Raw genomic sequence first — 255,261 nt, 5'->3', positions numbered from 1 at the left:
GTATCTAATGTGTGCCCGAGTTGGGTGCAAATAGCATTGTTGGTTACTGACACCTGGGCTGTAATAGCATCTGCCTTTTTATTACTACACATTACCAGACTCCCAAAACTGTGTTGGTTTTTACACAATCATACTAAAATTACATTCCAACACCAAATATGTCTTTCTCCATCATATCCCCCTGTTTTTATACAATCATACATATTAAAAACAATAAAACATACAAACAAAGTGACATTTAAATGGTGTTTAATGTTAATCAAACACAATACATCATATTGACAGAAGCCTTAAACAGTGAAGCATTTCTGCTGAAATAACCACACCAGATATGAGGTGGTGAATAACAACATCAGGCAGTCATTTCTGTGTGCAGTGAAGTGTTCACTTACTGATTGCGTTTCTTAATTCACAGTGTAGACATTTAGTTTGATCCAACAGTATATCTCTGTCATCATACCATATCAGGATAATATTTCTCTTGCAGCTATCAACATCTGTATGGAGAGTAAACTTGTACAAATGGGGCAGCTTTAAGGCATTAAATTACAGATTTGAAGCTTCTTGACACATTAATTAATCTACCACGCACTGGGCTCACGTCATTTTGAGAATCATGGAGCTCGTCGCCTGCTTCCCTCCTCTGTACCGCACTGTGCAGTTTAAAGGCTTGTTCAAGTCAATGGGTCGAAGGGGAAAGGTCAAGGTTGACACCGTTTCCCACTTCCATGCATTCAGCCTCTCTGATCGGCTGGTGACAGTTCCCGAGTGGCTCCAGGAGAAGTGAGGGGGAATCGTTGGGCAGGAGTGAGACACTGAGCAGGAGGCGGTTACTTTATCTTTCACCTCCGCAGACAGAGATGGAGGCTGTGGATCGCCTGCAAGAGTTTAAATACAAAACCAACATGACTCATAATACAATGATTTAATTATTAACACAGAGTGTGTTGCCTTAATGAGGACCTATTATGCTTTTGTGCTTTTTTCCCTTTCCTTTATATAGTTTTTTTGTGCATGTAAAAGGTCTGCAAAGTTACAAAGCCCAAAGACCACGCTAAAGGGAGTTACTCTCCCCCACAGAAACACTGCTCCTGAACTGCCATGCTTGAAGTCCCGCCTTTTCTTCCGTAACGTAGTGATGTCACCAAGTAAAAGATTTGCATAACAGCTAGTTTGGCAAAAAAACAAAGCTAGCTAGAGCGGAGCTGGAGTAGAGTCCAAAGAATTTGGTTCGGTTGACCAATCACAGCAGAGTGGGCCAGCTGACCAATCAGGCGGTATGAGAAAAGTAAGGAGTTTTTTCTTAAAGCATGTAAACATGTTCTAGTAGGATCCCGAAATTAAAGTGTGCACCTGAAAATAAGCATAATAGGTCCTCTTTAAAAATGATTAAAACAATCTACAATACTCACGTATGACATCAACGGATACTGCGTCTTTTGAGTAAGAGAAGCTTTTGTATTGCGGCATTTCAATCCTGAAGTAGAACGGGCCAACATCAGTCTCCCTGACACCATCCAGCAGCATGGTGCAGTTACCTTCTTGCAGATCTCCCAAAAAGTGGGTTCGTTTTCTGTACTCCTTTGGCAGGTTCCATTTGTGGACACTAGTTGAGACAACTTTTTTCCCTTTTATCCAGAATCCTCTCCACCAGTTCAGGATCTTCTTCGAGGTGGGCTTGGGGTAAGTGTAGGTGCAGGGGATAACCACACAGGAGCCCTACAGGGCAGGAATCTTGGTCGGTACGTTTGCGGTCCATTGGCTTTGAGAGGACTGCACATCATGGATCACTGAAAACAAGAGAGAATATTGATTTATCATTAAGTGTAAGATGAAGTATTTAATGCAACAGCATTTTAATGTAAGACTCACCGCGTAACAACAGAAAGGAAAACCACAGCTTCAGCTCCATCACTGAGGAGGAAGAGACATTTAAAATGTAAAAAAAAAGCATAATGAAATATATTAAACTGTATGTCTGTTGTATTTTTGGACACATACCAATAATTCACTCTGTCAAGGGAAACAGGATTGGATCCAAATGCAGACAGCTGATGAAGCAACATTGGTGATTGACTAATAGGGAAGTGGGAACAGGTGAGTGCAGGGCTAAGGAGGGACAGGTGAAACTAATCAAGGAGGCGGGAAACACACAAGGGCAGGAACTGAAACAACAGGGGAAGTCTTTCAAAGTAAAACAGGAAACTATGAATACATGACAAGAAACTAAAATATATAACCTTAAAGCTTTGTCTCCTACTGCAGATGGAAACATGAAGATGAATCAACAAAGGAGTGTTGCATTTTAAAGACCATCACATGCTGTCAACACAGACATTTTTTTTATTCAAAACTGAAGGCCCTTAAAAGGACTGTTTGTAACTTTTTACACGTATAAATCTACCGGGTCGGGATCCCATGCGCGCTCGCGTACGCTCGCTCGCGTGTGGCCGGAGTCTCTGCTCCTCTGTCTGCTTGCCTTCACTCACACACCGCACGCGTTCTCGCTGTCTCGCTCCACCTGTACATGTGCATGCGCGCTCACTTCACACTGCAGAAGAGTTAGTAGCTCTGAGAATATCTAGTGAATGTACAGTGGACGTTTGTGCAGAAATAATTGCTGCAGCTCCTCCAGACCAACAGAGGTTTTCCGTGTCTTGTGAAGTGACGGGGCTCCGCAGCGAGAAACGTTACCGTCTAGCCTACAGGGCTGAAGCAGGAAAAGCCAACACAAGGATCATCAGTGATTCATGGAGAGACCTTCGTCTGGTCAGCTAACATTACTGCCAAGTAATGCCTATTTAGAGCGAGCAAGCGCGAGCCCGACGCTGACTTTTGTTGACTTAACGGCCACAGGTGTTGCTGTTAACAAGCATTTCTGAAAGTTACAAACAGTCCCTTTAAATCTATCAATGACAGCCAACCAAGAGAGCAATAGAGAAAGCTTGTGAGGAAATTATAGCTGAGTTACAAGAGTTTTATTTATAACATTTGGCTTTTCATCAGTCTGTGTTTTTTTAAGGGAACTATAACCACATTTCCTTTTGAGGAAATCAACATTTCTATTCCTAAATTTCACAGCTTTGCTGTTCAGGCATATTTTGAGGAGTCACGTGATGGTCGGTCAAATGAGGTCAAACCTCACAAAGTATAAATTGCTGTATTTTTAATAGCTGCTGAATGTATTACTGGTATTTTGGTTGCAACTCTAATACGTTTTTAAACTGAAAAAAAAAAAACAGCAATTGACTTTATAAAATTAATCTATAAATTAGCAGGTAACATTCATGGATGCAAACATTACAACATGGGACTGAAGGAGCAGTTGAATGTAGTGTGATATATTGTTATAAAGTATATGGAATAAGCATTTATATAGTTTGGTCTGTCCCATAAGAGACATTACAGTATAGAGATGCATAAAAAACTAATTCCACACTTGGAAATAGTCTGAGAGACAAACCTTGGGAGGACAACAGACTCTCAGCTATGATGATACGCGGGACACAGATACAACCACGGTCGAGAAAGGCTCATTCCCCGGTAAAATCTTATCAGAAAGCAACTATCGCTCACAAAAAAATGACAGCAGAAAACAGGAGACGGTGACAACATTAGCAGCTTAACATCCACTTTATTTACCAGTCGACTGCTATTTGTTCAGTTTTACACACCAGTTAAGAAGAGTAGACAATGTACATGACTGTGGACAAACAATGGCATCCGCATTTAACCCTTTGTAGTTTGATACAGTCCTTACTTTAAATGTTTTTATAAGTTATAACTTAATCTCTAAATAGGAGACCGAATCAGAAAAGAAAACAGAAGTTTCAGCTCGAGCACAGATAACACAGGAAGTAAATTGGCAAATATATTGAGAAAGACTAGAAAAAAAAAACCCGCAATGCATCATTTCACTGAATCCAAAATGTGTCAAGTGAAGTTTTACAGCAGTTCAAGATTACATGAATAGATTTCTCAGAAAACAGAACTCCAGTCGTGAGAAGTACAGTATGTCCACATCTCTACGATGCTGGTGAGGAAAATGCCATCATGACTGACAATTAGCATGATAGTCTCTCTAAAAAGATATTAGCAACCAAGCAAGTTCATCTTTTACAAACCATTCCTGGATGACCTCTCACAATTTCTGCAACCGTGAGCCAATAAATAAAGAAGACTAATTGTAACTCTGCTGTTTTTGTTAATGGCATGTTGTCTTTATCTGATAAAATCCCGTAGAGGACGCTGTAAATCCTGTTCTTTCACGTGATAAGAAAACCATGTATCACATCTGAGTGGAATCATGAGTATCCCCCTAATATTACTCAGTGGATTAATGAGGTAAACTCTTGTGCTCCCTTGGAAAAAATAACCTATGCTATAAGAGGTAGCCCACAGCTTTTCTATAGGATATGGGATCTATGGATCACTTATATAGAATCTTCTTAACCTAACCTTTCTATGGTATTTACTTAATTATTAATAATTATTTTCTATTTGCTGTTTTCTTTTCTACGTGTATTTAATTAATTAATTAATTAATTAATTAATTTAAGGTTTCTATCTTACCACCATGAATTATATTATTGTAGTACTTATTACTTTTAATTTTAACTAACTAATTAAATAATTAAAAAAATATTTTTATTTTATATTTGTATTTTATATTTTATATTATTTTTTTCTGTAACTTTACCTCTAGGGGTGGGAAGAAGGCTGGACCTGTCTCTGTGTGGGAGTGGAAATCGATGTGTATGTGTGTATATGTACATATTAAATGTTAAATGTAAGATATAATTTTTTTTTATTACGGCACCGGTGTTATGTTTTGTTATGTTTGTTATGCTATGTTTGGAAAAAAGGAATAAAAATAATTTTCCACTGAAAACCATGTTTGCACATAGACATGGTTTTGTAGGCAAAACAATGCAGAATACAGAAATAGCAATTAAAATGACAGATTTGTGAGATGCAGCTTTTCTACTATTTTGAATAATCCACGTTTCCATATACATTTTCTGTGTGATCCATACTGTGATCCATCTGACCTGGAGGGGCCTGCAAAGACAGAAGTTGGGTTACATGTTGGGCTGTGGTTTGTGTCTTAATTACCATCTTCTTAGTATATTAAAACCCAACTGAGTGGGAGTATCGTACCTCCGTGTTGATGTAGATGGGTTCATCAATGGCCTTCACTTCAGAAAGTTTGTTGTTCTCTTGTTTTTCATAAGATGCTTCTCTGAAAAGACAAAAGAGACGTGTTTGAGAGATCAGGAATGTGTCATTACGTCTGCATGTCACATACGCATATCTGAAATACATTTTTAGAGTCAAAGGTCTTCATGAGTCAACTTTGCTTCTTGTAGCCTATTGCTCAAACATATACACAGTGATGGTCTGCAATCTAATTTGATGTTGCAATTGTATCATGAAACAAACCTTTTGGCTTGGTTTGTTGATGCTCGGCTAAAATTTGCATAATATCCAGATTCCTGCTGGGTCAAAGATTGTGTCCTGTGAAAATAGTTAAAAAGGTATCAGCCTATCATCGATTTGATATTTTTACAAGTCAAACACATTTTAAAGACCCCCTCCAGACATGTTTTATGACATATGAAAAAACTCTGCTTTGGATAATTTGTGTCTGATATGTGTTTTTTATAAAACGTTCAAATACCTCATTAAAAATAATCAAAATTACATCTATTCCTTCTTTTCCACATCAAATATTTTGCTTCCAAACTAGGTGTGATGTCACAAAATCATATGTACACGTCTAAATCTCAAATTTAAGGTGAACTCAGAGACAGTTTTGCCTTTAGCAGATGAATGTGAAAACAGCCTTCTAATATCAAACTCTGCACATGAGTCCATCTGCACAATGAAGGTCAAAAGTGAAGTAACAATAAGCAAAACACCTTTTTGAGTGGAGCAGGAGTTTATAATGTCTGCACATGATTTACATAAGAAAAACACAGGAGGCTCAGTCCTGAAACAAACACTCCATTTACAAACAAGTTAAAAGTGAATTTACCTTTTGTGTTTTTTGCAATTCCAAAACACAATTCCAGCGACAAAAATAGTGATCAGAAGTGCGGCAACTGGTACGAAGATGGCCATATACATTATTTGTGCTGAAATGGCCTGGGTCGTACCCACTGTGGGGAAATCTACGTTTGTTGTGAAAGGTGATCTTATCAATAAAACTGAATTACAGATTTTGACATATTAAATGTTTGAAAAAATTAGAAGCAAACCGTGTAAACTTACTTGTTGTTGCTTCAAAGGTGGGTGATGACTCTGTCATAATATCTATAAAACAAATTTGTTTTCATTAGAATTACATTTTACCCTACTTTTTCCTGATAAAACTATTGGAGAAATAATATGCAGCTTATTATCACATTGAGGAGTACAGAAACTGTTTATGAAATTATATAAATGTGAATGAGATAATAAAAACTGAAAGGTCATACCTTGCGTACGACTGACTGATGCAACATGTGAACCTGTGGGAGACACAAGTGAAGTATTCATTTAATTTCCCTTTATTCAAATTGATTGGTGATTTAAATGATGTATATGTATAAATAATTTAAATCATAATTTAAATGTTTTATTGAAATTCTTACCAGGCACAGAAATGGAGACAGACTTCCCTATGAAGCTAAAGGGGACCCCCTTTGTGATAACCCTCACATAGATATTTGGTTCATTCTCCGTGATGTTTAAGATCATCAGGGAGCAGTTTCCTTCGTCTTTATTTCCAATCAGCTGGGTCCGTCCTCTGTATTTCTTAAGCACAAGTGTGTCATTCGGGTGAAAAACGAATGCATTGTGGTCTCCGTAGTCAAAGAATTGAATGCTGCTTCTCGGAGGCTTTTTCCAGTAAACTATAACATGTTCCGCTTTGTGTTCGGTCGGAACGGTAAACTTACACAGTATGGTCACATTTGAACCCAGTACTGCAGTAATGGTCCTATCGACAATTACGTTCCAGCTTTGACCTGTGTTCAAAACCAAACCACAATTTATAATTATTAAAGTGCATATACTTCGTGAGATAAAAATTCAAAACAAACACATCGACTCATTACGTCACCCACCTTTTGAACTAGCAGCCAGGATCAATATGAGACTAAGATCAATCAGGCACGGCAGCTTCATCTGATCCAAGAAAGACATTCTGGGGTTAACCGACATCCTGAAACCTTAGAGTGAACTCACGTCTACGGCGGTGGGCTATCCACCACATCTGGTAGTCTACATGTTACAAAGGTCTGAAGTTAAACTGCCTGAATTTTGCGTAAAGTAAATACTCACTGTGAGAGGCACCCAGCGGAGGTTGTAGGGCTTTGTCGAGCTTTGCCAACGTGTATTAGATCTTAACATTGGTATGAAAGTGTTTCCCGTTTCAGTGTTACTTGAAAAAAAAAAAAAGGAAGTTGGGACATAAAAGTGAACACTGACCACACTACTTTCTTATTGAGTTTCAGAGAAAATATTATACACGTATGCATCCCCCACCCTAGTAATTTAAAAGCATGCAAGGAATATTACACGGCCCACAAACATTGAGATAGCCTTTAATCTAAACCGTATAGTCAATTTAGGGGTTTTCTTTAGTAGATCTTGGTCATGGTGTTCTTTCAGCCGTTGTGCTTTTCGGTTTTGTGCTCCGTGATCATATTTTCTTTCTGATATTTTACCACTATTCTGTCCAGTAGTGACGTATCATTTTGAAAACCAAATTGACCTTTATGACTCTGCATGGTCACATTATGAGGCCAGGTTCATAAGGTCAGGGCCACTTCTACCCAATCAGCTGCTTAATTTTGTTTATGTTTCTTATGAGCCAACAGTGGTAAATGTTTTGGGTTTTTTGTTTTTCTCTGAAGTACATTCAAATAATTAAAAATAATCTGGCCAATCTGGGGTTCTTGCAAACATGGGGCCCGTATAGGCTGCAGCCTAGGTCAGCCATGTGCATTAATCCACCTAAGGGGTGTAGCAATATATCTTTAGATTGAAGCCAGCTCTGAAATGCCAAATTCCTGCACAGGTTCATACTGGAAGAAAAATATGTCTTACAGTCTCAAATTGAGACTGTAAGACATATTTTTTTGTATTAATAATCTGAATCTGTAAAGTAACTAAAGTTGTCAGATAAATGTAGTTGAGTAAAAAGTCTAATATTTCCCTCTGAGATGTAGTTGAGTGGAAGTAGAAAGTAGCAGAACTTGGACATACCCAAGTAAAGTAGAAGTACATCAAAATTGTATTTAAAGAGACTGTTTGTAACTTTTTAAGCGTATAAATGTACCGGGTCGGGATCCCATGCGCGCTCGCATATGCGCGCTCGTGTGTGGCCACAGTCTCCGCTCCTCTGCCTGCTTGCCTTCACTCACACCACGCACGTTCTCGCTCTGTCGCTCCACCTCTAGACGAGCATGCGCGCTCACTACACACTGCAGAACAGTTAGTAGCTCTGAGAATATCTAGTGAATGTACAGCGGACGTTTGTGCAGAAATAACTGCTGCAGCTCCTCCAGACCAACAGAGGTTTCCCGTGTCTTGTGAAGTGACGGGGCTCCGCAGCGAGAAACGTTGTCGCCACCGACCCGCTTTTGCTGAAGCAGGAAAAGCCAACACTAGGATCAGCAGTGATTCATGGAGAGACCTTCGTCTGGTCAGCTAACATTACTGCCAAGCAGCTGAAATATAGAGTGATATTGTGGTTTTAGCTGACGTGTGTCGCTTCACTGTTTTGAGCGATGCTCGTTCAGGTATATGTAGAACGAGCACAAGCACGAGCCCGACGCTGACTTTCGTTGACTTAACGGCCACAGGTGTCGCTGTTAACGAGCCTTTCTGATTCTTACAAATAGTCCCTTTAAGGACTTAGTTACATTTCACCACTGAGTACGTTTTATACTGTTGTGTTTTTCAAAGCATTATTTACTCTTCCTGTTGGAATAAAATAATTGTTAATTATTTAACTGCAAAGTAGTGATGTGTTTTTGATATCTCTCTCTCTCACATAATCTTAGGACACATTGTTGTCAGGCTACTGATTGGATGCAACTTTTTGGTGCTTGATGCACTGCAAAAACAGCCCTACTAGAAATAAGACAAATATTCTTAAATTTCGACAGATTTTCTTGTTTGAGCAAAAAACTCGAAACTAGAAAAATAGGCCAAAACTTTGCTTATTACAAGCAAAGAAACTGTTATGTAAGAAATGTTCACTTAAAATGAGTGTTGTGCTTTCTTGAGATGACTGACTTTAAGATTTTTTTACTTAATTTAAGAATTTACACCTTAATTAAGATTTTAATATCTTATTAAGAAAAAGTTAGATATATTTTCTTAAAATGAAATTACTTTTCTAATGCAAAACTTGCTTGTCAAGATTATTTTTCTTTTTAGGCAAAAAAATAAGAAAAATTTCCTGGAAACAAGGTTTTTTTTACTTTCTTAAAAATCATTTTTTGCAGTGTGCTGTTTAAATGAAAAACCACTAGGTGGAGTAAATCCATTGTGAACTTTGGCACAGGGAGTCCACCTGGAATGTGGAGCCAGACTCAGATCTCAAGGTGCAGTCAGTCATATGACTCTGGAGCTGGAAACTAGTTCCTAGAAAAACTCATTCAATAAGTTTTGTGATCTTGAACGTGTCGACCTTTTGTTGGCGGAAGTCAGTCAGTCCAGTGGTGTTTTCAGCTCCAGATGTGTCTCGGGAAGCATCTGCAGGAGGATGGATGACATGTTTGTTGTGTGTTGTCGAGCTCTTCTTCTTCACCTGTGCGACTAAAGGCCGACCTGCAGCAAGGCACAGACACAGATGGAGGACCTGAGGAGTCCCGGGAGTCCGCAGCACACAGCAGCCGGAGAGGAGACGAGCTCACCGGACGCTCTCCGGTCAGATGTCCGCCTCCAGAGGAGAGTAGCAGCGGTCAGCTCTCCGGCTCTGTCCGCCGCACGGCTCACCTTACCGGGGGTCATGGACGCAGAGGGGAGGGTCGACGAGTCCAGGCTGAGGATGCACATCTTCAAAAACGGTAAATCTATCTATCTATCTATCTATCTATCTATCTATCTATCTATCTATTTATCTATCTATCTATCTATCTATCTATCTGCCTATCTATCTATCTATCTATCTATCTATCTATCTATCTATCTACAGTATCTATCTATCTATCTATCTATCTATCTATCTACAGTATCTATCTATCTATCTATCTATCTATGACTTTACATATAATCACTATGACATACTTTATGCATTATCTGTTTTGCATGCAACAGAAGTATCTGCAGGAGAAACTAATGATTCTGAGGTCACAACAGGATTCTTAAATAATCCCACAATGCCAATTCAGAAATATAAAATCTTTTGCTAATCCAGTGAAATTCATGCTTGAAAGATGATTTGTACATTTCTGTATTAATACAGTATGGTATGATGTGGAATTGCTTGCTTGGCATGCAGTTATATAATCATATAATAATAATAATATACTGTATATGTTTTTTTTCCACACTGAACACTTGATGAGGCCTAATATTATTCTGAACAAAACTTTTTATAAAAAAATAATATTTTTTTTTTCATTTGTTTGTCTGTTTCATAAAATTGTGATAATAAAACAGTGGCTTTAGTGTCTAGAAAAATCAAACTGTGTCCACACACAGTTTGTCCACACATTTTCCAACAGTGGTTTTTATTATCAGATGTGTCCAGATGCATCAATGAATGCAGATGCGTCACTGACAGGAAGTCAAGTGATGCTTTTGCTTCGAGACATTAGCTGAGCCACAGTCAAACCATTCTCTAAAATCTAACATTGCATTGTACATCTGAACCCCCTCGAGCCAAGAACTCCAGCGTGACTATACTGTGATAAAAACAACAGACACCATTTAGACGGTTGGTAAGAAGCAGAATAAAATCACATGAGATTCACAGAAAACATTCAGTGAAGTGTGTGAAGCTGAGGAATGTAGTGTTTCTGAAGTAGCTCCAGTGCATAAATATGTTTAATAAATTCTTAAACACAGTCCTCAGACTGCCACTCAACTGGTCCTGACACTTGGCATAACAGGACAATAAACATCTACACAGGGGAGTTGTTGCTGAGGTAAAACATCACTTTGAATCCATCATCTGTGAGCAGGAATGTGGAAACTCACCCACCACCAACTTTCCTTTGGCCTTTTGACCTTTATGCACATTCCTTCCCTACAAAACACGGAAACCAAAGATTAAAGAACCTGCGGAGCGACACATTACATAAGACATCTCAAATCCCCGTCTCAAATCCCGATGAAAGCAGGGTAAAGTTCACCAAATTTTGGATCATGAATGTTTCCTAAAGATTCCCTCTTTTCACAGCTGCAGAGCTCTAATTGTTGCACGCAATCCATTCAGGGGTTGTTTTAGGTTTGACTGAAGCTCAAATAACCTCTTTGCTTGACCACACTGGCGAGTCAGTTATATTAATCATTGTTTTCCCAACCCTGTCCAGGTGGCATGTGTCCCTCTGAGCGTGGCCTGGTGTGGCGCTTCCTGTTCGGGATGTACCCGTGCAGCTCGACAGCGTTAGAGCGCTCTCTGCTGCAGGAGCAGATGGTCGTACGTTACCGGGTCATGAAGAGAAAGTGGCAGCAGTTCCTTCCATCGGCCGTGCGGATGCACCTCAACGGCACTGACGGTAAAAGCCCAAACATGCACCAACACAATGAAGGAAGTCAAGTGTGTCGTCCTTTCATTCTTGTTTTTCTCTTTTCCTGCCCTACTTTTTTTTCTTTTTTTTTTAAACACCACATGATCCTATCTTCATTCCAGCTGAGTTGGTGGCAGCAGTCAGGTACTTTGACCAGAGGCAGGCCCAGGCCCAGCAACAGACCCAGGACCAGTCTGAGGAGGTCACGGACAGACTGGCTTTCTTGGAGCTTCAGGCACAGGTTAAATGAGTTTAATTGTAACCTATTTATTTCAATGTTATGCTTTCTATTTTATATCTACTTCTGCAGTTCCATTAACTATATTCTTTCTTTGTCTTTGTTTGATAGAAGATTTAAAAGTGGGAGGAGTGAAGTATGTTTAGGGAAATTACACAACAGGATCTAATTCTGTTAAACAAGCTGTTAATCTTTTATTTACATACGGTATCATGTGATCTCTTTGTACTCGCTGAAGTGTCAAGCACTTCTGCCTGGGGAGTGTGTGCACTTAGGAGCAGCTGATAGATTTGTGCATTCAGATAGTGATACTTCATATGCAGCTTGCAACACAATGAACTGGCACTAGTTTACAGCCTATACATTACTATTCCCATTTCTAGTGCAAGAACAAGATTATTCAAATGTATGTACTCCACTAAAGCAGTTCACGCAGACATCACAATCAATAGTGGTATATAATCTATTTGTCTCTACGTTTCCTCCCTGTAACCAGATACTGTTCGAGCGGGTCACGTTTGACCAAGAGGAGCTGCGGGAAGCCACACGAATCATTGACAAGGATGTGCCGAGAACTAACCGAGACCTGAGCTATTATCAGTGAGTGATTGTGAACGATTGTTGTGTTTTATTTTTCACTATACTTAAGATATGTGTCATGGGATACGATTGCTGACCCTTGACATGAATTATGTGGCAGTAAACATCCAGACGTTTAGTTTTAAAGCGTAACTTCAGTATATTTCAACCTGGACCCTATTTTCCTATGTTTTTGTATCTAAATGACTAATGGGGACACCAATTTCTGAAATTGGGCCAGTACTGAGGGAGAACGCTGAAACAGGCAGCCGTGAAACGAGCTGCGAAGGCAAGTGAGCAGCATCAATATGATGTTATGTTCACTAAAAGTGCTTGTTTTTGCCGCTGACAGGCTCAGATTGTTATTATAAGTGTCTGACATCATTATGGAAAGGACCCTACAGAGAAATAAAACATTTTTCTCCCTCCCGCTTGAAGTCTTGTTGTGAAATCTGAATATCGGGCACCAACAGATCTCACTCTTTAAAGCATTCTTCCTTTGTGGGCATAGATAAGGCCACAGCACCCACAGGAACACAACCAGTCTCCCGAGCTTCGCGGCATTGCAGCAGCTTGTTCACCCTCTTCTGCCTGTTGCTCTCTGTCTCTCTCTCCACGGCCGCTCTTAGGAGTTTTTCATCTGTATACTCTGGCTGAAATAAATACGGGCGTCCATCGAATTCAAAGACCTCATCCACATTGTCGAAATCATTTAAATATTCAGCCATGGCATTGAAAATCATTTAGATAACACTAAGCTACGCTTTACATCCCAATTCTCTTAATTGCATCCACGTTTCCCTCACTTGCGTCTTTCCCAGCATGGAGAGATGCAAGGAGAGAGGAAATGAGTAAATATGTTTTAAGAGAAATGAGCTTGATCAGCTGTCAGTCGACTTTAACAGCTGTAGAGACTTTAGATGGAGTTTGTGTCTGATCTGTACTAATAATACTAATAAAGACACACAGTTATTATCAGTGGCAGAGCAGCAGTGTTTTCTCTCTGTAGCCTGTTACCTGTTTAGCAAACACCTGCACATGAATAACAGCCTGCAGTTTATACTGTGTACTCTGTCCTGCTTAGAGGCTCAGGAACCATTTCTACTCGCACAATGCCTTTATATTATTATACTATTCATTATTAGCGTCTGATTGTGAATTCATTATTTAATAACCCAGGATAATATTGTGTCTTTTGAACACTGGACATTATTTATTAGGCTGAATGTTTCAGGGAAAATGTAAATGATGTAACTCATATCAAACCCGACGCTCAGGAATTATCAGCCTCACATATGACTGAATGGAAATGAGGATAAATTATGTAAAAAGTGTTTGTTGCTGACAAACACGCCTTCTCTCCCTGACTTTAACTGTATCCTTGATAAAAGTTAATGGGGGAAATAACAGATCATGAAAAGAAAAATCTTTATAATAAATGCAGAAAGTTGTTTAAGGTCCGTTTGTGAGGTATTATAAAGCTCTTTCAGTGACAGGCTGCTTCAGTCGCGGTGTGTGAAGGAGAGATACTGCAGGTCCTTCTGCAGTGTTCAACTAATTCTGCTCACTTCTGTGTCTGCAGGGGTGAAAGTTCAGGCAATCTGTTGGTGCTGAGAGACATCCTCATCACTTATGCTGCTTTTCATCCAGGTAAACGACAAGAATGAGCCCACCGGTGGTTTATTGACACTGTAAAGATCAGACAACATTAGAGGCAGTGCGTTGTGCTGTTAAAGACACTATCTGTTGGTTGTTTTTCCACAACTTGTCTTGATTATTGATGCAGAGGTCAGTTATGCCCAAGGAATGAATGACCTGTGCAGCCGGTTCCTGGAGGTTCTCGACTCAGAGGTCGACACTTTCTGGAGTTTCTCGTGCTACATGGAGAAGTTCTCCAAGGACTTCAGGGCGGATGGTCTGCACAGGAAAATAGGTGGGATGACCAAAAAGAAATGCAGCTTTCTATATATATATATATATATATATATATATAATATGTTACATTTCTAAGATACAATATATGTTGTGAAATGAGATTCGTTCCTAAATGTAGTTTAATTCCTAAAGATTCAGGACCTCTAGTGGTAAAACAAAGATACTGAAAACAATTCCAGTACATCCAATCAACTGTCACATTATATATTTAAGTGTTGGGAGTTTTCTCATGTAGTGTATTAGACTGATTCAGAATGTACAGATTTCTCTCTCAGTCTTTATTTTGCCAATCAGGAGAAGTTTGATGCTAGATCAGGCATTCAGAAAAAAACTCACTGGGCCAAAACCAGACAAAAACACATTAAAAATAAAATAAAATAAGTCCAGAAACAAAAGCTTTTGTTATGAACAGATTTTACTGTTCTGATGAGTGTATAGATGAGTTTAGATTCTGCAGTTTAAGCATATGAAAGAGTTGTGTTTAATTTCTTTCAGAGCTGGAGGCAGCCCTGTTGAAGGAACTGGACCCGCAGCTTTATGCTCATTTGGTCACAGACAGCATGGAGAGCTTCACCTTCTGCCACAGGTACATCCATGCACATCTTTACACACATCTACCATTCTCTATTTTTAAATGGACCTTTCTCACAGCAGACACTTGGCTCACAGTAGGAAAAAGCACATGTGAAATGTTTTAACATTAACGATGGCTCAGTTCCATTCAGTGTCTCAGTAAGCTTTTCCAATGAGCCAACATGAACAATACCAGGACCTATCATTAATGTTATTCAATCACCATGCAGCATGGCCCTAATACAGCAAGCAAATACAAAGTTTAAAGCAATAAACTAAAAAAAATGATGGAAATTTAACATTGGATCACAATAAAGTAATAGCTATAACCCCAGGGCACCTATAGGCATACAGCAATGTAGTCATATTTTTTGTCCTCAACATATAATATGAAACTATTCAAAATGTAGCCCACATGTTCTGTAGAATGACATGGTCATAAGTTGACTTTTTTTCTGACCACATGCTGCAATGTAATCAACGTGAACTTACCCACACACTGAAACATGGCTTACATACAGTATATGGCCCACATGCAAATAGGCACAACTCACCCTAAAACCAGCATTGGCCCCTATAAGCAACACGGTGAAACACACCTGAAAACAAGCAAAACAAAACTCACACAAAAGCTGTTGCCATTGCTAGATCTGAGCTGTGACTACCAAAAACGGCCCAGATCTGACCCAGATGTGTATGTTGTAATCATCCACAACCAGAGAGGAGGAATAGGCCTTTCATATAGGAAAAGCACAGGTGTTACTAATAACGCTAACAAAGGCTCTGCTCTGTTCAAGTGCTACAGTGAGAGTGACAGTGAGCCAACATGCACAATACCTGGATCCTGTTTTCAGCCATCATTAGTTTCATTAATTACACCTGTGCTTTTCCTGCTGTGACAAGTCCAAATGTCCCGTGACAAAGGCCTATACGGGTGTAAATTTGTATTCATTCCACATGCACATTTGTTTTGTTTGTGCATGTGTTGTGCTTCCTTTTAGGTGGCTGCTGCTGGGTTTCCAGAGGGAGTTTGAACACAGCGACGCACTACGTTTGTTCGAGATCCTGAGTTGTGACCACCTGGAGCTCATCTCCCAGCAAGTAGACCGAGCCCGTTATCAGGAAAGGCTGGAACGAAAATGCAGCACAGGTGAAATAAAAGAACTCAAGTTGGCAGAGTGTATGTGGTGCATGTGGAGTGGTAGTTACCTCTGTTAAATGTCTGACTTTAATGTCTCTGCAGAGGACCATTCAGAGTCGGAGCTGCAGGCCATCAACACCGACTTCACCTTTGAGCTCTTCATCTGTGCAGCCATCCTGTTGGAGAACAGAGAGTCTCTGCTGCGGTGCCGAGATGACGTGCAGCTCATCCAGTTTACTAGCAGGTTTGTCTGTGTGCTAAGACATAAAAATCTAAATATAAAAGGGGGATTGTGTGTTTGTTAATGAATGTGATGGTTTGCCATTTTGTGCAGCCTTCAGGGAACTCTGGACCTGAACAGCACGCTGAAGAAAGCAGAGCACCATTTGTACAACTACTGCAAGCGCTGTGCTTGGGACTATATGAATGGGTGCTGCAGAGCAGACAAGAGCAAAGAAGAGGACTTTCTGTATCAACTCCGTAGTTTACTTGTTTTAAAGTGATTGCTACTATTTAAATACCTGACGTCAAAGACTCTTCTGAAGCTGTAATTGGTAACAAGGGACATATAATCCCTATTTGGAGTTTTGATGGCACATTTTCTATCTTTTATTTCTGAGAGAAACACTGATGGCTGCTTAGATCCGTTATTGCTGTTTATTATAAATGTACAGTATTTATTGAATGACAGTTGACCAACACTGACTGTGAGTTATTCTGGTTGTTCTCCTGAACTGCCATGAATACTTAATCTCAATATCTTAGTAGGAGATAGGAATCACGTTTTAAAGGATTTGTTTTTACGGGTTATGTAATATTCAACTGCCAGAAGAAAACAACTACTCACCAGACACGTGTGAATACGAGGATCTGGTGTGTCGCAACAGGTGGTGTCTGTAACGAACTGCAGTTATATTTAATGCCAAATGGCACGTGTCAGAGAGGCCTGTGTAACAAGAATAGTTTTTGAGCGCTGGCAGGGGGACCATGCAGTAAGGGGAAGGAAAAGTTACTGCACTACGGTGTCTTAAATACAGATTGAAGCACAAATAAATAACCTGAAAACCTCAATAAAACTATTGAAGATTGTTTACTATGTGGTGTTGGCAATATCCATGTTCAGTTTTCTTATTACATAATACAGGAAGATCAGCATTGACTTTGATAATTTTGAGTTTTATTCATGCTTTGAATGAAAGACCCTTGATATTATAATATATAACAGGTAATAGATCAACTGGGATTAAAAAAAGAATAAAATTCTCTCAGAAACATATAAAAGCTCATGGCTTTTTGCAACCACAGTTCTAGTTAATCATAGATATACTGTAGTTCAGTCCATCAGTGTAAATGGATGACGTTTTAATGGCGCTTTACAGTTTTTGCCTCTCATTCACACACTGACAGCAGCAGGGCAACTTGGAGCTCAGTGCATTGTTCAAGCCACAGCCACCCCACAAAACAGATTTGCAGTATATTTCCTATACTTCAATTGGCATTAAAGGATAACACCACCCAAATTAAAAACTCCAATATGTTATTTCCATGGTCTAGGAAAGTTCAATATTAGTGATCATGAGCTCCTCTCTCTCAAAGCCAGAAACCAGAGAAGTCTCAAACTTGTGATGTCATAGGGTAGAAAGTCTGGAGCTGCTCCATAGACAATGAATGGGAGACTAATTAAGGTGGACCCGCAGAATGTTCTTTCTGTTTTTAATACCTAAATGAGCTTTATTCTATTGTAGAGTTTGTTACATCTACTCCATGAACATTGTGTTTCATGGTGGCCTGTCTACCTCAGAGCTGTACTCTCTGTGTTGTGTGTGACTGTCTACAAGTGTGCCGGGGTCAGGGAGGAGCCACAAGCTGCACTGCATCACCATAATCAAGATCTCCTCAAAAACCCTGCTCAGCCATCTCCACCTTGCCAGTTCATTGTTGCTACCACAGTTGGTGCAGCCATCTCTTTCTACTCTGTGTTCTCTTTTTGCTTGCTAGAAACCATGTTTTTTCATCTGCTCCTAGTCCTGCCTCCTTGACTCCAGCCCTGCCTAATCCTCCTCGCCGGCCAAGCCGGCTCTTCTTTCACTATTCCTGCCACACTGCCGCGGACCCCACCTTCAGTTGTGAAACAGAACATTTTCCCACATACTCAGAACTTTCCCCCCGGTGCTCTCAGTGTCATCTATAACATCTCTCACCAATTCATTCATATGGAGCAGCTCCACACTGTATACCCTAGACCTCACAAGTTTGAGTTTTAGCACTCTAGTTTTTGGATTTGGGAGGAAGTTATTCATGTTTACCAATATTTTTGGGCTGTCTTAGACCATGGGAATAACATGTATAAGTTTTGAAAATGGGTGTAGTTGCCCTTTAACATCTGGCTGAGATTTGAGGCCTTTTATGATCAAACATCTGTTTAAGACAAAGTGCACATTGATACATGAGAATCCAGAAATTTAAGAAGAATTTCACAATGGTTTGAAAGAGCAATGCTCACAACATGCTCACAACATTAAACATGTTTGGTGTTCAAGTCAAAGCCATATCATTTGACATTTGTAATTTAGTTTCTTGGTATTGCTCAACTAGCAGAGGGCTACAGAGGCAAGCTGTCTTTCCAGGAAATCCAGTCAATGAGCAGACACATGGGCCTAGAACTTTCCTTAGAGTCACCTGACACCCTGATGGGCTCTCCCTGCTCAGTGCTCTATATACACCGGGGGAGCAGAGACACTCGTCCTCTTTAGTCCGCCTGCCAGGAGAGGGAGAAGAGAGCTGGAGAGGAGAGTTGTGTGTTAGTGTGAAAAACTCAGTAAACTCTCAAGTCTTTGAACATCTGACTGCACAAGGTAACCCCTTCGATAAGAAGCGTTGCACTCAGCCTGGCTTCATAGTCTGTCTTGCTTGCTGCTTTAAAAGCCTGACTGTCAAATGTGAGGAGTATTCCCAAATAAGAGTGAGGCTTGCATGGTTTCTGTCAAACAAGAGCATGAAGATGAAGTCCTGAGAAAGGCCATATAGTTCAGTGACTGTCCAGTAAACAAAAGCATCTATTGGATGATTTTGATGATTCATTTCCACATCAAAACAGTGTCAGTTGGATGTGATCTTGCCTATTCAGGAACTACCGTATATGGATCTAATGCCTCCATATGTGTACCACTTTCTCATAGGCCACAATGCTGTTATCATGTTCTAACATATCTATTTTTTTTGCACATGGCAAGTTTCAGGCATGGGCGTAGCACAGGCAGTGAAGCAACAGTGCTATGTCAGCATTTTCTGCTCTGTTACACAACTGGATAACAAGGTTTAATTCAATAGTCTGTTCTAGTTGAAGCAGTTCTGGGACATTAAAGGAACACAGTTTCTACTGTCAAGCATGAAGAAGGAAAAAAGCTTTTCTAAAAGTCTTTAAAGTTAAATCAAGGCAGTTTTGTACTCTGTAATTTGGAGGAATATTTGCGTGACATATGTGTTTGTGGTTTTCTCTGCTTCTAAAGAAGTTGCCTCAGTCTGCTGGATTTGTCAGAGCACAAGAAGTGTGGAAACAGGAGGCTCTTACACTCTTGCACTCTTGCACACTCAAATATGTTTGTTACTCTACCTCTGTGGTGTAGTTCTCTGTGTATTTTGTTCTTTAAGAACTCTGTTTTAATAAGAACCAGGCAAGTCTTGCCCACGAGTCACCGATAAATGCTCTGTTAATTTTTAGCCACCTTCCATTCATTGCCATGTAGATACGCTGATGCTTATTATAGTAACTGTGAGCTATTTGGAGCCAGCTGTCGGAAAATAGACGCACTGATCACTACTCCAGGATCAGTACATCACATTTCATCAGCCTGGCTGTTGCTGAGGGAGGAGTGGAGAGAGAAGCGGTGTGGAGAGGGAGTTAAAGGGCAGTGTGACATACACCAGTCGTTTGGTTTCTCGAGTGTCAGGAGGAGGTTTAAGCCACTAAATGCCACCATCATGGATGCCACTCCAGCACTCCACCACTAGCTGAGCCTCACGTGGCCTTGCTACTGGATTTATGTAACAGGGACAGGCACACCTTTGTAGATACGCTTACAGTAGGTGGGTGTACATAGTACGCAGGTGTGTACACATTGCTTGAATAATAGTCCAAGTACGAAACAATTACAATCATAAACATCAAAATGAATATAAAACCTTTACTCAGTGATGATGAATTCATATACTCTAATCTGGGATTACTGTACAAAATAAAAAGGGCTGCAATTACTAACACATTTATTTTTATTTTGTTTATCTAAGATGTCTAAAGGACCAGCAGTAGGCATTGATCTGGGCACCACATATTCCTGTGTGGGCATCTTCCAGCATGGCAAAGTGGAAATCATCGCCAACGACCAAGGAAACAGGACCACGCCCAGCTATGTGGCCTTCACAGACACTGAGAGACTGATTGGAGATGCTGCCAAGAACCAGGTTGCCATGAATCCAACCAACACTGTATTTGGTAAGGAAGGACTGCAACGCCAAAAAGCAGTTATTCAAAATTAACATATGATTTACAGAGTCTTGTTTTTTTGCTCTTAAATCTCCTTCAGATGCTAAGCGTCTGATCGGCCGCAAGTTTGACGATCCTGTGGTGCAGTCAGACATGAAGTACTGGCCGTTCAAGGTCGTGAATGACTCGTCCAAACCCAAGGTGGAAGTTGAATACAAGGGTGAGATCAAGACCTTCTACTCTGAGGAGGTTTCCTCGATGGTCCTCATCAAGATGAAGGAGATCTCTGAGGCTTATCTCGGCAAGGTAGATCACAATAAGTGCACAAACCTATGTTCAAAATGACATCAAGTAGTTTGGTTTTATGCAGAAAAAAACAGTGGCAGTGACACGCTGCAACTGCCTCGAAACAGTACCTAGTATCTACACCTGTTACACAACAGGAAACCTTATCTCAAATGTAATGCCTCCGAATCATAGCAAGCACTCTCCTCTGCCTCAAAAGACATTGTGAGAAAAAGTCTCATTGCTACGTGCTGACAGATTTTTTTAAAGAACAGTTTGAACACCCAAATGCTATATATTAACTCAAGGTCTTACTGTCTTCACAGCCTGTCACCAATGCAGTTATCACAGTCCCTGCTTACTTCAATGACTCCCAGCGTCAAGCCACCAAAGACGCTGGAACCATTGCTGGGCTCAATGTGCTGCGCATCATCAATGAGCCCACTGCTGCAGCCATCGCTTATGGCCTGGACAAAAAGGTAACTTACTAATAAAATGAAAATCTTGAAGCTGCTATTGATAACATTCAGCAACTAGATGTTGCATTCTCCCTCCTCCGTTCCACTGAATTTACTTCAAAACAAGTCGTTGCCGGGCACTTACCGTCAATCTCAGCCATTTATCTGTTTTTCCCACACTAACTGACGACCCAGAGATACCACGTGATACCAACGTTGTTTTGCTATTGGCTCAAAAGCCAGTCCAGTTAGTTAGTTGTTCAACAGAGATAATCAAAACATTCATTTTGGACCTGCCAAAATTTTGAAAATGATTAATTCACAATCATAATATTTTTTTTTCAGGAAATGCCATACTTTTATTCGGCACCTTTCTAAAGGCTTTGTAGATGTATTTAAAAAAAAAAAAAAAAAGTATTTGTCTACATAAAAATGTTATCAATAAGACCTTTAACCTCTTTCATTTTCAGATTAGTAATTCTTACCATTTATTTTAGGTTGGCGGTGAACGCAATGTTATCATCTTTGACCTTGGCGGTGGTACTTTTGATGTGTCCATCCTGACGATTGAGGATGGCATCTTTGAGGTCAAGTCCACAGCCGGTGACACTCATTTGGGCGGCGAGGACTTTGACAACCGCATGGTTAACCACTTCATCGGCGAGTTCAAGCGCAAGTTTAAGAAGGAAATCAACAACAACAAGCGAGCCGTGCGTCGCCTGCGCACAGCCTGCGAGCGCGCCAAGCGCACCCTCTCCAGCAGCACCCAGGCCAGCATTGAGATCGACTCCCTCTACGAAGGAGCAGATTTCTACACTTCCATCACCCGGGCCCGCTTTGAAGAGCTCAATGCAGACCTGTTCCGCGGGACCCTCGAGCCTGTGGAGAAGGCCCTGAGGGATGCCAAGATGGACAAGGCCCAGATCCATGACATTGTCCTGGTGGGTGGCTCCACACGTATCCCCAAGATCCAAAAGCTCCTGCAGGACTTATTCAATGGCCGTGACCTCAATAAGAGCATCAACCCTGATGAGGCTGTGGCTTATGGTGCAGGTGGGTGTCTTGACAGCATTTCCTGATCATATTACCATTTTAGTATAAAAGCTGTCGTTCAAACATGATTAAGTGGCTTATATTAAAGATTTATTGTTGTCATGGCATTAGTTTCACCTTTTGGAAACTCTTCACAGCTGTGCAGGCGGCCATCCTAGCTGGGGATAAGTCTGAGAATGTACAGGACCTGCTCCTGCTGGATGTCACGCCCCTGTCCCTGGGAATTGAGACCGCTGGAGGAGTAATGACTGTCCTTATCAAGAGGAACACCACCATCCCCACCAAGCAAACCCAGACCTTTACCACCTATTCAGACAACCAACCTGGTGTGCTTATTCAGGTAGCGCAACCTTGAAGTAAATTTCTAGACAAATAACAGTCCACTCTCCATTGTCCTAGTGTATTATAATTAGTTTAAGTGTTTACAGAATCTGATTTGAGTAACTGTTTTCAGGTTTATGAAGGGGAGAGAGCCATGACCAAGGACAACAACATCCTGGGCAAGTTTGAGCTGACCGGTATTCCACCTGCTCCCAGAGGTGTCCCTCAGATTGAGGTGACCTTTGACATTGATGCCAATGGCATTCTCAATGTGTCTGCAGTGGACAAAAGCACCGGAAAGGAGAACAAGATCACCATCACGAATGATAAAGGTAACCATATTAAATACTTCTTAAATCAGGAGCTGAGGTAGCACAAATAGCAGCAGGATGCTGTACATGACTAGAGAGAATAAATAAATATTACACAGCTTTGTATTTCATTCTTCCATAGGGCGGTTGAGCAAGGAGGACATCGAGCAGATGGTGCAGGAGGCCGAGCAGTTCAGGGCCGAGGACGAGGTCCAGAAAGAGAAGGTCACAGCCAAGAACTCCCTCGAGTCTCTGGCCTTCAACATGAAGAGCACTGTGGAGGACGAGAAGCTCCAAGACAAGATCAGCCCCGGGGACAAAAAGGCCATCGTGGACAAGTGCAACGAGGTCATTGCCTGGCTGGACAGGAACCAGGTAAAATACTGTTGACTGAACCATGTGTCATGATAAGAGACACGGGTTCCTCTTTGGCTCACATTGTGAAAGCAGAGATGTACTCTAAACCAGAAAAACAAATGTGAAGCAATTTCCCCAACTTCCCTTCCACATTATTTTCATATGGTAGACAACCACAATAATATAACAACCAACCCAGTTTTCCGTGACAATGAATCCTTTGTGCCTTCTGTTACCCAGACTGCAGAGAAGGATGAGTACGATCACCAGCAGAAGGAACTAGAGAAGGTGTGCAACCCCATCGTCTCCAAGCTATACCAGGGCGGTATGCCAGGAGGGATGCCAGGAGGAATGCCTGGAGGGATGCCTGGAGGCTTCCCTGGCGGAGCTGGAGGCGGCTCCTCCTCTGGCCCAACTATCGAGGAGGTTGACTGAAAACTATGCTGGACAAGTGCCTTCATCTCAGATCCCAACATACACAACGTACTGCCTTAAAGATATTTACTTAGCCAGAATACACATCCATGCAGTAAACACTAGATCACAGGCTTATTTTGATTTGCATTCTTGCTGTAATGTTTGTTCAAAACTTTAAGATTTCAATATTTAAGAACTCTAAGCAACTAAACCTGACACTTGCACACAGTTAAACCATTCAGTCACATAAGACATAATCAGAGGCTGTTTGTTGTCTTCATTATTTCTCTCTCCAATGATGATTTGCGTGAAGGATGAAAAAAGAAAAAGTAACCTCTTTTTATTTGTGGTATTTAAACACTAAATCAATAAAGATCACCTATTGGATTCAGATTTGCATAATGCACTGTGTTTCTTGTGATTTATGTCTTTTAATGCAATTGCATTTCTGAATAACTCATATATTCATTAGTGCATGAAATAGGTATGCACCTAGACTCAACTTGCAGATGTTGAAACCGGTAGATAGAACTGGTGTCTGTAAACAGGAAGGTTTTGATTAATATCTTTCCCCCTGTATGTTAGCAAGTCATACACACAGGAAATAACATGTAAAAAAGACACGATAAAAAAGTGCTGCTGTGGTTGTCAAAGATTATCTGATAAGAAACAACGTGTCTATTCACTATTTTGCTAATTACAACCGGCGAAGTTGTATATGCTTCTTAATTTAACAATAGTTAGCTATCCAAATAACAGTAGGAAATAGCACCATTGGCTTTTCTGCCCTGGGTGCAAATAATACTGTTGGCTACTGACACCAGGCAGCTAGTAGCATCTGCCTAAAACCACTATTTGCTGCTTCTTGTTTCTGCTGATGTGTGAGGTGTGAAATAACGGATGCAAGCAACGGCATAAACAGCTTAACTTTGGGGCAAGTAATAGTCAAGTCAGCACACTGACACACTGACAGCTGTTGTTGCCTGCTGGGCTTTACTTTGCCATGTTATGATTTGAACATATTTTTTATGCTAAATGCAGTACCTGTGAGGATATTATATTATTATATTATTTGTCATTGTTTTGTGTTGTTATTTGATTTCCAATAGTAAATATATACATATATTTGCATAAAGCAACATATTTGCCCACTCCCATGTTGATGAGTATTAAATACTTGACAGATCTCCCTTTAAGGTACATTTTGAGCAGATAAAAAAATATGTGATTCATTTGCGATTATTCACAATTAACTATGGACAATCAAGCGATTGATCACAATTAAGTATTTGAATAGATTGACAGCCCTAATGATTACACAACATTTTTTTGTTGCTAAAAGCCATGACCTACAGTATGTGCACAAGAACAGGACAAACACAAGCATACGACTGACTGGATGAATGTTTCAGTTATAAGTCATCTCAGGTGCTTATCACCAGATGTTCTCTTCCCAGACTTATCACAGCCATTGGTGTGTGTATGGTGGGTACCTGCAGTATGGAGTGCTACACATGAAACCCAGGGTCAAGTGCATGTGATACACATATAAAAGCCAGCGCCCCACACAGTTGACACTCACAGAAGTGAAATCACGATCGAGAAGTGGCCATGTTCTTGCTTGTCAGCTGTTTTGCTCTTGTGGTCTCTGCACTGGGTGAGTAACTGGTGGTTTACCAGCAGATGCATCTAACGGTATGGCAGCGATTGTGCAGATTATTCTTTATTTTAGCAAATACATTTTCAATTGTGTGATTTGGCCTCAGGGTGTGGAGTACCTACTATCAAGCCCCAAGTGAGCGGATACAACAAGATTGTAAATGGGCAGACGGCTGTGTCTGGGTCCTGGCCTTGGCAGGTTTCACTTCAGGTAGCTTCAGTAATGCCCACTGTACCAACCCCTTGCGTAATTCAGAAAATGTCATTAAGAAAATATTGTAAATATTCATGTTCTAGGATGGTAGGGGATTCCACTTCTGCGGAGGATCCCTGATCAACCAGTACTGGGTTGTCACTGCTGCTCACTGCCGCGTATCGTAAGTTATTTTGACTTGTCCAACATCCACATGAGGAAAATCCCAACACTGCCAAATCTGTAATCACTCCTCTGTCTGTTTTTGTTCTCTCCAGTCCTAGAAACCACAGAGTTATCCTGGGAGAACATGATCGTCAGTACAACAGTGAGCAAATTCAGGTCAAGTCCATTTCCAGGGTAAGCAACACCATAACTCATAAAAGCTTTCTTTTCTTTACAGAAATGCAATATTTTACCTGCAATAGTTCCTTTGTCATTATATTTGATTTATGCTTGCCTCTCCATTTAGGCCATCACTCACCCCTACTACAACAGCCAGAACTTCAACAATGACATCACCCTTCTGAAGCTGTCCTCCCCAGTACAGATGACATCCCGTGTGTCTCCTGTGTGCCTGGCCTCCTCCAGCACTAGTATCCCCTCTGGAACCACATGTGTCACCACTGGGTGGGGAAAGACCGGCCAAAGCTGTGAGTGAGCTTTCTAAGTCTTCATACACACAGGGTAAATTTATAAATAGACATATGAGGAGTTCCATTGCTAAATATTTACTATATCTGACCAAGAACGATGTAAAAGATAGCCTCATCTCCATTTTCTCCTCCGTTCTCAGCAAGCCCCCGCTACCTCCAGCAGACGGCCCTGCCTCTGCTCAGCCCGGCTCAGTGCAAGCAGTACTGGGGTAGTAACAGAATCAGCGATGCCATGATCTGCGCTGGCGCTTCTGGAGTGTCCTCCTGTCAGGTAACAGACATTTCAAAGCCTGAAATACAGATTTGTGAGAAAAATAAGTAACTCTCCAAAATCAGCTGCGAGTCAGTTATAAACCAATTGTTCATGAATTTATAATTACATTTGATACATTTGCAAATGACAAATTATGTGTTGCTAAATTAATCTTTAAGCATTAGTCAATGATTAGCAAATAATTTACAGAAATTTGTAAACTATAATTTGTCGATAGGAATTGATTAATAATTGATACACTGTTAGAGGTGAATATTAAAAAATCATTTGTCAATGAATAATCATTATTATGATTGATAATGTATAGTTCAATATTTGCAGAATACATAAAATCATCATTAACATCATTAAAGGTGCTAAATACGGGATTGGGAGCATTTCTATTGCCTCTCAACGGCTCTCAAAATGGCCACGGTGAGCTCGCAGCTAACTGTGCTAACAGCGCTAACAGTGAAAACAACAGCAAAAGTGCTGACAGAGCCTGACTGAGGGGGAACCGGAGGGTGGGCGCTATGATTTCACGATGACACAGTCAGTCGGGGCGACGTTATCAACTGTAGCTGCCGTATGAGAGCAGTGCACTCAAAGCATCTGCAGCCAGCCCAGCTATGTCAATTACAACACACACAGAGAGAGAGTGACTTCATTCTCTGCTCAGGTAGACATTACTCCGCTAAATCTTTACTTAGCAAATAGTTTTTTGCTGCTTTATTAATGCTCTGGATATCGATTTTAGCACCTTTGACCAACTTGACTATTAAAGTGTTACTGAAAAGGGGTCTATCTTCTTACCCAACAGTGTCGTGACTAATGCATGTGTGGTTTCCTGTTTTTGAATTGATTTTGAGCTAATGGCAGGCTAGTCCACATCCTGTGTAAAGCTGTACAGAAAACTCAGTCCTCATTACTATCAGGCAATATCAAGAGCTTCATCCAAGGTTTTTTATTCTATTAAATGGCGTCACGCATATTCTTAAAAGCCAATTAGAAAAAACAATTTGTCTCATTTCAGGGTGACTCTGGTGGCCCTCTGGTCTGTGAGAACAGCGGAGTGTGGTCCCTTGTGGGTATTGTGTCCTGGGGAACCTCTAACTGCAACGTGCGCACCCCTGCCGTGTACGCCCGTGTGTCCTACCTGCGAAGCTGGATCGACCAGATTGTTGCTTCCAACTAACGTGCAAACACACAAAATGTGAAATACACGTGTGCATGCATCATCCTGCTCCTACTGATTGACAGCTGTCACAAGGATGCAACCATTTCTATGGACTTTGAATGGTAGCAAACACTCGCTGTACTGGTGCATTTGTGAGAAATCATGCATAAAAGATAACTCTTAAGAACACCAGTGTTGGTTTTCATGTTTTACATTCATATACTGTGTGTAGTGTATGTGTGTGTGTGTGCGTGTGTTTGCGTGTGTGTGTGTGTGTGTGTGTGTGTGTGTGTCTGTGTGTATGACAAGTGTGTGTAATTGGGTGGGAAGCATACATCAAAAAAGCATATTAAGATAAAGCTTAAAATGCAAATGAAAAGCAGTTTAGTTAGAGTTGAGTAGAGTTAGGTAACCACAGGAGGTTTGAAAAAATAAATACTTTTCAGTATGATAAAATATACAACATAAGAGCCATGCAATAAATAGCCTACTACCCTGATTGTGAAGCTTATTTCAACTTTTGTTGAGACTGTATCAGAGTGATTCTCATTCAGCTGCAGCAATTTTAAGATCATGCAGTCCTGTTGGATTGCATCATATTCTAAGGTGTTCTTGTTATTTTGTCCACTTCCTGCGCATGGCTTAATGCCTTGTAACATGCAACAGAAATACTGTCTCATTGGTAGCTGCATGAACTGAGAAGGAGGAGTAATCTGAGAGAGAGGATGAGTAAAAGCAGAACCAGTTAGAGATCATCTTTGAATAAAGACAGACACTTGCTGAACCAGAAATGGGGACAGGTAAGAAACTTTAAACATTTGATTGCATTGCTTTAGAATTGCATTAAGAGAAAGGTGATATACCATAATTTCTTGTCAAACTAATCTAAAATAGATATGCATAAACCTTTATTTTTTTAGTTCATAATAGGTAATATTTTCTGATCACAACAGAAATTGAGTGCAATGAGGGGAAAAGTCAACTTGCAATTTAGTACAAATATTCTGTGACTATACTTCATCCAATCTGGGACTATAGTGGGAGCCACTGTTGCATGATCAGGAGCATTTTAAAATACAATAATAAAAACAACAAAACAGTATACAGTTAATTTATGCAATCTGGTTATTTAAGTTGGTTACTTAAGTAATCAAATCATCCGTTCTCTCAGTGCATATTGCAGAATGTGTTGAGGATACTGATGTCTGTTATAACACATTTCTTTTTTGTTCATTAGGTAACACCACTTCCACTGCAGCCGACATGACAGAGATTATCAGAAACGTGCATATAGTCACCCTGGTCATGTTCTGCGTGGTCTTAGTGGTTGGGATTGTGGGCAACGGTCTGGTTATCTATGTGACGGGCTGCAGGATGAAGAGAACAGTCAACTCCGTTTGGTTTCTCAACTTGGCCGTGGCTGACTTCCTCTTTATAGCCCTCTTGATTTTCACCATCATTTCTTTCTCTCAGGAGGGCGAATGGCAATTTGGGAAATACATGTGCAAGCTCAACACTTTTGTGGGTGTCGTCAACATGTTTGCCAGTATCTTTCTTCTGACAGCCATAAGTCTGGATCGTTGCCTGTCCACCTGGGTGGTGGTGTGGGCACAAAACAAGCGCACCGTTTGCAAAGCAAAGATCATATGCGCTGTTGTCTGGATAACTGCTGTGGTCTGCAGCGCCCCTTATGCCACCTTTCGCGAGCTTCGGGAAATTGAGGGGAAGATGTACTGTACTTATTCTGTGACACAAACACAATATTGGACTCTCAATATTTTTCGCTTTGTTGTGGGCTTCCTCATCCCATTCCTGGTGATATGTGTCTCTTATGTGGCCATAGGTGTTCGTGCAGGGCGCCTGCAGAGAACCAGGAAAAAGAGATCTCGCCGAATCATTTTCTCAGTCATTCTTGCATTCTTCATCTGCTGGTTGCCCTTCCATGTCATGTGTCTTATAGAAATAACGACGACTAACCCAGATATCCGGAACATTGTTAGGATTGCAGGTCCTCTGATTTTGAGTCTGGCTTTTATGAACAGCTGCCTGAACCCCATTCTCTATGTTTTCATGTGTGATGAATTCCAGAAGAAGCTCAGGCAGTCCATATGCTTTGTCCTAGAGAGTGCCCTGGCAGAGGACCACTTGTCATTTATGTCCTCTCGCTCCTTGTCGTCACACTTTTCTCGGATTACCCGGAGGTCTGATTCTAATACACCTGTGGAGAAGACAGGCACAGGCGCTACCTTAAACTTCACAGAAAGCAATGCGGTTATCACTGCGGAGACAGAGACAGTGAGCAGTGATGAGGCCTCTATAGTCACTTCCTTAAACTTCACAGAAAGCAAAGTTGTCATCACTGCCGGAGAGAGAGACACTGAGCACTGATTAAGACCGCCACCACAGGCAATGTAAATTGAATGAGTCCATATTTTTTCAAGCCAAACTTGTAATCAATAGTGAGAAAAGTGGAGCACAAGCTGAAAATGACATGTTAAATTGATTCTGAGATGAATATTTGCTATGTGTGATTTTAATGTTTTTTGAGCTGCAGTCGGTAACTTTGAGCAATGATACAGAGTTATTTCTGTCACTATATCTGTACAGTATTGCATGAGACAGATAATCTGCATGTTCCTCTGTGTCCTCCTGTGCTCCTAACGGCTGACTCACCTGTTACAACTTCCACCTTTTTCTTACTAGTAGCCTACATGCAGTTTGATGACATCACATCGCTCCGAATATGTTCCAGGTCTAATCAGCCAGAATAATTGAAAATACCTGTGTGGGTGTGCTGTTGCTTTAAGATGTAAATATTAAGTTCTTTGTTTAACAATGAATTAATTTGTATCATGAAACTGTAACCTTCAAGACATCAAATGTGGAATTGTTTATAAGTCATAGTAATAAGGATTACAAGACAATTTGATGTTTATGTTTGCAAGCTTTCGATGCTCCAGCTTATCATGTAACTGTCACACAAGACTGAGCTTTAATAATTGAGCTGTACACATTTCAATACAGTGAATAAAAACATATTTTTGATGAGATGTTGTCTTCCTTCTGCATGACAAACACGAACGCATGCTGCTCACCAGATGGTGTTTTATCTTACAGGATACCACAATGGTATTTGCTTGACTTCTTGCGTAGCTACTCTGTAAATCAGACCACTGTCAGATGACTTGAAAGCACACCGCAAATCAAAAGTATCAGTTTAAAATAAGGAAATGAAAAAGAAAATACCACTAAGGGAAACCATGATTGTTTGATGCACTTTTTTCTTATCTATCTCACAAAACACTCCCTTTTTTACATGCTGTTTATTTGTATAGAAACGGACTGGGGTGGTTCCTTGTCATTAACTATCTTGTGCACATATAGGGTACTTTGGATGCTTTCCTCAGTTTGGGACATAAAATGTTCTGATATCACAACACCACTTACTCCTCCAGTATGCATTCTTGACTGTGTGAATTACAAGACAAACTTGAAGGAAATAGAAAAGTCAAGAGGAGGACATGACGGCAGGCTGACCTTGGTTAACTTTTGTTTATGGACATTTTTCATATTTGAGAATCACTAAAAATACTCAGCTACATATAAGGCAGTCGCCCACACATTGCTCACGGGAAACTAAACTAGGCTATATGCATAAAGAATAAATGTATTAACAAATTAACGTCTCAAGTAAACAGTTTCAACAACAACAACCGAACATTAACTTATATTATACTTATATATAATACTAAGTCAAACGCTAAACACATTAAACCCACAGACAGCCCCCCCTCCAAGAGGGAGTAAGTTTGCTGACCCCAGCACACACACACATATCATGCCAGTAACACACACTGACTGTCGACCTCGGCGTAATGGCCCACTGGCAGCGTCTGTAGCTCTCTCCAGAGACCCTGATGAGTGATTAATTTACTGATGAGTAATTAATTCTCACATTAAAATCTCCTAAATGTATGAAAACAACAGTGTGGAAAACACTCCTTCACTTTTCTGACCATATATGGATGTCCTGCAGCCAGCCTGTCTCCTAAATGTTACTTTCCTATACAACAAAACTGTTTCATAAATTAGGCCTACGTGTTGAGGGAAACATATTTTTCGAACGAATTACGTTTGTTTTCGACATCACAAATAGCCTCATCATATTCAGTGGAAGTCCGCCTAGGGAGGTCGAGGTGGATGGGTCAACACCCGTAGACTTAAAATAACTCTTCCTAAAGCAGCTCTCCCCCAGGAAGAGCCTGAAAACGTTGCTGAGGAGAGGGACATCTGGAATTTCCTGCTAAGTCTGCTGAACCCGCGGAAGAAAATGGATTGATGGACGGACTTAAAATTAAAGTTTAAAGGGGAACACCACCTAAATTAAGAATTCCAATATGTTATTTCCATGGCCTAGGAAAGTTCAATCAATATTTCTGAGCTACTCTCAAATCCAGAAACCAGAGAAATAAGTCTCAAACGTGTGATGTCATAGGGTATAAAGTCTGGAGCTGCTCCATAGACAATGAATGGGAGACTGATTTTGTTTTCTTTTTTATACCCAAATGAGCTTTATTCTATTGTAGTGTTGTCAGTTGTGAAACTGGAAATGTTCCCATGGTTGCTCTCAGTGTCATCTAGAACATCTTTCACAATTCATTGTCTATGGAGCAGCTCCACACTTTATACCCTATGACATCACAAATTTGAGTTTTAGCACACTAGTTTTGGGATTTGGGAGAGTTGTTCATGTTTAGCCTACTAATATTTTTGGACTGTCTCAGACCATTGAAAAAATATCAATTTTGAAAGTGGGCATAGTTCCCCTTTAAGCTATTTCAGTCGTCATATACATAGGCTACAGGTACATACATGAAATTTGACCTCAAGTCTCGCTCAAGAAGGTCACTTCGACATGCGGACAGGAGGAGCCGGGGATGGAAGCACCAACCTTGTGGTTAAAGCTGCAGTGCGTAGAAATCCGGAAAACGCAAAATCCTGCATCCCCTCGAGCTGCTCTCTCCTCTCTCTCCTCTCTCCGCTCTCCCCTCTCTGTCCGAAGCCCCTCCCCCCACACGAGAACGGGCATATGCACGCGCTTCATACGTGCTCGCTACATCTGAGGAGGCTACCGCAGCGAGCTACACATTACCTTCTAACGACATCAACAGTTTGGACTGTCTTTTTGAAAGTCTGTCTTTCTTTTTTTGGGTTGTTTTGAGGTGTAGGCAGTTGCTGCCAATGCTGGAATAGCAAGCTTTCCAGTAGGTTGTTCCGCCATTGACCGAGGCTTTCACTATCTGCAGAGACCAGACGTGAACGCGCATCTCCTTTTGTGGAACAGCCAATAGGAACGCTCTCTCTGAAATGCCCTGTGATTGGTCAAAGTCTGCCGTCACGGGCAAGATTTTCTAAAGCCTGTAAACAGAGCCATGAGGAGGTGCAGAGGTGTAGTTTTCTCTCAGATCACTTGAATTACAATATGCTGAAAGGTTATTATGGAATTTTTGCCAAATTATGCCAAAATATTGTTGCCTACTGCCACTTTAAAGGGTGACTCATACTCGTGCTCTTGTCATTGGTAGCTGCATGAACTGAGAAGGAGTAGTCATCGGGGAGAGAGGATGAGTAAAGGCAGAACCAGTTACAGATCATCTTAGAATAAAGACGAACTCTCGCTGCACCAGACAAATGGGGACTGGTAAGATACTTTAAACATATGATTGCTTTGCTTTAGAATTGCATTAAAAGAAAGATGGTCTACCATCATTTTTTTGCCAAACTGATCTAAAGTATCTTATTTTTAGTTCATAATAGGTAATATTTTCTGATCACAACAGAAATTGAGTGCAATGAGTGGAAAATTCAACTTGCAATTTAGTACAAAGTATTCTGTGACTATAGTTCATCCAATCTGGGACTAAAGTGGGAGCCACTGTTGCATGATCAGGAGCATTTTAAAATACAATAACTAGACTTCTTGCCTCGCAGTTGTATGCCTCTGCAAAGCATTCAAGTTGCAGTTTATATCCATGTCTGTTCAAAATGTCATCACTTCATCATTTTATCATGATTTATTAGACATTTGTATGAAATTGTCATAATTAGGATATGAATTCTTGAGTCAAAATGTGTTTTGTGAGGTCACAGTGGCCTTGACCTTTACAGCCAAAATCAAATCAGGTCATCTTTGAATCCAAATGGTCGATTGTGCCAAATTTGAAGAAATTCCATTTACAGCTGTCGCCGGCGCAGAGGCATAAAAACAACAAAACAGTATACAGCTAATTTACGGTTATAAAAGTAATCAAATGATCCGTTCTCTCAGTGCATATTGCAGAATGTGTTGAGGATACTGATGTCTGTTGTAACACATTTCTTTTTTGTTCATTAGGTAACACCACTTCCACTGTGGCTGACATGACAGGGGTTGTCGTGCGTATAGCCACCCTGGTCATGTTCTGCGTGGTCTTAGTGGTTGGGACACTGGGCAACAGTCTGGTTATCTATGTGACGGGCTGCAGGATGAAGAGAACAGTCAATTCCATTTGGTTTCTCAACTTGGCCGTTGCTGACTTCCTCTTTACAGCCTTCCTGATTTTCACCATCATTTCTTTCTCTCAGGAGAGCGAATGGCAATTTGGGCAATTCATGTGCAAGCTCAACACTTTTGTGAGTGTCATCAACATGTTTGCCAGTATCTTTTTTCTGACAACCATGAGTGTGGATCGTTGCCTGTCCACCTGGGTGGTGGTGTGGGCACAAAACAAGCGCACCGTTTGCAAAGCTAAGCTCATATGCGCTGTCATCTGGATAACTGCTGTGGTCTGCAGCGCCCCTTATGCCACCTTTCGCGAGTTTCAGGAATATGAGGGGAAGATGTACTGTACTACATCCATGACACATAAACAATTTTTTACTATTTTTCGCTTTGTTGTGGGCTTCCTCATCCCATTCCTGGTGATATGTGTCTCTTATGTGGCCATAGGTGTTCGTGCAGGGCAGCTGCAGAGAACCAGGAAAAAGAGATCTCGCCGAATCATTTTCTCAGTCATTCTTGCATTCTTCATCTGCTGGTTGCCCTTCCATGTCATGTGTCTTATAGAAATAACGACGACTAACCCAGATATCCTGAACATTGTTAGGATTGCAGGTCCTCTGATTTTGAGTCTGGCTTTTATGAACAGCTGCCTGAACCCCATTCTCTATGTTTTCATGTGTGATGAATTCCAGAAGAAGCTCAGGCAGTCCGTATTCTTTGTCCTAGAGAGTGCCCTGGCAGAGGACCACTTGTCATTTATGTCCTCTCGCTCCTTGTCGTCACATTTTTCTCGGATTACCCAGAAGTCTGACTCTACTGCACCTGTGGAGAGGAAAGGCACAGGCGATTCCTTAAACTTCATGGAAAGCAGAGTTGTCATCACTGCCGGAGAGACACTGAGCACTGATTAGGACAACCACCACAGGCAATATAAATTTCATATTTTTTTAAGCCAAACTTGTGCCAAATTCTGAGAAAAGTAGAGCACAAACTGAAAATGACATGTTAAATTGATTTTGTGCACAGGTAAAAACATTTGTGAATATTTGCTATGTGCTATTGCTATTTAATGTTTTTTATATTAAAGCTGCAGTTGGTAACTTTGGATAAATATGATAAAAAAGTTATTTCTGTCAATATATCCTGACAGTATTGCATGGGACAGATAATCTGTGAAAAAAATCATGTTCCTCTGTGTCCTCCTGGGGCCTGTACTACGAAGCAAGTTCAACATACCCAGGGTATCTTCTCGTTATCTGGCTTAAATAACTCTGACAACCGCGATCCCGCTAAGCGGTCCTATATGAAGCTGGTTATCAACTCGGTAAATCAACCCAGGGTTTCTCAATCTGGCTATGAGCACCTTCACATGAAAGGGGTGGTGTTTGCAGCATATGACAAATCACAAACATCAGCAGAGCGGCATATTACAAACTAAAATATTAGACAAATACTGAGAACACATAATCCAGAATAAAAGCAACACAGTTGAAGCTCCCAAATGCAGGAAGGACAGATGGCAAAAGAAAAAAAAATGCCAATGTGTGAATGTGTAAATTAACAGACTTATTAATTTAACGGAATACTCAAAAGTTATTAAAATTATAAAAAGCTTTCAGAATATAATGGATTAAAACACTACAGTTCATTACAGCCTTTGATAAGGTTGTGGCATGTGTGACTATTTCACCTTTTTTTCAGCTGCATCCCCATCTCCAGCGGTGTGAAACCGATTTGAAAGCAAGTAAAAAGATAAATATAAAAACATAATTCAAAGCGGTAAGCACCCACAGCTACAGCCAGCTGTCCTTCCTGCACTTGTCAGTTTAAACTGTGTTGACTTCAGCCTGGATTATGACTTAAACTTCTTTGTTTTTGTGTATTATTACCATACGATCTGTGCACCAAGCTCTAATTGGTCAGTAGGCGGTGCTTTTATGATTTGAAAAGCACTCTTGATCTCTGGAACATAACATGCTCCGGAGCAGGTTATGTGTTCAGCATAAGTTACCATGGTGATCTACCCCGGTAAGAAGTGAACCACCGTCGTAGGATGGAACACCCGGGGTTAACCCTGAATTTACCTCGCTAACGCCAAATCCTACTTCGTATTTCAGGCCTCTGTGCTCCTAACGCCATTTGCAAGATTCTACCGCGTCCGAACCTAAACAACCAATCAGAGCCAAGCAGTCTCTGCTTGCAAAATTCACGAATTTCATTCAAACACTAAAATATGTTTCTGAAAACATTTGAGGCGAGAAATAGGAATTACAGTAACAGTATCTTGATTCATATTTGATCAGCGCTGCCTAGTTTGACAGTTCGACAGATCGAGGCTCCTCGGCTCTGACTGGTTGTTTTCTTTTGGGAGCGTTGCAATCTTGCAAATGTCATCAGGAGCACAGGAGGACACAGAGGAATATGATTTTTACATAGATTATCTGTCTCAGGCACTACTGTCAGGATATAGTGAACGTTTTATTAAATAACTTTTAATAATTTTTGCTCAAAGTTACCAACTGCAGCTTTAAAGCACCTACTCACAACCAGGTGTTTTCACTTCTGGTTGATAAGACATTGCCATTGACTCCCCTGTTACTTATGTTGCACCTTTTCTTACCAGTTGCCTACATGCTGTTTGATGACTAATGAATTATTTTGTACCATGAAACTGTTAATCAAGACATCAGATATGGAATAGCCTATACTTCACATGATAAATAGACAATTTTATGTTCATGTTTGTAAGCTTTTGATGCTCCAGCTTATTTAACCATGGTTATTGACAGGCTAATAGTCCATAGCAGCATCCATGATACTTTCACACAAGACTGAGCTTTAATAATTGAGCTATACATGTTATACAGTGAATAAAAACATATTTTTGATGAGATGTTGTCTTCCTTCTACATGACAAACACAAATGCCTACTGCTCAACAGACAGCGTTCAGGATACCACAATGGTGTTTACTTGACTTCTTGTGTTTGCAAAATGTTAAAACACACTCTGCAAATTAGACCAAAAGTATCAGCTTAAAATAAGAAAATGAAAAAGAAAATATGGGAAACCATGATTGTTTCATCCTCTTATTCATAACATAGGCATATTAGTTCCTTATCTATCTCACAAAACTCTCCGTCGGCACTTTTTTGTAGGCCTATGCTGTCTCTAGTACAGAAGTACAGGAATGGGGTGGTTTAGTCATTAACTATCTTGTGCACATATACTGTAGGGCAATGAAAATGACACAACACTTCCAATTCAAAGGATCTCTGTTCTGAAGTCAACTCTCGACTTTTTGTAAACCAATACTTCAGTGTAATTAGAAAGTACTAGAGCAGTTAGATTGTTTTCATCAGTGCTCCAAAACAGTTAATTTAAGTGGACAATGCTGCAGATGTACCACAGACATACAATAGACTCCACCCAAACTGTGAACCTACATATGAAACAGGCTACAATTCCTACACTGTTCATCAGGTGTAGATGTAATCTTGACCAAACTACAGTAAACACTTTAACCTCAGTCATTGTGTAACTTCATAAACAATGTGCTGTAGTATTGTTTGAATATTTGCTGACTACTTTAGTTCCTTCAACTGCCATCAAGTCAGCAATATTGCAACAGAGGATGTGTTCATTAGCTGACACTTCACTTTAGAGTATGAAATGTACTGAAAGAAAAACAATTCTGTTACTTGGATAATTGATAAAGAACCTACAAGCTACTAGAATGCATTTCAGTCATTGGATATCAAATGTTATCTATAGGCTACTCTTATGGACTAATTCAATCCTCTATAGACAAACCTATTTTAGTTTATCTTAGCTGTAGTGTTTTCAGATTAATCTGAATGTGGAAGAGACCACACTGGACTTGAATTAGTCTCGTTAATGTTGAGGATGCAACAGGAAGGAGGAAGTTAGTGTGTTCTGGAAAACTGATTATTTTATTCAGACATTTATACAGAACTTTATGAATAAAAACAGTCCCACATCACACTGGAACACATTCCTGCACAAGAAATTGCAAAAAACTTCCTTCAAACTATTTTTTTCTCTGCAACTCATCGGACAAATGGTTTATTTACAGCTCAAGGTTCTGTTCATGCTTTCATTTGAGTCCCGTTGTGTACATGGCAGGTGTGTTCAAACATTGACTGCTACGCCCACAGCTCCTTTCCATTCTGTGGTGGAGAGCTACAGCACAAGCCAGTTAGCGATCATAGAGCTCCTTCATCTCCTTAAGGACCTTGATACTCTCGCTGTATCTTAACTGGTTCTTGTTAGAGCACTCCTTCCATCTGGGGGAAAAAAAGACCAATATTGGGTCAGTTCAACTCATTCCAAACTTTGGGATGTTTCAGTGTTATTTTCAAACATCAAACATGCTCACTGTGAGTAATCCTTTTCAATAAAAGAAAGTTGCTTTTCATGAAAAACATACTTTTGCCTTATCTTTTTCCAGCGTTCCATGTGGTCACATATGAGAGAACCTGATACAGGAACTGAATCTGTTAACTGTGGAAATATAAGAAGTACCCATTTAGTTCATTTGTAATAATAAATGCTTTAATTTCACTATGTAAGTAGAACAACATCAATAAGTCTCATGCATATAATATACAGAACCTTGGTAACAGTGGGTTTTTCAGTCTGTGGGATCCTGAGATTGATGGGTTCACCAGAGGCGCTGACTGGACAGGAGGTTGGAGGAGGGAGTCTGTACACAACCTGAGCTTTACCATTCATCATGTCCGTAAGCTGCCAAAAGAAAGAAATTTGGATAAAGGAATGCAGTTGAACAGCCACTTTACATAAAATTATTCCTGGCGTTATGACGCCCAAAGAGCATGGCATCTTTCGGGCTAAGAAATTACTTTCCAGTAAGTACTACAAGTGCTCTCGTAAATACTTTCGGTAAAAGTTAATTTCACTGTTTCAAAGACAACTCTCTGCAAAAGTACTGAGCGCACTAATTATAAAGATTCACACTGAAGTTTTAAACGGTCAGTTCAAACTAATTATCAGATCCAAACACAATTTTTTTTTTCTCACTTAAGGTGGTGTTAAGTTATGTACATGAGATCTAACCACCATACACCAAAGATGGGGATGGAATTATGTTTTTGGTGCTCAAAGCACTGAACAATTACAACTGAAATACTAAAAAGCAACTTGCCTTTCCTCAAGCAGCAAACACACATGTTTTTCTCACAGGCTAAAGAAAGTTATATGCAATTATACTGCATCAACTATATCCAGCGTCACTCCAAGCTGACTAGAGTCACTGCCCTCTGCAATAGGGGTGTCCCGGTACACCAGGTTTACTATATGTATGGTGAAACGTACCGATAGTGACAACACTACAGTCAACTTCCATTATCATTACAGTGACTACCATCGTTTTCAGAGGCAACTATGAACACAGCAGAACACTCCTGTTTTAATTAGTAGTTTTATATTGTTTAGCCACAAGAGAGCACCCTTACGCTGGTCAGACAGAGGCAGAGAGGTTCTAGTGGCTTCTAAGAGCCCAATGTAACTGTGTCACGCTGCATCAATGTTAGACTTTGTCATACAAACATTTTGTGTTTTACAAATGACTCCAACCGCTTACAATTAGACCTTGTATGAAAGGATTACACAGATGTGTAAAATTAAGAGACAAACACTGTGCTGCATTTTAAATATTTCCCAGTCAACTATCCTGAGCTTTTTACAACCAACTATATTTTTAAGTGTATTTTATATTAACGCTATTGCAGAGTCCAACAAAGTTGCATGATACTGTTCACTGTTTGTTAGGTGTGAACCCAAGGCATAGTGTGAGGTAATTTTATAATATTTCAGTTCCACAAGTAGTATTCCGGCCAAGTTTGATGTAATATCATGGTAAAATTGTTTACTATAATACCTTTGGCCACAATAATAGTAGCTTCCCTACTCTGTAAAGTAGGATGCTTAAACCCCACTGTTCTAATATAAGTGTTTCACACGTAAAGGACACATTTTTAGTAAAATATCATTTTGAAGTTATACTTTACTTTGTGCACTTTTTGGTGATGTTTGCATATTTTGAATAAAAGTTATCCAACATGACTGTAGGGCCTCACCTCTTCCTCCACCATGCTATGTGGGGGGCTTGGGGAAGCAGGCGGCACTCGAACAGTAGGAGTGTTTCTCATCCAGGCACGGCAGATAGGGTAGAGTGGGGTGCTGGTGTTGAACTGAGCCAGATCCACGCTGCGATCAAACAGCTTAATAATGTAAGCATCTAACAAGTGGAGAAGGACAGAAAGTTGGGAGATAAAGAAAAAGTAAGAAATTGTACAATGAAGTGAATGAAATTTCTTGCTGAATTATTTCCAATATTTGCACTTAGTTTACTTTGTTTGTGTTGATTGCTCTCTGGTATGCCCTCATCCATCTCTTTTCGCTTCTTCCTCCGGTGCTGTGGAAATCGAGCCGACGGCCTGGAAAAATCAAACAAAGATGGGGACTTAATGAATTCAAAGATTACTGCTTTTTTTTTTTTTTTTTAAATCTATTATGATGTGCAGATATACAAGTTGTCAATGTGAAATTATTAAATTATTAACAGGATAGGGAGATGGGTTTTTTCAGCAACAAAAAAAAATAGTCACTTGCCTTTTTCCAGCAGATGATGGAGACAAATCCCTAGAAATAGCAAGTGAAACATGACATCTAAAAACAAGCTTTTACACTTTATATTTAAGTGTTGAAATAATAGAACAGATATTCACTAACTTCACGGCACCAGCTACAGTATATCATACGTTCTACAAAATGTGACAAATGCATTTGAAATCCAAATCATTGATCCATACTTGTTTAAGGAGTCGGCTGATATTTTTCCTGTGTCACCCTCATTTTGCTCCCTGTTCAAAATACAGCAATGTTAGTCTGACTGGAAAGTAGTCACAATGATTAGATGAGTTTCATATCTTAATAATGATAGTTTTACTGACTTTTCATTTTCACTCCTCTCCACCAGTCCCTTTAACACAGCATCCAATCTGCTGCGGGCACCAGCCCCCTCTGCATCTGCAAAAGTAATGATGACAGTTTGTAACTCTAAACAGAAACAATAATTAACGTTACTGACCACCAGGGTCTAAAATTAAGTTTTTTCCTCATGTGCCATTGTGGCAGGTCACTGAACATTTCTACTAGCCACACAATTGTTTTGTCTGTCACTTCTGAAATCTTTGTAGAACGCTTTAGAATCGTAAACACTAGGGCTGAGTATTGGCAAGAATCTGGCGATAACATACGTATCACAATACAAGGGTTACGATTCAAAATATTGCGGTACTGTAAGCAAGACAATATATCTTGATTTTTTAAAAATGTAATTTTAGGAAAACTGTCATAGTATAAAAAACACCACGCCAAATGCATAAAATCTGATTAAAAAGTTTATGAGACTTGATAGATACAGTATCACAAAACATAATATTGCAATACTCTATATTTTCGTCCACCCCTAGTAAACACTGAGTCAGTGGTAACATACAGTAGAAATATGGATCATGTAACCTTAATCCCTTACCTTTTTAATTTAGGAATTGCTTTTTAAAAATGATCTTTCTTAATATAAGGAAAATCTATCTGCTATGGTTGCAGGTGGACTGAATTCTTTACCTGCCACAGCCAACATTTTCCCTGTATTTGGCAGGTGGCAGGTGCTAATTTCATTCCCTGCTGACCACACTCACAATCAAGAGTTCATATTGAATCCATACTTTATTACTCAATTTGAGGAGTGACTTACCAAAATGCAATGGGCTAACTTAGGTCAGGAGTACTTTTTTTCTCTTTAAAAGGTCCAATATTGTAAAAAGTAAGATTGTCATGTATTTTATATTATAAAGCAGGTTTTAATGCTTTATAAATACTGTGAAAGTATCAAAGCGCTCAATATACGGAGAAATACTCAAAACCCGTATTCAGAAATTGTGCGTTTGAAACAAGCCGTTAGGATTTCTGTCCATTTGTGATGTCACAAATATACAATATTTAGACCATTACACGGTTTCAAATGTAAACATTCTAAATGTTTCAGTTTATTCCTGGTTGCAGTGTATGAGTGTGTTCCAATCCGCATACTTCTGTACTTACACTTACTATTTTGAGTGCATAAGTGCGTTCACACTGGGAAGTACGGCAAAATGCAGTGCACTCAAAGTACCCGGATGTTGTACTCAAAAAGGTCAAATCGTTGAGTGTGGAACGCTGGACACTTTCCACACTCAATTGTCGCCATCTTGGCTACGTAGCGGAAAGGGCGGGACCACGACCACTATTTAAACATACGTAGATAACAGAATAAAACAATACAATACGTAAACATACCGCTGCATTTTCAGCCAACAGGAGGACACATCGTGGACGTAGGCGACGACGTTGGAAACCTAATTTCCACTCTGCTTTCATTTTTTTCTTCAACAAAGCAGTCAGATATTTTGGCGGGTAGTGGATGGGTAAAACCTGAAGGAGGCAGCAATGCAACACAAAGGATGCCAGCTGCCATAAAACCCCAAAGACGAAGAAGATATATATTTTTTTTTCTATTTATTTTTTTTAAAGTTATTTTTTTGGGGGTATTTTCCATTTTATTGAGAGGACAGTGGATAGAGTCTTGGAAAGGGGGGAGAGAGAGAGTGGATGCGGAAAGGGCCATAGGCCGGATTTGAACCCGGGCCGCCGCGGTCAGGACCAAGCCTTGTTACATGGGCGCCCGCTCTACCAACTGAGCTAACCCAGGCGCCCCGAAGAAGATATTTTGGCGGGTAGCGAGCCGCGGTCAAATGTTTGCGATCATCATTTCTGGTAAGTGCGCCGCAGAGTATTCGATTTGAGACGACCCTACCCCGTTGAAATATACGCACTACTCAAGTGAGTACAGAGTGCACTACATTGAAGTGTACTTCTGGAAGTACCGGGATTGGAACACACTCTGTATGTGAATGACATCAGCTGACAGGAAGTAAACATGGACCCAAACTGTTGCCAAGCAACACAATTCTGTTGCAATTCCGTTGAAATGCACTAAAAACGGAGCGTTTCAGACGGAGGGTAAATACAGGCATATTCAAGCAGACAGCATGAGGAAAATAAAGTTTGTTTTTTCAACATTACAGCATGTAAACATGTTCTAGTAGAAACACAAAACACAAGTATGAACCTGAAAATGAGCACAATATGGGACCTTTAAATCACATTAACTTTGGGGTTAAACGTGTAGTAAGGTTACTCACCCAGCCTTTCAGTCTTGATCTTGACGTGGTGCATTATCTCTACCTTTCTATTAATTATATTATTCAACTTAATTGGGGGGAAAAACACTTTTACAGCCACACGTTCACTCTCAGTGACAGAAACGCTCCGTGTCTTCAGGTTGACTACTTGACGACACTGACGTAGGTCTGCTACGGGACGTCTGTTTACTAACGTTAGCTAAGCTAGCTGCGGTTAGCTTCAGACCGTTTACAATCACCTAGCCACCTTCTGCGTTACCATTGGATAACGTTAAAGCTACCGTTCATTACTCAAGCCCCTTCGTTATCTATCTATTATAGCGCTCAGCTGGTGAATAGTGAGTTATATATCGGACCGTAGCGCTCACTAGCTCAAACTACCGTTGCTAACTGAGCTAGCTTTTGATAGCATTCTCAGACGTTCCTCTTCCGCGCGCTGCCGGTTTCCTGTCACCTGATTGGTCCTTGTGTTGCGAGGAAGTCCTACGTGATTGGATAGATTTTATGTCAATCATATTATACTTGATTCCTATTGGCTAAGAGTGTTGTAGTGAATAACGATCGGCATAAACAGAGAGACGCTTTCTTCTGGTTTCATCGATAATCTTGTTTATTTGTCAAAAAGAGGATAGTAACTTTGTTTTCACTTACAATGTTAGACTCTTAGGAAGAATATATGTTAGAAATGGCCGTTGTAGCATCTAAAATGTGCTGTTTTTATGGACAATTTGGGTCTTACTGGCGTTTGACTCCATGGTAACTTTGTTTTGTGGACATGCCAAGTCAACTGAGACCTGAGTAACATCAGTCAACCAGCCAGTCAGTCCAGCTATAATTTACTGTCAAAGGTTGGAGCCAGGCATAAATCAGACCCACACTGAAGCTCATCATGTCTTCTGTGCTATTATGAATAACCTCTGACCTTCTAAAGCTGTAATGAAATCCAGGTAAGACCTAAATGTCACATTTTTATAGCACCCTAAACAACATTTACTTTTATAATAGTCCTGTATCACAGCTGTTACCCTGCACTATATTCAGTTTTAACAGTTTTCTTCATCTCCTTGTATTTTTATGTCTGGTATATTTTTTTGTACTTTGCACTACTAACTTTTTTACTGCCTTTTTACTGACATGTTTTGCACTATGGAACTGTGATGCTGGAAACTTGAATTTCCCTTTGGGATCAATAAAGTTACTATCTATCTATCTATCTATCTATCTATCTATCTATCTATCTATCTATCTATTTATTTATCTATTTACAGTTGTTCATAAGTGTTGTTTTTTTACAGTGGACCTGTGTTCTCAAGGCAGAATCCCTTTAAACCAGCATCCAAAGTGGGGAAGTCCTACTACCACCCATCCTGCAACCAGTCCCTGTCAAAGAAAAAGAAAAAAACAGTATGTTTTAAAGTTTATATATACTGCATTTTCTTCTCATTTTTCTTCTGTAAGTCATTGCAAACATGTCTATCACTTTGTTGTTCTTTTTTGCAGACTTTGAGTCCTGTACGTTCAAACCAGCCATCCAGTCCACGATTACATACTCACACACACCCAGAGAGCCAACGGCCGTCGGAGCAACGTGACCAACATTTTGCCGCCACAGATGGACAACCTGTTTTTGCAGAGTCCTGGCCCTCCACCGAGTGTGGATCTTCTTCATCTGACATGGAGACACCCAAACAGTCTGCGAGAGCAGGGAAATCCACAGTTTCCTCCGAGCTAGGAGTTGAGCAGGATTCACTGCTGGCAAAGTATGTTTTTAGAGTCAAAGACCATACCCTCAAACATAGCAGTGCCTATGCCCCAAGTTATCTTTTTAAACAGAACTGTAACTTTTTCTTAAAATGAAAAGTTGCACTATGTGAGAAATGACTGGACATGACATTGCCATGGTAACTGTGATGTGAAGACTTGAAGATATAGAAACTGGTCAGTGGTTCTTTTAAATCACTATTTGAACCACGACTCATAACCAGCATTGAACTTTGCTCTCCCAGGTACATAGATCGCTTTCGCCATGGTCGACCGCAGAGTCGAGAGGAGCGCCAGCAGGTGCCTTCTTCAATTGGAGAGGAGCAGCTGCCTTTTTGGTGGATGTCACCCTCATCTTTACCCCGCAGTTCAACACCAACTAAAACAACAGACAAAGGTACATTTTCGCTTATTGTTTTTTTTTTGTATGTAGAGGTTATTAACTGTCACAAGCTCCTAAAGCTAAAACCTTTCTGTGGGATCCCTCCCTCTAAACAGATGTTTTCCAGCCTCTGAAAGATGACCATGGACCTGCTATTTTCAATCCAGCTGGACAGCGTCGACATGACGGATCCCTGTCCCCATGCAGAGGATCCCTTAGTGTGAGTTTACTGGGATTGAGCCACAATTTAGCCTGTTATTGTCTTTCTTTACTAAAAAGAAATAATAGGTGCATTGTTTGTAGGAAACAACTTACCTACAAATGTATATTATTTTTTTTTTTTTAAATGTGAAAAAAAACACCAGATACTCTTCCATCTTGTTTGGTTTTTTTTGTTTGGTTTTTTATTTTGTTTTATTTAAGGTCAAAGGAATACATACACATACTTGTAAAGGGACATAAAGACAGCAGCAACTACATATAATAAAAAATCTTGTTTTTTATTCTTTGCGTATGCTGTTATGATGGATTACTGGGTCTGCACCCTGCCCTGGTTTATGTCAGGTTTGTCTGAATTCCCAGGAAGCAGAGTGTCTGCAGTAGACACACCTTATACCAACTAAGTGTGCTTATAAATATTTGCATTTCAAGACCACACCACGTGTCCATTTGGAAACCTCAGTGTTTACTAAATGCCTGTGAAGCCATTGTTTATGCAGCCATGTTTGATACATTTATGGCTTGATCAGCCCGCTCATGTAAAATGCATCACCCTCATAAAATTATAAAAGAACAGCACTGTATACAGTGTTAGCAATTATGAGGCCAGATAATGTGACTGATTTTGGTTGTTTTACTCAAATGCTACTAGAGCTGCAAAGATTTATCGATTAGTTGTCAACTATTAAATTAATCGCCAACTATTTAGATAATCGATTAATCGGTTTGAGTCATTTTTTAAGAAAGAAAAGTAAAAATGTGAATATTTTCTGTTTTTTTTACTCTATGACATTAAACTGAATTTCTTTGAGCTGTGTACAAAACAAGACATTTTGAGGACGTTATCTTGGGCTTCGGAAAACACTGACTTTTTCACTATTTTTGGACTTTTTATAGACCAAACAACTAATCAATTAATCAAGAAAATAATCAGCATATAAATGTTAGTTTCAGCCCTAAATGCTACTAATTTAACCATCTAGTTTTATTCATTTTCACCATATAGTGAGTATTCTTTATATTGAAATATCCAGAGCAAAATTATGGCTTATTGAGTGTTCTGTCTGTTTTGTTTCTCAGATTTTGTCTGACACCTCCCATGGTGAATTTGATGACACAGAGATACAACACCTTCAAGAAAAGGCCAGCAGACTTCTGCTGAGAGGGTATGAAGACCGGCGAGTACCATTAATGATACATTATTAATTCCCGTAATTGTAAGTAACTTTTTTTCTTTCCAACAGTGAATGTACTCTACTTGATGGATCTATCCCTGTCAGTTCAGAGGGCCTGGAGTGCTCCGATTTCTCTTCTCCAGTCAGCGTAGATGAGCCAGTGCGAAGACCTTTGATTCCCAGTTTAATAAGATCTACTAGTAAGGCGAGAGTGTCAAGTAATATTACATTTTGAGATGGAAATTTGTTGCTGTTCTTCTAATTTAAACTTGCTCAATGCCTTGCTATTTCAAACTGCACAGCTTTGTTGGTGTTATTGTGCAATGTGTTTCTTAACATTTACAGACTCGGTTCAAGCTGTGTCCTCCCAAAAACCCTCTGTCATTCCTCCTCTGGTTCCCTCCACACGCCGGGAAGATGACATCTTGTTCCAGTGGCGTTTGAGGAGAAAGATTGAGCAGGCCAGGGAGTGGCCCCAATCCCTGCAACCCTCCAGTCTTCATGGTCCCACATTTAGCTGGCAGATGCCCAGTTTAAACCATCCCTCAGTCAGTGGCCAGGCTTACAAGGTAGGAGTCATAGTGTATGATATTTACTCCATAAGTTTTTTGTTTAATATTTGTTCCAGATTTACAGAATCATTTTATTTTCCTCCTTCTTGCATTATCTATAGGAACACCAGAGTACTCAACCTCCTGAATTCTCAACTAATTCGCACATCCCTGCACCCCAGCCACCAACTAAAGAAGCCCACAGATCATGTCTCCCAGCTTCAGATCCACCTCCCTTCCCTGCCTTTGTTGTCTCTGGCTCTTCAGTCTCTCAACCCCAGACTGTTGCCCATGTTCCTGCCCACATGCATTTACTCTGTGATGTCTTGCCCTGTCCAATCCGGTCATCTCGTGCTCGCGAGCAACAACACATTTCAGAAAGTATAGATGAGTCTCACACCAAAGTTGTGTGTAGAAAGACCCAAGTCCCTGGAAACTCAATGAACACCTTCACTGATGAACATATTCGTGAGCATATTCCAGCCCCACCACCTGCTTCATCTGGAGCTATGGAAAGAGTTATTCACCACAAAAGATATGAGAAGAACAAGAAAGAGAAAACCCAGACACGAGAGTCAGAGAAGATTGAAAATAAAGCAGCGGAGTCCTTCAGAAAGCAGAAGAAATCAACAAGGTAGTATTGAAACATGCACACAGGGTAAAGAAATCAATTCTGAATGCTTAATATACATTTGTTTTTGCAGATATATAGTGGATAGGGAACATGCTGATGGCCCTGGTCCTCCAAACAGGAGTTCTTCACATCAAAGAGTTCCCAAAAAGGTCATGCCGTGGGCAGAGCAGCAGCAACAGGAGGGAAGCCAGGGGTTTTCCAGTGAGAGCTGTCCTGACGATCATGCACCATGCCCTTCTCCAATCCACAGGGCTTTAGGAAAGGTTCTCAAGTTATTTTCTTTAATGCTCTCTATGTAGTTTGATTAATACAAGCGCCTTATGAAGCCACGGAGGCTGTCTGCATATTTAGTCTTAATGTTTTTCCTGCCGTCGTAATAACTTCATAGCTTGCCAGCTGTATATGTGATGAACTAAAAGATGTTCGTGTGTTGCTGCTCAAAACACAGTAGTTTGTGAGGATTTATAAATCTTACATTTTATATTACACAAGGTGATTATCAAACCCAAGAAACCCATACTTGAATAGTTGTCTTCAGGAGATGGACTCTTTATGAGACATTGTCCTATTGAATCATTTAAGGGAACAGTGTGTAACATTTCGGGGGTTCTATTAGCAGAAAAGGAGTAGAACAATCATAACTGTTTTCATCAGTATAATCACCTGAAACTAAGAATCGTTGTATTTTCGTTAGCTTAGAATGAGCCCTTAAATATTTACATAAGGAGTGGATCCTTTTCACGGAGTCCGCCATGTTGCTCCGCCATGTTTTTACAGTAGCCTGGAACGGACAAACCAAACACTAGCTCTAGAGGGCCTTTTGGGTTTTTACGTTACCTGAAGGCCACCATAATTTTCTGACACGCTGGTGAAACTGCGGTAACGTGAGCTGCAGAATGCAAAACTGTGGTACCGCCAGCAGCCGTCTGACTTCCGTTGCTCCTAAAGTTGTCTTATTATGGTAAGACAATGGCCTCTGAGCGAGGTAAATGGCGTTACCAAGGTTTCGCACTCAGAGGCTCATGTTACCACAGTCTTGGAAAGGGGGGAGTGAGCGGCGGGGTACTCAGTTGGTTGCAATATGCAACCAAACCACTCGCCAAATCGTACACACCGTACCTTTAAGATACACAGGTGTTCATATCTAACCATGTTAGAATGAAACAATTCTTTAAATATACTCTATGTACCACAGATCTTGATCGGTGGTGCTGCCATCACTCTGCACACATTGTATTGTTTAGATGTCATACATCATCATTTGGTAATGTACAGTGTTATGATGGTAATTAAAAGCTGCATTAACCAGTAGGGTGTTCTCATTTGGGCCTTGACAGGTAGTTTCAGAGGTGTTGTTCCCCACAGTGGATTCATCTTCCGCACAAAGGAGCCCTGTTTCATCATTTTTTCCTCCTTGCACCGCCTCTGCACCTTCACAGTCATCAGTTCTTCCATGCAATGCACAGAACTCTATGGAGGTCATTTCACAGCTGCTGCAGGAAGCTGAAGGTGAGCTTGTGGCAACAAAGAGCACCAACCTTTACCCTGCAGTTAATTGTGGAGAATATGTTCTGACCTATGAATAGTTTCCGTTCCCAACATGCCACAAACTTTTAGGTCAAAACCCCCTAGAACTTTCTCTCCTTTTATGAGCATGCTGTAACTTTTGTGATCCATGTTGACTTTCGCTGTAGTCATAACTTCATACTGCCTTTGAGCGGTTTAAATGATAAAACAATAACTTATGGTATTGGTCCTCTAAATGTCCATGCTGATCATATTCCATTATCAACCCACTTCAACAGTACTGTTTTTTTCCTTTTTCAGATTCGGATGAAAAAGAGTTTGAAGATGACCCTTTATTACAAGTCCTTCGCAAGCAGAGAAAATGGGTAAAGGAGCAGATCAGGTAAAATAATAACTATGAATTAAATTGCCAAATTGTTTGTCATCATTTATGTAAAATTATGCTGTTAATTTTAAAATCCTATGAAAATAATTTTTTTTTTTTGTATTTTTCCTTTTAGTGAAGTGGACTCTGTGTTGAATGGAGGATTCCTGGAGGAGCTTCAAGTTACTTGAACATTGACAAGAGGCACTGGACGTAGTCGTTTTTTAAAATTTTATACAGAAATAAAGTTTATTTTTTCATTTTTGAAGAAATATTTCCACATTAAAGAGTTTGCAGATATGTGTGCGTGCTTCATTAATCACAATTAAAATACAGTGCATTTTACAAAAGTTGCACACACAAAACAAAACAGCAGTTCGAACTTTCGAACGCAGACTATTTACAAAGACTGGTTTCTTGAAACATCATGTAAGATTGATGAGCTATAGCAGAGCAGTATATACAAACCTCAGAGCAGGGAATATTAAAACAGTGCCAGGAACAGAACAAATGGGTGTTTTGGCACGTGCTGAGTGTCGCAGTGACTGAAGGTGCCTGAAAGTTATTTCTGTATGTGCCTGTGTGTTCTTAAAGGCTTCTGTTGCACTTGTTTTCACACTTAGTGAAGATGGCAGAGTGTTTGGCATTAATGTGACTAGATTAGGGTTCTGGAGTCCTCGGTTTGCAGGATGGGAGCAGATATGATAAGGATGCCATCTGGAGAGACCGCTGACACCAAAGCCATGGTGTCCACTCCCTTCGGGATTCGGTAGCGGCGGTTAAACTGCCGCGTCGTAACCCCTGCACCATCCTTCTAACAAAACAGTAAATACAAGTTTAGATGATCATAACTATTGTAAATAACCCCCCAACGAAATACAGCAATGTTCCTCGCAGAATACCAACCTTCTTTTCTTCATGCTTTCCTTGAACTTCCACAAATTCTCCTATCACTTTGACCATTAGGTCCTCTGGGTTGAAGTGCTTTACATCCACTTGAACTGTAAAACCGCTGTCGTCACAGGTCACCTACCAAACATGAGTGAAAATACTGTGTTTTATTATATGGAAATAAAATTGCTCTAGGCACAGCAAATAGCCAGCACAGTCCTATTTACCACCATGAACTTCATAGATATCTTTAACTATATTTGAGTGTGAAAGTTCAATCTTGACCTTGGAAACAGTGGTTTAACAAAAATGTTCTTCTAACTATCTTTTTTGGGGGGCTTTCAACTTCATCAGCATCTCTGGGTTTTTATCCGTTGACGACTGTGAGATTAATTTGAAAGCTCTGGAAAAAGCTGCTAGGTGGACCTTGAGTCAATATTTTTGTCAAAATATTGCCTATATATTTTCAATTTAAAAAAATAGGAGAATGTCCTATTGATCTATGGTAAAAAATATTAGTTGTATCACTAAATGTTTTGTGTTTTCATGCAGTTCTATTCAGCACAAATTAATGCAATCAATTTTTTTTTTTTTTTCATTTTTGCAACACTTAGCTTTAGTAAATTTAAAATGACTTACCTCTGCAGAGCTAGTACTATCAGCCTCCGGAATCAGTAATTTCGGGGACCAGTTACATTGTCCGTAAGTCGCATTCAGCCGAGGGATAAGAGGTGGTAAAACCTTCTCCCATGGGATACCACCAGCTGGCAGAGTGGGTGGCAGGATGAAGTCCATTTCTAGTTAGTAGGGAAAAAAATGTGTTTTTAAAAAGGAGAGTTGACTTAACAGCAGTTGAGTCTACAGCTTGTAAGACTACAAGGCACACAACACTGGCCACAGCTTACCTCTTCTTAAATTCCCTGACCAAATTAGTGTGCGAAAGGACAGCCCCTGTTGAACTGCTTGTGTTCTCGAGTCCTAAATGAGGTACTGTGAGTACAGATGATGAGCTGGTGAGCCCGTCTGTCTGACTCCAAGCTCGTCGTCCTCTGGGTGCTTGACGTGACTGACTGTCATTGTGAGTGTTTTATAGTGGACTTGCATAATGAGCTGGGAATTCACAGTGGGGCACCTTGCCTCTGTCATGTTCTGGATGCATAACCTTGGGTGGTCTGTCAGGGCTATATAGGATAAGAGTGTATTGTTTTGGGAATGACACAGCTGTTGCCAGCTTATTGGCAATTAAAGTGTTTATTAGTCATTACCAAGCCTACACAGTTTAGTCCTGATGGCACCGATACAAACAGACTGTTGACGTTTTCTTATAAGACCTGTTACGAAATATATGCTTAAGGTCTGTTGTCAAGGAAGAGGTATCCAAAAATAAGTTCAAAAGAGATGTTGTTGACCCTCGTGAGCTGATACCAGACAGACAGTGACAGCAGGGACGTCCTTAACACATGCCAGAGCACGTGTGCTTTTCCCCCACATCACTCACTCTCACAGTTGGGCAACAACTATCAGATCATTTACCTTAAGTAGAGCAATATCTCATTTTAAAAATACTCCATTACAAGTAAAAGTCCTGCATTCAATAATTAAGAAGCTTTATCAGCTAAATGTATCTGTAGCAAAAGAAAAAGTACTCATAATGCGGACAATTTGGTCCCGTGAGTGTTTATTATTGTATGATTGTAGGCCTATATTCTTATTACATGAGTAGTACTTTAATGCAGTAGTTTGCCCAAGTGGAGCTATATTGTACCACTTTACATTTTGTTGGTTAGTTTAATCAACATCAAGTTTTATAGGCTGGTTTAATGATTTGTAAATAAACTAAATCTTCATCAATAAAGTAACTAGCTGTCAAATAAATGCAGTTAAGTAAAAAGTACAAATGTTACCTCTGAAATGTAGTGAACTATAAAGTAACATGAATTGGAAGCACCTCAAAATTGTACTTAAAGTACTTGAGTAAATGTACTTTGATACTTCCCATCTCTTCACTCAGTCAGTACACACACATAAAACGCACTTGGAAACAATGTACAATGTCCTTAAAAGGACTCTAGTTTACTCCCCGTAAATCAGTTTTATTGAGGGACTCCCTGCACCATAAAAATACTGTACGTGCTGATACTTCTGACTTGTTCTTGACACGCTATAGAGAAGTCACACCAGTTTATAAGGTGGGCACATGTTCTCTCTGTTAGTAATGTAGAACCTGTCACTGAAGCTTTGACTGGAGTGGAGTGACTAAAAATGGCACTGATTATGTTATGACTCATATAGGATAGGGAAGTGGCGACATTTGGAAGGATTAAGTTATTGGGTTTCACAACAGGCGCCAGTGATTGTCCAGACTTTAGGAGCCTCTGTAACAATGCAAAACATTAGGAGTATATATATATATATATGTATGGGGAAAATAGCTCATCGATGAGTCACCTAACAAGATGATTTATGATAATGATATTCCAATGGGAGAATGAGATTCTGACTTGCCATGGGAAATACAGTACATGGAGGAAAAACATTGCAACTTGGAGGCATTATTTTTTTTTTTTTTTATTCGTCATTCATACACAAGTAAAAATTGTTTGGGGTGCACGATCACAAACATTAAATTCCGCAACTCAAGAAAAAAGTTTGTTGAATCAATTGTTCAAAGTCGTGAACAAGCCTGAAAACACACCCAGCTTCATCATTAGATATACTGTTAGATACTGTCATGTCAGTTAACATCGTCTGCTATACAAGATTAATAAGCCTACTCTAAAAAAGGATTTCCTCAAAGGCCTTGGCAAGCACAAAACACATTGAAGACATAAGGAATTACTCTGTTAACGTGACTCAGCCATTGAATTTATCTCCAGAGACCAGACAAATCAGCAGAATCTTTCACTGTCATTAAAGAAGGAAAATTCTTTGGTCCATTTAGTGGATCATTAGTTATTTTTTTTTAAAAAGACCTGACATAGAAAAATGTTTCAAGGAATTCCCAGTGGAATTGTGAAGGAGAGGTAATCTCCCACCTCCCCCCACTGTGCTCTGAAGTGCTGGAAAATGGTGATCCATGTGGTGAGTACTGTAACCCATAACAGCAACCCCAGTGCTGACCGCTTTACGTCTAGATGAAAAACACACAAGGGACAATTGCTCTGCATTAAAACAATGGAAACACTGTTATATCATATGCTCTTGCTTTGCCTGAAACTTTCTTTAAAACCTCAAACTCTATTGTTTGACAGTGTTTTATAAAGTACAATATGTGTTCTAAATCTAAAGTGTGGTAGTGGCTCGGGAAATATTTTTGTTTTTCAAGCATAAAATGCTGATCACAAAACATTCACTATATTAATTGTTCATTCAAACAAAGCTCAAGAGTAAATGTCTGTTAATGTCAACTAGCCTGAAATGTGTGGTGCATATTGTATCCTACTTTATAGGTTTAGCCATAACGATGGATCCAATTAATATTGTGATAAATTCTCCCAGAATTTGAATTGTACCAATATGTCAACAACATACACTAAAGCATTCAAAAATCACATACTGAGTCAAATGTTTTAGTGTTTTCCTAAAACAAAACCTATGTTCTTGTGTATTTTGATCTCATGTACATAGATACAAAAATTCTATAAATACAAGTTTTATATAAAAAGCATAATATTCATATAAATGTAATCATTGTCAAGCCCTGCTTAGGAAGCATTTCATGAGCTCTCTTTGCCTAGAGAAGTCATCATATCTCCTCTAGGATTTAAAGGAATTGAAAAGATATCCTAACTTCATCCCAGTAGTTTGACCATGATAGAACAATAATGCCCACATATTCTGTTATTTGTGTGTGAACAGAATGTTCAGAACATTTGCGCAGTTTACTGGAGGTCTTGATTAGATTGAAAATGTAATAATTAAATGAATAAGGGTTGAATCCACAATATAACTACTGAGGGAAACTATGTAAAAACTCTGGTATTAAAGTAGCAGTTCTGACACTTACATGTTTTGATCTGGAGCTGTTCAGTGTAATTTGGCTTTACAAAGGCCTCCTTAAAAAACCAAACAACATTCACCAGCCACAGGAATGGCAGAAATGCAAAGCCACCTGAAAAAAAAAAAGATGGGAAAAACATCATAAAGGATAATATTGCTCATGCTTTACTTTATAAAAAGTTTCCTAGTCACTGGAACTATCCTGGTATCCTATCCTCCTTCTCACCTATATGGGACTACATCACATCATTTGTATATACATATATAACTTATGGAGGCAGGTGTTAATACTATTTGCAAACAGAATTTGCAAACCAAAGGGGAGGAGGTGAGATACAATATAAAGATGTTATATCAGTACATGCAGGGAATGAAATTAGCATCTGCCACCTGCCAAATACAGGGTAAATGTTGGCTGTGGCAGGTGAAAATTACCATGGCAGACAGGTTTTCCTTACATTAAGAAATATTATTTTTAAAGAGCAATTCTAAAGCCTAAATTAAATATAGGGTAACACTTCCTTTTACAGGTCCACAAATTTCATGGTAATTAGGTGATAATTAGCAAGTAATTTTGAAATTTCTTTGGATTACTGCCAAATTACCCAAATATTTACCTATAAATGTATTGAAAATTACTTTATTATAAACATTATTTAATAATTATATTCTGCTGTTTCTCAATAGCTGGTAATATATTTAATACATTTCCAAGAAAAGAATACAAAGTGAATTGATATGCTTTATTTCCATGTCTGCTGGTAAATAGATAATAATTAACAAATAACTTCTTTGAAATTTCTTTAAAAAACTCCCTGAATCATGACATTAGCTACCAGGTTACATTTGTGTAGACAATAAGTCACATAATGGTGAGATTTGTGTCTGATCAGAAGTGTCTTCTATTAGTTTTCTACCTCTGATGAAGAGCAGCGCCTAAGGGCCCTATTTTAATGATTATATACTATTTTAGTATATAATTATTAAATCATGTTTATAATAATGTAATTTTCGATACATTTTGAGGTAAATATTGGGGGTAATTTGGCAGTAATTCCAAAGAAATTTCAAATAGGTTTCTTGCTAATTATCACCTAATTATCATGAAATTTGCAGACCTGTAAAATGAAGTGTTACCAAATATAATCATGTATTAAGGTTACATTATATATTCCATAATTCTACATTCTGGTGCCACTGACTCATGGTTTACAATTTTAAAACCTAGATTTCAGAAGTGGCAGACAAAAAACATGAGTGGCGGGTAGAAATGTTCAGGAAAAAGGTGAATTTCAGACCCTGAGTACATGGTTCACTTTAAGTACTCTTTTTTTATTTTGTTTTTTTAAATTGGAAGAACATTGCAAGGCATATAAATTACAGAACAAATAAGTACTCTTCTAATTTTCATCAATTTTTCCCTCCCACCCCCGACAATAAAGGAAGTAACAAATATAACATTAAATGTGATAAGACTTAAGGCAGTAATGACACCAAAATTAGAAAACACACTAGACACATGAAATAATAAAACACATACAATATTTACATATACAAAAAAAAGAAGATAATAATAATACAAATAAAAGATTTTTTTAAATTAAGTACTTTAAGTACTCTCACCTAAATAATATTTTCGGCATAGGCCAAGTTTCTCCTCATTGGGCATTCGTTCCAGGTTCATTGTAGATGTGATGTGGGTTGGACCCTGTTATCAGACAGAAAAACAAGTTACAGTGCAGGTACAACAACAACAACAACAACAACAACACAAAGAAATACAACTTCTGTGACAAAGGTGATGTTGGTTATGTCTCCGTTTAAGACATGGTCGTCTATCTACTAGCCTGAACATGACTAAAAGCAAAGTAATGTTAAGAAAATGTTATAAAATCCAAGCAATAAGGCAGGCCCAGTTGTTTTATTGTCAGCTGACTCGAGATTCACCTCAGGCTACCATTAGCATCTCGTTAGCTTAGCAATGTAGCATTAGGTTGTCCAGACTGCTACAAACAAACAGACGGACAGTAACGAACACTCTTCTGCTGGGAGAAGTCCTTCTGTAATATTTACATGAATACTGAACATTGATGCGACAGTTTACCTGGTAATCAGTAAAGGCGACAAAGAGTCAGAGAATCGTCGCAAATTAACTAAATAGAAAAAACACTTCCGCTTCTTCTTCTTCTGAATCGCATTCTTCTTCTTCTTCGTCTTTCTCCTTTGTGTGTTTTAAAGGCAAGCAGCCGCTAACCTGCACAGCACAGCGCTCCCTACTGTAAGGGAGTGTGTGGCCATGCGTCACAATGACTTCATATGCTTTTATAAAGGGTTTAAAGGTCCCATATTATAAAAAAAGTTAGATTTTCATTTTTTTTAATTATAAAGCAGGCTTAAGTGCTATATAAATACTGTGAAAGTATCGAAACACTCAATCCACAGGGAAATACACACAGCCCGTATTCAGAAATTTATTTGAAACAAGCTGGAAATCTAGGAAAATCTATCTGCTATGGTGGCAGGTGGGCTGACTTTTTTACCTGCCACAGCCAACATTTTCCCTGTATTTGGCAGCTGGCAGGTGCTAATTTCATTCCCTGCTGACCACACTCACAATAAAGAGTTCATATTGAATACATATTTTATTACTCAATTTGAGGAGTGACTTACCAAATGCAATGGGCTAGCTTAGGTCAGGAGGACTTTTTTTTTCTCTTTAAAGGTCCCATATTGTAAAAAGTACGATTTTCATGTTTTTTATATTATAAAGCAGGTTTAAATGCTTTATAAATACTGTGAAAGTATCGAAGCGCTAAATATACGGAGAAATACTCAAAGCCCGTATTCAGAAATTGTGCGTTTGAAGCAAGCCGTTAGGATTTCTGCCCATTTGTGATGTCACGAATATACAATATTTAGACCCTTGACACAGTTTTAAACGTAAACACTTTAAATGTGTCCCAGTTTATTCCTGGTTGCAGTGTATGTGAATGTCATCAGCTGACAGGAAGTACATATGGACCCAAGCTGTTGCCTAGCAACGTAATTCTGTTGCAATTCCGTCAAAATGCGCTAAAACGGAGCGTTTCAGACAGAGGGTAAATACAGGCATATTCAGGCTGACAGTATGAGGAAAATAAAGTTTTTTTTTAACATTAAAGCATGTAAACATGTTCTAGTAGAAACACAAAATACAAGTATGAACCTGAAAATGAGCATGATATGGGACCTTTAAAGACAAATGTACAGGTTTGAAGAATGTGGATTTCAAATATAGTCAATAGCTGCAATTTTATTTTTCATCGTCAGCTTCTTCTGGTGACAATACAGATGCATAAAGTTGGACTCATATCTATCTAAAAACTGAACAGGCTGGTTAGGAAGGCTAGCTCTGTGGTTGGATCTGAACTGGACGATCTGGAGGTGGTGGCAGAGGAGGAGGATGAGGAGGAAGCTGGACGCTATCCTGGAGAACCTTTCCCACCCCTCCATAATGAGCTAGTCAAGATGAGGAGCACCTTCAGCCACAGACTCATCCCCCCTCGGCACAACACAAAGCGCCTGGGTCAGTCCTTCATAGCCATCAGGCTCCACAACCAAGGCTGACCCCCATATGAGAACTAGGACAACTTTAAGAACTGTAAACATGCACTATCTGCAACCATCTTGGACTCTAACCACTGGTGCACTTTACACTATACATCCTATATACCACTTTATAGACTGCACATATGCACATATTACATTTATTTATTGTACATACTACATTTATTTATTGTACATACTACATTTATTTATTGTACATACTACATTTATTTATTGAACATACTACATTTATTTATTGTACATACTACATTTATTTATTGAACATACTACATTTATTTATTGTACATACTACATTTATTTATTGAACATACTACATGTATTTATTGAACATACTACATTTATTTATTGTACATACTACATTTATTTATTGAACATACTACATTTATTTATTGAACATACTACATTTATTTATTGAACATACTACATTTATTTATTGTACATACTACATTTATTTATTGAACATACTACATTTATTTATTGTACATACTACATTTATTTATTGAACATACTACATTTATTTATTGAACATACTACATTTATTTATTGTACATACTACATTTATTTATTGTACATACTACATTTATTTATTGACAAACTGTATACACTATGTACACCCATTCACTCTGTATCTTTTATATCTCTATTATTGTTTTTATAATTTTTGTATACCTTTACCTCTCCTGTGTTTCACTCTGTTTGCTGATGTTGCTGCTTTGACACCTGAATTTTCTGGATTAATAAAGGTTCATCTTATCTTATCTAGCAAAGTGTCATAGTCTGAGATGTAATATGTATACATTTCTGAATGGATAGTTCACCATGTATGTCACATACAACCACCACCAGAGGTCGACCTCCTCTCCCATCCCCATATCGGAGGAGCGTCACCCAAAAAAACTCACTTTCCCATGCTGCATTGCGGCTCCCCCCTCCCATCTGGCGCCTTCCCTCTTGTCTCTCTCTCTCTCTCTGCTCGAACACTGCTAGCCCCGTCGCTGTGAATGTGTGTGTGTGTGTGTGTGTGTTGTTGTTGAAGCAATGATGGCGGCAGCGGGATGCGGATCAGCAACCGCGGCTGCCGTAGGAGGCCAAGGTGGAACCGCCACGGCCAGAGGTCGTTTCCCCGGTCGGCCTTGGTCGTCACGCAGTCGTTTGCGCTCCGAGAAACGATGGCAACTGGGTCGATCTGGCTCCTCGGAGTGTGATGATGTGACTAACGGAGGGCCAAGGCCCGCGAGCCTGGTGCTCTCGTTAAACGAAGACCAGTCTCACTTGCGCCTGCTCGGCATAGAGGCGAGCCACCAGACCCTCGACCAGGCTGGATACAGCTCTAGTGGGAGTGAAGAGGTGAGGTCCCAAACCGAACCAGGAGTTAGTATCTTTATTTTCATCTTTCTCATATTGTGTGTGTGAATGTGAAAGTGTGAGTGCTGTCCATAGCAACTGGTTATAGTAGTGGAGAAATGTCAACATCCCTTTAGCTTCAAGCTAAGCTAACCACTGTACTCCATGACATCTAATGCAACAACACTAAATACTACTTCAAGTAAAAAGCAGTAGAGAAGTTACATTACTTCCCTCAATTTGATCTCATGTGTGTTAACATATTAGAGTGTGGAAAATATATTTTTTAAAAGCCAGTGAGTTACTACGGCTATTTGTAAACAGGAGGGTCGCAATTATTTCATCTTTATGGCCCAGCTCGTTATCAGGCCAGAGCAGAGGTAGCAGCTAGAGCTACTAGTAGCCAACACAAAGAACAGGGAGGGCTAGTCAGCTAGCGCCTCTGTATGCTGCACACAGCAGGCTAATGGTAGCTGCTCTGTTTATCATACGCTGTCTGTGCAGATGCATGCAGTAGTTGTCTTGCTTTAAGTAGTTTAAATACACACTAATCTTCTAGCATTATACTAGCTGTGGTAACTGTGACATGAACACTCAGATGAATAAGTTTTCATTTTGACTAGCTTTTTTTCTGCAGACAGAAACGTGAGTTTAAATGCTTTTTAGAGAGGAGAGGAGGGCTAAGTTGCTAGGTAATGTTACCAAACACGACAGGTTTAAATTGTGGTGCAGGAAGAAGTGTGCCAAAGCCAGTTGTGCCCTTGTTAAAGCTCCCTATTATTGAACATTCATGTATAATCATGATTCATAAGAGAGCTGTTTGGCTTTTAGGTTACAGCTGCAAGCATGAGGGAGTAAGTAGTTTAAATACACACACATCTTCTAGCATTATACTTATCTACATATGGCAACTGTGACATAAACACTCAGATGAATACGTTTTCATTTAGGCTAGCTTTTTATGCAGACAGAAAAGTGAGTTTAAATGCTTTTTTAGAGAGGAGAGGAGTGGGCTGGCTGGCTGGCTAACTTGCATGAGGGGAGTAAGTAGTTTAAATACACACAAATCTTCTAGCATTATACTTCTCTAGCTGTGGTAACTGTGACATAAACACTCAGATGAATAAGTTTTCATTTAGGCTAGCTTTTTATGCAGACAGAAAAGTGAGTTTAAATGCTTTTTAGAGAGGAGAGGAGGGCTAACTTGCTAGCTAATGTTACCAAACATGACAGGTTTAACTGGTGGTGCAGAAAGCTCCCCTATTATTGAACATGTAAACATTAATGTATAATCATGATTCATAAGAGAGCTGTTTGGCTTTCAGGTTACAGCTGCAAGCATGAGGGAGTAAGTAGTTTAAATACACACAAACCTTCTAGCATTATACTTCTCTACCTATGGCAACTGTGACATAAACACTCAGATGAATGAGGCTAACTTTTCTGCAGACACAAGTGAGTTTAAATGCTTTTTAGAGAGGATGGGGATGGCTAACTGCTAGCTAATGTTACCAAACACGACAGGTTTGAATGGTTGCAAAGCCAGTTGCAACCCTTGTTAGAACTGAAAGCTCCCTATTATTGAACATTAATGTATAATCATGATTCATAAGAGAGCTTGTTTGGCTTTCAGGTTACAGCTGCAAAACATGAGGGAGATGTAACGTTACAGTACTTGGAGGGAATTACAGACCTACCTTTCTCTGCAGTTTTGTTTGTAGGTAGTGTAGGTTTTCTCTTGACTGCATCATGAAAAAGTTTAGGAAGAGTTCCCCCCAAACACACTTTTAGGTTGTTACAAATGCAGGCCCCATTCATGTTTAATAATATATATACTCAGAAAAATAAGTTTTCATTTAGGCTAGCTTTTCATGCAGACAGAAAAGTGAGTTTAAATGCTTTTTAGAGAGGAGAGGAGGGCTAACTTGCTATCTAATGTTACCAAACATGACAGGTTTAACTGGTGGTGCAGGAAGCTCCCCTATTATTGAACATGTAAACATTAATGCATAATCATGATTCATAAGAGTGGAGCTGTTTGGCTTTCAGGTTACAGCTGCAAGCATGAAGGAGTGAATAGTTTACATACACACAAATCTTCTAGCACCATATTTCTCTACCTATGGTAACTGTGACATAAACACTCAGATGAATACGTTTTCATTTTGGCTAGCTTTATATGCAGAAAGAAAAGTGAGTTTAAATGCTTTTTAGAAAGGAGGGGATGGCTGGCTGGCTAACTGCTAGCTAATGTTACATGGCAGGTTTAAATGGTGGTGCAGAAAGAAGTGTGCCAAAGCCAGTTGCAACCCTTGTTAGAACCCGAAAGCTCCAATATTATTGATGACATGTAAACGTTAATGTATAATCATGATTCATAAGAGTGGAGCTGTTTCGCTTTCAGGTTACAGCTGCAAGCATGAGGGGGATGTATGGTTACAGTACTTGGAGGGAATCGTAAATACAGACCTACCTTTCTCTGCAGTTTTTTTGTAGGTAGTGTAGGTTTTCTCTTAACTGCATCATGAAAATGTTTAGGAAGAGTTCCCCCCAAACATTTAAACACATTTTAGGTTGTTACAAATGCCCCATTCATGTTTAATATATTACAACAAGATGAGATGATTGAGAATATTTGGTTTGAATGTGGAAAAATGAAAACAGTTGTCCATTGTGTGATATTATTGCTGTAACGTCTTAACCAAATAACTTTTTTTTTTATTATTTGGCATAGCCTTTGATCCAATATGCTAAGATAAACATATATTGTTATGTAAGGTGTATTGATAAAATCATTATTATGTTGGACATGAATCCATTCTTCATAATGAACTTTAAAAGACATTTTCAGTGTTCAGTCTACAGTGCACTGGATACAAATAATGCCATGCTCTGGAATTCAAAATGAATGCTCTTAACTAAACATTTTAGTCATTGTTTTTGCTGATGGTTTGGCAGCCTCCAGCAGAGTGGTGTTACTTTGCTTCAAGTGTTAATTATCTGTTTTTACTTTTCAAGGGAGACAACTTCAGAGGATTTGAAGCTGAGAGAAAAGGCTCCAAAGGACCTGCATGGTCACGACAGAACCCTTCCAAAGGTAAAGAAAAATATCGTACTGTCCCAAATTTCACATTTGTTGCAATTTATTAACACCACAGAAGTTTGGATTAAGCATGCAACACAAAATAAAAGAGGGTTCTTTTCTATTCCCAGTTCTGCATTCACTGGAGGAGCCATGGATTTTGTAATATTTAAAATCTTTTTTGTTTTTTAGGTGATGGTGTCAACACAAAATCTAAACGACAAAGTGAGAAGCTACTGCTGAAAATGCCAGCTGTGGAGGCAGATATTACCCCACCTGATCCCGTAAAAGATGTAAATTCTTTGGAGGAAAAACACAGCGTATCTCATGAAGCAGAGCCTGCAAAAGATTGCAGGAAAGGTTTGAAAGGAAAACTCATTGTGGATCGACAGTACGCTAAAAGCGGAGCCTCATCAGCAGCACCAAGGATTACTATAAAGTTGGTGGCCAAAAAGAAAATGAAAACCGTAAAGGAGTCTCATAAAAAATCTGCGAAGAAGTTGAAGATAAAAGGAATCCAGGATCAGCCTAAAGCCAAGGACATTCAGGGCGACCAGATTTCAAGTGCTCATGTCAAATTAAAAACTGAACCACATGAGGATAAACATGGCACAGAAGATAAGGGAGGAGGGACTGTACCTGCAAGAAGGCGTGGGAGATCTGCTTCAAAGACAACAGAGACTGTCTGCCAGACTAGCGCCAAAGCTGTGGTTGATGACCAAAAATCGAAAGAGAGAAAATCAGCTGATCGATTTGACACTGTAAAGGAGAGCGGGACTGTGGAGCCAAAAACGAATGCAAAGAAATTAAAGCATAAGGAAATTGTGACCGAGCAAGGTTCTGAAGTTAATCAAAAAGTAATTCGTAGGAGCATTAGAGTCACTAACCCACTCACTAAAACAGTCTCAGGCAGTGCAGCTGAACAAGAAAGTCTCAGTAAAAGTGATCCCATTCTGGTGGAGTCAAAGCCAGAAGTTTCTCAAGCAAGGGAGACCGAACCATCAGCAAGAAGTGACAGACGAAGGCAAAGCAAGAGGCTGAATAAGGATGCTGCGGTGCCAGAAAACACTGGTCCATCATCCACAGAGACTGATCATTTAGCTGTACAATCCAGTGACAGTTTGCCTTTGAAAAACGAGGAAATGCGGGTCCCGAGTTTAAAGTTGCTGAAGATCAGAAACCCAAAATTTGACGCTCAGGCCAGTGGGAAAAATTCAACTCGAAAGAAAAAACTGAGAAAAAAATTTGTTTGGACTTTAACATTAGTGAAGGGAGAAAGTCGGACACAGGGTGCTGAAAACACTGTCAAAGTAACAGAGAAGACTGTGAGTGAAGTGGACCAGTCCACGTTTTGTGACACCAGTGTCAACAAGAGTCGGAAGGTGTTGGATAAAAAATCAAAACTGGATAACTCAACCCCGCAAGAGAGTAAAAGCTTGGACAATAATGTCAACAAGAGTCTGAAGGTGATGGATAAAAAATCAAAACTGGATAACTCAACCCCGCAAGAGAGTAAAAGCTTGGACAATAATGTCAACAAGAGTCTGAAGGCGATGGATAAGAAATCAAAAGTGGATAACTCAACCCCGCAAGAGAGTAAAAGCTTGGACAATAATGTCAACAAGAGTCTGAAGGCGATGGATAAAAAATCAAAAGCTGATAACTCAACCCCGCAAGAGAGTAAAAGCTTGGACAATAATGTCAACAAGAGTCTGAAGGCGATGGATAAGAAATCAAAAGCTGATAACTCAACCCCGCAAGAGAGTAAAAGCTTGGACAATAATGTCAACAAGAGTCTGAAGGCGATGGATAAAAAATCAAAACTGGATAACTCAACCCCGCAAGAGAGTAAAAGCTTGGACAATAATGTCAACAAGAGTCTGAAGGCGATGGATAAAATATCAAAACCGGATAACTCAACCTCGCAAGAGAGTAAAAGCTTGGACAATAATGAGAAGGGTTCCCAAAACGAGGCGGACGTGTCAATTGAGGAAAAGTCCACTTTACAGGTGGAAGTTGAAGTGGAACACGTAAATGAAACGCCTCCACAAGAAATTACTAAAACAGATTGCGGGAAAGTTCCACCTCTTCAGATCAAAAAGGTCTCCTCTCCTGGGAAGCATAAAAGCTCAAAGCCATCCTTTTTAATTCAGCAAGTTAGCCCTGAAAATAAAGAGGATGTTCTGAAAGAACCAAGTGAAGTTAATGAGGACAAATCATCATGTCTGGATACTGAAGTCACACCAACTAGGAGACTAAGGAGAAGGACACCAAGCTTTGATTCACCACAAACAAAGTCTATCAGTCATAAGCCGGTGGTCACGCAGAAACGGAGGCTTAGAACAGGTCCACAGGAGGTAGATACGCCGCAGGTGCACGTCGAAGATTCTGTTCAGGCTTCAACTGAAGATTCAAGCTCACATGGTCTTCCTAAAAATGCCTTTCAGGATTTGGCTGAGGACCCCTCACAGGTGACCAGTGTAAACACTGAAACTCCTGATAAGGATTCCTTAAAGATCGCTGACGATCCCTCACAGGTGCCAGTTGAAGTTTCTCCACAGAAGGTGGAGAATGAGGTAGAACCACAGATCAAAGAGGCCAAACCATTGCCTGTGCCTTCCAAACCTAGAAGATGTAGAAATAATAAAGCATGGAAAAAGAAGTCTGTTCAAAGGAAGAAGGCTGTTGTCTCTCCTGAAACTGCTGTCAGCACAGAGTTGGCTACAGTTGAAGCTACTATCACAGAGTCTGTGCTAAAGGAAGATATTCAGCCTTCAGTAACAGAAGCAAGTCAGTCAGAAACAAAAGATTGCACCCAGCCTGAGGCAAAACAGGACACCGTGCCAGTGGAAGAAGAGCAGATACTGGCACCGATAAAAGAGGAAACCGACATTCAGATGATAGATAGTCAACCATCTTTTGTGGCAGAAAGTCAAGCAAGTGATCCACAAACACCGTGCCTACGAAAGAAATCTCTCAAAAAAGGAAAAAAGAGGCGTAAAAGTTTGATTGGGCAGCGCCAGAAACACAGGCACAGGAGCAGAGATGGGAAGTTTGCTCCACTTAAATTATCTGAAAGACAGAAAATTGTTGAGGAGGATATTGACATTTCCACCCCTGTGGCAGCTATCACACCAGCCCCAAGACCCAAACTTATTGGTGTACATAAAAAGCACAAAAAAAGACCTACAGGCCTTCATTTTATTGGATCTAAAAGGCCAAAACCACAGTCTAAAATAATTTCTAAGCTGATGGAAATCAGGCTTGACAATGATAGTTTGAAGCAGGAAGAAATGGACACATTAGTCGATGGGGGACAAGCAGATGTTCTAGATGCCCAGCCTGGTAAATCAAAGTTTGTGAAAAATATCAAGCACTTCATTATGCCCGTTGTAAGTGCCAGATCCTCACGGGTGATCAAGACCCCGCAAAGGTTTATGGATGACGCTGGAATGTCGATATTGCCTCGAAGAAACTCACCAAAGAAGGGTTTACAACTGGGCTTGCAAATGCGCCCGGGAAAGAGGCGAGATGATGGGATGGGCAGAGCAATATCCCCCATCCTACCGATTGATGAGGAGGACATATTGAACGAAGCTCAACTGGATGTCGATCTGTTTTCTCAGGAACTAGATGACGACATTGATATAGCTGACAGCCTGTTTTCTGAGAGAAAAGGTGGCAAAACTGAAAAGAAGAAGTCTCTTCTAAAGAACTCTACTTTCAAGTGGGATGAGCTAGAAGAGTCGAGCGATGAAGTGTATACACTGGACAAAACTTCAGAGGACAAATGTGAGGATTTGTTTTTACCTATACCAGTTGATAAGCCCACAGAACTATCTACTGACCCCCTGGATGCCCCGAAAAAGAAAAGTTCCCCCAAGTTTATTAAACAAGCAGCTCAGTTCAAGATTTTTCAAAGGCTAAAGAAGGCGCAGACAGGATTTCTCAAAAGCAAAAACACAACAGAGACGGATAGTGTGAGTAAACTCCTACAGCCTCCTGTTGATTTAGCTGAAGGACTCGATGATGAGGCCATGAGCATCAGCCTCAGGCAACGGAATACAAACGCAGGGAAGGACAAATCCAAGCTCAAGATAGAAGACCTTGATTCTCCTGGAGTGGTGAGAAAAGTTTCTGTGTGTGTTAGGACTATGAACTCCAAGTCCCTTGCCCTTCAGCACGGTAAAAAGGAGAGTTTAGCAGGGAAAGACATTGTCCAATTTCACTCAGGTAAGCAGCATAATTTTAAAAGCATCAGATTATTTAATGCTACATTTGCTTTATTACTTTTAATAGACCAGAAATCGGCATGTATTATTTTATATCTACAGGAGGGTTGCAGTCAGAACAGAACTCAGGTGAAGGCGATTATCCTGGATCTGTGGAGAAGGGAGCTTCACAAAGAGCGCGCCTCACTGGTGCAAATAAAAGAATGCTCAATCTCCTCCGGAAAGCCAAGGTCCAGCTCATTAAGATCGACCAGCAGAAACAGCTTAAGTCATCTGGGGTAAGGCCATGATCACCACAATCACATTATCACATCATCATTGTATACATTAATTGTACATTATTAGATAAAATCTATGTAATAAAAATGTCATAGATGAGGGAAACCTCCACAAGTGTTTTGATTGATTCAGGGTTTTTCTGGAGCTTGTATTGATGCCTTGTTTTTGCCTGTTAACCCTGTAGCTGTTATCTGGCCCGACTGGCGCCAGGTCTCGAGATGTGACCTCTAAGAGACAAAGAAGGAAGCAGAGGGTTAAGCTTGATGCTGACGTTCCAGTCAAGACAGAGCAGCCTCAAGGACAAGTAAGTGTACAAATCAATAGGCCTGAGGCGGAGATCGATCCAACTACAAATCTTGTTTCTGTCTCTGATTTTACTGGTTCATTGTTGTTAATTAACCTTGTTCCTATAGTTGGAAACTTAGCAAAAGCTAACTTTCTCTATTCAGTATACATTAATGAAATGTATAACTAATGATTCAAGTTTGAAAGCAATTGATGTCAATTCCAGCCTCTTTACATCAGTGCCTCTATCTTTATCTGATTTTCATATTTTCATTTCTCCAGCCGCAGGTCATCTCCCCGCTGTGTCAGGAGTTCCGTAGAGCAGGAGGTCCACGTATCAAGCATGTGTGTCGCGCTGCATCCGTGGTGCTGGGGCAGCCTCGAGCCTTGGTACCAGATGACATTCCCAGACTTAGCGCCTTGCCTCTGCATGAAAGAAGCGGCATTTCCCCCTCAGCCATCCCTAAAGGTAGGTGGAAACTGATTGGCAGACTTATCTGGATTTGCTTTCATTAGACATGCTCATAAAACTTGTCATGACTTGAGTGTGATGACTCGATGGCGGCAGCAGCAGCAGCAGCAGTAGTAGTAGTAGACATGGTAATAGTATTAGTTTCAACTTCTCAGTCCTGGCAGATGATGGAGTAGTACAGAAACTTCTTTGAACAGACGGATGCATTGAAATTAGGGCTGTCAAAGCGCAAATTCGTTTTAACGCCACTAATTTCTTAAACGTATTAACGCAACTTGCAAATTTTTAGGTTGTAACAGCTAGAGTGAAGACACTGCTATCGCATGGCCGTCCCTTGATCTCCGACCCCAAGATATGTGAATGAAAATGGGTTCTATGGGTACCCACGAGTCTCCCCTTTACAGACATGCCCAGTTTATGCTAATCGCATGCAGTTTGGGCCAAGTCATAGTCAAGTCAGCACACTGACACACTGACAGCTGTTGTTGCCTGTTGGGCTTGAGTTTGCCATGTTTTAATTTGAGCATATTTTTTATGCGAAATGCAGTACCTGTGAGTGTTTCTGGACAATATTTGTCACTGTTTTGCGTTGTTAATTGATTTACAGTAATAAATATATACATACATTTGCATATATCAATTTGCTCACTCACATGTTGATAAGAGTATTAAATACTTGACAAATCTCTCTTTAAGGTACATTTTGAACAGACAAAAAAGGTGCGATTAATTTGTGATAAACTGCGATTAACTATGGACAATCAAGCGATTAATCATGATTAAATATTTTAATCGATTGACAGCACTAATTGAAACGGAATCATTTATGATTAATGCGTCAGTATGAATATGTGTATCGTGACACCCCTACTCTTTAGCTATCTATGTCCAACAGCCCATCATTTTTATGTTTCTGAATTTACATTTTGTCCACTTATCTATAGAATGCAAACAAAAAAAACGCACAATAAATTGAGCCCTATTTCATTGATGATATATTTAAAACAGTTAAATTTACAGTTTGCTTATTGCAAAAACCTTCCTATAAATGCTATTTTTCCAGAGATTTGATGTATCATTAGCCATTGTGATTCTGTTTGATTGCGTATGTTCATGAGAACATTTTTGATTGACAAAATAATAGTTACAATAGTTAGTCCAAACCAAACTTAGTGCCATGAAATTATCTGCAACCGCATCACTGAAAGGTGAATGATGAACTATTTAACTGACTAACAGATGGATGTCTATTGTTTTTGCAGATATTGGGTCTCCCTCTGAATCAGACAGTCCCGGGCTGTCAGATCCAAAGGTCATCAAGGTCAAGAAGTCGAATTTAATAAAACGGAAAGGACTCGGGCCATTTGGGTATCGTTCTCGGAGGTGTGGAATTTGCAAAGGCTGCAACCACGAGGACGATTGTGGCAGGTGCATGAACTGCCTCGACAAACCCAAGTTTGGTGGTCCCAATACCAAACGGCAGTGTTGTGTGTAAGTTGACCTATATTTGATTCTTAGTTGTAATCTCATCGCAGTGTTTAAAAAAATAATTAAGAATCTTCTTTTTTTACCACAAGGTATAAGAGATGTGATCAAATTGAAGAGAGAAAAGCACGCAGACTAAGTGGAAGAACTGCACCCAAAGGTAATTCTTCACTTGAGCGTGCAAGCTTCATGTTGCTGTAATACTTCCATAGCATTCAGCTACATGCCGCCTCTTTTTTTTTTTAAGGTGCCTCTAAGCGACGGCGATCCTCTCTCAGCGGGGGCCATTCGAGTAATGACGAAGGGAACGAGGGTGGTGCAGACTCGCCATCTGGTCTCCATGGTGACGGCCACAGTCCGTCACTAAGGAAGCAGCCGAAGCGTGTTGTGAAACCCCGCGTCTACTTTGACTTGGTGGACTACGACTCTGATCTAGATGACAAAGCTTTCTCAAGCTCTGCCTCGCCAGCCAGGAAAAGGGGCGCTGGATCCCGTTTCAGTCAAGGTCAATTAACATTCAGAAACAAGATGACATAGATGCTTCATTCACGATCTAGATGATTTATTTTTATTAACACCACAGATCATAAGTACATGTAATACATGTAATGTAGAGCTGTAGTCTTTGCAAACACATTTCTTTAAACGAAAATATTCTTTTGATACTAAGCGTGTCAAGCCTTCTGAGGTGCCACCTAATAATAGATTTTGTTTTTTCCTGCCTTCTGCAGACTTTGTGTCACTGGATGGATTCCTTGGAGACATTTCAGATGAGGAAGTCAGGCATCGAAAGTCCAGTTCACACCGCATACCTTCTGCTCGACGTAAACCTGAAAAGGTAGGTCATTAGAGTTTGATCAGTGCTAACAACCTGGTCGGACTACGCAACTTGCATTTGTGGCAGTTTTTTTTGTGTGTGTGATTTGCTCTGGGGTGGCAATGGTATACCATGGTATGAAAGGTGATGGTTATCATACCATGTTCATTTGCTTATCTACAGTATTGAGAGATAAAAATGCAAACCGGACGAAGAATCTCACCTGTGCACGTTAATGAAATTTTTTTTTAACGTTTATCGTAAAATGCGCCATCAAAATCCTTTTTTACATCCCGGCTAAATTTGTACTGTATTTTCTGTCCGTTCGGGAACCTCTGACTTACAAACACAAATGCACACACTCACCCGAATATGACCCCATAAAGAAACACACACACGCACACACACACACGCACACACATGTGTTTGAGTTGAAGGTACAGACAGGAGCATTCTGGACTTAAAAGTAATTGTTAATAATCATAAGACATTATTTGAAAAGCTCACAGCAATTTTTCATGTAGTAGTTAATTTAACATTCTATAGTGCTGCTAACATGTAAACTAACATGCTTTAGTTATATAACATGTGACATGCTATTTTTTTTAATCAGGTTTATAATTCTGTTAATTCTTTATGGTCAATCTAGCTCTGCAAAGACATTTCCCAATCCAGCTCAACCATCTGTCACACAGTCACTTGCAAAGGGAATTAAGTTAGATGCCACATCCAAACAAGCCAAAGAATTGAACCATGCTGTGGCATATTTTATTGCCAAGGACACGATGTCCATAAGCGTAGTGGAAAAATCTGGCTTTCCTCCACCTGATAAAGAAGGCAGCCCTAATGTGCAAGGTGCCATCAAGAACATACTTTTCCACCGATGAAATCCTTCGTATGTACAAAGACGTGAGAGCCAGTGTTGAGGAACAGCTGAAGGAAGCTGTGTGGTATTCAGCCCCCACAGACCTGTGGACCAGCAGCAGTTGTCACAGGGTATCCATGGTCCCCATTAGAATGCATAGTGAAAAGTAAGTATATTAGGGCTTTCAGCGTGTCCAGTACTGCCCACATTCATATTACGGTTGTCTCTCAGGGTCCTTCGGAGCAGACTCCCCCCAGTGTCCTGGCTGCCCTGGCCCATGGATTTGAGCAGAGAGAAACTGAGTCTTCTAAACCTACTCACAAAATCAGGGTTGACTTCAAGGTAGGTCACTTTTTACAGTACATCACATATATTGTAATTAGGGCTGTCAAATTTAACACGATAATAACGCAGTAACGCAAATTTGTTTTAACGACACTAATTTCTTTAGCACATTACCGCAACTTGCGATTTTTAGGTAAGTGGGTTGTAGCTCAGTTTTAAACCTTAAGGGAAGATACTGGTGTCATATGAAACTAGAGGAACTCATTGGTACCAACCATGTCATACCAGCTTGATGCGAAGGAAACTAAATAACGCTCCAAACTCACGCTAAATTTTTGCGAGGGAAAACTGGAATGGCCATTTTCAAAGGGGTCCCTTAACCTCTGACCTCAAGATATGTGAATGAAAATGGGTTCTATGGGCACCCATATGACCACTTTATGATAATCCTATGCCGTTTTGGTCAAGTCAGCACACTGACACCCTGACAGCTATTGTTGCCTGTTTGGCTTGAGTTTGCCATGTTATGATTTGAGCATATTTTTTATGCTAAATGCAGTACCTGTGAGGGTTTCTGGACAAATTGTGTCATATTGTGGTGTTAATTGATTTCTAATAATAAATATATACATACATGTATATTTGCCCACTCCCATGTTGATAAGAGTATTAAATACTTGACAAATCTCCCTTTAAGATACATTTTGAACAGATGAAAACAATGGACAATCGGGCGATTATTAATCAATATTAAATATTTTAATTGAATGACAGCCCTAATGTAATATAAAGACACTTGATATCAGTGGTTACAACAGCCACAGAATGTTTTGGTGCCACAGCTATGAGATTTATGATGATTGGGGTCAAACACATATTTGTTTTCTTCAAACATTATTCATTTCACAGAACCTCTATTCATCTCAGAGCAGTTTAAAGTACACAGTACAAAGTCACACACGTAGTAAATTAAAGCTATTTGTAATTCCCTAGTTCACGTAACATTCTTATGTTTGTCCACTAGAGGACAGTGTTTGTTAATTATGTGTTTTAACTGCATTTTAACCTGAGAACATAATTTTAACATGAACTTAAGTTCCACCAAAACTTAAAATGTAAACACACTCCTCATATAGTCACTCCACTGAAACAACAACATATATTGGTCAGGAGACATAGTATTATGCTGGTAACTACTGTGAGTGGTCTTTTCTCAGCTGTTAATTGTGTTGTGTACACTGTGTCTTTGTTTTCAGGAGGACTGTACTTTGGACAATGTCTGGAATATGGGTGGTTTAAGTATATTGACCTCTGCACCGCCCATGCCACCCTATGTCTGCTTCCTATGTGCCAGTAAAGGGCAACATGAGGTAACCACTTAATACATTTTGCTCTTTTTTAGTAGAAATAATTGATCCGATTCTTTGCCCTTCTTTAACTTGTTTTAAGTTAGTAAATGACAAGCTTCTTACAATTGAGTTGTAGTAAAACACAACACCAAATGATGCAGAATCTCATCATATCAGGAGGTTTATATATTTTTAGGGCCATTTTTAAATTCAGAAATGTTTGTTTTTGCAGATGCTGTATTGCCAAGTATGCTGTGAGCCCTTCCACCAGTTTTGCCTTGATCCAGCGGACCGCCCCACTGAAGAGAACAAGGAAAACTGGTGCTGTCGTCGCTGCAAGTTTTGCCACGTGTGTGGCAGGAAAAACAAGCACTCAAAGGTACAGGCCTGCTATTTTGACTAGTTTTGCTATGTTTTACTTGTCAGTATTAATGTAGTTCAGTCAGTAAGCATTGCACTTTTCATGTCTCCCTCAGCCGTTGTTGGAGTGTGATCGATGCCAGAACTGTTATCATACTTCCTGTCTGGGACCAAACTATCCCAAACAAAACAAGAAGAGGAAAGCTTGGGTAGGTTTCATGTTTCGAAAACACAAATTCCTGTATGTTTACTATAAGCATGCTGAGGTTGGAATACATTGATTGCTGGTCCTAATGTGCTGGTTTCTGTGCAGGTTTGTATGACGTGCATCAGGTGTAAAAGTTGTGGCGTCACACCGGGGAAGAGTTGGGACACTGACTGGAACCACGACGAAGGACTCTGTCCAGACTGTTCAAAACTCTATGAACTGGGTGAGGGGAGAAATGATGAATGATCTGTCACCTCCTCTATCATCTGCCAACATTACTAATCTAAGGTTGAGGCTAATCTTTTCTGAATGCCTCTTTCTCTCATAAGGTAACTACTGTCCAATCTGCTTCAAGTGCTATGAGGACAACGACTATGACAGTCAGATGATGCAGTGTGGCACCTGTAACCACTGGGTACATGCCAAGTGTGAGGATCTAACAGGTGATTTTTATTCTTTATCTTTTTGAGGATGAAAATACCCCAAGTGATGGCATCAAAGCTGTGCTCATTAACACTGATGAAGCCATGTCAATCTAAATTACATTACGATTTTTTTTTGTTCTGGTGTTCTGCGGTTTATTTGCATAGCTTAAAACAAAACAAAGGACATGAAAATAACAAAGAATGTAGTGAGCAGGAAGAAAAAAACCTCAAAGAGGGGATGTCTAATACCTGTTATTACTTGTTATTACCAATTATTTGTTGAGCGTGCATACAAAGCCCTGCTTCACACACATGCAGTAGGTGCTCAAGATCTAGGGAAAAAATGTTGTGAACTTATTTTGGTTAGAAATACATTTCACTAAACCTCCACTGCCATATTCCTGTCTCCCGTAAAATACTTTTTTCAGATGAGCTGTATGAGATCCTGTCCAGCTTGCCAGAGAGTGTCGTGTATTCATGTCGGCCATGCAGTGTGACCCAGCCCAGTGCCTGGAGAGAGCTGCTCTACATCGAGCTCAGGGCTGGGGTGGAAAAGGTGCTGGCTTGCTTGCTCTCTTCCACCCTTACCCAGCACCTTGTTGCCTGCTCACGGGTAGGACACTCTGCTTTTTTTTTTATGAATCAAATGTAGCGTGACAAATAAGACACATGATGTATTTATGTTAGAGTGCCTGTTACTTAGGGCTGGGTATCGTATTCAAATTACGATGCCAGTACCCTTAAAGTGATACCGATAACAACAGACTACTTAATTTCATACCTTTTTTTCTACTTCATTTGATACTCATCATGTGAATGGGAGCATTCAGTTGCATAAAATGCCACCACCACATTTATTTTTATCCGATGCCACAGGCGTGTAGTATAGTCGTACTTTGGAACGTTTTGATGGCATCTTGGAACTGCCAACTCTGTCAAATACACCGCGCTTGACTTCGCCTCGTCACAGACCGTATGGGTTGTAGCTACTAGGGTAGTGGGTTAATCACACGTTGCATTAAATCGAAGAACGCTTTGGGTGATTGGCTGCAAAGGAAACCCTACAAATAGTAATTTTATTCTAGATCTGGGTACAAAAAAGATTGAATGCAGGTCTAGTTTAGATGCTACTTGGTACTGGGTTATTTCAGTTGATACCTTAAAAGTATCAAGTACCGATACCCAGCCAAACTGTTCACTGGAATTTATGTATCTTTTGTATGAGTACTGATGCAGTACTGAGACTTGTGAAATGCAGTGTGCCAGATATGCTTTGTTTTCTGTTGCAGTGTGAAAAGTTGGTTGATCCTGACAGTGGGATAGAAGGACAGCCAGCCTGTGACCTCCGAGCTGTAGGCAAGAAGTTTGACAAAGGCCTTTATACTACGTTGGTGAGTACACAATCTCTTATTCAGTGTCTCAACTCTTGAGTACTTCAGTAAAGTGAAAAAAATGGTTAGTCTTAATTTCATAGGGCTTTATAGACAATACAGTTTTAAATTCCAGTAAGAGTCAACTGTCATTGTGCCCCCGCAAATACCTTTTTCACAGTCAGTTCACATATCTTTTGATCCTCTACACTTAACAATAATGCTTTCTGATATGCAAGAACTCTAGCCACACAGGAAAACAAAGGAACTCAGACAATATGATGTCACTGACAACTTAAAGTTCAAAAATTGAAATGTAACTTAAAAGTCAAACCCACTTATTGATTTTCAAAAGGGAAGTCTAAGAATAGGTATACTGTATTCATAGTATTTCTGCATCTAGTTATTGGTCTGCAATGCATCATGCTTATACAATGGGAGGGGAAACTAAGATATGCAACTTAATGGATACAAAAACATGTTTTTTTTTTTTATAGAAAATGTTCCATGAGGATGTGGTTCAGTTGGTGCGAAAGAGGCTTGAGCAAGAGGAGGATCTTCCAGAGGAGCAGAGACCCACTGCCCTGGCACGCTCTTACTACTTAAAGGTGCTGTATGACCAAAAAAAGTAGTTCAGAGATTACTGAGAATTGTCTGTAAACATATTAGTGGGGATATGAGTGTGAGAAACTGCAAAGTAAAGCTATGTAATAGTTTAAGAAATGTCGGCAAGTTAGCAATTATAATTAACTGATATGATTTTTGTCTTTAGCTCCTCGAGGAAGTATTTAATTGGTTCAACAGCCAAGACCCAAAGGTGTGGAACTCTTGTACCAAAGACTTACCCATGTGAGTAATGGTTTCTATTTACTGGTTTGTATAATAGTAATTAAGTGCATACATTTTTGAAAACTCAAGATGTTTTAAAAGTACTTTTTCATTTTCATTTTTCCTTCATCATGATTATGTATTTGATGTACAAACATGAGTCTTGTATATGTATTAGCTTTTGAACTGTTGAACTCTTTCCTAAATAGGGGGATGCTGTCCCATGCTGTTCATCCTCCTACAACGGAGCATGTTTACGCCCAGTGGCAGGAGAGGGAGAAGCTCTCGTCCAGGGCTCCGCTGGGGCTCCTGCAGGACGACAATGGACAAAGCTTAGTTGTAAAGGAGGAAGAGGCACTTTCTCCGTTGTCTGGTGAGCCAACAAGCCGGAACCACTTCAAAACCAGCAGGGCTGTCAGGCACAAATTCAAAGGTAATGCTGTCAATCCAGGAGGGCTGATAATAGAATTGGCTATTTGTAATTTTGTAAAATCTTGTGCAGTGTTTGGCCCTTTAACTCTTACCTTTTGTGTATTTATGTAGGGAAAAGGGCCCGCCTTCCAAAAGCTGATATAGACACCGGATGGTCTAAGGATGACGAGAGACAGTGCTCTTTGTGCCAAAAATATGGAGACCTCAAACCTAATGTAAGTAATGCATTAAACATGAAAATGAAATGTTTATAGTACATTGTAAATACCCAACTTGTGGAGGAAATTGCCTGGAAATTGCCTGTACATACAACATTGATTGGTTTTCACAATTTTTTTATTTTCATTTTTTTTTGTTCCACAGGATGCAGGCCGGTTGCTGTGCTTGGGCCAGAACGAGTGGGCACATGTCAACTGCTGTCTGTGGTCAGCTGAAGTGTTTGAAGAGGACAATGGCTCTCTACTACATGTACACAGTGCTGTCACAAGGGGGCGCTTGATGGTTGGTTGTTTTTTATCTGTTCAAAATGTACCTTAAAGGGAGATTTGTCAAGTATTTAATACTCTTATCAACATGGGAGTGGATAAATATGCTTTGTTTATGCAAATACATGTATATACTTATTATTGGAAATGAATTAACAACACAAAACAATGACTATGAATATTGTTCAGAAACCCTCACAGGTACTGCATTTAGCATTACAAAATATGCTCATATCATAACATGGCAAGGCAACAACAGCTGTCAGTTTGACTATTACTTGCCACAAACAGCATGTGATAATCATAAAGTGGGCATGTCTGTAAAGGGGAGACTCGTGGGTACCCATAGAACCCATTTTCATTCACATATCTTGAGGTCATAGGTCAAGGGACCCCTTTGAAAATGGCCATGGCAGTTTTTCCTCACCAAAATTAGCACAAGTTTGCAGCGTTATTTAGCCTCCTTCTCGACAAGCTAGTATGACATATGGTTGGTATCAATGGATTTCTTAGTTTTATACAAGTATCCAGTATCTTCACTCTAGCTTTATTATGTATATATGTAAATATATATTGATATTTGAGAATTTAAAAACATCTGATAATCATGAACAAATATGCTACTTATAATTGATTGCTGTTCCTTTATTACCTCAATCCCAACCCCCTCTTTAGCGATGTGAACGCTGCAACCAGACGGGTGCCACGGTAGGCTGCTGTCTGACATCTTGTCAAAGCAACTATCACTTCATGTGTGCCCGCTCCCGTCACTGTGTGTTCCAGGAGGATAAGAAGGTCTATTGCCACAAACACCGACATCTCATCAGTGGCAGGGTAAAATTCTGCTCTTCCAATTCTTCCAACAACAGTCTCTGACCTTATCACTTTAAAGGTTTTGAATTTCTGGGTTGCATTATCACTTGTTTTCCTTTGTTGTACAGATGATAACTGGCCAAGAATTTGAAGTAAACCGCAGGGTGTATGTGGATTTTGAGGGCATCAGCCTCCGCAGAAAGTTCTTGACTGGACTGGAACCAGAACTAATCAACGTGATGATAGGTGAGCGACTATCTTTTAGCTGGTTTCCTCTTCACTCCATGGCATTTACTACTATGATCTTATGTTTAACCAATTGCTGTCCACATTGTCACTACACAGGTTCCTTACAGATAGACCAACTGGGTGTGCTGACGGAACTTTCAGCTAGCAAAGGAAAACTATTTCCTGTTGGCTTTCAGTAAGTTGCATTTTACCTTTTTAAACTTAATAATATAAATAAATCATATGGAACATGAAATGAAAAGCGCCTTTAAAACATTCTTCTCCCCTCCATAAGGTGTACGCGTTGGTACTGGAGTACAGTTAACCCATTGCGCCGGTGCAAATATACATGTACAGTGCGGGAGGTTCGGCCCGTTGTCCCTGAGAAGCCTGTTGAGGAGATGCCAGACCAAGGAGACAATAACACCATTGCTCACAGCCCGTGTCCTCTACCTGGTGCATATTTTACTACTGAAAAACTGCAGTGCATTAAGAAGTGATTTACTGTAAATTGATAGATGAAGATACTAAAAGTTTCATAAACCATTTTTGTGACTCTTCAGAATCTGAAGCCCAAGAGACTGAAATAATGGAATGCCAGCCCCCAATGGAGGAAATGTTTATCCCAGGATCTACCCCCAAGTCAGATCACGGTGCAAGGCCAAAGATCCCCAGGAGACCAGCTGGAGGAATGTTCCGACCTCTGCCATCCCCAGGTAAATTAAACATTTATATTTAATTTCAGTAAGATTCCTTTCAAGTTCAAGTTCACTAAAAGAAATATGTTGATCCAAACAAAAGCGCGCAAGTCTCAATTCTGATTTCTTCTCAGGAGCACTCCCGTTGAAACCCCACCACATATTAACCATAAGTGATCTGGAGGATACTCGAAGGGTTCGTCGCCACAGCCCACACTCGCAGACACCAGGCCTCCGCAGTCACATGGCCCCCCCTCCCCTGGGCCCTCTGCCTGGACCAATCACCCTCCGTGCCGGAAAGTCTTCCCTTCCCACTTCCCCACTGTTCCCACTTGGTTCTCCAGACAACCTGATGAATTCTCCATCACCCCGCCCAGTCGGAGGTAGAAGTGCTTCCTCAGTCCGATGCCCTGGGAATACAATGAGCCATTGCACTTCGTCTTTCTTTCCTCAGTCTCCCTGGCAGGACAGTTCAGGAAGCTTCCCCTCTCCAAGTCTGTCTTTCTCTCCATCCATACAGCAACTACCCAGAAATCGACTGTCATTTGATCTGAACCAGTCAGACTCAGTCGAGGTGCCGCACAACTTCTTAGCTTCACCAGAGCCTGAAGATGTCTCTCCAGCAAACGGTACATCGCCCCAGGGGGATTTAGACCAACAGAAGGATGAAGAAGACTTCCCCTACAGTTCATTCCACAAGGATCCCAACTTGAGTCTGGGCCAAGAGATGAGGACAGAACTGGAGATTGAAGAGACTCTCCTGAATGAAGGCGTGGCAATGAACTGTGGGGGGCAAATAGTGGTGGAAGGTGATGATCAGGAGGAATTTTGGGGAAGAGCCCAAGACATACACAAGAAGAAGAATCTCGTTGCTAACCTGCCACGGCCTGCAGCCTCAGCCAGGGATGACTTGGGCAACTCCTCTTCTTCTGATGATGATATGGAGCACTATTTCGATTTCTCGCGGACAATAGTCAGCTGTCCCGGATCAAAAGATCATTCCAAGTCTCCCTCCTCCCCTTCTTCCCGGCCTATGGCTCAGCTGGATGGTGTAGATGATGGTACAGAGAGCGATGCAAGTATAGCGACCAACGATAATGCTCAGAAAGTTGAGGGATCTAGTCAAGCTCCGTTACAAGCCAAAAGCCTAAATAATAAAAATGTCCCTGAATCGGACGCCACAAACGGCACACAGGCGGTTCAGAGTCTGTTCCCCAAAGCATCATCCAATGATAAGCACACAGATTCCTCATCAGTTGCCAGTAAAAGTCCTACAGATAGTTCACCTCAAGATCCACCTAAATCATGTGATGCCAGTCAATCAAATGAGAACAACATGGGATTTGTTTCTCCACAAATTTCCAGAAACTCTCCACTCAAAGAGCAAAGCTCTGACACTCCTTTGGTAAACCAGGAGACCGTGCTTCCTACTCCAGTTCCTGATGCTCTGCCTAACTTACTCACAAAGGTGCCTGAGTTATTCCAGGGTTCCAGTTTAAGGATTACCTCTGGAACACCTCTTGTTCTTGAGAGATGTGACACTAGTCCACGTTTAACTGAGATTGTTCCTTTGCTAGAAGGCACACCGCTTGAGAACCAACAGTCTGAAGCTTGTAAACCCCTGAACTCAGAGACTGACAGCGGCCACTCTACTGTGGTTGTGAACCACTTAGCAGCTAATACAGTGGAACCCTCATTAGCCGATTCTGCTGATAACAGTCAGCGTGTCCTGCTAGATCTTCTTCAGCCCTCCCCTGCACTGTCTGCAGATGTACAGAACCCCTCTCAAGGCCTTGTAGACTCTCTGCAGGTGTATTCCTGTTTACCAGGTTTCAGTCAGCCTCCTCTAACAAGTATTACACTTCAGCCAGTAACATCCTCACAAGAGTTAACCTTCCCATCCATCGGACCTTTGTCTACTAAACTAACCACCCTTAGTGCTGTTGGAGACGTGACACAAACACTGCTAAAAGTTACCCCTCAGAACGATCCAGTGCTATCAGCTATGTCAGGCACTTGTCCCCCAGCAGCAACATGTGGAACTGTCTCTCTACCCATCTACTCCACACAAACACAGCCATTGGGTTCCACAGCTGTCACCATCGTCTCTTCTTCTGCGTCGGTATCGTCTCTTTCTGTATTGTCAACGCAATGTTCAGCAGCTCCGACAGCAGTCCAAACCACCCCAGCCCCTGTGATCGTAAATGGTTACAGCTCTTCATCTGTGCAGAAGGAAGCTACATCGGGTCACACAATCTCCATCAACTTTTCTACACCCAGGCCAGCTTTAGAACCTCAACAGCCAGTGGTTCCCCAGGCGTTACCTGGACATGCTATTCTTACAGTAAAGGAGGTGGGAGGCCCCAATGTGGATCCTACTCCACATGTCCTGCTGGTCAACCGCCTCGGGCAGATCTTCGTGAAGAACCCAGAAAGCAACACTTTCCAGCTGCCCACTCCCAGCTCCGCCTCATACAACTGTGTCACCCAGATCGCCAGCCTTTTGCAAAGCAATGCACTGTCGGCCACACTAGCAGCAGCTGGTAATATGGCTGCGCCGCCCCCCGGGGCCAATGTTGCAACGGCAGTTCCGCCGTCGGTTACACCCACAGTTCAAAATCCAACCACAATTACGCAGCTGCTTACTCACAATAGCAACGGTGCAGTGGCATCAGTTAATGTGAAGAAGAAGAGTGCAAAAACACCAAAAGATGAAACCGCTCCAGAGTTTAAAAAAACGAAGAAGAAGAAGGATTCTAGTGCATCCAAAAAATCCAAGTCGTCCAAGGCCTCAGGGCAGCCTGTTCCGTCAACTGAGAATCCTCCCATGACTCCTGCTGAAAGTGCCCAAGCAATTATCAATCAGGCAATGGCGAGTAACTACACCCCCAAGTGGAGTGGGCTTCGAACACTAAGCCCGTCCTCACTGGTTTTACCACCTGGCCTATTAATTGAACCGGAGCCTCCAGTGTTGCTTAGCTCTGCATCAGCAACACCAACGCCAGCTCCTGCCCCCCGACCTCGTACCCACGTCCGCATGAAGAGAGTGTCTTCGCTTTCAGATCGTATTGTCACGAAGAAATCTAAAGTTGACTTCCTAAAACCAGAGCCCCCGAGTGAGGATGAGGAGCGCTGCAGACCTACCTTTCCAAGCATCTCCAGCAGGGCTTCAGGAGTCCGCATCAAGACCCCGACAGTGAAAGGAGTACTGGACCTGGACCAGTTAAAGCAGGAGCATATAAGCGATTCTGATAGCTCAGGGTAAGATTTTACTTGTCTTAAATAGGGTCGCATGTAGAATGTAACCCTCCAAAGTTGCGACTTGGCACAACCCTTAAATAGGGCTGCAACTAACAATTGTTTTCATTATTGATTAATTGACAAAGAAAAGCAGACAATCCTTCCGTTTTAGAAGCTGGAACCAGCAATTGTTGGGCATTTTTGCTCAGGAATCGATTAACTAATAGCTGTAGGAGTTGTACAAGTGGAGCTTACCATGGTTCAACCACATCTATGTTCAAATGATGCTGTTTTTTTTCAGAGATTTCAATTAAGTTTCTATATTTAACTTACTTTCATTTGCTTTGTGAATGGCACATTTTTGGATTTGCTAGACCAACACAGCATTAGTGTTTCCATTGTGGTAAATTGTGGTTACTGTTTAGTGTTAAAACTTTTGTTCTCCTATCTTTCTTAGATCAGAGCCTTGGGATTGTATGTCTCAGGGCGAACAAGGCAAACCACACGCATGGGAACCGGTGGGGCACAGCACCCTGACTGACTGGAAGAAATACTCTGGTGATTTAATGATTTCTGTGAATTAAAACATAATTCCTTAGTTCAACAAGGTCTGCCACATATGATATGACACTAACTAATGCATGGGTCATTGCTAAAATTGTTGCCACAGCATTGAAGAATATTATGAAATCCTGACAGTATAAAGTGTTTTCTTTTAGGCGCCGCGTCTACCTCAGATGATGAATCACCACCATCTGATGAGGATGCTGAATTCCAAACTAACAGAGACCAGCCACACCTAAGATTTGAGATCAAGAGCGATGATGGTTTCAGTGCGGAGGCAGACAGTATCGAGGGTAAGGCTAATAATGCATAAGAAATATTTCCCTGAAAAGCCTTCATAGTATAGAACATGTATGTATTCACTATGACACTTATTTCTCAACTCTCCCTTCAGTGGCTTGGAAAGCAGTGCTAGATGGGGTGCAGGAGGCGCGAGCTATTGCGAGGTTGAGACCTCTGACCTTTCAGAAGATCACCGGCGCCCATATGCTGGGTCTGGTCCATGATGCAGTGGTGTTCTTGCTGGAGCAACTTCAAGGAGCCCATCGCTGTCAACGACATGCCTTCCGTTTCTTCAAACAGTTCACGCAGGAGGATGACCTCCCTGTCAATCCCAGTGGTTGTGCCCGCTCTGAGCTATACCTCAGGTATGTATACCAATTACAGTTCGGATCAGTTGAGCTTTGTTTATACTCGCGCAAACGCCGTGGCGCGGGCCTCCGTAGATGGCGCGCACACTACGAGCATGCACAGAGGCTTTATGCTCAAGGCGTTGGTAACAACCCAAGTAATCTATACATGCAAAGAAACCAAAACAAATAAGTTCAGAAATTAAGTTATGTGTAATAATGTGAAATGACACAGGGAAAAAGTATTGAACACGCTTACTGATATTTATTTAATACTTTGTACAAAAGCCTTTGTTGGTAATGACAGCTTCAAGACGCCTCCTGTATGGAGAAACTAGTCGTATGCATTGCTCAGGGGTGATTTTGGCCCATTCTTCCACACAAACAGTCTTCAAATCTTGAAGGTTCCGTCGGCCTCTTCTATGAACTCTGATCTTCAGTTCTTTCCATAGATTTTCAATTGGATTCAAGTCAGGTGATTGGCTGGGCCATTCTAGCAGCTTTATTTTCTTTCTCTGAAACCAATTGAGAGTTTCCTTGGCTGTGTGTTTGGGATCATTGTCTTGCTGAAATGTCCACCCTCGTTTCATCTTCATCATCCTGGTAGATGGCAGCAGATTTTTATCAAGAATGTCTCGGTACATTTTTCCATTCATCCTTCCTTCAATTATGTGAAGTTTGCCAGTACCAGATGCTGAAAAGCAGCCCCACACCATGATGTTCCCACCACCAAACTTCACTGTTGGTATGGTGTTTTTAGGGTGATGTGCAGTGCCATTTGTCCTCCAAACATGGTGTGTATTATGACATCCAAAGAGTTCAATTTTGCTCTCATCTGACCAGACTATATTCTCCCAGTATTTCACAGGCTTGTCCAAATATTGTGCAGCAAACTTTAAACAAGCTTCAACATGCTTTTTCTTCAGCAATGGAGTCTTGCGTGGTGAGCGTGCATACAGGCCATGGCGGTTGAGTGCATTACTTATTGATTTCTTTGGAACAATTGTACCTGCTAATTCCAGGTCTTTCTGAAGCTCTCCACAAGCGGTCCTTGGCTCTTGGACAACTCTTCTGATAATTCTTTTCACTCCTCTGTCAGAAATCTTGCAAGGAGCACCTGGTTGTTGCCAGTTTATGGTGAAATGATGTTCTTTCCATTCCCGGATTATGGCCCCAACAGTGTTCACTGGAACATTCAGAAGTTTAGAAATGCGTCTGTAACCAATGTCATCAGTATGTTTTGCAACAATAAGGTTGCGAAGGTCTTGAGAGAGCTCTTTGCTTTTACCCATCATGAGATGTTTCTTGTGTGACACCTTGGTAATGAGACACCTTTTTATAGGCCATCAGTTGGGACTGAACCATCTGATATTAATTTGCACTGACAAAGGGCTGGATTGCTTTCTAATTACTGATAGATTTCAGCTGTTGTCTTGGCTTTCCATGCCTTTTTGCACCTCCTTTTCTTCATGTGTTCAATACTTTTTCCCTGTGTCATTTCACATTATTACACATAACTTAATTTCTGAACGTATTTGTTTTGGTTTCTTTGTCTGTATAGATTACTTAGGTTGTTACCAACATCTGGTGAACATTTCATGTCAATAGCACCTTTGGAAATATATTTACTGAGAAAAATGGTGACGTGTTCAATACTTATTTTACCCGCTGTATATGCGTACAAACAAAATATTCTGTGGATAAGAAGCCAACGAGTGATACCAGAAAGGAAAGTAGGCTGCCTGGCAACACTAGTAAACACTTTACACTGACGTACCGCCAAACATTGCATTTGTGTACTGTAATTACTACTGTCGCTTACAGTAAAAATGCAGGTAGTATAGCATTAAATGATTAAATTAAATATGAAATATATTTATAAAAATTAAACGATAAAAAAGTGTGATGATTTAATGTATTTGACTTTTTGAATGAGTTCATACTCATCTAAACTTGATGTCGGTTTCTCTTTTTTTCTCTCAACAGGAAGTCCACATTTGACATGTTTAACTTCCTGGCCTCTCAGCATAGACAGCTTCCTGACAATGGGCCTTATGACGATGAAGAAGATGAGGTTCTTTTGAAGTCCACAAGGTCAGACTTCACGCGTCCAGTTGTAAATTTTTCCTTGGTTAAAATGTAGTAACTTGGTACTTGAAACTTGAAACTGGAATTGTAACCTTTTAGATGGGGTCCACGTGTTTCTAGAAATATTTAGGCAATTCAGTGTGTTTTAAAAAATGGCAAAAAAAAATATTTTTTGGGTGTTTTTGGTGAATTATCGTCTGCTCTTCCTCATAGACGGGCTACTAGTTTGGAGTTGCCCATGGCCATGCGCTTCAGACATCTGGAAAGGACATCCAAGGAGGCTGTAGGCGTGTACAGGTCAGCACAGAACCACATTTGCAAAATAACCAGAATTCTATGTAATGCTTAGAAACAAAAAATATTGGATGAAATTGTTATTATTTTTGCAATTAAAAAAATGTGGGGAAGATTGGATAACATTTGTTGGTGGAGTGGTGAAAAAAGGTATTGCAAAAATTATAAATGTACAAAATATATGTTTGAGAAACCTCTGGCGTCTTTGAAGTAACTACATCATTTCTGAGAAATCAACCACAGCTATTGCCCAGATATGTCATCATTTGTGGTTGTATGGGTTAGAAATTAACAGGAAGCTATGCAAGAACTCTGACACAAAGTGAGAACAAACAAGAGATACTAAAACAAATAACTCACAGTTCTGTCTGGCTGTACTTAGAGATCACTATGTTCCCACGCTCCCACAGCAGCAATTTGTTATAGTCATCATCACAGTTTAGCCAACATTTGTTAATTAGCAAAAAAAAAAAACAGCTGAGGCTGATGGGAATGTCATTAGTAAACAAAGTATTGGACATTTTAAAACTATTTTTTACTGCATTTATTATACATGTTAGATCTGTTAGTGTGCTAGCCCTCTGTTTCAATAAATAGACTGAATTATATTTATTAGTGTGATGATGAAATCCCTTTTATTCCCCCACCCTCATTTGCTCAAATGACTCAAGTTATAACTTAATTAGCAGAGAATTATAGGGATTTGGCATCCAGACGACATAGCTGACACATCATCACTTTTGGCGTCCCAGAACTAAATGACCTTACCTAACCGGTTCTGACCTTTGTGCGTGTGTTGCAGGTCTGCTATCCATGGCCGTGGTCTTTTCTGCAAGAGGAACATCGACGGAGGGGAGATGGTTATTGAATACGCGGGCATCGTCATTCGCTCAGTGCTCACTGACAAAAGGGAGAAGTACTACGATGGCAAGGTTGGTCGGGTTTCGATTTCTTTTGATAAGTTTCATTCTAATGTAGCAGGGCCCGAGCTTAAGGACGTCCCGGGGGACGAAAACAATAGGATCGGGGACGATGAAAATAAATTTTGGGACAAAGGACGAGAGTTGAAAGAAAAATACCCGAGTAAATGAGGAAAGCTTGCTAGTATTAATGTTAACGTTACTATTCAGCTAATGTTAGATTCTTTCATGTTACAGTTAACGCTCGCTAACGAGTCAGCAGCCGACGTTTGCATTTTCAGTGAGTGAGCTGACGATAACGTTACGTTAACTATGAGGAGTCAAAACTCCACAACAGCTCAAATCATGTTACTGATGTTAATCTACTTACTCCTCTTCATCCCCTGTGGGTAATAAGGCTGCAATGAGATCTCTCCATCACATTTTGTCCTTGGCAACATGCTGCTCCTCTCCCCATGACGGGAGCATCTTGTCAGCAACTCCTCCACTTTTAAGACACAAAGCCAGCAGGGCCGGTTCTAGCTTTTTGGGGGCCCTATGCGAAATCTTTTTTTTTACCAAATGCTACTTTTTTTACATGTAAAAAATATTTTTATTTAACTTAATCACATTGTTAACATCAAAATCAAAATAAACAATCAAATTATAAACATTAATCCAATAAATATGACTTTTTAAAATAAAAATAAAAAACAATGTTTTGGATAAATTATAAATTTCTGAACAAAAATAAACCACTTTTGATGTTCCGATGTAAGTTAAAGGTCTATTTGAATTATTTAACTAATGATAATGTAGAAAAAACAATGATTTTTAATTTGGGACGGTCCACATTCATTTCGGGACGGTTCCAGGAGGATTGTGAAAAAAGATAGTTTACAGCCCTGTAATGTAGTGTGCAATAATTGAAGTTGAGAAAGGTTAGAGGGTTTATCAATTGGTTTAATTCTTGCCTTGGCAGGGTATTGGCTGTTACATGTTCCGCATTGATGACTTTGATGTGGTGGATGCAACCATGCATGGCAACGCAGCGAGATTCATCAACCACTCCTGTGAACCCAACTGCTACTCTCGAGTGATCAACGTGGAAGGCAGGAAGCACATCGTCATCTTTGCTCTTCGGAAGATCTACAGGGGGGAGGAGCTCACCTACGACTACAAGTTCCCGATCGAAGACGCCAGCAGCAAACTCAACTGTAACTGTGGGGCCCGGAGATGTCGGCGTTTCCTCAACTGAGACGTCCCTCGCATGAAAATGGTCGGATCCGGTTTACTAGTAAGCCTTAAATTAAGGTGGATTGGGCTTGGGGAGGCAGTGTGCAGTTCGCACAGAAGGGGAATTAGCCACTATGAGACCAGTCGAGAATATTTGGCCGGTCAGAAGTGATTTATGTGGACATTTTTATGGATTGTAAAGGAAGACGAGGAGGAGAACCTGCACAGAAAGTTCATATCGGGCAAGTTTCTTCTAATGCCTGTGAAAGAGTTCAGATGTACAGCTGACCCAGCAGCAACACCACAGCAGTAAATATTGTGGAGAAAGTTGTTTTGGTGTCCATGACAACCGATGTTATAATGTAGGGCGTTCCTGGATCAGTATGGATGACACCAACAGAATTTCTTTGATACACACGTCAAGCCTTATCTGTTTGAATCATTGCTGAAAAACCTATAGCTAGGCTTTGAGAGATTCCTTATATGTTTTATTCATTTCTGGGGGGGGGGTATGTCTGTCTCTAGTACACTTGTAATCATGATTGCTCCATCCTCCAGTGATGGGAACATTATAGCCCCATCCGTGCAGTGGTGAAGTTAGTTCTTGAGCCATACATTCACTCAAACTTTTTATTTGTGTGTTTTATCTTACATTGCTCGCGTTGTTTAATATTTTTTTTTCTTTTTAGACTTTTTTTTTTTTTCTTTTCGGGAATAACAAAACAAACATGGTGCTAAGCTTCGAAAGGTCTTTAATTGGACAAAGATGTCCTGCAAAATCAGGAATTGTTTAGCTGTTTATTCACCCTGCTGAGACCGTTTATCTTAAATTTATGCACTCAAGCAGTACTCTTATCGTCATCATCGGATTGTAAAGTGTCTGCTAAGTTTCACACCTTAGATCGTTGGGATGCTTTTTGTCACCTATTCTCTTCCTGTGTTGACTTTAAAAACAGATAGCATCGCAACCGCTTCAGTCAGTAACATAGTGTCATATTTATAAAGACAGATGCGTGTCTTTAAGACGTGTTTTTCTCTCTATGTACAGTGTATGTAGCAAACACTACCCAAGCCAAAAGTGAAGAGTTGTGGTGAATATCAGTTTTTTTTTTTTTTAAATATATATTTTATTACTCTCATGGCAGATGCTCATTACCTATTGCAATAAGACATTGCTGCCCTTACAGTTGCACATAAATAACCATCAAACGTACAAATAATCTTCATCTTTGTGATACCTGCTACAGTTTATCTCTTAATCAGGTAGAGCACTGGTATAAAGCATCGCCACTGAGTGTGTGTGTGTGTATTCAGCTTGTTGAGAATACGGCGGGCAGATTTTCTAGATGTTGCAGAAAACAGTCAGAAACGGAGCTGAGAGAATGCACTCAGCACCTTAAAATGTTGTTTAATGTTGTTCTTAGTTGATGTTCGGTGCCGTCATTGATGAGGCTAATCTAATTCACACACTGTTCAAATTGGTAGTTCTATTTATTCATGTTTTGATTTATATTTTTAATGGTAAAAGGTTGTGCTTTGTATAAACGGTGGCGGTCTAGTGTATTAGTGAGATCTCCCCCATTTGTATCCTTTGTTTTATTTTACAACTGATGTCCTTTTGTTTCACTAATTTACTTGAATTTTCTTTCGGGGCAGTTGTGTCATGCATTTAAGCCTTTGTGACAAATTGTTCTAAAGCAGGTATTTTTAAAGAATCATTTTTATTTTTTTGTTAAGCTAGATTACTGACGGTCTTAGAATCAGCCACAGGAGTAAAGTGAGCACTGTTTTGCCTCCCCAAGCCCGTAATCGTCTTCCCCCCACCGAACCCTTTTTCTCTTCAAACTTCTTAGAGCAAAATTTTCATCTTGTTTTTTTTGTCTTGATCTTAATCCTTTTTCCTTCTTGCATGTCCAATCACTGGGATGGAGCCCAGATTAACTTGTGTCAATCACCTAGCTGACAACAAGAGCAGAGTCACTCCCAACTCCTTGCAAGGATTCTACCTCAGCTGTTTACACAGATGTTTGGGAATACTGATGCAAAAAGAGAGGATGATAATTTAAGAGTAGCTTGGTTTTAATATCCTGCAGAGCTGGTGTGTGTGCGAGTGTGTGTGTGTGTGTGTGTTTGAGGGTACGTCTGTGTCATTTTGTATGTGCGTGTGTTTGCAATGAAGGATGGAAAGCACTAGTCAATACCTGAAGTTATCATGAACATCTCTCCCAGAATCTGTTAAGAAAGCTGTATGTTATATATACACACATATATAAAAATTCTATATATATATATATATATATATATATAGTAGGGTTATTTTAAAGTAAGTGTAAAAGACATAAAAATGAGAAAATGTGATCTTTAAATTTACGTCTTTGTTACCATGTACAAATAAACCCTGGGTTTGTAAATATTTGTATACATATTTCTAAACCTGTTTAATTTTTCTATGCACTTTTTTTATTTATAATGTTATTTGCTTAATAAAGATGTTAAGATGTTTGAACAAATTCCGTTTTTTATTATAAAAAGTGAAAGTAGAAAAGAAATTATCATGTGAAGCAATACACTTTATGTATGACAGAGTATTAGGAACACAGTTAGAAAAAATTACATTATTACAAGAAAAAAAGTGGTGTTATTTCGAGGATGAAGTCATAGTCTGCGGGTTGGTGATGTCACTGTCTCGGACTGAATGAGATATCAACAGAGCGATAATGTAATGCACAGCAGACTTTCGCAGTCATAGAGCCTGCTGAGCTCTCATCTGTTTACTATAACTAAGTGTTCGAATGGACTTTATTCTCGTATTATTACAACTTTTTATGCTTTTGCGCTGGCGACAAGGCACAAAAAACGGGTTGGGTCTGCAGCCAGTCTTGTTCTGTCAGACATGTCCGTATAAACCTCCTGGTGCTGCCCAGAGAAGAGCACCAAGCTTGAAAGGGATTGCAAAGCAGAGGAGCTGCCAGTTTAATCCTTTGTGTTACTTTAGTATTGCACATTTGGAAAACATCGGGGTTCTCACAAGAAACAAATCGAGAAAAGAGTGGTCAAAATTGAAGCAGCAGAGGCGGAGATATCCTGACTTTTAGTCTTTAGTCAAGCCCCAAGAACACTGGATGCTACGCTCTCCCATAATGCAACTTAATATCTTTCATTCATCACTTCTGCCTGATAAATGTCCATAGCTGTCTGAAATCACTCCCTATTTACTATATGGTTTTATTTCAGTGTCTGAATTCTGAGTGAAATTTATGCTCTATATCACTGGTTCCCAACCTGAGGGTCCCGACCCCCACTAGAGGTCGCCAAAGCTTCACTGCAGCCTTGATTTTAAGGGGTGTAAAACAACTTAAAAAATATATATATATATATATACAGTTGGCCTATATATCAGTATTTCATTCATTTCTGTGAATAAAACCAAAAAGTTTGGATTATTATTTAAGATATACACTTAAAACTTAGAAAAGTATGCAGTTAAAACAACCAAAGCACTAAAAGAACAATGCCCGAATGTCAGGGAGAAGAAAACACTGAATTTGACCAAAAAAAAGCCTATTAAGTTTAAATGATTGTTATAAATTCGCACACAAAAAAATAATATAAAAAAAGTTACTAAAAATAACAGGAAAACTCATCTCTAATGCAATATTTACAGAAAATAATCTGCTGAAAATTCATCCAAATCGTTCGGTTTGTCAGATTATTCAGATTATTCAATGATAGAAAAGGGGTTGAAAAAGGTTGGGAACAACTGCTCTTTAAAATGCCCTTGAAAATTCCCAGAATGCAACAAAAAAGTCCCTCCCTCCAAAGCCACAGAGGACCATTATACAGCTCTTTTCACGAGCTGAGTAGTACTTCCCGTGACCAGTTTACTAAACACAATGTTGATGGAGTGCACCTTTTTTCTCCTCTACATCGCATTTCTCTCCCTACATTTTTCCTTGTGTTACTACTGATCTGTTCAGGAAGCCTCCTTTTCCACTGTTTCATTTTGGAATTGGTTAAACATCAGTGTGAATCTTACAGAAATGATCAGAGAAAGGCAAACATCTGCAGTCCTAACCCTGGAGTTTAAGGCTTTTGACAGTCAGATTTATGAATGCATGTTACACCTGTATCACATTCAGTCCGAGTTTGGAGAGAACAGCGATGGCGTCATTGCGCTCCATGTGTCTGAGCAGCTTAGCCAGGTGCCCTACCGTCCAGTCGGGGTTCCTGCTGGTGACCCCCTCCAACACGGCTTTCAGAGGGCTCTTACTCTCCTTCATAGAGTAGGTATAAGTGATCCAGGTGGCGGTGAAGGAGCAATGAGACGCCAGATGTTTGGTGTTCTTCACTCCCTGGCTTTCTGGATCCAACAAAATCACCAGCTCCTCCAAAACATCCAGGTTGTCCAGCACTGTCTGTAAAGGTGCTGACAGGATGTTGGGACCTACAGAGGAAAGTTGTGGGATGTCAAAATACATTATTTTGCCAATTCATTGCACTAGTTTATTTATGAGAGCTCAGTGTAATGATTGGTCTAACAATAGCGTAGACTGGCTTCTGCTCTGTCTGGGCCTTACTCATTGTTACTGTTCCAGCAGATCAGGATGCATGAACAAGGAGGAATAAAACAGCACGCACCTACCCATTCCTGACACCCCTCGATCTTAATGTCACAGACTGACACAAACATTTAGCAATAAATAGAACATTTAGAGATATCAGTGTCATTTCCACTCACTCAGAATGTGCTCCAGATCATTGTTACCAGGCAGAGCAGACAGGGGAGAGAACCCTGCGTTGATGTATGAGGATCTTCTGCTGTAACTCAACACTGTCTTCTGACCTGCGTTAAACCCTGCGAGACACACATAGCTATAATCAATGCCAGAACCAGCCCAGTGTAATTACATTCCAGTAGAGAATCATAATATGTTTACGCTCTATAAATAAAGACAGTCAGCGTTTGTGCGGTTTCCCAGGATATGATTTGTGCACAACAGTCATTCGTGCACTTTAAAGCTGCAGTAGGTAGAATTGGAGCAAATGTGATTTTAAAAAAAAGTTGTTTTTATAAAACGGTCAATATATCCTGACAGTAGTGCATGAGACAGGTAATATGAACGAAATCATGTGCCTCTGTGTCCTCCTGTGCTCCTAATGGCATCTGCAAGATTTCACAGACCGCAGGAAAACTGTCAATTACTGACGAACTCCAATCAAACGGTCAAACTAGGCAGCGCTGATCAAATATGAATCAATATTCTGTTACTGTAATGCCTATTTCTCGCCTCAAATGTTTTCTGAAACATTTTGTAGTGTGGCCAACCACAGGTCAAGGTGTTCTACTGTTTCACTGGGTGTCCCCCAGGGGTCAGTATTGGGTCCACTACTATTCATCATCCACCTCCTTCCCCTTGGCATTATCCTCCGTCATCACAATGTCCTTTTTCACTGTTATGCCGACGACACACAGGTCTACATTTCAACAAAACCCACCGCTGCCCTGCCACCCACCTCCCTCACCACCTGCCTACAACACATCAGGAGCTGGATGAGCAGGAACTTTTTAAAACTAAATGTGTCTCTGTCATGTCCAGTTGTCTTAATCTGTCTATGTTTTATCCTTGTAAGGTGTCCTTGGGTGTCTTGAAAGGCGCCACCAAATAAAATGTATTATTATTATTATTATTACTGTTTAGCTGTAAAATGAGAAAGTTTTGTGATCCGGCAGCCATGTTGAGATCTGTTGAGGAAATACCAAGCACCGCCCACCAGCCAGAGCAAACTTTCTCATTTTCTAGCTAAACAGTACACTACAAGATGTTTCTGAAAACATTTTACACGAGAAATAGGCATTAGAGTAACAGAATATTGATTCATATTTGATCAGCGCTGCGTAGTTTGACCGTTAGAAAGTTTGTGACCCGTCAGCCATGTTGCATCAGTTGAGGACATACCAAGCACCGCCTACCAGCCGGAGCACAGCCAATAGGAACGCTCAATTGGAGTGCTCTCTCTGAAATGACCTGTGATTGGCCAAAGTCTCCCGTCACGGACTAAATTTTTCAAAGCCTGAAAACAGAACCATGAGGAGGTGCAGAAGTCTAGTTTTCTCTCAGAACACTTGAATTACAATATGCTGAAAGGTTATTATGGAATGTTTGCCTAATATTGCCAAAAACATTCTGCCTACTGCAGATTTAATGCTCATTCACCTGTGTTTAAAACCTTAACTTTCAGTATGCAAACCTCTTTTCCGCTTCTTGTAGATTAAAAAAGCACATATCCCAGCAACCATGATGGAAATTAGGATGACTAACGGAACAGTCCCTGCAAAAAAAAAAATGGAAAAAAAGTTAAGGTGAAATTTAGACTTTGGAGAATGTGTTCTCAATCAAGCGTATTTTTAACTTACATTGTAGGCCTACATAATCATTTTTTGATCCAGATTGTTTGTCTGTCAGAGACTGAAATGAAAACACAGTGAACTGTTTGGGTAAAAAGTCATCTCTGACCCAGATCAAACACCAAAACCATCTGTCATGTTAAACCAAAACCATCCTACTTCAGTTCCATTTTATGCTTTGAGCTATCCCAACAAGTTACTGTAAAAGAACATGCAATCACTGTCATATTTTTGTACAAGTAGTATTTAAAAAAAAAAAAAAAATGTAATATTAGATTTTTTGTAAAACAAGTGTGAAAATGTTGGGAAGACTAATGGAATTAATTATTTAAAAAAGGACGTGGAATTATTTTGAATAATAATTGAATTAGTTTAACTGTTATAAACTTACTCAATTACTAAATGTCTAATTAAAAAAAAGAAAAAGAAAATGACTCAAACCAGGAAACCGGTGGAAATTTTGCAAGTGGGTTCAATTTCCTTCTAAGCCATGACGTAATTATTTCCTGCTCTGATCATTATCATCAGCACACACAAAGTAACTGACCTCTTCTCTGGCTATAAGATGACAGTTATTATAGGAATTACCTTTTTTGAGTTGCTGAGAAAAGTTGATGTTGGGATCATGGATGTATATTTACGACCATCCATACTCACTGTGACAGGAACAGGAACTGCGGTCGTGCTTCTATAGAAATACAGAAATAGCTTTTACTTTGCATATACCACAAAGCCGTTTTTACCTTGAAAAAACGGCAACTCTATCCTGTTCCGTGGTATAGGTAAAACATCTCATGGTTTGGTCATACTTAAAATGACTTTGAGTGCAAAATAAATATCTAATTTGGCCTTTATTTCTGATATAACTTTATGCATTTCTCCAGGTTATAATCCAGATGCTTTCTTACCCTGAAGGTTGGCATGTTGTGTCAGCAGTTGTGCTGCACGGACTCCAGATGTTTTCCCCAGGCGGACATGAGGAACAGTTTTTACAATAAGCACCGCTGCCATCATTAAATGTAAAGTTGGCTTTACACTCTCTGAAGTGGAACTCATGTCTTCCTCCTACATCATCAAGGCCACAGTTATCGGTGACTTCGAATCCTGTGTTGTTAAAAATAACAATAATAGAATAGAGTAGAATTAAAAAATGCATTAGAATATAATATAATATAATAATAATAATAATAATGACCTACCTGGCCTTAAAGAACAAAACTCGCATGTTGAAGTCTCCCTTTTGTAGTAGGTTTTCAGATCAGGGCATTTCTTAGAGTGTCCCATCGTCTCCATGTCTGTGCTCAAGTGTAAAAAACAACCCTGTATTTAAGATCTCAGCATGGCACCTCCCACTGCCTGCACACAGCCTGTCTGCAAGTATAGGCTGTACTGAGTATGAGCTCTTTGAATAAGTAATAGCTCTTTTTTCAAATCATCTTTTCAGACCATTATTATATAGATATCATTTAATATTAATGTGTATTTGCTGTGGCTTCAGGGGTTAAATAAAAAGAGAGAAAAGATCCTTTTTGTCCCCTCATTTGTCTTTAGATAGTTCTCTTTTAATGCAAATTTTTGTGCTTTTAGTGTTTGTGAATTGTATTTTATCTCTATTTGTGTCTGTGTCTGCAACTTTGTGTTCTTGCTGCTGACCGTCTTGGCCAGGTCTCCCTTGGAAAAGAGGTTCTTAATCTCAATGGGACTAACCTGGTTAAATAAAAGTTAAATATAAAAAAAAATATATATATATATATATATATAAAATAAAACAGGCTCTAACAACGATGGAAGCTGGATGGTATATCTAAAACTGATAACAACATTAGTTGTCACATTTATCTCAGTATGTTTTAGGTGTAAGGGCTGGAGTCTAGGGACAATGAGTATCGGACATTAGGGATTAGGGACAGCGAGCCAGCTGATTCCACCAAAAATGTTTTATTTGAAATTAAAGCTGCAGTAGGCAGAATGTTTTTGGCATCATTGGGCAAAAAAAGCCATGATAACTTATTAGCATATTGTAATTCAAGTGGTCTGAGAGATAACTAGACATCTGCACCTCCTCATGGCTCTGTTTTCAGGCTTTAAAAAATGTAGTCCGTGACGGGAGACTTTGACCAATCACAGGTCATCTCAGAGAGAGAGAACGTTCCTATTGGCTGTGCTCGGGCTGGTGGGCGGTGCTTGGTATTTCTCCAACAGATCTCAACATGGCTGACGGGTCACAAACTTTCTGATTTTACAGCTAAACAGTACACTACAAGATGTTTCTGAAAACATTTGAGGTAAGAAATGGGGATTACAGTAACAGAATATTAATTCATATTCGATCAGCGCTGTCTAATTTGACCGTTTGATCGGAGTTGGCGAGTGATTGACTGCCGGCTCTCATAGACGGTAGCTGGACGGCAAACTCCACATCACTTGATTTATTACCTCAGTAAACATTCTCTAAACATTTCTAAAAATGTTTCAAATATGTTTCACTTGCCATTTCATGGAAGTGCAATACTACATTGCTGGAGTATACCTTTAATTACAGAATGACCGGTTACAGATTCTGAAATTTGGGGCTGGAAATTAGACAGATTGCTTGGTTGAGGGTTTAAATGTTGTTGGTTGTTGCGGCTATTCTCAGTTAAAGTACATAGAATCAAGCTTTTCTTTTTTTAATGAAAACTCTAATAAGCAGTAAGTTTGTCTGTAATAGATTTAGAAAGTGAGTAATTCAATAAATTCGATCATTCATCCCTGCTAACCATCATCTGATGAATGGCTGTTGGCATGGAGCCCCTTCAAGGGAAAAGAGGAAGAGTGTTAACCCAATGCAATATAGACTAATGCCAAATTGTTCCCTTTCGCCTTTATGAGTCACCTCACCCTGTCAGTACCCTGAGTCATTGTCTATAACTCTAAGGTTAAACTAAAGCTTAATGTTACCAAATTTGGTTACTGAATCAGAGGCACATGTCCCCATAGGATGACAGCTAGTTTTTTTAGACTTACAGATGACATGAACAAACGTGACCAACCACACTGTCTCACCATCAAAGTTAACTGTAAATAAATTCACTCCATCTATTTCCTTGCAATTAAATTCCAATCCTATTTTATATTTACATCTATTCATATCTACAAACCATCAAATGAATTGTCTCCGTCAAGTCAAATTTTATCATCCCACATAGGGAAATTTGGTTTCAGCCAGGTATACAAACCAGTGGGCAACCTCTGGGTCCGAAAAGTGAAACCAGTGAAGAAGTGCCTTAAACTTGCATTCTTTCTAACAGCCAGCAGGGGGCGACTCCTCCGGTTGCAAAAAGAAGTCTGATTGTATAGAAGCCTATAAGAAAATGAGCCTACTTCTCACTTGATCTATTACCTCAGTAAACATTGTAAACATGAGTTTATGGTCTCAATGGCTAGTTTTGAGTCTTCTTCAATACAGAATGATGTTCATTTAGTAAATTATGGTCCCATTTAGAGTCAAATAGACAATAAAGCAGGGTATGCTTTAGGGCGTAGCTGCCTTGTGATGGACAGGTCGCTACTACGTCGTTGTCCGTTCTGGGTGTTGTCCGTGTTTATGTCATCTATCACAGGAACATTATTATGGAACACTAGTGTGTCTGGTAACTGCAGAGCAACCAATTTATTTACTATTGGACAGTTTGGATGGCAGTAACTCTGAATATCAAGGCATGCATGAAGCAAACGATGCAAAGATTATAGATCTGTCCGAAATGATGACTAAGCTAATTCAAAAGAGGAATTTCTGGCTGTGTATTATGCTGATATAGCTCAGATGATAGGAACTTGCAAAACACTGGACTGCCGCTTTCATGTTGCAATGACCACAAGACAGCATGATGATTGTGCTGACTCATTACGTATTGACGTCATTATATGTAAGGTACAGCGAGCCGGTCATTGTTGTGAAAGAATCATCGACAGGGTCTCTCATCGAAGGGGGTTCTTTCACAGCAATGACCCGCTAGCTGTACATTATCCCGCTTATTACACGGCTACTTACTGAAGAAATCAATATTTTGACACAAAAATGGTCCCACAGAGTCTGACATCAGAGCTGCACCCATAGCAACGGTCTGCTATACATAGCAACAGTCTGCTATACATAGCAACGGTCTGTTATAAACAAATTACAGACCGCAGCACGCCATGATTGACTAATCAGAATGGAGTATTCAACCCATCAGTGTAATAACTATTTTATATACTCCCATCCCCTTGTGTGTTTCCCGTCTGTGTGATCGTCTGCCTTGCCCTGACTAGTTTCATCTGTCCCTCAGTGCCAGTTCATCTTTGTACCAAGTGTAGCATTCCAGTAATTTTCCTAGTATTCCTGATTTTTATGATCAATGCTTTTTTTCCTGACCTCGTCCAAGCCTTTTTCTCTGCCAGATTTGTCTGCCTTTACCCCTAACTACCTGTGTACCGAACCTTTTTTTGGAAGACTGTTTTTTGTGCTATTGAGTCCTTTTGCCTGTTTTCTCCAGTCGTAACAATGATAACTAACCCTCCAAAACACTGGATTGTACATTTCCCATAATGCAGCTCAGTAGGCCCACATCTTTATACTCCACACATTCAGTTTGTAGGCATAATGCAGACTTTCTATTAGTTTTTTTAAAAAGTGTAAAGCCAAGATTCTTAGCCAAACTAGTAGCTTAGCTGCCGGTTGGCTGGTAACATTCTACCACTTTGGTGCAGACTAAAATAATTATTGGATAAATTGCCACGACATTTTGCACAGACAGTCATGATCCCCAGAGGATGAATCCCCTGACTTTTCCTCTAGCGCCATCATCAGGTCCAATTTGTCCAATGACATTCCCATCAACCCCTGCTCTACTTTGTGTTTATTTCTAATTAGCAAATGCTCGCCTGCTAATGCGCTAAACTAAGACGGTGAACATGCCAAAAAACACCATACCAGCTTAACATCGGCATGTTTGCATTGTTTTGTGAGCATGTTGGCATGCAGATGTTAGTGTTTAGCTTGAAGTACAGCCTCACAGTGCTGCTAACATGGTTGTATACCCTTGTTTAACCTTTGGAAAGCTTCCTCATGAGTTTTACAACCTCACTAGTACTCCCCATGATGAGTAAACTGACCTTTTAAAGTCAATTTATTCATTATCTGAGGTCTGCACTTAGACGTCAGCATTAAGAGGAAGTCAAACTGCAAACACTTATGTTTTATGTCCCACATGCTGACAGTACTTACATATTTACTAACAGATAAAGTGTGTGGGGTTTTGTTTTTACCTTGTTAGTCTGTGTGTGTGTGTGTGTGTGTGTGTGTGCGTGGGTGTTGGTGTGTGTGTGTGTGTGTGTGTGTGTGTGTGTGTGTGTGTAGGTGTGTGCGTGTCATCATGGCAAAATGTGGTCTTGGAGACACCTTCCGTAGTGGTTTTGAGTATTTTGCTAGGCGTCTGTTTTGTCAATGTGATAGCATCACAACCGTGCAAGATGTGATGCCACACACACACACACACACACACACACACACACACGCACACACACGCACACACGCACACATGCACACATACACACACACACACACACACACACACACACACACACATACACAAACACACACACACACACGCACACACGCACACATGCACACATGCACACATACACACACACACACACACACACATACACAAACACACACACACACACACACACACACATCACATCACGGCTGGTGTGATCACATCATAAGTAGTTCTCTAGTTTTAAGTTGTAATGAATATTATAGCCTTGTTCTGGTGCTTTTTTTTTACATGTTAAGTGTTAAATCAGGGTTATTTACTGCATATATTGTTAATAGGTTTATATAACCTTTGCAGCCCTTCCTGTATAGCTGAGAGGAGCAGCTGAGTCCACTCTGGAGGATACATTGGCTGTACTGCTGAGACAGCAGGATGATAGACCTTAGCTCCAGCTGGAGAGGATCTCCCTAAGCTTCCTCCCATTGTGGCAGCTCCAATGTTGCTTACATGCCAGCTAAAAACATTGCTTTAAAAGGAAGTATTTAGTTTCTTGTGTCTGGTATGGATTGATGGGATATGTTGACGCCGACCTCAGCTTAGTTCATCTCAGATTTAATCTGGAAGTTACCCTACAAACAGCTTTCCTTTTAGAAAAGTGACTCATTGTGTGCAATCAAATGTTTTTTTTCTGGGTGAAGCTGTTTAAAAAAATGCCCTCAGAGTTGTCTTGTCTGTCACCACTGTGTGCTCTTTCTATTTGTAGCAAAGTGTTCCTCCTGCAGGTTGTAATACATCCTGCGTGACAGTCTTCTTTTATGTCTTAAATAAATGCAAGAACCTCGGAGCCCAAATGATGCTCTGCTGCTAGTGTTTCTTACCTTTGAATGTATCCTGGTGTGAGAAGAGACTATAACTTTGACACCAGAGGGTCCCCTGGGTCCATAAGAGCCTTGGGGCCTCCAGGAACCACCCAGGATGGGACAACGGGACGGCGAACGTCCATGCCCTGCCAACCAAAATCTATTATGGTTGTCCGTTCCACACCTTCGGGAGAGGAAATTCAGTGTGAGAGCTACAAAATAAATGTAAGGCAGTGATTTGGATTTTCCAAGAAATACATTTGACCACTTTGCCGAGAATGTCTGTGCAGCCTGCCAAGCTATACTGAGGAAATTAAATGGAATTGTAGATGTTCAAATGGTCCATTTAGTAGCTGATCTTGATTGTATCACAGTTGTAGCAGTTGTTTAAGATCAAAGCCAATAGAAACCATGTATTGTTTTATGCGAAGTCTGGATATGGCACTAGAATTATTATAGACTAAATGAAGAAAATGAAAACAACTAAGGGAAATAAATCTGGTGGTGCTGAACTTTAATGCACTCAGAACAGGAAGGAGAAAGTAACATTTATGACTCCTTTCCCTTTTCCAGAGAGACGCAGAATCCCCTCTTCCTCTTCCGGACATCATGTCAGGGGCTTTACCAGAGCTTGCAACAGCCAAGCGACGGCATAAAAGTACCACAGATATCCCCTACCGGGGAAACATTTGCCTGCTTCCACCTTCCACTCTCGGTCTTACAGAAACAGAGCAAGCCGTCTTGTGTCGCTGCTCACTGAGAGAGACCAATACTGTTTCACGCTACCCTTGCCATTCCCTCAGTGTGCCTAACATGGTCAGTACCAACCCGCTTCGTGTCATTAACAGTCCCCTCCACAGCACCCAGCTCTCACCTGTGCACAGCAACATATCCAGCCCAACTAGAGAGGTGGAGAAGCTGGCCAAAGCCCGGAGTAAACTCCTGGAGAGTGAGTGTAACCAAACCCCCACCCTTCCTCCAGAAACCAGAGAGCAAATTCGCTATGTCTCCAAGGACGGAAAGTGCCGCGTCAACCTGGGTCACATTTCTGAGAGGGGTTGTTTTCTGTCTGACATCTTTACCTCTTTTGTGGACCTTCAGTACCGCTGGTTTCTTTTTGTATTCATGATGTGCTACGTCACCACCTGGTTCCTCTTTGCAGGGCTCTACTTCTTGAATGCTTCCTTCCGGGGTGACCTAGGTCAAGAGCGACCACTCGGCAGTCCAGAAGGCCGCCTCGTAGACCAAAGACCCTGCTATTTAGGTATATATGGATTCATCTCAGCTTTACTCTTCTCTGTGGAGACGCAGCGCACCATTGGTTATGGCTCACGCACCATGTCTCCCACCTGCCACGAGGGCGTGCTGCTGGTTATGATGCAGTGCATTGTTGGGTCCATGATAGATGCTCTCATGGTCGGTTGCATGTTTGTCAAAATATCCCGACCTAAGAAGCGGGCTGAGACACTTCTTTTCAGTCGCACTTGTGTGATTTCCAACCGTGATGACCAGCTGTGTTTGATGTTCCGTCTTAGGGACCTGAGAGAGAGCCACACGGTGGATGCCAAGGTTCGTGCAAAGTTGATCAAGTCCCGCCAGACAGCTGAGGGGGAGTTCTTGCCACTTGAGCAGACGTTTGATTGACCTCGGTTATGAAACTGGGTCGGACCGACTCTTCCTGGTGGAGCCTCAAGTGATTCAGCAAAATATTGGCTCTAACAGTCCACTGTGGGAACTGGGCTCTCAGCAGCTTAGGCGACAGCAGTTTGAGATAATCGTTATCTTGGAGGGAATTGTTGAAGCTACAGGTGAGTAATCAATAAAAGTAGTAGTCAACAAGAGATACAGAATCACACAAATAAAGCGGATGTAAAGCTTTTCATTCAACATGTGTTCTTACTTTACCCCAGTGGTTTATAGCAACACACAGTTTTGGTTTCTGCTTCCACTCCATCCATATTTGTGGTATTTTACTGAAAATATCCTGGTATTGAGACATGACATCAGCAATTTCACTGGGACTTTTCTTCAGTGGTTGGTTCCCTGTAAGCAGTTCACCTCAAGGTCTGCTGGAGACATGTTATTTTAACACCACAAGGGACAATCCCAAACCCTCACTGGTTTGACTGGAAACAGAAATCTCAACAATGTCTGAGCACCACAAGGGGTATGTGAAAATAACATGTTGTTTGTAACCGATTTACTTCCATTGCTTCTGTAAAAGTTGACAGGACAGTGGTTCACATCCAATCATTTGCCAACTATACTGCTCATTTACTGCCTATTCACAAAATATACATTTGAAGATACATTTATACATTACATTTTTCGCTCAATGCAGTCAGGAAAAGTCTGTATTCCTTGGGAGAGTGTTACATTCATTGCATTATTCATTGATATGTGTAGTTCAATATTGTGGTGCTTTGCTCCTCGGGGTCACCCTAACCTGACTGCCTAGAACAGTCAGTACCAAAACAGGATAAAGAGATTCTTGCCAACTGAGTGAGAGACATTTCATTTCCTGTTTTTCAAAAAACCTTGTGTGCCTTCAGACTTTTAACATTTAGGTTCGCCATGATCATGGTTACCTTAACAAAAGGAGTTGTAGGACATATATTCACTTTCTTGCAGAAAGTTAGATGGAAAGATTGTTCTGATATCTTTTAAGGTGAGTAATATGTGTATAAAAATACAGATTATATGTATTTGTATCTGAAAAAAATGAAATTTGCAATATTTTTTTTCAGCATCAGTGTCTGTAGGTATTCCTTTCAGGCTGTATACAGCTCTGACAACCTTTACCTAATTAGGTAAGGCAGCCTATATGTAGCTGGAAAGGCAAAACAATTTGCAAAGCACTCACTGTTGCTATTTTAACGAGCTGGGGACAGAAATAAGTGACAGGGAAAAACATAGGTAGATAGATAACCCAACTTTCTGGAAAACAAAGTGGCATTTCAGGAAACACAGCATTTACAGTTGTTGTCAATGTTTTCTATCAAACAAATTGAAATAGAAAGGCCTCTTTCTCTCAGTGAACCTAGTAAACCTGGCTGCAGATGTGAGAGATGTTCTCACTGAGAACACAGCAGAGAAAGAGGGAGAAGAGGAAGAGCAGCAAAAGCAACAACGCTGATTATTCATAATGAAATTCGAGCATTGACAAGGATTTACTTGATATAACCGGCAATTTTTTCAATGCTGATTAGCCAGGGACAACTTAGCCTGTGATGTTGACGAAGTAGAATGATCAGATGCAAATTATAGAGAGGATCCAGCACCTTAACCTTCTGTTTTTATTCAGTGCCAGTTAACATTTACTTATTTCCTCATTATTTTGGCTGCCGAGGCTATTTTTTTTCCATTCCCCTTTCATTTGTGTTGTCAGTTAGAACATTTCTTGCAATAGGCTATAAATGTGTGTAATCATGAGTATGCTTCCAAATGATGAATATTTATTTAGTTTCCATGTATACATTCTGACAGTTGTTTGTAAAAAAGGTTGATTGAGTGCAGTGATTAATACATGCGTGCCTACATATATCTTTGTTTTGATTATGGGAAGTGTGTGTGTGTAAAGATAAGAAATGTTCAATCTTTCATTGTGTCTAAGTTGTACTGTATTGTACAACGTATCTCCAGGAAAGGGCTTACTGAGGAGAAAAACAAGGTCCCTGCACCCGTCCACTCCAGTAGAAAAAAAAAATAATCATGCTCTCAATGTCAATTCCAGCTGCTCGAAGTTATACAAATAAAAGTTATTCAGGTAGCAAATTCCATGGAAACTGGATGCTTAAGTTTCCAGGAAATCTGAATGTTCTTTCTTTGCTTTATGAGACAGAGTGCGCTGCAGTGACCTGAATCAAACAATTGGGGAATTCGGTGGTTTCCTACATGTGTCAAAATACAAAACAAAACAAAACAGAAGAGCTTAACTGGAAGTGACTACCTACGTTACAGACAAAACATGATTTCTCCAAAGTTTGTGAGTAATGAGAAAGTTTGTGACCCGGCAGTCATGTGGAGATAGGTTGAGGAAATACCAAGCACCGCCAACCAGCCGTAGCAAACGTTCTAATTTTACAGTTAAACAGTACACTACAAGATGTTTCTGAAAACATTTTACGTGAGATATACATTACAGTAACAAAATATTAATTAATTATCTGATCAGTTTTGACTGTTTGATTGGAGTTTGCAAGTGATTGACAGCTGCTTCAGAGATGGTAGGCTCCAGCTCGGCTCTGATTGGTTGTTTTCCTCCGGTCTGTGAAATCTTGCGGATGCCATTATAGGAGCACCGGAGGACACAGAGGCAAATGATTTTTTTTTTCAGATTACCTGTCTCATTGACTACTGTCAGGATATAGTGACTGTTTTATAAAAATAACTTTTTTTAATTTGCTCCAATTCTACCCACTGCAGCTTTAAGTGTATGTAGGACACAATTGGTCCAATAGGTGTCACCCTTGTGCGTTGGGTCATGTACAGGCTGTAGGTAGGAACAGGTGAAAGCTGTGTTGTTGTTGTAATGGTGGAAAGTTTGGCAGTATGGAGGTTTATGGACAGTCGTGGTGGATTATTGCATGTAAAACTGTGAAGACTGAAGATGAGCGGTGAGCAATTCTTATTCCAACAAAGACAAAGGAACATAATTGCTGTCTGGTTATTGCAGGAGGGGATACTGTAGGGGAAACAAACCAAACACGTTTTCAGTGAATGTTTTGCAGATATGTTCAGTATCAACTATGCGATTTGGTATATTCGTTAAAATGTTTCCTCATTATGGTGATAAAAAAATTAAAAAAAAATTGTATTTTCTCTTGCAAATGAATAGTATGTGATTTGTGGGAGACAGGTTATATAGGGACAATCATTTTTCATAGCTTACAGCAGCACCCAAAAGACACTGAACTTTTTCATGGAAGACTTTTTGACATGTCACTATGGAGTCATAGGAGTGCCATAATAAAGAATAAATCTGTAAAAGAATAAGACAATAAATGTGGAAATATAAAGAGGTATAAATAAAAGAATATATAAGTAAATAGATAAATGTGGAATAAATAAAATGCTTCTGATTATTCTCTTATTTGTTTTTATATTTCCCCATTTGTTAATTATTGATATTTGTTATTTTTATTTACTTAGGCTATATATTCTTTTATTTATTCCTCATTATATTTCCACATTTATTTATTTACTTATATTTTTTTTTATGTATTCCTCTTTATATTTCTATGCATATTTTCTTTTACAGATGTATTCTTTATTATGGCACTCCTATATGTATATACATGCTTGTATTCTTGTATTTTTCCTGCCCCTATACCTCCTCAGAAAGCCCTATTCCTGCTTCTTTTTCCCCACTTTTCTTTAATGTAAAAGCTGTTTAAATGTGTAACATAAAAGAGCGCATTGTACAATCTAGAGATGTTTGGTATTGAACTGCAGGCTGATTTCAGGATTTTACAAAACTCAGATTCTGCTGTTTATAAGTCTGTAATTCTGCACTTCTGATTGAAATAATGCTTTACTTGGAGGTTTCTGAAAAAGTCTTTCTGCTCTATAGGTTATGTTTGGAGTAGTCGACTGTTTTCAAGTGTGGAGATTCAAACACATAGTGACATCTTGTGGCAAATGATGTGTACTTCAATTCTTGTTAAATAGTGATGCAGTTAACATGTTTGACAGAACACTAACATCTCATCACTTTTATACACAGGCATGATGTGCCAGGCCAAAACGTCCTACATTGAATCGGAGATCGAATGGGGCGCTCGCTTCGAACCCTGCATGACACTGGAGAAGGGCTCGTTCAGGGTAGACCTGCGTCGGTTCCACACCACCTACCAGGTACCGCTGCCTAACTGCAGTGCCAGCCAGGCGCAGCAGTTAATGTCTCTGGCAGATTGCAAACTCCAAGACTCCAAAATCAGCAGAGACTGGGGGTCCTGGGCAGAGGGGATGGTAGAGGAGGACAAAGACAAGCAACCGTCTTATGGAGGATTCAGTATTGATAACATTGTGGAGGAGAGAGCATCTGAGGGCACTGAAAGTGAAGGGAGTGCAGAGAAAAGCTTGCCATAACAGCAGCTGATACAAAATATGACATATGCAACAGTATTTATAGTGAATCATTTATCAACAAGGAGCTTTGATGGACCTTTTGTCCACAGAAGACATATTGACATGTCACAGTAGAAGAAGCACAGGTGTAAATAATGAAATGAATGATGGCTGAATTGACCGTTACCTAAACCTAGCCCTTAGATACTGCTGTCTTTCCAATCTAGCTCTGCACATGCATTTTACAATAACAAAGCTGGTTTACAACTTCTAATTAGTCGTAAGTTTTGAACCTATAGGTCCTTGATTTCAGACAGAGGTATAGACACAAGCAGGCGTCTTATTTTGAACCAGTTTTCCCTACTGAAATGACAACCATGGCAGCTCAATGACTTGGTTGAAAACACCTTGTCTCCGGCTAACTGTTTAATGTGTCCAGCTTACTTGTTTTAAATTGAGAACCCTGTAAAATGAGTTTCATTAAATATGCACTTGATGGCTACATGCATGATATTGTAAAGCTGTATGTCCTCAGCATCCTCACCAGTTGATAATCCACAGAGAGCAGTCATTCCCAAAGACTGGGTCGGGTTTGCAAATTTTATTAGGGTCACCAAATCAATTTGCAGAATTTCTTCCATAGTCTTTTATTTAACATTTATATCTGCAGTACACCTTTGAGCCACATGAGGGAGCCTGAATGTTTGTATTGATCTGATAATTGTAGCTTACTTATAACACTGAATCTAATATGAAAGGTTAGTGTATTGCAGTTATTTGGTCTCATTTATAAAGTATTTAACATGTGTATATGTTGAAATAACACATGCATAAAACAAAGTTGTGATTTATCAAATGTATATCTCTTTGAATTGACTGGTTTACCTATTCAAGATGATATAAGGTGATATGTAAATGTCAGTATAGATGGTCAGGAACGTTCATTATGCACACAAATTTGCTATTCTTAAGATTTATAGATAAGGACTATTGTGAATTGCGTCGCGATGGTTTGTCATATTTAAAAAGTGGGTCCCTAGAAAAAAAAGTTTGGGAAACACTGATGTAGAGGACATAAAAATAAACAGCTGTATACTTGTAGTGAAGTGTAGATATATATTTTGGCCTAATTAGTATTTTAAGTATCGAGTAAAATTTTTTTAAAAAGTCCTTTTTTTATTTATGTGACCTGTTAACCCTCAAATTAATGCTAATGATGTGCTCCTTAGCCTTCGAAATAACACTCATTGTCTACTGTAGGTAGCTATTTCAGTTTACATTATAGCTGATAAACACACTGTTTAATTTATTCCTTGTGTTTTTGGTGGTGGAACGACTAAAAAAAACCTTTAAACTGTACATATGCCCAGTATTGCTCTTACTGCTGCCTCATGAACACTGTTTCAGCATGTGGAGAGGTCCTCACGTTGCTAAACTTTGATTGGACTATTGCTATTCAGGGGAGGGCTTGAGATAACGGTCAATTCCATTTAGCTTATGTTATTAATGTTATTAGTGACACCTGTGCTGTTCCTACTATGGCAAGTCAAAATTGAAAAAGGCCCCTTAAATCATCAAAGGTGCTGCATCGATGCCTAAATGGATTATCTGTTAAAGTGGATTATCAGTCTCTGTGAGATGTCATGTACTGTACATGTGTAGACACAGGGACCCAACACAGCTCAATGAACAACTAAAATGGTCCTAAATCGATACTAGAGTACTTCCTTGTTTTGTTAATGAAGCGGTACATGAGTTGAAGCTGCAGCGCAGTGTGTGTTTGACCAATCAGCGACGGTCATCCCTGTAAACCCCACTTTGCAAGATCCTGTACTTTCAGCAAATAGGCTACTACCCACCAACCAGGGCCTTTAGAGGGGTAAAATTACCCCGGAACTTAATTTAGAAACTGGTTCCTGTGGTCGAAATGCAGTGAGTTCTTCAAAAGGTTCCTATAGTCCCTGGGGAAAGTTCCTGCAGTCAAAAAGGGGCTGCTGGGCCAGTCCAATTAAAATGGCTTTTGAGGACTACCAGTACCTTAATCTGCATTCAGAAATAAATAAAAGGTTTTCATATTAATTCTCTATAAATCTTCTTCACACGGTCATAAGTCAAACAGCTGCTTGGCAGAGTTGATACTTAATGATTAAATGATCATTAATGGTATCATGTCATGTGTAGAGATAGGAACATTTAAAGGAGTATATAAAAGTATATAGAAGAAATTAGAGAGTATTTAAAGAATATCTGATACATCTGGTCTCCCATTAAACCAACAAAGTAATAACAGAAAATTATTTCTTAAGATTTAATGATAAAATTAAAAAATCGTGGTCAACTACCCCTTCTTCCCCCCCCCAGCACTTCCTTTAAACATTTACACCTGCATGTCTTTTATGATCTGTACAAATGACAAAGAATTGCCAAAAAAGCGGTTGTGCATAAACTTGTTTATTTTGAAGCATAAGTAGTCTTAAACATGGCATATATTCATTAAAGCCTATAAATGAAAAATGAGTGATACATTAATTTATTTTCACATTAAGATAACGTTGTACAAAAAAACTTCCAGTGGCCCGAAAGCCTGCAAGTTCCATACTGCATACATATATGAATACATGTATATGAGGACTTCTGGGATAACTTCACAGTCATATAACTTGTGTGGTGCTTTTAGAGAGGTATGGCAAGTGCCTTTGAACTGCAACTAGTGAATTAGGCAGCATCAGTGACAGACAATGCAGAAAATCTACGGTGGAATAAAAAGAAATAATAAAATAATGGACTATTGTTTGTCACTAAACAGACATTACTACCTGCAAAAGCTCAGTTATTCTCATCTCAATGAACCAGGACAGTTTTAATGAGCATGGTGCACCTCATGTGCAAACAATATCTCAGCCACTGGTCCCATTTTGACACGGTGATGCATTTGTGAACACCTACAGAAATGAAAAACTGATTGTTACAGTGGTTTCCCCTCATGAGGGCGCCATAAACTCATAGGTCAAACTTACAAAGTTTACACAAGCGGTCCAATAATTATGAAAGTAAGAGGGAAGGTGCCTGCGTCATTTGACGAGGGCGAGCTGTTGATGTGGCTTTAATGCACGTACATGACCTAATGGAAAATGGTAAACACTTTCAGTATATTTTCTGACATGTCATTGGAAATTAGTGCTGCATTCAGGTTATAAATGTGAATATGGAGCAGTTTCAGTTTGCATAGAAGTTATTGCAATAAGTAAAAGCCCCAGTTTGTGCTTCTCTTGTTAAAGGACCTTCTTGGTTCGTCAAACATCACCTGGGATTTATCCTTCAGAAAAACAAAATGCTTAGCTCTGTTATTCAAATGACAGTACATGAGAGGCACAAACTAAAGGTACACGTATGAGAACTTCGTGTAGACAGCGGTGTCTGTGTTGTGAGGCTTAGATGTGCGAGTTGTACAGGAAGGTGCTGTTGATGCTCCAGTCGGGAGGGAAGTCCTGCACGGCGTGGCTCTTGACGTGTCTCTGCATGGCGACCAGGCTGTTGCAGAACTCCAGGCACACTGTGCACTGGTATGGCGTGGCCCCGCCGTGAGTCCGCAGGTGCTTGATCATGGCCGAGTAGTCCCGTGAGCGCTGACCGCAGAGACGACACTCGAAGGGTTTCTCCCCTGGAAGCAGGGAGAGGAGAGAAGAGTGGAGAGACAAGAGAGGTGTGATCACATGCGAGAGGGCCTCATACCTTATAAGTGTATTCCTTGCCAGTGTTCAACCATGTGGTAATTTTATATATTCTGCTATATTACTTGACTGCAATTTATCCAGTCTGATTGTTAGAGATTAATTGTTAATTAAGAGTGAAATCAATCAAACAAATCATCCAGATCTCCATCAAAGCAGTTGCATACATGAACATTGTGCATGATTGTATGTTGAAAAAACAAAATACATTAAATAGATAAACAGGTATCAACTATCATTCTGAACAAAAATTACAAGGAACATTAATACTCAGCAACAAATCCTTTAAAACAGCAGCTTTTGAAAATATGTGTGTGAGACAGAGTGAGTCTGAAAAAAAAGACGTTATATTAGATACAATATATGTCTGGTTTGTAGGGGTGTAAGAAAATATCATATATATCATATTTTAATTAACCTTGCACCATGCTCTCAAAACCACAACTCTCTTTATCACTTTCCATTGCGTAGCAGCGTAGCTGGAGTCTGCCGAGGTTAGGGGTCATGACAAGAACTGTCTTACTGTGTTAAATGAATTGGTTCCACACAGGATAAGCACTGCTGCAGCGTTGATCGTAGTATGCACATTGTGTTGTGATTATTAAAAACCTATTTCTTGTTTCGGAGGTTGTAGCGGGCTCATTCTTAAAGCTACAGGGAAGTCCCTGGCATCATATGAATCTAGAAAACCGAAGGAATCCATTAGTAAGAACCATGTCATACTAGTTGCGAATGAGGTTAAATAACGCTCCAAAGTTATGCTAAATTTTGGCGAGGAATATCATTTTCAAGGGGTCCCTTGAGCTCCGACCTCAAGATATGTGACTGAAAATGGGTTCTATGGGTACCCACGAGTCTCCCCTTTACAGACATGCCCACTTTATGATAATCACATGCAGTTTGGGGCAAAAGCCATGCAGTTTTTTTCATGCAGTATAAATGTGTTATTTGTGCCTATTCTGAAATGGTGTATTTCTGGTGTGTTCTTTATACAGTTTTCCTAAAAATAAATTTAAAAAAACGCTATATATCACTTTGCTTACAGTATCGCAATATATTAAATCGTTAACCCTGTATCATGATATGTATCGTATCGTCAAATTATTGCCAATGCACAGCCCTAATGGTTTGCATCTTTTAGTTTTAGGACAAATTGATATTTAAGTTTTAGATGAAAGACAACATCAAATTGCTCTTAAAATATTGTTTTAGGATTAAATCTTAAATGCGGACCCTTTATATTTAAAAATAAAAGTGGCCTGTTCTGAAGGTTTAGCACCATTTATGTGGTTTAGCACGTTTCAACCAGAAAACTATGTTATAGGCTTTATATTGCTGCTAATCTTTTTTTTATCATTATTTTTTTTAAAACACATGCTGTAGTGTTTTTGGCCAGTGTTTCATCACTTACACTTTGCACAATGTCCAATTTGCAGAGAAAGTTGCTTAACAAAGCTACAGTAGTCATCACAGTGAATATCCTGTTACTGTTGTTAAAGCAATCATTGCAATACAGTTGTAATGGCACTCTTTGAAGTGCATTGCACTACAGAAATAATCATAATAGCTTTAAAAGCAGTTTAGGTATACACGATGAGTTGATTTAAGTATTTTCTATCTCACGCAAGTTTCAAGTCTGCAAGTTTCAAGTTTCAAGTTCCTGTAAGGTGTGTTTCATAATATTGAAATGAGTGGAAGCCATCACCTGCCTGGAAGTTGGTAAAAAATCGAAAACACAACACGCTGATTTGGAAAATGTTCATCCGTAATGCTTCGTAGTAAAAATGGTCGAAACCATGCAAGAGTGCTGGCATACGGAAAAAAACAAAAAACTTTGGCTACAAAAAATAGTTTTTTGCACCGAACTGCATGTGATTATCATAAAGTGGGCATGTCTGTAAAGGGGAGACTCGTTGGTACCCATAGAACCCATTTTTCCTTGCCAAAATTTGTTTATGACATAGTTGGTACCAATGGATTCATTAGGTTCTCTAGTTCCATATGATACCAGTGTCTTCTTTTTAGCTTTAAAACTGAGCCCGCTACAACCTTAAAATCACAAGTTGCATTAATGCATTAAAGAAATAAGTGGTGTTAAAACTAATTTGCGTTAACATGTTAATATCGCGTTTACTTTGACAGCCCTAAAACAAAAATACGATAATATAATGCAGTAAGACTTGTAGGCATTTAGTATTGCTTTCAAATATTTATTCTCCTGTAGAGCAATTTAATGTTATCCCTGCCGAGTCAACACACACGGAGCCATGATTTACTCATATCTGGCTCTTTTTACCTGATGGCCCAGTTTATCTGACACTTTGTAACATGGATGTTGGACAGAAAGAAATATATTGAATATTGAAATTCCGTTTTGGGTTATTTATAGTTTTTGCTCTAATGTCCCGCAATATAAAACAAAGATTATTAGTTATCGTTGTGGGTATGCATAGTCTTAGATCCTAATGCAGTAACGAACCAGTGAGTACTCGGCAGCACCATAAGTCACAGAGCTGATGAGTTTTTTTCCAGAAAAAATCTACCTTTAAATGGTACTTATAGTTTACACTTACCGGTGTGAACTCGGTGGTGCGTGTCCAGTTGATGTTTAAGGCTAAACCTCTTGGGACAGTGTCGGCACTGGTAGGGTTTTTCTCCTCTGTGTTCTCGGTGATGGGATTGTGGTTCATGCTGCACGACATCTCCTCTTCCACAGAATCGACACCCTGTGCAGGCATTACCTGTGCAAACAACACAATGAGGGAAAACAAGTTAAGGTGTGAACACTGCGGTGGATTTGAGGGGCATGGCTGTTAAAAACACCATTTTACAACAAAAGCCAACAGTTCTGTAAAAGTGTTGTAGAGTACGATGTGGATCGTTCATTCATACTTCGTACTATTAAACACAGGATTAAATATGAGTTTATTAAAACTGCACTTATTGCTTGCTGCCTTTTATGGTTTATCTTTCGCTATTATTATGCGTAAATTGTTTATTCTCATACTTTAGTCCTTATAGACAAACGCATTAAAGAGCAATGAGACATACAGGCCGCCAAAAATGACCAATTACTTGCAGTTTACTGAACTCAGTTCATGTTAGAGCTGCTTGATTAGTCGATTTTTGAGAAAATGAATCTGCAAAATTAATGATTTGATAATCGATTCACCGTTAGTCCCTAGTTCCAGCTTTCTGCTTTTATATCATTGCAAATTGAACATCTTTGGGATTTGGACTGTTGGATAAAAACAAGTTTGATGTCACCATGGGCTCTGCATTTTTCACTAATTTCGAACATTTTATAGACCAAACCATTAATCGAAAAAACAATCAGCAGGTTAATCAGATTATAATACTCCCTGATCTCCTTGACATGACAGCAACTAATCATAATGCCAATAATAAAAAAAATACAGTTTATTGCACAAGCTTTAGAATAATATGTTAGTCCGACACACAGTATTTTAATCGCCTTTCAGAGGCACTAATCTATTTTTGGTCAGCATCCTGTTGCAAGAAAATAAACTCAGTTACTACGAGCTTACTTTCCTGTCGCTCTGCATGCACGTCTCGTCTGCAGCCACATAAGTTAGAGAGTCTTTTAAAGTCACAAAGGTGCGATTTTGAGGTTAAAAGTCAGAAGCCTTTCAGTACCTTATATTTTATAAAGTGAAAAACCTGGGCCTCATAGTATAGACAGGATGCTGAAATAAGACGGGGGGGGGTGTACTACTGTAGTCGGGGAAATTGAGAGAATAAACCACAACAATTGAACGCTCACCACTCTAAACACAACCTACTGAGACCTGCTGCCATTATGCTTCCTGTCCACTATTCCTCTCCAGTTTAAAGGCCTAACTTGTATGCTTTAATTTACATTGCCCTTATTAACATACAGGCAGGTGCTTAAATGCAATTATAGATATTAAAGAGATGGCTTGAGTAGTATTATTATGTACTTGTAGTACTTTAGTTATTTCACTGCTACAGTTACTGCATTGGAGTAAGTGGCTTATCTCTTCAAGTATGAACATAATGTTCCATCAGATAAAACATGTTAATCAGCTTGATTGTACGAGATGAACTACCGCACGCACGCACACATACACATACACACTTTCTGTTGGTTGAGCAACTTTTTTTTGTGGTATTCCAGTGACTTACATTCATATTATAATAAATCAATATGTAGGATTTTTTTGTTTGGTACAGGACAAACCGCTGTTGCGATGTAGTGCATACTGTACTGCATATATCTAGCTCTATCTAGTAACCACACTCCTGCTCCTGCTGCACCATGCTCTCAAAACCACAACTCTCTTTATCACTTTCCATTGCGTCGCAGCGTAGCAGCGTAGCTGGAGTCTGCCGAGGTTAGGGGTCATGACAAGAACTGTCTTACTGTGTTAAATGAATTGGTTCCACACAGGATAAACACTGCTGCAGTGTTGATCGTAGTATGCACATTGTGTTGTGATTATTAAAAAAACGTTTTCTGTTATATTCATATCCTTACCTGGTGGTGTTGAGGCTGGATCACCAAGGAGGCTTGCACTGCAGTGTTTGCAGTCTTTAACTCTCTCTCTGCTGGCTTTGGGTACCTCATGGTTACTGTGGAAAATAAATTTTTTGATTTGAGCGGTTGCACAAAATTGTACCTTTTAACAATAATAAAGAAACTGCTTTTATTTGTGCTCCAAAGAGAGACGCCACTGGTGAAAGTAAAAGTCTCCCATGAAAGGAACATGATGTGCTATCACAGATTACATCCTTTAACACCCTTTCCTTCCTCTCCATCCCCGACCACGAGATATTTATAGCGCTCGTTCGGGGTAAAATCTCATTTAAATGTCATATAATGTGAGAGCAAGATGATCAAGAGATACTGAGGAATAGCTATTTTTTCCTTGCAAAGATACAAAAATGTTTTGAACTATTTCTTGTGGTACAGACGCGACCAGCCTGAACACTGAAACTGTGTTTCAGTGGGTGGAAAATCTTGAATTCTGCAAGGAGGGGAGAAATTTAGGGGGCTCCCCTTCATACGCTGTTTAGTTACACCGTTTGGAACACTGTACAAAATGCATAGACTTGACAAAAGGAGGTTAATTACCCAAAAACAATGTCATGTGGGTTTCACACTGTCTTGTGTGGCAAGCGGCGAATTCATTCAGAATTTGGACAAAATTTGTTTTAATCCCACAAAAACATATATTTAATGGAAAATTAACTTGTATTTATTTTGCTCCTTTGTGCTGTGATTAGTCTGAAAACTAGGAATATGATTTGTCAAAAAAAACAACAATTTTGACTGCTTAGGACTGGGCAGGGAAGGGTTAACTGGTGAAACTGCTCTAGTTGGAAAGTGCAGGAGGCTCGAAACAGCAGTGAGTCAGGTACCAGAGCTGTCGCAAGGGAACAATTGAGCAAATTAGGGGATTCTCATGACTTTGTGAGAGGAAAAATAGGGAGACAATGACTGAAAATAAAAGCCAGAAGTTTCCATAATCGTGTCCGAGTGCTAACTTACCTCAGCTCGCTGGTTTGAACAGTCCCTCTCTGGCTGGGTTTTTTTCTTCTCAACAGACCTTGCTTGATTATGTTCCCCATCCCTGTAGACCCGGCGTAAAGGTTTTGTGTGTAACGTGGATAAAAGCCTGGGAATCCCATTACAGAGCTGTGAACGGGGGTTTGAAAATGAGAGCCGAGTAGGGGGAACACGTGAGGGGTTGAGAGGGAGAACGGGTACGCTACAGAGGCCTGGTTTGGGGACTGATGGGGGTGAGCTGCCATTAAGCTGGAATAGTTCTCTGCAAAACGCCTCAGGGTGCTCACAGAGCCCCACATGTTTGCAGGCAAAGTCCAGGAAGAAGAGAGAGAGGAAGTGCTGCTGTCAGGCCTGGTGATAACACTGTGTCTGTTATAGGATGCTGCTGACACAGGGGGGAGTTTGGGCTTCTTTCTTGGGGATGGCGGACTGTTGGGGTTCTTATCGGGATCAGAGGACGAGAGGTTTTCTATGACAATGCAGTCGCTTGCCTCCTCCACTAGGGATGAAGTCTCAGGGAGTTTCTCCTCTTGAACTGGACTTCCGTTTTGCTTTCCATCGTTCTCCTCTGCACTTTCTTCTTTAATTTCTCTCCTTTTGACCTCCTCTCTGGCTCTGTAGTGGACATTGTCCAGCTGCTTCCGGCACTGGTCCTCCAGCGGCTGCATCTCCAGCTGCTGAGCGGCTCTCAGCAGCAGGTGCAAATCGTCCGCAGACACTTCAAGATTCTGCGTGTAGGTGAAGTCCAGAACTTGCTGGAAGGTGCGGGGTGAGAAATACTCCAGAGTGCAGTGGACCGGGCTGTCTATGTCTGCCTGGGCTAAAAGCTGCGCTAGTCTCCTGCTTGCACAAGCCAGCACTAGCCGATGAGCCCTGAAAGTTTGACTCTTTACCGAGATGATGGCATCGCAGAGCGACCCCGAGCGACGCAAGGCATCTGCCTGCTGCAGGAAGTGGAAGTATTGGGTGTTGTTGATTCGGATCATTTCTGAAGTTTGTAGAGATATTATCAAAAGTCTGAGAGGAGAAAGTGGAAAAAAATAAGAGAGAGATCCCATCAGATAATGCCCACACTCTGATAAAAGTAGTTTATTTTCCAGGTGGTTACCAGGTATGTGACATTTGTAGAAATGCTAAATTGTAAGTTAAGTAGGAAAATCACTTTGCAAATCAACAGCAGGATTTGGCTTATGAATAACAAATTTCTCTGTGGTTTGCACAGTTTTTTTTCCATCCTTGGCTGAGAAGATGAGAGTTGAGGGGGCAGAATGTACCCAAGGTGATTTCATTATTTGTTTATATTAGGACGAGTTTGTGTATCGGTGAATTTGATTTTAAACTAGTTTGCAGAACAGTTTATAAAATGGTTATGGATTTTTATTTTAAAGCAAGTAACCCACCCACGTATTAATATTTTCACAACTAGTAGGATTCACTCAAATTCTTACTCTCAAACAAGCAGAAAAAATGTCCTCAATCACAACCGTGTCTGATATTGTGTCTGAATGTCTGGTTGATGTGTGGAAATGTACTCTGTTTGGTGAAAGCTTTGATATTCGGCGCTTACATACACGCTCTAAAGCCACAAAGCCCTAACAGTATATGAAACCATGACTAATGACTGTACACACGAGTAAACATTAGTAAAGTTTGAGCGTCAACAACAATAACTGTATTTGGTTGACTGTATTTGGATACAATAAACATCAGCAGGGGTGGAATATGTAAATATGTAAGTATGTGACAGAAATATTTGGAATTATACACGGAAAATCGAGAATGCATGTGGATGACAATGCTGTGACTATGTGTCGAAACTACCGGAAGCCTGAGAAGTTGTCATCTGCACACAGTCTGAAGTCTATAATGAACTTTTATGATTATACAGTGTGTGGTCGGTTTCTGCAGCGGAGGTCACAAGTACTGTGAGCAATTACAGAGCTTTTTTTTTTGCACAATTGCAACCCCGTTCGGTCCTCTGATGGTGACTGTAAATGGAAAGTAGATGTGAAACGAAATTACATTTAGTTGTCTCGTTACTGGAATCTTTTTCAAATGTTTGTGCATTTGTTTTTTTTGCGTGCTCTCGAAAACTATCTCTGCTCTTAATCAAATTTAGTAATCTAATTTGTTGGAAAATGTTGCACCAAAAAGCAGTAATTCAAAATAATTTCTGAATTATTTTATTTATAATGTAAACAAAACAGTACGTAGCGCTGAGAGTGAAAGTGACAGTGAAGCAGCTACAGTATCAGATGTCACTTACATTTACTGTATTTCATAATGCTCAGCCAGCAAGCTTACTGTTTTAGATTAGTGTTCATTTAATAATTAAAAAAGATAATTACAGTTACATAATTTGTAATATTGAATGCACGTAGGGAAATAATCATGCAAATCAAGGATGCATCATTTCAGTGAAGCCGACTGTATCGTCTGCGTACATGAATATAAAGTAGACCATTTTGTCACGGCAACATTTACGGCTGTCAGAAGCGCTGACTGATCAGAATTGTAATATATAATATAAATGTAATATACAGCTGATATATTACATCATGCAGCTTACACCAGAGTCACAAATATATTATTTTTTTTTTTTTATTATTTCTATGCCCAATTAAAATTTCTTGTGTACAATAAGCAGTAATGTATTTTTTAAAGTAGTCATTTTAATTGATATAATTTTCCTTTCACATAATAATAATAATACTAATAATACTAATACTACTACTACTATTAATAATAATAATAATAATAATAATGACATTATTAATATATGGTGTAATTGTAGCACTGTAGTAGTCATACTAGCAGCACTGTGATGATATTAATTTCACGGGTGGATTCATATTGTGTTCTACAATGTATTTTATGATAAATAACGTTAAAGCAACTTCAGTTAACATTTATGCACAAGGAGATTTTGCAGAAACTTTAAAAGTAGTACCATGAGTTGTTGTGTAATATACAAACCTTTAATCCTCATAGAGATGTTTTCTTTTCATTTGCAGAGACAGCTCAGAAATGTTGCTGCCTTTCAGTGGCGAGTGGAGCGCCAATCCATAAACATTAGTGTCAACTGTTAGATTGTTCTTTGCGGCAGTCTTCCAACTCGCATTGATGTGATGCACCTGACATTATATAATTTTGAATTATGCGTTGAAGTAATGCATGCAGTGGTACTTTCCCGGGGCCGCTGTCCATTAAATCAATTATCTTATTGTATTGTATGCTGTTTTATTATGCTTCAAGTCCTTGCAAACCTTGTCTAAATCTTTAGAATATATTGGATTTTGTAATAAACTGTCTTGTGCAATAATCAGATTCCCCCTGTTGCTGCTCAAATCTACAATGCACTTTTGCAGAGTTGTGACATAGTTAGCAGGTCTTTGAGCTGATTGTAGTTACTATCTCAGTGCTTACACGGGGGAAAACCTTTGCATTCATATGTCAGATATACACATCCTTTGACAGGACATGAATTTACAGCCCCACAGCTCGCATGTAAAGGACTAGAGTCACAAGAGAGAAGCCTGAACTTAAAGCCTCCACGGGCAACATGAGATCAATAGCGACACACTAGATTGTGTTCACAGTAGATCACAGAAAACTACTGCTAAAAAAGACCAAAGATGAGCAGTGTATCTGTTTGTGGTTTCAAGTGTCGGAAACCTAAGAAGCAACAAGCTGTGTGAATGAGACACTTACCCGATGTTTAGTGAATATTCTCTCTGGAGAATGATGAGCTACCTCGCATCATGACTGTGAAGTGATTTGTAAAGTGACATGTCTGTCAGGTTACAGGTTTTGGTGAGGGACAGGGTGGTTTCCTCATTTGTCTTCAGTCCCTCCTCTTCAACTTATGTCTTTCCCTTATTGGTTCAATGATTATGGTGCTAAATGGTTTGTTTTTTGTAATAAAAGATGGCGACTTTCTCGTAAGTTAACCCGTAATTATTTTGTTTTGTTTATTTTGCTTAAAGCGTGGAGGCAGTTTTACTATTTAATATTCCTCAATTGTTGTAAAGGGTAGACATATGTTGATATTGCATGCAAATCACAAATTAAACAGAAGTAACAATAGATGTAACACATTTTCTGAAACTGAGGAAGGTTTCATTTGACCAAATTATCAAACTACTCGTGTGTGTGTGTGTGTGTGTGTGTGTGTGTGTGTGCGTGTGCGTGTGTGTGTGTGACTGAGAAAGAGGGGGAGAAACAGGGACTGATGCTGTGTATCTGTAGCCTACATGCTGTACAGTACATGATTTCCTCCACTCCAGCATCACTTGCTGGTCACTACGTTAATAGGCTGCTCTGTGCTGATACAAAAACCACATCAAAGACACTGATCTGTGACAGGAAACATACAGACAAAGGCCCGGTGGTACCGGTATGCAGGGCTAGGCCTCACTGAAACTTGCATCCTTGAAATAGAAATATCTGCTTTGTCCTTTCGATTTGTCACATGTCTGTGTGAAAACCTGTAAAAATAGGCCAACTGTAAAGAGCTGGTCAGTTTAGCACACCTCGATGGTTGAGAACATTATGATCCTTTGTTTGCCTTTAAAGCTTCATTTGGTCATGAAATAATTAATGATCAAGCTAGTTTGGATTAGCAGCCTATTTATTGTTGTACTTGTTGTACTTGTTGTTTATTGTTTTTTATTTATTATATCTTATTTGACCTTTTTTCATTTTTTTTCTTCCCAAATTTAAAATGCAAGACTTATTGTAATATAATATAATATGTGGGTATTTATACAATATGTATTTGTATAATCCAGCAGACAGACGAAGTTAGCTCGTAGCTGGTGAACATGTTGGAGCATTCAGCAGAGAGCCAGAAGTTGGTGGAGACCAAAACAGAGTTAAAAGAGGGTGAAAGTTGGCTGCAATGTTGGCTAGAGTCTGCGTTATTTAGGTTATTGTGAAGTTCTTCCGCCCCGAGTGGCCAAAAGGTTGCCTCACTATGAAACAATCAATGAAAAGGGAAGCAGACAGTCATGAAACGTTTAAGCAAATAAGAAATTCCAAAGATAACCCGAGTAGGAAGAAAAAGAAAAAGGGAATACCTTATAAAGAGAGATGCATTTAGCACAATCAGACATGCTGTAATCTAGAAAGAAAAAAAATTGATTAAAAACAAACAAAAACTAAATAACAAACACCAAAAGTGCTCTCCGCTCTTTACTTTTCAACAGCTGGGATAGATTGTTGCCCGTAAATTGCAATTGGGGAGCAGGTGGCAGTATTTCTGATGCAATGAAATCTGATTAATAGGAGATAGTGTAAGCCCATGTAATATCACATGGCAGAAGCCCTTTGAAGTCACATCTGGTGTGAATTGGGGTGCAGCAGAAGGAAGACAGTATGGTGTTATGTCGTCAAATTTTATTGTTCATAGTTGAGATTCCCAAAGCAGCAGAATTTTAGGCTGATGTTACATACAGTAACATTTTATTTCCAGAGTTGTTTTGGTCATAATGTATGTAACATAGATAAACAATAAAATAAGTTTTATATTTTTTGTCATGAGCAAAGATACTGACTAGTTTGGGATTTTTCTTTTGCGGTAAGCGTTATACGTATAGGAAAATATCTGGCATCCTGTGCGACCACAAACCACACCCCAAGTTGCATCACCTCTATTCCAAATATGTAGCATTTAAACAGCTTTTTTTGTATGAATTATTATTAAAAGCATTTGTGTTTGCTGTTGATTACCACATTTAATTTTATTGAAACTCAACGGAAAAAAAATCTGTTTTTGATTCAGGGACAATTTTTTTTTTATGCCTGTTCAAGGTAAAGTATATAGGTATATAGAGTTGAGTGTCATCAGCATAGCTGTGAAAATAAATGCCAAATTCACAGATGCTAGCTCAGAAACATAATGTGGATTTAAATTTGCAGTGGGTGCAAAACAAAGCTTTTTGGTACACCAAATTTAACAATATAATACTCTGAGTCCATGATATTATGAAGAATACAATACAATTACTGATAGGGCCATAAAACACCCGTCCATGAATACTAATGTAGTTTTGGGACCGTGCAAGAGGTTTATCAGGGTTGATCTCATAAAGGTTAAGGTTGACCTAAACAAAAGCTGTGCTCAGGTCGGCCAGACTGATTAGTGAGAAGGAATAAATAGACCAGTTATGTGTAGTTTTAGAGAAATGAAAACATTTCACATCAGGTCTGATGCACACATGACAGTTTAGTTTTGGCTGTTGAAACGTTGGCTGTTTGATACTTTGACTAGTTTTCTGCAGCTCTGTTAAAAATGATTGGCATGATAAACCGCAGTACTGTTTTTTTTGTGGTGAAAGTCAACAAATAGCGTTAAGCAGGGTGATATTTAATCATCACAATTCAAACATTACAATTAAAATACAGTCAACACAGTTGGCTCATTGGAGAATACAGAGACAGCGATGCTATTGGACAGAATCTGATCCGACTGAAGAATTGATTAAGGAGGTACTAATATTTTAGGATTTACAGTTCAATTCAATTCAATTCAATTTTTTTTTATATAGCGTCAAATCATAAGAGAAGTTATCTTGAGACGCTTTATATATAGAGCAGGTCTTAGACCGTACACCACGAGTCCTCACCAACAATACACTCGTCGTGTGAACATTATGCTCTTTAATCAGGCCACTCATTAGTGTTGTGTCAGTGTAAAGTGATCTAATACTGATAACGCTTGTCTTCAGTGGGTCTGTACGAGATCTGCAGCATTATGTGTAGGTGTCATTACAGTTAATGCTGATTTATGACGTGAAGTGAATATGTGAGAGTGCTGAGTAAGAGACGGCCTTAATTAAATACACCGTCTATAGCATCTGTTTGATTTTATCCAACCCTACACACTCTATACTCTCAGAGGATTCTCTCTGTGCATAACATATTGTTTTATTTAACCATTACTGAGTTACATTAATAGAAAAAAATATTAGTTGAAAAATTAACTATCCTCTTCCTCATCAGTTCTTTGGATATACACACACAATGACACCTTATATACATTTCCCCCAACAAGTAAACTATACAACTTATCAATCATCTAGTCATACGGTGGTATGGTTGTATAGGTAGTTTGTTTTTCCCTGGACAACAACTTCATAGAATTAACAGTGTTGATAGGGTAACATATTGCATAAGAGTGTTTTCTCTTGTTTTGTGTTTGCATAGCATATCTTTTTTTTTAAATGTCCTTAACTCTTAAACATTATGACCTTAGAATTTTAGGCTGATGTTACATACAGTAACATTTTATTTCCAGAGTTGTTTTGGTCATAATGTATGTAACATAGATAAACAATAAAATAAGTTTTATATTTTTTGTCATGAGCAAAGATAGTGACTAATTTGGGATTTTTCGTTTGCGGTAGGCGTTATACATATAGGAAAATATCTGGCATCCTGTTCGACCACAAACCACACCCCAAGTTGCAACTCCTCTATTCCAAATATGTAGCATTTAAACACATATAACATCCTTTAAAGTTGTCACCTATGTGGTCAAGGGATGTGTGTATGTGTAGTGTTAAACACAAGGTAGTTTCTTTGCAATTCCTGTGATCACAGGTTTGACGGGTTGACGTTAGGTAACGCTCAATGGTGATATTTCTTTTTTTTTTTTTCATTATTTCCTCTCAAGTTATGATTCCATTTTCAGCGGATGTGCTCTTTTAAACAGCTACACATTACTGACCATCCGTGATGACGCAGATTAAAGGGGAACATCACATAAATTTAGAATTCCAGTATGATATTTCCACGGCCTCGGAAAGTTCAGTATTAGTGAACATGAGATACTCTCTCTCAAAGCCAGAAACCAGAGAAGTAAGTCTCAAACTTGTGATGTCATAGGGTATAAAGTCTGGAGCAGCTAGACAATGAATGGGAGACTGATTTTGTGGACACACAGAAAAAAAAATGTTATACCCAAATGAGCTTTATTCTATTGTAGTGTTGTCAGTTGTGAAACAGAAAATGTACCCATATACTCAAAACATTGCCCTGGGTTTCTCAGTGTCATCTATTACATTGTTCCCAATGCATTGTCTATGGAGCAGTTCCACACTTTATACCCTATGACATCACAAGTTTCAGTTTTACCACTCTAGTTTTTGGGTTTGGGAGAGAGTTGTTCATGTTTACTAAGATTTGTTGGACTGTCTTAGAACATAGGAATAACTGTAATAAATAATGTATGAACTTTGAAAATGGGTGTAGTTCCCCTTTAAGTTATCATGGATGGTCATTGTGTGTGGATGTGTACGTGCATATGCTGACCTTTAGAGAGGGGGTGTGGGGGGGCTACTGTGCATACCTTTGTGCGTCAAGTGTTGCTCAAACCACCGGACAGTCTGATCTCATTTACTCCTTTCAGATACATTAGCATTATACCAACACTTAAATGTCATCTTGTGCTATATGGGAAGGAGACGGCTCGAGCTGATGCAAAGGGCTTCACCTTCCAGTAATATCAAGACTGTCAGTCCCCCCACACCACACTCCTCAGCACCTGCTAACCCCTCACTGTCAGTTTAACAATCACCATCAGACCCTGCATCAGTGCTGACTCACTGAGGTGTCTAACTGTGTGGGGTATTTGAGGTAAATGCTCGTCTATGCACATTCTGCATTAGCGTGTCCCTCTGCCCCCACACATCTTGTACAATGATATTTACTTATAATTCATAAAGTAAGCAACTCAACTTTGATCTACCTACCAAGCGTTTTAATCTCTGCATACTAAGGGGTTTCATATTGTTGTTTTGTTGAATGAATCAAAGTGTTACTGAACTAAACAAAACGCACTCAGGCAGCGATGTGATAAAAGTCAGGGTTAATATGAGTCGTCTCACATTACCACAGTGGCGGTATGTGAGCGCTCGACTTCAGAGGAACCTCTACCAAAATGACTGATGTGCGCTGGAGGCATCAATGGCAAACTGTCACTGTACAGCCACAGAGCCTTTTCACAGTAATCTGGGTAAGCAGGACTACCCGTCAGTGTTGTGGTTTGGAAGAAGTGATCCTGTGCAGGTCCAGGGGCTGGGGCTCGACGCTTCTTTGTAATTTGTGGGTGAAGGAAGTGTGAGGCCTATGTACCCACGCTATAGTGACTGTCAGGTGAATTGCTGCTTGGGAACTGTGTCAAGGCTACTAAGCAGTCTTGTTTTACCGAGGGTCTGATGTTTATTGATGCTTATCACAGCATAAAGAACAGGAATGTGATTTGATTAAAGCCGTCACTTGCTTAGAATTGACAGGAAATGAACCCCCACAGCTACAGTATGTCATTACTCATCATTGCACCACATTAAGTTCAAAGGAAAATACTCATCAGTTACTAAGAATGTTACAATCATTTGGAGATCACGGGTATAATTAGAAGTACTGTATGTCTCTGGTGTTGGTTGTTTTCTCCATACAGTACCAGACATTTTATTAGAATTCGAAACTTCTGGTACCTCATATACACAACTTAAAGGGGACATATCATGAAAAACTCACGTTTTCAGTATTTCAAAATGAATTTGTGTATCTGGAGTGCCTACCAAACTAGAAACTGTGAAATAAGACAACCCAGTCAGTCTTTTGGACTGGATCAGAAAACATGTGATTCAACAAGCCAATCAGATTTGACTCCCCTTCCTATGTCACATGCAGGCTCATTACAATATACCGGCCACAGCTTGAAAACTACATTTGCAAAGACACACCATATTTTTCTCACAAGCCACTCAGAACAGACTGAACTTTTTCGGGAGGGGGGCTCAAAGCAACCCGGTCTCATAGTAGCACGACATTACACAGACATTCTGCGTGTCATGAGTATGTATTTTAGCCTTTTCATGTGTCATTTGTGCGCCACTTTTTGCGTGTCATTTGTACGCCACACACACGTCTGAAGACAAACAAAACCGCTTAGTTAGGTAAAGGAAAAACGTCATGGTTGGGCTTAAAGTAAGTAGTCACAAACGCCGGTCTCGAATACCGGTTTCCTGCTTAAAAGTTCGATGTTTGTTGGACCCATTAACCTCCGCAACTGCCCACCATAAGTGGTCTTATATACTACGTCATTAACTCTTACCGTAGTGGATGCGTTTACATTGCAGTCAATACAGGATGCATGGTGTACAAATGATATACATAAATCAAAAAAGGCGTTCTTATTGCACGCTAAATGCCTTGCGCCTTTTCGTGCAAATGGGCTGCTTAAACAGACAGGCGCTAAAACAGAGCGTTTCAGACAAAAATAAAAAAGTGTTTTTTGAACATTAATGTATGTAAACATGTTTTAGTAGAAACACAAAATACAAGTATGAACCTGGAAATGAGCATGATATGTCCCCTTTAATAATGAAACTGAATTAATTGAAACATTTCTTCAGTTTTGTTGATGGTAATGAGGTGATACTGTATGCATCACAGTGAGCGAAGTGCAATTTTGGCCTCACAGAAGTGACACTGTGGCTTAAGGAGTTACTGAAACTCCATACTGAGAACTGAGAGAAAAACCTTATCTTACACCTGAGCTTAATCTTGGTTAAGATTTTTATCTTGGGGGAAGTTTTACTACCAAATGTGTTTTAAGTTACGTCATTGTCAGACATGAACGAGCAATGGTGTTGAATGTTCATTAACATTCACCATCATTATTGCTATCAAATCACACCTTGTGCACTGTGTTAAACTTATTTAGGCGTTCAGTCATGAAACCAATTGTAATTTATACTGTAATATAGCAAAAACACATGTCTTCTAAGTGTTCTTTAGGTTTCTTTTTCCAAAGAATTCAGCTGAGGAGATTCAAGAAAAGAAAAAAAAATATTTTCCAGTATGAGTTAGTCAGACAGTTTCCCCCTTCTTGACTGTGGCTTTTGCATCATAGGGCTCATTACACAGGTTACATTATGATCAATTTTCAATCTCTTGCATGTTGCCTCTGTGAGATGGATGACTTAGATCACATGGTGTCAGTCTACTTAGACTAGAGAGAGAAAATAGGCATGTGGAGAAGTAATTCAATAAGCACAGACACAGTATTTTATGGGTCATTCATTTTTATTACACTATTAATTAGCTTGACCAGTTTTAATTTCTCAGATTGCTTGCAAATACAGTAACACAACAGAGAACATTTTGCCAAATAGGAATATCTGTCTGCTTGTTTGTGGAGCATGTCTTTGGTTAAAGGTCTGAATGAAAATGAAGAACAGCTCTCTCAATGATGCTATATCAACATCCTTAGAATCAATGCGGTATAATTGAAATCAGACAGAATCGATCTCTAACATTTAGCAACCTGTACACAAATCGAGTAATTTGGTTCTACTTGTGCTTAGTGCCACTCCTTGTCAATTAGGCAGAGGCCGTGTGTCTGTCTATATTTCCGAACGTTATAAACTCGTCAATGTTTTTCTCATACAAGCTTCTAAATTTACATTACAGGTGAAAAGCATGACCCTTGATCCAACTGATTATTACATAGAAATAAAAAATACAGAATAATTACATCCAAAACACAGCATTGTAAAAGGCAATAATGCAGCAATTAAAATCTCAATAACATTGTTTATATTTCGTCGGGAAGTAAGGGGACAGACCAACAAAGAAGTCTAGATTTTGACAGAGGACGTACGTACAAATGTGATTTGATTAACTACAGTATACACCATTCTAAGTCTGCTAAATGCTGGTAGGAAACCTTCAGTGGTTTGGGAAACACAGGCAAGCTTATTCTCATCTATGGTTTCAGTAGTATCATTACAAGATCAACTGACTTAAACTGTGAACATACAACATTTTCATTCACTAACGTAGCTGTACAAATTATACAAGGGCTATGACTTGTCTTCACCTGTCATAACGCAACCGCAACCTGCAATTAACCTGCCTAACGAGAGAAACTGAAGATTAATGCAAAATCATAACTCTTTTTGCTTATTTCAAAGCAAACTTTACAAAAAATAAACCAACAACTTGAAAGTAAACAACTTTTCCTCTGAATGGACAAAAGCAGGTTTTTAAAGAAAAACTTCCACCAGTAAAAAATAAATAAAACGTGAACTGATTTTGGTATGGATTATCTCTGCTATAGCATGATGAACAGAAAGCAACATCCCACAATGTGACCTTCCTTAACCAAGATGGCCTGATAGAATTAAGTGGTTAAAGGAAATTTAACCTGACACACTAAGCAGTTAACAATCAGCCAGAAAAAAAGGGGCAGTCCCTTTTTTACTTACCTATACAGGGTACTATGTTGATCATAAATATGACAAACTACAATGAGTCATTCAGTGAAACGCTGTAAGAACTGAAATATAGCATCTATAGAGTACTAACATTCAATGTTGTTGAGTCCAAATTTGTCAAACTGGGATTTAAAGACATGTTTTACTACTATCATGCCTGAGTGTGGTGTGTTTTTAGGACTTACTACACACACTGACACGTTACATTACTATAGCTGTGGCCTCTTTACACTCCGCCGCTCTGTACAGTACGACACGCTTTAAGTTCCTCTGCTCTGTTAAGCGCCTGCCAAATGTGAAAATGAACAGGCTGCTACAGGAAGTGACGAGAGGGGCATCAGGCATGTAGTCTGTCTGTTGGATGTGTTGAACGTCGCTACTCCTATCAAGGTTTACTAGGGGGAATGATGCATTACTAAAAAGAAGATGGAATCTCAACGTCTACCTTAAATACATTCAGAAAGAAGTTACTGTGTCGTTGTCTTGTGCTGGTTTTTGCAACAGTCCGTTTTCAATCAGCCATGTTAGGAAAATTGTTTCTCCTTCTCGTAACAGCACAACGTACTATTTTTATGTATTATTCCATTACATCGATGCAAATTAATCATAGAAATGTCTACACCTAGTAGTATGTATTTCTTACGTTATTTACAGTGTCAATTTTGAACGGTGACATTTCCGAGTTTTCAAAAAGCAATGACAGGAACAACACAAATAAATACAGCAGTATCATACACCAAGTTGTCATGCTTTCATTAAAATAACGGACTTCTGATTATTCTGTTTTCTCTTTAGGTAGCAGTACAAATAAAATCAACTCATTCACTGACTAAATTAGCTAAATGGAATATTTGGTATATTTCGCCAAATAATCATTAATAATAATATTGAGGGCAGATCCTCAGAATTCAAAACCTTTTTTTTGTACCACCGACACGTAGTTCTGTATCGACTAGTGTGGTCTTTTTGGCCTTCTGTGTTTTAAAATTAAAGCCTAAAAGTCTCACTCATTCAAAGCAAACACCTCCCCATCCTCACTTAATGTTCATGTCTTAATATTAGAGGTATTGTCCAATGTTACAGTAGTTCATGGAGGTAAAGATAGTTTGACAATGAGCTTAGTAATTGCCCTTTTATCACTGAGTGGGTTTCAAATTTAGAATTACACCATAATATAACTAGGCTGTCACTCGCACTCATCTACACAGATACATTATATCTAACTGTGGTACAATTTGAACGAAAGAGACTACTACTGAAAAATAAACACTATAAAGCATTATGCACCGTTCAACTTCAGTTTCTAGTGAGGAGCGATAGGTCAAGTCATGCCACTGGGATGGTTTTCCTGTCTACGAGGTGAATGTTTTCAGGATTATGAAACGCTGTGTGGCACCGCTAATGGACAGAACAATCCTCAGACTCTAACCCGGAGGAGTATTAGATTACAATAGGTGATGTGTATCATATCGCATTATTCACATTCTGGTAATGATGATAAGTTGTTGTTGTTGTTGTTGTTGGTCATTTACAATGGGTTTAGGACGTACCCCGTACTTATTCAGTTACTTTTTATGGTTGCAACACATCATAAATCCGTCAAAGGGAGTGAAGCTGGGACACCACTGTAAGGAAGAGTGGCGGGGACAAAACAAGTGGTCAGGCATGACTTGTTGGCCACCCCGGTACCTCAGTTCATCTGTTCAAAGAATTTGTAGGTAGGGTTTTCATAGCCGTGATTTTGCATTTTGTTGAGCTGTCGTTCTTCTGGTGTCAGCATGGGGTCGACCTGCTGCGAGACACACAAAAGCTTGAATTATTACACACTAAAGACAAATTCATGGGCGAGGACCACAACGTCAACTGAGATGTCAATAAATTGTTCGTTAGATATGAAATGACGGATGGGAATGGTGGAGCAGGATGACTGCTGTGGTGTGAGGAGGCTTCGGGAAGGATCTCCCATGGCTTCCGGGATTGGGAGACCCCCAAACGCATTTTTTTTATACAGTATTTAAACACCAACTGCCTCTTAAAGGGAAAGTTTGGCATTTTGGGAAATATGCTTATTTGTTTTCTTGCTGAGGGTTAGATGAAAAAAATCAATACCACTCTGTTACACGAGCCAACAGCAGGCTAGCTTAGCTTAGCAAAAAGACTAGTAACAGGAAAACAGCTATCCTGGCTTTGTCCGTAGGTAACAAAATCTGCCTAGCAGCATCTCTAAAGCTCTTTAGTTTTTTTTGTTTCCAGTCTTTATGCTAAACTACTGTAAGCTAACTGGCTGCTGGCTATGCTGCTTCATATTAACCATGTAGGTGTGAGAGTGGTATTAATCTTAACATCCAAAGAAAGTGAATAAGCATATTTCCCATAATGTCAAACTATTCCTTTAACCTAAAGGATCATACCATTGACTGTATATAAAAATGAACAACATGACAGCTCCCCAAAAGTGAAGTCAAAACATATCGATCGCCCCCTGGCGGCTGGCTGCAGTATAGGTCACAAATCCCGCCCCCTCCATGTTAGTGGATGGGACGTGGGCCAAACTAATAAGTCAAAGTGCACGTCAAATACATTTTCCCAAAGATGGTTTCTGTCATTTTGGGTAGTTCTTACGACGCTGATGTATATTCAAGTGTTAGTTTTTCTGATAAGTTTGGCTTTTAATAGTTACAGCTGTGAGCCTCTCACACTGACAAGCTGCAGCCGTGCTCGGCTCGCAATTGGTTTGGGCAGGTTGTAGGAAATAAATATAAAAACTTTTGTTATGCTTTAGACAGTGTTATTGTCAGCAATAGTGTAATATATACACCGTTTTTTAGTTAAACTATAGTGTCCTTTAATATGCTGCTTTTGGCTTAAATTAAAAGGCCTATCTACGATCGTACCTCAACGATGCCGTGACTGATAGTGCCGTATGGCTTCCTGCGCACCAGCAGAAGGCTAATTACCATCACCATGGCAATCGCCACGGCCACCACGAGCAACCCAACCATGGCGCCACGGTTAAATGTCTCCAAGGCATCGGGTTGCTGTGGAAAGAAAGAAATGTGCGTTGAGACATTAAACAAGGGAGACATGTTGGGACAAAATGAAATGGGTTATTTTGAATTTGTATTCATGCTAATTTCTTCACTCATTTTGTAACACAAGAACATTGTGACGCTTCTACTCAGCCCTTACCAGTTCATCTGTCTCGATCTCAGGAGGCTTGTTGACGACCTGCTTGAGCTCCACAGAGGTGTTGATCTAAGAGGACAGGGAGTGTGTATGAATAAGGGAAATATTGGGACACACAATCATTGAAAACGAAACCTACAAAGCACATATTTCTGTGTCTAATCATAGTGTTTATTGAACTGTGATGGACTCAGTTTGAAATATCTCCAGCCTTTTCGATCGGCCAAAATGATCATCACCTTACCTTTTCCTCATATTCATAAGTAGCGCCTCTCTCAGATGTGGTGTAATCATATTCATCGACTGCAGGCACTGAGGATGACGAGAGACAAAAATGGAATAAAACATTCAGATGTGAGCAAAAGTAAGAAAAAAAACACTGCAATCATTTGAACAGAAGAAAACACTGAATACCAGCTCACCTTTCTTATTAGACTGAAGTTCTTTAGAGAAAAAAACACAAAAAATCATTAACAACAGCAGCCTAAGAGACGTTTTTAATACACACCAATGACACTGATGTTGAATTTGTGGGTGTGTGTACGAGTAGTATGAGGATATACCGATGCGGGGAGGATAAGGCCTGTTCTGGAAGGCTCGCTCCTCTTCCTCCTCATCATCCTTTTCCTCCTCGCTCTCAGCCGGCAGAAGCTCCTCAGTAGTGCGGGTCTCGGAGAAGGAGGTGGTCATGAGCTCACTGATGTCTCCTCTTTCTGCTTTAACCAGCTCCTCTGCAGGTAACACATAAAGAAAAAAGTAATCAATACAGATATCTTACATCATCACTTACTACAAAATACAACACGCAGGGGTCTGCGGATTTGAAACTGGTCAAAACAGTAGTTTAGCTTACGGATATCATTGTGCAGCTCCTCAGCCAAGTTGGGATCCTTGTACAGCAGTGCAAGACTCTGGTTCATCCTCTCCTCAATTACATGGAGATGTGTGTAGACCTGCAAAATATAAAAATCCATTCTGCTCAGGCTTTTTACCAAGAGAAAGCCAACAGAGCTCAAACAATGAGTCTGTGTGTCGAATTGTTCTTAGCTGAGAAAAGAGAAGCAGTGCATTACTTCCATTAATGGATGAAAAATGAAAAAGCCCAGATAGATTTCCTATGGAGTCATGAGGCTAAAGAAGCGTTTGAAGCCAGCAAAGCCTGGCTTTGATCGACGTTTAATGAAAAGAAGATTGGTAGCTGATTCACCTGCTGTGAGTTTGGTCTTAACTTATTTGCTACACATACTAACTCTTCAGCACACGATGTTCTGTACGTTTCATGGTCAGCAGAATGCAGCTCAAACGCACAGGTGCGTGCGAAAAGCCTCTCAGAAGCAAATACCTCACACACTCTCAAACACACACCTGGAATTTCATCTGCTCAGCCTTCTGGGGGTCGACGGCCACGATGTGCTGGTAATGCCTGAGTGTGTGTCTGCGGTCCTTCTGCTCTGCGGCCATGTATCGCTTCAGAGCCTGCAGCACACGCTCTGGCTGGAAAACACAGTTGAAGGGAAGACAGGGAGTTAGACGGTGAGATAAAGGTGCCACAGAGACAGAAACTAAAGCAGATCTTCGGTTTACCTGAGGGGGGTCAGACTGCACGGCAGTAAGGTAGTTCTCCAGGGCCAGGCGGCGGTTGTTGTTGAGTATGGCCTCCACTCTGGCGAGATGCGTCTCCACCAGCCTCTGCCTCTCTCCGGCGACCTGCTCCTCCAGCGTTTGCAGCACAGTCTGGAAGTGCTGGAAGTGAGGGAGTAGATGCAAGGATGAGGAAAGCTGGTAATACACTGCCACAGGAGAATTGAAACTACGGATTAACGCCAAGAAAGCAGGTTGAAAAATGTCTGTTTACCTCATTCAGGGACTGTCGCTCTGTCTTTGGCAGATGCCTTGACTGGTTGTCTGCCTCGGCCCATTCCTTCATGATCTAAGGAATTAAAGAGACATGATAACAGTTTATATAAGTATCACATAGACTATCATAGTATGAAATAGGGTATAACATATATAATAGGGCTGTGTATTAGCAAGAATGTGGCAATACGATACATTACATGTTGCAGGGGTTACGATTCAATATATTGCGATTCTTTAAAACAAATTTTAGGTAAACTGTCATAGTATAAAGAACACACCACCATATGCAGAAAATCTGAGCTCAGGTTAACATTTCACCGTCTTTGCTCTACGCTATGCCCAATGCAGAAAATTACGAGTCACCGCAAAGTCACGAGCTGTGCAGATTTAGGCGGAATATATTGGAAACTACCACAAAGAAAAGGAAGAGCAGCTACAACAAAGACTGTGAAACTACGTATAAGTATTTATAAGCTGGTGGAAGGCGATTGTCAGAGTTTTTTGGTTAAATTTGCCAGTTATTATCCTCATATTATTATTAGTTAGATGGACATTATATCAAAATTGTAGACTACCTCTCAGCCTTGGTAACGAGTCCCACATTGTCCCACACTTACATACTCTTTGTCCCACATTTGGTTTGTTGGGATCTGGTCACCCTAAGTGTGATAAACTCTTAACTTCCATCATGTGCTGTATGTAACTCTGCCTCCATAACCACTGCAAAGTATATTAATAATGTATTGATAATAACTTCTCCTATTACTCCAGGTAATAAATGGTTAATATTTCAGAGTCTTGTGTTGCTTCCCTGAATGCACATAATACATGTCCGGGCCGCTGACCTGTCATTCTGAGAATTAGATTAGGAAGTGAGAGCAATGGAACAGCGAGTCTCAGTCCGACCTGCCAGCCAACAAACTATTAGCCTGTTCTTAGCCCTGTGAAAGTCACCTCATTGATGCGCTTCATTCTGCGCTCCTCCAGGTCTGTTTTGGCACGCAGGAAGTTGGCATGCTCCGTGTCATCCACTGGCTTCTCAAAATAAACATCAACGCCATCTGTGGGCCGAGGTGTATTCACTAGATGGGATGGACAGAAAACAGAGGTTATTACTGTCACGCAGACTGCAAGAGCCAGAGAGCAATTATCCTGTAATTAAATGAACAGCCCTGGTCTTAATGTGACAGGGAGGGAGGGAAGGCCTTTTTACACAACAATTTGAGGAAGGGGAAACTACATCTGCTTTGTCCGGGAGAGAAATTGGACAGAAGATGATGATATATTTTGTATAACCCCAGCCAGGGTTCCCATGCGTCCTGGAAAACAGTTCCAGTTCCACAGGAAACAGTGGAAAATCTTGTTTTGTCCTGGATTATTTCAACATTCTCCTATTTTTCTTTAGCTGAGCATGAACTTTATCTATCAGAGATCCCAAAAAAGGATAACATTGCCATCTGAAAGGGTTAAGGTATGTTCAGGATCATATTAACGTTCAAATGGTAGTTTATGGATCAGAGTATTTTGAATAGGCTGTTCTCGGTTATGTCAAGTCCAAGTCACGTCACGTCACATGGTAGCAAATCTACCTTAAAATCTACTTTATATTAAAGGGGCTATGGTGTAATAAACTGGCGTCAGTGGCAGTTAATAATCCTAGCAAATTTAACTCTAACTTTGTATCAATTTGTTATCATTTCTAAGCATGCAAGGGATGCTTTCATAGATAAGTAACAGCCACAGACTGCTCTTCTTTTAAATCAGACTTCCACAGAGAGAAACATATTTCATATATCTGTCATACCAGCTAGATCATCACTGAAAAATGTCCTGGAAAATGATCTCTAGAAGTGAGTGGGAACCCTGCCAGCTGAGGAACGGGGAAATATACATCACTTTGGGCAACACACAAGATTAATCATTGCTATAGATTCTCTGGATTTCAACTAATCCCATACGTTGGAAAACATTTTAGAAGATTATTGAAAAAGTGCTGAAAAAAATCACTGATCCCATTCTGCTTTAAGATATTGTATCTGGGTTTTAAAAATAAGCATGCATTCAATATTATTTAAATGCAAGTACAACAGCTCTTACTAGGAAACGGATCAAATCAAATATTGCAGTGGTTGAGGGTTAGTTAAACATAATTCATCATATTTTTATGATGAATAAATTGGCATTTGCTGTGAGAGTTGCTCAGGTAAATTTGAAAGTCGCTGGGAGGCCTAGACTGAGTACGTGACACCTTTTAAATTAGACTTAGACTTGAAATAAATGTTATCTGTTACAATGTTATGTTATTTCTTTGAAAAGTTATTGGGTAATAAGAAACACTGGATAAGTAAATATCAATATGTGTATGCAGCAGTGTTCCTTACTTACTTACATACTTTTTACATTGTCCTTTACTTGAAATGAAAAAATGTACAATAATAGCATATATTCAAATTTGATAGAAAACAATTATCCGCTTTATTATATGTATATATGTAATAATAAAAAGAAAATAAAAAAACAGAAAGTAGCAGGAGGGTTTGTACAGTACTTGTACTGTTGGGTTTAATAATACTTTTATCCGACCTTAAAAGTATCGACAGGCTCTGGTTTTTCTTTTACTTGCTTACACTGTTTCCCACACAGACAGTGAGCACTATCATGGTTTACCATGTTGCGTTTCTTCTTAGTCAAGTTCACGTGTTTAGCGGTCAGCTGCTCCATTTTACTGTTCACACTAGCATGAGCCCTACTGAGACCTGGAGGTTGCTGTGGGTGTGGATGTGTGATATGCGCCAGATCTAAATGACACGCAGCACACAGGTCGAGAAGTTGGTGGTCAGTACAGACTGATGAGAGGCTGAACTGGAAATGAAGAAAGCAGCAAATACAGCTCCTATATATATTTAGACAGAGATGCTTGTTTGCATGTCTGTGGCATGCATACTCTACATAAATGCATGGGTGAGTATGCGCATATGTGGTGGACGAAAACAGCTATCCTCCCATTAATAAACACCATAGTTTACACCCCAGGAGTGACACTGCCAGCAGCTATTTAGGCCGTTTGTGTTGTTAACCACAGCTACTTTGCGACAAACAATGAAAGGATTAACGGAACAAATGAGTTGCACTCACAGCTGTCTCCCTTCATCAGAGGTGCAGAGGTGGTGGGTTTGTGGAATTTCTCGTAGTAGTAAGAGTCCAGATAGTCTGACGTCTGGTAGGGACCTGAGTCAATTGGGTATTCATACCCCTCTGTATCTTTCACAGCTATTGCCTCCTCTTCCTCCTCCTCTTCTTCCGCCTCTTCCTCATCAACTTCCTCCTCCTCCTCTTCCTCTTCCTCTTCTACCACTTCATCATCCTCCTCTTCCATATCGGCTTCATCAACGTCCGTGTCAGGTGAGGGGCTCGGAGTAGGGGCCGTCACTTTGGGGCTGTGGAGAAGTGGAACTTTGGTCATTAACACAATACCTCTCACCGTCTAACACCTCTGTGTGGTCAACCTGAATCATCTTACGCAGGGTAGAGTTTTCCACTGGTCTGGGACGAGAGTGTCTGAGGACCAGCGAGGACGTCTCTTTCCTCCGTCTCTCCTTTACCGCTGGAACTCCCTCGGCCCGGGCAGCACACGTACTCGACCCCCCGGTAATGGTCTCCACATGGCAACAGCATCCCGTAGCTGTGGAGCTCCAGATTGTCGGCAATGCATTCCTGAGAGGGGAGGAAATCGATTCCACAAAGTTACAAACACAATGTATAACGAGGCTGACATTTAGATTTTTATGTTAAAACTAGGGCTGTCAAAGTTAACGCGATAATAACACGTTAACGCAAATTTGTTTTAACGCCACTAATAACTTGTGATTTTTAAGGTTGTAGCAAGCTCAGTTTAAAGCTAGAGTGAAGATACTGGCATCATATGAAACTAGAAAACCTTGGTACCAACCATGTCATACTAGCTTATCGTGAAGGAAGCTAAATAGCGCTCCAAACTTGTGCTAAATGTTGGAGAGGAAAAAATGGCATGGCCATTTTCAAAGGGGTACCTTGACCTCTGACCTCAAGATATGTGAATGAAAATGGGTTCTCTGGGCACCCACGAGTCTCCCCTTTACAGACATGCCCACTTTAAGATAATCACATGCAGTTTGAGTTCTGTGAGGGTTTCTGGACAATATTTGTCATTGTTTTGTGTTGTTAGTTGATTTCCATTAATACATATATACATACATTTGCATAAATCAAGCATATTTGCCCACTCCCATGCTGATAAGAGTAACTATGTACAGCTACACAGTTATACAGAAGTAACTATGGACAATCATGCGATTAATTGTGATTAAATATTTTAATCGATTGACAGCCCAAGTTAAAACTTAACAATTCAGAAGTTTCTTCTCTGAGAATATAAAACGTTGTCAGGAGATGATATGAAGGAGTATCACAGCTTGAACTCTGCCACCATTCTGCTCCGCACATAACACCTCTGGCGGGCGTACAGATAACGTATGACGTCATACACAGCACACCACTGTGCAGACTTGTCTAGTCTAGTCTATTGCTGTTTGGGCTGGCTGCAGGAGAGGATTTGAATCTGCACTGGAAAGTTCATTGTGTAGGTGAAAATACCCCCAATGGAAAGTCTCCTAATGTGGCTATAACACCTTTATTTTCCTTATTCACAGGTCTTCATTCTACGATTTTAAACATCTAATATCTGCCGTTTATCTGCTGTTCTCACCTCCTTAGCGATGTTGTGCCAGTACATGTAACTCTCACAGGCATCCATCTGCTCCTGGTGGAGGAAACGGCATCGGTCAGGCACCAGCAGGGCCTCGCTCACATACTCGCCCTCTGCAGCAGGATGGAAGGAAAAGGGAGGTCAGTGTCAGGTGATTACAAGCAGTGGGAGTCCTTTAAGTGTGCTTTAATGAGGACGGAAAGAGAGTAAGCTGAGTGATACAAAGAATACATGAAACAAGTGTGAACTAGAATAGTTAGATGGGGGTTTGGGGTGCATAAATTCAGACTGGCATAAATGTGTAATGTACACGCACTTTGAGCAGACAGACTGCAGCTAAGGTAGTCAAGGACATAAAGTAAATATAAAACCTTTATGATAGAGATCATAAATGCAGATGACTACTTTGTTTTATACAATAAACCATCCAGAAATGAAGAGGGTTAATAGTCTATATTTTATATGCTGTTCTTAACACAGTACTATTATTACACGCTGGTCTTTAAGGCTCACGCATAAAGGAAAGTTCACAACTGGTAGTGCGGTAGAAATCAAACAAGCTAGAGCCAGTTCTACAGCGCTGTTCATAAGAATCCAGGGTGACTCACTGTTCATTACTCACTCATTCATTCACTCATCCACTGTTGGCTTATCTGCCCCCCTAGTGGCCTATATCTGGCATGACCTCTCTGCAATACTGTTGAACTGCACATCCTGCTTTGCATCATCTACAGTTGTAATAGTAACACAATTAGAAAGCTGTGGCACTGTGAGAGATGCATAGGGATTTTTATTTAAATCAGTGTAAAGGCATATGTGGTACTGAAAGCATGCTTGTCCTGTTAGCTTTTATAGGCATGATCAAATTCATTCATCTTTTCTGCTTTGACACTGAATCATGGTTTATACTGTATGTTGTTGTATCTTGGGTCCCATTGAAACACAGCGCTACAGGTCTGAGACTGTGTAGTCCGTGTTTTAATCGATCTGGATCGATATATCGATTCATTGATCAACGACCCAATATCATCGATGATACATATCATTATCTTTAAGATACGCCTTTATTTTGAAATTCTTATGGCACGTCTGTCCAACCTTTTTTGTCCATGCGCACCTCTTTCCTACAGAGCCCAGTAATAAAATGTTCAAATCACATTTTAATTGCTATTTGTGAGTTTATATAAATGTAACTGATTGTGATAAATGGGCATACGATATCGTCTCATATCGATCGCAGGCCCCTGAATTGAATCTAAATCGTATAGTGGCAGACTTTGTGATATCAGCAAACATCGTATCGTTGTCCAAAGAATTGATATATCGTATCAAGATGAAACTTGTAATCTACACCCCAAATGGATATCACTAAACAAATGAAATGTAACGTGTTATTATTTGTTTTATTCGTACAAATACCGTAATGTAAAAATGGTGATTAGTCATATTCACACTATTATTTATATGTTTTAATTAGTGAGCTGTAGAGGTGATGGTAGGTGGATTTTGTTACCTTTAGACTGAGCCAGGCTAGCTGTTTCCCCCTGTTTCCAGTCTTTATGATAAACTAAGCTAAGCAGCTGTATTCATATTTAACAGACAAAAAGCGAATATGCATGTTTCACAAAGTATTCAACTATTCCATAATCTAGTGGTCAAAGACACATAACTGCAATGTTCCTGGTTTGAATCTGATTGGGGACCTGTGTTGCATGTCATCCCCGTCTCTCTCCCCATGTGTCCTTTCTGTTTCCACTGCCCAATATCAAAATAAAGGTCAAATGCTTTTCAAAATAATAATAATTTTATGATACAGATGGCATGACCTCAATCTAGAAATATAAAGGAGGAAATATAAAAGTATGTGTACTTATCTAACGGCAGTGCAGTGTTGTTCTTACCTAGACAGCGGTAGGGCAGCACTATGAAGGGGTGTGTCTGGCAGTGGGCCCAACCTTTCTTACACCAGGAGGGGATGGTGACGGGTCTTTTTGACTCCTCTATATGGGAGATCGGAAGAGCTGGGTACATCTGGACGTACAGGTACATGCAGAGACGACAAGAGACACAGAAACAGATAGATGGATGGACAGAACAGAGGGTTTGAACACGAGAGGAGCAGTGGACGGGGAAAAATGTGGTCAGATAAGAGGTTGGGGGGATTTGTTGGGAGGGGTAGAAGAGAAGAGGAGGGAGAGCACAGTCAGTGGGGAGAAGACTAACAAGGGAGAGAGTCATGCAACATATTGCCTAACTACTTATAAGAAGCTGTGTAAGGCCTTTTGTCGGAAGCCATGTTAGACATGGCACACTGAAGTTATCTTTCTCAGTAAACATTCTTGCCTTTCAATATTTCCAATTTCACATCCGACTACTTTCACTTAAAATCAAGGCCAATAATTTGAAACTCATAATGAGGTTTAATAATGAGAGGAATGTAGCTGGCACAGAGTCTGAATGCGCACTAAAAATGCTTTCATCACAAATGTCAAGGAATACAGGGAGGCTTTTGTGTAAAAGCAATCACAGATGCATAATGTGTCTGCTAATCGCATTACAGTCCATTCAGGCTTGTGGCTGCTGCTGCTGCTCTCTGGAGCATCTATGTCCGCTATGACCTCCAGATGGCGCTTGATTGCCTTTAACGGTTACACTTCAAATACTAAAGGAGGAGTGTGTGGAGAGTATGTGTACCATTGATTATCTTACAGTAGATGTTATAGAGTACACATATCAGGTAACAAGAGGAGGAAAAGTGGATGGTGCTACAAATGAAATATTGAAATATTCCAACAGGCCACCATCACTTCACTATATATGGTTAAATATATAGATTTATAGGACAGGTGTTAGACAAACCGAATTAGAAAATATAAATCATTTTACAGTGTTGATTTCATGCTACATTCTTTTTCCATTAAGGGTGATTCTGGTTTAATGCTGCTGTGAGAAGTATTGATCCATCCAGATCTGGTGTTCATTACAGTTGTTCAGGTTTGTGTTATTTTCCCTTGCAAGGTTCAGGAGCCTACCTCCTGACAGTAGGACAGGATTTCGCCGGGTTCTTTGAAGCAGCCCTGGCGGCTCTGAGGATCCGGCTCCCACTGGCCGGTCTGTAGGTTCATGTGCACGAGCTGTTGACCGCAGAACATGGCAATCTGCGGCTCCGCCACCTGGGGGCCCGGCCCGTTCACCTCGGTCATGGCCAGAGCCTAGAGAGCACAGGGAGGGAGAGCGAAAGGGAGTTGAGGAGGAGTCGATACAAACACAGTGGCAGATAATATTGTGTTTGAAGCCGATCCAGAGCGGGTAGACCACAGATAATTCCTAAATGCACTCCAGCACTATCCAACATTAGACCCAAGAGTGCAAGCCAGGGTGCAAGACTTGAGTGAGTGAGTGTAAGATCGAAACAGATGTAGAGAAAAGGAAGGAGGGAGCTAATGCACGGGAGAATTGAGTGCACGCTGCAAGCTTTATGGGAATATTGGAAAACCTAAAAATTCAGGGAAGATCCATAGAAGGCTCCCTGTTGAAATAACGGTGAAGCGAATGACAAGAAGAGCCAATAAAAGGCCCGAGTTATCGACTGGTGGCCTATATGCTCCCTGTTTGCTGACAGCAGTGACGGCTGAGAAAAGAGGGAATTGTGGATGGTGGATGAAGAAGAAGGTGTTGTATAGCAAAAATTTACAAGTATGTAAAAGATTGTCCCCCCGCTCTTTCCCCTCCTCCTCCAGCGGCCTTCTAGGATGCTGTTATTGATCGTGGGATATGTTGCCTCTGCCTGAGGGAGGGCCCAGGGGAGCCCACGTAGAGGAAGAAACAGCAGCTAGGGCTGGGAGTCAGGTGTTAATACAAGCTCATTGACCGATGGGCCACTTCACTACATTAACACACAGCACAGAGAGAGAGAGAGAGAAAGAGAGAGAGAGAGAGAGAGAGAGAGAGAGAGAGAGAGAGTCCAGGGAGGAATAAAGGAGGGGAGGGGTTAGGAGGAAAAAAGCTCTATGAACAGTACAAACAAGGACTTCATCTGTCTTCACGGACAAAACAAGATCTTTTTCGGAAAATGTGACAGCAGCTCAAAATTCCCGATAAAGTGCAAAAGCATATCATGTTCCACTGGACGTCTGAGTCATCTATGGTGCAAAAAATTAACTGTTTACCGAACACACGCACACCCCGTCTCCAGCAGGTCACTGAGCGCAAGTAAAAGATATCTCAGTGCATCATTTGACAGTAACACTCATGGTAGAGAACATGCGTTAATGTTTACTGTCCAGCCCTGAAACTCCTCAAGAAGGCATCCCGCGCCCCGGAGCCTATGTATAGCCCATATCCTTTCATCTGCGCTGACAGACAGAGATATAGACCCACTGACGACAGATAGGACGAGCAACGCCGAGCCAATTAGAAGGAAGTTGCCCAAAGGGGAGAAACGGGGGAGATAAAATATGGGAGAGTGACGCCTGATCAAAGGGAAGCCCTGCTTTGGCCGACCGGAGCTCAAGTGTTTGAAGTCCTAATTAAAATTCATACAGAATAAAATAAATATATAAAACCCTTTTGAGTAAATGTACAATAAATATAAAAGGCCCTGAGCTGTCTATGCATTCTAATTATGCTAAGAGGAGCTTGTGTTTCTGCATGTCCTTGCAGATTTCTTACAAATTACGGATCTACTTTTCATTACTGCTGACCATTTCCCAAAGCATAGCAGAGTCTTTTAGATTTATGAATGTATTTTCCTACTTTATAGGCCGTAGGTTTTTTCCATTTTAATATTGTTTCAATATAAATTATCAGAGGATTACGAAGTCGCTTGAGACAGTCAACATGCTACAGGATAGATTCACTCTTTGAACATAACTCATTTTTTAAATGCTACAAAATTTTCCTTTTCTTGTTGTGCATATTTTCCCATTGTTTGCCTTCTGGGTTTTTCAACGATGTTGCTCTCTAAAACAATGCTGTTTTGTAGCCAGTTCGAAAGCTTTGGCTGTCAGCACTTGCTGACAACTTCGGTGTGATGGATTACCCATCTCAAGCAAGCTTCATGTCCCTGCAAGTTAATGATCACCCCACAGTTAAATGAATGGAAACAATGGCTGCTTAGAAGAAATGGAAAACATAAAAAATTACGGCTGTCAAAGTTAACGCAAATTTGTTTTAACGCCATTAATTTCTTTAACGCATTATTGCAATCGATCTTTCGGAGGTTATAGTGGGCTCAGATTTAAAGCTAGAGTGAAGATAATGCTATCATATGAAACTAAAAAACCTAAGAAATCCATTGGTACCAACGTGTCATACTAGCTCATCAGGAAGGAGGCTAAATAACGCTCCACAGGGGAAATATTGGAGAGGAAAAAATGGCATGGCCATTTTCTAAGAGGTGCTTTGACCTCTGACCTCAAGATATGTGAATGTAAATGGGTTCTATGGGTACCCACGAGTCTCGCCTTTTACAGACATGCCCACTTTATGATAATCACATGCAGTTTGGGGCAAGTCATAGTCAAGTCAGCACACTGACACACTGACAGCTGTTGTTGCCTGTTGGGCTGCAGTTTGCCATCTTATGATTTGAGCATATTTTCTATGCTAAATGCAGTACCTGTGAGGGTTTCTGGGCAATATTCGTCATTGTTTTGTGTCGTTCACTGATTAACAATTATAAATATATACATACATTTGCATAAAGCAGCATATTTGTCCACTCCCATGTTGATAAGAGTATTAAATACTTGACAAATCTCCCTTTCAGGTACATTTTGAACAGATAAAAACCGTGCGATTAATCGTGATTAAATATTTTAATCGACTGAAAGCCCTAGTTTGAATAGAACTGTATTTTATATTGTGAAACCACAAAGTTAAATTTTAGCAATTTATCTCAAAATATTAAAAGGGAAAGTTTGCATCTCTACAGTTTAGGTAATGAACCAGCAGCCAGAGCCCCCCACTAATAAATATACAGCCCTGGCTGCTTCAGCTCTGAATCAGCTCAGTTACAGTCACAACATTCCAGATGTTCTTCCATGTAACTCAGTGAGACACCATAAGAGTCCAGTAATCCTGAATCATCCACAGGAGCAACTCCAACACGTCCTCACATCTGGCCTGCTTTCTACTGTTTTGGTACATTTTATGCCAATAAAGAGCAAGAAACATTTAAAAAGAAAATGACCAAATAACTTTTTACTATTCACTATGTATCACGATTTTTTTTTTATGATGTTGAAATAGATGTTTTAATGCCAGAATCAATATATCTGCTTTTATTGTTGTAGTCTGAGTAATGTGACGTCATATCCGTTCCGTATCCGTCAACCAAAACAAACCGCAGCGAGCCGAAACTAGAAAGCATAAAATGGTGGAGGGTCTGCGTGGATACGACCTGCACCCTCCCATGTTAAATCCAAAGTGGTAAACACTACACATCCAGTGAAGTATGGAAACACTTTGGGTTTCACACATTGCAGGGAAAGCAGAGCAAGACATCACGGCTAAAGCTGCATGCTAACTCTGTCATGGACAGGAAACGTTATCGTATTGCGGTAACGTGCGGTCGAGCTGGCCATCACTCTCATCTTCGTGGTCAAATGGGTCGACGCTACAACTTTAGAGCACCCATATACTGACATTTATGTTAAATGCATTCAAACGGCCCCGATGGAGCTGGATGTATAAAGAGAACGGAGCTGATAAGTGAAGGTGTTAACAAAGGGAACTGTATATACAAAATACATCTGTGGAAATAAGATTGATTGGATTATATTCACCAGAGGTATAAAACATAACATGTCCCTTATAAATTAAAAAGAACATTTGTGAGGGAAATGTCTTTATTCTTTGATCTTTGATTGATTTCCAATAATACATATATACATACATAAAGCAATCATATTTGCCCTCTTTCCCATGTTGATAAGAGTATTAGACAAATCTCCCTTTAAGGTACATTTTGAGCAGATAAAAAATGTGTGATTAATTTGCGATTAATCGCGATGAACTATTTTAATCGATTGAGAGCCCTATTAGAAATAACTAGAGTGTGCTTTGGAAAATTGTTGATTTAGTAAGTTCACACAGACAATTAGGTTGCGTTCAAAATTCCATACTAACATGCTGACAACGTTCATAACAGACGTTGACAAACAGCTCTGTAACATCAATAACGCTTCAATTTAAGTGTAGGTATAATATTTCACTTTGCTATGCATAATATAGTTCAGACTTTGATTCTCACAAATCATCATTTCGGTCACATGAAGTTGGCATCGGTTACCGTGGTTACGCCCCTCCAACCGGCAAGGAGGCTCTCCGGAAGTGACGATGTAAATTACTGCTCGGTGCGTCCGACTAGATACATACTGCTGTTTATTCACACAAAAATGTTGAATGATAGTACACATATTAGGTATGTAGTGCACATTATGCGATTTCGGACAAAGCCTTACTGTTTCGTTTAGACTCTTATTTCTAGTTTGACAGAATGAAATGTTATATTTTCCTAGAAAACTGGATGACAGTGTGAGTTATTGATGGTGCTGAATTGGAGTATTGGATGAGCACAGGAAAACACTGCTGAAGCTGCTGAAACAGTCCGTCTAGTGTAGCTGCTGAGCTAATGTCTAAATAGATATATCTCTTTGACTCAGGGAAGGTCAGTGCCACAAAGAAAAAAATACTTCCGGATATTTGAGAAGATAACCTGGCAGCTCCCCCTGGTCCGGCTCTCTCATTCTGCCTGCTCTCCACTACTGCACTCGCAGAAAATCAATGCTGAGCGACTGCAACTGTATCGTCACGTTCCCCCCAATCAATAGCAGTCCATCAGGAGCCCGAGGCCCTGACCTCCAGCACGGCAAGGCCGCACACCCAGCCTCCAGCCTGATCTGGGACCAGATTAGATCTCCCTCTTGTGATAACCCCTAATAGGAAATACTGTTTTAAGATGTACACTTCTCTGGGTCTCCACGCGCTGGTCGCCACTACACACAGCCATAGAATCAGCATTTCATAAACGCTCAGGGACTGACGTCACATAGACCCACTCTGTTCCGCCGTGCGAATACCACACTGCGCCTTTGTAGGCTTTTCATTGTACTGTGTCATTGTATTCTCAAAGCAATAACAGAAGCTGTCATCAGCATGCGTCAGGCCTTTTTATATCAAAATTTATTTTGCTTTTGGTTTTGCTTTTAGTGCTTCAGAAAAAGAAACACAGACTTGGGAAATCAGTTGATGCAATACTTAGGATTCTGGGAAACATCTGGCAAGACTGTGCTTGAACCCGGGCATGACGATAGAAGCCTGATTTCATTCCAGCAAACGTTGTGTTGACTGTACTTGTTTCAAGAACATACTGTTTTCATTTGCTTTTTTATCTGATGATGTTTAGTCACATGGAACCTTAGTTACCGCATTACACTAAAATATAAAGCTTTTATAATTAAGCCAGGCAATTAATGCTAAGAATACCATTAAATGTACTTTTCAATTAATTGTATTATGTCTGTCATGCATAAGCCCTAGATCACATATCATTGTTATTTCTGTAAAATCAACTCAATGTGCTTGGTTGTGGAGAGGATCTGCCAAGTCACTAATATTGTTTGAATGGCAAATCGGTCAGTTAACCAAGAGCAAAATGGCCAATTGGAAAATTGAAAAAGAGGGTCCAGAGAGGCCGTTGAAGAGAGACGATGGCAAGGAAGTTAAGGGGTCGTGCCCATAAAGTAACAAATTGCAAAAACTCTTGCGAGACTCGCTGCCCGACGACCTATCCTAACCTTAACCGTTGTTTACAATAAAAAGAAATCTAAATGTCACATATATCTGTTGCACACACCCACTGCAAGGTTAGCACTGTTGTCTCGCAACAAGAGGATCGCAGGTTCAAACCCGGCTTGAGGCCCTTCTGTGTGGAGTTGGCATGTTCATGCTCCCCGTGTTTCGCTGGGATCTCCGGCTTCCTCCCATACAGGTTAGGTTAATTGTTGACTCTAAATTGCCCGTAGGTGTGAATGTGAGTGTGAATGGTTGTCTGTCTCTATGTGTCAGCCCTGTGATAGTCTGGCAACCTGTCCAGAGTGCACCCCGCCTTCGCCCAATTTGATCTGGGATCAGCGCCAGCCCCCACCGTGACCCTGAATAGGATAAGCGGTTACAGATAATAGATGGATGGACACCTGCTTTATTTCCTAAGATTTACAGACATACGTATACACAACAAACTGACTCTCATATAACTTACCAATTAGTGCACCTAAGGTGAATAACAATAAATTATTATTATACATTGAGCCATGTGGATATATGGCTGGCAATGTCCACTACTTTGGTCTGGCCTAGTGACTTTATGACTGTTCCTCTAACGCCATCATGAGGTTCACATTTCTGGCTATTGGAATGATTACCATGAAATTTGGTACAGACATTCATGGATCCCACGCAATGTATTGTAATGACTTTAAGTAAGTCATACAATAATACTAAGCATTATTTGAAAATGTGCTTTTTTAAATAATGTTCTTAATTTAACCAAAGCAGGACGGTAACGTTTACAAAAATCCAAAGAGCAAAACGTATTTTTCTCACAATGCTTTGGGGTCTTTAGTAGACACGTTGGTGTATTCACGAGATATAGATTAAATAGACACAGACAATAGTCCTCTGTGGTGAAGGATTAAGCTTTCATTCACAGCTAAATATAGCTTTTGCTACAGTGACTGAATCACATTCTCCTGCCTTGATAAAGCTGTTTTGTTCGTGTTTTATATTTACAATTTATAGCTGTAATTCCCTTTAGACTGACGAGACAAATATTTTCCTTGTCTCGGTGGTACCCGATTTCCATTTTGATGCCATTTCGACTTCAGAGTGTTAAGAGGTGTCGTGGTGTGAGCGTCTCCATCAGGAGCTGAGGCACACTGATCCAGTTGGCTTCACAATCTGTCAACAATTACACTTCTTCTCTAGTAAAGGACAGCTCTCCATGTCTCAGTGAGAAAATACTGGAGTGTACTGAAGCATCTCTGTGCGGTACAGTCTGCTAGCATGGAAGAGGGAGGGGGTTTGGTAAGGCAGCACTGTTGAACCATCCTGAGTCCCACATATCATGTCCTAGTGCTGATGAGGCTGAACAGGCAGACAGCGCAGAGTCTTGACAGCTCCCCGCTGCAGAGAATGCTGCATCATTAATAACAACCTGGTGATATAAAGCATCGATTGGCTTTCTGCCTATTTCCCAGGTTCTTTGCCTCCGTTTGCTCCCTTGAAACTCTATTTTTCTCTCATCTGCTTCTCCGTATCCGCTACACACTGACTGTGATGCCTCACTTTGTAATCACACGTGCACCTCCACAATTGCCGTAGCAGAAAGCATCACAAGGAAACTAAGTGATCCCACAGAGACGCGCTGTGTGTACCGTACCAGAAGTTGCGGAAAAAGCCAGTGCAGATATAATAATAACGGTCGGTTAATTATATTTTCACAGATATCCCTCTAGTAAATGATGCTGCAGTGCAGGAGCACCCAAAATAAGAGCCTCAACAGATATGATCTTACAACATAAATACTTTAGGGCTGGGTTTGGGCCCGTACATTTACATGTTCCCCCAGCATCTTCCACCCTGTTCTAATTAAATTTTCAGCACCTGTTCCACCCTTATGTTGCAGGATGACTTCATCCTCTGTAATGATGCAATCTCCCGGCCCTGGCAGGCAAGCCAGAGCAGTAGAGGCGGAGGGGAGGAGCCCACCCATCATTTGTCACCTTTTACAAGTTGCTGCCAGACTGTACATTGGAGAGAACCGTGCCATAAATGCATCGGAGGCTCCAAGTAGATGTCTTTTAGTGCTCGGAGCATGGAGCAGCACAACCACACAGTCACATGGGGCCTTTGTTTTCACTTAAAAAGCATTTTCATTCCCTTGCATACAATTGTGATTCATTGTGTTTTTGATCCTGCTTTATCCTTTCATGTTTTTCTAAGTTTAATTGATCTATAATTACCTTTGTTCTATGCTTCCTTTGTTATCATACACGCTCTAAATTACCTGAGGTACGTGCCTTGTGTGTATGTATTTCTGTAAAACACTTTGGTACATACCTAACTTGAAAGTAGACTACGTAAATACAGACTCTCCGGTCGGAGATATATTGTAGGGAGCTTGCTTGACACCTGATAATTAACTAGAGACATCAGACCCCTGAGGAGCTAATCCCTACTTAGCAACAGGGATCTGGGATATCCCATCTAACCGAAATACACTATGTAGTGACAATGTAATCAAACAGCCATACATCACACAGACAAAACAACCTGTAAAAATCCAGGATCTGACGATCCAGGCTCAATACTACAAATGTTGCTGGAGTTTACATACTTCGAGTCATTATATTTTCTATAGAAAACGCATTATGTTATGCTGGTGATGCATGCAATTTATAACACAAATTACTTCAATCTTTCTACCGTGCAAACTATGAGCTTTGTCATTCCTGGTGTGAAAAGCCTGGTTGCTCATGATTTCGTATGAACATTGTGGACTGGCCACTTTCCATCACCCGTGTAGAGAACACACCCACGTACAAATGGGCCTCATCGATGCTAACCCATGCATGTATGAAACACAAACAGGCCTTCCTGAGCACGTCTTTGTGCTCCTCTGCAGCACAGATGGCGGACTAGTGGGTGTCTTCCTGCTCTCCGGGCCCCTCCTTCACTCTTTTCTGTATTCTCTCTCCGCCTCCTCTCAAGGCTGAGCTCGATCCACCCCGGCCGCCCTATCCTTGATATCTCTCTCGTCTGCCCCCTCCCTCCCTAACAGCTTTCACACAATGCCTGACACTCTGCTGTTTGGCCTCCCTCCCTCTCTAGGCCAGTGCTAAATGGCCAGAGAGATTTGGGAGCATTCATCATTGTAATCATGTTGGTTAATTATTCATAGGCTCCATCAGGCCTCTTCCTGGTGTGGCATGTAGTTATTAGAGAGTAGCAACATTAGTCTGCCAGACTCTCATGGCGCAGAGGGGACAAAGGAGGATAGAGCAGGTTAGCTCAGCACATTGACACTCATTATTATACATCTCTGACTAATGGCTAATTGAAGCCATTCATTTTCTATTCAGAAGAGACTGATGGGCAGAGTGGAAAACATTGCATTGTGTTTTATGTATTGTCCTATAGCTTCCTACTGTAAACCACATATGGCTGTAATGTTACTTATTGCATATTAAACTGATACTCGATCGCCAGCCATTACTGACGGAGGCTTTTCGGTTTGCAGAGATGTGCAAACAGCGCGTCCTTCTCTAAACCGGGCTTCATCAGTCCAGATTACAGCGGTCCAGCCTCCAGCTGGGCACACTGGGAGCAGATGGCCCCGTAATCACCAGGGTTCATCTAGGTCTGCTACAGCAGCCAAAACCAGCTCCCAATATTTGATTTCATTTCAAGTATAGCTTAAAATACAGGACATGTCAGATGGCATTGCTGCAAGAGACTCCATAGATCCGGAGGCTGGTATTGCCAACCATTTCATGATCACGGTTATTTAGGAGTATGTTTACTCACTGGGGTCTGTATATATATCCTTTCTCAAGGTTTTAGCCTATATCTTTCCAACTAGCACTCTACAGGCTGATAAAGAGACTCTTTCTCTCTTCTGTAAAGGTCGATAACTCCTCCAGGAATCATGTGACCTTAGTTGGATACAGATCCCCCTGATGCACGATAGCACCATGGGACTCATCAGAAGCCCCATACCCACAGGAACAGAGACCTTATCCCAGGAGGGACTCACATGACTCATGATAAATATCATGTTCACACACATATATACATAAATATCATGTTCACACACACATCCTGCTTCTCTCTTCCCCTTCTCTCTCTTTATAATACACTCCATAATACACACACACCTGAATTTTACTCCCATTATGCAGGAAATATTGTTACAGATTGTGTTTCCTGTGAGCTTTTTTTAAAACATCCTGCCTTTCAGCAGCAGCGACGATAACACTTCTTCAGAAACGTCCAATACAATCAGAGGAACTGAACAGGAAACTCCCACAGATGTGTGGTGCTCCCAGAATTGTGTAAAAGGCTGCATTAAGCAATATTCTGAATGAAACAAATGATTGTGAGAAGGAGGAGAGAAGGCTGAACTTAGTTGCATGTCTTCCTCTCTGTTCCACCCACATTTCAACAAATGCTTCTTCTGAGTCACGCAGCATAATGACGCCACACTGTGCGTGTTTTTCTCCATAAAGGACAAAAAAACACAAAGCGCAGTTTGTCATTTTCCCGATCCTCTCTATGCCACCGCCTCCTGAAAATATGTGGGAGACAAACAACTGCGTAATAGTAATGTTTCATAAATAAAACCAGCCAGAAGAACAGAGAGTCCAGAGAGCTGCTTCCTCCACATAGCCAAAACTGAAATGATTTCGTCTTCTTGGTTTATAGCATTGTTGATAAATTTCTGCTGTTACATAACACCGCTGAACCTCCTTCACAGTTAAGCAACACAACATGGGAATGCCAACATGGTAATGCCAAACACTGTGAGCCTGCAGATATGATTTCAAGCTGAAGAGCTACCTTGGGGGGATTGAAGGAATCAAAGGCTTAGCGGAGATTTGAGCACTGCAGGTCCATCTGAAACATCCTAATGTCGACACACAATTGCCTCTGAATCAGGGATTTTTCTGCAGGCAGATTGAGATTGACACAATGCAAACAAGCTTTCCAAATCTGTATTTATATGGTAAATGCATTCAAAAGGCTCGAGTCATATCTGGGACTCAAGGGTTCACATTTTCTATTAGCAAGTGCAGCTACTGTAGAACTAAGAAAATGATTCTCTACAGGCTATTGTTGCCTTTCTCTGATAAGCAACATTATAATGATTAAAAACAAAATTTGCATAAAAATATCTAATTATCATTATCCTGAGACCACAACAGTACAAGAGCAGCATTTTATTTTTTTGTTTTGCTTGTTTTGAGCGCGCCTCATTTACATGACTGACAGACTGGCTTTGAGCTGGATCTCTGGAATTGGTAATCCACCCTGGAACCAAATCCCGAATTTAGCAGGTTAATGGAGATTAAAGGAAGTAACACGATTTTCAATTTCAGACCGAGGACATATTTGCAGATGATGACTTTATTCACAGGAGTAGAGTAAGGTATCGGACAAGAGTGTGCTGGAGGTCTTAAAGCAATAACATAATGCCCTTGAGCGTGTTTTAAGTAGATTAAGGGGATCTCAAAGCCTAAATGAGGGCATGTTTAGGTTAAAAGACAGTAATAATTGATCCACTTAAAGACAGACTGTCTTCCTACGGCCTCCCTGACAAACAGCAGGCAGCCGGCATCAATAAGATCTGATGCTTCTTCTTGCTTCCTTCTTATCTCACACTCGGCGCCTTTGCTGCCGCTCACTCTGCCTTTGACTCTGTTGTCTTTGCAGCCGATCCGTACTGAAGTCTTTCTTCCAGGGTATTCTCCTCTGGATCCGCATGTCATCTCTCCCCCACTTCTGCTTTAACTTTCCTGTCACTTCATGCACATCTTGAGCATTGCACATAGTTGGTACAGATCTGTCTACACTGCATCTTGTGCTTGTTAAAACATGTAAAGGAATCTGCCAATAGAGTGAAACGTTTAATGATCAGTTTTAACGGTTTGGAGTGAATCTTGCAGGAAGGAAACACATTGAAATCTCTTAAAGCTTCAGTAGGCAGAACGTTTTTGGCATAATTGGGCAAATATTCCATAATAACATTTCAGCATATTGTAATTCAAGTGTTTTTAGAGAAAACTAGACTTCTGCACCTCCTCATGGCTCTGTTTTCAGGCTTTAAAAAGTCTAGCCTGTGACGGGAGACTTTGACCAATCACAGGTCATTTCAGAGAGAAAGCGTTCCTATTGGCTGTGGTCCTGCTGGTGGGCGGTGCTTGATATTTCCTCAACTGATCTCAACCAGGACACAAGCTTTCTCATTTTACAGCTAAATAAGATGTTTCTGAAAACATTTGAGGCAAGAAATAAGCATTATAGTAACAGAATATTGATTCATATTTGATCAGCGCTGCCTAGTTTGACCGTTTGTTCGGAGTTTGCGAGTGCTCGGCTCTGATTGGTTGTTTTCCTCCGGTCTGTGAAATCTTGCAGATGCCATTAGGAGCACCGGAGGACACAGATTATCTGTCTCATGCACTACCGTCAAGATATAGTGGCCGTTTTATAAAAATAACTTTTTTGAATCATATTTTTTTTAACCATTTCTACCCACTGCAGCTTTAAGTAAAACTTAATCTGTCAACTTCATATTCTTTTCAGGAAATTATGAGTCCTATTGGGACATGGATGCATTTAATCCATATGATTTATGACCTCTGACGCTGTCTGTGCTTTAACAGCACAAAAAAATGTAAACGAGGAGCTGTTAATCTGTCTTGTTTCTGCTGTATGAGTATTTTATATCTTTTTTTTATGATTGCAATTGAGTCTTTTAGATTGCAGCATGTCAAATAAATAAAACCGTGCTGAAATGAGTGTACATATATAATAGTAATAGTAATATAGGGGGAGAGGCGGTGACAGAGGAGAGAGGGAGGTTAAAACATTCATATATCTCTTTCCTTCTGTCTCTGATTTATGCACATATACAATTCTGATCACATCGTGCCAGCTCCCCTGGGAGCTTGTCTAGCAGATGCATCTCATGGAAATGAGGCTCTGAGGTTATATACATACATATATATATATATATGTAGTGTGAGCCTCACAAATAGAACGAGAGGTAGAGGCAGAGTGGTTGTCTGTTTGTATTAACATCATTATTATATGTATTTGTTGAGGTGGGGGTGTGACCAGAAAGCTAAAAGCAATAATTGATCTTTATAATTGTGGCCCAGCATACCACATACAATACATTATACATATGATGGTACAGTATGTATGTATGTAACATTTAACTTAACGTTAAAGCATGTTGGTTCATGGCTTTAATTCAGAGGCATGTGGTATCGCCACAGTGAGAACAAACTGGTCTTTAACTCCCGGTGGGAGGTCAGTACACCATCGCTGATGAAAGAGCCCAGCATGGCTAGCTTTAGCCCAACAAACTGCAAAGACATATTGAGGTTATAACCTCCTCCCAGGTCTCTCAGAGAGGACGCTGCCCTTGCACACAGCATCTTTGGCCTACTGTTCATGTTAATGAGGTGCTCTGTTACTGAACAGCAGGATGAACGCCTAATGCTGCGGCCCGCTGGGACCGGCTTGTACAAGGCAAAGAAAAAAAAAAAAAAAATCAAGCTTGAAACAAACTTGATGAAATAGTGCGCGGCGTATAGACTGGCGTCGCTCTCTCACATTTAACATCAGCAGCTTTCTGCTCACTCGCCATCCTCCTCATCTGTCTCACTTGTTCCCATCGAACCCGTAAACACACATTTTTTTTAGCCCCCCTCCTCTACGTTCTCTCAGCATCACTTGGCCACTGAGGGTGGTTACCATGGTAACACCACCCACAGGAGCCGGCTACCTTCCCTGTTACCGTAGCAACTGGTTCCCTACAGAATTTCAAGCATGTCACTCTCTCTCTCTCTCTCTCTCTCTCTCTCTCTCTCTCTCTCTCTCTCTCTCTCTCTCTCTCTCTCTCACATGAAAGAGTCCCCATATGTTTGGTTCCACTCTCTATCCTCGGCAGGTCGCTGATCGCCGGCTTAATGGTTGGTTAGCTTTCCTTATCACTGTCTGCTGGTTGTTTACATGCCACTTAAATTACTAAAGCAATACTGGGCCCTGCTGAGTTGAGCTTATTGACTCTCTTTAAAGCGAGCAACAACTTTAATGGTTCCCCTAAAATATTGTAGAAATGTGTCTACTATGCCAATAACGTCTAATTATATAGCAGTGCAAATGAAATCATTTCAACTGATAATAAAAAACAATGTTAACAACAATGCCCTAGAGGCATCTGACCTCCAGACAGCAGGAATACACATGTGACTTCAAAGTGATATAATTAACAACATTATTATAATCTAAAAATTAACACAAAAAAATTAATTGCAACTATTTTAATTATCAATTAATAATAAAAGAGAGAGAGAGAAAAGAAAAATTTGCTGGTTTTAGCTTGTCACATGTGAAGATTTGCTCCTTTTTCTATGTTTCATATCAGGGGTGTCGCGATATACCAGTATTGACGATAACCATGATATTTCAAAATTATATATGGATATCATGTTAATTATACATATATGATAATATTGTGTAAATAATCCAGCACCTCTTAAATAATTGTATATATACAGTTATGGTAACTCTCTCTCCATCTCCCTACAATCGTATTTTGAGTGTAATTCATTTTCCTAAAAAAGAAACAAAACACACAAAGTTAAAGAGGAATTTGACTGATAGCATTATTATTCTTTTTTCCCCCCTCCAAATTTTCTATAGATATCTCAATAATATTGTTATTGTGAATTATTTTGGCCACAATAATCATGTAGTGAAAATCTAATATTGTGACAGCCCTAATTCATATGACTATAAACTCTTTGGGTTTACATATCAAAAGTATTTTTAATCGCTATCTTGGGATCTGGGAAGTTGAGATTTTTCTTTTATGGATTATTTCATAGATTAAACATTTACTCAAATCATTGCAAAAAAATCTGATACAATTAACAACATTATTATAATCTAAAAAATTAAATATGAATACCAAGGTTAGTATGTTGACAAAAAATGAATCCCCAATTATTTTGAGTATCAATAACAAGTCAGTTATCATGAAAAATGGCAAAAAGAATTGCTGGTTTTAGCTTCTCACATGTGAAGATTTGCTACTTGTATTTTTTTACATGTTTCACATGACTGTAAACTCTTTGGGTTGGACTGATGGTTGCACAAATGAAAAGTATTTTTAATCACTGCATTGTCATTCTCTTATAGATTCTTTCATAGATTAAACATTTAGTCGAATCATTGCAAAAACAATCTACAGATTAATATTGAGAAAATGATTGTTAGTCACGGCTGTAAATGTAATATCATATAATACAATATAATACAATACATCAATGCTACTAAACAAGATAAATACAGTTAATATAATACACCATATTTAACAATCTAGTCTTATTACGCCACTATCAGTGACAGCATTGTATTGTATTGCTTTGGATGATCCCACTCAATCTCAGTGTGGTGACTAAGTAGCTGACTAAATGATTCGTCACATGTTCCTCTGATTCCTCTGCTTCAGGGCCGCACAGCCTGCGTGTTACAACACAACAGATTATCTTTCCATTTTGCTTTAATCGTCTTCACTAACTATCTGTCCTTCCAAGACTTCCGTTAAGTACGCCCACTATTACAAAAGATGGGATGTGTACAAATTTGAATTACCTGAACGAGCACTTTTACATTTGGTAAGTAGAAAGCAGTTTGACAAATCCCCTGACAACAAATACTAATGATAACTGAGATCATGTCGGGGCTGACATGTCCTGTCTTGCTTTAGCCCTCTCAGTGTTATTTTCGACCGGGCCACTCTAGTGAGATAATGCGTGCTGGCGGTGCAGTCTGCCAGTCTGTGCTGCAGAATCACTCAGTAGATTAAATATTAGTGTTATCTCATTTCCTAAGGCCATGAAGTCTCCACAGAGTGTCCAACTGAAGGGGAAATGGTTTAATCATTGAAACAATCTGCACAAAAGACCCCTCACCAAGGCCTGGAACCTCCATTTGTGCTTTTATTACAGTCTTTTTCCAAACCACCACTAAACTCTTGCGAAGCATCCAATTTGTCAGACGAGCTCGAGTGAGTATTGGCTGTTAACTGGCGCAGCTTGGCCTTGGCCAGCACAATGACCCTGAGCTGAGTAAAGAATGGAATACTATCTGTCGTATTGTTGTTGATTAACAGCAGCCACAGCAGCACCTGAGTCTCTTTCTTTATCATCTATAGCTGCACGTACAGCCGGTCTGGCTGTTTATAGTAAGAAAGCCATCTGTGTATATACTGTATAAAATAGAGGCAGGAGAACCCAAGCCGGGGTTGCTGAATACTGAGCATCGAGTCAAATGCTTTGGGAACATTTCGTCTCAGGGGAAGGGAGGGTATGTTTGAGACTCCTTTGCTGGAAATATACACTCCTCTAAAATAAATAAATTCCATCCTAAAACACTTTAGCACTGGTAAACAAACAACTGCTGGCAATGCTTTTGGTTGCATCAAATTTCTCTTTCAAATATAGAACAAAAAAAGCGTCTCATTGTATATCCAATATTCAATATCAAGCTAACTTTGCTGCTTACATATTAGGGCTGACCCGAATGCTTTGCCATAGTATTCAACCTCCAAATCAGTATTTGAATGCTTTTTTTTGTTTGTTTGTTTTTTTATACATAAGTATGTAATAATAATGTATAAATCCCAAAATAGCCCATGAAATAAGGAATAACCCCACAACATTATTCATATTCAACATTAATTATTATTAGTTATTCTCAAACGGATATCACTATTTGTTATATGTACTGTCCCGAAACTTCGAAGCCCAAAAAAATTGTATTTGGGACAACCCTATTACACATACACTTCATAGCTGAATACAACAAGTTCACACCAGTTGTCTGGGGATTGTCAAGAAGCATTCTGGGAAATGTAGGAAATCACTAAAAGATCATTTAATGGCATGTATTAAGTGAAAATGGGTGCGACCAACAGCACAACCCTCACAAAATAACTGAAAAAAACGTAAAACGTGAAACTGTAAAACGTTATAAGCCGTAGCGACAATATGTGTGCAAATAAAGACAGATGTCTGAAAATGTCAAGAATGAAAAGAGAAAAAAAAAAAAGCAAGAGTAGCAAAGTGCAGAAAAAAAAAGAACAAAACGAAGGGCGAGTTTGGAGCATGTATTATTCAAGAATGATCAAAGTACACACAAAGAAAGTAAAAAGATGTCACTGGCCACTGAAAGCTGCTAAGGCAGATGGAGGATGGTGGTGTCTGGGCGAGTGGGTAGGGGAGGGGTAAGGAGTGCCTTTGGGATGTGGCTGGGGAGGCTGAGGGATGGGGGGTGGGGGGAGGCGAGGCAAGGAGGAGACATGGGTGGGGATTTTCTTTTGTGTTCTGTAGAGCAAGGGTGGGGAGTGGACCTGTAGGGCGGGGGAAGGGGTGGGTAACAAAAAAAAAAAACAGGTAGCATGAAGAGAGAGGACTGTCTGGCATTGAAGCGTTGAGAGGGTGCGTGACAAGTGCCAAAGCCCCGTCGACAAGCGAGAGCCCAGACCTTTCCACGGCCTTCAATAATTGATGCAGCTTCTGCGGCGTGCCATCTTTATAAAGCAGCAAGTGTGTGGTGAACGTGTGTGTATTTCCGAGTTGTCTGTGTAAGTGTGTGACCTAATTGTGTGCGTGTGTATGAGTGAGTGGTTTCTACCCATTAATACCGCTGTACCTTTGTTACATTTGGATTAATGTCTTAGAAATTCGCTTTTGTTTTTGTGTTCTGCTGCCAATGCTGTGCAAAGTGATGGCAGAGCAAGAACCACCTGCCAGAAACTACATCCATTTCCCTCCATAACAGCTCCCGATGTTCTCCTGTAGAATATTAATACTGGGCCCGATCATTCTCAGTGGACCCAACAACACCGCGCTCTCTCAGGCCCCCGCAGCCACGGCCGTTAAGGAAATTAGGATTTTCGCAGTCCCTCTTTCATACAACTCGGCGCTCCGCTCAGGCCACGGGGTTTTTGTCGCCTCTTGCCCCTCGTCTCATTTCAAGGCCACCTGTGAATACATGTACATGACAGAGATGGATCTCTCTGCTCTCCCAGCTGCTCGGGCTGAGCAGCACTAGGGCTGGGCTCCCTCCATTAGCATGCACTCCTCCTCCAGCCTGCAACCCACATAACATTCAACATGCTCTACATCACTTACACTCTCCATCCTCCCTCGCCCTCTCCCTTTCTCAAATCATCTGCCGTGCCAGGGCAATCCCCTCTCTCTCTCTCTCTCTCCACCGGCCCTCAATCTGTTTCACTGCGCTCTCTCTCTCTCTTTTTTTTTTCCTCCTGAACATGGAGGACAAGTGTTATCGCCACACTGCAGATGTTTTCGAGTGAGGGGGGGGGACTCCTCTGAAACCTCCCACTGGCTGCGGCAGGACTAAACATCTCGCTTCGCCTTGGCGTTAAACTTTTCAGCAGAAATCCAACCCATTAGGCTTACTGTGGCAGTTATGCAGGGTGCGAGGACCTTTGGGCTGCAGTGATATCTCTGCCCTGCAAGACTCTGGAGAGGAGCCACAGCTGGATGCGATCAGGACGGCTATGCTAGTATCTCAATCCCTGTAGGTGACACTGAGCAAACTCTAGACACACGCAGGAGACACATCCGAACCACACAGTCCCACCCGGGTTTCAGCTTTAACAGACACGGGGCGCAAACGAATCAGATTCGATCTGCAAGAACTCAAGGCTTAAATGAATCTACATACATGCTATATGTGACCTTCAGTAAGTAGATGATGAAAGGTAGAGTAATCTTTGGGAAAGTTAATGCCAGTCCTTGATTATGTGTAACCTAGAAGCAGCCGTGCAGTCCGGGAAGCCAAACAAATGAACTCATCAAATGCAGTGCAGCAGGTTATGCGTGACAGGTTACAGAGATGACACCAAGTGATGAGCCTCGCAAGCAAACATTATTAAATGCTAAATTGGGAATTACAGCCTCTCCAGCTGAGACGCTTAATTTGAAATATTTCAGAAAGGGCCAGAAGACAAGATTGAATCATCTAAATCAGGATTTGGCAGAGCTTTTCCGAACCTATCGGGGGGATGCCGTGCAAATGTGCAATTAATGTCAATTTATTTCGGCAGAAAAGCTGGATGAACTCCATGCCTGGAGACACAAACACAAAATATACTTCCTTCATTCACACTCTAAACGACTAGCAGCGATTAATAGAAGTTAAACCCTCCCCAATAACCTTCTGAACCACGCAGTACAAGCTTCAGTGTTGTCAATTGCAAGAATGGGCGCATTAACATCATTCTTTAGTTTTTCACCTCTAGCAACAGCTCTAATTGCTACTGCTCCTTTCCCCAGGTACAAGTGGAGCTCTCATTTCACAATGACTCTGCAGGATTTAATCCAGGTTCTTCTGTGAATGTGCTGCACTTCCAAAAAAAACATGGAAAGGAAGTCAGATATGGAGAACAGGGAGGAGAAAACATGTGATACAACAAAATGGTACGTTTTATGCCCACTGGCACACGGACATAGTGGAAAATAGCGAACGCACGGGAATCCATTAGTGGAACCCGATTATCTCTTGGCTCTAAAATTAATTAAGTGAGTGTAGGGCAGTGTGTACGTGTGTGTGTGAGTGTCTGTGTGTGTGTGTGAGAGAGAGAGAGAGAGAGAGAGAGAGAGAGAGAGAGAGAGAGAAAGAGAGAGAGAGAGAGAGATCTGGTTGTCCTTATCTTTTTTTCTTGTTTTTTTCCCCAACAAATCCTCTTGTGTTGCTGCATTGAGAGGCAGATGGGGGTGGGAGGTGCATGGATCTGTGTGGCTGTATTCCAGCACATAGCCTGAAATTGCTGTTGGTGGGGACGTGGTGGTGGAGGAGGGGGGAGGAAGGGAGGGGGTTACAGCGACTTTATGACTCACCATTTTTATTTTAATCTTCAGCCGTACTAAAAACCTGCTTCCTATCCTTCTGCACTTTCCTTCCATGTTCCCTCCCTTCCTCCTTTTATGCTTTCCCAGACCATCTGTATTTGCTGAAACCTGTAGATATGGCGGGTTTTGTTTCTGGGTCTTCTTCTGCTCCGTCACTGGAGGGCTCAGGTTCACACTGCAGTCATTTATCTTGATAAATACAGAGCTGGTTGACTAAAGCTGAGCATACCTGTAGTCCCTATCCTACCTTTTTTTATTTTTTTATCAAATATGGCTACACCAAAACACAATCTCTGTATGATTGCTTTCATACATTAGATTTTCCTGTGTTGGGGGGTTTCGTTGTAAAAACTGAGCTCACTAACTGCAGTCTGGCTTTATGTTTTGTTGACAAGTGAGTATTCACAAATGTCATTGTGATTCCCTAATGTTTGGGATCTTAAAGAGCATAGGCCTGGGTGGTATGACGATATCAAACGCAGGACTATATGAATTTGTGGACTGTTAAAGAGATTTTACCAACAATTTCTGCAGCTGTTTCTTTAATATCTCCTGTTGTATTGTATTGCAGGCAACGTTGTAAATAAATGACCAGGACTGCTAAGTCAAAATTCTCTGATTCCAGCTTCTTAAATGTGAATATTTTCTGGTTTCTTTACTCCTCTGTGAAAGTAAACTGAATATCTTTGAGTTGTGGACGAAACAAGACATTTGAGGACGTCATCTTGGGCTTTGGGAATTACTGATCGACAGTTTTCACCATTTTCTGACATTTTATAGACCAAACAACTAATCAATTAATCAAGGAAATAATCAAAAGATGAATCAACAATGAAAATAATCGTTAGTTGCAGCACCAAATGACAATATCAGATTTTTTAAAATACATATTTGCATCACTATGATGAGGTACTTGGATTTGTTAGATTATTTAATTTCCTGGATTAGCCAAAACAAGACATTGATGTTTTATCAGTTTAACAGTTTCTCCATTGATTTCTCAGAAAAGTAATCATGATAGGGTTGCGTGATATCGATAAAGTCCTCTATAATAGTAGCCTATATGTATTTGATATCATAATAAGAGATGAAACAATTTGGTAATTAATCAATTAGACAATCGACAGAAATAATCAGCAACCATTTTGATAATCAAATAGTCATTTAAGTAACATTTCTTTGAGCAGAAGCTTCAGCATTTGCTGGTTTTCTTACTCTTTTCTGATAGTTAGCTGAGTATTTTTGGGGGTCAGGAGTTTTGATTGGACAAAACAAGATGACTGAATATGTCAACTTGGGCTTCAGGAAATTGTGATCAGCCTTTTTCACCATTTCCTGACATTTTAAAAGGATTAATTGAGAAATTGAGAAAATAATGCTCAGATATCAGTATTGGCTGTGAATGAAAATAACTGTTAGTGGCAGCGCTTATCAGGATATCTACTGTGTATATATGTAGGTACGTTGTGACATAATAACATTCAGTTGGACAAAATAAGTAGTGGAAGTTGAGTTTTCGGCAAATCCAGAATATTATAAATACCTGACATATCAAAGTACTTCATCACATTCATGTAGAATGCATATTAAACTCTAATACTGCCGTAAAAAAGTCCTTTATACACTTATTTGCACACGATATGCACATTATCTGTATTATTATTTTATTAAATTATATTATATTGTATTATATTTTACTGCATTGTTACCTTTTAATGTCTCATAGCAGCATCATTTCTTATAATTTCTTATTATGCTGCTATGTCGAGGAGCCAAAACAAATTCATTTTCTCTCCTATACCGGTACATTGAGATGTAACAATAAAGGTATCTTGAATCGCCCAAATATGTTCAGGGGATAAATGATATTACAAAAAAAAGTATATTACCTCACATATATATATATATATCCCCTATATTACTATATGTATCATAATGTGATTTACTGTGATATGTTATCCATATTTCCCACTCCTATTATAGATGAAAGAGCACATGTAACCCACTTAAAGGCACACAAAACCCAACAAATTTAATTTAATCTAAACATCCTGTGCTCCATGAATGTCAGACTACATGATAAAGATGTTTACAGGCGGCCCATGAAGGTGGTTGTTCTTGTCATCTTTTCATGGATGACCTTTTGTATCGGAACTGTCCAGCATGTCAATTATCTAAATGCTCTCGGTGCTGCGACAGCTACAGGAAGTGCTATTGCAGCCGAGCTACCTGGGAAAGCTATATGTGACAACCTGGCATCAACGCAATTTGTATTTCAGCAAAAAAAATGATCATGGCTTTACTAATCCAGAACACTGTCTGGAAATGTAATTTGATTATATTCTGATTACCCCAACGCACTGACACATTTAACTATTACACTATAAAAGAGAGAATTTATCCAATTCGCACACTTCAGCTGAATGAATGTTGAGTAAATTAAGGGAAGCTGACAGTTTTATTAGGACTAATACCACAGTGTAATCCAGCAAGCCAACCCTCTCGCAGAGTAATCTTCAGTGTAAACCTTCATGGGCAGGTCTCCTTGTATGAAGCTAAAGCCTGTTCCTCAGCATAGCAGTAATCCCACTAAGGCTCTTAGAGAAGTGAAATTATTTCAGAATGAAAGGAGAGGCTTTATACAGACTCGCTGTGGAAGATGGCTAATAAATAAACATCTCACAAAAGCCTCTTATGGGGAACTTTGGGGGAGACTCTGAACCATCTCCCAGCTTCATTCACTCTTCGTCTCCAGGTGGAAAAGTACGTTTGACCTGAAACGCAGCTCCAGCTGGGACATCATGACTCATCCTCCATCCCTCCTCCCCTCCACGCTCACACTCACCTCCAACACCACCACCCTCTGCTCCTACACCACACAAATGCTCCCAACCTGAATGCCTCTGGTCTATTACAGCGGGGAGATGATGGGTGACTTATTGAGAAATAAAAGGAAGAGTCCATCAAACTGTGCTGTAAGTCGTGATGAGGATGCAGCTGGCGGCCCATTGATCTGTCACTCTCTCTCTACTTTCACTATCTCCTCTCTACCTTATTGATGGAGACAGATGCCAAAATGATGACCCCCACATCTCTCTCATTAGTATCACACTCTATGCCCAATGATATATCAAAGTCACCCCCTCTTTGAATGGTTTCACATGCATTTTCAAGATATATTAGAAATAGAGGTTTAACATGATCCACTGAAAATCTGATTTTGTCATGAAGCCCAAATGTAACACAGAACAGCCATTGAATATGCATGACTCCATCCATCCATCCATCCATCCTGCTGCAAGAGCTGCACCACCACCCCTCTAAAGGACGGATGCAAGCTGATTTTCCTCCTCTGACAAGGCCAGATGGGACGCAATGAGACAGGATTTGATCTCCATCCTTCCACAGAAGCAAAAAAGGCCTGGGTGACACATTTTTTTTTTTCATGTCCTACACAGGCCCAGACTTGACGCAGTAAAACCCACATCTCTATGAAAGCCTCTCATATTTGCATCCCGGATGTCAGCCTATATACCATTCGTGCGTTTATTACAGCATTTGCATGTAAAATCCTCTCGCTCCTGCTGACGTTGTGTGCCATTACTCTTGTTGACATATAGGACAGAGCCAGAGGATGCATTTAGAAATTAAAACCTGCCCTAGATAAGGGCGCATGTCAGCAAATATGGAGAGAGAGAGAGAGGCGCAGCTGGATGCGCAGCTGCATGAGCTATAATAAACAGCATTTTGTTCAAAAGTCACATCGACATTCAGATAAACAGAGAGTCAAATGCGCAATGGGTACAAATGGTTAAGATAATCTCCTTCTTACCTCGACGTTTTCCAACGCGCAGTAGGACAATACAGCCATCAATATAGGTATTGCGGTATGTCCCATTTTCTCGTCTTCTTTTGTCTCTTTTTTTTTTATTATAACGAAGTTGCTTTTTTAAATGACTGCCTCCAGTATCAGGCTGTCTGTCTGGTTACATCAGCTGGAGAAGAAGTGATGGACACTGCGTTTCGCCGTCCTGCGATATCTCCTGCGTCTGCGTCCTGCTCGCTCTCGCCAACGAGACTCTCCAATGGCAGCCTGGGATTTGTCTCTGTGGATGAAGGCTGACAGAGAGAACCAAGCCCAGTTTCTGCGGGTATTTATCACACAGCTTTCCTCACGGTGGCTTAGTGAAGAGAGACATCTGGTGGTGACGCATGGAGAATGCACTGCTGGTGGGTCGGCCTGCTGAGTGTCTGCGTCAGTTTAAAGGGAGAATCCAGCCAGAAATACAAAATAACATGGCAGTTTTAAAGGGGACATATTGTGCTCATTTTCAGGTTCATGCTTGTATTTTGGGTTTCTATTAGGATATGTTTACACGCTTTTATGTTAAAAAAAACACATCATTTTTCTCATACTGTCTGTCTGAATATACCTGTATTCATGCTCTCTCTGAAACTCTCCGTTTTAGTACATTTCAACGGAATGGCAACGGAATTGCGTTGCTAGGAAACAGCTTGGGTCCATGTTTACATCCTGTCAGCTGATGCCATTCACATACACTGCAACAGGAAATAAACGGGGGCACATTTAGTATGTTTACGTTTAAAACTGTGAAATTGTCTAAATATTGTAGATTTGTAACATCAAAAAACGGACAGAAGTCCTAACTGCTTGTTTCTAACGCACAGTTTCTGAATACGGGCTGTGTGTATTTCTCCATGGATTGAGTGTTTCGATGGTTTAACAGTATTTATATATCACTCAAACCTGCTTTATAATATAAAAAGACATGAAAATCTCATGTTTTACAATATGGGACCTTTAACTTGAGAATTAAAGGTTTAAAGGTCCCATATTATAAAAAAGTGAGATTTTCACATTGTTTTATTATAAAGCAGGCTTAAGTCCTATATAAATACTATGAAAGTATCAAAACACTCAATCCACAGGGAAATACACACAGCCCATATTCAGAAACTCTGCATTTGAAACAAGCTGTCACGATTTCTGCTCATTCGTGATGTCACAAATGTACAATATTTAGACACTTGACACAGTTTTAAACGTAAACGTTCTATGTGTCCCAGTTTATTTCCTGGTTGCAGTGTGTATGTGAATGTCATCAGCTGACAGGAAGTAACCATGGACCCAGGCTGTTGCTTAGCAACGTAATTCTGTTGCAATTCCGTTAAAATGCGCTAAAACGGAGCATTTCAGACCGAGGGTAAATACAGGTATATTCAGGTCGACAGTATGAGGAAAATAAAGGATTTTTTGAACATTACAGCATGTAAACATGTTCTAGTAGAAACACAAAATACAAGTATGAACCTGAAAATGAGCATAATATGGGACCTTTAAGCTGCGTCATAGAGAATAAAACTATATAGTAAGACCCCTTCCTTTGCTATATAATAAGATTAATTTAATAATATCCCTTCCACACAAGTTTTAAAACATATAGCCTAAATTGCTCTGCTGTGAATAATATATTTTTTGTCTGATATGGTTTTCCTACAAAATACATCAATTTCCTAATTAAATATTCTTAAAACTGATTGTGAATAGGGAGATAGAACAGGATGATGACTGAATTATACACTGATTTTTTTAAAAAATTGATTATATGTATATGTGTTTTTGTATGTGTATATACTGCGTGTGCGTATATGTGTATGTATGTATATATGTATACAGTATATATATGTATATATAAATAGATTTTTATTTAATTTTATTGTTTTTTCTTTTTTACTTGTGTATATTCATTTTACTTATTTATCTATTTTTTGTATATAATATGTTTTTCCTTTACTGTATCTATACTGGCTTATTTTATTTTAATATTAGGTTTGTTAAGTTTCTTTGTACCAAGAATGTTATTATTGGGGATGTTTGTGAATGTTTGTTCTGTTGCTTCAAAATGAACAAAAAAAACAATAAATATAATATTGAAAATATGAAAAAAATTCTTAAAACTACACAATAGTGGAAGAATTACTCAGATCCTTTACTTAAATAAAAGTAGAAATACACTGTATAAAAATACTCAAATAGGCCTACTATACATTTTAAAAGTATACTTTACTTGCTAGTACTCATTATGCAGAATGGCTCATTTCACAGTGTAATATTGTTAAAGAATATCATTATTCTGTTTTCATCACTACCAAATACATGTAAGAGCATTTTTAGTGGTGTAGTTCGTCAATGTAGAGCCAAGATTATATACTTTGTATACTGCGCACTGCATCATATATATGTGTTTTTTTTTTATGTAAAAATAAGTGTCAAATAGTGCAGTAAAAAGTAAAATATTTGTGGAGTAGAAGTAAAAAGTAGCATTAAATTGAAATACACAAGTAAAGTACAAATATGTCAAAATTGTACTTAAGTACAGTACTTGAGTAAATGTACTTAGTTACATTCCACCCCTGAAACTATACACCTACTCCTTCACACTGACTGACAATTCCAGCATCTATGAATATACAAGCATTTTTGTTATTTCAAAAGTTAAACTGCTCGAATAAATAAGAATCATTTCATTAATAAAAATGTGTGTCTCATTATGATTAAAATTGGTAAGTAAGAAAAATAAGATACATAAATTACACTCAGTTGCCAGTTTATTAGGTACAGCTAGGTTAAAGTAATGCAGTCTAATACAACAGTCCTGCAATAAACTGTGTTGCATTATACTGAGAGGTGTTTCTCATTTTTAGTCTACCCTTATTGATCTGAATGGGCGGGACACAATATTTCTCTGTATAACTGTAGCTGCCAAAATGATCAGAAAGTTGAATCCACGCCTCTCTAAAACAGTTTCAACAAAAACTGAACATTATAAACTTCATGAAGGTTGCATTAGACTGCATTAGTTTTAGATATATGCTCCAAATAAACTGTCATTGTAATGTTTATTCACTCCGCTGAAACATTACAACCTTTATGAAATATGAAATAGAGAGGTGTTCTGTTAATTTTTTTGAAGCTGTATTTTATGGTGTTGCTGTAGTGGATCGTATTATATTAAATTGTGTTTATAAGATGTTTTTTTTTTTTTCTTTATGTAAGTTGAGTGGACACACTTTTGTATTGCATGTCAGACTTACACAACAACATAAAACCTCTGGAGGGTATCTGGAATCTCCAAAAGGAGCACTGAGTAACAAATAAACACAAGTGATAAATAAATAAATACCAAAAAAAAACTGTAATACATCAGACCCAGTTGGGGTGTTCACAAGATGTTTTTTACCCCCCATTTATGTAAGTTGAGTGGACACAATATTGTATTCAATATTACACAAAACACAAACCTCTGGAAGGTATATGGAATCTCCAAAAGGAGCACTGGGTAACAAATAAACACAACTGATAAATAAATAAATTAATGAATTAATTAATAAATAGATACAAATAGATACAAATATGAATATATAATAAATAAATAAATAAATACAAATAGATACAAATATGAATATATAATAAATAAATAAATAAAGATACAAATAGATACAAATATGAAATACCCCCAAAAAACTGTAAAGCACCACTGTATTTGTATTGTAAAACATCAGGAGATTGACCTCATTGCTTGTGAGGTAAAATCCTTATGTTGATGTATTGTATATATATAATACATAAACTAATCTTTCTGTGTACTCTACATTTTGGATATATTTGTAATTCAATCTTTTTAATTGACTTATTTTCTAAAGAATCCACCACAATTAAAGGCAAAACATTTACTTTGGTTAAATATGTGAGGTTTTTTTTTCAGGGTTCTTGGCAGCAACATCCACAAATGGTCAGCAGGGGGAACACATGGTATGAAAGTAAAGGAAAAAAACAACTTCCTCTGACATGCCTGCAGAAACAAAAAGGAAAGCAGCAGGTGTTTGAATAAAACTGCACCCTGCATCACGTTTTACATTAGTCAGTGAGGACTCATCATGAGTAATTATTGGGTGCCATCATGACAGTGTGGTGTTGCAGCTCCAGCAGCATGATGGTGTTTCCCACTGACAGCTGCAGGTATTTGGGGCGTGGCTTATTACATAGGTGTGTGAGGAAGAGGTCGCTCTCAGGTGTTTCAGCATTCCCAGTTTCGAGACGGTACAGGAAGCCCCACTGACATTTGGATTTAACTTTAAACGACGTGCAAACAAACTTTTGTTTCTACATATTCAAAGACCCACAAGTTTGCAGCAGTCTTGGGAAGGTGAACCGGATCCTGTTGGACTTCAGCTGGAGTCCAAAGAGAGGTTTGGAAGATGAATTCCGCCAGATATGAATACGACGTAAGTTTGGTCACATTTAACTTCGTATCAATGGAAATGTGAGTTTGTTTTCTCCCACAAAGAGACGCACTACACATCCAAAGCGTGTTTGCTTTGCGCGTGGATCTGTTTTCTGCATGTTTACACGAGTAGGCCTACAGTAAGTGAGTAAGTGAGGCCTAGAGTGTTGAAATGGTGTTTCCTCTCTGTGCTGTTGACATTTGTGTCTGTCACACAGGGAAGTTGTGGTTTTGATGGCAGCATTAAGTGCGGAAGTGAACATTTTTCTGGCCAAAAGGGAATTTTGTTTATTTACATCTACACTATACCATCAGAAAAACACATTTCAATGAATAATAGAATACACTAAATTGAATATAAAATAATAGTAGGAATTGTTAGTGATTAAATGCTTCTTTTACATTTCCTATCATTTACAAAATTATTACTTTCAGTCACAAAGGCAGATATGTGAAGGCGAATGAAATAGGGGGATAAAAGGCATCATCAGACTTCAATGCTCTTTGCTGATTTCACATTTATTGTTTTAAATGATAATTGTTAGTTTAGTTGTTAGAGAAAAACAAATCTTAAAGCTGTGTGACCTATTTTTGTAACCTGCCACCTGTGGTCTGGATCTGATTAGTACTAAGTAGAGTTGATCTTTGTTCCTGCATGCAGAAGGCGGGATAGAGGCCTAGAAAACCTCAGACACATGGTTTCAGTATTAATTGTTGATATTTACATAACTGATTTTTCTTTACTGTATGGAAGACATTTATTTCCTTTTTAAATTTGCTTGAATGCCATTTATTTTGGTTAATTCCAAAATATTAAAGGAACAGTGTGTAACATTTCGGAGGATTTATTGGCAGTTTATTGGAATATAATATTCATAACTATGTTTTCATTAGTGTGTCATCACCTGAAACTAAGAACCGTTGCATTTCCGTTAGCTTAGAATGAGCCCATATAGGGAGCCGGTCCTCTTCACGGAGTCCGCCATGTTGCTCTGGCATGTTTCTACAGTAGCCCAGAATGGACAAACCAAACACTGGCTCTAGAGAGAGACTTAAATTTTGTGTTTTTACGTTACCCAAAGGCCACCGTAGTTCTCCGACACGCTTATGAAACTGTGGTAACATGAGCCGCAGAGTGCAAAACCGTGGTACCGCCAGCCGCCGTCTGACTTCTCCTAAAGTAGCGTTATTATGGTAAGGATGGCCTCTGAACGAGGCGAACGGCGTTACCACAGTTTTGAACCCGACGGCTCACGTTACCGCAATCTTGGAAATGGAGGAGTGAGCGGAGGGATACTCAGTTGGTTGCAATATGCAACCAGACGACTAGATGCTGCCAAATCCTACACACTTTACCTTTAATTGTTGTTAATTGTTTAATTGTTCTATTGTTACATTACTGTTTTTTGTTTTTGTTGGCTGTATGGAAGACACGTGTTTCCTTTTAAATTTGGTTGAATGCCATTTACTTTAATTACTTCCTTAAATCCAAAATAAACTGTGCCAAACTGTGGAACTTTATAGCGTCAGTGTTGTGTGCATCAACAACAACTACAGGTATATTCTGTGGTGAAATGCACTGAATTATTATTGATTGAAAAACAAATAATGTATATAATGTACTTGTTTACAGGCAATAAAGGCCATAAACAAGTTGCCACAGTGATTTATTGATCAACCAAACTGTTAAACTTCAATCACAATAAAAATGGCTTTTGTAGTGTAATATTTAAACAGACTTTTTTTTAAAATGATAATAGGATGTGAAAACTGCCAAAAGCTTATTTTTGCCTAACCTATAGGTCAGCTTCCCCTGGAACATGCATACATTATGTAAATACCCATACAGTTCTTGTTACTACATAATTCAGTCTTGTTTGAGAGGAATGAATTACCAGTAGGGAATGTGGGCACAAAACAGTGTCGGACAGCCAAAGGTGAACTTCACTCTGCAGGGACTCATTAATGGTTACACGGCTTCGGTCAGTGCTGCTGAAATCCACCAGCTCTCCGCCACCTTTATTTGACAGCTTCATGAAAACAGTCTTAACCCCCGGGGAAATACACACTGCAGTGTAGCAGTATGGCTGCTGCTGAGAACGTGGGCACTCGGTAAGAGGAAAATAAGCCGTTTTTCTTTCTTAATTTAGTGTGACATTAACAAGGACTTCAAAAACACTAGCTTGTTATCGAAAATATCCATATCTATAAGAGCCAGCTCCCAGCTCAGGTGACAGCGTGCCCTCACTGTAAGGTATTCGACACAAGAGAATTGCCAGGCATGTCCTTACTTGACCCCTCCCTGCTTCTTTGGAGACATAGCGACACAAAGAAGCTAAGAAAAAAAGAGCTGTGTTTGCTTTTATCAAAACTATATAAGGGATTTCTCAAGGAAATGATGAGCTGCACATAAATTAAGACTGAGTAAAAATATTTTCTTTTATATAAAAATATATACAAATTTAATTGAATAAAAATCTAGTACCAGCTTGCCACACCGCTGCCTTTCTGATTCTGAAAAACATAAATTAAATTACGTAAGATGCATGAGCGAAACTGTTGGGAAATGAACATTTCTTCCTTTGTTAATATTTGATTACTCGCAAACAATGAGTTCAGCCTTAGATACTCCATCAGATGGGAATACTGTGATTATTGTAGCCGGTCTGTTCTCTGTTTATGTGGTGTCTCGGCGGAGTCGTCAGTAAATAATTCCTCAGGCGAGGCCATACTGCTTTTCGTCGCGTTGAATCTGAGCAACAGAAGTGAAGGGAATGCGGTGTTAATGTCACGTCTCTTATTATTGACTCCACGGAGTGATACATGCAAATGAACATTTGACAAAACTGGAGAGTTTAATAAAAATTGGTAATTATGTTCAGTTTTATTCGGTTGGCTTTGTTTGGCCACTGTCTGCATCAAAATTAGACAATCTGTGTGCACAACCTGATGGAGCCTGCTTCAATATAAGGAGAGCAGAAGCAGCAGCATTGTTCTTTGTTCAGTCTTCCTCAGTTCTGAGAATTACAGAAGACACAGGAAGACACAGTAAAGGAGGATTTTGTCATTTGAGCAGCAAGCTGGTAGTATGCCACGAGGCTGTAGGACACACGCTGATGCTGCAGTATAAGAGGCTAACTGCTAAATGTCTGCTTAAAGCTACTGTCAAGTAAGAGTGTGTCGGTGTGAGGCCACTGAAGCCTAATTATGCATTGATTGACTGTTGTACTTAATTGTCCCTTTTGGTTGCAGTTTCCGGGCTGGTTTGTTTGGATAGGACAGATCAGTCCCGGTGAGTGTGGAGGAGGCATATAAGAGTTATTTTAAAGGGTAACTCCACTGATTTTACTCATCAAAGTCTGTTTACAGATTTTAGGGGGTATTTCCTCATATGTGGAAAAAGTTGTGCAAAACTTTTTGTGGCTCCAGAGGGAGCTACGCAAAATCTGATTAACTGCCTTAAGTGATGTCACTTTAGGCAATGTCGGTTGGCGCTGAAGAAAATCTGGGGGTGTTGAGTGAGACAGAAGTGAACATACCAGACCTCTGTAGCTCGCTCCTCATCTCTGCTTGAGGCTAGCAACTCGAGGCTGCATTAGCTGTGTTGTATTTTCATTATGTTGTTACTCTGAGAGCTGCACAATTAATCAAAAATGAATCACGATTTTTGGCTTCCCACAATTAAATGATCGACTGCGATATTGACGTTGAAAATGTGTGCTCTGCTCATAGAAACCTCATGCATGAATCAATAAAAATGAGTATTGGGTGATGGTAAATTATAATGCTCTCATGACTTGTTCAAATGTAATCTTGTAAAATGTAGTTTTTAGAAGAAAGGAGATGTTTTCACAGCAATATAAAATAGATAATAGAGAGAGAAATATGACTTATTTAACTTCCTAACACTAGCTCTAAGCAGCTTATAATATATAATTTAAAACTACTAATGCCAAGATGTTTTTTAATCAAAGCAAATATATAAAAATACAATCTTTTATTTGCTAATCATTTGATTTGTGTGCTTCTATGCAAATAAGTAAAAAGATTGCAATAAAATATTTTGTCTCTAAAATCTAGAAATAATCGTGATAAATAATCGTGACCTCAATATTGATCAAAATAATCGTGATTATCACTTTGGTCATAATCGTGCAGCTCTAACGTCTGTCCGTCCTGGAGGAGGGATCCCTCCTCTGTTGCTCTTCCTGAGGTTTCTTCCATTTTTCGCTGTTAAAAGGTTTTTTTTGGTTTAGTTTTTTCTTATCCGATGAGAGGGTCGTACTGTAAAGGACAGAGGGTGTTGTATCCTGTACAGATTGGACCCTGAGGCAAATTGTGATTAGTGATATTGGGCTATACCAAAAAAATGACTTAACTTGACTAGCTGCTACTAGCAAATGTGCCCAAATCATTAACCAAACTGTCAGAGTTGCATCGTGGGTAATGTAGGCGATCAGATGTTTTGCTAGTCAGCTGGCTAAATTATGGATCAACAAATGAACTTATTGACGTTTGCTATCGCATTCAAACTCTACGACGCTCCACATCAGCTCACGTTGTTCATGTAAACGTTCATGTAAAAACACCAACTCATATGGGCGAGTAATGTTACGTTCGCAAATCAGCAGCTAAAGCAAGTTTCAGTTCCACTGTGTAACTGGTAAACTAGACATGCTCATCAGCATATATATAGATCATGGCTGGAGGACTCTTCTGAGCTCTACCGCAGAGCTGTCTGGCCTCTGACAGGTTGTGCTGCATGTCACTGTGAAACTGTAACTGCAGCGTGTCACTACTCATTAGTCCCCGGAAAATGTTCAAAGTATGCTGGCAAACCACTTGAGCGGTGCAGAAATACCAATAAATGCACAGTGGTACCATAAATGCACGGTGGAACTAAGGCCCTGCTCAGAACTGACATTAACATGCATCCTGAGTGATCCGGACACAAGTGGACAGCTTTAAATACGTCTGTATGACAGTAAGATAATAATGCACTTTGTGTGCCTAGTCTGATGGTCTGTATATATGTAGCGTACAGATAAAATATATTTTAATAAAATACAGTTGTACCGACAGAATACAGTAGAGCACAGAGGCCGATTCCATGCTGCGAGGCAGACAAGCGCTCGCGTCTGCCTGTCTATTTACATGAGGAGCGCAGAGACCCGTGGATCCAAGCGGGACGTCTGTTGAGTTCAGAGTGGCCCAGGACACCTTTGCGTACACACTCCTAAAAGAATGTGGCCGTATGCGGCCCAGACCACCTCTGAATGTGGTCTGCGTGATTGGATCTCAATGCGTCATCAATACATCTTGAGCGCGTTCACACCTGTATTTAGAGCTGTCCACTTGTGATCCGATCACCGAGGACGTATGTTAATACCAGGTCTGAACAGGGCCTAAGTTAAATGGAAAACAACATGGCACAACATGTTAGTTGTTGATTTTACAGTATCGATGACATGCATCCATATTGTTTTAAACTGATACAAAATAGGTATAGTCAACTTATCAGGGAACGAATATCATGCTGCACCTGTATGAACAGGCAAGGAGGGCTTGAAAAATGCTTGCATGTTGCTCAGTTAAGACGATGGTTAAGAGGATCCTCGGTGGTCTTGCTGCTGCCCTTAGATGGGGACAGGACTCCACTGTCTGATTGGTTGAAGCCCATAGGCCTTTGCGTTACTCCAGACATTTTGATTTGTCACAATAGGAAGAGAACAGGTGTTACTAATAGCATTACTGATCACTCCGTTCTGTTTAAGTGTTTACAAATGTATTTATACCTGCTTTTCCTACTGTGAAATGAAAAAAAATGTCTGAGAAAAAGTCCCTTTAGATCATTGTAACCATAGTTACCATGTGTACAATTTCACATATTCACTTTGACTGTGGGTAAACTGTTTACTGTTTCAGGCATGAGATGTTAGAGTTAACAATAGAGAGATAAGGTATATATACGGTTGATTTCCTTCAAAGAAATTAGAAAGGAGACAGTTAAAACGTGGAATTAGAGGGTGCTGGGGCGGCTAAAGCTCACAAGTCTGTGTGCATCGGAGGAGGCTCTAGGGAGTCTGTAGCCACCCTACATCAACAGAGGAGGACAGTTTGGGAGGTAATTGGGCAAAGGTAAAAAAAAAAAAAAAGGAGTTATGTTCACTCACATGGAGATACTTAAAAAACAGTTTCACACTGTGTGTTTTCTTTCACTGTATGTTTGGCTATACTACTAAAAGTGTGTATGCTAGATTAGTAAAAATAGTAAGACAGTTATTCATTTGACTTACTTCACTTCACAAATAATGCATGACTGAAGTACAGAATATAAAATAACTGCTGGCCCAAACAAGATGTTTAAATCACTTTGATTTAAATTTCAATTTAATGTCTTTTCATTCTGCTATCGGTTCATCTTTATTACTTCCAGTTTCTCCCTCTATCCATGTGTGTCAACTGCGAACTGAAACAAAACTAATCCACTTGACTAATGTTGTTTGGGCTCCAGGCTTTGAGCTTTTTGCAGCCCTGTGCTGCTCTGTAGCATTTCATATTGATGTTTGATTCATTGAGCATTGAAACTTAAGGTCAACATCATGATAGCTCAACTTACTTGAGTTAATGTAAAACCAAGGCCGTGATGATCTTGCATTTAGAACTTTACTTAAAGAGGACCTATTATGCTTTGTTCTTATTCCCTTTCTTTTAGTGTGTTATATAGTTTTTTGTGCATGTAAAAGGTCTGCGAAGTTACAGATCTCAAAGTCCACGTCAAAGGGAGTTACTCTCCCCCACAGAAACATTGCTCCTGAACTGCCTGAAACGCTTTGCTTGAAGTCCCGCCTTTTCTTCCATAACCTGGTGATGTCCCCAAGTAATGCATTTGCATAATACCTGCCTAGCAGCTAGTTTGGCACGCCCTCAAACAAAGCTAGTTAGAGCGGAGCTGGAACGGAGTCCGAAGAATTTAGTTCAGCTGACCAATCACAACAGAGGGGGCCAGCTGACCAATCACAGCAAACTGGGCTTTTCAGGAGAGGAGGGGCAGGAGCTCAAACAGAGCGTTTCAGACACAGGATGAAAAAGGTGTTGCCCGACAGTCGGTATGAGAAAAGTAAAGCATTTTAAAAAAAAAATTAAAGCATGTAAACATGTTCTAGTAGAATCCCAAAATACAAGTATGCACCTGAAAATGAGCATAATAGGTCCTCTTTAAATATCCAGCAGAGTCACATGTACTCAAGTATCAAAAGGAAGCACTGAAAAATGGTAAACCTTGATGCAATGCTTCAGGTGTCTCTAGCTCTGATTACTCCTATACTGTTTGTTTTTTATATTATGATGTGCATGTACTAGTAAATGCAGTCATAAAATTAATATAATTATGCAAACAATCAAGATGTACAGTATACACTCACTCCAGTAAACAGAAATAATAAGTACCTCATAGGTGTACGGTAGCTAAGTAGCTATATTCCATCTTTGATTTATACACTGACAAGGGATTGGTATGAAAATTGTTATTAATAAGGACTGGTGTTGAAATGATATACTGTAGTGGTTACTCTGCTTGAGTTTTTTTTTTTCTTAAACCACACCTCACTGCAGCGTCAACTTGTTCCCCACTTGTCAAACTGGTTAGATATGCTCCGTAGCAACTGCCTAGAGACGGTTTACCAGCTATTTTGATTGCTTTCTCGTCAAACATTAACATTTTGCTTTAGTTTGCATCAGCATGTTGTGGATTTTCCTCATGAATCAGCGTTGAGAGACAGGCGGCACTACTCCCTGTTTGATAATGACATAGCACACTGAACTGGTATTTAAAAAATGCTACACATAGTTCAAAAAGCGATAGTGTCTCTTTCTAGGAGTGAAGAATGGGATATGATGAAGAGCATGTAACGGTTTTATTAGGCTGTGATCAGGGTGAGTGATAGAGAGAGACCCTGGAGCACTTGCTGACCCCATCTCTAATGATTCCCCTCGTTCTGGCCCATGATTGCTGTTAGAGATTCCAATTAGAAAGCATGTGTGGAAGCCCGAGCCGGGTAAGAATAGGCCTTAATTGCCATGAGTTATCATCTAGACTCATGTAATTGAGCCCCCATCTTAAGGGGCAGCACATCTGACAAATTGATTTAATACCAAAGTGATTCTCCATCCCTAATGGCACTCGGGCTTCTTCACTCATGGGCTGCAGGCACTGAATTCATTGTGTGTTGATTGCTAACCGGCCTGAAACCTTTCTCTCAGTCCGCCCACTTGAGAGAGCTCAACAACAGAAACACACGCACACACAGTATCGACAGACACACAGCCTAAAGCAGCGAGCCCATAATTTCTGCATGGTCTCCCTTAGTTGTAAGGCAGTTTCTTAATGCAAAAAAAATGTTCATGACGGTATGAGTGTGGGAGCTTTGTCACCTTCCACTAAACCGGTTTTGCAAGTTTTGATTGCCAACATTTTCCTAGCTGCCTGTTTGAACTTGTCACTCTTGGAAAGTAGTTTCACATCCCGTTTTTTTGCTTTTGTTTTTCAATACTGTGTTTAAGCAGCTTAAATATTGAGAAGTAAAAAACTATCCATGTTTGTTTCAAACAATCTGTCCCTCGAAGACAAACTCAACCTCGATTACACTGATTGATTTCTCTAGCCTGATAATGGCAACAGGTCAAAGATGTTTCCCCTACTAAAATTTTAACAGGTCTAGACATTGATCGCATTCGCAGTATAAGGGATAGTGATGTATTTATCTTTTTTTTGTGTTTACAGTGTTGTATCTCCATTTTCAGTTACAGAAAAATCCCATCTGGGACAATGGAATAATAGCTGACATCATTATTCAACCATATAAAACAAATTAATTTGTTTGTGATGTGTGGATGCATATAACCAAACTAATATTTTGTTGGTTCCCAGCTAACTACCCTGCATTATTTATTTTATCCATGAAGAGAAAGTGGGATTAGTTCAGTCAGAAAATTTTGTTGATGACACAATCCTTGTAAAATAATTTGCATATCTATTTTTAGTTTTGGCGGCAACCTCTGTGTCTTACAAACCAATGGGTGACGTTATGGTGACATAGGTCCACTTCTTATATACAGTCTAAAGGTTAAAGCAGAAGATAGTGTTACTGTAATAGTGTTACACTGCAGGAAAACCACAGAAGTATATAGGAAGTGAAAGTAGTCATCGTGACGTCACCCATTGGTTTGTTTTGAACCCTCGAGTTCGGCATTTTGGCCGTCGCCAACTTGTTTTTTTGCAACCAGAAGTGACACGAGAGGCTGGAGCTAAGTACAACCGAACGCTGAATAAGACATTTTCAGGTGTCCAAAAAGGTTATAATTAACTTTCATGAACTGAAAACACACTGTGAAAGGGTTGAAGTTGTAAGACTAAAACAAGGACAAATCCCATAGCAGACAACGCCGTGGTAGCGTCCTGTCAATCACAAGGTAGCCACGCCCTAAAGCATCCCCTGCTTTATGGTCTATTTGACTCTAAATGAGACCATAATTTACTAAATGAACATCATGCTGTATTGAAGAAGACTTGAAACTAGCGATTGAGACCATAAACTCATGTTTACAATATTTACTGAGGTAATAAATCAAGTGAGAAGTAGGGTAACTTTCTCATAGACTTATCTACAATCTTTTTGCAACCAGAGGAGTCGCCCCCTGCTGGCTGTTAGAAAGAATGCAAGTTTAAGGCACTTTAGCATTGGCTTCACTTTTAAGACCCGGAGTTGCCCACTGCAGGAAAACACTTGTCCCCATTGTTCACAGTGTAATCAAAGTAAATGTTATCTGCATCCAGAACATGGCATACTTGCTGTATGTTTGCTGACTATGTTTTGTTCATATTTTTCTGCATCAGGGCCACAACGGCCGCCACGAGCGGATTGACTTCTTAACCAGCAAAGAGAAGGCGTCACCAAAGCGGAAACTCGGCATTGTGATCGGGGTCCTTGTGGCGCTTCTCATCGCCGCCGTTGCAGGGTTCCTCATTTGGTGGTTTCTCTGTGAGTATAGTTGACAACTTTCCTCTTCTACAGTACATCATCAATCAGACTTAAAGTACTATGCATTTATAAATGTGGAGATGTTGGACATTTTTTTATACATAAATCAAGGCTATACTTAATGGAATTAAATGAGAAATTTTGAATATTTACATTTCTATCAGTTACTGCTAAGACAGGCATAATATCAGAAACTGCAAAGTGGATCACTCCCACTTGCTGTGAAGGCACGGCTCTTTGATATGAGAGTGTAAGAGTGGCTTGTTTGGACTTTGTAATTTCCCATTAGTGTTAGCCTGTGTGACAGCTCCGACTTTCTCCTTTAATAATGCAAAGGAAAAAAAAGTCACCGAGTCCGTGGCACAGCTTCCTTGTCATTTACACATCCAGGGTCTGATAAAAAGGCCTCTGAAGTCTTGATAAACAGCCTCTTGATTCAACTGGCTGTTTTAATTGCTCCAAGAGCCAAACTGTCTGCTCTATATGAGATCACGCTGCACAACTTTAAAATGATGCTCCGGGGCCTGTTTAAAACCCCAAGTCTCCTCTTTCATCAGAGGCAGCTATCTTATAGCATTTTGTTGATCAAACGCGTAACTCTCATCTGCCTCTCCCTCTCAAGTTAAAGATGCTGATTCAAAAGCCACTCTCAGTAAGCAGCTCAGCCCGTCAACGCAGGTCTTCAGCGGGCACATGAAGTTGGTTGATGTGCCGTATAACCAGAAGCTGGAGGACACCAACAGCAAGGAGTTTGGGGATTTGGCGAACAAACTGGAGGGAGTTGTGAGTTTGACACCCAAAGGCTTAACTATTTTTGTTCCCTTTCTATCATCTGCATTGTTTATTGTTGACTATTTTAAGCAAAGTGTTGCACTCACTCCCCTTCTCCTGCTAAGGATTAGTTTGTGGAAATGCTTTTTAAAAACGCCCCTCCCGATGCACAGAAACCTCTGAAGGCACGGTTGCGTGGGTGGAATAAAACGCCGTACATCCTCTTTAGTAATTCCCTCAGAAGCATCTCCTATTATTGGAGGCAGTGGAGATGTTTGTAGCACCACTTAGGAGCATGTTGATGGCACAAAAAAAAAAAAGCCTCGCTCAAACCCCATCGAGCGCACACTTTCTCAGTGAAAAGCTGGAGAAGTGAGGGTGTTGGGTGAGGATGAGAGTGGAGCTGGAATATTAGATGACTACATGATTGGTGGGGAAAAGCTTTATGATGTACTAGGTTTGCACTTGCATATGATAAAAAGGGCCGCTTTTGAGGAGTACTTTCAGATCTGGGTTACTGTTTACATGACAGGTACAACTTGGGGCTTCAAGTAAACAATGCTGGGCTAAAGCACCTTGGAGACAGAGGCATCATGTTTAACCAGTTGTCTCACCACAGCTTCTCTCTGCTGCTCTAGCACCACCTGTCTGTAGAGTCCTTGAAAAGCTGTATTTTCATCTCCTCTGTGTCTCTTAAATGGTTTTAGTAAAATGGCAATGGGTTCATATTTGATGCTGCTGACTTAAACTTTGGAAATTACCATTTTGAAACTTGATATTTCATTTTATGATAATGGACCTCTTTGTCCTGTGAACAACCCCTTTCCTCACCCTTCATGTCTTTTTCTGCTTTTATCACTAACCATACAAACCTGCTCATCCTCTGCAGCTGGTTCTTTTCCCCTTTTTTAGCGATAATCTTTTCACAAAAAGCACTTGAAGTTGCATAACGCCATACATGCATAATATATGGTACAGTAGTGACCCGCATTTAAGAGCACAAAGTGTGACTGCAGCCTTGTCTGATTCAGTTTGCAGCTCACTGCAGCTGAAGGCAAAAACAGCTAATTGAGGATCCCATTGTTGTGTGCTTTTTCATGGAAAGCGCTTTTTATGTTAACATGCTAATTTGTGCTTTTGTCTTTAGGCAGACAAGCAGAAATCTTGTACTTTTCAGTAAAAATACATCTTCTCTACACAGCTCAAGGAAAACTTCAAGAAAGATCCGCTCCTCGGAAGCTACTACACTAAGTCTGTGGTCACTGCGTTCAGGTAATGTGAGAGTTTGAGCTCCTCTCATTTTTTTTTTTGTACTGCTGAACAGATCGTGAAAACTTAATGTATAAAAGAAACTAAATCTTGTATGATGGAAAAGCTTTGCTCCGCTGACCTCTGTTGGGTTCAAACTTTCAAGTCTGTTGCATTTCTTAAAATCAAGGTTAGATGAGGTCTGCTGACACCCAGTTATGTGTGCAGCATTGTACTGTAGTGGATGGTGAAGTTCTGTACTAACAATAGCAGTAAATCACGACGAGTTCACAGAGATTGCAGCTCCTGCTAGATTTGGCTTTTGTGATTTACAGTAATAGAAATCACCCATGTTCCACTAATGTTTGCTTCTTCTTGAATGTTGAAGCTTGTTACTGAACGGCGTCTTTGTGCTCTTAACTCCCCATCATCCATCCATTTCTCTCTCATCTCTGCTTACACCAGTGAGGGCGTGATAGCCTACTATTGGTCCCAGTTTGATGTTCCAGTGGAAGACCTGGAGCTCGTGCCGGAGTTCTCAGAGGAGCGGGTGTTGGAGACGCTGGAGAATGGCACGCAGATGTTGGGTAGACTGGGGAGCAAGAAGGAACTCAAGATCAGTGAAGTCACTGCCGCAAGTGGGTACCACCGGGGTCAGGGGTCATGGTGGGAGGGGGGGAGAATGGGGGCTCCAAGGGGCAGAAAGATGAGGTCAACTGGGAGTTTGCTCCAGCTGGCTCCAGATTATGACATTTAACAATCAGCAACGATAAAGCTCTGTGAATACAGATCTAAATAAGGTCATTGTCATCTCCTATCAGCATTGGCATTCTGTGTGCTTTCTATTCGTATTAAAGGAGCTCACTCTTGAGTTGTGCTGATACGATGATAACAGATAAGCCAGACCCTCTCTGCTTGTGCTGCATCTGAGATTGCACATTTTATGCTGTTTGGATCCTCTAATGATATTAGCTGGGCTTTGGCCTGGCTTGAGACAGCCATTTTTCTTCCTTCTGTCCTCTCAGCATTCACATTGCATTTGTCCACATCCTGGCCACCGGCCAAGCGCTGGCCCTGTGACTCAGTGGTTTTTGGTCCTCTTTAAAATGATTTCTGTGGTTATGATTTGATGTTGTTGTCCCAGATAGTTAGACAGAGATGTATGGGTTGCTGCTGTAAGGGGCAAGGTGAGACGGAGCAGAAAGAGCTACACACCATCACCACCAGTTCCCTTAACCGCAGGGAAATTGGACAGAAAATGTGCAACCCAAATATTTTAGGCTCATGTATCAAATCCTATCAGCCGCCCGACATTAGCGACCTATTCATACCTTTCCTCCTGTTTCTCTGCCACTCTCTCTCTCTCTCTGTCTCCAGTCACAGATCCTCGCATGGCCAGGAACCCCAGAGCCAGTGAGTACGGCGTGTCCCATTTCAATCACTCGCAGTTGTAATTTTCCAGCTGGCTAGATGCTCACCCTGCTGCCAGTCTGTAACGAATGGCTGGCCCGGCCTGGTACTGTACATGTGCTGCTCTAGTCAGAGATTGAGAACCCTGTATCAGGCCACAGGGAGTCACTCACTATGCCCGACACTCTTCTTTGACACTGTCTGCTGATTTATTACCTTGAGATGATTAGACTACACTACATTACATTGCATTACCATAGTAGCTGTGATATCCTTACAAGAATCTGTCTTTTCATGCATATCTATAACTTAAATGATGGAAGAACTTGTGGTTAAATAGTGTTCAAATGATGCAAAAGTCTTGCTTTGCATAATTAAAAATTGATTGCAAGGAATAACCGGAAAAGATACAATCTTTTCTGTCAGTTAAAATGAGCAGAAGAAGATGCAGAACATGATGATGATCCGATTTTAATTTGCAAGCTGTAAACTGCTTTCGCCAAGTTGCTCATCATATCTGTGTTCGCTGCGTGATATAACCAATGTTGTCATTCCCAGAGGAGTGTTTCCATCGTCTGGAGGCTACAGGAGGGGTACAAAGATTTATCTCACCAGGGTACCCCAAAGGCTACCCCCCCAGGTCTCGGTGTCAGTGGCAAATCCGAGCTGCAGAGAACAGCGCCATATTTGTCACTTTTCCTTCTTTCCACATCGAGGATGACTGCACTGACGACTTTGTCTCCATCTATGACTCTTTGAGTCCGGATGATTCTCAGGCCATCACAGAGTAAGTCAGAGGGAATGTCCAGACGGTTTGGGAAATGTGTTGATCATGGTACAATAGTGCTTTTTTTTTTTTTTTTTTTTTTTTTAAAAGTAAAGTCTTTATGGATGGATCAGGTTTCACCATCATACTGTGTACTTGCAGAATTCCTTGCACTTATGCCTCTCCACTGGGAGGAAACCAGTAAATTGCCTCATTTTTGTACATCAACTTGTGACTCAAATCATATTCTCATTTTGCCTTCAAACTTGATAGCAGGGTTTGTTTGATGGGGCTCTACCAACATTTGTCTCATTTATTTAGCCTTGACGATCAGAGAGAGGGGGAATATAGTTCTGTGTGATTCCCAGAGGACAACCACAAGGAATCACTTGACTGAAATGTTGCAGAAGGATTTAGGAGTAAAAGCTCTTCTGATGTGGGTGGAAAACATGTTCCACTTCATTCCTTTCACTGGATTTGTGATTAAAGCTCTTATTTTTTTGGCCCTGAAGCCTTTAGCGCTGTATGTCTCATTTTATTGTTAACTTTTGAGACCTCGGTGAGATTGAGTTGGCTCAAAAAGACCTCTGCTTTCAAATCTGTGAAGGGTGCCAACCTGAATCCTGCTACACCACTGTGTGTAATTGCACTTTGTCTATGGGGGAGGGCTGCGATTCTGAAACTATGGGCTCCTGAATGCATCAGTTGTGGCTGCGGGCAATTTTAAAACTCAGAAACCATCGCCAAACAAATATGCGTTACCAAGCGATGCATAACATTTTTATAAAGCTATTGAGCGATCAGCTTTATCCAAGGTGACATGAGGTTTATGAGAGCCATAATATAATACTCTATAATGACATTATTCTACTAGAGGTAGATGTATTGCTGCTCTTGCAGCGTTATTCACACCTCCATTGTTCTGCCGCCAGCGGTGCTGAAACTTTTTGCTAATGTACGTAATGTTTGACTTTGAAACACCGCCTAAGCAATTTCTATCTAGTGCTGGCACATCGCTCCTTATTTATCTCTTTCTCTACCCCTCTCTGCTTATCTATTGATTTCTCTTCAAATAATTTTTTTTCTTTAAGCATTTTAAACTTGTTTGCTGAATTGATGTTTTAGTGCTTTTGACTAAAAAGAATTACAGCTGTATTTGAGTTCCCTAAGTGTTGCACATCCTAAGGAAGAGCACAGCTCCATCCAGTAAATGCAGCAGACATTCAGCTCATGCTTTATGGTTGTGTTTACAACAATTTGTTGCAAACGCCTTATTCTGACTCTGTAATCGTACCTGATTTGTGTGCTTGACTACTCATTCTTCTTTCACAGGAAGTGTGGTCAGAGGCCCCCCTCCAACCCTCTGGAGGTGGTGTCATCCGGCAACATCATGCTGATTAATTTGATTACTGACAGTCAAGTCCAGAGGTCTGGCTTCTTGGCCGAGTATAGCGCCATCCCCAGGTCTAAAGGTAATTAAGATATTTATGGCACTTACCATCATTTTCCATCTGCATTCTGTACTTTATCTACAACAGTTCACCTTGATTTAGTTCTGTTTATTTATACTTAAACCAGTGGGCAACCTCCGGGTCTGAGAGGTGAAGCCAATGCGGAAATACCATAAACTTGCATTCTTTCTAATTTTCCCATTTAGAGTGAAAGTATTTATATTTTTTAATTAAACCAGGGTATGTGTTAGGGCATGGCTACCTTGTGATTGATAGGTCATTACCACGGCATTGGGTGTTTTCGTCTCACAACTTTAAACCTTTCACAGTGTGTTTTTCAGTTGATGAATGTTAATTATAACCTTTTTGGTTGCCTAAAAATGTCTTATTCAGCGTTTGGATGTACTTAGCTCCACCCTCTCGTGTCGCTTCTGGTTGCAAAAAAACGAGATGGCGACAGCCAAAATGGGTTGTGTCTAGAAGGTAACGCCCAAGTTGCGAAATTCTCACGAGGTGGTTAAGGTTAAGCATTGACCTCGAATGGTTAAAGGTCTTATTGATAACATTTTTATGTAGACGAATATTTAAAAAAATAACACATCTACAGAGCCTTTAGAAAAGTGCCAAATAAAAGTATGGCTTTTCCTAAAAAAAAAATGATTATGATTGTGAATTAATCATTTAAAAAAATTCTGGCGGGTCCAAAATTAATGTTTTGTGGAAGATATCTGACATTTGGTTCCCACTTCTAACAAAGCTTATGAGCCAGTATCAAAACAACGTTGATATCACGTGGTATCTCTGGGTCGAGTTAGTGTAGGAGAAAACGGATAAATGGCTGAGATTGACGTTAAGTGCCTGGCAACGACTTGTTGAGAAGTAAATGCAGTGGAATGGAGGGGGGAGAATGCGACATCTAGTTGCTGAATGTTATCAATAGCATATGAGGTTAGGCATTGACCTCGAATGGTTTGGGTTAGGACAAGTTTGTCGGGCAACGAGTCTCGTGAGAGTTTTCGGACATTTTTGCAACTTGGGGGTTACCTTCTAGACACTACTGCCAAAATGCCGAACTCTAAGCTTCAAAACAGTAGTTCACGAACCAATGCGTGATGTCGTAATGACTGTCCACTTCTTACAGTCTATGACTTAAACCCATTCAAAAAAAATATGTGTTATGCTCAAATGTGAATATACGACATGTTCCTTTCAGTTCAAACCTGTGGTGGCGTCCTCTCTGACAAAACTGGATTCTTCACCTCCCCACTTCACCCCAGCTTCTATCCTCCTGCAGTGGACTGCAAGTGGACCATCGAGGTTTGCAACACTGCTCCTCTCCCTGGCCCCCTCCTCTACCTGAAACCCCTCCACCCACTTCCTCCTCCTCCTCCTCCTCCATCCTTAGCCTGCCATGAGAGGAATGCTGAGGCAGCACTATAGAAGCCAAGCTGTTCAGTACCTCTTCTATCTTCATCTGTCAGACCGCTGTTGCTGCCGCAGCTCTAGCTGAGCCGCAGTGCTTTGTGTGTTGGTTTTGTTTGCTGGTGTGTATGTAGTGTGTGTGCATGCGAGCACCCGCGGTCTGTTTGGGTGTGTTGCAAACTTGTCTGCTTGCATTTACATGGGATACAGATACATGTCTCGGTGCGTAGGCGGAGGAGTGACATGCATGTTAAATAAGGTTGTTATGAACCAATCACCTCTTCCTCTTTGCTGTAGGTTGCCACTGGGAAGAAGGTGCAGGTGAAGTTCACCCTGTTCCGCATGAAAGAGCCTGGGGTGGACACCCGTGTGTGTCACAAAGACTATGTGGAGGTTATGGGCACCAAGTAAGACTCTAACTCATTTAAATGACACACTAAATGATTCCCTGTTGTAGACATCCTTCACAGTTTACAGACCGACTTCTTGGTTTCAACTTTGACCCGCTGCACGTGCCGTATTTGTGCGAGCACACAGTTTTCCTGTGCAATTACTCGCATTTAAGTTGCTCTCACTTGTAGTTTTACCTCCAAATAAAATCTTTCAGATGATGAGCTAACTAAACTAGTTTAGTTAGTAGTCTGACTGCTCATGATTCTTGCCCCATTGGACATTGTTGTAGCGATGCCCTTTTCTCTAATCTCAGCACTATGTTTAGTGAGCACATCGTCATCATAATCACTAGAACTAGAAGTTGTAATAAACCTGAATTCTCCTTAAACATTGTTCTTGTGTCCCAGGTATTGCGGAGAAATTACCTCTTTGGCTCTCATCAGTGACAGCAACTCCCTGAATGTGATGTTCCACTCCGACGAGTCCTTCACAGACAAAGGCTTCAGAGCCGAGTACAGCGTTTTCGATCCTGCAAACCGTGAGTTAAAAAGTCCCATCTCAGACACAAATTTACACGACACTTGGCGAGATGGGTGAAATGTTGCGACGTGACAGTGACACTCATAGCCTGCCATTACAGAGCGAGACAGAGGGAGTAACTGTGTAGTCTGAGAGACTACGAGACGGCAGCTGACTGACAGTCAAATGGAGCTGTTTAGTGATAGAGGCTCAGAAACTGCAGCAGTGAAACTCAAGAGCTAGACTAATCACCAGAGAGCTTGTTTATTGGGTCCATTTTATTTGCCACTGTCAGTCAGGAGCGCTCCGCTTTCAATACCCTCCGCTCTTTATGTTGTCTCCCAGTTTGACCGAAATGGATTTATAATTGCTCAGATCAACAGGGACAAGCATTGGCAACATGATGGATGTAGCGAACATACACTGTCACTCCCTCTCGCTCAATTTGTCATCATCGTCTTTCTCTCCTTTTTTTTTTTTCTTTCCTCTGCGCCCTTCCTTTTCCCTTTTCTCTGTTTTTGTGAGCAGCTTGCCCCAAACAGTTTGCCTGCCGCTCTGGCATCTGCATCACCAAAGAGCTGAAGTGTGATGGCTGGAACGACTGCGGTGATATGAGCGATGAGATGGAGTGCAGTAAGTTCCCCCTCGACCCAACCACGCTTTTTCCTTTTTTCTTTCCTCCCCGTCCTCATTTCTTATCTTCCTTCCTTTATCCTCCTCTCACCCCATTAAAGGAATAGTTCCAAATTTTGGCAAACACTCTTACTTGCCTTCTTGAAAGAGGTGAATAATGTGAAGATCAATACCACTCTCATAACTACCCCTTAAATATACAGTACGGCTTCGGCCAGCAGCCAGTTAGCTTAGCAAAAAGACTGGAAGCAGGGGGAAATGACTAGCCCGGCTCTGTCCAAAGGTAACAAAATCTTAAGAGTAAAAAAGACTTTGTTGGGGTTTTATGAGCGTTGTGTAAAAGACTATTCTTGGCCGGGTGCAGTGATTTTGTGGAGTCTTATCTTCATTGTGAGACTGCCAGGGTCGAGGAAGTTACTCACTGCGAACAGCCAAGAAATAGTCTCGCACACAATCCCACAGCTCGTTTTTACACTTTAGATTCAGTAAAAACTAAAGAGGACCTATTATGCTTATTTTCAGGTGCATACTTCTATTTTGGATTTCTACTAGAACATATTTACATGCTTCAATGTTCAAAAAATGCTTTACTTTTCTCATAACGGCTGTGCTGCAACACCTCTTTTCACCCTCTGTCTGAAACGCTCTGTTTGAGCTCTGCTCTGATTGGTCAGCTGGCCCACTATTGTGATTGGTCAACCGAACCAAACTCTTCGGACTCCGCTCCAGCTCCACTTTAACTAGCTTTGTTTGATTACCTACCAAGCAAGCCGCTGGGCAGGTATTTTGCAAATGTGTTACTTGGTGACATCACCACGATACGGAAGAAAAGGCGGGAAAGGGAAAAAGCACAAAAGCATAATAGGTCCTCTTTAAGTAAACTGGATATAATGTGTTAATTAGTGAGATTGTGTCACCTTTACATGGAGCCAGGCTAGCTGTTTTCAGTCTATGTGCTAAGCTAACTGGCTGCAGCTTCATATTTATCCCACTCATTTAACTCTTGGCAGGAAAGCAAATAAACATATTTCCCAAAATGTCTGACTATTTCTTTAAGGCTCCAGCCATTACCTTTCTCTCATTTATCTTTTGACCTACTGGTATATAGTATATCCAGTGATTTGTGTTGGTGAACATGCCCTTTTCAAATCACTCGTATGTACATCTCCCTCAGTTGCACTGTCTAATACATGACCTTTGTCTGACCTCAGAGTGCGATAACGATCAGTTTTCTTGTGATAATGGCCTGTGCAAACCCAAACTCTGGTTGTGCGATCGCGTCAACGACTGCGGAGACTGGAGCGACGAGAAGAGTTGCAGTAAGTATTGCTAAGGCGCTCAAACCCTACCTAATGCTATGCTAATTGTGCTAACATTAAAGGCACATCACTGCTAATGCTCCGGTCACTGACTCCTTGGCTGTGTGCAGTCATTATTTCATCGGTAATGGAGTTTGTTTGAAGCCTTGCCCAATTTGCTCAGCATCCCTACAGACGCTTAATCATGTGTAATGCACGCAAAGAAGAATGGAGACGGATGCTAATGTCCACCGTGTCCCCCCCCCCTTGAAACGTGATGGCGTATCTTCTCCTTATTCAAGATTTCATGTTTTATTTTTATTATAATTTCCTCATCATCTGTGTTTCATTGCCTGCAGGTTGCGATGAGAACGAGTGGCGCTGTGGTGACGGGATTTGTATGCCTCAGGATGTTGTGTGTGATAAGAAGAAGGACTGTGAAGACGGAAGCGACGAGGCCAATTGTAAAGCCTGTAAGTGGCAGCTCTTATTCTCTTCCCAGCCAGTCAAGCATTTGGAAAAAAAAAAAAAACCCACCAGAGTGATTTATAAGTATGTTACACAAACCATTAAGCAATTAACCTTCGTCAGTAAAGTTTTAGAGTTTCACAGAGATGCTGCACTGACGACGTCATTCTTAATTCAAAGTATTTTTCACTGTTCTTTTAGCTCTTTCCCTCATTTCCTCCAACTCTCTACTTCACTCTTTATCAATTTCCCTTTCACTCACTCACTCGGTCAAACACACACACACACGCACACACACACACACGGCTCCCTTGCATTTCCTTTTGATTTTCACTTCTGTGAATAAAGAGGGATATTAGACCTCAACCCCAATCAATACCCCCAATCAATGCAATCTGCTCCTCAATCACTATGCATTGTGCATTCAAGCCTCACTTTGAAGCCTCGCTGATTGCATGGTATGTTACTGGTTAAACTTAGCAGTGCTCTAACGCTTTGATTGAAATACGCTATGTGTTTTGATTTTGGGAACCTGTCTCCACCCCCACTGTAGCTCCGGGCATCTGCTCTGACTTCAGCTTCAAGTGTAAGAACAAAGAATGTGTCAACAAGGTGAACGCCGAGTGTGACCGCATCAACGACTGCTCTGATGACTCCGACGAGGCCGGCTGCGGTAAGAAATGTTTCAATCTCTTTCCACCTTACAACATTTTTTTTTTTTTTCTACAATATTTAAAACAGCTGAAAGTGGATCTAATCTCTTCAGTGTCATTCAAACTAGATTATAGAAGAGCTCGGTTGAGCTGCGCGTTGGGCTGTCTGTTAGAAAAGAGCCCCAGGCCTTGACTGCTTTATTTATTTCATTCGTCTTTGAAAGCAGCTCTTGTCATCTCTGAAGTTTTTTGTTTTTTCCTCCATTTAAGCCTCAGGGCGTGTCTGTGTTTTTTTTCTGTTTTTTGATCAGCTAATATGCCAGCATGCCTTATTAGGATTCCAAGGAGTCATAGTAGCATTCACAGCCGAGGCCGGCGTCATGATAGCTTCTAGTCAACTTGATTGCATTTTCCGATTTTTCCCTCTGATCACGCATACCAGTCTCACCTACAGTATCTGTGCACTCACCACCCAACGCCCCTGCTCTCTCATTATACTCTCTGTTAAATGTCAGCTTGTGGCATCAGGCCCTATAAGCTGAACCGCATCGTAGGAGGGCAGAACGCCGAGATGGGGGAGTGGCCCTGGCAGGTCAGCCTTCACTTCCTGAAATACGGGCCCTCTTGTGGCGCCTCAATCATATCTAAGAAGTGGCTCCTCTCGGCCGCTCACTGCTTTGCCACCGACAGCCCAGCGTGAGTCCCATCTTAAACACACATGCACAGAGCAGGACTGTACTATGTATATAATATCTAACACATTCCCTCGCATATATTTTGGTTTAAAAATTGTTATTGTTTCCCTTCTATTTCATTATTCATCTCATTATTCAACATTTTATTACATCTCATTATGCAATATTCTCAGACACATTCTGCTGGAAAAAAAAAAGTAGAACTGTGCACAACAGAGGACCATTTATATACAAATTGTAAAGTCTGAAAATTAGCCCCTGATGATACAGTTAATTCAGGAAAAACCTTGGGGGGGCTAAATTTACATCTCATCCATGGAGCTGCATTCATCAGAGAGCCCTGTAGGTGGAGCACTAACCATGCTGTTCGACCTGAAGCCACCTCTATTGTTGTTGAGGAGGGAATGTGTTCATTTTCACAGATGCACAGTTGGTGTTGATATTTGCTATTCAAAATCATATTTAATTTGCAAGCATTTTCCAGACTACAATGTGGAAGCCACAACAGCTTTCTTTACAGTCATATATCATCATAAGGAGTATGTAATTTAGCATATTTTTGTACAGGGGTGGCGAAAATATCATGAAAGTTGAACGCAATCCAATAACCTAATCAAATACTACCTTTGTAGCTTTCAACATCCTCTCTGTTAGAGAGGATGTTGAAAGCTGTTCTTATCAAATTGTATCAACAAAAACAGTAACCTTACAGTAGCATATGTTGCAAGGCTATTATGTTTATTTGTATTAGATTGCACACATGTTCTTGATGTTGCGTCCACCCATCCTTTGCTCCCTAACCTTTACCCCCATGATGCTACAACAGGAACCATATTGCATCCAACTGGCAAACCTACAGTGGCATGCAAGACCAGTACAAGCACGATGGCGTACAGCTCAGAAAAGTGAAGAGGATCATCACCCACCCGGATTACAACTCGATGACCTTTGACTACGACATTGCGCTGCTGGAGCTCAGCGAGCCGCTGGAGTTCACCAACACCATCCAACCCATCTGCCTACCCGCTTCCTCCCACGTCTTCCCTGCAGGCATGCCCTGCTGGGTCACAGGCTGGGGCTTGCTCCGGGAAGGAGGTATTATGCATGAGTTGGTGGTTCTGGGTGGAACTGTCGTCATTTGCTGTTTTTTTTTCTGCTGCAACTGATTATTATACTAATTTTGAATATTTATACTGTTATTCCTCAATTATGGGTGACCCACTCTACAGTTGTGTTTTTTTCCTTTTTGCATATCCAGCTCGCATCAAAATTAAGACATCCCACTCCTCCCCCATCCTTCTCACAATGAGCTACTCATCTCTGTCCTTCATCTTCCTTCCCTGCCTGCTTCCTTCTCCTTCCCTTCATCTCTTTCTCATTTCATCCTTTATTCTTCCCTTCCTTTAATGTCCCTCCCATTTCTTTATCTTTCCCATCATGACATACTTCTCTTCCGCTCAACCCTCCCTCTCTCTTCTCTCATCTTTTTCTAATCTGCTCTATTCCATTAAGCCCTCTTCCATATCCATATATCAAGAAAGACGTCGGCTCTCCTGGGAGGCCTCTTAAACCTTCATTAGCTAACACTAATCCAGCCCATTAACACCTTTTGATGTTGGTGACGAACACAGAGGTCACTTGACCCCCCTTTGTCCTGCTCTACCAGGTAGAACGGCACAGGTGCTGCAGAAGGCGCAGGTGAAAATCATCAACGACACGGTGTGCGACGTTGTCACGGAGGGCCAAGTCACCTCCAGGATGCTCTGCAGTGGATTCTTGGCTGGAGGAGTTGACGCATGCCAGGTGAGACTGAGCAACGTGTTCTCTAGAATAGAATAAAAGGACAAGGGTCGGATACATATAGGTATTTTCACACCCATATAATTATCATGCTCTCACATCCAAACCCGATCTAATAACCGCTCTCCCGTCCCCGTCCTCACCAGGGAGACTCCGGAGGCCCCCTGGTGTGTTTCGAGGAGAGTGGGAAGTGGTTCCAGGCCGGCATCGTGAGCTGGGGCGAGGGCTGCGCTCGTCGGAACAAGCCCGGCGTCTACTCTCGCGTCACCAAGCTGAGAGACTGGATCAAGAAGGAGACACAGATTTGACGACGTCGGTAGGAACGGGGTGGGATGAAGAGCGGGGAACAACATCGTAGTGCTAAAAATAATGGAGACGGAACATTTAAGTCTAATTCAGGACGAGTCTCTCCAAGATGTATTCATTTAGCAGCAGACTGAGGATAATGCTGCACGGACCCAACCACTCACATGAATGACTTAACGCACTTTATTTGGTTGCCAACCCCCATTTTCCCACTCCTCACACACACATAAACCACACCAACTCTTATTTTGTATAGTTTTTAAAGGCGTAAATCATCATAGTGTCTTTTACCCTCATCAATAGTCATGTTTACGCATTACAAATAATGAAATATGCCAATTCTGGGGATATTTTTCCAATATTTGTCCAATGTAACTTTTCAAGAGGGATGCAGAATCTGAACATTTTACACTTTTAAAAAAAGAAGAAGTAAATTGTGCTTTTAAGCCTTTAGTATTGTGTATTTCCAAACAGGTGAGATGCCTTCATCCTTTTGGGCTGCAGTGAATGTTGTACTTTGCCAGTGGGTTCGTGCTGTAGATATACCGGTAGCTATAAATTTGGGGTTTCATTTATCATGCATCTTAAAGTACCATAACTCTTGTTTTAGCCTGTTTGCTACAAAACACTCGTACATTACTGCTGACCACTTTCCAAAGCATAGCATAGCTTTTCAGATTGATTAAAGCGTTTTTATCTACCTATCTGCCAGGCAGCCATTAGTCTCAGATTGTATCAGTAAAGTATAAACATTAACTTGTAGAGACATCTGCATTAGCGTAACAGAAGTTAAGAGAAAGAAACAAAAGTACAAGAAGATTCAGGGTAATTTTTATATCGTATTAAAATGAATGAAAAGCAGAAGTGTATAAAATACTTATTATAAAAGCCCACAACGGTATACCAGATTTGTAGTCGGGGGGGCTAAAATACCAGCATGGAAAGACCGGAGTGACCCTGAAGTTGCTTTAAGTGGTTGTTGATCTGAACAGGGGTCAGTATCAGATCAGTATTTCTATTGCATATTGACAGATGCTTACTGGCTTTGCCTGGTCTGTGGATGAGATGCCAAAATGTGATATTCAAAAGGGGGGCTAGAGGATGAGGATTAGATCCAGTTGGCGTTTGCACATGTCTCTAGTCAAGCTCAGGGGTCTTCAGTCACACACACACCTGAGAGCCAAAACAAACAATTTTCACCAGCTTGCTAGAGCAATGCAGCGAGTTCTTATCCCTACAAGTTTCCTCTCACGACCAACTCAGTCAACTTCTAAATCTAAGATTTGACTGGATGCTTCCTTTTACTCTATTTGCCTTCATCTCTTACTTATCCTGGAAAGATTGTATCCTGGATAAGCGAACCAAAGATTTGCATAAGTATTATTTATTGAAGGGGAAAGAATTTAAGAAGAAAAACTTGTTGAGGATAATGCTCAACGGACCTCTTTTATTAATTCCATGGAGCCTTACAGTGAAACTATGCAAGCGTAAATGTGTGTTTTTCAGAGCGCAGGGGACTCTTAGATATTTTAAGATATTTTTATGAGCATTGTACAGTGTGATTTGGAGTATGGACATACTTTATTATCTTCCTTTATATGTTTTTATATGAAAGAGACAGAATAATAAAGATCTTTTATCAGATTCCTCAGTACCTAATTGCATCACCTGTATCATTTGTCTTTGACGAGGTCTCGTTTTGTCTTGTGTTGTGCATAATAAATGCATGTCTTGCGAGACCTTGTCCCTTCTCACAGCAGAATTGTAATGAGCATGTACCTCTCCTCCCCGCCGTGAGCAGCGCGCCTACCTGGGGGAACAGAGGTGACAAGAAGAACTCATGTCGTCAAATAATACCTGCCTTTGTCACAGCTCTATCCTATTACCCTACGAGACGGGCACGTCGACTTCGGGAGGTGGATCCGCGTACAGTGGGGGTTCCACTATCTCATCTGTCTTCATTAAAAGCAGCGCACCACTGGGGGAATGGGAAAATCAACATAGACAGTGCTGCTAATTTATGCATTCATCATTGTTGCTACATGGGAAGCTTTATTTGTCGCCGTTCCTCCATGCCCGACGAAGCTACTCGCCAGGCTGATTGACTCTCAGGATTCACACCAGCCAGCTCTTTATCGGAAATGGTTTTATTTAAATATAAATATGTGTACAAAGGTACAAGCAACGATAGCTCATTTTTAGCAAATAAAATTCTTAATACATTATTAAAAGAACGAACAAACAAATGGCAATTAGTTGTGTTCCAAAAAAGAAAAAGAAAAAGCATAGTAACTGCATTCAATGATTGATGAACAACTTAGAGAAGGAAATCTGTGGACCCCAAATAAATCAACCAAGATAGATACATATGTATATAAAGATACTTTACAATAGAGCAGCTTACACGCTGTACATTAAGGCTTATATAAAATATAAAAATAAAGACAAGCGATGATGTTTGCCTCCTCACTTTTAAGTGACATTTGTTCTCTCGTCAGGCTGCCTGGTAACAGCTTTTTAGACAAATGGCAGTACAGGCATCCATACTGACACATCCAGGAAGTGGAATGCAACTGGGCCAGGTGCAGAAACCAAATGTCTCAAACATGAAATGGACATGAATATAAACGCTGAAGAGTTTTCACTAGACACATCATTTGCATGCAACAGAGAGAGAAAGCATGGGCTCAGCCATTTGTACAGATACTTAGTGTTTCAGGGTAGTACTGTTTCTTGTAAACATATTGAGACAATTTGATTGAGTTGTAAAACTTGAGAGTGTACGGTCCACATTAGGACTGCCTTACACGTCTTCTCCCCTCCCACCTGAGCCTGCTGAAGATGACGTTGCATTCAAGTTTATTTCAAGTTCAAGATTGCCACCATTTTTCCAAACCGCCACCTTTTGATTGTTCTGGTTATAGCCTCCTTTTCATTTTACAATCAGAAAACAGTACCAGGGGTGGGACAGCAGTATTCAGCCTCAGCCCCCCGTTAATCCCTATACAATTATCACCATCTTTGGGTTTTCATGGCCATACTTTGTCCGTCTTGGTACAACACACAGTTAACGTATAGCCCTCCGTTACAACGACGGCTAAAATACACATTCTCTTCATACCACCTCCTTTAATCCTCCACTGCTAAATCCAACGTGTTAGGGTTATTATCAGGAGAAGCTCCAGGAATACAGCTCAGGCCAGAAGTATTCACCACTGATTAAAACACTTCATACAGTACAGTGCCTGGAGCACTTGTTGGTCAGTAGAGCTAGCCTGTTGTGCAGAATGGTTTATGTCTGTCTCTGTGGATAGCTCAGTCTTTTGTGGATGATAGAGACACAAATGTGCTTAGAATTCCTTTCGCATGCCAACAAAACACCAAATGACAGACAACAATAGGTCGTTCATATCTGTTTTTTTTCCTGAAGCTTGTATTATCTTCTTTCAAAGTATTTTAGAGGTCATGTTTGACGTTAAGTGTTGACACAAAGTAAACTCTGAAAGGCAGGTAAACAGCTACCCCAGTCATTTTGGCCACCCAAATTCAGGAGATAATTTATTTTCTAGTTGGCCCTTGCACTTATGGCAGAATATCTCCACAGGTTTTGGGTGGTCATCATGTAGAGATAACCTGGTGAGGTATCGCTCTGTAATCATAAGTTTGACTTGAACAACACAATCTGCTGAATTCTCCGGCTCAGGAGCTCTACAGATCCCGCCATCCATCACAACAAATAAAGGTTGGTCGTCCCAAAACCCCCGTAAATCACATGGCTACCTCCAAATGCTGTCCAAACACGTCCTTCGAGGACCGTCCGAGTAAAGTAAGTCTCTGTTCGTGTTAGTCCAGCCACACGTGTATGTGGAGCTGACAATGGTTATCTACTCACTGCTCCTGTACTTTTTTTTCCCAATTCTTTTGTCCAGTCAGACGTGCGTCTGCATACGTTGTGAAGGCCGGCCATAGTCAGACTGCTGGGAGGATACTTGTGAGGATGCATAAGAGAAACGGGACGAGCTGGACACCTTGCTGGCCTGATCTGATTGGTCGTACGCGTCCACCTTCTCATAGGAGGCGGGCTTAACGTAGCTGGTGAAGGCGCGACCGTAGGTGGCGGAGGTAGGTAGGTAAGCGGAGCCACTGTAGAGGGGGTCAGTGGGGTAAATGCTAGCTGGCGTGGCGGGCTGCTGCTGGGCAGCTTGCTGCTGTTCATATGCGGTTCTGCCCGCTGTGGTGGTCGCGTATCGGTGGGAGAAGTCGTAGACACGAGGCTGGGTGCCTTGCTGACCGTACATGGGGCTGGGGGAGGGCAGCTGCGATGGAGTGTAGACCGGCCGAGTGTTGGGCACATATTCAGAGAATCCACTGCTGCGGATATTGCGGTCCTCATGGCCACGGACGTTGTAGTAGCCATTGGTGGGGTCCTATGAGAAGGACAAAGAAAAATAAATCATGCAGAGTTCAGTATTATGTATAATGGATGAAAATACTGGATATTCACTATTTTGAGAGTGTTTCTTCAAGAAAGTATTTTACCTTGATGTCCGATCTCTCGTCCTCCTCCTCTTCCAGGAGGTCGCTGTGTTCTGTGCGCGATGTCCCAGGAGACTCGCTGCTGTTCGGCGCCTGAGGGAAGACCGAACATTTTTGAAGAATTACTAGGATGAGCAAGACCTCACTTCAATGAGAACAAAACAAAGTCTGAGCGTTACATTACAGTGCTAATGTGAATTTTCCCCTATAACCATCAATAGCGATATCTACATGGCATACAAAGACGGAGCTCAAAGAAACGTACCATGGGCTCTTTGACATCCTCCTCATCGTCATTGCCACGTGTCGCGTTGTGATCGCTGTGAACAATCTGAACTCTGATGTCACTCTTGGAGAGACGAGTACACCTTTTCCCTGTGGGGGATTGAGAGGGAGAGGAGCTTTACTTGACATTACCAGGCACACTTGTACATCAAATATTCTATTTAATCACAGGGTGAAACGGCACAAAAATTGAACGAAACCTGTTCAATTTTCGGCTCACAAATGGAAAAAGACTTTAATCTGTTTGATTTGAAGGATTGGCTGTTGACCCTCTCGCCCATACTAACCATTGAGCTCACCTTTGCCTGTGTGCCTGCAGCAGAGGGACACCAGAGTGATGACACAGATGAGCAGGACACAGCCTCCACCTACTGCTCCACCAACAATTATCAACATAGGCATGGCTTCTGCAACAAGAACAGTAGAAGAAGGGGGTGGATGGGAGGAATGAGATGAGAGATAGTACAGTGTCAGTGTCAAGAACGTTCAGATCAGAGCAAAAAGAAAAAAAGAGATCCGTTCATTTGTCTTGCTAATCCCAGAAACGTCAGCGCCTATATAAACTCATCTGGCCTGCTCGCAGCTAGCGTATGCTCATGCGGGCAATCCGGCGTCCCACAGCCTGGCTATTGTCTCTAATCTCTCTGAAAGAAGGGTAACAAGGCCTGACATGCAATGAAGCAACAGACAGTAATCTAATTAGAGATTCCAGGAGATACCGCTGCCCATTTCTCTGGAGACCCTGCTCTGCTACGTTGATGCAAATTACAGGCGAGGACCTTATTTTTGGTGTCTGCTGCAACAAAGGCTTCCACCAGCAACAGTGTAGTAGCACTACTGGCGGATTTTAAGACCACTTAAAGGCGCCGCAGATGCTGAACTTGGCTCTGAGACAGTGATAGAGAATATGAGTCCAACTGCAAACGCATGAGGCTTCCTCTAATTGACTTTGGTCCCCAATCAATATCTATGTTATGGGGCAAACATATTCATTAAAGGAACCATCTGCTGATTAAATCATATCGATTAGAGGAGTATACTGTAATTAAGATAAGCACGAGAGAGGAGCGCTTGCTTTCACCTAATCTGGCCCCCTTCACGGCAAAGATTGAGAGTATCACTATAATGTTTCTGGTGGGGATTATTACTCCTGCCGGTTAGGGTGACCAGATCCCAACAAAACAAATGTGGGAAAAAGAGTATGTTTGTGTGGGACAATGTGGGGCACGTTACCAATGCTGAGAGGTAGTCTACAATTTTGATATAATGTCTACCTAACTTAAAAATAAACATTTCTATTCCGCCCCTTATCTTGTAACATCTCTATGCTTTGCCCGAATGCTTCCATAGATCGGCACATCTCTTTTTGAGCCACGTTTCTTGTATTGTCGCCACCGGCTTCACCCACCGACTTATAAGTAGTTTTACAGTCTTTGTTGTTGCAGCATTTCTTTTTCTTTGTGGTAGTTTATAGCATATTCCGCCTAAATCTGCATAGCTTGTGACCTCACTTGACCCACAGTGGACTTTTGAAAATTGGAGCCAATGAAAATGTGGGACATCGTCTCAATATGTGGGATGTGGGACGTGGGACAAGGGATAAAAATGCTGTGCAGTCCCTCATAAAGTGGGACACCTGGTCAGCCTACTGTCGGTGTGTACCTTGCTCCTTCAGTGTCACCAGGGCGGTGCCGGTGCCGAAGCGGTTCCAAGCAGTGCAGTTGTAGCGCAGCTGGAAATCTTGCGCCAGAGTCTCAGACAGCACCAGGGAAGAGAGGACTCCGTGGTCGCTGGTTACTGTCTGCACTGAGTAACGGCCGGAGGTGCCAGAGGACAGGCTCATGTCTCCAAAGGTCCACACCTGTTGAGAGGAGCAGGAGAAAAGACAACAGGGGGTAAGTCACATCTCTATGAAGAATTCCTCACCGGTGAGCGAAGCGGAGGCCTGCCCGGCTGTTTATCCTTAGATCCCGGCCCGCCGCTGACTGAACACCACTTTCTCTCTCTGTTCTGCTTTCTCTCCGCCGACCTCTAAGGTGCTCCGCGGCTGACACGGCTCACAGGCTCATGTTTAAGCTGCCTCCCACGTCTGCCCTGCAGGTGAGGCCTAAGGAGGGTTAGGTAGCTTCACTATGAAATAAGGCTCCTCTGTGCTGTCTCCAGCGCAGGGCCAGCAGGGCACCTGTCTCTCACTCCTCCTCACACCCTAATTATCCTCTCTCAGCCCAGCGTACGCTCGGCAGTTCAACAGGGTCAGCCGAGTGATGCCTCTCGGGCCGCTAATTGAATGCGGTTTGACTGAAACCTGCAGGAAGCCGGTCTCCCACAGCTCCCCCCCCAACTCCACTGCCTCTCCAGTCAATGTTGGCGCAATTACAGTGTGAATATGTGTGTTTGTTAGCGCGCGAGGTGGATATGTGTTGGTGCAAAGGTGTGAAGGTGAGGTCGGGGGTAAAGCTGCGCTGACTGATCGTTCTCGTGGGTGTGACCGTGTGGAACGCGGAGTATGTACGCTGAAATGACGCGCAACACAAATGAGAGGGCTCACTTACAATCTTATCTGGCGGGGGGCTGCTTCCCACCCGGCACTCCAGCTTGCCCTTGGAGTGCTTGACGGCGTGCTGCGTGCCTTCCGCTGTGATGATAGGGGGGCCTGGGGTGAGGAAGAAAGAAAGACGGGAGTGAGCAGAGCAGCACAAATGAAAAAAAAATCATAATATTGACCAATGCCAAATTGTCAAACATCAATTTTGAAGCTACTAATTCAACACATCCGTCCAAACATTGCAAGCAAACCCTGTAGCCACTCACCATTTACAGTCAGAGCGACATCTCTTTCTGCAACTCCAATCCGGGGCACGATGGCCTTGCATGTGTATGTCCCGGCGTCCTCCTGGGTAACAGCCTTCAGCTGCAAGGTGTTGCCATTACTGAGCACCTAGTGAGGAATCCAGAGAGACAAGTGAGAAATGTGTTAGAGAGAGAGAGAGAGAGAAGGAGCGAGAAAGAGAGCGAGGCAGTGGCGGGGAGAAGGCAAAGGCAGACAAAGGAAACCGGGACCTTTTATCAGTGACTCGCTCATTGTGGAGGCGGCACAGAGGTGGGCTGACCATTGTAACAAATGCCGGTGGTTTGAGCTTAATTTCATTGTGAAGAGCTTTAATCACAGCATTAAGCACTCCAGCCACCGCCGAATGACCGTGCTGCTGGGGAGATTGTTGTAATTAAACAGTGGGGACAGAACGGTGTGAGTGGGCCTTAGCCTTTGGAGCGGCTACACTCACTCACTCCTTAGCTCATTGATCCTGTCATTCCATCAAGCTGTGATTAATCCATTTACCCCCACTCCCCCACCTCCTCCCTCTCTCCCTACACCCCCTCTCACTCTCTCCAATTTTTTATTTCAACACACTTATGGAGTAACCCAATTAATCCATTACTGGTGGCTGCCGTGTGAGGGACAGTGGCGGTGGGTGGATTAGAAAAATGCCTCCCTCAGAGGGGCTGAAAGCGTTCACTCGTTGGGAGATGACAGCATCGCTTACGCCATCCCGCAGCATTCTCTACTGGAGCGGAGGGTGGGGGTTCTCCAGCATCGCCTCAGAAATTATATTAGCCGCCAGGAGAGGAGCTCCTTTGGGATGTCCCCACTGATGGCGTGCGCGCTGAAAGACTTTTCAGGATGATGTAAAGCGAAGGTGGAAATGTCCCATTTGTTCCACCTACGAAATTGACTTTGAGGAAATGGCTACTCAAGTGCAGTCGGCCATTTTTAATGTCTAAGAGGCAGGAACGCGGCTCTAAAAAAAGTTGCGGCACGTCTGTTACTTCCAACCGCGGCTTGGCTTCACCGGTTGACTGATTGATCGATTTGATTAGCACTATGACAGCATGTCATGTGCCCTGATGATGCTGTACGAGTCTGTCAGTGGACAGACAGTTTTCTGCCAGAGGCTTTAGCCCTCGGGGAGCGTGGAGAGAGGAGGTGTTGAAGATTCAGCCTGAAAAGGAATGTTTGGGGGGAAAATGTGTGAGGGATTCATGCCTCAAGGCCATGTGTGAATGTTTCTCTCTGGAGGGATGGTGTTGAAGCTTTACCACCAAGTGAAGGTGGTTGTTGCCTTACCACGCTGGAGCCCTGCTTGGTCCACGCCAGGGTCAAGGGAGGGTTTCCAGTCCATGCACAAGTAAAGGCCGCATCCATCCCTATGTCCACCGTCATTGGCTTTGGCTCCGACAGCAGTCTGGGGCCAACTAGGGGGAAGACACACAATCAATAAGAGACTGCTTTTACAATAACATGCACCTCGAGATCAAAATACACAGCTTGGCCACACTGACTCACATTGGACATCGACCAGGGTGCTGACATTGGTGCTGCCCACAGAGTTGGACACCTCACAGGACACGGGGTCTGTGAAGTAAGAGTAGTCCACCGTCACCTCGAGGCTGTCCCCGTTCGCTTCAGAGATGGGAACTCCTCCTTTCGACCACCTGGGACAGATGAATAATCACATTATACAGCCGCATTAGTTCAGGGAAGGCACTTAGCCATGCGTATCCAAGTGGCTATTAGCCGATTCATGGCTTGTGCCAATCACAATCAAACGCTGCCAATCAAGCAGCCCATTGAGCCCGATGAATCTACTAAGCACTCGCATGCTTGTACTGCTTTTTTTTGGATGACATCTTTACTCTGGTTGGGCATGTTGGCAGCGTATAATGTCTTGAAGTAGCTTTGTGATTGTGCTGTATCATCATTTTTAGACTGCTGGCTCTGCGTGCGCGGTGGCAGGATCAGAGTGAAATACTGAGATTAAAAATGCAGGATGGATACCTGTAGCCAGTGATTTCAGGATTGGCCGAAGCAGAGCAGATGAAGAGGACCTTGGCTCCCTCGGTCACAGTCTGAGGCTGGACTGATAGAGTCACTGAAGGAGGGTCTGTGGGAAGGAAAACCTTTATGTTAGTGACACAGATTTAGTAATCATAGTGGCACCTTTTAACAGAGCAAGAGAATCAAATGTGCTTTACAAATTACTGTACGTAGCATGCACATATTCTGGTGGTCTTTTTAGGTGATGCTGGGACACTCACGCTGGACATTGATAGTGATCGATGTCTGTCGTCCAGCCGGGGCAGCTGGGTTAAGAACTCTGCAGGTGTAGGTGCGTCCAGAGTCGCTATCCTCGGGGACGATTGGAAGCATACTGACAGCCGCCTCCTTCTTGCCATCCTCCAGCATCATCTGTAGAGTTGCACAACTGTTAGATGCTACTGGATGACACTTTAAACATTTTACAAACTACACTTTTAAAGAGAGACTCCATTACAATCGAGCAATGGCGCAAAAGCAAGTCACTTGCCATTTGTGATCGCACCACTTAGGAATATCTCTATGACACTGCAGGTCTTATTTTTTCATGTGTAAGGCGTTAAAATTGCCATCCCCGTTCTTTGGCGTGGCAGTTAAATCATGTATTTTACGATGCGGCGGGGGGATATTGTGCTGCTCCCACATTTCTGAGAGTGTTCCCCGTCAGCGCTCCTTGTTTGTCATCATCTTTTAAATCTATTTACTGCTCACAGAAATCAATACGCCTAAGTGAGGAAAGGTGTAGATTCTGAGGATATGGCTCACTGCTCTCTCACTTTCTCCCTCTCTTCCTCACACACACACGAGGGAAAAAACTGTGATGGCCAAGGTGCCTGTGTGTCTGTTTTTTTGGGTGGTGACAGCAAGGAAGAAGTGCCACACATCTTAGGAAGAGAGCAAGGGCAAGCTGAGCCTTTTTCCCCTGGACAGTCAAATCAATGGACGCAGGCTTTCACTTCCTCAGCCAGACACACAAAAAGCACTTTTATGCTAGATCAAATCACATCACTGTCTCCCTGTCACCACCCCTCACTAGGACAAAGCTTTCTTCGCCCCCGGTCTCATTTCTTAATGTTGGAAATGCTCTCTGTTTTTCCACAAAGCTATCTCACTAGTTAACTCTATATTCTTTTTTTTCCCCCCATGTATTATTCTTTCCCCTTTCCTCCCTCCCCCCTCTCCAATCCCCTTCCCTCCCTTCTCACTGCAGGCTCTCGCCTCCTTAAATGTGGCGTTTAGCGTCGTTTAGCGTGGTCAGAGAGCATGAAAGATGTGACACTTTCCCAGCCGCGGCTGGCTCACGCTCCGGCGCATCCCCATTGTGTTTCTGCATTGTTGTGGGTGATTTCTTCTCCACAGAAACTCTACTGTATGAAACACTCATGCCTGTCTGAGCTTTGGCATGCTCCAGTTATGCTGTAGTGTCGCTGCATTAGCGAGCAAAAGGGGGGCGGAGGGGGTTAGCGAGTGAGGGGGGAGGCGGAGGAGGAGGAGGAGGAGGGAGGGGGGTCAGGGAAGAGTGAAAATGGGAGGGGGACTGCAGAGAGTGAGGGAAGAAATTGTGCGAGAGAAGGGTGGTGATAGAAAAAAAAAAGACTGAGAACACAGAGGAAAGATGAGAAAATAAAAAACAGCAGAAAAAGAGAAAGAGCATCATACCCGAAGAGAAAATATTTCTATTTTGAATAGCTTTGCATTTATTTCTGTTACGTGTTAATAGTAATATTATGTAGGCGTTAGTGATTGAATGACAATGCCGCGCATAGATGTGTGCTTTCTCTGTACCTTGGAATAGATCGCAGTTTCCATGACCTCTCCGTCTCTGTACCAGGTGATCTCAGCAGCAGGTTTGGCTCCGGAGGCTCTGCAGGTGAGATTGTGTGGTGTGTGGGCCTTGAGACGTACAACAGGGCCGCCCTCCACCACAGGGTCTGAAGGAGGAACTGTAGAGCAGAACAAACATACCACTCAAAACAAAAAACTCATTACAGCTCCAGGCCAGCACAGAGCCACAAAGAAGTCATACTGTTATTGAGCTGGCTGTTGCTCTTAGCTCAGCATCAATATATCGCAACAGCAAAAGAGGCAAACAATATCTCCTTATGGCCGTGTGTCTGTTTAGCAGGGTGTAGTTTCAGACAGGAGAAAAGACCGAGAACAGTTGTCATTTGGAAGAAAAAACAGTCTCAACCGTGTTTATTTCCTTTCTTGGGACTAGCATTATTACTCTATTTGCTCTTACTGTTGCGGAGTGATGTTTCAACCGAATTGCTTATTTGTTCATTTATTTGCATGGTTTCGCACGCACCACTGGCAAGCCAAGCGTGCCACCCCTGATGAAGGCGTCTATCTCCCCGACCAATATGAGAAGGCGTAAACATGGGGTTTGTGCTGGCCTTTCTCGCTCCCTCCACCGAACCAATTTCACTGTGTGTATCTGAATTGTCAGAGGTCCTTCCGCTGCCGCGGCACGGACACTAATGGAATCCGAGTGCTAGGTGATTTTAATTTCCATGCCGATTCCCCTGACTGCACTCCCGCCGTTGACTCCTTTGACTGTGCAGGATTGCTTTGGTCTCATCTGGCCACATTGATTTACACACACACACACATACAGGCATGTGCACACACATACGCTTGCACAGGAAAAGCCCCCCCCTCTCTCTTTAACACCCTCCACACATAAACATAAACCGCAGGCTCCTGAGCAATTCACCTTTATATATTTATGAAATGCATATAATGTTCATGAACCAGCAGCCTTGCTCTTTCAGGGTGCATTAAGTGGCAGTTTCATCAACTTTCTGTGCTGCCTCCACATGGCTATCTGTACGGCTGTGTGTGGGCATGTGGTGAGGGCAGCGCTTTGTGCAGCTTTGACAGTGACATGAGACGCGGAGAGGTGGGCCGATGAACACCGGTGAGCTTTCCGAATCTATTCATTTAGTTGCTTGTGATCTCGATCTGCTTGCCTTTCCATGGCAACCCTATCGCCGCCTTCATGAACTCAGAACGCACACCTTCATGGCAACAGATAGATTCAAGGACAGGCTCTGTGGTGAAAGCTTTGCATTGTTTTGTAACGTACGCTGCAGCATCATGCCTGAGTAATTGTTCCCTCTGTAAGTTTTCCCTTATATCTGCATAATACTTGCATTTAGGTGAATATATGGACAATTGACAGGACACATGAATAGAGTGATATTCCCTTGCATGCCACCAGATGCCAGCAGTGCTTTGCCGATTCCCACAGGACCTGCTGGCCCTCTGGCCCCCTCCAACCCCTCCCACCCTCCACCCTCTGAACGTCTGTGTGAAGAAGTAGATCACTCACATCATGTTAATGTAAAAACCGCCTTGCGGTTGACAAATGTTGTGGCTCACTGTAAAATGTGCTAACTGTGCAGACCCTGACTTCCAAGCGACTACGCAAGTCATTTGTGACTGCAGCAATCACATTATCCTCGACGTCCACAGTCTTGATTATCGCCACTGAGAGCAAAGGGGTTTCCTTTTTTTTTTTTTCTCTAGATAAATCTCTTGGCTGAGCGTGGCTTGGTTTGAATTATACTTTCAGGACATGATTTAAACCAGGAAACTAGATTTACAACGCGGTTATCTTTGAGTGGTGATAAGAGAATGGTTTATGAATTGCAAATTGAAGAGTATTCTTGTGTTTTAAATGTGATTATCGTTTGTGCATGTGTTATTTGTAGATTTGTCTCCATGTTCCTGTGTTTTGTGATGAAGACACTCCCCTGATTGTTCCCAAGCGCTGCCAGCCCGCAGGCCTTGGCACGCGGACCAGCTGTGAGGATCATGCATGAGCTGCGTATCTTACCTAGTACAGTGAGCTTGGCACGGTGGGAGCGCAGCGCCGCCTGCGTGGCCTGACACTCATACACCGCGTCATCCTCCAACTCTGCCGAATCGATCAGCAAGCTGTGCTCGCCTGATAGCGGGTCGCCCATTAAGGAATAGCGCGTCCAGCCTGCGTGAAGCCAACACAGAGAATAGAGTCAGAGACAAACAAACCACCCAACAACCAACACATAATGAAAGGACTACAAAATGAACAGACTTTGGTTGAACAAAGGCGAGGGAAACGTGGCAAGGCTCTTTAAGACACAAATGAAAGCGAGGAGCACCTCACTGAGCCAGGCATTGAGCCGCTGTGTTATAGTAGAGCAGCGTGAGGCTGGGAACGCAACACGTGAGAAGGCTGCTGCATGAGGAGTCTGTCCTTTAAAGACAGACACAATAAAGATTGGGTGGCTAAGGTCAAGAGGAAGCCTCTCCACCTTCTCTCTAGTCTGCCACACATTTAAATGTCAGCGCGTGACAAAAGCCAATTGATTATCTACCTTCCTACAAGACCCTTAAAATGCTAAACAACAAATTAAAGTTCGGCGTGTGCAGCAGCAGCGGACCTGTCTGCGGTACTACATTGTTCTCTAAACATTCATTTGTGTAAAACTCCAGCGGTTGACATGGAGAGACTTGGTTTCTAATGAGACCTGGCATTGATCGCGGCAAGACAGACGGAGACAGAGAGAGCAATAAACACACAGACAGCAGTAGAGAGTCAGTGATAATACCTGGTAGGTCTCTCTCTCCACCCAGCGCCAGGCCATCTTTGGTCCATTGTACCATTCCCCGATAACCCACAATGACGCAGGGTAGAGTCACCGCCTGGCCAGATACAACCACCTGGTCCTGGGGCTGCTGGGAGAAGTAGGCTGCTTGGGTGGCTGCTGTGAGAAAAGAGAGAAAGCACAATGTGAATGAAATGTCTCTTAGAATTCACATTTGAATTATGACGGACAATACCAACACGTTCTCATCCCAGCTCCTCATATGCTGACACTTTGTCAGACCCCTCGGTGTCACTTTTTGGTTACAGTAAACTTAAACTTAATGTTGTGAATTAAACAAAAACACTTGCTTAGGTTCAGGCAATAAAATCACATAGTTAGGTTAAGGATAAAACAACATGGTTGGGCTTCAAACTACTACGTTTGTACAGTGAAAATGATACTGAACGTTGTGAACACAGGACATGACCGAACCGTTGATTGTAACGGGCCACGAACAGCGGTCTCCTGGATGAAAGCCTTGTGTTTGTTGGACCCATCCACCTCTCCTCTCGCCCACCCGGTGTGTTTCTTTCATTCTTTAAACTACGTCACCGCAGCACTTTCCCTGAGCGTTTAACATTGACATAGATGGGTTTACATTATAGTTAATGGAAAGCCCAGTGCGTCTTATACCGACGCTCAAGAGTGCCTTGAGCGTCGGTATCTAACGCCGACGGCCATGATAAAGCATCTGTATTTGACGCCCTGGGAATGAGAACGGGTTTACAATTCACACTGAAATTCACAAAATAGCTATAAGTACGCAGAATAATGGCATTTCAGAGGATGTAATGGCAGTAGGTTTCTGCAGTGCCAGCAAAGATGAGAAAAAGTGAAACTTGCACTGTAAGGCGGTGTGGAAAAAGTCAAAGAGGGCAGACTCCCCTGAACTGGTCTCTTGTTTTCACTGCACTTTCTCAGAGAATGGACATGTGTGAAAATATTATTTTTTTCTCCCCATAAATGTGGCTGCTAAGAGGAAGAGTCAGCTGCGCCTCATAACTTATTTAACTCTTTCTCGAGACCATATGGTTATATGCTCGCTGACATGAAGCAAACACACTTCTGGGGAGGAAAAATCTGCCACTCTTTCAGTGCGCTTTTTTGTAAAAATGGATGTTAAACAATCAAAACTCCATTAAAGTTCCCGGGGGAGCCATCCGTTTGAGCCTGCTGAAAGTCAGCGGAGACACCTGCCGCCGTTCTGCTGCCGCTGTGTTTAAGTACGGCAAACACGGTCTCACCGGATTGGCTGGCCTGCCTTCACACGCACGCAGAGACGCCGCGTGAATACGGATCCAACTGTTTGTGCCACTATGCTAAAGATTGAGTATTACAAACCCTACTGGCAGGGGAAGATGGCAAGACTCCAGAGGTAACTAATCCGTAGGGGAAGGTGGGAGGAGAGGGAGAGAGAGGCAGTTGGTTGGTTATCTAAGTGGGGTGTCTGTTTGAGTCGGGAAGAGGACTTAAAAAAAACCCTTCCCTTCATTCTCCTTCTCTCTTTCTTTGTTGCTTAGTGGAGAATGGAAGGGAAGGGGGACAGAGGAAGATAAAGAGGGCTCTATTCAGGCACTGCTAAGCCCCCCCTGAACTGCTTCTCTTGGTGGGAGCGCTTAAACAGACAGGGTTGCCCCCCCCCCAAGCAAAGAAAGCTGCTGAAAGGAGGGCAACATACGGCGGCCAGAGACGCGCTATTGTCCCCTTGTCCCTCTCTTTTAATAGGCCTCTTCATTTCCAATCAATCCTGCTAAATGCAAGTTTAATAGCTTTTCAATAGCAGCTTTTCCCCCCAGAGGGTAGCTGGGATTTTCTCTCTCTCTCTCACCCCTTTTCTCTCTCGCTCCATTCTCTCTAGTTTTTCTTTCTTTTTTTGAAAGGGGGGGCTTCCGAGCTTGTAGGCAGTGTTTATTCCGCACTCAATTATCCACTTCATCTTGAGGTGCACCATGGACTGAACCCTGCCCCTCCTCGCCTCCCCTCTCTCTCTCTCTCTCTCTCTCCCTTTGCACCCTCCTGTCTCTGTTGTCACCCAACAGCACAATCAAAGCCGCCAAACAGTGAGTTCATCAGGAACGTGAGTTTGCCACAGCTCAGACTTTTGCTGTGGTTCTGGGCTCAAAACCCCATTTTCACATGCGCCCACTCTTTCTTAACTCTCCATCTGGGCCAGAGGAGATTTTAATAGATCGCAGAACAGAAGAAAAGAAAAGATCAGAGAACAATGCATGTTAGTTCGCCAATAATGTCTCCCTGTACATCATTTTACCAAAGTGTCTGAAAAGCCTATTGAGCTGTGGGTGCAAACAGGTAGGCTGTATGTGTGTCACGCACCGTGGATCAAAGGAGGCCAATTTGAGAGCGTCAATGAGAAGTGAAAACGTCTTCTAGCTCAGGCTATTAGGCGTTTAGCGAAGGCTGGCATTTTCCCATCATACCTTCAAAAAATGCTGTTTTCACAGTCTGCCTGGCTGGTCCCTAATGCTCTGCCTTTATGAGCTATTGAGCTTTTTCATATGCCTCCCCTTGCAGAGCCAGTTTCCTCTTTGTACTTGCAACAGGACAAACATTGATTGCAATTAAGTATCTCGCCCAGAGTATCTAAATGTTTACAATGGGTGATAATTCTCCGCATTGGTTGATTTGTTTGGATGGATTACATGCACTGAATTGTTTCTCTTTACCTCACCCACATACGATTTCTCACGCTCACATATGGCAATTAACGTCACGCGCACACACATACAAATGCCGGCGTACAAATATAGAGTATATGTGCTGTAGCGAATGCCTTCACACCATGCGAGTGATTCATTGCTCTCCAGATCCCTTATTGAAAATGCTCAACAGAACATCTCGACTGGCTAATGACTCATGCCAGATTCCTTTAATTCCTCCTTGCTGAATTAGACAATTCTTTGACGGTGTATTAGCAGCTTAATTACATGAATACATTTCTGACGGCGAGAGAGGGAGGAACAGAAACCAGACAAAGAAACGGTGGAGGAGAGGCAGTCAGAAGAAGTAGGGAGCTGTGGGTGTGAGGAGGCTTGTTCTTGGTTGTGCTGCTGCAGTGCCACGCACACACACATACACAAACACCACCACTTTCAGTGCTTTTTTCACCAGACTCAAAATGAGGAGCCCGTCTTGTTGGCTGCAATTGAATCACATTGGAAAAGAAAGATTTGAATCCCCCTTGAAATCCCAACATGTCTGCAGTAGATGGGAGTTTATTTACCGTGTCGTCTCGAATGTTACGCAGGTAAACATGTGCAGCGTAGATTAGTTGTACCACATGTGGTGTGCTTAATGTTACGTTTAAATATGAGTCCTCGTTACAAAAAAATGCAACCTTCACTCTGTTTCTTACCTTTGCTGTGTGTGTGAGAGAGAGTGTGTGTGTGTGCTTTTTCCATCCCCCAGTAACAAGGTCAAAACACATTTGGCCTGATACATTTTAATCCGGATTTCTCAAAATGGAATATCATTTCACGCTGCTGGATGCACATGGGGCTAAGTTTATGTGTGTGTGTGCATTTCTGCCCGACTGTGTAAGCTAAGTGTGTGTGTGTGTGTCTAAAAATGTGCCATGTATGTTTATGCCTGTGTGTATGTACGCGCATCTGAATGTATGAATGAGGGCGGAGGGTGGGGCAGTGTTAATAGGGAAAGCGACTTGTCAGGCACCGGAGGGCACATTTAGCAGTTACTTTGACACAGTGACTTTGCTGTCTCTGTCACATGGTCGGAGTTAAGTGCAAAACCGCCTCTCCGACTTGGACACAACCTATTAAAGGGCTTTGCGTGGACCCTGCACTCTCTCTCCTTCCTCTGAGCTGATAGGGATACATTCACATCAGGGAGGATCAGGAAGAGATGGACAGATGTCAGCAATGATCCGTCCACCACTGGACATCTGCCTTGATAGAGTTTTAGATTGAACCAGTCACTGCGTGTGTGTGTGTGTGTGTGTGCGTGTGTGTGTGTATGAGTGCTGGCCATGATGCTTAAGACTGAGGAAGATAATGGCACTGGAGATGACCTTTAGATAAAACGGGGATGTAACACACACAGTACAGTGCATTTACTACCAAGTCACCACAGCCATAATCTCTTACACTAAAAAAAAAACTCCACGCCATAAATCAATTTAACACAGCATTCAAAAAAAAAGCCAGGTCCTTCAAATAAAACCTAAAATAACGTCAGCCTCTCTTGTTTGTAACAGCTCAGGCGATGCACTCTGTCCATTTCCCCGTGTTGCTACAATGACACTCAACTACATGTTCATTCACTCTTAAGAGGCTCAGAGCTGCGTTCGCATAGAGAGAGAGAGAGTCCCTATTTTAGTCCTGATTTTATTCCATGTCCTCATTCCCATCCAGAGCAAAGAGTGCAACATCCAGTCCTGTGGGGTCTATAAATATAAGTGCTCTCAACTTGACTGGACAATTTGCTCCGTGCAGTAATAATTCAAAATGTTAAAAAATAGCGCCTGATATCTACTTTTGCCCCGGCGGTGGGGGCAGAATCCTGCGCCCAGCTGGTGTGAGTTTTCCACAATAAGAGTCAGAGAGGAGAAAATGAGGAGGAAAAACAGACCAAAAACAAAAAACCCCAGCACAAAACAAGGCAATTGGCAAAAAAAGTGTCAAGCTTGGAATAAACAACCCCTTTCCCCAAATGCCATCCATTGTGCCTTGTCTAGATAAGGCTTCTAAATCGGGCTGGAAAATGCAAGCTCCATTTCTCTCTGTATGGAATTATTATCCCTTTGTTTTGAGTCAGGCTCTTTTGTCTTCTCCTTCCTGGGTGTGTATGTGTGTACAAACAGATAGTAGTGCTGAGGTAGCTGAACCAAAGACTACGTCCCAAAGGGGACCCTGCACCCATCTCATGTTTGATCTGGCTACTAAGCTCATTACCATGACTCCTACAGAACTTCTGAGGGCTTGAAGGGGACTAATAACAGATACCACCCACCAACTTGTGGCGGTGCATGTGTGAGGAACCCCTGTGTTTTTCCTCCGACTTGGACCGTTCAGCTTGTGCCTCTGCAGATGGCCTCCTCTCTCATACCTCGGTGTGTCCCGGCCTCTCTTCAATCCTTTCTCTCCCACGTTGCATTCCAGCTGCACTCCCACCCACCCACTCTCACTATCTTTTCTCCCATTCTGCGTTTTTTTGTGCCCAAATTGCAGTCTAACAGCTTTTTAAGAGCTGTTTTGCTGGAGTTTAATCCTCCTAGCCTCCCCTTTCAGCCTTTATTCCATTGTGAAAATCTTGGCTCAGACCTAGACCCTTTTTAGAGCGTGGACCCGCTCATCCACCCGGCCCCCTCCCCTGCTGCTGCTCCGCTGATACCCCCACCCAGGGCATTCTCTTCCATTCCTCCACAATCCAGCCCCATCCTCTCATTCCTCTGTTTATCACTCATACGTCTACAGTCAGTGAGCCATGATCCCTGAAATCAATGCCTAGCAGGCCCCCTTTGAGAGTTATGTAAGGTGTTACTAATTGTTGATTTGCTTTCTCCGTGCCTCTTTCTGCCATCCCTCTGCTTTTTCCGTGTCAGCTGTCATCTCTTGCCAGCATCTTCCTTGCACTTTCTCTCCCTCTCTCTCTCTCTCCTCTCTCCTGTATCCCCTGTCCCTTTCTCCCGCACTCTGCATCCCCTGGTGTGAAAATCACAGGGGTTTGTGTCAGCTTGTCAACACAACACTCAAGAAAGCAGGGAAGGAAGGAGGGGGGGAACAACAGGAGGAAAAAGAAAAAAAAGGGCCACTACATGTTAGAAAGACCGGAAAAACTGAGGTAAGGTAAAAATGGAAAAAGTGGGCTCCTGTCAGCTTCCAATTGCAAAGGAGCGGGGCCATGAGAGGGGATTGATGGAACGCTGTAATCAGTCTGTCTCCGAGGCTGTCACCACGAGGTTTTTCTCTGCTGGAATAGGGCGCTGCACACATCAGGGCGGCAGAGAGGCTGATCGCATGGGCGAGCAGCGGCAGAGTTTCTCCCCGGGTACCTGCTACAGCAGATGCAGTGGATAGAGTAATAGAGTGGTATGCACACAAGGAGGGGAAGAAGGGAGGAGGCTGTGGAGGGAGGGGGTTGGGGGGGGACCAAGAGTGCTGATGTGACATAGTCAGTGTGAATGGTTCGCGCAGTCACTGTGCTGCAGTGCCCGACAATGTGCCATAAATACACTCATTCTTATACTGTCTTCTCACACACACACATAGGCGCACACTCACTGTCACACTCCCATATCTTTAGGGTTTAGTGGGCACAAGCATCTCTCTGAGTATAATTCTAGCACAGCTTTTAAACAGCCCCCCCACCACCACCACCACCACCACTACTCTGAAGCCAACAGCCAAAGAGCTGAGAGCTGACTCCGTGTAGACAGATAGCAAGTGACTGGCTGGCTGGCAGGAGGACAGGAAATAAAAAAGCCATATAAAAAAAAAAAAGTGAGAGAGAGAAAAGGGGGAGGGAGCCAGTGGTGGCGGTATGAAATTGTCTGTACACATCAGCCAGCAGTGTTGACAAGATGTTGATTGAGCTAGTCTTGTCATTTCGTGTCATTCCTGCTTACCCCCTGGTGTTTTCACTGCAAGACAGCTGCTGGCTGGATGTGTGTCACAGTTCCAGCCCTTTTCTGTCCCCCCTGCTTCTTTCTCGCTTTTTTCTTTCTGTCTCTGTATCCCAACAATTTCCCTCTCCTCCGGCTCCATCCCCCCCCCTCTCTTTTCCCCAGTGTTTGGATGGAAGGGCTTTCAGTATAATTTACTGTGCTTTTAAATCATTAACTTCTTGTGCTGTTTGCAAAAGCCCCGGTTTAGTGTGTGCACAACAGCTGACGACGTGGATAAAACGGCAATGGTGCGCAACATGTGATGGAAAGGCTTCTCAAAGATGGGGCAGGAATACATTTTAAAAAGGTAAATCTTTATCATTGCCGCAGACATGACAAGTAAACACAACAAATATATAAATAAATAATAGATTAAAAAATCCATATAACAATGAGGAGATCATGTTAAAATTGCCTCCATCTCTTGCTTTTTCTAAAAGGAAATGAAAACAAAGGAATTCTCCACATAGATTCTGTACTGGGACTAATGCCCTGGGGTGTCAATTAATTTAGTCTGGGGATTTGCGGCCTACTCTTGCTAATTGAGCCCAGTGGAGACCCCCTTGGCTCTTCACGATAGGAAGTAGTGCGTTTCATAATTAATACTTTTTTTCCCCCCTTTATTATTATTTTTTAATGAGGGTGGTAATGTTGTAAATGTATGCATCTCATTAGAGTAAAAGGGCCATCTACTGTACGCTATTGTTCACTCCTGCAGTGTTTGCTGCTGGTGAGATGAATAAGAGAGACAACCTCCTTCAATGGCACATTGAAGTCAAAGCTGTGCTTTTGTGTGCGTTTGAATATAAAACACAGTGAGCTCAATGAGAGTCTCATTAGTGTTGCTTAATATGTGTGCTTTTTAAAGCTTAGAGGTTAATGCCCGACTTGCCTCCATTTCACTGGAGCTCTCTTTAATTTGATGCATAATTCTTTTTCGTCAGCAGCTGACAAGAGCCCCTTCAGAGGAAGCACAGCTGAGCTGTGTTGTGAACTCTGCATCCAACAGGAAACACAAAGGCACAAAAACACTTCTAATTAAACCTGTTTTAAACTGTTTCTCTTCTCCCACTCGCCCCACATTACAGAAGATATTTCTGAACCATCCTATCTCCCCATCTCTCTGTCCAGAGAACATAACTCCTGGCGATTAAACAAATTACCTCCTCTCCCAGGAGAGCCAGTGAAAACAATAAGTGTGTGATTCACAATGCCGCCGCCTCTCTCTTCTTACAAACGGCCTTCAAATTGCCATTTATGAATCAATGTCTGCGGTTATTCTGTGACCAGAATTTCTCTTCCCTTTTCATCTCGAGGTGGAGAAAAGGCAAGTTTTAATTTAACATCAATTTTTTATTCTGCTCATCAGATAACTTGAATCATTCCTTTAAAATTACTGATGACTATGAGCTTCCAGAACACAAGAGCGGGAGGGAAAGAACGTTACCTGCCGACCTCAATACATCCTGCTTTGTGTTGAGAAAAAAAAGCGGTGGAAGGGGGAAACTAATTTCCTGAAACTCCATTTCTTAAGCGTTGATTAGTAAAGGAGCATAATTAGAGTGAAATGTGAAGTCAGGGTTTTTTCAGATTGCGCCGCTTCCTCTAGAAAAATCAGGCCATGATTAATGAATAAATGATTAATGAGCGAACTAATTAATCAATTAATTATTAAGCAAGCACTCTGAACAAGAAACGGGTAGGATGACGGTGAACAGTGGATATAAGAGATGGTTAGGTTGTGTGTGTTAGAAGAAAAAAAAAAGGATTTAGGGTAATCTGCCTGTTTGTTCTGTCGGTTTGTTTTGTCTTCCGTTACAGGGGAGGGTGAAGGAAGAGGGCGGATGGGAGGAGATGGAAGGCTTATCCCTCCGTCTGAGTCAGCCGGCGTCATCTTGTGTCAGAGCGTTGACCTCAAATGGCTGCATTTGCAAGTCCCACCTGTTTATCTTGGGGTCAGGTCTTGAGGTCGCGCAGTAGTGAAGCCTGGCATAACGTTTGCCAACTACAGTGATGATGTTTGCACTGGGCTGCAAAAGGCCACACAGTCAACACCTCTGAAAAGGCAAAGTTCTCTTCTTCTCTAACCAGTCGCCTACCCCCCCCCACCCCTGTCTTTAACTAGGACACCCCATCAATCTTTGATAATGTGCCGTGTGGGTCTCTCCTGTGTGACCAGGCTGATGAGACATCACAGCAGGGATTGATGTATGAAACGCAGCCTCCGAATGTAACTGTGATATACTGGACCGTTTCAAGTCAAGTTTGACCTTTTTTTCCCGGATATTAATCGCTGCGGTGAAAGAATATATGTGTGATATATCCCTCCCCCAGGAGCTCCGCACACTTTATTCTTTGGCATGGGGCTTCTTCTTCTTCTATACCTTTAGCTTAGTGGAGGTGGGGGCTGCCAAAAGTCCCCCAGAGCTGCAAAACAACAGGATGTGGGACGCAAAATATTATTTTATAAGCGGATGGGTTTATTGTTTCTATTAAAATGCAGCATTACTCTATAAAGCTGCATTTCCCCCCCTCCCCTTGACACCCGGAAACACATCCTCAAAGCGAGAACATGAGAGAAGGATCTTTCATCCCTGCATATCTTTCCTGGCGTTTACTGCTGGCCTTATTAACGGAGCTGTGAGTGACGGAGGCAGAGTGTGCCGGGAGAATCTCAGGGGGCTTTGATGGAGGCAAGCGATGGAGCTGCAGCAAGCTGAGGGCAAGATCATGCTTGCGTTTATCCGCTCAAGATGCTTTGTAAAGTTCTTTGTCTGCGTACGGTTTTTCCCTAACGCTCCTTTTACTTCTCCGTATTGTTTTTCTCAAACGGCCACCGGTTGGACTAGTGCTGCATTCTGTCCTAATCATACCATGGCATTTCAGATTACCTCAGAGTCAACTGGGTGTGAATAGGTCTTTGTCATGCTGGGTGGGTCGCCTCATTGACTGTGAAACCCTGGACATATGGTGGCTGTGTGTTGGGATGTGTCGTGGCGGAGAATGCCGTGGGTTGGGCCCTTGACCCCTGCTTGGCCTTTTGACACCTTACCGGCTGCACCGAAGTCTGTGGCTTCTTAATGAACTTAAACACTTCATTGTGCCGCTCTGTTTCTGGGGTGTGTTTTCTTTACTCTGGATGAAGAATGTAGGCTTCGCAGTAGGGGCAGATGTGAGCTATGTGACTGTTTTACCAAACGTGCAACACGCGCCCTTTTCCTCGGGCTGCAGTGACACACACAGATGGACACACACTTTGTCTGTAACGCATTGTTTGCGCGGTAGCAGGAAAGCTACACCGGACGGTATCTTTGATGGCCAGGCTTCTACAGAGAAATCTCCTTTTGTCCCGGCACGATAAGACTATTAATTAAGGGGACGTCTAGCGCTTCCATTCCACTGTGGTGACATTACCACCCAAATAGAACCACTTTACACAGGGAATGACTTCTATCCACAAGTCTAGTCACACTACAAAGACAACAAACTTTAAACTTTTGAAACGTGTCTCTCAAGCTCTTTTCTCTCTATCTGTCTGTTTGCAAAACAAGACTTTCTTTGCAGGTCACATCTACAGAATGGCCTCAGGTTTTGTGACTGATAAACAATTGGAGCGTTACAGGCTCTTAAGCCCATCTGGCGAGATGATCGATCATTAGACAGAGTGTGGAGATAACTCCCTCAGCTTCCCTGCTGGCTACCGCTGATCCCATATCACCCGCGCAGGATATGGTATGAATCACAGGAAGTTGAGATCAATCTATAGATTGTGCCGCTTGATTACAAATGAAAAAAAAAAAATCCCATTTGGCTTAGCCACTCGAGTGCCTCGGAGTCTGGCTGCGCTTGTGTGAATGTGTGGGCGACTAGCGCATCCACGTGTGTAAAATAATAGCTTTTTAACTTTCTCCCTTTTAAAGATTTCTGATATTTGTTGAGCCCTCTCTACAATCTGTCCTACCTTCATTCATTTACTTTGTTCGGTCCATCCTGCTCTTAAATCTGCCTTCTCGAGGGAGTCGTCTTTTAAATCTTAATTAAAACAGACTCCAAAACCCCCCCACCCTCCCAGGGGCTGGCTGAAAGCAGCTTAGAACAATCAAGAGGACGGATTAGAAGTGAGAAGAAAAGAAGAGAAGAGGAGACGCAAGAGGAAGGGAGGAGGGGAAAAATAACAACAACGAGAAGGGAACGTCTGAGGAAAATATTGAGAGGAGAGAGGAATGACCCCTTTCCTTCATCCCCCTGATCCTCTCTCCTTCCCCCTTCGCTCTGTCTCTCCCTCTCTCTCTCTCTCAGGGCTCAGGAGTCTTGGCCTGACCTATTGACATTCAGCTTCTCGGCAGATTAAGCAGCGAATGGAGCCTCTGGAAAGGGTAAACACACTGGAGGAACAATGACCAACAGGCGGCAACCTTATTGGATTCTAATTAACTGCCAGGAGAGATGGCTGGGGGCATGTTAAGTGCTGTGGGACGCAAGTTAGAGCCCCGAACCTTAAGTACCACAACTCACATCACCTACGCTCGCCTCCTTTCTTGTAGGTTGTCTTCCTTCATCTCCCTCTGTATCTCTCCATCCTTACTGTTCTTCTTTCTTTCTTTCAATCTACTTGGCTGCTGCTTCACATATGGCCCATGAGAACGACAAACAGAGGCTTTTAAAAAGCACTCCTCCGAGAGCTATTTGCCATCCCTCTTTCACTGGGCTACCTCTCCCTTTCTCCTCTTTTTTTTTAACAAGGTGGAACGAGGCTCATCCCCCAGAGGTAGCCGTTTGAGCGATAACGTTAAAATGGGCTGAAAAACTGGGAGAGATTATTTGATATTGAACAGATTGAATTATCTGGAGTGAGGGAGGGGGGATTGAAGGAGAGCGAAATCATTTTTTTCTGCGTCGCCCGAGGGAGGTGCGCTACCGGGGGGGAGCTAAACGGGAAGGAGCCGAACCTCAGTGGTCACATATCTGGAAAAAATGTCTGCTTCTTTTTCCTTTTGTGCTCCTATCCCAATTAAACAGGACACTAATTTGAGTGTGAGTCCAAGCAGGTCTCCCTATATGTGTGAACTTTCTCACTGGTGCAGTGGGTCCTCTGTCTTTTGAGTGGTCCCCTGATAAGGCCAACTCACAATGGTGCTGTGGTTTCCAGGGTCCCCTATATGGAACCACACGCACTAATTAGACTGCTCCCATTAATGTTGGTGTGAGAGAGGGCCTTCACGGGCACAGAAGAAAAAAAAAGAAGCAGTGCCCTGCTAGAGACAGGCCATCGTCACCTCAGCAGGCATATAAAGCAATTCATTAATTGGTGTGAAAACACACATGGAGCCACACATGTGCAAACACACACTCCGACACCGCGGCGTGAATACACACACTAATGTTATGGGTATTCCATGAACCCGTTGCTTGTTAACACATTACCTGGGATCAAAGAGGCAAAGGCTGGAAGGAGAGCGGACTAGAGGAGTCATTATTTGTCAAGGAAAATTGCAGCCCAGTGTTATGTTTGTCCCTCGGCAAACCTGGCAGAACGGAGGTTTCATCCGCACCACAAAACGGATGGATCTCCTCTCTCGTTACCATCATGTGATGCGAGACTCTTTGAAATCCTCCGAGTACTTTTTTTTTTTTAATCAAAGCTGGGAGGAAATGAATCGGAGCTTCAGTTGTGATCTGAGCCCGAAGGTATAAAAGGGAATCCACATGACCACTGTCCATTTCCACACCATTACAGCAACAGTCATGGCTGTAATAGGTTGAATTGGGCCATTGATTTCTCTCATGCACCCTCTCTTTCACCCAAAAAACTAGTCTGTGCCAGTTCTGAGATACGCCCAGTTCTTTTTAACAAAACATCACATGCTCAAAGACAGCTCACACAAAACTTAAACCTTGGCCCTATAAAAGACACACACACACACACACAGCCAACACAATATGTCCCAGCTTGAGTTCCTGGGGAGTTAAACAAAGGACTGAGTTTAAATTGGCTTTTAAAGAACTCCCCGGCACAATCAGGGAGTCGACTCCAGCTATACTATAGTGTGTCAGAGGACTGTTAGGAGAAAGAAGAGTAGTTAGGCCAGAGGTCTATAGTGCGGTGAATGGCTAATCTAAAGTGTGACGGCTCAAGAGCTTCCCTCGACCGGCTTCAATGGGACTCCAATCAAGCCTGACTGCCCCTCAATCTCTGGTCAGCTGTTTTAACTGGCTTGTGATTGAGTGGCTTCATTAAGGGCCTATTTATCTCCCCCTGTATCGCAGCCCTGAAAGACTGGTGACATGCTCAACACACCCACGCGCCGCCTACGCGTGAACCTGAGCAGATGCACAAACTGCATTAGCACGCGCAGAACATTGGGAAACACAACAATTGACTACCTCAGAACATGGTGCTTTTTCTGTTAGTTGAAAAAGATGTACAATCTCTCTACTGGTTTTAACACACTTGGACAACATCTTCTCGTCAACTTTCTTGCAGAGCGCCACCAGCTCTCTCTAGAAAACTGCCTGTGATACCTTCGAGGGTATGTTGAAGTGTAATACCGCCTGAGCAAAATAGCAGGCCAGGTCAAACCATGACCCCACACAGACAGAGACCCTCCCAAACAAGCCACAACAAACAGCTTTCTGTAGCTACTCTCTGCCTTTGATCTGAAGAAGCAAGAGATCTGTCTCCTCTTTCCTCTCTTCTCTTTTGCCCTTTTCTCTCTTTCTTCACGACATCTCCTTATATCTCTCTATCCCCTCCCGCTGAGCAGGTGTATTAAATGAGGTGACTATTCCAGCAGCATTGGGCCGCACCTCAAAGTGCAGCCTGTGAAGAGGGCTTTTCTCTCCCTCCCTCTTATCTTTTATCCCTTCCATCGGCCCACTCTCCCTCTTCCTTTCCCTTTATCCTTCTCCATCCCCTTTACTTCTTTCAACGCGTTCCCTCGCACTCTTGAATGTGAAATAGAGAGGGCCGTGCATGCCTCTCATCTATTTGAATTCATCTACACCTCCCTGTCTATCTCCCTCTGTGCATCTCTCTCTCGGCCTATTGTCTATTTAGCCATACGTCTAATTATGCTGTCTCACTTATGTAATTAGCGCAAAAATAAATGGCCGACGTAGTGTTGTCTCTCCCCCCCTTCGCCCCTCCCGTCGCAGGCTCTGAGAAAACAAATTATGGAGAACAATAGGTACAAATGGCTTCTGCACCAAACCACATGATGGATGCAGCCTGGGTTCCCTGCATCTCATCCCTTCCTTTTTCCTCGCTTACTCTCTTTACTCTCCCTCCCTTCTCCATTATCTCCAGCACTACTGTATATGTCTCTTTCTGGAAACAGGGGGGGGGGTAAGGGGGGGACTTGAGCACTCTCTCGCCCAACTACCCTATCATTGTATGGCTGTATCATCTGTCTTCCCTTCTTGGCACTGACACTATATTCACACTGACATCATATTAGGCAGGGTCCTTTTTCTACCCCTTTCTCTCTGCTCCACTCTCTCTTTCCCTTTCCCCTGCTGTTGTCTCCACTGGCACTCTCCTCCTCTCCTCTATATCCCCCAGAGCATTCTATACACCACGACTGAAAAAGCAAACGCCTGGGACTTTCTAAAGCAAACAGCCAGCATCCTGTGCCGTAGCCCCATCTGTGGATAGTCTGAGCAGGGAACAATCAGTCCCTCTCCTCCGCTGCCTCGTTCTCTTTCCAGCCCCCCTGGGATCTGCGCGGCGCTAGGATGCCTCAGTCAGACGGGTGCAATGTGCTGGAACAATGGTTGGGCTGCTTCCTCCAGGAGGGGTGTTATAGGTTCACCTCAGTCAGCTTGGGAAGCACTTAGCCATGTGTTCTTGCCCTCCTTGCTGCAGCTTCACAGGAATGTGGCAGAAGCAGAAGAGCCTCCCACTATACACCTTCCTCACCTCACCCTCATACAACCCCCCTCCCTATCCACACTCACACAGTGACACATGCACGCACACAACCACTTTCTGCATGTCCAAGTGGACACCTGAGATCTAATGTTTAGCCCGAGGTGCTGGAATATCAACTTTCTATTAATCCCCTTCAGACTTGCAGTCTGTTACACCTTTGTTGTTTTTTTCACCTCAGCCACGCTGGAAAGAAAAACAGCAGGTTTGGTTTACACCAATACAAGCGTATCCATTACCTGAAATGCTAGGCTCCTGGCAGTAAATCCCTTTGACCCCTCTCTGCCTTCCTTTTCTCTCTGTCTCTCTCTCTCTCTCTCTCTCTCTCTCCCTACCCCCTCTTCTCACGCTGAGCCCATTGGCGTTTCTGCATCGGCTTTCTTTGGCCTCAACAGACGGCGGGGGAGAGACACACCTTAACCCCCCTACCGGTCCAACCACCACCCACGCACTTCACCATTCCTCACGTCTCCACACAGCTCAATAACATTAACATGTTTCGCCATTGAGGGAGCCGCAGTTAAAAGCTCGATCGATGCGCTTTGACTGACACCCCTCAGTTGATAGCAAATTGGCTGCCTTCTATAACAGACCTCCCAGGGTGAGTTTCTCAGCCACGTCCGAAATGGAAAAAATGGAAATAAACGACGTCTCTCCGAACCTTTCACCCAGCCTCCTACAACAGCACTTCAGTATTTCATTGTGCAGAGGAAGAAGAGGCCGAGCCACAGACAACCCACTATTTTGGTTAATGGTTGAGTCACTAACACGATATTAGCCCTGCATGGCATTCCAGGCAGTATGAACAGTCAGGAAGGAGAGATGAAAAGAAGAATAAGAAGAAGGGGGTGGGGGGGGGTTGGACTTCAAGTAACGAGTAGTTGGAGCACTTAGTCCCACAAGTGTACGCACTGCTTCCTTCACTAATAAAGTGAGCAGCAGGCAGGCGATCTCTTGTTTCCTTGAATGTGTTTTTAGCCCTAGTTGGTTAAGGAGATGACATGTCCTGATTGCTGGAGCATCATTAATTAGACAGTTGGACTTTGACTAATCGCTCCAGAAAGGGCACACAGCCCTGAAGATGCCAAACACTCATCTCAGCTTATCATCCTCTGCCCCAGTGTGTGCCCTTGACCTCTGTGTATGTTTGTGTGTGTGTGAGGATGTTGCTTTCCGTGAGCTCCTCATCGTGAGTCATTTCTGGATGATGTGCACATGCCACAAGCCCTGGTGCACCCAGCTAAATATTTCAGATCTCCTATTTAGCAAGTGCCACTGACAATCAAATTTCCTATAAGTGGAGTAAAAAAAAAAGAGGCGTTAAATAAATCACAATAGTGTTGAATGAATGTTGTCTGATGGTATTCCTAACTGAACTTGTCTTTTTCCTTCTCAGCTGCCAGAATCCTTCTCCAACAGAGCTATCTTTAATACAAGGTTAAGGAACACGGCTGGTGAAGATAACACGGGAACAGATATTGCTGCAACGCAGAAGATAAATTTCAATTTGCTGTTGCTTTCTGTGTCTCGGCAGGAGATATGAAATTCTTGTCTTGCCTGGCGAGGAATTGATTGGAAAATAAAAATGAATGTGTGGTCTAGTATGTCTGCAATTTTTTCCTGTTGTATGTTGCTTTCTGGGCTTAGGGTCTCTTGAAATGGTGATACATCTCCCCAAAGGATCTGACACTTGAATTTTAGGGGGGAGATAAATGCAATCCAAGTCTTTCTTAAAATAGCTGCTACTGTATAAACGTGACTGTTTCCCTTGGGGGGCTGTTTTAATGACATGCACAGAATCCCTGTTTCTCTATTCTTTCCATTACTGTGTTTGTACAAAAAAAATAAACAAGTTTGCGCCTCTCCACCAGTCGCTAAGCTGATGATGTACGCCGCCTGAAGTGCTGTATGGGGGAAGAAGACTCCAGGCGGTGGCAGGAAGCTGACACGGCCCCTCCATTGTCCCATTCCCTGTCATTTCCTCCCCGGATCCTCCGACTGCCCCAGAGGAAGACAAGGTGAGGATGTGCAGACACAGACACAAGGAGAAAGCAAAGACAAAAAGAGGATGGGCGGGTAGAGGTAAAAATAATACTGGAAGAGGCCAAGTGCCATCCACAGTTTGCTACCTGGCTTTTTTTGGCTTCCTGTGTTGAGCCATACCAGCGTACACATCCAGTTAAGTTGCTAACAGCTGATAACAAAAGCCTCGGGACACATTGCCAAGTTCTTTATCTGTGTTTACCCGCATGGCAAAGCTGATTAGAGACAGGCAACATTATGAAGCCCCCATTGTTTCCTTTCTCCTTCCAGTTTTTCCTTCCGTACACGTATACAAGTGCGTGTGCAGGAAGGGGGTAGTGGGAGGATATCTGTTTATGAAGAAGGGCAGGAAGACAATGGCGTGTGTGCAAAGACACGTCTCCAGGATGAGAAGAAACAGCAGGCCATTGTTTAAGATCTTGATCATTCATTACTGTCTGTCTGCTTGTGCGTGCCTGTGGGAGTGTGTCTGCACATCCGAAAGAAAGTGAAAATCTAGAGGCTTTGTGCAAGAAACTTTGTAGTTTCTTTAAAATGGGCAGCAGAACAAAAAACATAGACTGTATATAAGAAGTGGATGTAGTCCCTGTGACGTCACCCATTGGTTTGTAGACTGCCGTTTTGAAGCCTCGAGTTCAGCATTTTGGCCGTCGCCGACTTGGTTTTTCATGTTAGTGACACAAGAAGTTGTAGCTAAGTATAAGACGAACGAATAAGACGTTTTAATGCGACCAAAAAAAGGTTATAATTAACTGTCATGAACTGAAAACACACTGTGAAATTGTTAAATTTGTAAAACGGAAAAAAAAGAAAACTCCAAGACCGGACCATCACAAAGTAGCCACACTGTTTTATGGTCTATTTGACTCTAAATGGGACCATAATTTACTAAATGAACATCATTCTGTATTGAAGAAGACTTGAAACTAGAAATTGAGACCATAAACTCATGTTTACAATGTTTACTGAGGTAATAAATCAAGTGAGAAGTCATTTTCTCATAGACTTCTATACAATCAGACTTCTTTTTGCAACCAGAGGAGTCGCCCCCTGCTGGCTATTAGAAATAATGCAAGTTTAAGGCACTTCCGCATTGGCTTCACTTCTCAGATCAGAGGTACCCCTTTGACTAAAATACATATCTTGGATATAGATTACAGCTATAACACATAGACAGATCTTTACATTTTATTTGTGGCCACAGGTGCATCTCGAAAATTCAGATACAGTGCCCAATACAACACACCCCAGCAGCAAACCCATTACGCAGAGCTCACATAGACAGGAAATCAAAGTAGGCCAAAATTCATCTATATCTTTGCCATGACTGTCTCCTAAATAATGCAAGACACTTCTGTTCGAGACTGTTCGGATTCTGCTGCGTCGGCACTATTGTGCACCTCGTATCTTAACACTCCTCGTCGGCTGGCTGGGGCTCTCGCCTTCAAAACTTTCTACACCTATCCTCAATCTCTTTGTATCACAGAGGATTGAAATTGATAGAGGGGGGAAAAATGGGAAACTAAAAAAGGAGAGATTCGAGAGTATGTTTGTGTGTGTGTTAGTGTGTGACAGAGAGAGCGAGAGAGAGAGAGAAGAGGAGTAACAAGATGGAGAAAAGGTTAACGATGCTCAGCAGTCTTCCTCAGTGTTTCCCCGCTGCTTGTCAGCTTAATCATCGAGACGCTGGTGGTGACACATCCGAGTCTTATCCCTGCAACAAGACTCACCTCGCTCCCCAGCCTCATCTTAAACTCTGTTTCCCTCTGACTCCCTCCACAAGAATTCAAAGAGCTGGTTCATAAAATATGCACATTTCCCCAAAACCAACCTCTTGGGCCGTGCTGCCACCGCGTCCGCAAACACGTCGGCACAGCGTGAGGAAAAGACAGATCTCTGGTAATGGGAAAGGGAAGGATGCTGGGGTGGGGAGGAGAGGGCTTGGTCAGGGGCTTATCACTCCCCCCCCTCCCCACCCCCGGCTACATATCAGTTCTCTGTTTGTGCCAGTGTGTGCTTGCATTAAATATGTGTGTGAACAGGCTTTCAACCCTCGGTGAAAAGTCTGCCAGCCGCCTCCAGCCCATTAAGCAGATATGCTCTCATGTCCTCCTGTCCCATATAGTCACACATTCTGCAGCCGGGGCAAAAGAGTTGTGAGAAGAAGCAAAGGTGGAAAATTTCCACGGCGTCACACTATGGTGAGACATGAGTGGCGACACGACTTAAGAAGGAAGGGAGAAGAAACTTGTAATCTCGGCTCGCAGCCTTTGAACTCGGCCCGATGAGACGCAGGCGACCCAAAGCAAAAAGGTTCCAAAGGAGAGCTCACTGAAGATTACTCAGAATACTGATGCAGTGTGGAATCCAATTCCTCCGAGAGCCCAGGGGACTTTCTGAGAAAGTAAATTATCTGTGTTGTACAAGACTACATACATAGAAATGTATGCTTTTATGCCATAGACATATTTTCAAAGTGAAGTCATGTGCTGTGGCCAAATTTTGACTGTGAGAGAGGCTCAATAAATGAGGTCCGGGGTCTCTTAGGTTCTAATTAGGGCAGCTGTTACCATTTTCATTATTTGTGTGTGTGTGTGTGTGTGAGAGGGGTTGTGTGTGCATGTGAGTTGGGGTCATTGAGGGAGGGGAGAATATGCCACTGTCTGGCTGCCTACCGCCCCTTCTCATCCAGCTGTTGCTAGTCTGTCAGGGAGCAGAGGTCCACTGGTGTCATGTCCCTCCCCCAGAGCTTTGAATAATGACAAAACCATGCGGAACCGCGGCTGAAGGTAAAGATGTACTCCCAACAAATGGCTATTAAGCACGCTTTGCCATTTGTGATCTTGATAGCTGGCGGAACGGCATGCGATTCAGTCTGGAAGCCACAAAACGCTGCTTATAGAGAAGTAAAAAAGGGGGATTTTGATTTCATTAATCCATCCTTTGTCTGCTCCCAGAAAACACACAGATCTGCGTATTCCACTCGCATTTAAATCTAATTAGTTTTCTCTCAATGTGTTAATACCATGAAGTAGTTTATCAACAACTCTGAGAAATGCTGATAAGTCAACAGTTGCTTGGTGTTAATTGCGTCAAGACATTTACAGCACTAAATCATTAGAGTACACTTAACCAGCTGCTCAGAGAGAGCCTGCTTGTTCCATGATGATTATATTTAAACTAGATGTTCTGTTCTCTCTGGCTGGTGTTAATTATAGGATCACTTTTTATAATAAGATTGCCATTGTGATATACATGAGGTTGGAAGACATGCATCAAATTAATGCATTGTTTTTCAAAAAGCAATTAATGGATGTTCTTTTTTCCATTAAAAAAACAACTCATAGGGTGGTTTGAGTATAAGATATTAATTTTTTGTTGTTGTTATAAGGATTTACAAACAAACTCCTGGAGGCAACTGGATTCTGCAAACAAAAAGCGTGTGGTGTGTGCGTGGTGTTGGTGGTGGTGTTGAGGAGGGCAGACAGGTGCGTTATGTCTCTGCTTGTCTCCCAAAAAAACAAATGTCCCCCCTCTCTCTCACACTCTCTCTCTCTCTCTCTCTCTCTCTCTCTCTCCCTTTCTTACTCTCTCTCTTTCTATCTGCCTCGCTCCATCACATTTATACCCGCGAGACTGCGCTGCTCCTCATGATAGACCATGCACCCTTTTATCTGTTTTACGCACCGCTCATAGTGACCAAGACTGTGATGGATTACGACTCAAGGAGGGGAAAAAAACTTGAAACCCGACCAATAACGGCCCAGTATAGCAAACATTATCTCCACATCAGTTTTTTTTTTTTTGTTTCATGGAAATCAATCTGGGGGAGCACGGACTTACTATACTTCAGGAGGGAAAGAAAGAAGGATGCGGAGCACGCGCTGTATCACCTCTCAGCATCATCCAAGCATCTCATCCTCATTTTAAAAAACACCAATTGTGAATGAACGCTTGTGCACAGTCCGGAAAAAAGGCATCCCAAAAATCTTTTAAGTTCAACTTTCGGTTCGTGCAACCTCATCCACTAAAAACACAGAGACAGTCTCTCTCTCTCTCTCTCTCGCACACATCCAAAAATCTGAACCAGAACAGAAACAATCACCCGCATTATTACGCAGTGCCATTATTCACCAGTGCTCCGCATCTCCTCGCAGACAGTGAAACCTCCTGTTGTATAATCACTCTTTCAAAACTAATTAAACATTTACCGGCAATTAACAAGCAGTGGATTGTAGCACTGCAGCATATATACCAGTCAACCAACGGCGCACTGGCTGGCTGGATGGCTTGACGCAGCGCGCCACAGAGTGTGGAGCAGAGCGCGGTCCACATCCTCTCCATCAATAAAGACAACCTGCATGCTCAATTATATCAATAACGAACAAAAGCACGTCTTACCTGTGGCCATAAGGCAAAAGATGAGGTATAACGCCGTCATGTTTTAGCAGCTCTGGCCGCTGATTGTGTTGCGTGGAAGGATTCACTCGCTCCGTATATATATACAGTATATATATATATATGCGGTGGCTGAGCTGGTTATGGTTCCACCACCGGACAAGCGCGCTGCTGGGATTCGTCTATAATAGCATCCAGTTTAAAGGAATGACTCTGAATGGTCCGAACAGTTTGTAAACTCTCAGTTAGAAAAGCATCTCCATAGTTGGTGTAACTTTCCCCCGCTGCTGCACCAGCTTCTTCTTCTTCTTCTTCTTCTTCTCCTCAGACTCCTTGTCACAGCTGTTACCGCTCACTGCGCGCTCTCTCTCTCTCTAACAGTCCATTAGTGAACCTGCATGCGGGTTTTCAATCAGCAGCCTCGTCCACAGTCCAACTCTTCTTCAACCTGCTCCTCGAGCATGCCCCAGCGCTCCAAAGCGATATCTCTCCTCCTCCTCCTCCTCCTCCGACTAGTGCGCAGTGATGAAGACCCGGTGAAGTTGAAGCCTCCCTCTCCTCCGCTGCTGGAGTCTCTCAGTCTGTTTCCCACTGTAACACACTCTCACTGCTTCTCTCACTGCTCCTCTCTCTCTCTCTCACACACTCTCCTCTCTCTTCCTCTGTCGGTCCCTACTGTTTACTTCTCATTCCCTCTTGCCAATAGGAAATGCGCACTGACAGTCATCTGGTAGGGAGGGGTGGTGGGCTACACCAAATCTGGCAGCTCTGAGTGTGAGGAGCCCCTCTCTGCCAGGGGGGTCCAGCAGGCCCCCCTCCTCCAGGGCCCTGCTATTGGCTGAGCAGGGCGTCACTGGGAGGGTGTTTAAAACACTTCTCCTGAGTTAAATGACTGCTCTATCATTTTAGGGTGGAGGAGCCCCACATGGAGACTTCAATCCCCATTCATGTGGTCCCTGTTTTGTTGTAATCTAGAGATACATTTTTAAACATGCCACTCCAAATCACCCATAGGCAGTGGTGGAAGATCTTTTTTACTCAAGTAAAAGTAGCAATATCAAAGTGTACAACTGCTACAAGTAAAAGTGCTGCATTCAAAATCGTTTAAAGTTGCATCAAAATATACTTGAAGTAAATCAAGTAAAAGTGCATTGTACAGAATGGCTCATTTCAGAATACTATATATTATATTGGATTATAATTATTTTATGCATTGATATGTAGCCTACATAATGTTGAAGCTGGTGATGTGTTTTTTATGAATTCTAGTTTGTATCATTAATCTGAATTGGCAATGTAGCTAGTACTTAAAGGTAGGCTTTCAAATAAATGTAGTGGAGTAAAAAGTACAATATTTACCTCTGATATGTGGAGTAGAAACACGGGGAGGGTGTTTAAAACACTTCTTCTGAGATAAATGACTGCTCTATCATTTTAGGGTGGAGGAGCCCCACATGGAGACTTCAAATCCCCATTCATGTGGTCCCTGTTTGTTGTAATCTAGAGATACATTTTTTTAAATATGCCACTCCAAATCACCTATAGGCAGGGGTGGAAGATCTTTTTTACTCAAGTAAAAGTTCAGTTCAGTTCAGACAACTTTATTTATCCCCAAGGGGGCAAATCATTTGTACCATTCCCAGTCCATACATCCATACATACAACAGACAACCAATAATTAGTTAAGTCAAAGGAAACATATTAAAGGCATGGGGGCAGTTGGAGGGACAAGTTACAATAAGAACCATATAAATACATAGGATTATGGCAATAAAAGCCCCCCGAAAAAGAAACAATATATAAGAACAACATATCTTAAAGTTCCTCTAAATAACAGTCATTTAAAATGGGTATGGTCTGCGTTCAGCAGCTTAACAGCAGAAGGGATAAAGGACTTGGAGTAACGATTTGTGTTCCTTAAGGTCACATTATAACGTCGGCCTGAAGGCATCAGAGAGAATTCAGCCGAAAGAATGTGATCTGGTTGGCTGATAATTTGTTTTGCTTTCTCAGCCACCTGTTTCTCCCAAATTGTGCCCAAGTAGCAATACCAAAGTGTAAATCAAGTAAAAGTCCATTGTACAGAACGGCTCCAAATCACTCCAAATCACCTATAGGCAGTGGTGGAAGATTTTTTTTACTCAAGTAAAAGTAGCAATACCAAAGTGTACAAATACTCTGTTACAAGTAAAAGTACTGCATTCAAAATTGTTTAAAGTACAAAAGTACTTGCATCAAAATATACTTGAAGTAAATCGAGTAAAAGTGCGTTGTACAGAACGGCTCATTTCAGAATAATTTATGTTGGATTATAACTATTTTATGCATTGATATGTAGCCTACATAACTTTAAAATGTTGAAGCTGGTGATGTATTTTTTATGAATTATATTTTGTATTATTAATCTGAATTGGCAATGTAGCTAGTAATTAAAAGTAATTTTACTTTTATACAACTTTTTTTAATCATGTTTGCTCCAATTCTACCTACTGCAGCTTTAAGTACAGTACATGAGTAAATGTACTTAGTCACTTTCCAACTACTGTCTAAAGGAATATTACAGTATTGTGGTACCATTCATGGTGACTATAGCTGGATATAAACCTTTATTTTCAGAATATTCCATTATTAACCCAAATCCATGTAGAGCATCTTAATTTCACTTTATAATTTGTGATACAATCATGAAGAGACTTAACAATATGAGTTGAAGTAATGTTCAGTCACTAAACTTCATGCTCACGTTTAAAAAATGGTATTAACAGACTTCCCACCATGCATTATTTTTGTCATAACTATACATAAACTTTAGCTTCTTCTCTATGAAGTTACAGAACAATCCTTCGCTTTAGTCAATCGTGGGTCAATTTCTGATTAAAAGGAAATTTAACTGTTGAAAATTAGCATCCTGTTCAATCCCTTCCCTCCATCACCCAACAGATTTGGAAATGAATTAAGGTGAATTATGTGTAAGCAGTTGCGTTAGCGCAGAATCGGCTGCAGATGTTTTCCCAATGGTGAAACGATCACTTGACTCTAAAACCTCTTGAAACACTTGAAAGAATAAATCATCAATTACTGGATTAAACCAGTAAAACTGTCAGCATTAACTACATCTGCTGATGTCTTTTGTTTGCTCTCTACTTCCCCCCCCGAAACAACTAATGTTATTTAGCCTAACTATGTATTGCTATTTCAGTTAACTCACAAATGAGGTTGTTTTAAACTGAAGTACCTTTATGCAGTGTAAGTCCATCGGCTTATTGAGTATTTTTGCTAATTATTTTCTTTGAAGTTGACTAAAAACACACTTTTTTTCAGGTGCAGTTTGATCTAAAATCAGCCTATTGTTCATTGTCGTACAGTGGGCGCTAAAATGAACAGAGAACAGAATCATTATCATATTTCAACAAAAAGCTAAGGCTTTTCTAAAGAGATGAAAACAGTGCAGTCTATCACTTGGCCCGTGGCTGTTTATAGGCTTGTTCTTTGATGTCGTTCATTAGTTATTCAAGGTTCTATTGATTAACCAAAATAATAGGCCTCGCAGTCATCTGGTTAATCAGTCTTTCACTTGTATGTGTATTGTACCAAGAAACGACTTAATTTAATGTTAACACATCCCCGCCCTTCACACACACACACAAAAACACTCGCACACATGTGCTCTGTTAACTCAACCAGGTGGTTAGGCTCCACAAGACTGAAAAATTCATCAAAGTGTGTTGATTTGGACACTGAGGACTTCAGCATGTGTTGGTTCCAGAAAACATCATCCACGAAAAATAAGAGTCTTTTTCTTTTTGACATTTTGCGCTGCATTTAATTAAAGGCTGAACCGCACAATGATTAGGGCTCGCTCCTCATGAGGGTTACCCCCCTCCCTCCAAACAGTAGTTCTCAAACCCCGGGGCTGGCCTTCCTGTTTATTGCCTCCCTGTAATGCAAACATAAGGGTCCCCTGCCAGTAAACACATGTTGATGGAAGAAACAGCTTGCACAGCTGGGAAGCCAAACCCAGGTTAGTGTGAGTGAGCACATGGGTAAATGAGCGTGTCTGAATGTGTGTGTGAGCATGTGCAGGAATAGATTTGTGTTTGTTGTTTTTAACATATGTCAGAGTGCGATTCAGGTTGTGAGTAGGCGCTTGAATGGGAGAGATAGAGAGTAATAAAAATAAATTGTGCTTTTTTTTGTGGTGTGTGTGCGTGTGTTTGTAGGCCACACTGGTGTGCACGTGTGAAACCGTCAATGAGTGACTGACAGCGGGGGGCTTGGGTGAGCAGTAAAACGGCGGGGTGCCTCCACCAGTTGTGTGCTGTGATAATAAAATCAACATCCATTGTGTGAAGTCTGTCACCGGGCACGAGGCTGTGATTGAAATGCATGATCTCCTATGGCTCACACAGATGGACAGATAGACGAGGGCAAAGCAGATGATAACATGCACTAGCATCAGCTTGAGCCAATAGTCTTAATTATGCTGGCCTCCGTGGCATCGAATGGAGGGCGCCCATACTCCCCGAGCTTTTGAGCGTGTGAATAATTTATAAATAAAAAGGGGGTTTTCAGCTGTGGGTTTATTAATAATAAATATGGTTTGATATTTACTAAACTGTTCAGAGGGAGAAAGGGGTGACAGTTAAGACGTCGTTTGCATGGTAATTGTGAGGAGGTAATAAATAAGGCATGAAGTGGAGATATATGGAAATGTGATTCATAGGGAAATGAGAATAATTTAACAAAATATTATCCCAGTCCCTATTTGACCCGGGGGTCAATTAAAAAAGAGATGTCAGTCGTGGTGAGCGGCACGCTGGGCCTTAAAATTACAATCGCTTGCTTTCTCTTTTGTCTTGCTGGAAAGCGGATCTAACGTTCAAGTGGAGGGAAATGTATTCATACTGACACAAACTATGTGTTTAGTTTGAATGAATATTAAACTGAATAAAATCAACCTCATTATCCACTTCAGGAAAAGAAGACGTTTCTCTCTCAAAAGTAAACTCGGTATAACATGAGCTAACAGCTGAGGAATGTGAGTTTTGTTTGGTTTCAAAACCTTCCACTGCTATGGGAAAACTCCACATACTTTTCAATGAAAATACACATTGTGCATGCGTTATAAAACCTTTTATATAAGCGTATGAAATAATCATAGCATCATCATGTATTGTTAAAACACATGCTAATCATTGCCCCCTCCCCCTAATTGAATCTGTATCATAATTTATACGCTTTGTCTTGGGATTTGAAATATGGCCTGCCAGATTGATGCATATTAACTTCCTGCTCTATATACTGTAGTGTATGTTGCATTGTTTGGACTCCTCTAGGGGTCTAAGGTTTATGCCGCTATCCATATGAGAAACATTACACCAGCTTTTACTGTAATTGTGATATTGAATGTTGAGCTGATCTGTGTCAACCATAACTCTGAATGCCGCTACAAGCTCATAACTCATAGGGACATATACCTTTGCTAGGCAGCGGTATCCATCTGCGCAGCTCGGCAAGCAATTCAAAACCTGCTTCCTCTCTCCCATTCCAATAATATGACGTCAGTCCACCACACTGGTTTTGAAATTTGCAATTAAGCGTTTTCTTTATGTGTGATTGACGAGCAGGAGGAGGGCCATTAAAGCTGAACATGGACCCGGGGCTCGCTCTGCAGTCTATAGGACTATTTCCAGCCTCATATCAGATCCATGTCCTCTGCCCTAATATCAGAATATGACTCTGGCCACCCATGGATTTTGTTTTTTGTCTGTAATGAAAGTCGCTCTGGGGATCTGGTTGAGGGATTCTTTTCCTCGGGGGTCAAGGAGAGGTTGAGGCTTCTGGTTCAAGCTGCGCTTAGAAAAGGGTGTGGATTACAGGAATGTGGCTGTTGAACTCTATTTCTACAGATATATAGAAAAGATCTGCAGTCTGACATTACAGTAGTCGTGACTATAGTGACTCTAAGGTATAGAGGCTCACATGCGACAAAAAGGAGGTGAAGCCGCATTCTCTGTAGCTCTGATGCACATTTGCACCAGATTCGACTGTTATCAGGGCGTTAAATAGATATTATCGGTCGCTATAAGCACCATAGATGTGAGTCATTTGGGGCCTACGACGTTGTAAAATTTAAAGTGAAACTTAAAAGCAACACGTTCTAACACGTTATAAAACTGTATGAAACTTTACGTTTTGGACACAAACAAAAAGGCTTCTTTAGGTTTAGACAACAAAACTTCAATTTTTTTAGGTTTAGGCAACAAAATCACTTACTAAAGTTTGGGAAAAAACATCATGTTTTGGCTTAAAATAACTACAATTAAAAAGTGAAACTCAACATTTGTAACCACAAAGACAACTACACGTTTCACACAGAATGTGAATCTCTGCCTCCCGAAACTATCCACCGCCCCCAACCTCCACCCGAAATGGAGTTTCACGCTGTCCATACTACAGCGCCTGACTTCTGCTTCTGCTCCTGTCATAATTACTATGGTCACTAGAGGCTGCTGTCGTGTTCTTTTATACCTTCTTTCTGTAATCTACCACGTGAATAAATGATAAAACCTAGTATTGGGTGGAGTAGACCCCTACTGACCCACATCTATGGGGCTTATAACGACTAATATCGCCTATTTACGAGCCTGACAACAGTCCAATCAGCTGACATTTATCAGGATAAAGACCACTGTTTTGATCAAATTGTCAGGGTTTTAGCTCAGATGAAGATAGTTTTGTCATCATCTAATCTTAAAAAGCCACCTGCCCTCCTTCTTTTCTCAAGCCAGCACTCCATCAACCTGGTGTGCGTTTTCACCCACTTCTTCAATAAAGTAATTACAACATCCCCCAAAATTTAAGATCAGATTGATTGGGTCCTTGGCCAGCCCAGCCGTGTCTTCGCTGATAAGTACAGCAGTAAGCTGTCTAAAATATTCATGCACCGATGCAGAGTTGTTGTCCCTTGATGGGCCTCACCATGTGCAACATCTGTTCCTGATGTCATGCGCGCTCCAGTGTGCCAGAAATGCCCTGATGGCGTCCGTGGCATCTCTGCCGTACTAAGCCGTGTCCAGACACACGGCGCTCCACTCAGCCGCGATAAATATCTGAGACGACGATAGTGATCCAGTCGCCTGGACAGAACTATTGAACACTTCTGCTAATCCATACACATAGATTAGCCACTGCAGTCTCGCACTGAGATCAGCAATTCTGCCGCTCACTGATGGATGTGTCAGTTGATTGTTGGCTCTATCAACAGCTCATGATTATTTGGTGAATATTCCACTATGACTGCTTACACAGTGTAGCACATTCTTATGTGTTATGATACAAAATACTTAGTAAGCTGCCAACACATACACACAGCTCAATAAGAATGTCATCAGGCTGTTCTCAACTTCTGATACACCATTCGTAGCTATACCTATGAAAAGTAATGCACTGTAATTCGTTTATATATCCCACAAAATCAATTTGTGTGTAATCCATGTGAACCAGTAAGTATAAAAAGCGACAAATGCCGTGTAGGGAGGAGGTCGAGGCATGGATGTATAAAGAGAACTGGTTACAGCGTTCATTCTTATTAAAGTTGATCAGTTGTACATGAAGCAAAAAAAGCTTGACTTCCCAGCATAAAATTACCTGGATCATCCGCATCCATGGGCCCATAGAGCAGGCGCAGTAGCGTTTCATGACCCCCGCCTCCCAGCCCGCGGTCTGGGGTTCATTCACATGAACGGAGGAAAGAAAATAACTCTTGATTGGGCTATTAGTGCATTTTACAACTTGTAGGACCTAATGATTTAAATAAGGGCTATTCAAGTGTTCATACTGGGAAGGTGATTTACCTCAAAACAAATTATCCGTTGATTAGCAGACATCTCTTTCCCAATGTAAGTCTATGTGAAAAAGTCTTTGGGGGCCCAATGGCATCACTTGAAGGACACGGAAATCGTAATTCCACCGTTTGGCCACTATGTAAAATTTGCTTCAAAGCCCGGCTCTCTTCCTAGGGGGTCACCCAGGAGACCGGTGTTCGTACCCTGTGTGAAACCAGAAGTCAATGTTGATTTATTTCGTCACGTAACTTCCGTACTTCAGTTATGCCTCTTCCGTAGTGTTTTTAACCCAAACCACAATCTTTTCCTAAACCTAACTAAGAAGTTTTGTTCCCTAAACCTAACTAAGTAGTTTTGTTGCCTAAACCTAACAAAGTTGATCTTTTCCTAACCCTAACTAAGTAGTTTTGTTGCTTTAACCCAACTAAGTAGTTTTGTTGCCTTAACCTAACTAAGTAGTTGTGTTGCCTAAACCTAACTAAGTAGTTTTGTTGTCTAAACCTAACTAAGTAGTTTTGTTGCCTAAACCTAACTAAGTAGTTTTGTTGCCTAAACCTAACCTAGTTGATCTTTTACTAACCTTAACTAAGTCGTTTTGTTGCCTAAACCCAACTAAGTAGTTTTGTTGCCTAAACCCAACTAAGTGGTTTTGTTGTCTAAACCTAACTAAGTAATTTTGTTGCCTAAACCAAACTAAGTAGTCTTGTTGCCTAAACCTAACTAAGTAGTTTTGTTGTCTAAACCTAACCAAGTCGATCTTTTCCTAACCCTAACTAAGTAGTTTTGTTGTCTAAACCTAACCAAGTCGATCTTTTCCTAACCCTAACTAAGTAGTTTTGTTGTCTAAACCTAACCAAGTCGATCTTTTCCTAAATTTAACTAGTAGTTTTGTTGTCTAAACCTGACCGAGTCAATTGTTTCCTAAACCTAGCTAAGTAGTTTTGTTGTCTAAACCTAACCAAGTCGATCTTTTCCTTAATCTATCTAAGTAGTTTTGTTGTCTAAACCTAACCAAGTCGATCTTTTCCTAAATCTAACTAAGTAGTTTTGTTGTCTAAACCTGACCGAGTCAATTGTTTCCTAAACCTAGCTAAGTAGTTTTGTTGCCAAAACCTAACCAAGTTGTTTCCTGTGAAGATGGAAGCTTATTTTGAAAAGACTGTATGCATGTAACGAGTGGAAATTGACATGTGTATCGCGTGTTGTTAGACCTTCATAGAAAAACGCACTTAAGATGAGGAATAACTTTTTGTAAGATATACGAACAGTTTTATGAGGACACACTGCATATAATTCTATTCCAACGTTGTACTTTTATCAATGCAGCAGTCAGAGCCCTATCATACCATTAAAAATACAAGTTAAAGGTAAGCAGCCACATTGTTATGACCAATCCACAGTTTGACACTGACCTCTCATGTCTGTGACATGAAAGAGAGACGATGAGAGGGACAGGGACGGAGACAGAGTCAGCAACAGTCAAGGTGAATCCTGTCCTGGGTACAGTGCCCATACCAGGTCTCAACTACAGTCACAGCTTCCTTCACCAGTGGGCTTGCCTCGCCGTCTGCTGACAATCACATGAATAGGCCACGACTGGCTGCTTGTTTTGTGCCATGATCCCTTGCTGCTCATGCTGCTGAAAAAATAAATAACTCGGCTCTGCACTGCTATAAATAATGGATGACTCGTCCACTGTCACTTTTCATGGCATGTCAAGCCACGGCCTGGCCATTATTAGGGTCTGTCCTCTTCCCCTTTTCTGCCTCTGACTCCAGTTTTGTTATTGTTCTGGTCGACTTGCCTGCACACCTCCTCAGTGGGTCGGCTGTCAGTCTTTCTCTGGGTTAGTGCAGTTGATGGTTGCCACAGAGAAGAAAGAGATGCTTTGGGGGCCTGAAACTAGATGGGTGATACAGCAACAGCAGGAAATCTGGCTTGACCTGGAACAGGTAGCTAAGCACTTTCAGCTAAGATGTCATCCGTCTGCTTGCGTTTGATAACCTGTGCTAAGGCGCTGCCGGGGCTGTTGGGTAGGGATTGACCTCATCATCTTGAGACAGACTCTCTGTCGCCCTCGGACCCAAGAAAAAACTAACAGCGCTCTGCTTTAAAGTCAAAAACAGGTCTACACCAGCTGGCGCAAAAAACAGGAGACGGCTTACTTAAACAGACACACAATATGCCCCGATCCACCCATCCAGCAGGAGAAATCATGGATTATTTACATATGCAGCTGTGTCTGAGAAAAATGAATGAGGAACATCTGGCTGAAGGGAGAGAAAGATATGAGGAAGATTTAGTCATTTGGCCTCTGTAACACAAACACGAGGGTGTGTTGAGAAATCAGAGGCGGATGTTGTTTTAGGGATGAGACACTAAGAAAGTAAAAACACTTTTCGGCTCTTATCAGTTTCAGCTCTCTGTTTGTTCAAAATGTGCTTTGGCGCCACCAGGCCAGGCCTGAGGCGAGTGTTGTCCACCAGCAGCTCTCGGCTCCCGCAGACTGAGCCGGTCTCTCCATCTGCAGAGTAATAGCATCAAATCAAGGCCTGCAGCAAACAAACCCTGACAGATACTCTCATTTGGGATTCACTTTGGGACAGCTGTGGTGCCATCCAAAAGGGGGGACGGAGAGAGGGGGGAAGCCAGCAGTCAGTAATGTATGCAGAGTGTCTGCACGTCCTGGATGACAGCAACACGGGCGCTTGTCACAGGAGACATCAGTTCTACTTAGTCACAGCGCTGCGGGGCAATCCATATGACTGCAGTGCTGTGCGAACTCTATTAATAGTTATCTACCTTTCAGGAGTTATTATGCTGAGTAGGGGATGACAGAGGAATATAATGGAAGAAGTCCCAAATGAGGGAAGGAAACAGGGTCTGCGGAGCATCCTTTGTGCCACTTGGCCCTTTACAACTTAAAGAATCCTCCTCCAATCTCCTCTCTCACCTTACTCCTGTTAGCCTGTGTGGCTGGGCCGCCTGGTGCCAGACCCACAGTTTATGTGAGAGGCATAATAAGGATTAGTTATGGGGCGGGAAGGGGAGAGGGAGCAGAGGGGTAATGGAGGAAAAGATCAGCAGAGGTGGAGTGCAGAGGAGGAACTGAGAGCGAGCGAATGAGATAGATGGTAGGAAAAGGAGGGTGGGAGAGGCTGCCGGAGACTTGTTTAAAAATCAAGGTCCTGAGTTGGCCGTGGTTAATTTTTCATCACACTCCTAAATTAAAAATGTGAGCGGTCATCACTTATTTGTCAAATTGTCTCAGCTCAAAAGGTGGATGTCACATTGGGTTTGCGAAAGGTCAGGGGAGCCAAGCGGCAGGGAGGAAGAGAGTGGATCAAAGACTGCTGATCCCTCCAAATGCCCCGCAAAACTACCTTGTTTAAGGGGCATTTACTCCAAATGGAGTTCCTGGACTGTTACACTAAGTGGAGATGACATGATTTAAGATGTAACATCTGGAATGGCTTTGACGTACTTATTCGACATACCTTCGCGGTCCTACATGAATACAGCAAAGATATAAACAAAATATACCGCGGCGTACTTATATCCCCTACTTAAGCATAAAAAGCCTGTAAGTTAATACCCATATGCTCTAAATCAATACCACATTCCTTTCAGTGTGAGCATAAATATGTATCTTACTTTTCTCGTGATTACCATATCCACTCAAATTTGTAGTAATCGCCTCATGATGCTTCTCCATAAGCATGAATATTTAGATATTACTATAATGTAAAGTGAATCCTGCAGATTATTTGACTGACTGTTGCTGTCCGTCATTTCACGACTTTCGGTGTTATTTAGGTGCTCTTTGGAAAGGAAAAGCAGCATGTCTGGAGGAAAAAAAAAACATGCAAATACACAGCTAGAATAATCAACCTCCCCTGGCGGTGCTCAGCGTGCCTCATTTCCAAGATTTCCAAGATTAGAAACAAGGAGAAGGGAAAAAAATGATAGACTGGTGTTGCTCCTGCCTCTTCAAAATTGCAAATGTGTAGATCTATGGATGAGTGCTTAGCCCACAGCTGCCAGCCAAAGGAGAGCGAGAGACACAAAGGTCCCTTGTGTTCGGGGCTAAAGACTGGCCAAGAAAGGGAGCTAAAGATCTACTAGTGTACCTCAGCTGTCTTTAGGGTCAATAGATCCTTTCCATCCCACTAAATGAGCCTGCAGCCCCCGCTGTTCTACCATAGACAGGTCAGCATCGGTAAATCAATGTTATGAAAGACAACACAGTCAAGTAAAAAAAAAAAAATTGCAGCTTCATCTCTTTGAAATCCTAATTGCAACCATTCAACAACAGACACCAGCTTAGATATTTTGTTTTTTCCTGTTTGAATAGGAAACACTAATAAAGAGCCGGATCCCCGCCATTGAAAACACGGCCCTTGTTTTGTTTCTGCTCATCTGGAGAAGCGGTTCCTTTCGCCTCACTCCCTCATCTCTTCTCGATGGGCTCAGGATAAACATCTGTTACCGGGGACACCTTGGGAGATAGGGCAGCCTAACAGATTGTGTTTGAGGATGAGGAAAAGGTTGTTTTGATTCAAAAAGGAGGCGTGATTCACCACGTAGGCTTCCTGTTAGTCTCCTGACCTCGCCAAGTAGTGGAGAGATAACACATTATGATTTTCAGTTGAGATTGCGTCAGAGGTTTGTATTTGGAAAACTGTAAAATACCAATTTCTTTTGTCTTTATGCTGTTTAAATCACCCGACTGGAATTTAATGTATCTCTGATATTTTTTATGTGATGTAAAACTGAATTAGTTGTTATGTGAATATTCTAATCTTGTTGTAGGCTATTTAAATTAGGGGGAAAAAAATCTACAAAATGTAATAATATTGGTAATATTTCATCCGCATCTACACATCCAGCTCACGGGGACTGCTGGAGTCGTGCAAATGATGAACTCATTTTCCTGCGAGAGCAGATTTAAAGCAGTTAGTCTGCGTATTGTTTGGGTTACACTGCTCTCTTATCAGCTGTTATTAGCTGGCCACTCGCTCTCTGCGGTTGCCTTCCTTCCAGTATTTCCTGATTGCATTTTTCATCCCTGTCTCGACTGCGTCCCCAGTTCTAGTGTGCTGTGTACTTTCAGTTCCTGTATAAGGCCACGTCCTCAACTGTTTTTAGAAAATAGGATCTGAGAGGAAGTTTATCATGCCCTTGCCACACCAAAGCAACGTGCCCCGAACCTCCGCCGAGACACGCCCCAATTACCTCCGTGACTTAATTATATTTTACACCAGAGGTTGTAAGCCAAAGTTTTGTCTGTCAAAAAAGCACAGCCAGCGACGCATGGATTACATGATGCGTTGATCAGCGCTCCCATTATGCCTGGTGGAAAATGAAAGAGGTAGGAGGGATTGAGACCTTATGTAAATATTAGTGTTATTATTTCATGGCTTGGCACAGACTTTCATCCCAAGTGACTCACAAATTCTGGAACCCATTTGCAAAGCCGAGCGTTGCACCAGAGAAATGCAGGTAAAGTACATTGCTCAAGGGTACAACCGTTCCACATAATATGTGTTGTATTAAAACAGGTTGTGCTCAAATTAAGTAGACCCATGAATTGAAAATGAAAAAAGGGGGCCCCTTTTGAGAGGAAAATAGATTAGTTTTGCTGATAGATGATCGCTTGAAAGCTCTGTGATGTGAATAAGTAAATTTTGACCAGTTGCAGTAAAGCTGATTTATATCAGTTAAGATGTTGTCCTGAGGGCCAGTGCAGGGGAGGCGGGGGGATATGGCAATTTATCCATGAATACATCAAAGCCTTTTAAAGTGGCTTATTGCTACAGATATGCTTTTTCATTGTTTACATTGTATAACCTAATTTACTTTCCTGAGAGGAATTCCTAAACAGAGTTCAAGCTTTACATCCGTAAGACTGTTGAGTTAGTAACATAAAATGTTGTATGCCAAACACTTCTCCCTATACAAGTCTGGCGCAGTACTGACCTTTTAATAGGACTATATTTAACAGAGATCCCCGTGGTCCTATTCATTACTGTTGTAACACTAGCTCAAGTACCTTAGTGGAAACCAGAAATTGTGGTTCTCCTCAACCAAAACCTGCTCATTATTGTCCACGTGAACAGCTTGTCTGATTCATTAAGTGTTTCCCGCACTGTGTGCTCAAGAGACACAGAGAAAGCGAAGGAAGAAGGAACCGTAGGAGGGAGGGATGATGATGACGGTAGGTTGCGGTTTAGCCCGAGCGTGCTCCAAGTGAAATATGATTGATTAGTGCATTCTTGGGTTGACATGCCCTCACTGCAGCTGAAACCTGTTAACTCAATGTGCACGGACTGGGCCGGATGAAGAGTCAAACCTGTTGTGACTGCCACATGGCAAATAGTATGGTTGGCTGGCCAGGCCACAGCTCAAGTAGGGTAAGATATAAACAAATACTCCAGTAGGGGATTGAGGGTGTGTGTGACACTGCATGTCCATGTTTGGCAGAGTATGCACACAGGCATACGTGTGTTTGTGTTTGTATGCGTGAAACGGTGGGCTGTATTTTTCCTCGGCTGGCATGAAACATAATACAACATGACAGAAGCTGAGTGTTCCTTAACATCTGTTTGCACGTTTTAAACAAACATGGCATTGTGCAAATCTGACCAGAGACAGACACAGCTACATCCTGTGGATTATACTGAAGGAAGTGAACTAGGAGGGGAATGTAATAGTGCGTGAGATATCACATTCAGAGTTAATGTCACCAGCTTGAGTCATCTTTGTCGGATCACTATAACAAATAGGTTCTTTTCGACTCTCTTCATTAATCCTGGACGGGTTAATGTGGATTTAACACAACTCTTGCAAAGGTCAGATTAAATCAATTCTTGGTAAAGCCGGAGCTTGGTCCTAGCGAGGCTGGGGAAATACAATAAGAAGCGGCGTGATGAGCGGGGTGTGAGCCTATCTGTCAGCAGCCATTAGCGGTCACATCAAAGCCTCAATGAAATCAGAGTCTTGCTGAGAGCCGTCATTATAGGGCTGTTTTAGAGTCTGCGGGGCCAGGTTCCAGATCTCCCTCGATCCCACAGCGCTCTATGGGGACCAGTGCCTCCGCAGCAGCAGCAACCGCCTCTCAGCATTCATTCCACTGGGCCAAGTTCACATCGTTTTCTGCCACTAATTAGCAAACAATAAGGTGAGGAAGGGAGGTGTTTTGAATTCATGATGGTACCAAAGAGGTTATTTAAATCGCTGCTCCACAGGTGTCTTTATCTCTTTAATGAAACTGGCATTAGCACATTTTCCTCTCCTCAGCAGGAAAACTGAATCATTTCTCAAACATAAAGACAGGTAAAATATACCTTTGCCATAAAGGTGTTAGTTAAACTCAGTGGGCAACCTCCGGGTCTGAAAAGTGAAGCCAATATTCAAGTGCCTTACACTTGCATTCTCTCTAATAGCCAGCAGGTGGCGACTCCTCTGGTTGCAAAAAGAAGTCCGATTGCACAGAAGTATATGAGAAAATTGATTTATTACCTCAGTAAACATTGTAAACATGAGTTTATGGTCTCAATCGCTAGTTTCAAGTCTTCTTCAAAATACAGCATGATGTTTATTTAGTAAATTATGGTCCCATTTAGAGTCAAATAGACAATAAAGCAGGGTATGCTATAGGGCGTGGCTACCTTGTGATTGACAGGTCGCTACCACTGCGTTGTCTGTGTTTTCGTCTTACAACTTTAACCCTTTCAAAATGTGTTTTCAGTTCATGGAAGTTCATTGTAACATTTTGGCCGCCTAAAAAATGTCTTATTCAGCCTTGTACTTAGCTCCACCCTCTCGTGTCACTTCTGGTTGCAAAGAAATGAGATGGCGACGGCTAAAATGCCAAACACGAGGCTTCAAAACAATACAAACCAATGGGTGAGTACGTCCGTTTCTTATATACAGTTTATGGTTAAATTTTTACTTTTTATGCTGAAGTGGATGATTTCCGGTGAGCTATCACTCTTCGCACTCCCGAAACTCTGAGCATGGTTGGATGGGCTTGAAATGTTAATTCATAAATAAATGCTTGCATAAGTCCCCACAGGAGAGTCGGGTGTCACACAGCTTCACATGCTGATTTCAGTGAGAGTTCCTGTCCACACACACTACCACACACACAGGAATGTCAGCCATGCCCGGCCGGTCTGTCTAAACATCTGTGTCTGTGGCTTTATGGGTGGCCTGTGCAGTGAGGACAATCGTTGTAATCTTGACCATAGTAGGGGAAATAGTAGCTCACCAGGAGTTCAGTGTGGCTGTCACAGGAGTCCATGCTTGACAGGCTCGCACTTGAAAAGTCCCCGTGCTGTGAGCGACTGTCCTCTCTCTCTCTCCTGTCTACACCTTATCTGCTCCCCTCAGCCCATGCCCCACACACACACACACACACACATGCAAACACACACACACACTACTTTTCTTCACCCATCACACAATAGTGTGCTGCAACAACTGTCTCCCTCGGCCACCTCTGTTCCCTGCCCACTCAAGGAAGATGACATGTGTTTGATGGCCAAAATCACTGCACTGTCTACCTTCTCTGTCTCCTCAGCAGCAAGCACACCACGGCCTAAGGGTGGGGGGGGGGATGTTGAGTGAGTGGCATGTTTGTACTGCTCAGCGCCTTCAGAAGAGATTTAATGTAGCTGATATGTTGTTTTGTTTGTTGCTTTGTATGTCTCTCTTAATTAGCTCCATGGACAAACAGTTCGAATGTGCCCCCTCAAAGCCAGTACAGCTAATCAGGAATGCTGAGGAGCCAGAGATGAAGAGCAGAATGACGCTGACCTCAAAATGTCAGCTGGTGTTGCATTTCTTATTGTTTACTCTCACTATTCTACGCACTGGTGTGCATGATCACGCTTCAGGCTCTTTGCATATTTGAACTCTTGCTTTTTGTCCGTAGTTATTTCCTCTAGAATTAGTTTGTGATGGGGGAAGAAATTAAAAAGGCTAAAAAAGCCTTGTGGCTTTTTTTGTTGAAAGGATGGAAGCTCATTATGGGGAAACAGACTGAACCTTGGCCGCCCACGCCATTCATTTGGGGAGCCATGAGGCTCATTATCCTTTTGGAGAGACTATAGGTCAGGGCACCACAACCTGCCCTTTTGCAATCGCCACAGCAACAAGACTCGCAGAACTCAGAGGTGACGTTAGACAGCCCATTGCGGTCTTTTGTGGTTATCTTATTTGCTAGTCAGCCAACGGGCCAGGGCAAGATGAGAAGGATGAGATGAGAAGGGGCGACAGCCGCCAGTCACTATGAACCGAGGTGATTGATGTTGCTAATGCAGCCTGCTTAGGGACATCAGCATCACTAGTCCTAGTGCTCTTAAAGGGGCTCTATGTAAGAATCAGGAATTGCTTGTTAACAGTGACACTTGTGGCCGTTAAGTCAACGACAGCCAGTGTCCTGTTGCTCGCGCTTGTGCCTGCGCTACGAAGACGCGAACAAGCATCGGTCAAATCAGTGAGGCGACACACAGGAGACTGACCACGATTGACAAGCATCATGTTGATTAACGTCAGCAATATTAGCCAGCTAAAACCACAATATCACTATATATTTCACCGCTTTTTTTAGGTTAGGTTACAACCTGTTCACACATTGGCAAAAAAAAAAATATATGTATAAAAACTTACATAATAGTCCCTTTAATGGTTTGCCCTTGCTGGTCCTGACTTGGTGCAGTGTCCCATAGCACCACGTATTTCCAGCAATGCGTGTCAGTTTCCGCTCGTTACATGCATACAGTCTTTTCAAAATAAACTTCCGTACTCACAGGAAACAACTTGATTAGGTTTGGGCAACAAAGTTACTTAGTTAGGTTTAGAAAAGATTGAAGTTTGGGTTAAAATACGTTTGGAAGTAGCGTAACTTAAGTACAGAAGTTACATGAAAAATAAATCAAGGTTGACATGTGGTTTCACATGTGGTTTCACACGGGGTTTAAACACCGGTCTGGGCGAAAGTCTGGTGTTTTTTTACCCATCTATCCACCCCAACCTTCTCCCTATGCAGCGTTTGTCGCTCTTTATACTTCCTAGTTCATGATTACATGGATTACATACAAATTGATTTTGTGGGATATATACAAATTCTAGTGCATTTCTTTTTGTAGGTATAGCTACAAACGGTGTACGAGAACAGCCACAGCCACATGGACAAAGTTAAGAAATTTCATTCACTGAAATTTGGGCTCACAAGGAAAAAATTGTGATTGATAAATGACAGTATGTTCTACTTTTGCCATATATTCAAATTAATTCAATGTACTATAATGTGGTGGTGGGTTGGTGGGCCTAAAACAAACACAGGCACGCTAGATACATTGTAACTTGCACACTTTGCTAAAGTATATAATGGGTTATTCTATGTTTATAATTGAGATTTTTTATGCTAGTTGTAGTATATTTATAGTGTATTAAAATATTCTTTATATTTTGTATTCTATGGATATATTTCTCTAGTGTTGACATGTACATTTTATGTACTGTTCCTGTGCATTGCCTGGATAACCTACACAATCATTTCCCAATTTGGGACCAATAAAGTACATCTATCTATCTATCTAAAGCTAAAGGTCAGGCCGCATTTAGTCATTTTGTTTTAAGGAGCACAGTTTGTTTGTTTGTTTGGTTGACAGAAGACATTTTTCCCTGTTGATTGTACCCTGGATGTGTTATTTACTTCATATTCTCTGGAACAACAATGAAATGAAAGTGAAATCAATTTGTCCTCGTACTTTAACTGGTATGCCAGTGCAGATAGAAGTACTGTTGGAAATTCCCCCTATTTACATGAACCTTTTAGTCAGACAATCTATGCGCTGGGTATGGACCAAAGAGCCCAAGCAGAGCAACTTACAAGAGGCACATAAAAGGGCCCAGACTCCAGCCTACTTCAGGGTTCTTGCCTCTATGGAGCTCTACTTTGTGAGCATGTTTATGACTCTAATGGGTGTGAGAGGCCCGATAATGCTCCCGAGAGTCTCGCCCACACACCGAAGAACTTAATATTATGGCCATACACAGACGATGAAGAGAAAGGATGTAATGGAGAGGCTGTAAGGTCTTTATAATCTACCTGCCAAAGCACATTTGGAGTGTAGCCTTCAGAATCATCCCGCTCCTGAACTGTCCTCCTGTATCCATGTTGCCCCCCCCTACTGCGCCACACAGTCAGAGTCTATTCTCTGGTGGAAACGCTGCATGCCATGTGTCATGCCATGTGAGGAGGAAGCAGCCAGCTTGCTTGCTCCTCTCATGTCCACCATCTTCTTACTAAACTGACAGCTGACTGTTGCCAACTTTGCCCGTTACTCATGTTTTGTCCGCCCAGGAGCACGAGGCTCTTGTTGTATGGTTCTTTGGTCCTCACTGATATGCTAATTCACAAGCTCTTTTGAACGCCAGCAAAATCTCAGTTTTTTTGTAATACAAGCTTTTAACATACAATTAACACTGACGCTGCATTTTAGGCTTGTGCAGCTTAATTTGCAAGTTATTCATCCATGTCTCTTACCACAATCTTTAATAAGACAGAGAAAAATGAATTTCAATGATGAAAAAAAGCACCATATTAGCTGTTACTCTGGCAACACAGCTTTTTTTTTGTATTTCACCTGTTTTCTGTCCTTGGGTTAAACAAATCCATAGCAGAGCTCTGCCACGGGCACCAGCTGTTTTAATCTGTTGTTGCTATTGGAAATGATGGCACTTAGACTCAAGGGTCTTTTCTTAGCCTTGATAGAGCTAGCTATCTATTCTGAGCCTCTTGGCTTTTTTTCCTGTACCCGTGGTAACAGTATGGCCACAATCTGCCCTTATCACTAACCCCAACATGGCCCCCTCTCTGCGTCTGGCTCAAGGGAAAGGGAGGCAGGGAAATGGTGGTTTGGATAATGTTTATGATTCCCGCTCTCGCTGCCCTTTCCTGCTCCCCACCCTCCCCGTTCCCTGAATCCCATGGCTGACTGATAATGGAACAAAGCTGCTGTCCACTCATCTGTGTGCGTGTCACATGTCCTGCTCGGAGCCGCCCTCAGTTATGGTGAATCATCTGCGACAGAGTAACTGGAGCACATGGTCACTCGGGCCCCTGGCTCTGCCTTGCCAGTGCCAGCGCTGAATCCATCGCCTGCCCAGGGAGAGTGAAGAGAGGGCGGGCAAGACTTTGCTAAGATCTCCCCTCTCCTCTCCCCCAAAGCTCGCAGGGATCAGGCCTGCATGGGTGGCCCTGTCTGAGGCAGTTTGCTCTTAATTGAGTTGCTCACTCAGCCACTGGCCCTGGGGGACACCTCTGTGTCACTTCCTATGATTAACCTAAATTTCATCCATCGTCCAAGACTCGCTGCCAGATCTGGTAAGGCCAAGAAGTATGTGTTGAGACATCCACAATAAAAGAGCAAGGCGAGGAAAAAAAGGAAAGGGGTGAGCACAGGGCCAAGGTAAGATTTTGATGATGGTGGCAGAAAAAAATCCGCCCGTTAATGCGCACATCTCATAAAACAGAAAAGTGGGGATGAAGATAATTAGGATATCTGGTAAAAAGGTCCAACTTTCCTGCCTCAGCGAAAGATATACTGCATTGATGTCGCACAGTCTGCATTGAGCTGGTCAAGTGGATTTAAAAATGGTCTCTTGTCATAGCAAGTTCCATTAAACAGCATTGGTGCAGACCAATTTGGGCTTTTTAGCTCTGGCCTAGCTCCAGGGGGATAGGATTGTAATGTATGGGGCTTTCTTTGAGTTTGTCTTCGGTTAGGTTGCTCATTTCCCCAGTAAGTAGCAGCAGATCAAAGGCAGTGAGTGAAGAGCCATTCCAGTCCAGTTGTACACTGGGCCAATCAGACCTTTCATTTATTGGCACGCCAAGAAGCCGTATAAATCACGTCAACCAGCATCGACCAGAGCCTTAGTCGTGAACAGTAGCTCACAACAACACATGGATTAGCTGCTGTCTTTGATAAATGTGAAGTTATTTAACAGCTTTGACGGCCGACCGTCGGCGAGTACCATTGTTTTCCTTTTTGGTTTTCACAGCTTTTTCGCGTGTTTTCTTTCTCACTCGCTTCCTTTTTCTCATGCCTATTTTGTTTTCCAAACACTTGTGTGCGTCGGCAGCCCCACTCTCCCTGCCAAGGCACTCATGGAGAAGTGATAGGCATGGGGAGTCTGTGGGCCAGCAACCATGAAATAAATATGGATGGTCATGAGTGAGATGAGCGAGGATCATCTGTTTTGCCATCTGCTTGTGCGAGAGCGTGGATGTAATGACTGTAGTCCTGCCTAGCCCAGTGAGCCCTCCGTTGCCGGGGAAGGCGCCTGACAGAAAACGCACACTTCCTGGGCCCCACAAACTCACACACAAACACAAACACACACCATGCATGTGCATTTACACATTCATTCATGCATGCACGCACGCACACAACTGCACAAAGTAACATCACTTATACTGTACACAGTCAGTTGTTCCCCCTTTAAGGATACAGTACACACCGGTGCCTGCACACAGAGCCACATTGACACAACATCACAGCAGTGGATCCCTGCTAGGCTCAGGTACAAAGCCCGGGCTGCTGTTCGTGTTCAACTGCCCTGCCTATTCTGCAAGCATCTGGCCCACAGTGGCCATTAGAAATGACAGGTTGACAATTGCCGGGCAGGATTGGTGTTGGTGATTGTTCAGCTGGCAGCGTCCTACCATGAGACAGTCTGTTAGTGTCCCTGCATGAGGAACAACATGGGACTTGTGTTCGCAGCACTCTGGGGCATTGAGGGGAATAAAAAGCTGCACCAATCCACCAACACCAGCAATCCCCCACCACCCCCTTTCGCTCTGTCCCCCAAGCAGACAATCCTCTTTTTTCCTTGGATGGTGTCGTCGCTGAGGCCTGGTAATAGTATGAGTGTATGTTTATAAAAAAAAAAAAAAAAAAGAAAGGGGGGAAAAAACAGGCTGTTGAATTATACATATTCCTTATGGAGGGTGACACAGTAGGAGCTCTCAGAATCAATCTTGACGCTTGGATGGAATCATAGAGCGCAGAGAAAATGGCAAACATTGCTGTGGCTCAATGGCCTGATGCTCTCATAAATATGTTTTTATGGCCCTGAATGAGTTGAGGCACAGAGATGTTTGGTGCTCATAAAGGTGTGTGTGTGTGTGTGTGTGTGAGTGTTAGACTGTAGAGTATAATGCTTTGCACTGGAGGTTATAAAACATTCCTAATTTAATTAGCTTATACAATGTGAAAATCAATATCATGCCAATCATAGTTTAGCACGTTATACACCATAAATCAGGAGTTTGGCGTAAGAAAAAGGACTTGATTGCTGATAGTATCTCAGTCTGTCTTGCAAGAGGATGCTATTATTATTACTACACACACTGTATTGACCATTTGCACAACAAAGCTACAAATACATATAATGCAACACAACAAAAATCAAATCCCATCTCATTTACCGGATCCTCTGTGGAGAAATTGAACATTCTGCTGCCTCTGATTTTTTATCCATCCTTTGGGTTAAGCGTTGTCTTGGGAACTCGGAGAGAAAGCAGGCGGCTGGGGGTGGAGTGGGGTGAGGGAGACTGTTAAGAGGCTCTTGAACTATAGTCTACTGTCAGTGGAGAGTGCTGAATGAGAAAACTGTCCAAGAGAGGAGAAAAGAGGAGCAGAAGAAGCAACAAATTCACGGGCTAGGATGATTTGTTTTGCTTGTCGAAACCCCCCTCGAGCTACCAGCCTCCGCTATCAATGAAATACACTTGAGCAAAACCAAGCATAGCTCCATGCTTTGTACAAAGTCATGGGATGGGAGAGTTAAAGCTGCTTCACCGCTAGCAATGTAGCTCTTTTTTTTCCGCTCTCTGTGTTGTTTACAGTCTGTGTTCCAGAGTTCCCCCGTTTCTTTTTGTCTGATTAGGAATTTCACAATGTTCTCTTTGGTTAAAAAACTCTGTGTACAGAGAAACAACGAAGCAGCCATCCCTATTGAGCTGTGATGTTTTTCTCCCTCATTCAGTTTGAAGCTCCACCAACTGGCACACTCTATGCTTTTTTTTCATGTTGCCCTGGCATTTAAGCTACAGCGAAAGCACTCTTTGAAATCTGTGGCTCGAGAAAAAAAAAAAAAAAAAAAAAAGTTATATCCGTCCCCACTGATGTGTGGCGGTCACAGGACACCGCTATGTTTTGAACCTGTGTAATTTGGTGATTAATGTTGACCCTGTCTGCCCTATACCTTATTTATCTCCTGTTTTATTGAACCGCAGGGAATCGCAAAGACTGCAGAAACTCCGACTCCGGATGCCGGTAGTGCGTGAGCATGATGCAAAGGGAGTCCCATACCTCTTCCCAGGCCTTTCTTTTATGCCCTTTAGCTCTCTGATGATTCACCTGCCAATAATCAAACGTGCCTCACTTTCATGTCTCGTATGCTCCAATAAAGCTTGATAACAAGTTGTGGATTTTAAATAGCACGGGCCAAACTCTGGCACCGGCTCTTTCCCTCTACCCACACAGGGCTAGAAATAGCCGAGATCTGGCCCAAAACGTCACAGGGAAATTGGGATTAAGTTCAGCTTGATGTCGCCCCGTCTCCCCGCTGCCCAGATTTCCACAAGCACTTTCCCAGCAGCAGCACTCTCACATCTTTGTGGGTCACATCACAGAATTCCTGTCATCAAGGGCGGCGGGTTTTAACGTCAGGGACTGTGATATCTCCTCCCCAAACCCTTCCCTCTGCCTCTTCCCTTCCACCGATAACAGCTAATCCGCGCCTCACATTAAACTGTGACCAAGATCAATTAAAACCCTGCCTCACCCCGATAGCAATCTCCCTCCACAGCAGCCAGTGGTGGGAGACGTTTGTGTGTGTGTACAGTATGCGAGTACACATGGATGTGGATGTGTGTGTGTGTTGAAGGAGAGCGCTATAACAGAGAGCCATCTCCATCCTCTTCAATGGGTTGCAGTCGGTTGCCAAGCCGCGGGGAGAGCCTGCCATTGATTTTCATCGCCTCTTAACAGAGATGAAAGACAATAAAAAACAATAACAGCGATGATCACAACACTGCTGGCCATGTATGCATATAATGATTATCCATATCGTAATTAGTATTCTTTCCTTTGTTGTAATTATTTTTTATTTGGCACCGGCCTTATCATTGTTATGAATTTGGTAATGAAAATGAATAGTGGGTTCGTACGTGTGTTTGTGTGCAGCTGTGCCAATACAATACTGCTGAATGTGGGTCTGCACCCCTACATTGTTCCTCCTCTCATTTCTCATTTTTGGATCAGTCCAATGGAGATCTCACACAAAGAGGATTCTCCCCGCCTATCATTTTTATTTAGAAAAGTTGAGTGTAAGTGGGCAGTGTTTTCTGCTGTGTACCGCGTGCCAGTTTCATGGCGCGGCGTGTGTTTCCAAAACCATTGGCATCATAGTGAGACTGGCTGGCAGAAATTGAAGGCTTGGTCCTGGGGTGCCAAATGTGCTTTGGCATGTGAGATGGAGGGTTGGGTAGTGGGAAGTGGGGGGCGCCGTCAAGGTAGAGGATAGGGAGGGGACGGCGGTGAGCGCGGCAGGACAGGGCGGGAATCGAGGCGGAGTGGAGTCTCGAGCGTGCAGAGTGGCTGCCAAGCCGACTGTCATGTTAGCCACTGGGATTGGCTGCTGTGGGCCTCAGGTTGTTTTGGTGTGTACATCAAAAGGACAGGCTGTGAACATGAAAACACAACTCATTTTCCCCCCATCTATCCCATCTTTCGCCTCTCCTACAGTACACCACTTTTTTCTCTTGCTCTGAGGCTCTCTTTTCGTCTCCTCTCCCACGAGATGCACATCCAAGGTGCTGCAGAATCTTTGAGCTCAGGAGGAGAGACGGCATGCCTGCAGGGTTGCCACGACAAAGTGCAGGAAAGACCCGGGAGAGGAGAGGAGAGGAGAGGGTGGAAGTTGGGAAGAGAGGTGGCCAGCATAGTCTGAAAGACACTGCCTAACTATTGTGTTATCAGAGATATCCATATTTTCATCAGAACAGATGACAGAAGTAAACTAAAGCTTTTCACTGCAACACAAACCGCAAGAAAAGTACCATCTGCTGCCATTTTCACCCTCCTTCAATTGTGTCTGTGTTTCGTCTTTTGCACTGCTGTCAGCACTGTTTCAATTACATCCTGCAGCTTATGTCTATACTCAATTACACCAGCTTGGTGTTCATGTGTATAAGGCTGCGGGTTGACTTGCGTTTGTAGGCTTTCTTCTTTTATTGTCTAGTCCAAAGACAATACCGCTCTTGGCCTGCGAGCAGTTCCCACCCCCTTCGCACCGCAGCGCAACAATTAAGTTGTGAATGATCCAAATTCAGAACAAAGAGATCCAATTCTGATCCCATAATGTTGTTGTTTTCTTCCCTTTTTGTTTACCACACTTTTTATTTTTAGTTGGTGGGGCTTTTTTCTTCTCCGAGATTGGCTCTGCTTATTTGTGACCTAGTTTATTAAAAGGGGGGAGTTTGGCCGAGCCATGGGAATCAAGGGCAGATTAACTTTCTGTTAGTTCTCCCTAGCACAGCTCCATATGTCTGAGCTGCTGCTGTAAAAAAAAAAAAGTCACTAAAAGAGTAAAATAACTTGTAGGGGTGAAATGCCCACTGCCAAACTGAGCAGCTGCATCCCTAACATGAACAAACTAAAGGCTGAATTATGTCTCTCACTCACGTTGCTAGAGAACGACAAATGCAGTGAGGAGCATGTTTGAGCTGAAAATGGCTTTGCTGGATAACAAAACAGTCATTTGTCTAACATTACTGCAAAAGCAAAAATTACTTAACCTTTCTTCAACCTGCTGCATGTTGTCTCCACTGTCAACTAACTCTGAAAACGTGCAGGAGGAAAACACAAAGCAGTTCAAGAGGGTCAATCACAATTATTTCAGTCTCCACACATCCCTGCAGCCCTGATGTGTGCTGTAATTACATTTCCGAGGAGGTGCACACCACATCATGTAGGTACCTTAACACTTCGGTTGCAGAAACATCCTCCAGCCTTGAGAGTTTGTGTTTGCTGCTTAGTTTTAGAAGTGACTTGCGAGCAGAAGGAAACCGAAATTGTATTGCTTTATTAGTATTTCCAGCTTGAAGTCTTTCAGATGCAGTATCAAACACAAACGGTGTTTGCCAACAGGAAAGACATGAGGTTGATTACTTCATTATCGGGTAGAATAACATGCATTAGTGCTTTGCGGGCTCATCACTGTTTTTGAATGATGGACTGAAAACCTCTTAGGAACATCTTGAGTCATCTGTCATTTGCCCTATATCTTCATTGTTTATCTGTCCTTGTGTTTTTGCCCGATTCAGTGTAAACACGTCCACGTTATCCACAGCCGTGCTTGTAATTAAGCGTATTCAGGAGTGATAACCTCATTGGATCTCAAAGCATTTACGGGGTTATCCAGCTGGAGTCGGCTTACAAAAGAAATCAGGGATCAGGAGTAAATGACAAGAGGATAAAGGGATGGGAGATAGGAGAGCGCTGGGGAAGGGTGTTAGCTTCTTGTCTTACTTTGCTGCAGTCAGAGGGCGGAGGCTAGTGATTATATTTAGATGGCAAAGAGCTACCAAAGATCTTGAGGGTGTTAGTGTGAATTCTTTCTTTCTTTGACTGCTGTGCGGTTTCTATGCAGAATGTCAGTAAATGTTGCCCTTCACTTATTGTATCACATGCTCACACTTATGACCCAGTGATACTGTAGCATCTTTATCTGCAGCCAGAGGCAATGGGTAATGAAACCATTCCATTCAATGTCTAAGGGTATAAATGAATGAATCCTTCCT

At 41.4% G+C, this 255,261-nt stretch overlaps 18 protein-coding genes across 32 annotated transcripts; 10 read left to right on the top strand and 8 right to left on the bottom strand.

Moving 5' to 3' along the window:
• Positions 1–1,245: 1,245 nt before the first annotated feature.
• On the top strand, positions 1,246–17,294 carry si:dkey-238d18.4 (TBC1 domain family member 15). Of its 2 annotated transcripts, XM_037785793.1 has the most exons (11): positions 1,246–1,288; positions 9,820–10,064; positions 11,535–11,720; positions 11,855–11,973; positions 12,467–12,570; positions 14,132–14,199; positions 14,336–14,482; positions 14,980–15,070; positions 16,059–16,207; positions 16,301–16,442; positions 16,533–17,294. In XM_037785793.1, the coding sequence occupies exons 2-11, from the start codon at positions 9,848–9,850 to the stop codon at positions 16,699–16,701; spliced, it is 1,392 nt and encodes a 463-aa protein (XP_037641721.1). In that variant the 5' UTR covers positions 1,246–1,288; positions 9,820–9,847; the 3' UTR covers positions 16,702–17,294. The 2 variants fall into 2 exon arrangements, with proteins under 2 accessions (XP_037641721.1, XP_037641720.1); XM_037785792.1 differs by lacking the exon at positions 1,246–1,288 and having other exon boundaries at positions 9,554–10,064.
• LOC119497589 lies at positions 4,840–7,499 on the bottom strand. 3 transcript variants are annotated; one of them, XM_037785821.1, is made up of 9 exons: positions 7,327–7,499; positions 7,110–7,170; positions 6,636–7,010; positions 6,480–6,512; positions 6,274–6,315; positions 6,038–6,182; positions 5,443–5,517; positions 5,161–5,242; positions 4,840–5,061 (listed from the first exon to the last, which is right to left on the bottom strand). In XM_037785821.1, the coding sequence occupies exons 1-9, from the start codon at positions 7,393–7,395 to the stop codon at positions 4,987–4,989; spliced, it is 957 nt and encodes a 318-aa protein (XP_037641749.1). In that variant the 5' UTR covers positions 7,396–7,499; the 3' UTR covers positions 4,840–4,986. The 3 variants fall into 3 exon arrangements, with proteins under 3 accessions (XP_037641749.1, XP_037641750.1, XP_037641751.1); XM_037785822.1 differs by having other exon boundaries at positions 6,038–6,161; positions 7,327–7,485; XM_037785823.1 differs by lacking the exon at positions 7,327–7,499 and having other exon boundaries at positions 6,636–6,798; positions 6,942–7,010.
• Positions 17,295–18,896: 1,602 nt separating the features above from the next.
• On the top strand, positions 18,897–23,923 carry hsc70 (heat shock cognate 70). The gene is made up of 9 exons (XM_037785772.1): positions 18,897–19,053; positions 20,486–20,690; positions 20,782–20,987; positions 21,293–21,445; positions 21,922–22,477; positions 22,615–22,817; positions 22,932–23,130; positions 23,252–23,484; positions 23,707–23,923. Exons 2-9 carry the CDS (start codon positions 20,486–20,488, stop codon positions 23,899–23,901), a joined length of 1,950 nt encoding a protein of 649 aa, XP_037641700.1. The 5' UTR covers positions 18,897–19,053; the 3' UTR covers positions 23,902–23,923.
• Positions 23,924–25,391: 1,468 nt separating this feature from the next.
• LOC119497592 (chymotrypsin-like protease CTRL-1) lies at positions 25,392–28,010 on the top strand. Its single transcript, XM_037785827.1, has 7 exons — positions 25,392–25,540; positions 25,650–25,753; positions 25,840–25,919; positions 26,014–26,095; positions 26,208–26,388; positions 26,532–26,662; positions 27,678–28,010. The coding sequence occupies exons 1-7, from the start codon at positions 25,495–25,497 to the stop codon at positions 27,837–27,839; spliced, it is 786 nt and encodes a 261-aa protein (XP_037641755.1). The 5' UTR covers positions 25,392–25,494; the 3' UTR covers positions 27,840–28,010.
• A 562-nt stretch (positions 28,011–28,572) lies between these two features.
• LOC119497572 (C3a anaphylatoxin chemotactic receptor-like) lies at positions 28,573–30,869 on the top strand. Its single transcript, XM_037785800.1, has 2 exons — positions 28,573–28,621; positions 29,059–30,869. The coding sequence occupies exons 1-2, from the start codon at positions 28,612–28,614 to the stop codon at positions 30,207–30,209; spliced, it is 1,161 nt and encodes a 386-aa protein (XP_037641728.1). The 5' UTR covers positions 28,573–28,611; the 3' UTR covers positions 30,210–30,869.
• A 2,578-nt stretch (positions 30,870–33,447) lies between these two features.
• LOC119497584 (chemokine-like receptor 1) lies at positions 33,448–35,547 on the top strand. The gene is made up of 2 exons (XM_037785812.1): positions 33,448–33,522; positions 34,216–35,547. Exons 1-2 carry the CDS (start codon positions 33,513–33,515, stop codon positions 35,271–35,273), a joined length of 1,068 nt encoding a protein of 355 aa, XP_037641740.1. The 5' UTR covers positions 33,448–33,512; the 3' UTR covers positions 35,274–35,547.
• A 2,744-nt stretch (positions 35,548–38,291) lies between these two features.
• Positions 38,292–44,097, bottom strand: lin37 (lin-37 DREAM MuvB core complex component). The gene is made up of 9 exons (XM_037785830.1): positions 43,649–44,097; positions 41,357–41,432; positions 41,216–41,266; positions 41,016–41,045; positions 40,755–40,840; positions 40,481–40,641; positions 38,997–39,128; positions 38,812–38,885; positions 38,292–38,668 (listed from the first exon to the last, which is right to left on the bottom strand). Exons 1-9 carry the CDS (start codon positions 43,680–43,682, stop codon positions 38,581–38,583), a joined length of 732 nt encoding a protein of 243 aa, XP_037641758.1. The 5' UTR covers positions 43,683–44,097; the 3' UTR covers positions 38,292–38,580.
• Positions 44,098–44,174: 77 nt separating this feature from the next.
• On the top strand, positions 44,175–50,561 carry proser3 (proline and serine rich 3). Of its 2 annotated transcripts, none has more exons than XM_037785759.1 (13): positions 44,175–44,595; positions 44,962–45,052; positions 45,149–45,408; positions 45,655–45,806; positions 45,908–46,011; positions 47,091–47,176; positions 47,255–47,385; positions 47,531–47,754; positions 47,859–48,370; positions 48,441–48,633; positions 49,708–49,879; positions 50,198–50,279; positions 50,398–50,561. In XM_037785759.1, the coding sequence occupies exons 1-13, from the start codon at positions 44,585–44,587 to the stop codon at positions 50,450–50,452; spliced, it is 2,073 nt and encodes a 690-aa protein (XP_037641687.1). In that variant the 5' UTR covers positions 44,175–44,584; the 3' UTR covers positions 50,453–50,561. The 2 variants fall into 2 exon arrangements, with proteins under 2 accessions (XP_037641687.1, XP_037641686.1); XM_037785758.1 differs by having other exon boundaries at positions 44,176–44,595; positions 44,944–45,052.
• Positions 50,482–52,221, bottom strand: hspb6 (heat shock protein, alpha-crystallin-related, b6). 3 transcript variants are annotated; one of them, XM_037785841.1, is made up of 4 exons: positions 52,058–52,221; positions 51,792–51,949; positions 51,168–51,290; positions 50,482–51,072 (listed from the first exon to the last, which is right to left on the bottom strand). In XM_037785841.1, the coding sequence occupies exons 2-4, from the start codon at positions 51,945–51,947 to the stop codon at positions 50,917–50,919; spliced, it is 435 nt and encodes a 144-aa protein (XP_037641769.1). In that variant the 5' UTR covers positions 51,948–51,949; positions 52,058–52,221; the 3' UTR covers positions 50,482–50,916. The 3 variants fall into 3 exon arrangements, with proteins under 3 accessions (XP_037641769.1, XP_037641767.1, XP_037641768.1); XM_037785839.1 differs by having other exon boundaries at positions 50,482–51,075; positions 52,058–52,219; XM_037785840.1 differs by lacking the exon at positions 52,058–52,221 and having other exon boundaries at positions 50,482–51,075; positions 51,792–52,043.
• Positions 52,222–53,702: 1,481 nt separating this feature from the next.
• On the bottom strand, positions 53,703–57,405 carry psenen (presenilin enhancer, gamma-secretase subunit). The gene is made up of 4 exons (XM_037785843.1): positions 57,256–57,405; positions 56,775–56,859; positions 55,159–55,263; positions 53,703–54,282 (listed from the first exon to the last, which is right to left on the bottom strand). Exons 2-4 carry the CDS (start codon positions 56,833–56,835, stop codon positions 54,143–54,145), a joined length of 306 nt encoding a protein of 101 aa, XP_037641771.1. The 5' UTR covers positions 56,836–56,859; positions 57,256–57,405; the 3' UTR covers positions 53,703–54,142.
• Positions 57,406–59,710: 2,305 nt separating this feature from the next.
• kmt2bb (lysine (K)-specific methyltransferase 2Bb) lies at positions 59,711–90,559 on the top strand. Of its 3 annotated transcripts, XM_037785723.1 has the most exons (37): positions 59,711–60,128; positions 63,120–63,198; positions 63,376–64,565; positions 64,650–67,416; positions 67,518–67,693; positions 67,879–67,998; positions 68,262–68,448; positions 69,714–69,942; positions 70,029–70,096; positions 70,184–70,441; positions 70,668–70,774; positions 71,850–71,960; positions 73,160–73,273; positions 73,485–73,631; positions 73,729–73,821; positions 73,926–74,043; positions 74,150–74,263; positions 74,674–74,858; positions 75,535–75,636; positions 76,113–76,223; positions 76,388–76,464; positions 76,653–76,876; positions 76,987–77,090; positions 77,239–77,376; positions 78,036–78,194; positions 78,302–78,419; positions 78,519–78,597; positions 78,697–78,857; positions 78,965–79,117; positions 79,234–82,360; positions 82,797–82,897; positions 83,059–83,196; positions 83,298–83,550; positions 85,519–85,626; positions 85,834–85,917; positions 86,717–86,846; positions 87,796–90,559. In XM_037785723.1, the coding sequence occupies exons 1-37, from the start codon at positions 59,796–59,798 to the stop codon at positions 88,069–88,071; spliced, it is 12,039 nt and encodes a 4,012-aa protein (XP_037641651.1). In that variant the 5' UTR covers positions 59,711–59,795; the 3' UTR covers positions 88,072–90,559. The 3 variants fall into 3 exon arrangements, with proteins under 3 accessions (XP_037641651.1, XP_037641650.1, XP_037641649.1); XM_037785722.1 differs by having other exon boundaries at positions 59,711–60,104; positions 63,376–67,416; XM_037785721.1 differs by having other exon boundaries at positions 63,376–67,416.
• A 39-nt stretch (positions 90,560–90,598) lies between these two features.
• Positions 90,599–95,797, bottom strand: igflr1 (IGF-like family receptor 1). 4 transcript variants are annotated; one of them, XM_037785816.1, is made up of 7 exons: positions 95,655–95,797; positions 95,364–95,559; positions 95,044–95,143; positions 94,465–94,516; positions 94,299–94,379; positions 92,788–92,904; positions 90,599–92,493 (listed from the first exon to the last, which is right to left on the bottom strand). In XM_037785816.1, exons 1-7 carry the CDS (start codon positions 95,746–95,748, stop codon positions 92,168–92,170), a joined length of 966 nt encoding a protein of 321 aa, XP_037641744.1. In that variant the 5' UTR covers positions 95,749–95,797; the 3' UTR covers positions 90,599–92,167. The 4 variants fall into 4 exon arrangements, with proteins under 4 accessions (XP_037641744.1, XP_037641745.1, XP_037641747.1 ...); XM_037785817.1 differs by having other exon boundaries at positions 92,788–92,892; XM_037785819.1 differs by having other exon boundaries at positions 95,113–95,143.
• Positions 95,798–101,148: 5,351 nt separating this feature from the next.
• On the top strand, positions 101,149–103,054 carry LOC119497569 (G protein-activated inward rectifier potassium channel 4). Its single transcript, XM_037785794.1, is given in 2 exon segments — positions 101,149–102,472; positions 102,474–103,054. Coding segments are annotated over 2 exon segments (1,206 nt in total). The 5' UTR covers positions 101,149–101,446; the 3' UTR covers positions 102,654–103,054.
• Positions 103,055–105,241: 2,187 nt separating this feature from the next.
• LOC119497606 (G protein-activated inward rectifier potassium channel 2) lies at positions 105,242–107,411 on the top strand. The gene is made up of 2 exons (XM_037785842.1): positions 105,242–105,453; positions 106,563–107,411. The coding sequence occupies exons 1-2, from the start codon at positions 105,447–105,449 to the stop codon at positions 106,925–106,927; spliced, it is 372 nt and encodes a 123-aa protein (XP_037641770.1). The 5' UTR covers positions 105,242–105,446; the 3' UTR covers positions 106,928–107,411.
• A 1,917-nt stretch (positions 107,412–109,328) lies between these two features.
• On the bottom strand, positions 109,329–120,000 carry zbtb32 (zinc finger and BTB domain containing 32). Its single transcript, XM_037785789.1, has 5 exons — positions 119,900–120,000; positions 116,171–117,205; positions 115,157–115,251; positions 113,211–113,378; positions 109,329–110,567 (listed from the first exon to the last, which is right to left on the bottom strand). The coding sequence occupies exons 2-5, from the start codon at positions 117,172–117,174 to the stop codon at positions 110,338–110,340; spliced, it is 1,497 nt and encodes a 498-aa protein (XP_037641717.1). The 5' UTR covers positions 117,175–117,205; positions 119,900–120,000; the 3' UTR covers positions 109,329–110,337.
• A 7,263-nt stretch (positions 120,001–127,263) lies between these two features.
• aplp1 (amyloid beta (A4) precursor-like protein 1) lies at positions 127,264–165,098 on the bottom strand. Of its 2 annotated transcripts, none has more exons than XM_037785756.1 (17): positions 164,840–165,098; positions 141,298–141,477; positions 140,167–140,296; positions 138,266–138,378; positions 137,042–137,235; positions 136,657–136,958; positions 134,476–134,603; positions 133,517–133,591; positions 133,246–133,404; positions 133,027–133,155; positions 132,515–132,614; positions 132,225–132,392; positions 132,084–132,104; positions 131,906–131,973; positions 131,665–131,730; positions 131,370–131,513; positions 127,264–130,267 (listed from the first exon to the last, which is right to left on the bottom strand). In XM_037785756.1, exons 1-17 carry the CDS (start codon positions 164,903–164,905, stop codon positions 130,166–130,168), a joined length of 2,145 nt encoding a protein of 714 aa, XP_037641684.1. In that variant the 5' UTR covers positions 164,906–165,098; the 3' UTR covers positions 127,264–130,165. The 2 variants fall into 2 exon arrangements, with proteins under 2 accessions (XP_037641684.1, XP_037641685.1); XM_037785757.1 differs by having other exon boundaries at positions 127,264–130,264.
• A 3,890-nt stretch (positions 165,099–168,988) lies between these two features.
• Positions 168,989–194,923, top strand: zmp:0000001114 (suppressor of tumorigenicity 14 protein homolog). The gene is made up of 19 exons (XM_037785751.1): positions 168,989–169,314; positions 179,209–179,353; positions 179,976–180,136; positions 181,326–181,396; positions 181,838–182,010; positions 182,750–182,785; positions 183,341–183,569; positions 184,881–185,020; positions 186,213–186,316; positions 186,719–186,828; positions 187,222–187,352; positions 187,862–187,966; positions 189,178–189,285; positions 189,624–189,737; positions 190,286–190,405; positions 190,901–191,081; positions 191,907–192,175; positions 192,747–192,883; positions 193,027–194,923. Exons 1-19 carry the CDS (start codon positions 169,288–169,290, stop codon positions 193,186–193,188), a joined length of 2,523 nt encoding a protein of 840 aa, XP_037641679.1. The 5' UTR covers positions 168,989–169,287; the 3' UTR covers positions 193,189–194,923.
• A 392-nt stretch (positions 194,924–195,315) lies between these two features.
• kirrel3l (kirre like nephrin family adhesion molecule 3, like) lies at positions 195,316–245,279 on the bottom strand. Of its 3 annotated transcripts, none has more exons than XM_037785753.1 (17): positions 245,269–245,279; positions 234,732–234,742; positions 228,532–229,178; positions 207,482–207,637; positions 206,725–206,874; positions 204,669–204,826; positions 203,105–203,255; positions 202,845–202,950; positions 202,353–202,501; positions 202,134–202,261; positions 200,819–200,945; positions 200,560–200,660; positions 199,670–199,868; positions 198,295–198,414; positions 197,988–198,097; positions 197,726–197,815; positions 195,316–197,613 (listed from the first exon to the last, which is right to left on the bottom strand). In XM_037785753.1, the coding sequence occupies exons 3-17, from the start codon at positions 228,569–228,571 to the stop codon at positions 197,116–197,118; spliced, it is 2,283 nt and encodes a 760-aa protein (XP_037641681.1). In that variant the 5' UTR covers positions 228,572–229,178; positions 234,732–234,742; positions 245,269–245,279; the 3' UTR covers positions 195,316–197,115. The 3 variants fall into 3 exon arrangements, with proteins under 3 accessions (XP_037641681.1, XP_037641683.1, XP_037641682.1); XM_037785755.1 differs by having other exon boundaries at positions 198,307–198,414; XM_037785754.1 differs by lacking the exons at positions 234,732–234,742; positions 245,269–245,279 and having other exon boundaries at positions 228,532–229,237.
• Positions 245,280–255,261: the final 9,982 nt, after the last annotated feature.

This window comes from Sebastes umbrosus, chromosome 11 (genome assembly GCF_015220745.1).
Source record: "Sebastes umbrosus isolate fSebUmb1 chromosome 11, fSebUmb1.pri, whole genome shotgun sequence".
Classification (NCBI taxonomy): Eukaryota; Metazoa; Chordata; class Actinopteri; order Perciformes; family Sebastidae; genus Sebastes; species Sebastes umbrosus.
The sequence above is the reverse complement of the archived record's forward strand: the minus strand, read 5'-3'. Positions and strand labels throughout refer to the sequence as shown.

What these genes read in the sequence shown, in the direction of transcription:
- LOC119497592 (XM_037785827.1), top strand. Translation starts at nt 25,495, where the DNA reads ATGTTCTTGCTTGTCAGCTGTTTTGCTCTTGTGGTCTCTGCACTGG. An exon ending in CTTGGCAGGTTTCACTTCAG is followed by an intron (nt 25,754 to 25,839) that starts GTAGCTTCAGTA and finishes TTCATGTTCTAG; the next exon opens with GATGGTAGGGGATTCCACTT. An exon ending in CTGGAGTGTCCTCCTGTCAG is followed by an intron (nt 26,663 to 27,677) that starts GTAACAGACATT and finishes GTCTCATTTCAG; the next exon opens with GGTGACTCTGGTGGCCCTCT.
- si:dkey-238d18.4 (XM_037785793.1), top strand. Translation starts at nt 9,848, where the DNA reads ATGGAGGACCTGAGGAGTCCCGGGAGTCCGCAGCACACAGCAGCCGGA. An exon ending in CGAGACCTGAGCTATTATCA is followed by an intron (nt 12,571 to 14,131) that starts GTGAGTGATTGT and finishes CTGTGTCTGCAG; the next exon opens with GGGTGAAAGTTCAGGCAATC. An exon ending in GGAACGAAAATGCAGCACAG is followed by an intron (nt 16,208 to 16,300) that starts GTGAAATAAAAG and finishes ATGTCTCTGCAG; the next exon opens with AGGACCATTCAGAGTCGGAG.
- psenen (XM_037785843.1), bottom strand. Translation starts at nt 56,835, where the DNA reads ATGAACCTGGAACGAATGCCCAATGAGGAGAAACTTGGCCTATGCCGA. An exon ending in ATGCCGAAAATATTATTTAG is followed by an intron (nt 55,264 to 56,774) that starts GTGAGAGTACTT and finishes TTTTTTTTTCAG; the next exon opens with GTGGCTTTGCATTTCTGCCA. An exon ending in ACAGCTCCAGATCAAAACAT is followed by an intron (nt 54,283 to 55,158) that starts GTAAGTGTCAGA and finishes TTTTTCATCTAG; the next exon opens with ACGTAAAGCGGTCAGCACTG.
- LOC119497589 (XM_037785821.1), bottom strand. Translation starts at nt 7,395, where the DNA reads ATGTTAAGATCTAATACACGTTGGCAAAGCTCGACAAAGCCCTACAAC. An exon ending in TGTCTCCATTTCTGTGCCTG is followed by an intron (nt 6,513 to 6,635) that starts GTAAGAATTTCA and finishes TGTCTCCCACAG; the next exon opens with GTTCACATGTTGCATCAGTC. An exon ending in CCATCTACATCAACACGGAG is followed by an intron (nt 5,062 to 5,160) that starts GTACGATACTCC and finishes CTGTCTTTGCAG; the next exon opens with GCCCCTCCAGGTCAGATGGA.
- zbtb32 (XM_037785789.1), bottom strand. Translation starts at nt 117,174, where the DNA reads ATGATCCGAATCAACAACACCCAATACTTCCACTTCCTGCAGCAGGCA. An exon ending in TCCAGCCTCAACACCACCAG is followed by an intron (nt 113,379 to 115,156) that starts GTAAGGATATGA and finishes TTGTTTGCACAG; the next exon opens with GTAATGCCTGCACAGGGTGT. An exon ending in GCACCACCGAGTTCACACCG is followed by an intron (nt 110,568 to 113,210) that starts GTAAGTGTAAAC and finishes CCCTGCTTCCAG; the next exon opens with GGGAGAAACCCTTCGAGTGT.
- lin37 (XM_037785830.1), bottom strand. Translation starts at nt 43,682, where the DNA reads ATGCACCACGTCAAGATCAAGACTGAAAGGCTGG. An exon ending in GAGAGGAGTGAAAATGAAAA is followed by an intron (nt 41,267 to 41,356) that starts GTCAGTAAAACT and finishes TATTTTGAACAG; the next exon opens with GGAGCAAAATGAGGGTGACA. An exon ending in GAGCAATCAACACAAACAAA is followed by an intron (nt 40,642 to 40,754) that starts GTAAACTAAGTG and finishes TCCACTTGTTAG; the next exon opens with ATGCTTACATTATTAAGCTG.
- zmp:0000001114 (XM_037785751.1), top strand. Translation starts at nt 169,288, where the DNA reads ATGAATTCCGCCAGATATGAATACGAC. An exon ending in CCTCATTTGGTGGTTTCTCT is followed by an intron (nt 179,354 to 179,975) that starts GTGAGTATAGTT and finishes CTCCCTCTCAAG; the next exon opens with TTAAAGATGCTGATTCAAAA. An exon ending in GAGCGACGAGAAGAGTTGCA is followed by an intron (nt 189,286 to 189,623) that starts GTAAGTATTGCT and finishes CATTGCCTGCAG; the next exon opens with GTTGCGATGAGAACGAGTGG.
- kmt2bb (XM_037785721.1), top strand. Translation starts at nt 59,796, where the DNA reads ATGATGGCGGCAGCGGGATGCGGATCAGCAACCGCGGCTGCCGTAGGA. An exon ending in CAGAGCAGCCTCAAGGACAA is followed by an intron (nt 67,999 to 68,261) that starts GTAAGTGTACAA and finishes TCATTTCTCCAG; the next exon opens with CCGCAGGTCATCTCCCCGCT. An exon ending in CAAGTGTGAGGATCTAACAG is followed by an intron (nt 74,264 to 74,673) that starts GTGATTTTTATT and finishes TACTTTTTTCAG; the next exon opens with ATGAGCTGTATGAGATCCTG.
- proser3 (XM_037785758.1), top strand. An exon ending in AACTAAAACAACAGACAAAG is followed by an intron (nt 45,807 to 45,907) that starts GTACATTTTCGC and finishes CCCTCTAAACAG; the next exon opens with ATGTTTTCCAGCCTCTGAAA. An exon ending in TCCACAGGGCTTTAGGAAAG is followed by an intron (nt 48,634 to 49,707) that starts GTTCTCAAGTTA and finishes GGGCCTTGACAG; the next exon opens with GTAGTTTCAGAGGTGTTGTT.
- kirrel3l (XM_037785753.1), bottom strand. Translation starts at nt 228,571, where the DNA reads ATGACGGCGTTATACCTCATCTTTTGCCTTATGGCCACAG. An exon ending in TGCCAAGCTCACTGTACTAG is followed by an intron (nt 204,827 to 206,724) that starts GTAAGATACGCA and finishes TCTGCTCTACAG; the next exon opens with TTCCTCCTTCAGACCCTGTG. An exon ending in GGTGACACTGAAGGAGCAAG is followed by an intron (nt 198,415 to 199,669) that starts GTACACACCGAC and finishes TTCTTGTTGCAG; the next exon opens with AAGCCATGCCTATGTTGATA.
- hsc70 (XM_037785772.1), top strand. Translation starts at nt 20,486, where the DNA reads ATGTCTAAAGGACCAGCAGTAGGCATTGATCTGGGCACCACATATTCC. An exon ending in CTTATGGCCTGGACAAAAAG is followed by an intron (nt 21,446 to 21,921) that starts GTAACTTACTAA and finishes CATTTATTTTAG; the next exon opens with GTTGGCGGTGAACGCAATGT. An exon ending in AACCTGGTGTGCTTATTCAG is followed by an intron (nt 22,818 to 22,931) that starts GTAGCGCAACCT and finishes AACTGTTTTCAG; the next exon opens with GTTTATGAAGGGGAGAGAGC.
- hspb6 (XM_037785839.1), bottom strand. Translation starts at nt 51,947, where the DNA reads ATGGACTTCATCCTGCCACCCACTCTGCCAGCTGGTGGTATCCCATGG. An exon ending in ATAGTACTAGCTCTGCAGAG is followed by an intron (nt 51,291 to 51,791) that starts GTAAGTCATTTT and finishes CATGTTTGGTAG; the next exon opens with GTGACCTGTGACGACAGCGG. An exon ending in GAAAGCATGAAGAAAAGAAG is followed by an intron (nt 51,076 to 51,167) that starts GTTGGTATTCTG and finishes CTGTTTTGTTAG; the next exon opens with AAGGATGGTGCAGGGGTTAC.
- aplp1 (XM_037785756.1), bottom strand. Translation starts at nt 164,905, where the DNA reads ATGGGACATACCGCAATACCTATATTGATGGCTGTATTGTCCTACTGC. An exon ending in GCGCGTTGGAAAACGTCGAG is followed by an intron (nt 141,478 to 164,839) that starts GTAAGAAGGAGA and finishes TGTGCTCTCTAG; the next exon opens with GCTCTGGCCATGACCGAGGT. An exon ending in CTTATGAATATGAGGAAAAG is followed by an intron (nt 131,731 to 131,905) that starts GTAAGGTGATGA and finishes CTGTCCTCTTAG; the next exon opens with ATCAACACCTCTGTGGAGCT.
- igflr1 (XM_037785816.1), bottom strand. Translation starts at nt 95,748, where the DNA reads ATGGAGACGATGGGACACTCTAAGAAATGCCCTGATCTGAAAACCTAC. An exon ending in ACAACATGCCAACCTTCAGG is followed by an intron (nt 95,144 to 95,363) that starts GTAAGAAAGCAT and finishes GTATTTCTATAG; the next exon opens with AAGCACGACCGCAGTTCCTG. An exon ending in TTCTCAGCAACTCAAAAAAG is followed by an intron (nt 94,517 to 95,043) that starts GTAATTCCTATA and finishes TTTTCATTTCAG; the next exon opens with TCTCTGACAGACAAACAATC.